The sequence below is a fragment of the Aphelocoma coerulescens genome, chromosome 12 (assembly GCF_041296385.1).
Source record: "Aphelocoma coerulescens isolate FSJ_1873_10779 chromosome 12, UR_Acoe_1.0, whole genome shotgun sequence".
Lineage (NCBI taxonomy): Eukaryota > Metazoa > Chordata > Aves > Passeriformes > Corvidae > Aphelocoma > Aphelocoma coerulescens.
In genome coordinates, this window is record NC_091026.1 from 11,389,143 (window position 1) to 11,594,412 (window position 205,270).

General features: G+C 42.2%; 8 protein-coding genes and 1 long non-coding RNA gene across 17 annotated transcripts; 4 read left to right on the forward strand and 5 right to left on the reverse strand.

Annotated features, from left to right (window-relative positions):
- Positions 1-8,309: 8,309 nt before the first annotated feature.
- Positions 8,310-16,416, forward strand: CFAP100 (cilia and flagella associated protein 100). The gene is made up of 10 exons (XM_069027522.1): positions 8,310-8,478; positions 9,064-9,144; positions 9,721-9,902; positions 9,982-10,135; positions 10,856-10,904; positions 11,462-11,613; positions 12,336-12,471; positions 12,948-13,150; positions 14,737-14,830; positions 15,763-16,416. The coding sequence occupies exons 1-10, from the start codon at positions 8,351-8,353 to the stop codon at positions 15,829-15,831; spliced, it is 1,248 nt and encodes a 415-aa protein (XP_068883623.1). The 5' UTR covers positions 8,310-8,350; the 3' UTR covers positions 15,832-16,416.
- Positions 16,417-18,452: 2,036 nt separating this feature from the next.
- Positions 18,453-31,368, reverse strand: ZXDC (ZXD family zinc finger C). Its single transcript, XM_069027523.1, has 10 exons — positions 26,941-31,368; positions 26,293-26,445; positions 25,319-25,397; positions 25,063-25,193; positions 24,288-24,458; positions 23,039-23,724; positions 22,259-22,343; positions 20,300-20,472; positions 19,417-19,518; positions 18,453-18,628 (listed from the first exon to the last, which is right to left on the reverse strand). Exons 1-10 carry the CDS (start codon positions 27,968-27,970, stop codon positions 18,542-18,544), a joined length of 2,697 nt encoding a protein of 898 aa, XP_068883624.1. The 5' UTR covers positions 27,971-31,368; the 3' UTR covers positions 18,453-18,541.
- An 89-nt stretch (positions 31,369-31,457) lies between these two features.
- Positions 31,458-70,724, reverse strand: UROC1 (urocanate hydratase 1). 6 transcript variants are annotated; one of them, XM_069027524.1, is made up of 20 exons: positions 70,433-70,722; positions 61,960-62,090; positions 59,275-59,368; positions 58,770-58,829; positions 55,767-55,895; positions 55,041-55,102; positions 54,029-54,095; positions 53,306-53,449; positions 49,532-49,620; positions 49,006-49,068; positions 48,651-48,830; positions 48,034-48,131; positions 47,713-47,785; positions 46,524-46,645; positions 41,932-42,002; positions 40,918-41,016; positions 40,394-40,493; positions 37,520-37,601; positions 32,298-32,397; positions 31,458-31,700 (listed from the first exon to the last, which is right to left on the reverse strand). In XM_069027524.1, exons 1-20 carry the CDS (start codon positions 70,556-70,558, stop codon positions 31,560-31,562), a joined length of 2,031 nt encoding a protein of 676 aa, XP_068883625.1. In that variant the 5' UTR covers positions 70,559-70,722; the 3' UTR covers positions 31,458-31,559. The 6 variants fall into 6 exon arrangements, with proteins under 6 accessions (XP_068883625.1, XP_068883626.1, XP_068883628.1 ...); XM_069027525.1 differs by lacking the exon at positions 70,433-70,722 and adding an exon at positions 67,783-67,919; XM_069027527.1 differs by lacking the exon at positions 70,433-70,722 and adding an exon at positions 61,447-61,553 and having other exon boundaries at positions 61,960-62,049.
- Positions 70,725-72,641: 1,917 nt separating this feature from the next.
- On the forward strand, positions 72,642-120,564 carry LOC138117494 (netrin-4-like). 4 transcript variants are annotated; one of them, XR_011154677.1, is made up of 12 exons: positions 72,642-72,720; positions 72,831-74,042; positions 80,154-80,695; positions 92,646-92,909; positions 104,836-104,962; positions 105,312-105,500; positions 113,138-113,351; positions 114,113-114,240; positions 114,828-114,896; positions 116,031-116,201; positions 116,684-117,887; positions 118,515-120,564. XR_011154677.1 is itself a non-coding variant. In XM_069027860.1 (11 exons), exons 2-11 carry the CDS (start codon positions 73,976-73,978, stop codon positions 116,818-116,820), a joined length of 1,908 nt encoding a protein of 635 aa, XP_068883961.1. In that variant the 5' UTR covers positions 72,642-72,720; positions 72,831-73,975; the 3' UTR covers positions 116,821-120,564. The 4 variants fall into 4 exon arrangements, 2 of the variants coding, with proteins under 2 accessions (XP_068883961.1, XP_068883962.1); XR_011154676.1 differs by having other exon boundaries at positions 116,684-117,680; positions 117,795-120,564; XM_069027860.1 differs by having other exon boundaries at positions 116,684-120,564.
- On the reverse strand, positions 90,452-95,169 carry LOC138117496 (uncharacterized). Its single transcript, XR_011154678.1, has 3 exons — positions 95,069-95,169; positions 91,306-91,426; positions 90,452-90,530 (listed from the first exon to the last, which is right to left on the reverse strand). It is a non-coding gene; the product is annotated as an uncharacterized lncRNA (long non-coding RNA).
- A 4,887-nt stretch (positions 120,565-125,451) lies between the features above and the next one.
- On the reverse strand, positions 125,452-134,380 carry CHCHD4 (coiled-coil-helix-coiled-coil-helix domain containing 4). The gene is made up of 3 exons (XM_069028075.1): positions 134,219-134,380; positions 132,242-132,340; positions 125,452-126,609 (listed from the first exon to the last, which is right to left on the reverse strand). Exons 1-3 carry the CDS (start codon positions 134,238-134,240, stop codon positions 126,320-126,322), a joined length of 411 nt encoding a protein of 136 aa, XP_068884176.1. The 5' UTR covers positions 134,241-134,380; the 3' UTR covers positions 125,452-126,319.
- A 172-nt stretch (positions 134,381-134,552) lies between these two features.
- Positions 134,553-145,654, forward strand: TMEM43 (transmembrane protein 43). The gene is made up of 12 exons (XM_069028074.1): positions 134,553-134,681; positions 135,390-135,539; positions 136,518-136,652; positions 137,360-137,454; positions 138,195-138,244; positions 139,691-139,760; positions 140,139-140,209; positions 140,375-140,496; positions 141,100-141,174; positions 141,256-141,357; positions 142,692-142,809; positions 143,756-145,654. The coding sequence occupies exons 1-12, from the start codon at positions 134,670-134,672 to the stop codon at positions 143,956-143,958; spliced, it is 1,203 nt and encodes a 400-aa protein (XP_068884175.1). The 5' UTR covers positions 134,553-134,669; the 3' UTR covers positions 143,959-145,654.
- Positions 145,655-146,038: 384 nt separating this feature from the next.
- On the reverse strand, positions 146,039-155,591 carry XPC (XPC complex subunit, DNA damage recognition and repair factor). Its single transcript, XM_069028073.1, has 16 exons — positions 155,417-155,591; positions 154,568-154,769; positions 154,247-154,380; positions 153,846-153,969; positions 153,276-153,360; positions 152,629-152,786; positions 152,296-152,416; positions 152,018-152,107; positions 150,667-151,599; positions 150,032-150,192; positions 149,723-149,804; positions 149,147-149,281; positions 148,488-148,657; positions 148,177-148,270; positions 147,875-147,964; positions 146,039-147,324 (listed from the first exon to the last, which is right to left on the reverse strand). The coding sequence occupies exons 1-16, from the start codon at positions 155,523-155,525 to the stop codon at positions 147,115-147,117; spliced, it is 2,898 nt and encodes a 965-aa protein (XP_068884174.1). The 5' UTR covers positions 155,526-155,591; the 3' UTR covers positions 146,039-147,114.
- Positions 155,573-158,656, forward strand: LSM3 (LSM3 homolog, U6 small nuclear RNA and mRNA degradation associated). The gene is made up of 4 exons (XM_069028077.1): positions 155,573-155,663; positions 156,614-156,724; positions 157,831-157,926; positions 158,243-158,656. The coding sequence occupies exons 1-4, from the start codon at positions 155,643-155,645 to the stop codon at positions 158,321-158,323; spliced, it is 309 nt and encodes a 102-aa protein (XP_068884178.1). The 5' UTR covers positions 155,573-155,642; the 3' UTR covers positions 158,324-158,656.
- The last annotated feature ends 46,614 nt before the right edge of the window (positions 158,657-205,270 follow it).

Genomic DNA, 205,270 nt, shown 5'->3' on the forward strand with positions numbered 1-205,270 from the left:
GTGCCCTCTGACCTAAGGAGAGAGGAGACATCCCTGTTGCTGTTGAGAGGCCCTGGATTTGCAGTGCCCATGCAGCATGTGTGGCCTTCACGATGGCCTGGTGCTGGGAAGGGAGATGATCCACGGTGAAACAGAGACATGTTGGGGTCAGACAGGATGGATATGGTCTCCAGTACTGTTTCTTTTGACATCTTCCATTGAGCTGTGGTGCTGATGCAGGGATGTGTACTGTGAATAAAGTACAAATGGAGGAGAACTACATGGTCACTCTTTCGCCCCCTTTCAGCCTCTCTACCGAGCTCAGGAATGTGCACAGTACTTGAAAGAATTGTGAGAGCAGCCCTATATTCCCGATGGGATCTCCACAGCCATCTGCTTGCCCATAGGCAGGAGAACAGTATCCCAAAGAGACCCACCATCAGAAAACTTCTGCTGACAGCTCACCAGAGACTCTACTAAAGCAGAGAGCTGCCTGCACTGCCTTCCACAGAGCTCTTGCAGGTCATGTCTTGTGGGTACTCACTCGAGGATACCTCCTCCTTCCTTGTCTCTAACCATGGGAATTGCCTCCAACTTCCCCTTTTTTTCTCCTGGGATGCTCCAGGTTCTGCAGCTGCACAACTCACTGGAAAAGAGCAGAACAAGAGCTCCAGAGAAAGAAAAAGCTCCCAATCCATTTGGCATTTCCACAGTGCTCACTGGCTGCTGCCAGGCTGTTCTCTCTGCGTGGAACATATTGGGGCTCACATCACAAAAGTGCCCAGTGACCTGTGCAGCATCCTGGGTACACAGGGAGTTTCCCATGGTGATAAGACTACAGAGGAAGATTTATTTATCTAGATACTTATTCAGCTTTCATCTCTGTCAGCATTTCTCAATCAGCCATTTCAAAATGTTTCGCCAACACTAATTAACCCCCTCAGCATCTCTGTGGAAGGGATCAGCATCGCTGTGTACCAACAGGGGGACTGAATGGAGAAGACAAATAGCCCCTTCATGAAAAAATGAAGGGAGCAAAGAAACCACAATATCCTGAAATCCCAGTCCTAACAAAATCACAAATCCCCAAATCTCAGACATTCTGCTGGAAAAACAAGCAGCCACCTGCCATTCTTACCATACCAACTGCCTGGCTTTCTCAGCTGGGCACCAAACATTTCATAATCCCAAAAACCAGGGTGCCCTGAAGCACCCTTACCCCTGAGGAGCTGCAGGCATGGTCAGCTGCACAGCCTGTGCCAGCAGGCAGATTTTCCCATGATGTTGCACATGCTATTTATTCCATTCATTAACCAAGTTAATGGTGGCTAAGAATAGACCCCAGATGCCCTTCTGGCCTTAAAAACTTTTTTGCCCTCAAGGAAATGCAAAGCCTAAGTAGCTCATGGCATGTGTGGGACACAAATAATGAACCAAGCTATGAAGAGCTTGCACATTTCCAAGAATTCACAAAATACGTCTCTGCTTTTAAATAACCTCTGTTCTGCTTCTGGGAAATAACTGGTTAGCAAGGATAGTTCAGAAGAGAGCAATGGATATACAAATGTTTAATTCATTGATATAGAGATTGTGCCAGGCAGAGCCAGAGCTGTTCCAATGTCTTCAGTTTCTGTTATCTATTTCCGTGATGTTTCCACTGTGACAAATTCACAGTTCTGTAATAAACTAGTGTTTCTGAACAAAGACCATTTCATATTACGCCTTTAGAAAATATGCATCTTTAGTACAATTTACCCCTGCTTTTTTTTTTTTTTTTGGTAATAGAAATTATTCTGTAGTGTCATTTTTTATACATACTCCTCAATACATTTGGGAAATTTCCCAAAACATACTAAAGATAGCACTATGGTTTTCTGCATCACTGCTAAAAATCAAAGCATTCATGTGCAGAATAAAGAAAAATTTCTTTCTGTATAAGCATTTTTCTTCTGTTGCCTGAATCCAGTCTCTTGATAATCAGCAATTACAGAAAAGAATTATAACAATCAAATGGGAGTTTGCACTTATAGAAATTCATGCTATTTATTGCATGAGTTATTCAGACAGAGAAAGCTGTTTGGAAATCTATCAGTAAATGAAAGAAACTGCTATTTCTGAAAACTGAAATTGTATTAATCGAGATTCTAAAGGGTCTAAAGAAGAACATGATCCATTTGGAACCAATTTGGTCTTCTCAGAAACAGGAAAGGGTAAATAAGGGGATTTAAGGATCTTTTCCTCTATGAAAACATATTGCTTTTTACCAACTGATATTTTATCAAATCCTCTTTAGAATTATATGGTGTTTCAGAAGGTGATATTTGGGGTTCTATAACATTTTTGACTTGGGCAACTTTCAGTAAATGGCAGTTTGTTCACCCATCCCACATGTACTCTCCAAACTGTGACTGTTCACACTTTACAAAAAGACAGGCCAAGGCAGAGATTAGGAAATGACAAATTATGGCCATTCCACAAACAGCAGCTCCAGCTCCCATTTCTTCAACCCTCTGCTCACAGACACGGGGTTAAATACCCAGTTCCCAGGCCTGAAATAAGGGGGAATGAAATAATGAACACAGAACCCAGCGAGGCAGGGAGACCTCTCACACCAGAGCACTTTTCTTCCTTTTTGAAGGAAATTCAAACCCACCTCTCATCGCAACCTCAGCAAGCTGCCAGCTGGGGACAGCTGCCCTGCAGCCACGCATCCCGGCCGTGTCCCAGGCCAGGCTGGGCGCGGCTCGGAGGAACCTGGGCTAGTGGAAGGTGTCCCTGGACCTGGCTGCCCTGCAGGGGCCCTCCCAGCCGAGGCGCCCTCCGGTTCCATGCTCGCTCCCGTGCCCGCCTGGCAACGGGAGCGCGCGTTCCCATGGCAGCGCAAACGGAGCGGCCGCGCCCGCGCCGGTGCCCGCTCCGAGCGCGACGCGCCCGAGAGCAGCGCAGGAGCCGGCGCGGGGTGAGACACCGCGGGGCAGGGCGAGGAGGGTGCGCAGAGAGCTCTGCTAGGGACACGTGTGGGACAGGGGCCGCGCCTGGGTGACATCCTGTGCTCTGGGGACATGGGGGATGCATTTACTGCACTATTTTCTGCACTATTTTTTAGAACTGTCTGCATATTTACTTTGCCTCTTTTTTTTTTTTTTCCCTCTTTTTTCTCTTTTTTTTCCCCTCTTTTTTCTCTTTTTATTTCCCCTTATTTTCTTTTTTTTTTCTTTTTTATGCTCAGCAACCTGATGCTAGGGAAAAGCACCGAATAAAGTTTTCAGTGAATTAAAACCATGAATGCCTTATTCACATACTACTCGTATGCAGCTACTGGAACATAATGTCAGAGGCAGGGAAATATATGCCAAATGATTCTAGCAATGAAGCATTTTTTATTTGCATTATTGAGTTTAATAATTTTAATTAGCAGAGCTAGTGCTTCTGTAGCTTCTGGCATTATTTCCAAAGTGCTGTGCAAACAACCTATTAAAAAACCCCAGCAACCTCAAACAAAAAAAAAAAAAAAACCCATAATAAAATGAATATTTATAAGTTAATAATAGATACAGTTTCCTATACTTAGCTAAAATTATATTATAAAGCACTTTTTATCTCTGAGGGTTGCACTGACAATTATTTTCCATATGCCAGTGTCTAGTCCTGCTTTTCAGACTCATTGCCTGTAGAAGGAATTTAAATCAACCACAAGGAACAAGAAAATTCTTATGAAAAAGGTTTTAGATTACAGAAATCAAGGTGTGCACTGAAGGCTGAAGCTCCAAGTGCTTGCTGCAACTGCTCTGCAAGGTTCACAAACTGTATTTAGGCATTCAACTGCCTGCCCAACCCTGCCCTGACTGGGCTTTCTCCAAAACTCACATCAGCAGCAGGGGTGAAGTTGTTCCAGGATGCAGATGAGAGACCCCTAGAGAAAAATATTCTCTTACATTAATCAAAGTTCAGAGAGGTTTGAATTCTAAGTAACCAGTCAAGGAGGTTCTTGGTAAAAGGTACTTCAAGAACTGAAAAGGAGAGAGAAAACATCTGGGATATATTCAAACAGACTAAATTTTATCTCCCCCTCTGTGTCTCAGCAGTGAAAGTTTGACACCTCCAAAGAATAAGATACTAATTGGGCAGCTGCAGAAAAAACACAAAGCACCAAGGACGGACATGGAAATTAGGCCAGATGAGTTTAGCTCAAAATACATAAAAACTGGAGGCTGTTCAGAGCAAAAACTGATGCTCTAAAATAGCCCTAAAACTAGTGCAAGCAGAAGAGGATATTTTCTATGGCGTCTTATAGCCGTGCAGATCAGGAATGGTGCCAGCAGCAGAATTGCATCAATTGAACTAATACCTCACTGAGCCCAGCTTGCTGCCTTTGGTGATTAAAGGAGAGCTTTAACAATGGTCTATCTGTTCTTTGTAAGTGAGATCATTCCAATTATGCCTTGTCCCTTAGGATCCCTAGGAAAAACTACAAAAAGACTGGAGTCAGAGAAACAAAAAAGCAACCTTCAACAGTTTGCCAACCTAAAATGAAAGGCAACAGAGTTCTGTAAAGTGTGTCTGTGCTGTCCAACAATCATTTAGGCTTATTGCAAGAAATCCACAATGCTGAATCAATTACTGGGAAGAGCTTTAGTGAGTAAAAATGTAGCTTGTGAACTAGTAACAGGAGGATGAAAAAGCATGGGTGTGGATCAAAACTGGTGACTGGGTGGAAAAAGAGACAAGGGACTTGGGTTGCTTGCTATCTCCAAATTTGTTTTGTTGCTTTCCCATCAGTTTGCATGTCTTTTGCATAGCTTTCACATAAGCCAGGGATTAACATCTCCTTTTGGAGGTCAGAACATATATGTTTTCCAATTTAATGGAGCTATTTGTTAATTGCTACAGACACTAAAGGCTCAGTGGTTAAGATACAGAAAGCCCTTTAGCCTATCACTGCTGTAAAACTTACCACATCAATTACTGGCAGATCCCAGCTGACTGATTTGTTTATGATTTTCTTTGGGCCAGGGTCAAAGACAGCATCCTGACATACAGCATCAACATCTAAAAGTCTCTCTTACAAAACTGAAATGGAAACCCGCCTTGCGCTGTCAGGTAAGGACACAATGCTCCGGCACCTTCTCCTTGTCAGGTCAGAGGAGAGGCCTGAAGTCAGGTTCTTCTGCCTCAAAACAGATGAAATGGGTAAAACAGCTACAGACTTAGAAAAATCCCTGGCTGAAATGCTGTTGTTGATCATAAGATATGGTCAAGTGACATAAACCGTTCAGAGGTCTCCATTTTATCACTGGCTTCTCAGAAGCCCTATCCAGCTCCCTGCCCTTGATCCAGCATTGTTAGACATCGGCAGCTGGGAGCACTGCCCACCCTCCAGGTGTGACACAGCACATCCTGCTCCCTTTCCACTGGGTCCAGATATTCAGCTTCACATCTTCTATGTCCTCATCCTGGATTTTTTGTTGTTTTTTTTCCCCCAGAAAGCACAGAAGAGGAAGAAGGAAACCCAATGAAAAATCCATTTAAAGTCCCCCCCGATACTGAACTTTTCTCAATGTGGGACAAGGAAATTAAAAAGGCACAGGCGGTATGTACACATGCTTTAGGCTAAACTATATAACAAGCAGTTACTAAGGCAGGCACCCACCCAACAGAATACCAAAATTTAGTGCATGAGAGATCAAAAGACCTCTTCATGAGAGAGCTGGGGATGTTCAGCCTGGAGAAGAGAACACTCCAGGGAGACGATTGCGACCTTTCAGTACTTAAAAGGTGCTTATAAAAAAAGAGCAACTTTTTACACAGCAGATTATAGATAGAATAAGGGGGAGTGGCTTTAAACTAAAAGAGGAGAGATTTAGATTAGATGCTAGGAAGATATTCTTTACTGTGAGGGTGGTGAGACACTGGCACAGGTTGGTCAAGGATGTTATGGATGCCCCATTCCTGGAACTGTTTCAAAGCCAGGTTGGACAAGGCTTTGAGCAACCAACCCAGGACAGTGGGGTGTCCCTGTCCATGGCAGGGGGTTGGAACTAAATGATCCCTAAGGTCCCACACCAAATTCTGTAATTCCGTGATCTTTGAGAGGTCTGATTGTTGCAGGAGGTTGCACAGCCTGGCATAGTGTGGAAGGAAGCAAGAGGTCTAAAGCAAGCCCTCCTCACCTCACACTGGTGACTCATACAGTCCGGTTTTTGCTTGGGTTGAAGGTCACTGTAAAATTATGAGGAAGAGCTTAGGAAGCAGTACACTAAGGCTGTCTGATGAGTGATGTCCTCAGCATAAACCATGCTCAAACTGGGCAGACAGCACTGAACTACATTTCAGTCCATGTGAAAGCAAGGAGCAGAAACACCTTTTACCCTCCAGAAGGTTCTGGAGTGGGTTTGAATAGATCCTCTCAATCTGAACTTAATGGTTTAAATGTCTTTGTGAAAGTTGGACTGAGCTGGTTAAGTGTGGGCTGAGGGACTCAAAGGATGAATCTCAGAAAATTTCCATTCACTCACAGGAATAACCCAGGAAGGAAAAATGAGGACACTGAGTGGGTACAAACTGGCACAGCTGGTGGATGGATGCAGAATACAAATCAACAAACTAATGAGAACAAGTGCTAAGAAATTTAGTGTTTCAGTTGCCTCAAGAGAGAATATTATTTGGATTAGTCAGATAAACCAGGCAAACATGCATCAGCAGGGTATCAGCACTCTGCAAATTTCTAGGCTGTCAATAACTTACTCATGTCTTTAAAATAAAGCACAGGATCAAACTGTCCACATATCTGATTTCTCACAGGAACGTGAAAAGAGGAAGACTATGAAAGCCCACGAGAAAACTACTTACTCCACTAAAATTAAGGCAAAAAGTGGGTTGAGGAGAGCTTTGAAAAGGGAGGAAGAAGAGGAGAGCAGAAAAGAGGCAACATGTGAAGAGAGACTGAAAGTTCTTCAGGAGCTGCTTTCACGGAAGTTAGCCATGAGAAAAGGTGGAGAACAGTCGCTGTCTGTGCAGCGGTGCTGCTCAGCTGGGTAACAGCCTAAAGCAAAGGCCAAAGAGGGCATGGGAGGAGCAGCTGGCTCTGGCTGGTTTTGGTGAGGTCATGCAGACAGACAGTTCTGTGCTGTACCTTGCCAACCTCTGCGTGCCAGAGCCGTCTCCAGCTCAGGCACTTATGTACAGAGCAAGGGCCACCCCTCACAGTAGCCTGGGTTCCACCAGCCTTGCAGCAGCTGAGCTGGCAGCCAGCTGAGAGTTTGCAGGATCTTGCATCATGGAAACCTTTCTACTAAGCCAACCTAAAGTTGGATTTTAATGGATACAGGCTTAGATCCTCTGGCTCTGACATGAGGAGTAGATTTGCCATTAATGTCTAGAGGACAAGGACCAGGTTCTCCACTCCGTTCTACCTGGTTTTACTCCATGAAAACCCATACAAAACTGATCCTAAACAAGGTTATAACTAGAATACAATAATCAATATTGCTGACTCCAATGCCAGCCAGATCCATGCTCATGGCAGCCTATATATTCACTGTGTTTTGCCTAGGCCGTATTTCCCCCTCCATGGTCTAAGCAACTTTATTTTCTGATTTCAGACTATGCATTAGACAGGGAGACTTTCCATGGCTACCTACAGGACAGAAAACAAATCTTTTTTCTTGAGGTACTTGGCTTTCAGCATGTTACTTTCTGTTCATTTAATTACTCTTCCCTGTTGCTTTGTTTTGATGTTTAGTCTCCTAAGATCTACTGCCTAGAGATCTTTCCAAAGTGGCACACATCAGACCTCATGAACTGACTGTCCAAGTCCTGTGTTTCAGTCACTCAGAGTCTGTCGTCCAGCAATTCCCAGCCAAGAAATACAGGAATGTAGGTCATTCCCATCATTCAGTAGCCACCATGAAACTATTCCATTTGTGAGATGCACAGATATACTGACCTTTGGCTACTGCTGTCCTATACATAAATTGTAGCTGGGAGCTATTCTGAACTCAAGGGAATGGAGTAACTGTGCTGGAATATCCCCATTAGTCACCTCTATTATTGTGCTATAACACAACTGAATCAACCTTTGTCAGCCAGGAGTTAATGCAGTACTGGGACTTCTGAATTCTGTCTTTAGATTCACTGCTTATCTGCTATGTTCCTTCTGAAATAATTCCTGGCCTCCATGTACCTGGCTTGCACTAAGTCACACACCTGGGTTTGAAATCCTTACCCTCTCTGCCCACAGCTGCCAGGTATTTGGTAACCAGGTACCAAGCTAAACCAATGTAGCTTTAAAACCAACCAGCTGATGTAACTGTGTTGCCTTTGGGGTTCATTTCAGTATACCATTGCAGTAAAGCGAGGGGAGATTGAAAGGATGGAGAACATAGCAAAGAACGAGGAAAAGAAACTGGAAAAGGCTGAGAGAAGGATGGAGAAGGAAGCTGCCATGTTTGATGAGTTCCTGAAGGAGAACCATAATAGCTCTGTTGAAGCACTGAGAATGTAAGGAATGTTGATGGAACCACCTGTGTCCTATTTCATTCTGGGCACAGGAGATTTGCTGCTTGATCTCCCTGCAGGGTTTTGGCTGAACACCCTGAGTTTCCCAGAGTTACAGTTCTCGTGGCACTTTCTTCCCACACATTCAATAAAAGGAAGGAGAACAACAGCCAGGGAATACTCTCATTGCAAAAAGCCCTTGATCTGGTGGCAGCAAGGAACCTGCTGGTGGCCACACCACTTCCATTCTTCTCACAACACCCTTACTGGGGGGAGATGCCTCTACCCAACCCCTCACAGTCCCCTCAGTGAAGCAAATTGAGCACTTTGGCCCATTACAGGTATCACAAGGGCAGAGCTGCAACTGATGCTCAGCAGCAGCCACATTAGGGAGGCCTGAACACTGGAATGCCATGCTTTGCCAAGAGAAAGAGGGTCTTCAGGCAGGAGCCAAGCATCTCCTGGGATACATCTATAACACAGATTTCCAGGGCTCATATCACATCTTTTTCGCTGTTCCATAGGCACCTCAATTCACTACTCACTACTACATTGTTTAATGGCTTATGTTTATGCAACCTTTCCTAGGGCCAAAAGAGAAACCTCAGCAAAGACAAAGAAAGTAACAGAGATCCAGGGTATTACTACCCAAATAAAGAAAATCCAAAGGTAAGATTGCTCATTACTCCTGCCTAACCTTTAACAGCTCCCACAGTGCTATAGCTTCCCAGTCTTTACAGGGGATAGATTTCTAAAAGTGTTCCATTTTAAGAGTCAAAATGTTTTGGCTTTTGTTTTCCAGATGCTGGCTTTGTTTCTAAAACAACTCATCTAGTTTCCTAACGACATTTTAAAGTATAAATATTCCAAACCCAAAATTAAATGCCTAACAAAACTAAGTAATGCATTTTAATGGGGACCTAGGGAAAGACAAAAGAAATAACTATAATTACCATTATGAGTTGAGCTAGAAAAATTTCTCATCTCTTTTCAAATAAAAATTCAAAAATTAGCAAGCTCAGTACCATAGCAAAGGTCTGGCCAGAGATATGACCAGGCAGTTTCCACATGAGAAACCACAGAGAGCACAGAGGGCAGGTTCCCATTTGCCTTTCCATGTCCATGAAAACATGTGTCCCCTCTCCCCTTCTCTGGATGAAACTCAGTATCAAGAGTGAGAAACAATCTGCTCAAACAGGAGCTTCCCTCCCCACTAACAAACTTTGTCCACTTCTCTCAACCCAGTGATATCTCCAGATTGGAGGACACTCTGCAGGAGTACAAGATGTACAGGGACATCCTCTACCAGCTATCTCCAAAAGAGTGGCAGGAGGAACACAGAAAAAGGCACGAAAAAGAAAAGGATAGGAAAACAGAATCCAGAGTTAATGAAAGAAGTGCTGCACCTGCCCCCACCACCGAGCAGGGTGAGTGCCAGGAAAGTGCTGCTGCTCCTCCCTGCGAGAGAGCCCCAGGCTCTAAGTGGATGCCTCCTCTTGTCTCCAGACCAGGGTCTGACAGCCGGGACAAGCACTGCCCATAGCATCAGTTTTACCGATATGCCAAGTTCCCTGCTGTTCTCAGAAAGTTTGGATTTCAGGTCACATGATGTCACACCACAGCTCAAACACTTCCTGAAGCCTCTTTTATCAAGAGAACTGTAAGTACCAGACAACGCAAACAACAAACTTAAGTACTGTAAAGAGCACTCAGCTGACTGGGAGTCAGCACAGGGGAATCCCACTGCTCACCTTTGCTGGGCATACCAAGATCTGGGGTTTACTGGATTCAAGTACCAGCAGAAAGCTGTCAGGTGTGCAAGTCAGTACCTATATGCCTGCTTCGAGTGAGCTCTGTCCTCAAAGGCTCTGCTGAGAGCCTGCCCCAAGTGGGGCTGGCACTAAGATGATGCAAACAGAGGCTTTTAATCCTTCATGGCACAGGGTGACAGGTATAAGTGAACGTGATGAGCAGACTGAGCTGCCAACAGCAGCCAGGCACCCCTTCCCCCTCTTCCAGCTCTTGTATAAAGACGCATTAAACAGAGCCTCCCAGTGAGTTTAAAGGCATTTGGATCAACACCCTCAGTTCAGGTTCATGTGTCATGTTCCAGCCGCACTGGCCAGCACAACCCAGAGCAGCACAAAAGGCAGCTTGCTCATGGACAAAAGTAGCTCCTGTGCTGCCTGTTTGTGTGACCCCTAGACCCTACTGACCCCTAAATATCCTACAGCTGCACAGAGGCAAAGGTGGGAACGTGCAAAGGACTGCTCAGGAGTAAACAGCGACAGTGAACAATAACAGTGTTCAGATGTCACTAACGAGGTCTCCTCTGAGCTGTCATTTCTCTAAGGGCCTAACACACAAAATGCTTTTTCAGAGGTTCATTGGAGGATGCAGAAAGTGAAATCAGCTCGGATGAAGACGAGGTCAGAAGTCTTACTTTGAAATATTTGCATTTTGTTTGTCCTGTATCATTTACCAATGTTACTAATTTCCCTCACCTTCTAAACATTAGTCACGGTATTGAGGAGTTACTGTAGTTACAAATTATAAATGTGTGTTTAAACATTCATAAATATTCATGATTTGGCAACACATATTATAAATACCTTAGTTAAACTTTCGTCCTTCATTTTCCAAAAACCTACCATCATCTCTAAACTTGCCATCCTCCTGTGAGATATGACATCATATAATGAAAGATTTTTAAATTAGTGCAGTTACTGGCTTACAGGTGAAATTGAAGCTTTCCCACTCACAGATATTTGCAATACTTTTTAGCCCCCAAAGTACAATTTGTTTCGGTGGCAAAGCTACACACATGGCAGGAAGGTGGGGCATGTTTGTACATGGACAAACATGGACCTCTCCAGATGGAAGAGCGTTTGAACAGCCAGGGCTGGTGCAGCCCAACCTCTGTGTAGTTCAGTGGAATGGAAGCTAGAGAAGGGAAAAAACTCATCACACGTGTTTTCCACTCCAGGAGCCTGAGCTCTATTTTACCGATCCCGAACAATTGCTGACCACTTTCATGGAGATGCAGGATGAGAACATAGCCTTCATCCAGAACTCCCAGGATACTGAGGAGAGCTGGAACAAGGTCCGACACACTTTCATCACCACACATGAAAGCATGTAAGTGTGACCCTGCAAGTGATGGGAAGGTGTTGCTGTGCTCCACCTTTCAGACATAAGTGACCCCTCTGCCCCCACAGACACCTCCCCATCGCAGAGCACGGTAATGCTGTTCACACAGCAGGGTCTTCCTTGTGAGCTCCATCTATGCTTACTGTAGGAGATAAGACTTGAGCTTGGGACTAATTCCTTAGTCCTAAAGGCACAGGCTAGGGAACTGATGCATTAAGCATCCTGGTGTACACTAAGTATTGTGTAATTCTCATGAAGACCAAAGGAAGAAACAAGGCAATTCCTGGAGCGATCCAGAGCAGCACCTATGCTGACTCAGTGCTGACTTCCTAGAGGAAGACTGCAGGGAACCCAAGTGTCATTGTTATCTACAATTTCAGTGGCAGCTAGACATATATATTCTCATTTAAAATGCAGTTTATCTCCTTGTGGAAGTTTTAAGGGTAATTTGGATCCTCCACTGACTTACTAAAAAGCCTTGAATGTTTAGCTATGCTACTTTTGCCTCCCCCACACCAGCACAGTAACTGCTTTTCCAGAAAAAACCCGAAGTTCCTTGTGCTCTCGGGCTGTGGGTGCAAGTTCCCAGGAAAGGCTGAAGTGTTATCTCCATCTGCCGACAGCAGGAGGGAACAACCCAGGCTGCGGAGAGCAGAGCCTGTGTTCCAGAGGTGCGCTTTCCAAATACCTCCTCTCTCTCTCTCCTCTAGGGAGAAGGAGCTGGCAGCGCTGAAACAGCAGGCAAACACCCTCCGAGCCACTGTCGCCAAGGAAGAAGAGAAAGTAGCCGATCTGAAGCTCAAAGTTCAGCTCTTTTCCTCTGGAGAACACGAAGCTGATGACCAGGTACACGCTGGGATCCAGGCAAGGGGGGTTCACGTGTGTACAAGTGGTTCCTCTCCACCAGCCACATGCATCCCGGGAGCAGAGCAGACAGGGGTTGCACTGGGGAGGGAGCAGCCCTGTTTCCCAGCAATGGAGCTACAGCAAGGCAAGTTTGGGGCACTGCTGAGGCAGCAAACTGGGGCAAACGTGTCTGCTCCATGCAGCTGCTGTGAGGTGATGTTGTTGCAGAGACAACTGGGCAGCTGCCACCTGTCCAGGTCACAGCCAAACCGGGAAGATGAGACCAACAGGAGAAAGGCTCAATACAGCCGTCTGTCCCTGCCAGTGCCGTTAGCCAACCAGGAAACAAGCAATTGAGTCTTGTTGAGGGGATTAAAGTGTTTCCTTTATGGATTTCCTTCGGTTTTGGAGGGATATGATGGTTGTATTTGGCAGAATCCAGATGTGCCACTCACCATATCTCCTGTCACATCTAGGACAAAATTCTGACAAGCCTGAAAAAGAAGGTGCTGGAAGTCTATTTGCAGTGCACTGGAGACAATGAGACAAACCTGCCAACAGTAGAGATGTTAAAGGTAATAGAAAAAAAGCTCAATGACTTGCTGGACAGCGTGGAGAGAATCCCAGCAGCAAAGATAGAAAAGGCTGTGAAAGCCATAAGAAAGGAACAGAGGGCAAGGTAAGGCAAGACCCTCTTCTGGAAAATGTCTCTATTTTTAAAGTGTTGACAGCTGAAAGAGCCAAATCAACCCAAAAAATTCTAGCAGCAATCTGAAATCCCATGTGAGCAATCCATCCCATTTTACTTCTGTAAGGGTTCTACATTCATAGAACTTGCATCTCCTTGTCAGTGAGCAGTAGCCCACAGCTACATTAGAAAAGACCTGCAAGCTACATTAGAAAAATCTAGAAGAGTAAAAAAAAAACACTAAACCCACAAACAATAACAGATTCTATAATGAGAATCGTCAATTTAAGAAAAGAATTTACAGTAACAAAATTAAACTAAATAAATAGAAAATTAAACCTCAAGTTAACACAGTCTGCCTTCCCCTGATATTTTGTCAGACTTTAATATGTACATAAGGGCATTTGTCAACAACTCCAGCTTTGAAATGTTTCTTCAACAAAACTGAGTTTAACTTGTATTACTAGATTAAATAGTAGCAACTAACACAATCAGTGTAAGTCCCAAGATGAGACACATTCCTTTAGGCCCAGTTATACAAGATTTCCCCTCACAAATAACAAAGATAACTGAACTGATGACTGTATCCGGCCATCCTCAAGTGAATCAGACAGATTAGAGTGAGGATTTAAAGCCTGAACAGTGACATTTCCCTTCTTATTCTCTTTCTCTGCATCTTTATTCAGCTGTGTAGTAGAAAAGGTATGGTGCTTCTTCCTGATATTCTGTGAATGAGTTTGCACTCTTAAATTGCAAATAAGCAAGACACACATTTATTCTATGCTGGGGGTGGAGGAGAATAATTCAGGAAAGATACCACACACTCTACCCCCCAAATAAAAATCAAAACCAATTAAAAAAAAAAAAAAAAAACAAAACCAAAAACAAACAAAAACAAACAAATGAAAAACCCACAAAAAAAAAAAAAAAAACTCAAAAAACCCCCCAAAAACCAAAACACAACAAACCCTTCAAAGAGCATTAAACATTTTCCTCAAGATCACACAATTAAGACTGCAGTTTCTCTGCACCAGTGTTCCATAGCTTGAGCCCATTTCTGTTCCAGCATTTCATTTCCATAGGGAACAGGAGCACCAGTGTTGGCCTGCACTGTGCCCCTCTGGGCCCAGTGTAGCCCCGTGGGTGTAACACCCTCCTGCTCACCCCGGTGCGTTACAGACCTGGTTGCACTGGTGAGAACTGGGGATACAATAAGCATCACCCCTCCCCACAGCTGGTGAGCATCCTGGTCAACTGCAGGGCATGTCACCTGCTGAAAGCGGTGCAGAGCATGTCTTTAACAGAGATCAACTGTCCAACATCTGCTGCAAAGCCTGACATGCTTTCTCCACCCATCACTCCAGAAAGAGTAGGACCAGCTGCAGGCAGTGCTTCCCTCTTACCCCTTCACAGCAACCAACTCCAGCAGCAGTTGTACCCAAACCCCTGTGTTCCAGTGGTTAGATGTAAGGTGTGATGTAAGATGTAATGTTAGATGTTGATGCTGTGTGTCAAAAGCACATCTGGTGTAGCTGCATGGCGCATTTAACCCATCCTTTATTCCCTCTCTTCAAAAGGCTCAGAGAGGAAAAGCAGAGACAACTGAAGCAGCAGCAGGATGAAGGATTAAAAAGGGACATGGAAAGATCACAGCTACCTGAAGGAAAAAAGGTAAGTGCAGTGGTCTGTAGAAACACCTCACTTTAACAGCTCTCTTTGGAGAAGCTGGGGGTACACTGAATATCAAGTGTTTAAGGGAAAAGTGTTATTAAGGGGCCTCCGCAGCTGTGTGGGGATGGCACCTGTAGCCAGGTGTAGCCCAATTTACAAGAGTGATGTTAACTTAAGCCACTGCTGGGAAGTCAGTCACTGCACATTATTCCAGCTCAGTGTCCTCCATCATCCTTCTCTTGACCACATGGCCCCCTTCACTACTTACCAATTCTCAGCAAGCTCATTTCAACTCATTAACTTGGCTGTATTAAACAAAGCACATAAATGGCAAATGAGGAAGTGGGCAGCAGCAGGACATTCCTGATAATGGCAGCAAGGCCCTAGATCAGCTCAGCCATACCATCAAACCACACCTTTTCTGACAAGTTCCACATCCTGCCACACTGCGCTCTGGCCCCTTGGGAGGCTCAGTGCCGAGCTTCTGCCATGGCTCCTGCTACACCTTCCCCAGCTCAACACGGCCCTGAGGACACACCAGTTCTGTCACACACCAAAGCAGGGACAGCACAGGTGAGAGCAGAGCCCATGAGTCCCTGCCCCTTTAGCCAAGAGAAAATAAAATAGAGGGTTCTGTAGCCTCCCTCTGGTATTTCTTTGGCTCTCCAACTCCCCCTCCTCTTCCTGACACAGTACTAATGAGTAGGTACAACAGTGAGTTGTAGAAGCTGAAGCAGGAGCACACAAACAGCCTTCAGGTGCTTCACATTCGCTTTCCAATACAGAAAGCACACTCAGCAGACACTCTGCAGTCTGCCTAGAGATCAGGGCAAGGGCCACAGCCCCCCCCAGCCTGGCAGCACAGGGCAGCTTTAGCTGCCTGGTCAGACACCCTACCAAGCACTGATGCAGCACCCTGTCCTCCTCTGCAGAACTTCGAGACAATGGCCTTGCATTCCAATGCACCTGCCAGGAAGAAGAAAGAACAGCCAAGGAAATAGATAAGGAGAAGGAAGAACAATTATGTTATTTCTCTTGATGGCACAGCCTTAACCACAGCTCATAAGGTTGTTGCTGTTCTGGAAGTCTTTTGTAGATCTACATTTTGTCAGTCTTTGCTCAGTTGAACTTTACTGTCCCATGAAATTTCCTTCCCCTACCCTAAGATTCCAGAGAAAGTTTGCAACCCTTTTTCCCCTCCTTTGATATTTTGCCTAAGAAAATAAATAAAAATTCTCTCATTTTGCTTCCCAAGCTCCTGCTAAGCACCAATGCTTTTCTCATGCAGTTTTTGATGCCAGTAGCACTATCCCTACAAACCTGAGCAGCGAGATCTATCACATTCCTAGGTAACAATCCTTGTTAAGGCACAACTAAGCCAGGCACCTCACAGACATTTATGACAATCGCAGGTGTTTTGAAGGACTGTAAAAACTGAGGGCTATGCTCTAATCCAAAGTCATTATAGACTTCACCCCACTACAGTGGAGAAGACGAAGGAAAAACACAGGCTCTCTGCAGAAATCAAGCTGCCAGCAATTAGCTTTGTGTCAGATGCATCCATGCAAAGAACAATACCCAGTGACAAACTGACCATAAAAAAAAGCTTTATTAACCCTTTTGCACCAGCAGTTCTTCAGGTATCCATTGCCAGCAATGGAGCCTAAGCCAAGTGATCCAATTTTCTGCCCTCAAGAGGTTAGCACTTTACATTCACTTACAAAGCTGAGTGAGGTACATTTTCAGAAGTAGAAAGATTTGGTTGCAAGTCCCATAAAAAGATGGAGTGTTCCTTGGCCATTTTAATAGATTACAAACTGGTATGGTCCTTGAGAAGAGAATAATGCAGGTATTGGGAGCTCGAGGTGTCTCAGCTTCCAGGGAGAGCATGGTGACCACTAGAGCAAGACCCTTCAGCAGAATTTGTCCCCAATCTTTCCACCTCTCAGGAGTGGACTCCAAGCTGCAGTCACAGCCATCAGGTAGCTCTCGTCTACCAACTGGAAATCCAGCCTGAGAGGGTTCAGACTTTCCCTGGACATAAGCTGTAAACTCAGAGTGAGAGGAGCAGAGAGACCTCAATGCTCAGTTAGGCTAGATAGAAAAATAAAGCTGGTTCAACCAGAGATATAATACTGCCTACAAATCAGGAGCTGAAGTTCATTGTAACCTGTATGCTTTTTTCCTCCCCAAGTCTCCACTCAAAAAAAGCATTTATATGGACACATACATAGTTCAAAAGGCACAGGAAGTAAAAGCATTTCTGAACGACCTCATGTGAATTTAACATCAGTATAACTGTAAAATAAATAAATATGTGCAAGATTAGAAAGATCACAACGTTCTCCTCCGTGACATATCTTACATATCTTGTAAAAAAAAAAAAAAAAGAAAATACACATACGTGCATACACACACCTCACTGAGAATAAAAAAAAGTACAAACAGCCTTTTATCAAACTCCTATACATACTTTTACAGGCATTCAGGACATCACCATAAAAAACATTTAAATTACTACCTTAAAACATAACCAAAGGTGGTTTTTTCCCCTATACAACCCTATACTTATTTAGGTGTCAGCAATCCAGGTAAGTAGAGTACATACAACCTCTCCCCCCACCCCCAAGAGAAACTGCAGTTTTTCAGGGGCAAATCTTCCTGGGCAACAACTTTCCCCCTCACAAAATACTCTGACAACTGCATATTTTGTAAACCAGACGGAAGCTCCACGTGCATGTGACGCTCTGGGATAGCTACAAAGAACATGTGTTAACAGTGTTCAATTAACAAAACAAAAACACCAAACAACCCCAAATAAAAAGGTAGTGGCCAGCTCACAGGTAACTTGGCAGCGGTTTATAGATGAGATAAAAATCAAGGTGCTTAAATTTACATGATGGTCAACATTCCTCCCAAAAAAGGGAACACAAAGATAAAACAAACCTCTCTCAGATGCTGTTGGACTCTTAGCTAATCACTTAACAGTGAGTACAGTTCTATTGCAGTTTTCTTTTTCAAGTTTTGCTGGAAGAATTCAGCAAAGTATTTGGGATGCAGAAGCAAGGAAAGGGAGAAACTCAACATGAGCTACAAACTGATTCACAGCTAAGTTAACATTTAGAATCTAGCTTTCTAAAACAAAGATTTTAGAGCATCTCATTTTCATGGCATCGAACATTAATTTCATTATATGTGACATTTTATTCCAGTTTTCTGCCAAAACACAGGGGCCAAAATAATCCCTTTTTTTGTGTGTGGAAAACACTTGCAATTTTTAGCTCTTAATTCCTTGATGCCCCTGGCTCCAAGGGGAAACCAATGTAAGGAAAATCTTAACTGTCATAGGCAGGATTATAAATTTGCACTTGTTAGCTGTAGAATACTTGCTTTCCTGTGAAAACAGTAAATATTACCTCAGTTTGAAGTGTAACAAAGTACTTCTCCCTGAAACAACACTGTACAACAGTCTGCCTCAGCCTCCCCAGCCACCAGGCAGACAGGTTATCTTACACAGGCACATCAAGTGGGATTTACATTTTTAAAGAAAATCTTTCAGCTGCAACTGCCTTTAGCAAATCACAAAGAGTGCAACCATACTTCGGTTCTCGGAAAATACTTTTTGTATTTTCCTTGGAAAAAGACCCACACAATTATCTCACTTTGTCATGATTGCCCAATTTGTTTTCAAGTAACTGTTCTTAATAATCATTATTCCAGATCCTGTAAATTTATTGTGCTTCCAGTGAACTGAGAGTTATCAGAACCTGCGTCATCTTCAGTGGAACTGTGTGGTTCCTGTTAAAGCAAACAGACAGCATGAAGTACTTTCACCTCTAGATGCTTTCAATGCTTATCAGCAAGTTATCTTGACATTGATCTAACACCAGAGAAATGCTTGGAATGGCTCACAGGAAACCCATAGATTTCCCACTTCAGGATCCACCCAAACAGTGTTGCCACAGATTTTTTATGGAACACTTCAGATGAATATTACTAATGGAAAAATACCTAAAATCAGTTTTTCTTCTACTAACTCTCTACTATGGCAAACAATCCCACTCCTCCTGCATTTCTAGGTTCTAAGGAAGTTGCCCCTCCTTTATTTTCTATCCAGGAGAAGCACACGTGGCAGGAATAGGTGCATTGCAGAGTTTATCAAAGACAAGGTCCCCAAGCAGGCTTTTTAACATAACTGACACTCCCATAAGAGCACCACTCTGAAATCTAGGCTCAAGATATTACTTCCTGCTTCCCACCCTTCCTGTAGCCTGCAACATTCCAATTCTGATCCTCTTTCTTGACCCACATAGTATGTACAGGATGGGATCAGGAAAACAAGGATGGGGCATTTCAGAAAAAATGAGTAACATTTAGTTATTCGTTACTCAGTAACAGAGGAAAAAAACCAACCACCTCTGATGTATCAAAGGTTGGTAACACACACAAGATAAGTCATACAGTGCAGCTCTCTGCTCACTACTCCTTGTGAGTGAAATTCAACTCCCAATGGAAAACAAGGTATTTTCATCAGGCAGAACAAGAGAGTGCTCACAGTAAACTGTCTTTACTTTGACACGCTGTACCTGAAGTATGTAAACAGGTAAATCCACTGTAAGCTGAGAATGTGATGAGGAAGACTGAGAGCTCAGCTGAAAGGGCAGATCTCCCTCTCCTGGGGAATCATCCTGTGAATGCAGAAACATGATGAAATTACACAACCCCCAAGTATCTCAGCACAATATGGCAAATTTCACTCAGCCTCACAATCTTAAAATATCTGATAAAGCCACTGCACTGTACTAGTAAGGCCTAGATCCACAAAGCTGTGGAAAGCTAACTACAACTTAAATCTGAGCCTAGCTCAGTATTACAACCTACTATCTTGTCCTCATCAACTTGGAACACTGGCAAGATCTGAACAGGAAGGAATGGTTCATCTTTCAACAAATCTAACACTCAGAAACATGCAACAAGTTTCATCATGTTTTCATGAAGCTGATATTAACATGAAAGTTACAAATGTGTAACATCCATCAAAAAAACAGATCCATGGAGAACTCTGCCATTAGGTCTCTCCATATCAGAGTTGCTAGGAATAAATGAGAAGGAACTTACCCTCTCTCTGAATACTACATAGATAGACTGGGCAAAAAATGTATTACCTGCCACGGTCCACTAATCAGTCCCCACCCAATTATTCGGTTGTTTGGGTTTTTTTAAATCTTAAGCTTTATTTCAAGAGATTAGAGAAATAACAGTTTAGGCAGAAACTTCTTTCTGCAGGAATGTTTTCATGTCCATCTCATTTACTTTGTAAATAAAAGGTGGAATAATATAAGAATACTGCAGAGCTCAAGACCCCATCCAGGGGCAGTAGTACCTGAGTTCAGAAGTATTCAAATTCTTCCATAAATATGGGTCTGGAAACAGAGAAGTTGAGCATGTTTTTTTCTCCTCAGCTCTTACCTGAAGAAGCTGAATTTGCACATACTGGGCTCCAGTGGCAGAGTCCCTTATTGTCAGCCCTCCATTTGGCAGAACTATGTTACCACCCAGTCGACTGCCAGGAATAGATGATGAAAAGTTGGTAGGGCTTACTTTACCACCCTTGTTTTTCCTATGACCAGAGCCAGATGCCCCTAAAAGAAAGCAATTTTAGTATTTAAATGTCCAGAAAGAATTTGCCAGTTTTCAGCTAGTATTTTTCAACTTTTTGCAGCTGTTTATATTGCAGCTGTTTATACTACACAGCAAATGCCCACAACGGTGCAACATAATTAAGCACCATCTGACAGCTGCTAAAAGGCCAGGGAGCATTCAGCTGGAGAATTCCAGCTGCTGACTGAGCACATTTTTACTTCAACACCATTAAAAAATCACAAACTGCTAAGCTTAGGGCTCTCCCCTGTGGTAGCACAGAAATATCAGCGTATTTGTGGTGCTATGGAAAGGAATTAGGAAGCAGGACCGCATTTTCTATTTTTAATTTTGCAACTAATTTCCTGAGAAGTCATGCACATCATTTCTCTAAGCTGTAAAAAAAGCATAGTGAAGGTCATTATTTACAGAAAGATTTCAAGGACTACTAGGTAGAACAGGCTACACAACTACAACTATCACAACCTTAAGCTATTTTCAGTTTAAAGCAGGATGAACCAGCTGCTGTATCACAAGCTGAAAACCAAAACCCTAATCAAAACAAAAGTAAGAATACGATCCTGTCAGCTGTTCAGGTTTTTGTTTGGATTTTTAAAAAAATCTATAATAAATGAAGGGCTTGGATAACCTCTTTTTAAACACCGAACTTCCCTCCACAGTATTCACTCAATCTAGTTAAACCAATCAGAAATTCAAGACTCTCTAGACCTCTTTGAGAGTGTAGCATTGAGAAAAACAGATGGTGAAAAGTGGACTACTGGGAGTCTTGAGCAGGAACAGAAGCAGGAATTTTCTGAGGTTGTCTTAGGAGACATGGAAAGTGCAATCAACTTTTTTAAACTAATGTCCAAACAACACGTTTGATGATACATGCCCGTGTTTGATAATACAAGGCCCCTTAGGACTAGTTTCATAAAGCACTTATCCTTCCGTATGATGATTCGCTGAACCAGACAGAATTTATGCAGGTATGCATTTTACAAATACACAAACACAACAGTTCTCAAATCAGAGCTAGTCTCTTAACCCACCTCAAAAATTATTGCCTTGATTTTCAGAGGAGGAAGGTCTAAGAGTCAGCAAGGCCGCACTAAACTCACTCTATACAAATTATATTGATATATCATAAACATATGATATTCCACCCCAGAGCTCATAGAAGCCCAGTGAGGCATGGACCACGTTTGATCTGGCAAAAGAATGGTTATTATTCACATCAAATGGCTTTGAGTCAAACTAAGAGGACACACCTGGAATCATGACCTAAACTTCACCCTGCACAAGCACTCTCTACAAGGCTAAAGTATAAGAGAGAGGTTTGAGTATATCTAGATAATCAAAAAATAAATTCCTTAACACTGTTACTAAGTGAAACACAGAAGCAAAATCCAGCTGATATTTCCATTGTCTGCACTGAGTAAAAGAGCCCCCTAAGTAAGACCAAAAGCATAAACAACAGAAAGCAAAGTGACATTAATTTTTTTTTGTTTAAATAAGAAATTAAGAAGCAGATGAAGAGATGGACAGCTAGTGTCTTGTCATGAATCATGGGGCACAGCTTTCTTTGTAAACTTCCTGTGAATCTGATATTTCACAGAATGTGATTATCCTGAGTAACAGACGGTACACCACATGCATAATTATTTTAACTAGCAATAAACAGAACGGGACATTTAAGAATGTTACTCAGAAACCTGCTCCCACGGCACTGCCAAAAATACTAAATATTTTTATTTAGTAAATTTAACAAAATTAATGGCTTCTCACCTGTGCTGCTGCCATTCCCTTTTTGTTTCTTTTTCTTGGCCAGCTGAATGGCTCTGTAGTCTGTTCTTGCAGACCCACTGCTCTCCTAGTTAAAAAAAAAAAAAGCCCAGAGATGCAAGGTTTTTGGAATTAAGAACAAAACAAGACAATGAACACAGACTAATGAATTCTCGGATGCAGTTATCTTCTATGCTGCCAACACTGAATTCTAGTTTTCCCTGATCTTCTGATTAGAGTTTCAATAAATTCCCTGTATGTATTCAATATCTGGTGTTCAACACAAAAAGAAGTTAGCTCCACCTTTATAAGTGTTCACATTTTAAGAGCGTAAACATTTACTTTGTAATGTAAACAAAAAATTAAGACTGCAGTAACACAATGAAGCAGAAAGGGAACAGTACTTAAAACAGGAACGAGGACTGAAGTGAAAATGCTGCAGTTACTGTTACAGCTCAAATCTTTCCCTGGAATGAAATGAACAAGATGTAACTTGTATTCCTGCGAAGTCCATTTCAGGCGGATGGCTGCTTATTTTGAAAGGCTCTTCCTGAACGGTCCCCACCAGAATTCCAGTATTTCTTAGGAGAACTTGTCACCACACTGAATCTACTTGTGAAAACACACTACTCAACACATCGTTCTACATCTTTCATCAAAAGAGAGCCAAAATGCATGATCTGCAAAATCTGAAAGGTCTCCCTATCAGGTGTGAGCAGCCAGGGATATCCCCAAAGTCAGGCTGTCACATCTAGGGGTAAAGTGAACACAGTTACTCCATACCAAAAACGAGCTGCCAGTCACTGCGCCAAGATCCATTTCCTTCTGTGCACTGTAACTCCCTGGAGGGTTGGAGAACACAAACTGTGTCACTACTTTGCTGCCCTCCTGCTGACCAACCACATCTGAGCAGGGAAGCAAATTCTGTTCAGCTTTAATTGGTGTCAGTAACTCAGGCACGTTGGTGCTGCCGAGGCTGCTGGAAGGAGTCAAAGTGGCTGTGTCTACTGTTAAATTATTGCTGGATGTCAACCCATGCACATCCTGACTGGAATTCCTCACTGACAGAGATGCCAGCGAACCCAAGGCTTCGGCATTGACAGTCTGTACATCATCCAAATTTAAAGTGCTTTGCTGTAGAACTGTTGCACTGGTTCCCAGCAGGAGAGAACTGTCCAGGCTCTGGGGCAGGTCACTGCTCGCCACCAGGATCAAGGGATCAACTGCCTGGCTCAGGGAATTGTTACTGACAGGCAGGTTCCCTCCCAGCGTCGAGCCCACCGAAGCAACATCGATTGTGACGATTCCAGAGTTCACCAGCGCCATGTCCGTTGTAATTCCAGAATTGTTACTGGACACATTGGAGAACAGGGATACCAGGTCAATGTTGCTGAGATCACTCTGCCCCGGACTAGTGAGTTCACTGCTGGGGGTGAGGGAGCTGGTTGCTTCCAGCTGAGTTAGGAGATCTGAAAGAGAAGGGTTTGGTTATAAGACAGAGCTTTCACAGACAACAGAAAAGAAAGCTTAAAACTCTATAAAATCCTATATTCTCAGCCTACTAAAACACTTCCCAACTTCTCTGAAAGCAGATTTAAGGAAAGCCTACTCAAATAAGTTCATTCCTTTACTAAGAAGTGCCAGTTAGAAAAGCACTTGCCACAAAATAACACTAAGGCAGTACAGGCTAAGTACAGGTTGTAGAGGAGTGAAAGAAGTGAAAAGAGAAATCCTTTTAGTCCTTCCTCATATTCTACCAATGGCACAGAAAAAGACAAGCTCTACTTCATTGAAAACTGCTGCAATTTCTCACAATTTCAGAGGTCAAGCTCAAGTATCAGTTTTCGATACTCAGAGATCCCACTGAAAATTTTAGAGGAGGGTGAAACCAACTTCAGTCTCAGAGAAGATTCTGTCATTCATATAAATGGGACTCAGATTTCAACATCAGTAATTACACATTATTAATTTTCCTTAATAAACATTTAATTTTTCCACTTCAGCCTCTGATAGCCAGAGACAAACACTTTACCTGGGCTGAAGTTATGCTGCTTGACCATGTGTGTCTTCATACTCTGTTTGGAAGTGAACAATTTATTACAGCTGGAAACAGGGCACCGAGTCTTTAACGAGTCCACATCCTGAAGATGTTTTTTGGAGTGAATATACAGACTACTTCGTGCTGAAAATTTTGCACAACAGCCTGCAAGAAGATATATAAGGCTTTGAAGCTTCAAATTTAATGAAGTTTCAATTTAATGTTCATATTTAATGTCTTAAGAAATCAGAGTATTCTCTACTTGCTATTTTGCAGCACCTGTGCATACACTCAAGAGGAACCACAGGAAAGTAAACCTGTCAAAGGGTAGGGACAGCTCAACAACCCATTTCTGACAACATGAAACTCTTAAGTCATTCAGTGTAAAGCACAACCTTTTCACACTATGCCATCTGAAATTCTTCATGACAACTGCTGGAAACACCATCAAAAAGAGAAACAACTATCAAGTAGAGCTGTTTTACTTTAAAAAGCAGAATATTCCACATCAGATCCAAAAATCTTTGCTCCTGGAGTCCCACTGAAGTGGTGAGGGTGGTCAAGGTACATTATGCAACAGTTTGCTCTGTCATTCCTAACTCTGGGAATGATCACTTGTTCAGTTACAATGTCTTCCATTTAGTTTTACCTCTTCAAACCCTGTCAGAAGACTCACTCTAAGTTGTTCCAGTTTTGTACCAAGCACACATAACCTTTAGAAGAAATACACACCAGTTACCAGGAAACACATACAAGAGTGGAGCAATACCTTCTACTGGACACTCAAACGGTTTTGTACCAAGGTGAGTTATACTGTGGCCTTTCAAGTGTTCTGCTCTTGTGAAGGACTTCCCACAGCCTTCTACTGGGCACATGAATCTCCTGTCATCTTCGTGTTTCCTACCAGGGAAGGAAATTGTCATTGGCATGATTAAATCCACTACTGCTTAGCTACTGGAAGAGAACCAAAGACAAACAAACAGCCAGTGGCTTAGGACAGTATAATCAGAAAAAGCTTCCTTTACCTTTTATGCCTCAGAAGCTTGGACATGCTGGTAAAAGACCAGCCACAGCCTTCAAAGTCGCAGATAAAAGGTCTTTCACCTTGAATAAAAAAATGTTACATTAATAATTTCATATAAAAACACGTACTGCTACTAGAAAATATGAAAACCTGCTAAAGTTGAATTAATTTAAGACAAGACAACTCAACAGCCTCTCCTGCAATGCGCTGCAGAGTACTATCAAATCCCTTCCTCCTCATACAATCTGGACTTTCTTTAACTCCAGGCTATTGCATCAGAGAGCACAGGTATTCATCAGTCCACCTCATACCTTGAAGGTGCTTCAATAACCAGTAATAGCATTACTCAAAAGAGAAACACAGCTGAACTGTTTTTTCCTGTTTTCATCATCTGTCACTGTGTCTTGATTACAAGACTGTGAGGTATGTGAAATTGGTTTCCATCACACCTATGAACTTTAAGTGACACTTTAAAAAACCTCAAAACTGTAAAACCACAAGAAGAGAGGACAGTAGAGGACACACCAGTGGCATGACAAAGCTGTATTTCAGCTTTGCAGTGGTCCTTATGAGTCAGGAGTGCTTGCCAGAGCTGAAATTTATCTTCTTGCTGTTCCAAACCTTGGCACATACATTCCACATGTTCTGAGCTTTCAGCTGTTTGTTTGTTCATGATTAGAATTTATGCAATGTTTTGAACATCTGTGAACTTGGGAATAGAGCTGGGGTAGTTTTTTTCTGGACAGAGTGCAGAGTGACAAAAGCCAAAGCTTTGCATGTCCTTAACTACTTTGCATATGACAACTTGATTCAATGGAGTTCTATCCCCAGAAAGCCAAGAATCAAATGCTTTCACTGACTCCAAATAACTCATGCCATCCTTCCTGACTTTCAGTTTTTCCAGCACACTGAAGTCCACTTTCTACATACTATGTTCCATGTACTTCCCCAGGTACAAGTCATCCCTGTGAATACCTGTGTGACTCCTCATGTGGATTTTCAGCCGGCAGGCCTTATCATACTGCTTGTTACAGCCAGGGAATGAGCAGGTGAACTGCTCTTGCTCTCTGAAGTGGGCTCGATTGTGGGAGAATAATGCACTCACTGTGATAAACGTTCTCTCACAGCCTGGGGAGAAAAGGGAAACAGCACATCCGCTTAACAAAACCGAATCAGGAAAACTGCACTCTTTTCTCCCTCCCAGCTTTTAGTGAGGCGCTTTCATGATAATTTTTCAGGATATTACATCAGGGAAAATGGGGGAAAAAAAAGGAACAGTGAAATCCTAAACATTATTTCTAGGAATTAAAATTGTTTTGCCAAGGTAGGCAATCAAATACAGCCTGGGTTAAGGCACACCCACACTGAAAGCTGGCGCCGTGTCTTGCGGTGTTTCACTGCATCAGCACCAAGTCGCAGGAGGAAAGGCACAGCATCCTCCAGCTCCCAAACTTTTCCTCTTGATAACTGAGGTGGCTTAGAGGAGGACCTTCCTTGACACTCTGGGGTACCACGGAGGGGAAGGAGAGGCGGCGGGGAGAAGAAGCGAGCCGAGTGCCGCACGGCCTCAGGGCAGGGATCCCAATTTCTGGAAGGGGAGGGAAGGGAGCCGAGGCGGCTTACCGGGGAAGTCGCAGCGGTAGGGCCGCTCGGGCTCCAGGTGGCTGCGGCGGCGGTGGGCGGCGAGGCGGGCGGCGCTGGGGAAGCGCTGCCCGCACGCCTCGCACTTGTGCGCCGCCTCCTGCTCGTGGGCGCGGCTGTGCGCCCGCAGGTTGTACACGGTGGTGAAGCGCTTGGCGCAGCCCGGCGCCGCGCAGGCGAACGGCCGCAGCTTGTCGTGCGAGTGCAGGTGCCGCCGCAGCTTGTAGGCCGTGGCGAAGGACCAGGCGCAGCCCGGCACGGGGCAGCCGAAGGGCCGCGCCGCCGCGCCCCGCCCGTCCTCGCCGCCGCCGTGCGCCGAGAGCCGGTGCAGCCGCAGCTGCTGCTTGCGGGGAAAGGCCTCTCCGCAACGCGGCTCCGGGCAGGGGAAGGCCGGCGGCGAGCGCGGGCGCGGCCCGCCTGGCGGCTCGGCGGGGCTGGCGCCGGCGGCGGGGGCCGCGGTGCCCGCGGGCTGCTCGGCGCCGGGCCCCACCGTCAGGACGCCGTTCTCGATGCGCACCAGCAGGCTCTGGTTGTTGATAGTGATGGTCCCCGAGAAGGCGCCGTCCTCCGCCCCGCCGCCATCGCCGCCCGCGGGGGGCAGCGGTGCTGGCGGCCGGGGAGGAGGCGGCGGCGGGGCCGAGCCGGGGGCCTCCTCTGGTGGCTCGGCGGGCGGCGGGCCCGGCTGGGCTCGCCCCGCTTCGCCGCCGCCCGCGCCGGGCTCGGCCGCCCCGCGCACCACGTTGAAGACGAGCAGAAGCCCATCGCTGTCGGGCGCGGGCCCCGCCGGCGGCGCGCTGGGCGCCGGGCTGGCGCCGGGCTCCGGCTTCTCCTCCACCAGCAGCACCGGGAAGCTCACGTAGAGGCCCGGCGCGATGGTGCAGCCGGCGGGGGAGGGGGTGGCGGCGGCGGGCGGCGGGTCCCAGGCGGGCGGCGGCCGCGCGGCGGGGCCGCCATGTTGCGCGGCGGGCCGGGCCCGGGCCGCCTCCGCGGCCGGCAGCCCCTGCGTTTCCATCTTGGGGGTCCCTGTAGCAGCGCCTGAAACCGGAGCCGCGGGGCGGGGCCGGCGCGGGCCGCAGCGGAAACCCGGAGCGCGGAGCTTCGGAGCGGGCGCGGCGCGGGCGGCTTCGGGGAAACCCGGAGAGCGGAGCGGTGGACGGGACGGAGCGGGGCAGCCCCGGGACAGGGCCGCCCGGGTGGGAATCGCACAGCCGGGAGCGGCTCAGACGCCATCCAGCGTGGCACCGCTGCACTCAGCTCAGGTCCTGGGGACTGTGCTGGTGGCCATGGCCAGGAAGAGTTACAGAATAATTAGGGTTGGAAGGGACCTCTGGAGATAACCCAGCCCAAGCCCCCTGCCAAGGCAGGGTGACCCAGAGCAGGGGACACAGGAACACATCCAGGTGGGGTTTGAATGGCTCCAGAGAGACTTCACACCCTCCCTGGGCAGCTTTTTCAGTGCTCTGCCACCCTCAATGTAAAGTTCTTCCTCATGTTGAGGTGAAACTCCACGTGTTTTAGTTTATGGGCATTGTTCCTCATCTTGTTGCTGAGCACCACTGAAAAGATTCTGGCACCATCCTCTTGGCACCTGCCTTTGAGATGTTTACATGGATTAATGAGATCCCCTCTGTCTAGACTAAACAAGCCCTGCTCCCCTAGTCTCTCCTAATTAGAGAGATGTTCCAGACCCCAAATCATCTTTGTGGCCCTCCACTGAACCTTCTCCAGTAGCTCCATGTCTTCCTCATACTGAGGAGCCCAGAACTGGGCACAGCATCCCAGATGTGGCCTCACAAATAGAGGAGGAGTATCATGTCCCTGGCTGTGCTGTGCAGGAGCAATGCTAAGGGTGCAGCCACGCTCAGAGTGCTGAGAGAGGGAAATACTTTAGCAAAACACCCTGTGTAGCATCAGTGGAAATACGAAAACAGCGCTACGGGCAATGCAAAGTTGCTGTTCAAGCACAAGCATGGCACACCCTCACCCAAGATAGACAAGCACAAAAAAAAAAAAAAAAATCCTACAAATTCAGTTAATGCATAATTTTAATTTTTTTAAAATTTATTCTTGGGCAAAGCTTTCTTTGGGAGAATGTTCAGCTCCCTTGAGGCTCTCCAACACTTAAGGAAAAGGTGAAATTTTCCTGTATTTGCTATGGAAATTTACCAGTTCCCTGCTGCCGTGGGACTGGCGAGCAGTCCCAGCAGATGGTGCTGTGATCCTTCTCCTGCTCAGATTATTCCTCCTTTCTGAGCATCAAACCTCCTACAGCAAGGGTGTGAACGGCTGGCCAGGCACACTCAGCTCCAGGGAAGCTGGAGCTGTGGGAACACCCAGCGCTCCACTGGGCTGAGTGCCGCTGGGTGCAGGTCTTCCCTGTCCTTGGTGGCTCCCACCATCCCAATCTCCCTACGGAGGTCTTTGCAGTGCCTTCCTTCATGTTCTTAGGAAAAGATAGGTCTGCCCTCGAGTTTATTGCTTAACACAAAGGTGCATTCCTGGTTGAAGGATGTAAAACCTGCCACCAAGCTCTTGCCTCTATCTGCAGCCACACACAAGATTGTCAGGATAAGTGCCATCTTAGGAAAGCGTTAAGTTGCTAAGATTCATAGGAAGGATGCTTCAGCCTGGCATCCTTGAGACTTCACTGCACTGCAGAAAGTCACTGCTTGTACATCCCCTGGCCAGATCAGATCCAATGCAATGCCTTCAGATGGATGGGTTTAAAACTGTTCTCCCTGTCCTGGCTTTGTTTAGCAGTGAGGTCAGCTACCTAAAAATTACATCAGCACCCCCAACACAACAACAGCCTGTTCACAGTCTCAGCTTCTCTGCAAACAAGTAGAGGACAGATACATCGAGGCTCAGCAGGGCTCAGAAAGGGAACTTAACCCTGGGGTTATTTATGGCTTCTGTGTGCTGGAAACCCCCTGCTATTTCATCCCTGACAGCAGCAGGTTAGTGTTTCCCTGTGCCCTCCCAAAGGTATTGTAAACCTCAGCCAGTTCACATTTGTTAAGTGCTTGAGATATGCAGTTGAAAGACTGAAGCAGATTTAAACATATACATATAACTGCATACTACATCATTAAAATAAACACCAGTGAATAGTCATAAATAAGACTAACTGCTAGCCAGTTCACTGCCTTTCTGTACCCCATTTCGCCTTAACTCATGCTGCCTCATTAATAGACTTCATCATCTGAATTTCAACTTGTAGCTCTTTATAGCACTCATACATGTGGGTTCTGTGTCTCCCTAAAGGCAGTCCTGAGTTATAAACTCCCAGGGACTTGAGTGACATTAAACACGGCTGTACTGGTAAGGTTATGTCTCCTGGGCAATAAGGCTACTAGGACAAAAATAAGGTTCCTTTTGTGCCTGGGATGTGAATGTGAACATGCTGGCAGGTACCCCAGTACTAAATAATACAAAGGTGAAGAACTCATAAAAAATATTTCTTCAGCGTCTTGTTTGTGGTGTATTGTCAACTCAGAATTAAGACGAGTCTATAGAACAGCTCTACATTCCTCGGTACAAGAAAAGCCAGTATATTTTCTGGTTGTTCCTCTTGACAAAGCAAGAGCCACCAGTGTTTTGGGGCTATGAAGATTAGAGTGGTTTCACACAATAGCAATACGCTAACTTACTGTGATTATTAATAAGGTAATGCATAACATATGTCAAAGCAAAGGCTGTCAAATCTGCCTGACAGCTACTCACATCTCAATCGTATAAATTGGCAATGTGGGCAGGTTTTTTCCATAATGTAAAGCAATTCCTATCAACTGCAGATTGCACTTCACAGAAGGCTCAGTTTCAAGCAGATGCCAGACTCTCACTGTTCATCTGGAGATATACACAGTGCGTGAACAGAGTAAAGAACTCATTTGTGATTCAAAATAAACACTTCCCTTTTCTTAGCAGCAGAGGCAATGCAGAGCTGCAGTTTGCTCACCTGTGGGTAGTGTGGGGTCCAGCAGGGGTGGAGTTTCCCAGTCCTGAGGACTGTGTGCTGTCTGAGACTGCAGCTCATCACATCCCCTCTGCAGCAGCACAGGCAGGTTTTACGTGTGTAACACCCCTTTCCATTCCAAGAGGTAATGGATACAGTGCCAGGAGACTGAGTGACATTCCAGAGCAAGTCCACTGGGGGAAGGGACTGCTGGCACTGTGTTCATGTCAGAATGAAGCCCACACGCTGTGCAAGGACCATGCTTAGCACGAGACTAAGGATAGCTAAGAATTACTTTTGTACACACATTAATTTATGAATTATCAGGAATAAGTGACTGTTTTGTTGTCTGGGGATTTTTTTTTTTCCATTTGATTTTCAGGGACAAAATTCCCATTCCTTTCCCTATCATGAACAGTTTCCTATTGCAAACATTGTTCCAAATATGTTGGTGAAAAGACTGTTCCCGGCGGACCTGTCACAAACACAAACAGATTTGCCCCGTTAATAAGTTAGAGAGGAAAAGAAGAACTCACATGGAACAGACATTTGCAAGGCTTTTATCATTTGGGCAGAGAGCAAAGCAGGATATCAAGGAAGCAACTTCAGCTATATCTGCAAGAGCAACATTGCACTTGGAGTACCACTAATGTTTCACGGCTTGCTCCAAGATGTTCTCATCCACCACCTTGTGAGGGAGAGTCACCCTCAGTGTGCCATTTTCCTTCATTGCTTGGCAGATGGTTTCATAAGCAAAGGCGTTCCCCGACCAGCAGCGCCTGGCAACCTGCCAGACAAGGGAACCAAGGGGTGTAAAAATCAGACATTCCTCTTGCCACACCCACCTTGCACCATATTTGCGCAAACACTGGCACCCAACTCGTGACAATAAATCTTTCAACCCTCTGCCACTTTTTAGTTTCCCTTATGATTTTGCAAGTAACTTTTGTAATACTTTGTTTTTATGAATAGTATTTGGGTAGACGTGGTACTTTTCCATGCATAACATCGGACAGATAAACACTGGTAGAGCCAGGTACCTTATAAACTTAAAAAATTCCCTCACCAAAAATAATTGGGCACTCCATCCCAGCTCTGTAAAACTAGCAATTGCTTTCAGTAACAGTATCATTTAAGCAGTCAATGCTTTTGTAGTGGGATAAATATTTAAAAAGGAAAATGTCACTTCAATGCATTTTCAACTATGAAATCAATGAGCCTAATTCTCTGCCAGCATGTAAGGATGAAACTCTACTGAGAGCTAGAGAAATCATAAATCCCTTTTCCATCAGCAAAACTCTATGTTTTGATCTGTGTACAAACAAGATTCCCCTGATTTAAAAAAAAAATAATATTAAAGTATACATATATGAGTTTTGCTTACTCCATTGGAAACATCCCAGCTGAGCATCATCTTAGCTCGTTCTTCAGCTTCCTTGGACCCATCCAAAACCAGGCCAAATCCCCCATTGATCACTTCACCCCTAAAAAAAAAAAAAAACAAAACTAAGAGGATGAAATAAAAATAATTCAAACCAATGCCACAAAATTTACAGGAGTTAATTTGTTCAGTTGTACTGCAAAAAGAAGGATGAGAACACAGAAATGGTTCTGAATAAGAGACTATCAGTGATCTTTTATACTTATGAAAAAAGAAAAAGGGTGTTTAGCAGGCAAAGGCCTGACTTCCTGACCTGCAGCAAACCTAGTCCACCTTTCTTGTAATGTCCAGCTAGCAGTCAGGATCTGCTCCAAGCAGGGATACCAAAAATTAAGCTTGCTTTATATCTCCTGAATCCTGCACTCTGTACTGGCTCTAAAAACAGCTGGAAAAAGGTTAACAGATCAGATGGGCCAGAGATTTACCTGTCTCGGGGTGTTTTTAAAGGTTAAGCTCCTCACGTTTGCTACACTGCAGCCTGCCATACAGACAGGATCATGAGGGTGACAGTGTACTTACAGCAGCAGGAAGATGGATCTATTTATATTCTCTTGGGACAAATGATAGAGCATAAGCATTTTATTAAAAAAGTGTTAACCACCACTTAATGCACATCTGCCTCGATCATTTCCAAAACAGTCGTTCATTTTGTATGAGATACAGAGCTGTTTAAAGACATCAATGCCAACTTTTCAGGAAGCAGACTTATTGGCAGAAGAAGAACAGAAATATGTTAAAATGAACAGATTATTCTTGGGAGAAATAGCAGTCTGGTTTTAAAGGACAGGGAAAACACGCAGAGCAAAACATCTTGTCTGACTTCAGAATGTGGCCTGCTCGAGCTCCCATTCCATGGCATATGGTGAATAGTGGTGAATGCAGCTGGGAGATTAATCTGTTGCTGTAAATCTGTGAGAGTTCTGGCATTAGAGCTCAGCATCAGCAATACTTGAGGGACAGGGCATATCATACAACAGTACATGGTATGAGAGACTAATGGAAATCCCTGGAGGCAGGATTTTGTCCTCTGCATTTTATAGTTAATGTAAGTTTACAAAATTTACGTAGAACAACATCAGACATGCCCATTAATCAGATAGGAGTTGAGAGTCTTCCAGTCAAAGAAGTAATTGTTTCTTAATGTGTATTTTCCAGCAGTAACTTGAGCTTCTGAGGAAATAGGGAATTGAGGCTAAACTGGAGCCTCACAGACCTGAGATCTACTTCCTGAAACTAGAGGTTTTCTCATTTTCAATGGAACGTTGTTACTCATTAATTCCCTTCCTAGTACTTACATACAGGACCTGTGTACTAAGCAGGACCCTATGACAGAGCTCGGCAAGGAACTCAGGGATCCAGACCTCACCATCACAGTACCATTCTCTGAATTCCCTCCACTTTTCCATTATTAGATATGTCACTATTACAAACTAGTTTTCTGTTGAAAGGCACAGTTTTCTTGAAAGTGGTTTCTTACAGCAGAACATCACTGAATGAATTAGTTTTTTTAACTGGAAAATTTGAAGCAAAGTCATGTTTTCAATTGAGATCTTTGAATATTGTAAGATCTGAGTCTTCAAAATAAAATTATCCTTTTAGATTGACACTGTCAACTCTTGCAGCCTGGAATTTAATTCCCAGTATGTTTTTACTGTGTGAAGTCTTTCACTATTTCTGGTCTTAGTCTCATCTGAGGATGTATACAAACAGTCAAACATCTGTATTTCTTGAAAATTCTACTTTTTGAATAGCTCATGTTGTCACTGTCCTCTCCAAAAGAGGGGAGCAGACTGGATGACAACAAATGTAATTCTGCCAGGGCCAGTTACTCCACCATACTCTGCTGCTCCTGTGTACAGAGACCAAAGAACAGAGCACCACCCTTTACTGTCAGAGTTCAAAGCCACAGAAACCCAGACCTCTGGACCAGTGTTTTATGAAGATATTCCATAAACGAAGATGATGTTCTTTCAGTGGCAAAATTTCCCTCTGTCCACAGTATCCCAAAGAGCATCCTTTGAAGCTTAGGCATGAACAATGAGCATCTGATCTACTTGCACTCCGTAAATTTAAAGCCTGTCCATTGATTTCCATGGAGTTACTCCAGTGCAAATCAGAATCACTCACCAGAATCTGTTCTACTGTCTAAAATCACTCCTACATTAAATGCCAATGTTTGTTATGATGGATTTTCTAGCAAAACTTCTCACTTTTAAAGGGGAGCTCTCTGCCTTCATTAGCATTGGGTCACATTTTCAGGTAATTAAAGAAATGTGTGGCATTTTGACCTAAGCTACTCCTATAATTTCCAGATGTCTCCTTCTAAGATGATCAAAGAAAACAAGGCCTCTCTCACAATCAAGATGTCACACTGTCACCAGTGCAGATCAATTCTTAAATTGCTTCTGCCTTTTTGTTACTACAGGTTATCCAGGCTCTGTGCTAATACACATTCTCATGCAAACAGGCAGCAAAAAATGAGTAACAATCATTTGCTGTAATTATAGTCAAGACTATGTTAATCTTAAGCCTCTCCAAGAGTACATGTGATGCAGATTCCGGCTAAATAAATATTAATCCTGCTTTTCCTGTTTGTCCCACAAGGCTATAACAGAAAATAAAGCATGTAAAAGCCATTTTTGCAGTCTCAAAGGGAAAACACAGCAGATCTGTCAGCAGTTCCAGGCAAGCCCAGCCTCTGCAGGGAGGACTGGCAGCTAAACACAGTGCAATTACCCATTTTTGAACTCCCTGGGCAGACCCTTGCCAGTGACAGCTGGATTTCTCTCTAATCACATGTATTTTTGTTAATAAATATATATAAACTTCCACTTGCACTTTCACATTTCCAAATCAGCTGATGACAAGACAAGTTTATCAAGCACGTGGAGATTTTTTTATGGCAAAGTCAGGTGGATTTTTAGTGCTCCAGAGAAAAAGAAAAACAGGGTCAAAAACTTAAAGGCATCTATCTCTTCTAGGCAAAGAAAGCAGTATTTTATGGCTGGGGGTTGTTTTTCTTCTTTTGCCACCTTTAAATTATTCCTCTCTCTCCTCAGAAGGCAAAGGGGTGCAGCCCTTTCACCAGCCAGGTTGGTACCACATTAGTTAAGCCAAGAAGAACCACCTGTCTGGCCTGCCTTTGGGGGCTCTCCAGGCCAGGGCACTTAATGACACAACAAGGTCACCACAGCTGAGCCTCAGCACGGTGGCTTGTTAAGGCTCTGCAGAGGCCCACCTAATTTTCAGGCCCTGCATTCTGTGCTGATGCACAGTAATTTAATCACAGAGGGCTATAACTGCTTCGAGAACAAGGTGAGCAGATACTCTTCTGCAATGACAAGCCCCAAGCAGCCATAGGAAATGACAAAAAGGAGAACCAAACCCTGCTTTTCCAAAGATATTTTGATTTCAGTGAATAGCCACACACTAATTTTCTGATGCATTACATAAATTATAGCATAATTCTGCTCTGCCTTGTGGCAAAGTTTCTTTTAATGATGTAACTCCACTTACAAATACAACTAAAACAGTATAATTGAAATTGCAGTGTGGTCAGGGCCAGTTTTCCAGAACTAAGGGCAGACTCACCATTCAGCCAAGCTGTCTTTGAATAGTACAGAGGGCAAAAGTGTCCTGGAAGAATTGGCCTTAGAGAGACCAGAAAGGAATAGGATCATTTGTATCCTTTGAATTAAGCACCTTCAATGCACAGAACATTCATGGCATAAGAAATTATTTTAGCAATTCTAATAATTATAATTATCATAAAAATATCCCAAATACTTTGCATAACATGTTGTGAAAAGTGATTTTCTTTGCTTGTATTTCCTAAGCAGATATTTTAAAAGGTTAAACTCAGCTGAGGAAATTTAGATAGAACTTGTCTGCTGCTACCTCTGGAGCCTCAGACTGAGATGACCAGAGTAGGGAGACATTCTGGTATGTGTTTTCCATTCAGAATTATGGAAATTGTGAATGAAATCGTGGCTGTGGGTCCTTATCACTGAAATCAACAAAACCTTCACTCCATGTGCTTAAGCCCTCAGAAAGCTTTCTTCTCCTACCATTAAGTTCTGCTCTCATGCACCCTTCTATGCAGTAGTTATGCCACTGAAATCAAAGGAGTAAAGAGTACAGTGAGGGAGTTCTTCAGCTGACCTAAAGGGATATTTTCTAGATTCAGCTCATTTAGAGGAATAACAATTAATTATCATAAAATGGCTCTGAGGATAACATCTTCTACAAGTTCTTTGGCTTGCTGGTTTTGGCATATTCCAGCACTGTTTGCAACAGGGAAGTATGAGGGTTCACCACAGTATTTAACAGAGGGTTGTGCCTCTTTTGACTGCTTATGCCACCAAATGAAGTCATGACTGTAAAATGGTAGAGGGTTTGCTGGAATATGCTGGAAAGAGCAAACCAGAACTAAAGACTGCAGTGTGGCCAGGCTTTCCCACTTCCTACACCTCTGCCAATCCAGGTAGCTTTCAGTGGCATATGGAGGAGATTAGTTTCCATCTCCATATAGAATATTTCCTTCATTCTGCCTTTCAGTTTAGGCATGTCTCTTAGTTCTGCATGTCATGTGAAGGAGGTGTTTAATTCAGTCCTTACTTGGCTGTGGTCTTTAATGCTACCAGGCATGTGCAGGGAGAAAAAGACTGTGGGGTTTACTGGCACCTGAGCTGGTTTGTCTCAATAACCCCTCACTGCACTTTAGCATGGGAGCATTTATATTGGGGTCCTAAGGTCACAAGTTTAAATACAGCCTAAGAGGAGACCTAAACATAATCCATCCACTAACACTCTGGCTGTGCATGTGTGAAGACAACGCTGGAAGCAGGATCTGTTCAAAAAGACCACAGCAGACTGTCTTTGTTCATCAAATTAAGTTCTTCAAACTGTGCTGTGGCCAGCATTCAAAACACTTTTTCTGGACATATGAGCATTAATTAGAAAAAGTCTCCTACAACACCATACTTTGCTTTATAATTTGTCCTTTCAGTCCTTGATGGCAAACCCGTCCTTCCCACCATCGTGACATTGTTCTCCTCCGGTACTACACGTCTGTTCAGCAGTTCCTGTCTCTCCTCCCCACACACATACACAGCAGCAGGAACAGGATTCAGAGCCCAGCTTTAGCAACACGAACAAGCTCTCACCAGCCAACTCCACCCCCGTTGTGCAGCGCGACCCAGGTGGCTCCTCTGAACGAGTCTCCCACGAAGTTCTGCACTGCCATGTCTGGGACGAGAGCAGAAGTGTTACTCATGGGCCACGTTCATTTTTGTGTTGTGCTGCTCCCCTCTTCCACTGACACCCTCACTGGGGCTGTGTGAAGGCAGGGTTGGAGGCAGGTTTTACAGCTTTTCTCACAGATATACACTGAACATCTCATTCCTGGGAGGAACAGGCAAGGGAGATTTGTCTCCCCCTCTCTGCCCTGACTTTGGAGGAAACAAATGCCAGTTTCACACTGTGGTTTATGAGCACTCTGGTGATTCCTGCATTTGTGCTCCAACACAGGCAGCTGAAGGACCTACCACTTCAGCTCTGAGATACTTCTTCAGGGTGGAGAGAAATGCAATCCACTCCTTTGGGATACCTCAGTCACGGAAGAACAGGCTGGACACATCCCTGTGTATGGATTCAAAATGGGCAGGACACCTGGAACACTGCACACCTTGCAGTTCTCAGAAGTCTGAAATATTTTCAGATCAGAGTGCAGAGTTACTTCAGCCCTGTGCAGAAAGCCAGTCTAAAGCTAAGGAGTGGCATTCTGGGGACAAAGTTGGGATGAAAATGATATCCACCCCAATTCTTGGAACATGTGGGAATTTTACCCTGAACAGCAACTGCTGAAACCACTAGAAGGTTTGTCTATAAAAACCCCCAAAGAAACATAATTTAGCAAACAAATATAATTTGACTAATGCATGATTTCCACTGAATTGTTCACTAGAATTTTATATACTTGCTACAATTTGTGCTAAAGCATATACCCAGAGAGGTGGAAAGAGGAGCACACACAGGTTAAGAGTAAAATTTACTGAAAACATTTGTCCAGATTTAATTCAGAAAAGAGTCAATACATTATTTGCCATATTTTTAACAGGAAAAATAAGAGAAAAACAACAATATCCCCACCAACCACATCTGCAGACCCATAGTTATGTGTCTGATGGAAACTGAGTTTATTGAGTGCTAATCTATGTTAAACCCTGTCAAAAGCTCCATTATAGCATCTTTTATCTGACATTATGTCACTTTAATAACGCAATTATCATAATTACAGTGCTGTCGAGATTGAATGGGAGAGATCTAAATCACCATATTCTATAATGTACAGATTTTCTCCTCAGCCACTGGCCTGATAAGAGTGGAGGTTGGACAAGGAGTGAACTAACAATGCAATAAGCTGCTTGTCCTTGGCTTTGATAAAGGTCATTGGCTGCAAATGTCTCTGCTGAAATACACTTTGCAGAGCAGCAATGACCCATCAGGCTGAGGTACTTTAAAAAAAATGAGACAAATGAACATTCTGGAAAAGTCCTGTGTGTTAAAGAGAAGCAAATTTCACCTGAGCCAGCCCAAAAGTTGTGTTAAAACAACAGGATAGAAGGGAGAGAAGACCTAGGATGTTCTTTTACTGCCTCCAGAAGCTCATCTGGTACAACAGATTTAGGCCTGGTTTTAAAGACCAGTGATATCAGTGGCCAGCAGGTTTTAGATAAGCCCTTGGAGAAGGCAAATAGATCATCTAAATCACAAAATGCAAAGAAAACCACAAAGCATGATGAGTGATGGAGTTTAGCAAGCCTTGTTTCTGCTGCCCTCTTCTGAGGGAACTGCCTGGTGATTACTTATATTGCTAAGATGGAGACATTAGTTTGGATTTCTGTTCTCTGTGCAGCTGCACCATTTTCTCTCAGCTTGTCAGAAACAAACATTATTCAAGGCATCTATCCATTTGGCCTATTAGAACTCACCAAGACACTCAAAAAGTGTTGAAGTGGGACTGATGGACACAGTTAAAAGCCTCATTTCACTAGGAAATCCAGTTAAGATAACAGGGAACTTTTCTCTTTAAAATTGAGCCATAATTTGGTTCTATTATGAATTCTCATAATGGAAGTAATTCAATATGCTCAGCTTCCTCTGTCCTAATTTCTCCTTCTACAGCAGCAGATCCTCCAATCTCTCACCTCTTTGTGACTGTCAGTTCATGACATACAGATACACCCCTGGGCTAAAGCTATTATCATAATTTCTGCTTTACAGATGGAAAATTGAGGAAGATTTAGGGTTAAAAAGTGCTTAGTGCTTCATTTGTTTTTTCAGGTTTCCAACCTGATATTTCTTGGGTTTATTTCTCTAAAGGATTGTTTCACAAACTGAAAAGCAGAGTCTGGTTAGCTCAGGGGGTGCAGAATTAAAGGCTCCTTTTGTAGAGCAAGTCTACATGACTTGCCCACAGTCACACTTCAGCTGAGCAGCAAGGCTTGGAGTCTAATCCAGAAGGCCTTTTATTCTTATGCTTTTACTAGCAATATTCCCTTATGACCAGAAAAGTTCCTTTCAGAAACTCCAGACTGTTTTCTTGAGTCCTCAGGTAATGGAATGAAAACAGCTGTGAACCTCTTTGCTTTAAGCAAAATACTATTGTAGACCTGATTTGGATCTTGTGGATTTCAAGGAAATATGGCTGTAACCTGTTTGAAACAGTGAGATTCAAACTTAAAATCAAACAGAAGATACCATCCTCTGAGACTGATCTCCATTTGCACTCAGATACATCTGGTGCATTTTCATGGAATTTCCAGCAGTGTTCAGGACCTCTCCTGTGTAACCAGCTCCACATTTATGTCTGTGTCACTATTAAATCCCACAAAGCTTCTCAGGAAATCTGATTAATTTGGATTAAAGGGTGTTTTTTAAACAAAAAGATTTTAGAAATGTTGCATTAAAAAGCTATTTCTGTTTTGAAGCCATTTCCTTGCTGGCCCAGGCAGACAAGCCTCAGCTGTTCCACTGACCTGCACAAAAGGCTGATCCGTCATAAATGTTTGACGTTTCTCTGAAAGGGCTGTCAGTCCCACTCACATCGTGGTGATCTCTGCTGAGGACTACAGGAGCCTGGAAAAAGCCAAGGACAAGACAGTGGAATTCTTCATGGGTTGACAATGCTACTGAGGACCATTATCTGCTCAATTCACTTCTGTCGTCTTAATATTTGGGGCCCTACTAAGGAGTTACAGTCCCTGCTTTGTGCTCTCAGCAAATCACTGAATGATATGTTGTGCTTGTAGGTGCCCAAACAGAAAATAAGGCAGTCTCATCATGAAATAAAATTTCAGAGAGTTTCTAAACCCGTGTCTCTCCTGTGACAGAGCACAATACTGGTGGCAGGCAGAGAGGACTGAGCTCTAACACAAACTGACCCCATGTAAATAACAGGCACTTCTGCTCTCACTGGTTGAAGCTTTCTCCTTTCCCACCTGCCACCCCAGTCTGATATTAAACACAATTACCAGAATATATCAAGACAAAAGAGACAAACCTTAATCTTTCCTTCAGAAATGGCTCGATTAATAGCCATGGCTATAGACACACGACCCTTCTGATCAGAATATAATATTCTGGCTTGAGAGCCAACAACCTGGAAGAGAAAAATGACAGAGGGTCTCAGCAACTGGCTTATCTTCAGGTCCCAGATTAATGGAGTCATAGCAGTGACTCCTTTACTTCCATAGAAGAAAGTGCAGATTATTTCTTCACAAACATCCAGCTTCCAGAAGAAAAATTTAATTCCCTCTTTGAACTTAGTTTTATCTCCACTCACACAATCCATGAGATGTATTTCTGTATTCAGCTGCTACTGTCCAGTAAATTCCACTTTTTAACTCAACTTGATTGCTAGGCTATAATCCCCCTATCAACAAATCCCTTACCAACAGCTGAGAAGCAGAGGTTTGGAACTGGTGATAGTGGGCTGGAAGAGAAGAGAAATATGGCAAAGAACATCTGTCCTGCACAGCTCTGCTGTGCTTCCAGATTAGGAGAGCACATATGAGCTCTACAGCATTATTTGTTGGCTTCACAGGGAGACCCTGCCTGAAAAGGAAAACAAAGGATGATCCACTGGTGTCCTGCTTCCCACAGTGCAGAAGGATGGCAGCTCTTCAGCCCTATCACCTGTTTTGGAAAGGGTTCTGGGAACTGCAGGTGTGAAGAGGTTGGTCCACAGCAATGCCAAGAGGGATGTTTTGAATAGCACTGTGAAAGAAAGGTGGTTACAACTGAGCTGGAGGGTGAATCATGGATATGTTTCACTCCAGATACAAGAGTAGATATTGCTGGATTATTGTAGCATTTCCAGATGAGGAACTGAAGGGAAAGAGCTGCTTCAGCTCAGCCTAAAATCCTCGTGTGGAGAGAGGGGTTTCGATTGTCAGCCCTAAAAGCTACAGACTATATTTTCATTCCTGTCCATTCCTGCTTTTCACCCCAGCATTCAAGAACTGCATTCAGGACCAGGAGCAGCCACATCTGCTGCAGGAAGTTGTGCACTTACCAAGCTGTGCCTGCCGGCTTCCCGAATCCAGCGGATGTTGTCATGGTACTGCTGCTTCACAGATGTGCTCACTTGCAAGAGAAAACAAGAAAAAATACAGCTTGAAAATTAATGCAATATGTTCTAAATTTACTTTAATTCATCTGGCAGCACTAGGGAGTCAAATTCTCCTCTCAGATACAAGCACGCATATAGGAAATGCTGTATAGAGTCCTCTGTGCAGCTGTTGCAGTAACTGCAGCGTATGTTTGAAGAAAGTTACAAGATGCCACTCAGGGGACAGCTGGAATGGTAACTTCCATTTGGATCCTCAGCAAACTAAATTAAACCTTGAAATATGGTTTACATGTACAGTCCATGTCACCTGGTCACCTGTTTTACTGCCTATTAAATGCCAATCTATTTCCAGGTCTTTGCTAAATTAGCAGTTTTATCAAACTCCATGACATTGGGTACTACAATCCAGTATTGCACCTTTGAGGCAGCCAGCAGAAATTCTCAAAAGCAGCTCACAACACACCCTTGAAGATAAATTACACCAATGGACACCATATCTGGGAAACAGATTTACAGCACAGCAGTTATTCTGTACTACATGGTCCTTGGATGTTTTCATACCAAGATAAAACTGAGGTCTTTTATACAACAAAGAGATTTGTTGCCTCACATTTCTGTGGAGCAAAAACTGCACAGGAAAATTTATTATGCAGTAGTTACTTTATGTGTAAATCCACCCTACACCTTGTTTAGAAGTATGTTATCTAAGACAATTATATCTATATCTAAGATATATATATATATCTCTAAGAGATAAAGATATATATATCTAAGACAATTATAGAATAGGTTAACATTCTCCAGCATCTTCTTTTCATTTATATCTGTGTCATTCCATCTCAATCAGCCAAACTAGAAAGGAATAAGAATAAAGATATTTCAAGTTAAAGATAGTGAAATATGGCACATATCAGTCAGATACAGGTAGGTCTCAGCACAATCAGCTGCCTCCAAAGGCACAGCACCATCTGTACCAAGTGACTCACAAAAGGGAGAGGGGGTAAGGAATGAGACAGAAGTGTTGTCTGACTATCCTCATTTAGGGGGTTTTGCAGCTCAGTTGGGGTTACAGTGGCTGAAGAAGTTACTGTCTGTAAGCTCTTTCTCTGTGGGCTAAGCTATGTCACATTACCCTGCCCTGAGAGTCACACTCAGCTGCCAGGGCTCAGCTGGCTGAGCCACAGTGATCTGTTCATGCATTGGAACTTCCAAGTCAATCATCTCTGCAGATGCCAAGACAGCACGTTCTCCATTACTTTCCAGCTCTCACCCTTTTCACCTCAAATTATAATGTACAGATGACATATGTTTCAAAGTCTAACTGGAGAAACTGCATACTGCTAACTTGAAATTGTCCCTGAGAAGAGTGTTCAGACTACTGCTTCTGCACTAGGCAGTATGACAGCACTTATGCAGGGTTAAACTAGAAAAAGGAAAGAGGAACATGTAAGAAACTCATATTGAACCTGTGTTAAACACATTGTTAAAGAGAAATGTAAAATATGGTCATTCCTGCAGAGGCTGGCCTTCCATACCAAGAGCTTTAATGATCCTAAAAAGACCTGTCAGTGCTTGAGGGGTTGGCTCCAAGTGATAGCTTCTAAACTCTGCAATGAGGATTAACATGTCAGCACTTCACTTTGCAGGGAGTGAAAGATGAAACAGCTGCTAATGCTGTCCTAATAGGATTGTGCTGCCACTCAAGCTTTAAGGAAGCAGCCTCTAGAAGGTAATGGGTAGTGTTCACTTAGGTTACTATAGATATGTAATGGGAGTTTATTGGAATTTCTCTAAAAAAACCCAACAAAACCAAAAAAACAGAGGATGGGTTCCTTTCTATCATTTTATAAGTGATATCAGAGAACACTTACCATATTTTATACTTCACAGTGCACAGACTTACAGAAAAGATCTTACTAAGTTCTACAGAACATATCCAGAAGAGAAGCCAGATGAGAATACTGGCTACAAGGACCTATCTCAACACAGCACATCCATCCCTTCCAGCCAGCTCCAATAAACAGTTGGATTTCATCAGTTATCCCTAGGGAAGTGAGGAATCCTCCCTTTTATTTAGTCTGATTTCCTGCAATTCAAAAAACCTCACCATTTTTTTTAGAAAGACTTTAGAGTAACTCCATGTATCTCATTTGCTAAACTGCTGCCTCCACCTTCCCACCCCAACAGGAATGTGAAGTTAGGCAAGCAACTGTATTGCTTCTGGTATTTCATAGACCCTTGTACACATCTAGGGTTTAAAATATACTGGAAAGCATTGTGTACTCAGAGAAATTGTCCCAAGGAACACAGAGACTGGCTCCCTTAGAGGGATTTACATTGTTATGCATCAGCTCAGCCTTCAAAGTACCACACAGGTCCTAAATCCAAGTTACACACCAATCATCAGTGCTGCATCTGCCATGCAAAGGCCATCTTAAAAGCACCAGTACCTTAGAAGTAGAAGCAGATAATAAAACTACAAAAATCATGAATTCTGAAAGAAATTCATCTCCACAAAAGAAGAGTGGTTAACACTGGACTCAAGGACAAGTTGAAAGTTCAGACTTGGAAAGAGAGTTCGGCTCTGCGGAGTTTTCACTCATTCATAGACTTCAAAGGTAGGCTCAGATTTCAGATGTATATGTGTGTGAGGATATCCAGACCCTAAAATTTGGTCCAAACTCAGGCCTCATAGAACGTGGACAGCAAGTGGAATATTCAAGAATATGTATGCATGAATGGCTGCTTATTTTCTGGCCAAATTCTGTTTTCTTTCTCTTTGAATCAAATTCCCACTGTCCTGTCAAATTTAACACCAAATTGAATAGTAGTCTTGCCCTTAAGCCTGTTTTCACCTGTTGGAATTTTTTATATGACTTTTTTTTTTCATTTAAATTATGAATTTACAAGCAATAGTTCAATGCTTTTTGTTTGTGCAAGAGACTTCTCTCCCCAGATTTACATTACATCTATATAAACACCCACACACTCTTGTACACACAGTAACAGATTCATTTCCCAGTCCTGCAATGCAAACCATCCAAAGGTCATACAATGGTTCAGTCCTGAGAGAAGAATTCTGGAGGCTGCTGTACATGGCAGAAAAATGACTGCAGATTTCTGAAGACAGATCCAGCAGTGTAGTAACAGATTTCACCCTCCCTTCAATAAAGCCAAGGGACCAGGTTTAAAAACCTGAACGTTTCAATACCCACAGAGTAGGCACATCTGGGTTATTGCATTACACACAGCTCATGCTCCAGCGCTGTTTCTTGAAAATGACTCCTAAGGAAACATCAGCAGAATAGACAGAACCAAGGACCTTGCAGGGTCAGATCCACTCTACCAATAATTCGCCTCTTGGGAGGAAAAGAAGGCTGGACACCAGCCTTGCATTATAGGAGCACAAGAGTAGTTTTATTCCAAAGGAGAGACATCTGAACATGGTATATCCTTTTCAGAAATACCACCCAGGATACTCCCAGTGCTCATTGTTCCAGAACAAACAGGAGAGCATTCAAAATTTTCACACTTCTATTTGTGTTTCAATGTTTTTCATAAAAAAAGCAACAAATATTTCAATATTACTGGGAAAAAAATTATTATGCTCTCCTTCTCAAAATATGCTTTGGATTTCGGATCCATTTCCTTTTGATCTGGAGGAATTCTTCAGAATTCAAAGATTCTTTTCTTGATTCTGGGAAGCACAAACCTTGGCACTCAAAACAAAAGAGCTGAGGACTTCAGTGCTTGGGGACAGTGACAAGTCCTTGAGCCTGCTGTCTGGTAACTCCAAAGGTAGATAAAGAAAGGGAAAGGGGTAGGGCCTTCCCCTCCAGCCTGGGAGATCAGGATTAATGTTTGCTGACACAAAATTAGCTTTGTCTCAGTTCATAAGCAGGGGATATCAGTAACAGCCCAGTTTCAGGGATGTGGAAGAGTGCAATTCCTAGATCCCAGAGTAGCACACAGAGCCATGCAGGTATTCCAGACTGGTTCCACCAGTCAGTAGAAATAGCTGTCAATCTATTAACAAATGACAAAAGAGATCTCAAAATTGTAATCACAAAAAAATGACACTGGATGGAGCACCACACTCAGGGAACCTGGGTTTCCTGCCACTGATCTCCTTGCTAACCTCTTGAAAGCCTCCCTAGATTTTCATGCCTCATTCACCTATGAGACAAGGGCAAAGAAATTTGACTCCTTAAATTACTCTTGGAAACCTGATGGTGAAAGATACTGATTGCCCTAAAGTTTCAAGGTGACAAAGTTTAAAAACACCTGTAACAAATTAAAAGAAAGGCTCTTAGCCAAAATTGCTTTGGGATCAACATCCATGGTGGTTTTATGTTTTACCTACAGGCTACACTCCTTACAGGGGTTTGGACAACAACAAGACTTCCTGCCTACATGGAACCTGGAAGAGCCTACTTTCCATGTTTTCAGCCAAAAGCTAACACACATTTGAACTCTGGGTTTCCTTTTCTCCCCAAAAGCCCCCCCAGGGAGCAGGGCATGGGATGATGTCTTACCTCCCTGACGTATGGAGTCTTCCAGCACTGACATGGCAATGGAGTCAGTTGTAGCAAGGTCCTGTGGGTCACCTGAGGTACAAACCCAGCGGAATGGCCCAAATCCCAGGGAAAAAATGTCCCTGGGAAGAGAACATGTTTCATTAAGAGATAGTTGAAATTCTTTCCTTATTTATCCTGGCTGCTAGCAGTGCTTTTCTTTCATTAGCTGGAGACGGAAGAATTTGAAACATTTTCAATGAACTAATCTAAACAGAAGCATCAAGGACTATTAATTGAGAAATTAAACAGTGCTGTTTCATGTAGCCATCCACTGGTATATAAAAGTATAGTCAGGCCAGAATTTTGATAGTCATGTTGGACAGTTCAATCAAGTGCATCATCAGATGAATTGCAGTTTTTCTTCTGTTTCATCAAATATACTCTGCATGCTGCCTGGTCTTTGTGTCCTTAACCCAGGCTAACCATGAGCATCTACACTGTCAGACAAGTGCAGGTTCTGACCGAGTGCCCGAGTCCAGACTCATTTGCTGTCCACATTGTTCATGTACAATAGTGAGACACGCTTCACTTGAGGGCCGGAAGAAAAGATCTAATCTGGTTGGGGCCTTACTCTATGTTCAGGCTCTTGTTCACATGGCATAGACAAGCTAGGCATGAGTCAGAGGAAAAATGAGTTATAAATCCAGTCCCTCAACAGATCTCCTGAGCTCAGCTGTTTCTACAAGCAGCATGTACAGTGTGGGTAAGAGGCACAGCTGGTGGCATGGGCAGAAGAGTGTCCTGTTTCCATCATACTTTTAACTTCAGTGCAGATAAAAGGCTTGGATCATTTGGAATTGAGCTCCACTGCTCTGAAGAGGCAAGCTCTCAGCTTTTAGCACCTAGAAGTGAAGTTGCCTCTAGTTACTGCTGGAGTCTGTGACCTGGCTCTTCTTGAGCAGAACTGCTTAAGGAAAATTCATGCAAAGAGAGAATGCAGCTGTTCATGTAAAGGAGTGAAGAGTATTGATTTGACAATGATTTAGCCTACACTAACTCTGGCATAACATAACACCTGTGAGATCAATTTTCTTACTGCTGTTGCTTCCTTTTGATCATTTACAGCGCACTGTCAATTTGCACTAATCTCTGAACAGAGAGAGTCACAAGGTACTAGAGAGCATATTCCCAACTCTGCCCAACATACCCCATGATGTGCTGAACATAGGAAGGATATCGAAATTCTGTTTTATTTGCTCCTTTTTTTGCAACATCAGCACCTATAAAAGAACTTTAAGTCAGTTACTTGATGAAGGAAAACTACAGAATGCAAAACCAGGCTGCACACAAGTTCCTATGAAAGCTGTACCTCAGCCAGGGAGGGTCAGGGGTCTCAAAGAACAAGAGAGAAAGGAAGACTAAAGACTTAGAATTACAGTGGCCAACTCTATCCTACTTAACATACACAGTTGGGAAGATGCATGCAGGATTGTCTTTGTTTCCACCTACAACTCCAGGATCTACTCACCAGCTCTCTGAGCTTCCAAGAGAAAAGCATTGCCATAATCCCAGAAAAACATGCCCTTATCAGCTAGTTTGTTAATAGCAGCCACATGCCTCCTCAGACTGAAATAAAGAAGGAAACAGTTATTCTTGAGGTTGATGAAATACAAAAAAGAATACTATCATTAACTAACCAACAGCATGGGAGTAGGAGGAGACAGTGGGAAGGGAAAGACCCCAGATAAATTCAGACATAAACCCACGAGATATCAATTGAGATGCTTTCAGGCTCTATAGCACCTGTTATCTCCAAATCTTGAAGTGATTTACAGGCATTGAGGAAACTTCACTAAATAGCAAAGAAGTTATGTCACATCTTTCAGCCAAGCAATGCAGCCAGCTCTGGGGATGGAAGCTGATAACAAAAAACAGCATGCACAAAACAGCAGAACAGTTTAAGCAGTTCACAAAGTGAGCAGAGAAAAAACTGAAAATGGCTAAGCACCACTGTTCTGGCCTCTCCCTTGGCCCAAACTGCCCAATTTGCCCTTTCTTTCCCATAGTGGATCATACCCCGGGACTGCATCACTTGCAAAGCAACTAAACTTAAAGGTTAGGGAGATGTATTGTGAAAACCTTTACCTCTCTTGTACCAGGGCCCGGAACTTCCCTGGGCTGGTGGAGAGGAGCTGCTTTCCCTCCTCAAAGCTCAGCTGCACTGGGTAGTAGCCCCCATTGAATGGGTTGTGACAGGAAGTTTGGTCAGACCCCAGGTCGACCAGCAGCTCTCCTGTTGTGTCCAGCTCATACACCAACCTCTCCCTAGGGAAGACAGCAAATGGAACACAAGGATGAAGATCCCCCTTTTGACAGCACTTTTTCATGAGCATCTAGAGTAATATACTCATCACTATATTTAATGTCTCTTCCAAGTTTGGGAATTAATTCCAGATTGACCAAAAAGCCAGAGCATTAATGTACCCATTATACTACTTACCACAGATCTACCACATTCCCATGGTAACCCAAACTGAGAGCAATTTTATTCTTTCTTGCTTCTCTAGAAAATAATAAAAAGATTGGTTGAAGAAAATGCACCTCATTCTGTCTTGAAATGTGCAAATCACACACAGAATCAAACCCAGCAAAAAAAAAGTCTGTATGTTGTTTTCAACACTTATCTTGGAAACAGATCTTTCAGCATTTACATAATTGTTAATCACTGACTCCATGAAGCTTGAGTGATGCTGCAAGTGTAACATTAGTTGTAATTGCTCCATGCATATTCATGAAACTAAATGAAGACACGTTTAACATATACAAATGATGTGAAGCATTGGTAGTCACTAATAGAGACTGCTGCAGCTTGGGAAGTTGGATTTGCATTCCAAAGCAGACCTGGAATAAGAAGAGGTGTCCCTCAACCCTCCTATATGCCAACTACAAGGGTACAGTGCACAAAGATGTGAGGGGGGGGTTTAGGAAGCAGAGACAAACTCCCAGAGTTATGTTTCAAGTCATACCTGAGGCGAGCAATGCAGTGGTCCAGGTTGTTGGAGATTTCCATCAGCCACCCCTGCTTGTGACGTTTCAGAAGTGCTGCTTCATCAACCTAAGAGAAATAGCAGAGATCTTCAAACTCCTGTTTCCTCTATGCACTCATTTTTGCCTTCAATTTTTCAATTACCTTGCAGGAAAAACTAACAAAAAGGTAAAGGCAATAGCCCTACTATTACCTTGAGTTATGCATCTATATAATATAGATATTTTCTATTGTTCAAATATTTATTTTTCACCTCTGATTTTTTTAAGCTTTCTGTTCTCTTTTACTCCAGGCTCAAAGAAAGAAATAGACTTTTTTGATACATCACTTCCCAAAATAGTTTATAAATCAAAATTTATCATTAAAATTGTATAAGAGGTAATATTTTTCTGCAAATTTTAAGTATTCCTATTGTTTCTTTTCATGATCATATTAACAGCCAAAACCTTTCCAATCTATTTTTCAAATGTGGCTATTTTTTAATGAAAATAATATTTTTTCATAATTAAGGAAATATTTTCTTTGTTCAGCCCAGAGAGACATTTCTGCCAGGCTGCCCAAGATGAAGCAGTGGTTTGCAGAATAAAATTAACCCTTGCTTTTGTTCTTGGGCTGCTGGTTGAAAATCTCAACCTAATATGGAAAGGAAAGAGGAAAGCATTTTCCTGTCCCAGCTGCCTAATGCCACGGAAAAATAGCACAGAGCAAAACAAAACTATGTCTTTAATTCCCTCTTGTTTGAACTTTGAAGCTCCAAACAAGCTCAATCCCAAATCTGTACCCTGCTCTGGGCTCAGCTTCTGTGTGTGCCAGTGTGTACGTGCCTAAGAGACAGCTGGATAAAAATATAAACGGATGGACAAACCATGGGGGCTTTGGCACAGATTCCATATTAATGGTCCAATGTACAAGCTTGCACACCATTAATACATTTATAATGAGCTATCAGTGGCATAAGGCAAGTGGCAAAATTAATTTAAACCAATATTCTGTGGTAGCAACAGATTTAAACCCCCCACGATGTGTGTGCATGAGAACACGTAACCTGAATATCTTCTAGTGTTTCATTAAATCATTTTTTTACTTCTCTATAATCTTTCCCCACCATTTTAATTCTTTCTCATTAAGAAAGTACTTATATGTAAATTAAATAAGTTCTGTATTCAGGAGTTGCTTGAACACCAGGAAACCTTTTATTTCCTAATTATTCTTAGCATGAGAAACCATCCATCATTTTCCACATCAGTAATAAAGACTATCCCTCCAAAACCCCAGATTATGATAATAACAGTGTCACTGCCAATGGAATTATTCAATAAAATCAGGTGCCGTGGGGGATAGCTTCTTCTGACATATTTAAATCAGCACAGGAGGAAAAGTATTAAGGGGTCTGTATGAATTATAGGAATTGGGTTCATTTAAATCCCCACATAACACAGATCAGATCTATTTAAATGTTACTACATCCTACATATTTTACTTCAGCTCCCTCTGACATTCTTAGTCTTTCACAGACTTGCTGGCTCAAGAAAACTAGTTTCCTTTGAACCACCTTTTCAAAAATATGCTCATTTTTGGATCAGCATCTCAGTAGTTTAAAAAATTGCATAAAGATGATGAGCTAATGTTGCCTCCAGTGTAACCCCAGAGAGCTCAGTGCAGCTCAGAGGAGATATCTGTCCCTCCACACCATTATTTCATAAAATTACAATCAGCTTCCTGTCAAACAGGAGAGGTAAAAGACTTGCACCACTAATCCCTTCTGCCTGAGCTTTGGAAGCCCTGGCTGACAAAATGATCTCTTGCACAATTCAATGTTATTTGCATAAATGGTTCCTTAAATAAATAATATGTACATATATATAGCTATCCACATGTGCTCCTGAGACTCATTTCCGACAAGGATCATCTCACAGGAGATAAAAACCAGGCGATATTCAGTCTCCTGAACAAAATCATCTGCAGCCGTGGAGATGAAAAGGACAAAGGATGGCTGTGAATGGTTTCCACTGGAATATTTCCTTTGTATTCCAGCATTTGAAAGATCATGATAACAGAAGTCAGAATAATTTATTCATTAATAATTTATTCAATAGTAAATTGAATACATTTATTCCATCTGCAGGGAGTACCTGATGAGATCTCAAATACATGCAAAACCCACATTCTAACAAAACCACCTTTGCACCATTGTAAAACTGATGGAGCCCAAGCCTTTCATGAAAGGCCCGATGTAGCCAGAGCAGTCAGGTTTACTGCACACCACATGGGCAGTCTGACCCACTATGTTTTGAAGTTTAATTTTAACTAAAATAAGTCAGATTGTGATATTCTTTCCACTGCAGTGGGACATGCCCATAGCAGAGGTTTCCCAGCTGTCTATAAATGATTTTAGGTGAGAAGGCCAAGCTCCCACTCCAGTCAGCTCTGACTGGAGCTTAGTTCTCACAAATGCCTCTTCTGCAGAGTAACAAGAGCCCATCGCATGCAGATACTCAGAAGAGCTCATTGCATTTTGGTCAGTCCTGTATCTGCTCAAGAATGTTTCCCCAGTGTATTGAAATCAAAGCCAGCCACAAAGAAAGAAATGCATGGAAAAGTTTAATGTTTCTAAGTAGTCAATATCACTAAAGATTGTCACTACTGTTTTCACAGAATTGCCAAGCAACAATATCTCTTAAAAGTTGTTGCAGTGTTTGTGCAGTCCCTCCTTCCATCTGGTTGCTAGAACAGAATCCTGTGATCAGCATAAGAGCTGAAAAGGGCAGGTACTGGGAGAACTTAATGCTACCTTTTTATATGGAAATGTATTTCACTTGAAATATGCAGGCATGTATACTTTCCCAAATGATGATGTTTCGGATGCTTCATTAGATGATACTTAAGGATATCTGTGGATCCAGTGGATCCTATCATCCACTATTCTAATTGCATGGGCATTAGCAATAACAGAATCACAAATCATTATTAGATTCTCTTAGTTTAGGGGAAGAAATAACTGGGCTATTTTAGCATATTTGGAACAGAGAAACTTTCCACAGGATGAAAGACCCTCTACAAAGATATTCTGTGGGAGAGCTTTGGGAACAGGGAAAAATGGCACTACATAACTTCTCCCCTATCAGCATCTTCTCTCAGCAGAACTTACCTTCATTGCCTAAAAACTGGGATTCTCATAAGTGCTCATGATTAACCTCAGAAGTCAACTTTAAAAGTCCCATTGACTTCAAGGAATCGCAACCTCAACATCACTAGTACAAATCTTGATGAGTGAACCATGCCAACATTTTTAACAAGTACTTCCTATTGCATCTGATAAGGGTACTGGAGGCTTTAAAGGTTAATCAAAGTTAAATAACATAACTAACACCTTCTTAACATGGACTATTTTTGGCATAAGAGAACACAGTTCTCATGGGAATTGCCTGTGGAGGTTACACTTTTTCACACATGAAATGAGGGTAGTTCAAACACTGGGAATGGCTCATCAGACAGCATCGTACTGCATCATTTTTGAAGCAATTATAAGTCCATATTTTTACAGTCTGATCTGGTGAGTAAATGAATAGAGAGTGGAATAGCAGTGAAAAATGCTCAGCAATGGAAAAAAAAAAGGGACAGATCTTAGAAAATAGTATCTTTTCTGAGTTTGGTTTTTCAGGGTTACTTCAGGAACCTGTCAGATCAGAAGAATGAGGGTTCTGACTCAGCAAAAGGAGGAGAGAAGGCAGAACGACAGCAGCACTGCTCTCACCTCTGCAATGATCCCCACACACCCAGCAATGACTGCAGCCTTCGCCTGAGCCCCGCTCATCCCTCCGAGGCCAGAAGTGACAAACACCTTCCCAGACAGGTCCTCTGCCTTCAGGTACCGACGGCCTGCATTGAGCACTGTGAGCTGCACACAACAAACACAGCCATCACCAGCCATCATTTTCACTGGACTCCCTTAAATGTAAAGATCTTCTGTCCCTGTAGCAAACAGACTTTGAAACTCTGGGGTCATCAGCACCATTAAACACTTTAATCCTTTCAGAAGGAAATATGTTACAAAATGATGTTGTGAAACCATCTGTCGTCATTATGCTTATTTCTCTCACCATGGAATAGAATAATCAGTGGTTCCCAACATGCTGCTCTTGCAGTATAGAGGCTTAAGGGTGGCTGCAAAGGACAGCTAAGGAAAACAGCCAAGAAAATGTTTTTATATAACACTTTTGGTCAATTCATACTTCACATATTGTAGCTAAATATGAACTCAGATTGAGACCTTGATTGCAAATCCCTTCAAGTCTGGGTTCTGGATAAGACATATCTAAGTGAAAAGACATTAATTTTTTTATGGAGTGGGCAATGAGAATTTCTTTGGTAGCCAAAAGATCCTCTCACAGCAATCCAAACCACTCCCATCACCAGCCACTGTGGGAGAAAGCCTCCTCCAAAAGGTACTGACAAAGACCTTTCCCCAGTTCCTTACCACGGTCCCATGGACTATTCCCTGAGGCCCAATGTAGCAGTAGCTCCCTGCAGTCATCTGACCATACCTGGGGACAGCAAGCAACACAGTGAGACCACACATTACCCAGGCTGGAGTGGCACTTCCACTTGTGCACTTGTGTTTCCAGTACAACGAAAAAAACCCCTGTGCTTCAATTTGTTGTTGAAGGCCTGCTGTTATCTGTTGATACCTTCCACAGTTATCTAATTCTCAATTCAGAGTTTTATCATTAGCAATGTACCAACATATTTTTGGAGGAGTGTTTAGCTCATTAAATTGAGTTCAAAAATGCATGGATCAAAACCCGAGTGTAAACTTGTCTTGGAATTTAGCACAGTGACTGGGACAAAAGGACATTCTTTTTCACCTCATTGCAATCTCTGTGTCATTGGTTTCCAGTGGCACTTGTGCTTCTTGGACATATAGCCACTTTGGAAGCTTTTAGCCCAAAATGGTTGACCATGTTCATATTAAATTCCCAGAGAAGTGGGACAGCTCTCTGACTGTTTTAATTTATTCTCTCCATGCTACACAAAAGAATAATAAACTTGTGCTCATCAACAGTAGGAGAGTATGTAAAAAATCATTAAAAAAAGATCACTTTCTACTTCAAAGTTTCTCTTAGCGTGAAAGAATGTTTTATAACTTGTGTTTTCCATAGACTGCAAAACAACCCCTGAAAATTAGAACTAGCAAGTGCTTTAAGTGGGTTGTGATTAAGGCTTTAGGCTATTGTTCAGCCAAGCCTCACACATAAACCTAATATTAATTCCTAACAGACCTCAATTACATCCTTATATATGTGGCTGAACATAACTCAAACTCCAAAGTAATTCCATCTAAATGTGCATTAATGCTTTGCAGCATCAGGACTTTATGCAGCACAGTTGAAACCCATCTGCATTAGAAATTTTAACCAGTCACTGCTTGATGTCTGAATTATATTTTAGTTAAACATTTGATATGTTTTAATAGCAAGCTATCTTCTTACATTGTTACACCCAAAGCAAACATCTTCTCATATTCATCTCTGGAGGAATAGTTGGGAACAACCTAAGAAAACAACCAAAATAAAATCCACATAAGCAAATTACAGATTTGACCAGGTCTTTTTAACATCCTAAATTTCTTTAGCTATGGTTACACACAGAAAAACAGTAGAAACTGGGGGAGTATTCCAGGTATTTTAGTTCATGTATTCTAGTATTAGAAAAAAAGATGTCTGGTCTTCCCAGCACTGTGACTGCCACACAGGTTTTAAGGAGAGCAGTTCCCCAGCCACAACACTAACCTGCAGGGGAATAGATATTGAATGGCTCAAAAGACTGGCAATGAACCAGTATTTTCACTTGTCCACCTTACCTTCTGAGCAAAGCAGCCCAGATATCTGAGCCTCTGATTAATAATCGTGTTTGCTTACTGGGGGCTTTTAAATCTTCCAGACTGAGCCTAGCTGAACTGTTTTGGGCAAGAAAGTGTCTCAGACTAAGTCAGAACAGAGGTTTTCTAATAAGGAGAAGGTTGTTTCCTCCATCACTGCTGATCAGCACACATGAGGTGACAGCAGCTGTACTGGAATAAATGCTGCAGAATTTGGATCCCAGATTCTCCTGTGTGGTGTTGTAAATTCAGACAGTATAAATCATATTTTAACTCAGCCACCACATGAAAATGAAAGAGAATAGGAGGAAAAAGAAAACAAGATGCTAATACCTACCATGCCATTGGTAATGATTAAACGAGGAGCCCGCGGGTGGCTGGGGAAGAGTCCCAGGGGATGCCCACTGTACATCACCAGTGTTTGCTCTTCTGTCATCTCTGACAAATAGTGCATTACCAACCAGAACTGAAAGGAAAAGCAAGGAAGAGAGGGAGTTTGTTTGCATCTTACATTTATGGTTTTTTATGAAGCTGCCAAACTTGGAGAATGAAGGCAGCTATAGAGATAACGAGGTGCATTCACATATGGAACAACAGAGCTCTCAACACATTCTTGCTTTTAATAAAGTCCTTTAAGAGATATCACCAGGAAACATAAACCATCAACTAACAAAAGTCTGAATAAGTTCCAGAATCATTTTTCCAATACAAACCCCAGTTATCCTTCACTTTTATAGCCATTCTAGTTTTATCTTGAGATTAACCACTTGGAATTGGCACTTTTCTGACAATCCTTCCAAAGCCAAAAGGCAAAATTTTCCCTATAGAAGTGATTAAATACTCATGCTTATTGTTGATCCTAACCTGAAATTCAGTATCTTCTAGTGCAATAAATGGTTTTGAAAATGTGCACTGTAAAATGAAAAAGGTTTTCTTGTCAAGGAAAAGAAAAATCAGCTTTCATTGTGGACACTGAAGGAAATCCTTGATGTACCCTGGAGTACACAAATATATCTCAGCTTTGTCCGCATAATTCAATAGTTACTCTTGATTAATGCCAAAAAGTACACTTTGACCATTTGAGCCGACTTTAAATTTAACTTTAATCCATCACTGTCTATGACAAAGCTCATTATGCTTCCCAGAATTTTTAGTACTTGTCAACCAGGCCTGTGAGAAACTTCCCCGTGCAAAATTGGATTTCAACAATTACTTGAAACTAAAGTTTCGGTACGGACACAAACAGAACTTTGAGGGGAAAAAAAACCAACCAGAATTGCTCATCAAAGACACAGAAGTATCAGGGACAAATACACATAGGCACTTAATTTCTGTGGTTGTGGCTTTGATCTGAATTAAAAATGGTACAGATTTGAAGCCAGCCCCTTCTAACCCAGCCAATTCCAAGGTGCAAGTTCAGCTGAACAGGAGAGTTAGTCAAGTTACTGTCTTGCTTTTTGCAATTTGGTTTATGAAAAATGTTGAATAATGGAAGTAATGTCATAGGACAGAACAGGTAACTAACTGAACTCCCAACTCCATAGCAGTCTGGGAAAAACATCCTAATAAAAGTAGAAGCCGTAAGATAAATGGATCTTTTTGCATTGAAAGGCATAACTAGCAAGGAGGAAGGAAAAGCCTTTCCTAGCTTAAAAAGCAGCGTCTTTACAGTGTCTGCAGATCTGTAAAGTTAGCTCTGGACATAGTTCTTCCATTTGAAATTATCCAGAAGAAAGCACAGGTCTGCATGGATGATATAAACCAAACAGAACCTTTTCACTATGAGTTTTGCAATGCTAGATTCTTTTTTTTTTTAATGTTGTTTTCAAGCTACAAAAAGAATAAAATGTTCTGTGGTAACTGAATCATTCATGTGATTGCTACTCTAAGTAAACAAAAATAAAAAGGTTTTGTTTATTCTGCAGGTCATAGGACTGGCTCGGATAAGAACAAGAGAAAAGAATATTTCTGACTTTGGCAGCACTTCTGCCTCACCTTGCAGCCCAGCATCTGCCTAAGGAATGTCAGACCAATAAAGGCCACTACATAAACTGCTGGCACTGCTCACCTCAGAAATGCTGTAACACTCACAGCTAACAGACAACAGTTAACTGGCACTTATTAATTAATACACAGAATAAAGAAATGGTGAGCACTGCCATGGTACCTCTCTTTGAAAAAAGTCAGAACAGTTTTGCCTCAAAATCTGCCTAAGGCTTCCATTTAACTTCTAGATTAAATGCACCAGATTAGGAAACTGAAACAAGTTTTCTTTTAACCACCAATGAGAAATCCCAAACTGGGAAGGAACCCCAGGTCATGCTACAGGGAGGAATCCGTTCCTTTCCCCTAATCAGGAACTTCATTCACACATTAGTTTTGCTTGGATTCTTTAAAAAGCAAGAGGCCAGATTCAGGTAAAGCCACAACAAGGTGCATATGTGATTCTTTATTACAGCAGCTGGCTTCTTAGGTCAGCTTTTGCTAATTCCAGCTACAGAATCAGCAATCAAGACTTTCCTAGCCTTCAGGAGTGATGCTGCTCTCCAGGGGGATGTACCTTCCTACCCGTGCTGATTCTGTCCTGCACTGCAAACAGAATTCTAAAGATGTTGCTGGTTCCAAAGGTCTCCTGAAAATGCTTCCCACAAACATTTTGCAGCACTTAGAATAAACGGAGTATATTTATTGACCTTTATTTTTATATAAGAGAACAGAGATTATACAAACACCATTTAAAACATTCTCTGATTTTAGAGAGGCTTTTAACCATCTGCCATTATTCTTAGAAGATAAGGGCTAATGTTCATAGTAAAGTGCACCATGAACTGGCCAGCTAGCCCAAATATTAACAGCTACTCTGATTTACTTGGAAAATGACTCAGAATTGCACATTCTTCAACCAAAGCCCTTTTTTTATTCCACTACTTGTGAAAAATGTTACAAAAGTACACAAACAAAAATGTTACAAAAGTACACAAACAAACAGAGGACATACTTTTTTGTTTCCTGGATTTAGACTCTAAAATTATCTGTGCCAAATATACAGGCACATACATATGCATCAGAGTAAGACAAAGAAAGGTCTTTATATCATCCTACACAGCTTGGTGCGTTTATGGTATCAGGTTTAGTATTTCTGTCTGTGCTCTCCCTACTAAATAAAGCTCTCTCCATCTACGCAGTTCATAACTGAGCATTCCCCTATCCAAACAGGATGTTTTGGAGTATTTTAAGGCAATGACTGCCAAGAATTATCCCAAACTGCCTAAGCAGAATGTGCGTGGGGGAGGGTGAAACTGGCTCTGTGAAACAAGTTGCAAACCCAGCAATGTCCTACCTGTGCCCAGTTGCTGAAGACCTGCCCATTTCCTCCGTAAGTGACAAGCTCCTGAGGAAACTGAAAAAGGCAATTTAATATTAAGGCAAGCACTTTTCTCAAACCTTTTACTGTATCTCTGAGCTATTTTTGCCATCTCAGTAATAAATCTTTTCTAGAGCTTATTGCATCAAAACTCTCTATGTTCTTAAAATCAGAAAGTAACGTTGTAAAAGCGATAAGAACAAAAAATTAATATTATTTTTCAAAATTAAGTGTTTGTTACTATAACACTGTCACTGGGATGAGCTTCCAAAGACACAGGAAGCAGCAGCACTAATTTTTCAACATAAGTTGTAGAAGCAATGTACCAAGAGCTGAGCTCTGTGTTTCAGGCAGCGACCAAGCTCCTGCATACGGTACCTGTATGTCTAAATTTGTCAGTATTTATGTGAGAACACATGCAGGAAGTATCTTGCCAATTTGCTGCTGCCTATGAATCCAGTTTCCTTTTACTGTACCTTACCTGAGCCACAGAGGGATCCAGATTATTCATGATCATCAGCATGATGGCAGCAGCTGATTTGGTCTTGCAAGGGTATTCTCCTATGGGGTACGCTCTGAAAGCAGAGGCACAAAAATTTAAAAGAAACACTAGCTCACAAGAGGAACCAGAACAACACACCCCACAGGAATATCTCTGCATGCCAGGGATACTCAAACTTGTCTGAGTTGCAGGCTTTTATTCAAGAGGGAAGAGTAAAGAAAAAAATGTACAGATATGAAGTTATATATGTACATTAATAGGCAAATCAGGTTTTAACTATTATCAGAATGAACCAAAACCAAGAAATTGCATTCAACTTATCATTTGCTGAATTCTTTACTCACAGTTGATCAATACGGTGGCTCACTGGTTTTCAGCTGCATTTTTGGGGGGGAGATGGTGGAAGTGGCCTCTGCAACACAGCTGCCAGGCCAAGCAGCCAAGTGCTGCAATGCCAAGGAAAACAGCATCGCTGGAAGTTGCCTTCAGGCTCACCCACCCTTGTTATTTAAGATAGTATCTAAGGAAAAAACACTTGGCTCGAGTTTCAGACTCCAAGAAACTCTCAAAAACTGAACTAGTTAGGAGAAATATGGGCCTTTTTACTAAGATGCACTTCATCCACAAGCTGAAAGGTGAAGTATGGGAAACACCCACAAAGTTAGCCCAGCTCAGGTTGCCTGGCACTAATGTCCTTAATGTCACCTGCTGTGATCATCTCATTGTTATCTTCTCCTCCACCATCTGCTTGTGTATCAAATTGCTCTAAAACTTCTACTCTTGGATTTATACTGTAGCTGCTCAGGGCAGGGACAGTTCCTTTGCTGTGTTTGCACAGGATTTAGTACAATTGTGCTGAGGCTTCCAAGGTATGACACCTAAAGGAAGTAGAACCACTGATCAAGAGTTTTACTCCTTCCTTTTCTGTAAGCAACACCACTATTACCAATGCTGAAGATTCCTAAAGAGGGATGGGATTTTTTGGCATGGTTTCTAAATGATCTTCCTTTTATTGGACCACAGATCTTCAATGGCTGGACACTTGCTTTGTGCAGGGAAAGTTACACTGAAAAGGTCAGGCTAAAGAGTGCCACCTACAAAAAAAAAAAGAAAAATTGGACATCCCCTGTCCAGCTCATGAGCCAAGATCTGGAATGAATATTCTACAGATTGAGAAAAAGGGCTCCTCCCATGATCCCATGCACTTTATTCTGGCTTTTTACATCAGTGTACTAAAACAAATGCCTTGTAGTCACTGCCAAACCAGGAGAGAAAAACTTTGAGTTTTTCCACAATGCCTTTTTTATTAGCAATTTCTGCTTTTCTAAACTTGATAAAAGAGGATTTCTGTGGAATGATGTGATTCATCAAGAGGATATATTTACACATAATATTGCTCAGAAGATAAGAAACCCAACTTTCAGGTATCAGCTGAGTGCTCTGGCATAGGAACATGACTGTTAAATGGAGCTGTGGTCCCTGGGATATACAAAACAAAAATCAAATACTCTCAGACTACAGAGATCAAAAGACATTTTCTCATTCTGAGACTGCAATAATCTATTAGAAAGTAATCAGTGAAATGGTCACAAAATAAGAAAAACTTGAAGCTATCAAAGAGTCACGGATGCCAGTGATGGAAACAAGCTGCTGGACTGTCTCATCCAAGCCTACTTAGAAGGTGTCATCATCTGTAGTTTAGTACAGGGCCCTCTGAAGTCTAGCTCTGCAAAGTCTTTCAGATAGTCTTCCACTTGTCCACTCCTTAGCTGAATTTTGTGAGATCTGACCTCAGGCTAATATATGAACAGCATAGTTGTCTCTGGAAGTCAGAGTGCTTTCTATTTGCTTTATTCAGATTTCTGTATGGACATTAACCAGGCCCCTGCTGATGCAAAAAGGAATCAATCAGTCTAAAAAAAGCAGCTAGTCCCTGGCAGCACTCACTAAATCTGTTCTGCTTCACAAACATTAGCCCCAGCAGCCCGAGAATGAAGTGATGGTCCAAGACCAACAGGCACAGACTATTACACACCAGGGTCACATAAAGGTTCCAATGGAAAAAATGTACTGCCTTTCCTTTAAAGCCCAGAAGGCTTCCTCTGCTCCGAGAGCACTAGGAGAGTTGGGATAACCCAACTAGAAACTCACCTGGTCTTACTTCTTGGTTCAGCTGGGACTTGACTGGCAGCAGCTCAGAACTACTGCAAGTTTTCTGTCAAGGTTGTCATTGGAGGTGTCTGAGTAACGACTGGCCCCTAGAAATGAAGCCCTGCCATGGGACAGAGTTTTTGAGATCCCTGTGTGTGGCAGAGCTGGCACTGCCACACACACAGCCTGGCTCAGCCCTTTCCCTGTGCTGACTGAGCTTTCCAGCAGTGAGACTGCCCAGACCCACCACAGCCTATCCAGAAAGGAACACACTGCTTCCCTCCCACTCCCATGGAGCATCCCAAAACATGGAGTGGCCCTCCATGGAAATGAAATCACTGCAATACACAGAACATCCAAATTATCAGATGATTCACTTCGTTAATATGTTATGACAACTTCTACAAGAGGTAAGTTAGGACACAGCAAGGCCACTATTTAAAGGTCAATTCCACGGGTGAGAGCTGGCAAGCAAATGGCAGCCAAATACAACATGAACCATCCAGTCCTTACCTCATCTCAATATCTGGGCAGAATCTGTACATATAGATGTGGCCATACAGCCTGAGTTCTTCAGCAAATTCCAGTGCCAGCTTCTTTTGGATTTCAGGTGGGAAATAGCGCAAGGCATTGCGCAGAGCCAGCTGCCACAAAACAAACACACAAAAAATAAACAAGAGAAAAAAACTAGGTATGAGAGAAATGGAGGTAGGTGGGTCGCCTTGAACTTTAACCAGACTCACCTGGAAGCCTGCCTAAGCTATTACAAGGACAATGCAATTCAAAAGAACAAGCTCATACCAGGGAAACTTAATTTCTGCTTCCCTACTGAAGCATTTCTATCTGGATCTTTCCTTGTAGGCTCAATTGCAGTAAACCTGTAACAAGCCCCTTCCCACCAACGTCCCCAAATCTGCTTGGAGATTTGGTAAGTGGTGCTCAATATTATCAATATCACACAGTGTGGCAGTACAAATGGCTGCAGCCACCCTGACCCCTGAGGATCCAACAGTCACCGAGGTTTAATGCCTCACTCTGTAGTTAGGGTGAGAGCCATAATCCCCCAGTTCAGTTATCTGCATATTTCTGTATCATTGGTTAATATTTTCCCCACCCTGTTTTATGTATAAGTTTGTTAATATTCATTTCCTCTAAATTAATATGTATTAACTCTAGAAAGTTCTGTAGTACTTGACACCCCCCTGGTTCCTTCCCTAAATCCCTCCTTTGTGTTAATCCCATTGGTTCCCTTGCCCTTGTTGTAAACGCATATCGTAATATTGGCTTCTCACAAGTATTAAGGTGAGTGTTATATAATGTTAGAAATGCTTTTGCTGTGTGGATGTAGTTTTCTCTCTTTTTAGCAAGTGTGAGCGAGTAAGAGAACCTCCAAGTGAACAGAGGATGAGGCCTGAGAGCGGCTAATCAACACTGCCCCGAGAACAAAGGGGCCCAAAGCGGCTCTCACCGCTCTGCCCGGGGAGCAAAGAGGCCCAAAACTGCTATCAGCCCTGACTGTCTGGGGAATTAAGAGGCCCACTCTACTGTCAAGTCTCACCTAGCGAGTCCAGGCCCAAGAATCAAAAGAAATAAAACCGCAAGGCAGAAGAATACGCATGCTCTAAAAAGGCAGAACCAAGGATCAGCCATGCAGAACAGCTCCTGGAAAAGTTTGAATATGCATAAAGAATAGACAGTAAAAATGGTATAAAAAGGACTATCCCCAGGCACCCAGCTGTTACCTCTTTGCTTTATTTTAGGTGTCTCTTATTGTCTTTTAATAAAACTTTTAAATTCTCACAGGAGAGTGAACCTCATTTTTCACACCCTCAAACCCGCTTCCTGTCAAGTATCCCATTGGCTGTATCCCTTATCCCCCTGCCTTTCCATCCCCATTATAAAATCCCTGGACACCCTCAGATCTTTGGCTCCCTGTCTCCTCCCCCTGTCGTTTCACCCAAATAAACCTTGTTCAGAAATCCTTATAACTAAGTCACTAAATTCCAAGACACTGAAGATCCTACTGTACTTTCCATTCAAACAGGGATCCTAGCCCACGGTTATGTGACATACTCCCAGATGAAGATGTTCCTGGGCTAAGCTTTATTGAAGATTCCCTCCATTTAGCATCCTAATGTATTGCAGAGGGTGTTGGGTTACATTATTTTATTGATGCTACATGTATCACTTCCAAATTAGCTAAAGTGATTATTAGGCACTCAGCTAAATTCTGCAGATGATTCTACGTGGTTTACACCCCCTATTGCCTTGAAAGACATTAGCCATGGTTTGCAAAGTACAGTATGTCCTTTTGGATGAAAGAATCCATAAATAAATCACTATCTTTAGTAACAGCCTGTTAAGTCATGTCTGTGTAGTCTGTGTTTCATTTGATTAAAACCACAATGAGAACAAAGATTTTGTCATCTTTAAATAGCCAGTTTCATGCAAAGATCTTATAAGTTCCCTGGCAACACCATCCAAAGGACTTTCAGTTGAAAAGATTCACAAATCATACAGAATTCCATATCTTCCTTTGGCTGATTTTTAATGGCTGTGGAAAGGATAGAAAGGGATAAAGTTTGCTTCCGAATCTGACAACAGCTCAGTTTTTGACAGGGCTGAGCAGAGAGTTTGTAACACCTGCCATGAGCAGTTCAGTTGTGGATACAAGTGCCTGCTGAGGGAGTGAAGGGTGGGCTGTAGTGCAGACATCCAGAGAAAAGGCATCTAGAACCATCCAGTGTAATTATCATCCCCAGCCACCCTGGTGAGCAGTGCTGAAAAGCTCCACAAAACTGTCAGCTCGGCAACAAAACTCCTCATTCAACCTGTCCAAGGTCTGGCTCTGATGGTTGGGGCTCTCCAGCCCCTTCATCTGAGCACTCTGGTCCCACATCCCTTGGAACACACTAAAGGAATGATACCTCTAAATCTAAAATTCCTAATACTGAAAGGTTTTTGCTGGCATTCTTGCTCCTGAGCAGGCATTCAGCTTCAAGTCAGTGAGGCTGTGCTGATTGACACCACCTGAGGACCAGACCAGTAAAATCCTACAAATTAGATTTGTCATTCCACACAGAGAATGACAAGGGGGAAAACCTATTTACCAGATGAGAAAATGCAAATTCCATCTTCTAATACCACTTCATTCTCCTCCAGTTAGATAAGCAGTCATTTTTCAAGGGCATGTTATTAATAAATACAAAAATCCCAGCTATACCCACACAATGACAAATACATGGGGATTTCCAAAGTCACTCTCAGAGGTGAGCAGCCATCAGAGCAGGTTCTAGATATAAGAAATTTCTAAAGCAAAAATAAAATCATCTGCACCCCTAAAACAATAAAAATCATGAGGCAAACATTGGTTATTTGGGTGCCTTTGAGAACTACAGAGAACTGTAAAGCTTCCATTGTGGCAAGGATCACCCACAGTCTTCGATCAATATATCATTTATATTAAAATGAAACTGAAGGGCAGATATTTTTCTTCACCATTAAATTCAAGCAAGAAAAATCTGGTTTGATTTTCAAATAAATTCACTTAGACTGAGCCTCTATCCTATTAATATTACACATTATCAGAAGCCTGAATTTTGATGATGCAAACATTAATGAAACATGAACTTGAATGTTACATGGAATGTGGGAAGGGCACCTTGCACAGACAATAGAGATCTTATAAAGGGGACTAAGACTATGGCTTTTTTAGCTTAACTGAATAAAGGTGACATTTGATTGCTGTCTCATGGCAGGATAAATGTCAAAGCAGGAAGAAGCTTCAGGGAAATGCTGGAAAAGGAATAAATAGCTGTGAATTACTTGTAAAAAAAATCGTAGTCTTGAAATTAGAAGAATTTAAATGTAAGAGATTGTGAAACAATCTCTCAATAAAAGAGCTGGAGCGCTCAAAATTGCTTAGATGAAGCCTGACTGCTTTATGGAAGGGCAATGGCCATGTGCATTGGGAAGAATTTTATACATTCATTATTGAGTCATAAACGGAATAACCAGAGAAAGACACTCAAGGAGCAAATTCAAATAGGCTGATCATTATGCTTTTGTGGGAAGATTATACATTTCATTAAAGCACCATAAAAATCATTATCCTAGGCTTTTAGAAGGAGGGATTTGCCTCTGACACATTGTATTCTCAATATTTTTTTGTATTTGATATTTAGGCATCCTTCCTCTTCATAACTTCCAGTGACAGAAGCTTAAACTGCACATGCTCAGTACCTCTGAAAAAGTAGGTTTGCTGTTGTCTTAAAAATATTATTTGCAGTTATAATCCTGAGTTTGAAAGGCTATTTTAAAAAAAAAATCGCTCTGAATTTGGTGAGTTACTGATTTAATTCAACTCTGTGCAATATAGGCAAATGCAAAGTCTGCCTCTTAAATATCCCAGCTGGATCTGACATTTGGTTCTTGTGTTTAAGCTCTAATCACTAGTAGGGTGTCCTTTTTTTATACTCCCTAGACTTTATATATTTTAATAGGATTCTGCTGCTATTTAATCAAGATTTAGACCTCTCAATGCTAAAATATAGTCAAGAGAGCCCATGAAATCCTGCTCCAATCAATCAGCTAATTTTCTTTGCTGGAAGATTCTCTTGAGAAATCAAGTAAACCAGCCTGTTTGTTAATTGGTGTTTGTTGAAGAGCCAGAAGGAAACCTCTTCACAAGGAATGGCATTCATTTCCATTTTCTGAAATGGATCATCAGGACTTCGATTTAAGACCCCTGAGACCATTAAGGTTTGCAGTCTCCCTGTTTGCTGAGGGAAAGGGAAGCAGAAGGAGAGGAACTGACTGGCTTAATTCTACAATTTAATTCTTAGTTCTGCCCCTTTTCCAGTGGAGATGGTGCTTCCCTCCCACTTGTCATCTTCTGCCCGATGACAGCCAGACCCAGGCTCTTTGGTGGCACTATTCTCCAAACAGCAAGCAAGAGAGTATCATTTTTTCTTCTGCCTGATAGGTCCCAGTTTCAATCAGCTCAGCTGGGAAGTAAGCATGGAGAGTTCTGACTGGCCATTGCCTTAAATGGGTTATGAGCTGTGACAGTTTAACCAAGCCCTTTGCCATCCAATGTCCCAAAATAGGAGTGTCTTGGGGTGACTTTATGATGTGTATCCCCTATTGCTGTTCTGTGCCCAGACACGATTCCTGTGCCTTTAAAACTGCGAGAGAAAGAAAAAAAGCTGGATGAACTTTTCAGAGCAATTTGTGCTCCAAGGTCGCTCTATCTTCTCTGCATGCTTCTGCAGCAGCAAAAGCAGAGTCAAGCACCTTCCTGCTTTTCCACACCTGGGTCAGGTGTCTCATCAGCCACCCTGGAAATCTCAGCCCTGATTCTAGACAAGCTGCAGACCGTATAGAGGACACTTACCAGATAAAGTACCAGGAGGATGGTCTCTTTAACAGCCAGGGGAAACTGAACATTCTCAAAAGATAAGGTATCAAATTTAAAGGGGAGAGAGATGAAAGGCTGGAAAACCTCATCTCCTTGTCTTCTAACAAACTGGGTGCAATTACTAATAAATTCCCAAAACAGGCTACTGAAACTAGGACTGGAGTTAGGAAGGAGAAACCACATATCATACACACTTTGAACAACTGCCAGTACCTCTGTTGACTTTTTATAAATTATCACCAAGCACAGCAAAATAGAAATCCAGATTCGTGCCCCTGCTCTGTAAAAGTTATGTACCAGGGACAAAATCTGAGCAATCTGTGGATAGGCAAACAAGCCTTGGGGCCAGAAAGACAGTAATACCTCAAACTAGAGAAGCAGTATGAACTCAACCAACATGGTGACTACTTTACCCCAATACAAAGTAATTAAACCCAAACCAAAATATAATTAATACAGGGGTTTTTTTCACTTTCCTTTTCTCAAACCGGAACAAGGAGATAATAAGTCAACCTTCACAACCATATAAACTTGTTATAGTAACCTCATTTCTGGATGGGCAAAGAAATCATAGAAGTTGAAAGTTCCATTTCTTCCCCAGAAGGTTGAAGAACAGCTTCAGGTGCTGAATGAGCTCCCAGGCTCTGGTTTTCAGCTCTTCAACCTAGGATGTCCCCAAGCAGGAGGTCCCAGCTGCACCCTAAGGAATAGGGAGCCAAGCAGAGCCAACACAGCCAGGGCAGGCACCTCACCAGCCACGGCCCAGCCTTGTGCTACCTGAGGGAGGAGAACAGGGCAGCCCAGGCATGGCAGCCAGGTTCCACCAGGAGTCCTGGTCATCTGGCAAGACCAGGCTGCTGTGCAGGTCCAGGACCAAGCAGGAAATGCAAGTCAAGACCAGGTCTGGTGATAGTTACCATGGAGAGATGAGGCACAGAGATCCCCAGGGAGGTTCAGAGGGGGATGTCAGCCCACAGGTGGGAGAGCAGACCCAAGAAGCCCATGGCTGAGTACAGGGACACCCTGAACAAAGATATCTCCAGCCCAGCTGAGATTGAAACCCCAGGCCTCAGCTTAAATGGAGCCCCTAAGCCTATGGGCAGAGGGTGTGGGAGGAGACCTCAGGAGAGGCTCATCAGGGTCATCAAGGCCCATTACTGACCTCAGTGCCCCCCCCAGAAACACAAGAGACTGTAATTGGGTGAGAGAGGATCCTGCTGGGTAGTAGGGGGACTGTAGCATGACTTGGCTCTAAGATCCATAAGGGCATTGCTGCATGGATGAAGCCATACCATTTTTTCTGATCCTGAGCAACACAGAGAAATGCCCATTCTTCCCAAGTTGCTCCAGCTTTATTGGTATGTCAGTGAGTACAGAGCATGCAACGTCCTTGTTCTGCAAAGCACACACCACACCTAGATTTTAAGGGTAGTTTCTTTGAAACATATTTACATTAAGATACAGATGCTGAGAAACAGAAAGCTACGGTTTCCTGAGCTGTGGAGGGAGGGAAAGAGAGAGGATGTGGCTGTTTCAGGCCTCAGGCAAAGAATGCTGAAGGAATAGAACTCAGGAAACATATAATCAGAATCAGTTCTGAGATATGGCTCAATTTATCCAAGAAGATTAAAGTTGGTATGATAGGAAGAGTTAGATACCTCTTCAGCAAGTCCCAAAACACACAGTTCTTTATACATCTCACTTACAGGATTTCTATTATAACCACAAAAGGAGGCCCAAGAAAATAAAACATTGGCAGTGGTAAGGTTTGTTATTGTAACAAGAACTAAAAGGGGAATCACAGCATATGAAAAGAGAGAAAAACACAGAGGAAATCAGCAGAGCATTATTAACTTCACTTCTGTCAAAGTTTCCTCTGAATATTTCAATTAGAAAGGGAATACAAAGTCATACATAAAGACAAGTGTCATAATATGCTCAGCATTACACAGTGTCAACAAAATCTGGAAGCCTGTCTCAAGACTTAAAAAACCCTTGTAGACAGACAACCTTCCGTCTACATGCTTTTCTAAGCATGGAGCACCTCTTTAAAAAAGAGATTTGACCTTTCAGATATGAAACAAACACAAGCTGAGCCTCTAATTCTGTTAACAGTTTAGGGTGAAGGATTAATCATAAAGGAAGCCTTAAAATCTCTAATGAGACCACTTATCACATGTAGTAGGTAAAATGGAGAGATGAGAGACAGAGAGATGGATGTTAAACAGTCAACTGATGGCAGAAAACCAGTCTACTGCTCCAAAGAAGGCAGGAAAGTATCCCAGTTTCTATATAGGGAGTGAAGACCTTATCATTGCCTTCCCCTCTCCAGGTTAGAGAGCAAGGTTTGGCATCCTTTTGGGAGATAGCATCTCCTCTCCTGCAACACGGACTCCCTCCCGCTATATCAGACTTCTGGGGAAAAGTGATTTAGCAAAGACAAGGAATAAAACAGAGATGATTGGCAATGTTCTGACATGCAGTGAAACTCACTCCCCACTCTGTTATCTTCACAGCCATCACCACAGCCCTTCTGCACACTTAGTAACCACATTTCCACGGGTCTGAGCTGTCCCAGGCACAGACAGGATGCCTCAGCCATGAGTGCTCCTGACATTGAAGTAAATCCTCTTTGGATATCTCACAGCTGTTCCTCTTTCTACCCTTTGACTAGACTCTCCTCTGTTTGTGGAAGTGGACTTTGAAAGAATTTGACTGCTGATGCCAGTGGGGAACTCCCACGAAGGCAAGGAAGTTGTGTGCAAGTTGTTATTGGGGAAGGAACTTCTGTGTTCTGACCAGAATGTCTCAGTGTAAGTGGTGTTAGATGTGATGAAGCACAGACTTCCAAGCTAAGGAACCCACCTTATCCTCTCCCACACAAATTCCTATGGATCTCCACCCATTGACCAATATTTTCTGCTGATGATTTTTTTAGTCTTGAACATGAAATAATGCAATGATTACTTTGGTGTGTACGAAGACTATTTAAACAAAAAGAGACAGGAAAATAATTACGCAACTAAAGACAAATAATTAACTTAACTCCCTACAAACTCGCCTAAATTGCAGGATGCCCAGACTACTGGCTAAAATAAATCATCTTTGGACTTTTTATGCAAATGTACAGATGTGTAGCTGCTGCCATGATGCTGATTCATCACCTTTGATGTTTATTGTATTGGAGGGGCTAGCTTTCACTCCCATACATATGCAATGGTTTTGCAACAGCATTCTGAATTTCATCTTCAAGGAACAATGCTGGATTGACAGCATTGAAGTCTAATGCCTCTGGTTTAGCCATTTAAAGGTGTGGACAGCAGCCATGGAAGGAAACAAATCTCCCTCACATCAACCCAATTATTCTGGAGGAGGAAGAAGAGAAGTGAGCAGAAGAGTTTCCAGTCCTTTGTCCCACTACACAGTGAATTATAACACCAAGGAAATACATTTGACACAAAGTTTAGCTTCCCATTCAGAAAAGCATTTGAGGCAATCAGGTTTGCTGCTGCAAGCTGCCTTTATCTGAAAGGAAGAGAAATGAGGTTCTGTGAAACCCCGTGTTACCTTTTTCTCCTGAGCAGTGAGATTGGGTGTTCTCACGGGTGCATGGGGTATTCCTTTTCTCCGACCTTTGTTTTCAGGCAGAGGGTTTAGAGGAAGGCCACGACAGATTTCCTTCAGGCTGGTCATAGCTGCTGAGGAAATAGGAGGAGGAAAGGCAAGGCAAACTGGAGAATAAGAGGAAAGGGAGGTACAAGGAAGGGTGCAGGAAAGCAAGATGCTGCACGATTCAAATGCACCACCACTCCAGGGTAATCTCCAAGAGGACAGATTGTCCTCTGGCTTTTGCAACCAGGGCTGTCAGGCAGAGAAGGCAGGTGGTACAGGTGACACACCTCCCCACTTTGTGCCATGCCATTGGCTCTTCCTTCCTCCCCCAAAATGAATGATTCACAGTTTGGCCGATTATTCTCTGGGTGCTTTGTCAACTGGTGCTGTGTTAAGCCACTAGAGAAAATTCAGTCACTTTCCAAATCACCTGATTCCCCCAAGGTCCGAGTGAGAGTCATGGTCTGGAGCAGGGACATCGACTGAGACCTCAAGAATTGTACATTTATGTTACTGTAGTTTAGGAACTAATGAAAGTTAAGAATCATTCACATCACTGTTCATGCACGCTGTTCAGTTAAGACGGGCGTTCTCTGTTTGACACCCCCTGGTATGGGCAGTTCCTCAGATCTCACCAATTCATCTTCTAGACAACAGCAGTGGCCATCACAACAGCAAAATTCCCCCCTTAGGTGTTAGCTCCTCTCAGCTCACAGGCATGAATGGATTTTCACAGCGTTGAACTGGAAATGTACTCATTAGCACTGGTAGTGGATTTCTCAAGACAGGCAATAATTGGGAGGAATAATGAAGGCTTTCAGTCCTATGTCACTTTTATACCCTACAGCCAACAACAACTAGAAAGTCTTGAGGTACTGCCATCCAGGCATCACAGGTAAATAAATGTACTTAACTTTGATTTTCCACTTAACAGTGCAACATGAACTTTGCTCTCCATTCTGGCTTGTTGTTTAAATTATACAGAAGCTTCTTGACCTTTATTACATCCACTGAACTACAAGTGCCACATTTTAAGCCTGGTGAAACTAACTGGGCAAAGCATTTCGGTTAGAAATGAGCCTAAAACCTGTGAATTAAAAAATACAGCATTTCCCCACAAAGGCAGCAATCAACAAGCAGTGACAACAAAGCACAATTATTAAATGACAGCCTCTCATTAATGTCAGATCTGCTGTAGCTCTAGGACATCCTGCACATCCCAAGCTCCCAGTGAAGATGCTCGAGTTGAAAGAACTCAGAGCATCCCAGGGGAGCTGAGCACACAGTAGACTCAGACCGTCTGAAGGATGTCATTTACAGCAGGAGAATTTTGTTTTGTAATTATACAGTACTTTAGCTGCTTTCAAACAAAAGGCAAAGACAGAAAGGAGACAGAAAAGCCTCTATATTTTAAAGTTTTCTATTGAGTTTTCCTATTAAAAACATACCAAAAAAAAAAAAAAAAGGAAGGGTAAAGTGAGAAAATTCTACCCCAAAATCTGGCTAGATAACCCTGCCTTACATAAACGTTCCCACCCCAAAGGGAAATAAACCTTTCCTTATTCTTCTTTGCGTGATCTACAGTCTTCAAATCCCTTTAAGGTCTGATCCTGCACACACAGGGGCACAAGGATAACCTTGTCTGCTTTGCACTCCCATCAGATCTGCTTCCCGCATGACATCAACAGAAGTTAATGGCGTTATACTGGTGAAAAACCGGAAGAAAAGAGAGAATGAAAATGTGGGGAACTCACACCCTGAATTAGGTTTTTTTCTAGGGCTGGACGCTTTCACCCCCTGACTGCTGCATGCTGGAGTCTCTCCGTGTCCCCGTGTTTGTGTTAGAGTTACCGAACGCGGTTCAGGGATTCTGCCAGCGCAGACAACCCAGCCCGGGGCAGCCACCAGTGCCCTCGCTGCCCGGCTTGTCCCAGCTCCTGCCTGTGGCTGCGGAGCGACACCGGAGCGAGTGGCCGCCGGCACGGAGCGAGCCTCGGGCAGCCCGCGGGGCCCGGGGTGGCGGGGCAGGTGTCATGTGCCGGCCGGGCTGGCAGAGGGTGCTGCAGGGACAGACGGACGCGGGCGCGCCCCCGCCTGCGCGCACACACGGATGCGCACAGGGACACACGGATGCGCACAGGGACACACGCACCCACACCCTGCCCGGCTGCGGGAGGAGAGGATGCGGCTGGAAAACAACGCGCGCAGCTGAGCCCAGCCAGGACCAGCCCAGCCGAGAGGAGGTGCGGAACCGACCTTAAAAAAAAATAAATAAAGGCAGAAAAAAAGAGGAAAAAAAGGCACATATAAAATCCAGGAAAAAGATCACATGTTTTAATAATCCCCTTTGCAGCCAAACGGGACCAGAGAGGAGGCGAACTGAGGAGAAGTGGCTGCTTAGGACGGAGAGATGTGCTAGAGGCTGAAGGGAGCAGAGACAAAACTTGCAGATAACTAACCCGCCCTCGGGAGGGCAGGACCCCCCGCCCTGAGCCCTGCTGTAGCAGGAGGGAGGAAGGGTTCTCCAGCCCCCTCTCCCTTTCCCCGCTCTGCTCTGGGCGCTCCAGCCCGGGAGCGCAGCCCCTGGCCGCGCCTGCCCCTGCCGGGAGCCGCAGCCCCGTGTCCGGCCAGGAGCCGGTCCGGCAGCACAGACCGGGGATTGCCCGGGCACCGGCCCCGGAGAGCTGGCGCTGGGCTTGTTTTCCGCTCCCCTGGCGCTCGCTGTGTGAAGCAAATCCCTTGGAGGTGGGGGAGAAGCGGCTTCCGTGACAGCGGAGGGAGGAGGGAAATTAAATAAAATAAAACAAACCAAAATAAAAAGAGAGAAGAGCCAAGAAAGCACTTGCTTCTCATCATCTCTCAGGGACCAAAGCCAACTCTGTTCTTCTTATGACCCCATGCTGCAGGGAGCAAAGGGAGAGAAGGTACTGGGGGGCACCTCCTAACAAAGCAGGGTTCAGGCTGCCCGGACCCCCTCGCCACCGCGGGGAGCAGGAGGCTGCGGGAGGTGCGACAGGGTGGAGAAGGCTGCCAGGGCGAACCCGGGCACAGCCGAGCCGAAGCTCCACCAAAAGCAAGGAGCAGAAATGAAAGTTTCGAAATAGCATCCAAACAAGCGCCAAGGACCGGACCGAGCAGAGCTCCCCGCCTCGCATCAGCCCCCGATGGTGCATCCGAGGGGCTGCGTCAGAGATGTGAACATCCCCTGCCCGCTGCATGGAGAGGGGTAAAGGCACAGAAACCCCTCGTTATTTATTTATTTATTGGAAGCAATGTATGGGTGACACCCAGAAGGCATCTGAGCACTGAAAAAAACCAAACCACCTCTGGACCTAAACGAGAACAAGAAGAATGAGACAGCAGCCTTGACCTCCTACACTGGGAGGAAGGTGAGCAGAAAGAAAGAAAGAAAATACAGAAAAGCCATGCAAGCACCAAACCTGTAGATTACTGCAGGTCTTTTTTGCTTCACTGAGGACAAATATTTTACTGACAGCCATGCAGCATAAAGGCATCATGCTGATTGTGTTCTTCGAATATTTTATTTCTGGATATGGGGAAGCAGGTAAGCAAAATAAATCAATATTGCTATTCTGAAACAATTTATCCTAAATTTAACAAGGGGAAAGGGGATAGAAATCAGGTCTGTTTGTGGGAAAAAAATGTGTCAACATATTTATTTTAGATTGATTTTTACAAGGAATCTGTATTAGTCAATATATACCAATGCTTCTCATTCCCTGCAATACCCAGCTTTATAGCTGTCTCCTTCCAAAGACTTACCATAGGATGTACAGGTTCATACATCCTTAAAAGAAAGGAGTGCATCATTTTTGCAAACAAAAGAAAAGTAGGAGAGAAAGAAAGAAGTAGATGTAATGAGATATGTTGGATGTTTGTTTTGAGGTTGAAACACTGCCTTCCCAGGCAGGACAAGAGTGAAATGACAACATCCTTGGAAAGCATCAGTGTAGGAATCTGATTTATTCTCTGTTAACTTAATATTGCATGATTAAAAATCAGAGACACTGTTTAGGAAATGTTAACTCAATAGTTAACATGCAGAGGACAGGATTAAATTAGCATTAAAGAAAAATGGATTAAAACAGAAAGAGGAGCTGATTAGTTGTGTGTATATATGTGGGTGTACAACTAAACATATACAGAAATGATACAGCTGTAATGACATTTACATGGGGTTCTGAAAATACCTGGATTATGATGAAGACAAATTCCTTAAAGGAAAGGAAGCAAAACATCATATTTTTTTTCTTTTTGTTGTGGTTTAATACATCTTTAAATTTAAAGAGGATGAATTAAAAGAATCAGGTCAGAAAAATAAAAATAATTATTGATGAAATAATAGTACACCCTTGGTGACTTTTCCTTTGAGACACTGTCTTGGAATCTCTCTTCCTGTACAGGAAAGTATATCAGTGGCTTAAATTTCACCTGTGTGCTCAGAGCATTAGGACAGGAACAACACTCTTCACTCAGTGATTTCAAAGTGCTTGAAGGGCTCAGCTATCCTGCAACTTCCAGTGAAGGCAGAGGCAGATCAAGTGGATTGAGCTCAATTATTCCCTAGCTAGAATCCCTCTGATAACAGACAGCAGATTTCCATAACTGCAAGAGTTATTTTCTTAAAAACTGAAAACAGCTCACAAATTTACCATCCTGTCATATTAGCCAGTAACTCATTGGGGGAAAAGGCTGTCTGTCACAACGTGACAGGGAATGAAGGGAGGGAGTGCATGTGCCTTAATTCTCTTAGTGTCTTATTCTGGGTATTCACTAATTCCCCAGGCTAGGATATAAGCTCCCTATAGGATACATATGTCTACATGCAGCACAGAAAGGTCACAGAGATCTCTTGGAAAGTTGCTGACACTGTTGCAGAAGGCAGCCTGTTACAGACCAGCCTAAATTTGCTCTGCATCCAATTCACTAAGTGAAAATTAATCTTCAAGGAAACAAAGCTCCTGGCTGGCTGCTTGGAAAGTGAATTTGCAGGGAGGGAGTGTGTTCTGTTTGGAGCTAAACTCACTCAGAATACTAGTGTAGGACACAGTGAATAGCAGCAAAATAATTGGATATTGAAGGTGATGCTGCTAAGGATTCAATGTCCCTTTAAATAAATATTTGGTGCACAAATAAATAAAAGGTTGCACAAACTATTAGCCTGTGAAAGCACAGGGGTTACCTGTAAATTTTTGATTCTTTATTTAGAGCTGAAACACATACAGAGAAGTATGTTTTTGGCATACTTCATTAGCCTATGAGGAATACAAGGCACATAATATTTGTGGGGAGTGCAACATTTGCCTCCTGCCATCTCTGTGCAGAGAAGACAGTCTGTGTTGTCAAGATTGACTCCTTAGATCTTTAAACAAAATGGGGTAAAAAAACTCAAACAAAAAACCAAACAAACACCTTACTTATTAGGCTGGAGCAGTCAGCTTGGGTAAGATGTGACACTTGGAAAATCCTTCCCCTTGTCTTACGCAGGTGGAGGGCATTATTCCCCTCAAATAAACTCTGCAGTGATCTGAAAACTCCTGCATGAGGGACACTTAGTGAAGCTGACAACAGCTTGGGCTCTTGCTTCAGCCCCAGACCTCCCCGTGCGAGCAGCACCTGGGCCAGCTCTCGTGTCAGTGAGAGCCCTGAAAAAGAAGGTGTGATGTGGTCAAAAATGGCCATTTCTACCAGCAACCTTAAAATCAGTTGCAAGACCTGATTATTAGCAGGGCTTCGTTTCATCTGGTCTGAGGTTACTCAGCTCATCTCCAAATGAAGCTGCAGGTGTTGGAGCCCACTGCTGCTCCAGGAGGGATGTGAACAGGCAGATTGCAACTGGACATGATGGAAGGGAGCCCCAGCTTGGGATCTTATTCTTCTGTCCATGCCTCAAGTTGTGGAGGCAGCTTGGTTTCACAGCACTGAATTCTGAATTTCACCTCTGAGGTATTTTGGTGACTGGCTCATTAGCTCCAGTTATCAGGACTATTTTAGTGCAGAAATACACCAGGCTTCTCATAAGGGGATAAAGACCTGCCAGACTTACAGCATGTTGGCCCCAGAAAAACCAAAGTGTTGTGCAGCTGTTGTAACCAGAGTTAAAGGGTAAAATTTCTAGGTCTGACTAAGAAAACTTGAGCAACTTAAGTCCCCAGGGTGCTTAGTTTAGAATAACACTTACAAGGTTTTGGTTTTTAAGAAAAAAGTTAAATAGATATAAGTGAAATCCAGGTTGGACATACATGGTGAAACTCCTCCATTAAACACACAGCAGAAGCTGCTCAAAGGTTTTGCTCTTTCTGAGATACATGAAATATACTGTCCTGACTCACTGCAGGATATTTGAACACACAAAATCATAAATCTGCATGTGGAAAAGAAATAAAAATTCCAATTCAAATAACTCAGAAAATATTAGGCATCTTTCCAGTTACATCAGCAGGCTTTGGATGAGTTGCCATATGACCTATCTTCTGTTGAGTATCCAATGGAGGGTGGAAGAAAAAATGGAAAAAAAAATGGAACCTGTTTTTAGTTAATGTCTACAGTGTTTTAGTGCATTACAAGATTGTGAAGTAAGACCTCTCCATTTGAAATGGTGTCCCAAGAATATCAATAGTATGACCTCCCTTGAACAGTATGATTCCCTAATCATCAGATAACACCATTGTTATAACATGTGCTGGGCATGTGCCATTGACTTGCCACTTTGTGGCACAGCTCTGAGGGACCAGAAAACAAACAAATAAATTAATCATACCATTTATGGAGCCAAGCCACCCTCCATGGAGTAAAAGCTAATCAACTTCATAATAACATGCAGTGCCCATGCGTAATCAAACTGTTTAATTCTCTATGAATTATTCAGTGAGTCCTCCTGGCAGTTGGGGTAAGTTGTGTGTTCGCCTGGCTGCTGTTTCTCTCCTGCAGCAGTCTCCCCTTGCTGTCCAGACTCAACATTTCTTGTTGTTTCCACAGAACCAGTGACTGATGGACAGGCTGCACTATCCTTGTGGCCAAGCAATGTTCTGCCAATTGATTTCTTTAAATACAAACCTTTTAATCGACTGCACATTTTGTTTTCCAATCTCTCTTCTCTCAGACTCCCTTCTGTTAATTTGCACTTTGTTCTTCTCCCATTTTCCTAATGACACAGCAGTTCAGACAGGAACTGTTTATTGATGTTGCTGCATTAGCAGGCAGAGCAGATAAACCTTCTTGTGACTGCTGTTCAGGAGAACAAATATCTTTCTTTTCAAGGTTCAGGAAAAAAAACAGCTAAAAATTCAATACAAAGCTAATAGCCCATTTATGGGAAATGCAAAAAGCAGCCATTCCCTTTTAAAAATGTTTCCTTTTCTGCTTTCTCACATTCTTGTCTGCAAAGCTCCTCCTTATACAACTTCCTTAATTTAGAACTCCAGCATCCCATTTCTTTTGTAAAAGCTTTATTGGCATAATCCATCAATAGAGATGGACTTTCTTTTAATTACATGGTATATTTATACATAATCATCCATAATCCAATAGCATTTGTAACATGGATCCGTTAATAATCAAAACTAAGTAACCTGACTCTTAGAACTAATGCTTGTTCAAAGCTCAGTTGTAAGACCAGTCCCACTGAAATTCTCTGGAGGCAAAGATGACACATTTGTGCAGCACTGAGCAAAATCAGTTAATACCGAATCTACTTTAGACACAGAAATTGCCTTCCTTATTTCCAGTAGTTTTTACCAAGCAGTTTGGGCATGAACCTAAATGCCACTTGCAAAGACATTCTTGAAGTGTGCACTTGTAGCTCATTATATGTTCGCTTACTTCTGGTGGTGCTAAGAGTCACCTGCTCAGCTGAAGGTGGGGAGCACAGAATGGAACCAACAGAGCCAAAAATCCCCACCTCCATTCCTCTCCAGAGGGTTCTGCAGCTCCTCATGTCTGTGCTGGCACGGGGAGTGGTGGTGGGACTGGGGAGGGGCACTTTCATTCCTTTGATGTGAGGGCAGGGCTGTTGTTGGCACTTGTAGTCCAGGCACTGCTGCCCTCTGAGCTCTGCCAGGCTCCTGGGACTGACTTCACTCCGGTACTAAAAGAAAATCCCCAGCCAACACACTTCAAATCACCTTGAAGGTGGCTTCCACCTGTTTCTAGGAGCAGACAAGAGCATTTGTGGATGATCTGCTTCCTTGCTTTCTGAAGTTTTAGACTACCTTACCCTGTACATAAGCTAAAATGGCACAAACCATCGGTCAATGGGATTCAGTGGACGTGCAATAACTATTTTGCATCCTACCCCTGGATTGCAAAATGCATGAGGTGCTTTCCAAAACAATGTTCATGTCTGACCTTTCTTTCCTGGCCTATGCAGAGATGTCACTGAGGAACTAGGGACAAAACCAACTCAGAAGCAAAACCGTGCAAGCTGGACACATTTTTTCACTTTAAACTTTCCTTTTGGAAAGAGGGATGTCCATTTCATTCAACAACATTTATAATCTGAGTACTTTTATAAGGCTGATTTGGAGACCCCTTTCTTTGACCTAACTTGATTTTTTAACTAATTTTACCTGAGGAAAGGCTGAACATAAATGGAGTAGGGATTTTAAAAATTGACCTAGAATGTTGAAGTTATGGCTGACCTTTGAACTGCTCCTAGATTACCCAGGGTTTACGGTCACCCTATGTTTCATTGGAAGGGTCATTTCCTGTAGGACCTAAATCCAGTCATCTGACTTGTGACCTCTTGGATTAGATTTATGACCTTGCAAGGTCAGTTTTTAACTCCTTCTAGAGTGTTAAATTGCAAAGAGGACATTGTATGTCATTAAAAATGCAGTTTTCTCCAGTGCAGCCATAAGGTTTTGGAATGACCTTTAATTCCAGTTCACAAGACACTACTGATTTTCAAAGAACATTAAGACTTTGTAGTTATCTCTACCTCTTCTTAATTTGGAAATAAGTAAATATATACACTGTAGATACCAAAAATTTTTCAGTATTTGCAAACTTGGCAAACAGAATTTAATCACCTACCTCCATATCAAGGTATTTAAATAAAAGAGAGACTTGATTTTCAGCTCCTACAAATTAATAACTCCACCTGATCTTATTAGAAGCAGTATAAACTCAACACTCAGCTATAGAAATACAGGCTTTCTTTATGTGTTCATACATGTAATTAGTGTCAGTAACCTGTTGGGGAGGAATCATCTCTTTTCTTAATGTATGTAGAGCATCCAGTCCAGTTTGACTTTGTTCTCTGATAACTATGAAAATAAAGGCATTGAATAGATTCAGTCCTTCAATATGGAGCTTTACTAGAGTGAAAATAAAAACCACAAGATTTCTCTGGTTAACCATAAAATTCAATAGACTGGCACAACTGCATTTTCAACTGAAATCAAAGTTAAGCACCATAAGCATGAGTTTTTCTAAAGATCAGTTTCTGAGTTAGGCACCAAACACAAGGACTAGATTTACTGAGACACTACCCCAGAATTTGGTGTGAAAAGATGAAGCAGCTCTCCTTCAAATGTGTTCCCTTGGTTGTCAGTCCCCAGAGGAGGGCTCCAAGCATTTGTGTTGTCACCTGCGTTACACCCTGAGGACAACTTGAGAAATTCTACTTGTTGTGTTTCTCCTCCCTGTCCTTCAGATCGCCCAAGGCCACGAGCCTTCCGCTGCAATGGCCGTGCCTGCAACCCTCCCGTGGGAAACCTCGCCACAGGAAGGACACCAGTGACCACCACCACGTGTGGTCAGAACAGCACAGAGCTGTACTGCTTCTACCCAGACCAGAACCTCCTCCACCACATCTCCCCCGGCTGTGGGCAGCCCCGCTGCACCAAATGCAACGCCAACCAGCCCGATAACTCCCACCTCCCTGCTGACATGACAGATGATTTCTTTGCAAACCCCATCTCCTGGTGGCAGTCTGCCCAAGGGGTGCACAGGGAAGAAATCCGACTGGACTTTGAAACAGAATTCTACCTGACCCACGTCATTGCTGTGTTCAAGTCACCTCGCCCGGCTGCGATGGTGTTGGAAAGATCCCAGGATTATGGGCAGACTTGGAGGCCCTACAAGTATTTCTCTGTCAACTGCACAGCTACTTTTGGGCTCCAGGATGATCTCACTGAGGAAGGCTCCATGTGCACTTCCAGGTATTCAGATGCAGTGCCCTGTACCAGAGGAGAGGTAAGCAATAATTGAGGTTTGGACTAAGTTTAATGTCAAACTGCTCAAGACTGCCAGAAACCAGAGAGTGTATGCTCAAAGAGATGCTGTGCATATAAATTAAGAAAGGTAGCCCATCCTTAAAAGCTTTGTGTTAAGCAAATAAAGGGGAAGAAGAGAAATTATATATCAATGATAGAAATGTTTTAACAAATTTCTTTTATGAGAGCTCACAGGATAATATTAACATCACCTAACTTTACACTGCAGATGCCCAAAACTAAACTAGAATTCTAACAAAGTAGATGTAGGGAAATACACATCTGTAGAGTCAGATTTATCCAAACCATTTTCACTTTAGGACGACATGAACTGCATGACCTTTCTTTTTCTTCTCCATATAACAAGTCTTAGATTACTGGCTGACTCTTAAATACATCATTCCTCTAAATTCAGTGTTTTCTTGCTTTCACTTTTCTTGCTGGTGGTGACTATGGCTGATTGTATCAAGCCATAGGCTTCAGAAATGAAACTGCTTGGAATCAGGAAGCGAGCAGCCAGGCTTCACTATTCAACAGTGGGAAAAGCCCTCCTTTGGTATGAATATCCTGATTTGTTTTTAAACATATGCAAAAGACTGGTTTTTAAATAAATGTACGATTACTCTGATCAGTTCCTCTGACAAGAACATTAACTACTGATTAGACTCTTTTCATTCATCAATCTTGAAACAGTTAAGATGGGAAAGACCATAAACATCATCAGTATCATTTTACAGAGAAGGCAAAGGCACAAAGCAAGACTATAAGATATTCCTATAGTCACAACAGAGGCTTGAGTCTTTTCATTTCCTTGCCCTTCCTTCTCTCTTCCTCAGAGAAGTCACAATTGTTTTGGTTTCCATGTCTGGAAGTGGTCAGCAGATTCAGCAGTAACACTTTCCTGAAAGTTAAACTTAGGTGTGAGGTGAATGGTCCAGATAGGCTTCTAAAAACCCAGTGTTTTAGCAGTGCACTTCGGAATGCACATGAGAAGAAACTCAGGTACTACACCCGAGGCAGGGACACAGCAGTAGGGAGACACTGAATTCATCTATGTGTAACAGGCTAAGAAACATCTCTGCATATTAGAAATCTGAAACTACTAGTCTTACTTCTGGAGTAGTAATTCTGCTGGTCAGTTATCATGATTCATTTCATGTCAAAGTCAAATGCAAGTCAAAGACATCCAAATGTCTTCTGTAGAGAGGTTACAGTTTGCCACGTCAAGAATCTCGGCAAGTAATGTATTTTTCCACTCTTGTGTGCTTTTCCAATCAAAAATCTGGAAGTACTTTGCAAGATCCAGTTAATGATCTTCAGCACACATACAAGGGTTCTGCTGCCATTTCACAGATGGGAAAAGAGCAGCACAGAAAGGTATTTTGTAGTAAAAGAGGACAATTCTGGTTGAGTGAAGGACAAAATACAGGGTCTGAGGGAAATGCCTTGACCTTAAATACAAAACAGCTCTGCCTTCTCTAGTAGAGTACCCCCTGCACTGTGTTGGCTTTTGTGCTTACTTAACCTTGGGGAATATCATTAAGACCATGTGCTGCTGCTACAACAAATCTGAGAAGTGGATGGCAGAAAATCAAATAATAAAACATTCATCCAATTCAAGCCTTTATGATTACAAGTGTCAAAGTGATTCTGTCAATTTGGGCAGCAGCTACACTGAAATGAGTATGTGTGTGCTTAATCAATCTATGTCGTGGTAGTAGATGTCAGAAAACAGTAGTAATAGTAAGAACAGTCCTATATTTACAGGTTATCCTTGCAGATCCCAAATACTTTCATGAACATGAATTGAACACGTGCAGAGGTCACCTCCTCCACGGGAGAAGTGCTGAAGCTTTAAAGCAGCCCACAGGAATCTGTGTGGCAACTTAACAGAGGACAAGACAAATACGGTTTCACAGCACATTAACCCAAAAGGATTGTCAAGTTCTGGACAGACTTTACAGAGACCTCTTAATCAATCCATGAAATGTCCCTATGGCAAGGGTGCAGAAGCACCAGGCTTTTCAGGTCAGCAGTATGACACAGCAGATTCCTTTGTGAATTGAAATAAAGGAAGGCAGAGTGCAGCTATTTAAAGTGATACCTGATCACATTTGCCTGAGTGACACTGCTACTGTTACCACAGGTCTGATGGGAGCTTTGCCCACACACCTCAGAACTGCAATTCTACTCCTTATTTTGAAGATGCCACAAATGTCGCCAGGGCATGCCCTCAAGCACTGACTCAAGCCACTCTGAAGGCAGCTGACTGAATCCCCACTAGTGTTTTCTTGTGTTCTCTGCTTCTTTTTCACCTCCACTCTGACCTACCCAGTTACTGATTCTGGCTAAGCCTTGGATTGCTGAGGGACTCACATCACGAGCTGACAGCACTTCTGAAATTATCAAAACTGTTCCAACTTAAGTGCTAATTAATGCTCTGACATAAATGCCAGTTTTCTTTACTGAGGGGTTTGAAGTCATTTTCACCACATGAGACTCAGGTTATTCTTGGGTCCTTTTGATTTTGAGAACAGACACAAATTCCTTTTTTAACAGGGCACAAAAGAAATTAAAAGAAAAAAAAAAAAAAAGATGGCTTACTGAGAACACTTAGGTTTAAAACCCGTGCTGGGACACATCATGAAACAAGATTTCAGGTCAACTGGCTTCCAGAACTGAGAATGCAGGTGTGAAAGGAGAAGGTGGTAGAGCTGCAGTAACCTACACACATCTGTAAACTGACATGCATCACAGTCAGCACATTCCAGTCTCCAAGACCACAGAAAGAGTTACTTTCTGAGAGCAAGGTAAAAAAATTGTCAGAAGAGAAAATTTTAGGAGACTAGAATGGAGTAAAAGACATTTGGATGAGTGATGCGACAATGTCACAGCAGAACATAATGTTAAGGCATATCCCTTGTCTCTGGTAGATTGCTCCTTATTTTTCACCTCTGACACAGTCACATAGCTCCATTCCATCTCAGATAAGACACGTGGGAGAGAGAAGGCATTGGGGAACACCTCATACAGAAATGCAAGAAGATTACTCTCTAAAATATCTCTTCCATTTTCCTTTACTCAAGCATATGTTAAATCCCTTACTCCTGTTCAGATCCAGAGTAATTTACTAGATAGCATCTATCTATCTGAAATTCTAGGATCCTCATCATTAGTTCATAGACTAAAACCAACAGCACATTTCTAAGGTCTGTTCATCATCTGTAAGTGCACCTACAGGGAATACTGGCATGGAGTCTTATGAATCAACTGAGAACTTTTTTACCTACTTGTCCATCCTTCTGTTCTTCTAACTTAAAAACACTGTACTATATAGCCATGGAGCCTAAAATGAGCCTTCAGGTGAGCTGATATAAATCAAAACTCTGGCCCAAACAAAAATAGAAATTAACATTGCATCAGACACTAATGTGAGTTGCAGTTCAAACATCACGTGGGGGAAAAGGGACTGAAATGTCTGAACGTGCATCCTGACAGCACGTGCACTCAAGGATCTGAGAGATCAAGAGCACGTTTTTAATAAACTGGAATATCAGGAAATGAAAACAAATGTTCTCCTCCATTGACTAGGATGTTTGCATGAAAGGAAGACATTAGCATGCAAAGTGGGGTGGAACACTGACCTGCTCATAACCACCAGGCCCAGAAGGAGACCCTTCCCCTACTGGGTCTAGCTAGTGGAAAGGAGTTCTGAATCAAAGGCTGGTTCATTTATGTGAGTGCCTGTGTGACAGATGACACCAGTGAAGTGTGATATAATAAACCCATTACTGGAATTCACTGGGGGCTGGAAGAATTGTGTATGCCTGAATTAAGTAACTGGTTTCTATGGCAACATGTTAAGTGTGCCTTGCACAGAAGACCTGTTCAATCTCTGTTTTGTATCCTGTGGTGACCTCTTTAGGGACAGAAGTCCCCAGCAGTGCCTTTTGTCAAAGATGAGTGGACCCTCTTTGTAGCTAAAAGACATTTAATCACTCTTCTAAACACACTCCACTCGGTGAATGCCAGACCAAGACAGGTTGTGCTGGATGCAGTTCTGTCTCTTCAAAAGCCACCAGGTTGTTCAGAGGAAGCCACAGTCAACCCCTATGGAAGGTCTTCTGCACTGACACTGAAGCCTCTGCTGCCTTTCTCCATCCACATGGACTTCCTGAGCAACAGCTGGGGCACAGGGGGACCACTTGCACCCAAGCACCAACCGAGGCCCGGGACAAGGCTCTGGGTGGGATGTATGTGATCCTGTTCCAAGGACCTACACTTTTGGCTGCCTTTTCTCAAGCTTCTCTTTTACTGTATTTATGCCAAACCTTTTGATAAACAAAGAAGTATCCCCTGTGCACACACACACCCCCACATCCCTCATTAAGTGGCAACATCAATAATTCAAGAGGTCACCACTGAGGCTTTGGTGACTTCTTAGAGTTCTGATCTCGTATGGCAGTGGGGTCATTGGAAAGAAACCTGCTCAGCACATCACAAGGTTGAATTCCCAATAGCTGAGATTCAAAGACAGGGTCTTGCACTTCAGTGAATTATCCAACAGTCGTCAGGACTGGCCTCTGAAAGTTGCATGATGCTCGGGTTATTCCAACTTCCAGCTGGGTTATTCCAACTTCCATCTGGAAAGGATTCCAGGAGGGATTAGTCACTAGTGTAGGTAAGTGCCTGATTGTTATGACTAGGGCTGTCTGTTCAGCGTTTCATTTAACTCAAACTGCAGAGCAGATAGAATGCAGAAGCAAGTTGAGAGGAAGCAGTTAACACCAGCAGTGTAAACAAGCTGATAGCACTGCCAGGCCCTGCTTCCCTGGAGGAAGAATTAAGGGGCTCAAGGATTTGTCCCTGAAGGGAATTTGAACTGACTGAGACAAGTCCAGCAATCCCATCCCTGGCAAGTGAACTTGAGGAGGGCACCAGGTGTCCTACTCTGACCTGGTTTGCAATGAACCATTTCAGAAACGTTTGGAACATTATAAACCAGCCAGAGAGACAGCAGTGGTTTTTTTTAGCATTGCTTCTGCATTTTCTGCATTTCCTGAACATACAAGGCAGCAGATATCAAAATATTTTTTCTTCTCAACTTGTTTGATAAAAACCTTAGTGGAGTTGCAGCCATTGCTTTTTTTTTCCAAGTCTGAAGTGTGAAAAAAAAATGGTTGCCTAAAATGCTATGAAACTTAGTAATTTATTATTGTAATTTCCAAACTCCAGGCAAAAGAACACTTAAATGTTTGCTCTACAGTTGTCCACACATCACTGCCACGGTGAGATTATACATTTAGCTAAACCTGTTCATGTGTAAGATTTCAGCCAAGACTTAGAGATGTAAGTGGATCCACTTACAAGAAATGGATGCTCTCCCGTGAGAACACAGCTTGGTTGACATGGGTTGACAATGAGGGTGACAGGTTGTTTTAGCTTTCCCTGACAATCCAGCAAACAGTGAAAGGAGTCTCCCTGTTCTCAATCCAGTTCCCAGTCAGGCTGTTGCATCACAGAACTCCTTGTGCTGCCCTTTGCCTTTCCACAGCAAGTACCATCCCTCACAATGAAAAAGGACACTGCACTTCGTGGGAGCCTGGAAATGTTCTCACACCCCCACATAAGGTGCTGCTATGTAGAATGGATGGAGTTTTGCCCATCCCCTGTATACAGACTGAAAGCTGAAGGGTTTTTTGTCAAATAATTTAGATTTTATGTTCCAACCACTTCACTTATCTCATAGAGGATACTGCTTCTCCCTACAACCCTTGCCTTTCTATATGGATATACATCTGCAGATAACCTGAACCTACAGAATACAATTTGTTTGAGGAAGAGAAAAAGTCTGCATAGCTCTTCAGATTTGCCTAACTTCAATTATGCCATAATCATATTGGCAAAAATGCCTGAATGTTAATATTAAAATGCCACACCAGCTGGATTACTGGAATAACCTCAAAGCAAATGTAAACTGAAGGCACATCAATCCTTTCTGATTTGGAGAATACAGAATGAATTCAGGATGCCACTGTCTTGGTGGTAGCTGAGTTCATCCAGATCATAGAAATCCAAAAAATCAAAAGCACAATTGCTTCTTTGACAAGCTACCATATTCTATACTGGTTTCTAAGCTGTGTTCTCTGGAAGGACCGAAAAGCAGTGCATCTTGACTAAAAAGCACCATTCCATGAGTTGTCAGAATAGACTTTCTAATGGCTGGAAGAATAGTTAGACTTTCTCTGTGCTCCAAACAGTAAATCAGAAAAAAGACTACTTCTTAGTTAAGGCTACTGTACCACAAGATGGAATGCCATCAAATAAATCAGAGTATGTATGCCACTGGGTAGGAAAAATTCTGAGACAATTGCTTACTGTTCCTTTAAGAACAAAATCAACTCACATGAAAATCTCTTAATGAAGAGCATTTAGGAGTGATGAGAGCTTTTATTGCAGCTTCCTTCTGATGGACCCAGTATAAGCACACAGACATTTCTGACCTCATTAACCTGATTGTGTGCAACATGATGAACACAGCTTAAGGATGATTTGTAATATCAAATTCTTGCTCTGCATGAGGATCTTCTTTTGTAGGAGGCCACGCATTGGCACTGCCCTCCATTTATGATTCATATTCCTTGACCTTAGGCTATGAGTTTGCAAGGGGGAACGTTTGTTGTGTCCACATCTTTTCTGACTAATACTGGCTGGAAGATCAGGTTAAGAAAACAGAATTAGATGCATCAGGAATGGAGAAGCAAAACCTATGGCAAGAAATCAAAAATCTGAGACACTGTCTCCGAAATGAAGAATGATCTCTTGATTGGTGATAAAACAATGTGAGGCTGTGTCAGCTTGTGTATAGCAAAACCAGTCATCTAACAGTGGCTGCCTTTTTTAGGTTTGCACACTTACAGCATTTTCCAGACTTCCTTGCTCTTAGGAAGGTCAGGAGAGGACAGGGTAGTGACCATTTTTTTGAGGCGCAGCTGATTGACTTTTGAGAATGAGAATGACAAATATGCGCTCGATGGCAGATATGCAGATAAGCATGAATGTCCTACTCAGCATTCAGCTCCAGTGCCAGCTCCTGATTATAAGAGAAACTCGTGACCCAGGATGTATTTCCACAAAGGGTTAAATTACAGAGGTGCTGAACACCCTCAACTTCCACCCAGTTCAATGGAAAGATTTCTAGGGTGTCCCTAAGCAGACTCAATCACCATCAGATTTTCTTCTGCAGCTGCGCCTATGCTACTTTTATGACAGCTGCATACTGATGTTTAGTGAAACAACTGGGAGATTTCAGAGCAGTCTGATACAGCAAAAAAAGAACAGAGCTTGCTACCAGATAGAGATTTCATCAGATGAGAAATAGCTTTACAGTGAAAAACATGGGAAACTCTTTTCAAAGCTTGCATCTTAATTAAAAGAAAACACTTCTTTTTCATTATACTCTCTTCATGTTTTTTACATGAATGTAATGGAAAACTGAAAATTCACACAGTATCTCTGGGAAATGAAAAAATAATATTATTTCTGCCTTTCTGCAAAAGGCAGAAGTCAAATGTCTATCTGTATAGACAGAATTTGCTTCATAAGCTTTCGAATTACAAACCTTGTGAACTGAAATAAAAGGAACAAATAACACAGTGAAAAGGTGGAAAAAGTGGAAAGGTCGCTTCCTACAGCTCATGACTCTAGGAGTTCACTAATACTTAGATCCATTTATAATCTGATCTTTAGTACATTCATGCATCAATGGCTGAGATGGCCAGACTCTTATCTTTTGCCTGTAATTACTAAACTTACATCTATGAACATCCATCTCCAGGAATTCTCATTGAAATTTTCCAGATACAAGTTTATTAATATTCCTCCCATTGCACAAAGTATTTGAATACCCATATCCCATTTTTATGGAAAGAAAGCAGTACATAAAACTGAGTTTCTACTGAAATCAATCCAGAACAGCATTAGACCCTAGTACTTGCTGAGCAATTGTGCTGGGGCTATGACCAAATAATTGCATTCCCAACTCTGTATTTTTATCGAAGTGACACTTTTTCCTTTTTTAAAGAAATAAAATTCTTTCCTAAATCAAGCAAAATTATTGACCCATACATATCTGTCTCTTAATTTAGGATCTATTTTTCCTCAGGGAACTATAAACCCAAAGACATTTATTTAAAACATAATCATGCATTTATTACACAGAAAAAAAGTTTAGGGAGTTGGTTTTGTTGGGTTATTTATTTATTTATTTATTTATAGTTAAATTATGCATTTATGCAAAAATAATTCCTGGCATGTAAGGCGAGATACCAATTCCTTTAAAAAAATTTATCCCAATCTAGAATTACTTGAATCAATACATACAGTAGACTAATGAGGAGAAATTATGGATACTAACATCTTGTTCTTGACAGTAGGGCAAGCTATATGTTAAGGAACCACTTTATGACTGGCACTCTAAGTTGAGAAGAAACATTCAATCAAATATTAAAAATGAGGCAAGAGATGGTGATTACCTTATACAATTTCCTGTGCCCAATAATTTTAACCACCAAAATTTCAAGGAGAATGGGACATCCAGAAGAGATAAGAGAGAGAAATTCCATTTTCCAGTTTTATGCATATGTGAAATAAAACTGCTAAACTGATGTAAGTATGAAATAAAACTGCTACCTCTGTGCAAAATGTAGCTCACCTAAACCTACTCCTATTGGCACAACATATCTGCTGATCAAAATGTCTTCGATTTTTACAAAGCTGAGGAAGGTTAATTCCTTACTGGAGGTTGAATCCTAGAAGAACATTTAAGTGCAGCTCCCAGAAGACCTCGCTAGTGTTATGTCACCCAAATCAGATCTTTAACACTTAACAAGACTTGCCTTGGGAGAAATAAGGACAAGCAAATCTAGTCTCACTGGTAAGCTTATTCCAGACAGAAATGTGTAATGAATTAATCATACAAGCAAACTCTTGTACCTCAGCTGGAATGGAATACTGGTTTTGTCTTAAAAGGATGCCACAATCCCTATGGGACTTCCAAGCTATTAATGTCTCTACTCACAAATGATGTTCAGTGTTCTAATGGGGTATGGAAAATGCCAAAGCAACTCCTCTCAAGAGAGGCAAGGCCAGAAATGAAAATATTTGCAAAACAATAACGCCACAGGAAACCAAACCTTTTTCTAAGCTGTCAAGCAAAGAAAGAAACAAAACAGCTTGGTGAAAGCAAGTGGCCCTTTGCTGAGAGAAGAGCCCCCGACAGCTGCTCTTTGCCTAAAGAACTCAGTGCTCTCAGAATGCCAATTAAGACATGGGGAGGATGGATAATTGACTGGAGACCCCAAAATATGAATCCATCTATTTAAACTTGTCATGCCATGTACAAAATAGGTTTCTAGTAGTGCACAGGATTTTCTTTACAGTTACCATAGTACAGTGCAGGACTGTTGCTATCAAGAAGAATGTACAGTGCCAGAAAGTAAAATAAACCTTTTGGCCATTATCTGCTGATTTTTTCAGAGAGACCCAGTGAAAACTCTTGTTCTTCACCTCATTCACCCCTCTTCTCTGTCTCCTTTGAGGAGTCCCATAGCTGTTCACAGCTGGAATCTGTGGCACAGAGATGTGAGGCCTCTTGCCCAGCCTTATGTAAGGAGGTCACTGGCAGGACCAGAGCAGATCCTGCAGAAACCAATTCTATGTCAATTACCTTTCTGATGTCTATTTTCTGTAGCAAAGTACCTCTAGCATTTATGTTCTCAAGCCACTTATCTGGTGGCTATCCTCTGGAGATCCATCTGAAAGGAGATACCATTTTTACTAAGCATGGATATTAGAGAAACCGTAGACAAGAATGCTAAGTGTGAGAATAGAGCTTGTAAAAGCCAGTGACTAAATAGACTGCTTTACCCTCAATTCCTCTGGTTTATGCCAATTTAAACAGTTTCACAGGGACTTTTAACCATTCTTTGAGATCTCTGAGCTCAGCAGGCTCTGCAGAACTGTTCCACCCAGTTCTCTGCCTTGGTCTTAGTTTAACTGACCACGTGGGAAGGAGATGTGTGTGTCTGTACACAACCAGGTGCTCAGGACTGAGAAGGCACTCCACCTCTGTGTGGTCCACGGGGGACTGGGAAAGAGAGAGAGGGTTCATAAAATGGTTTCCACTAAAGTCTCAGATCATCCTGGATTAGGGGAACTGGACAGATATGGGGATTTGGTCTTTGTCCCGTGAATCCATCAGTAAGGGGAATGCTGGTCACCTGGGCAAAACAGAATGAGCCATTTGCTTATGGTTCCATTGACCAGGGGAATGTAGACATAGGGGTGGAAATGCTTGGGCTATTTTGTCATGGATTCATTGGTCAGGGGAATGCAGGCACCTGCACTGCATAGCCTGGGCAATCTGCCCACAGCTCTATCAAACAAGGAACTGTGGGCATCTCTGATCTCACCAAGCAGGGCTGTTTGCAGCTTTGTAAGTAGCTGACAATATAAGAGAAGAGAATTAAAAGAAAAAAAAAGAATAGAGCTAACCAAACAGAAAACACTGTGGACAGGTGGGAGAGGTACCTGAGTTCTCTGTGAAGCCTGGCAGCTGATCCTGTTAATTAAGGGGATTTCTCTTCCCATGTGCCATCAACATGCAACAGAGCTATCTCCTAGGCATATACCACAAGCTCTTTTGTGGCTTCTGCAAGCAAAAAGGAGCAAAAGTATTTTACATGCTACAAGTATTTAAACAGATCAGTTAACCAGGAAGAAAGAAAAAGAAAAAGAAAAACTGAGAGAAAGAAAGAGGGAATCCCTATGGAAACAAAGATTTCACATGGCTAATACTAAGAGAGTGAGTCAGACAGATACTGTGACCACTTATAAAGCAGGGCTAAAGAATCCCAAGGGCAAGTCCCTCTGCCATGATGGAAAAGCTCAGGCAGAGGAGAAAACAACTGTCAAATTGGAGTTAGCACATCTAAGCCTGGAAACAGTGCTAACAGTTCTCTGTTTTGCTGGCAAGGACTATGGTGCAGCCCTCCACTATCAACCTTTCCCAAAAGCAACAGAAACAAGCACACCCTGAGACAGAGAAGACAGAGAAAGATAGAGTGGTGATGAGCTAAAATACAACAGTCACTGTTAAACACCAAATTAGAACTGTGATGCTCAAAACCCAACTGTTGCTGCTCTGGAGAACTATCAATCAGCAAAAATCCTGTGACAAAAGTGTAACAACCTACAGACAGCCAGCAGCCACCAAGCACCTTGGGTGCTGTGAACTCACTGCTCTGTAGCTGTTTCTGAGGAGCAAACCACCCGGCTTTGTTTGCACACAGGGTTCTCTCAGTGCTCACTCACCCTAAGCTGAGCTGTGTTTCCAGCATAGTTCAAGTGACTGACTAAAAAGTCTGATCACAGTTTCCACTTCTTTCACAGATTAGTGCCTTAGTTTACCTGACTCTAGAACTCAGGCTAAAGCCATGCTGCTAAAAGGGTTTCAGAAATTGGGATGGCATTAACACTGCAGTTATGCCAATAAACCTTGGATTTCTCTGAGTGACACTGTTGTCACTCGGCTCAGAAACATAATGAAGTGGACTTATCTCGTCCCTTGACATATTGGCTGAACTGCAAGAAGTGGCAGGGCTCAGTGACCCCAGGGAGTGATGTTTAAATGAAGGCATCTCCTATCTCACACCTGAGATGGCATGAAAGCAGGGACACAGTCACTTGCTGAGGCGGCCAGCTGGTGGTAACTCAGCTGTGATGCTCTGGGATCAGCCACAGCCCCACAACTGCTTATGCAGAGTCTTCTAAATAGGAACTATTGCTTTTTCCTGAAGATCATCTTGGGATATTTGCTGTGTATGCAGACTCCTGTATCTGTTCTGGGATGTGAACCTTGTCTCTTTCAGGTGATTTACCGTGCCTTAAGTCCGGCTAACAAGATTGAAGACCCTTACAGTCCTGAGGCTCAGGATCTCCTGAAGCTCACCAACCTCCGCCTGCTTTTGTTAAAAAGACAGGAATGTCCATGCCATGGCTCAGGATTGGTAGAGAAACCCCAGAGATTCGCCCACTATGCTATTTATGACCTGATCATCCGGGGAAGCTGCTTTTGCAATGGGCATGCAGAGGAATGTGAGCTTGCCAACAGGACAGGAGTCATGGAGAACATGGTGAGTTCCAGACATTTACCAGCTTCCTAGACTTGCTACTTGCTTCTGTTGCCTCAGCCTAAAAGTTTATTTTGTGTGTGATGCTGTCCCAGCCTCCCTAAGCCTATCCAAAAAAAGGGCAGCACAGTCAATCCACATTACTGAAACCTACACCACTCTGGGAAAATATTTTCTATACTCCTTTCTACAGTTTCATGCATAATAACTGCATTGCTAAAAACTCTGGACCTCAAGATAGCTATAAATTGAAAGTGGCCTTTGTAATTGGAACAGGGATCCAATCCCAAATATAGTGAATGAAATCTCCTACTTCTATGCCTGCACAGAACTGAACTAATATCTTTGATGCAAAGTCTGCCCTATGCATAATTTCAGCATCAGATCTCAGATTTCTGAGTTTGTGAGACATGAGCAGTTCTGCCATACTTAGGGTTTCAGCCGTCACTTTTAAGCTTTCAACGTTCTGTGTTCTTGTTACTTTCATAACACAGACAACAGTGTTCAGGATGTGAAAATAATTTCTACTCCCCCACTCTTTTATCCATGCATATTTAAATGAGTTAGAATTTTAAAAAAAAAAAAAAGCCAAACCTTGTAGTAAAATTATTCTGTAATACTTGGAGTATCCCTTCCCTGTTCAGACTTTTATCTGCATTTGACTCAGGATGTGCACAAGAGGAGTTGAGTGTGAATGCAAACTCAGACATTGAAATTCAGAGGGAATGACTGATGTCTCCTTTTTGATTTAGCTGCAAGCATTGTGTAGAGAAGTGTAATAACAGTTATGGGGAGATTTAATCTAATCAAATATCTAGACACATACATCAGAGACGGAATTCAAGCCACTTTAAACTAGTCAATAAATATCTCTCCTGGGTCCAGAAGTCTCTGTCTCTGTATTGGGTTTTGAAAACCCAAATAACCCTTAGAATTCTAGTCCCTGGTACACTCTGACATAAAAGACTCAAGAAAAACATCCTAAGCTAATTTCTGTCCCTTTAGATATATGGTACACTTGACATTTTGGCTTATGTTATTTTGGAATGTGCATTCACTGTCTTCCTTTCAACTTTTCTAGGTCCAGAGGTAGATATTGTAAGATAATTAGGACTGTATGACTTTCAAATAATTTCTGAATCTGTACCATCTGTGGTATAAATCCAAGATTCAGCTACACTATGTGATACTATCAGATTCAAACAATATAGACTCACTTAAATCATAACTGTGTGGAGAAAAGCTGTTTAAAGAGTGCATCATCCTTACTGCAAACTGTTAAATGTACACATAGTGAAATCAAATAGATGAATAACACACTAAGTGAATGCAGCTGGTAGAAAAACAAACATTCTGCCCATCAGAAAAGGAAAACACAATATTGTGTATGTTACTGGCATAACCACTGTAAACTATGACTGGATATTTTTCCCACTGGTCACAAGGGAATAGAATCTTTTTGTGCCATCAATGACTTCACGGGGCAGAAGGTGAAATAGTTTTGATGAAATTCACTTCATGAGTGACTCATGTCCCAGGAGAGAGAGGGTGGATGCAGCACATGATTCACACAGATATTATCAAGTCTTTGTCTAAGCAAGGATTCAAACACAGCTGTGCAAAAAATAAGAAAAGCCTTCTGTAGTTTTAACTGCCTCTAGAATCCTAGAAGAGGCCTGGAAAAGACCACAAGTGTGCTGGTTTGTGTCCTCACATAAATGTATGATCAAGCACACCTAAACCATTCACAAGTGAACACTTGTGGAATGAGATTTTCCTGACAAAGTACATTCAAGCTCTTCTTTAGTGCCCACCTAAATAATCTCTGCTGTAAATTAAGGTGATTCCTTCTTGTCCCCTCCTCCCCAATGACCAAAGTGAGCAGTTGATCCTCCTTCTGCAGATATGATTGAAAGGTTTTTACCATATCCTTCCTTAGGTTCTATTTTTGTACTAACCAGAGAAGTGTGAAACCCTAGGTGGTAAAAACTTAAAATTCTACTCCCAGGTCACACAAGCCTGGAGTAAAGATGATCATGTTACTGTGCTCGTCTTTTCTGTGCTTTAGACATTACAACCTAAGTCTTTCTCAAATACAAAAGAAAACCCACTCCTGGAAGATCCAGGTCCCTGGATCCTTTTATATTTTATCTAATACTTACCAATGATGCTCTTGCAGTGGTGAGGGGAGAGATCACATAGGTCCAGATCTCAGGGTTTGGTTTACACAGCCAGCATGAGGGAGTTTATGTAAGTGTGTAAATTCTTGGCTTGCAGTACAGTAATCTCCTTGCCTACAAGCAGGAGGAAAAAGCCTTTGCTGTTGAATACCAATGATACAGTTCCTATCAGCCAAACTACACTGCAAAAAAATCTTTGCCATTTTGCAATTTCTTGGCAGAGGAAAGGTGCTCTGCTTTCAGTCACATGGTAATGGTGACCCACACAAAACAGGGTGTGGAAAAGATGTTACAAACAAGGCACATCCAGAAATAATCTGATTCAATCCACAGGCCACATCTAAAGGTACACATAGGCAGAACAAGACACAGAGTTTTAATTGTGAGTGGTGTGGATGATGTCACAGATTGAAGGCAGAGCAGCTTTATGTTTCCTGGGCTGCTGTTAGGTAATTAAATAAAATGCTGCAAAAAATAAAGACCTCCACGGAAAGTCTTAAGTAATATGAGTTTCAGCCTCTTAATTGATCATAGTCCTCCTATGATGTGTTTATCTTCTGTAGCTAACAAAAACAAAACCAATTTCATGTAGAAAACAACTGTAATTGTTTGACATGGGATAGGCCCAAAATCTGAGACCATTCTGCACTTGGGTCTTAGAAAATGCATTATTAAGTTGTAAGTCTGCTCTTCTTACTCTGACAGAAATCTCTTCCATTTTAATACTCCTAAAACTGCTAAACTGATACTGCATGGAGGCTAAGTAATGGAGAAAATTAAAGCAAATTTCTTGATGCTTTTGAACCAATACTTTTCAGCACTATTTTGGAGGGACTGGATGATCTATGGGTATTAGATGATCTATCAATGATGAGTTTATCTGTGGATCTGTCACTTCAGCTTCTGGCTTCTCCACTGAGGCTGCCAATAAGAAATGCAGCTATGGGAGAAGAAATGTCACAGATGCCACAGTGTCATAGCAACAAATGGATACAAGAAAACTGCAGATTGTAAACCAAATGTCCAAATGGTGCATCATTCCTCATAGCTTGAAATCCTACGTTGTTTCATGCATATTTCTAGTCATAAGTTTGTGAAAATACAGCGAGATTCAAAATAGGCTCATGGGATCCAGTGAAAAAATTATCTGACTTCTTATTTTGGCAGCAAAACAGTAATAATAACTCTTTCTGTGGGCCTTTTTTTTTTTTTTAAACAAGCCATGCACCCACTTCAACACAACTTATCTAGATGACATTTCCTGTAGGAACTACTGAGAATATCATGTTGGATAGGAGGAAAACTTTGAGAAATGAGGATGGGAGCTGTAAATAGGCAAGAAACTTCAGGACAAACATATCTTGAATGTGGGGTTTGTTGCTATTGACAGTGATGTTTTCTTGGCTTCCTCAGACCAAAAAAAAAGGAGACACAGATGTCATTCCTCACCCAGCTTCAATAGCTTCTTAAGGTAGCTAAGGGCAATATTCTCCTTTCTGAATATAACAGCCTGCATTTTTCAAACTCTTACAAATACTTCCTCGGTCAATAAAGGAAATTATTGAGATAGTATTTTGCCAGAGAAACTAGAGAAGCTTTTTAGTTTTTAAATGGGGGGCATTAAGATGCTATTATAACTGCCAGGACCTGGCCAGCTGAATGCATCTAGTCTTGTTCTATGGTTGGATGCAACAGAACATAATCCTGTCCAAGGTATTGACACTGCAGGATGTACAAAGTTATGTGTGTCTCCACAGAGCTGTCAGGTTTAGGATCTGCTTGGATGACCCATTTTAGCTGAGTCCAGAGGCGCTTCCAGAACAAAGTTTACAAAGCAGAAAGTGCATATGGACAGAACACAGAATCTAGACCAAAGTCCTCCTTGTTTGCCAAACATTTCACAATGCTCTTTCTAGCCCGTGAGAAGTAAGTATGGAAAGAGGAAAGCAAATGTGGATTAAAATGTTTTTGTATAAAGCATTAGGGTTTTTATTTTTACTTGTTAATTATTGGTACCTACACTGCCAGGAAATTCTTACAAGTGGCCTCGGATGTTTCTTTTGCTTCTTTATCCTGTTTACAGAGACAAACTAGACTCCCTGTGGGCCTGATCCTCCACAATGAAGCAAATGGAAAGTTTTCCACTTACTTCAAAGGGAGCAGGATCTGGTTCTAAGTAGGATTCCTTGTTTGGCATAATGAAGGTTACATAAGGTAAAACCTGCTTTTTCACATCAATTTTCTAGGTGACCAGGCTATGGTAACCCTTGAAAATATTATCTACCTCCTCTTCAGATACCTTGTGCAGTTCTATTCATAATCCCCAGATAAGTTTTCACATTATCTGATTCCAGCTGTGCCCAGAACTCAGAGATGCAAGACAGGCCATTCACTTTCAGGAGATTTGAACAGTGGTATTTACTCATTATGCTGTGATTCAGGCATTCACTTCTTAAAATACTGAGTCTCATTCCCCTTTCTGCTTCCTCCATTCTTAAGACACTCACCAAGAGCTGGTGACCTGCTGTAATTCAGATGCTGCATTTCAGCCTGACAGCTGTTTATCGTGTGCAATTTGTTACAGATTGATAATGGAGTTACTGGCACCTCAGGCAAAAATAAGCTTGCCCCCAAAATTAGTAATAATCAAGGTAGAATTCAGAAAGAAAACAATAAGAAAGCAGAATGAAATATGGACTGAGGGACAGCCAGGTGAGTGTAAAGCCTGAGGGAGGTGAATTCAGGCAGAGGCTGGAGTTGTGTCTTGAAACTGTCACAGGCTAAGTGATATCCCCTCACATGAAACATGAATTTTGTATCCCTTCCTGTCTGTTTATCCTGTTCCTGTTGAAGAAGTTCTTAGGGATGCCAGTCTGAATATTCAGCTAAACACTATCACTGACTTTTCTCCACCATTACCAATTCAGTGAATTTGGAACCAGTAGCAGCTCATTCACTCACTCACTGCTATGGAGATCAAAACCTGTATGGGCTCAGGTGGCTCTGCCACAGGTGTCTACAGCTCTACTTATCCTTCAAGTTCCTGCAGACGTAATTTGCCAAAATCACCAAGTATGAGCCAGAAACTCAGTTCCCTCAGAAAACACCCATATGTGTACTAGTTTTCAGACATATCCATGTGTTAGACCTTTTCCCACAAAACAGCAAGTGACAGAGGAAAATAATGGCTTTTCTCATTCCTGATTAGAGCAGGAATTTGAGCTGTCCATCTGCCCACAGCAGGCACTATAATCTGGGACTTCCTCCCACATCACTGATTCTCTCTGCTACTTTGAAAAGTTGATGGAAATTTTTTTAGTTTGGCCTCTTGTATGTGCTCTCCTTAGGACTTGATATTGAAGGATTTCTTATAAATCTGCATGGATATGTCTTTTCATTGGAGAGACCACAGAGCCCATTTGAACTGTAAGAGAAACAAAGCAGAATAGCAGACACTGTTTCATTTACCCAAGCAAAATGACCCAGGAAGAGTCACTTTACTACAAGCAGGTAAGGGATAGCCTCTGATGTCATTGAAAACTGCTGTATCCCAAATTTCTCTGATGATATTACAGCATGAATACAGAGTCCAAAGGCAAACACTTTTTCCAAAACAGCAGCAGTTGCTCTGACCTGGAAGGCTTCCAAATTTAACCTTCATACATTAGGAAAAAAGCCCCCAAACAGACTGAGAGTAGCCCAGGAGAAAGAGCAACAACCACAGCATTTACTGAAAGGACAATAGGTAAAGAAACTAAGTGGGCAGAGAGAAAGTGATAGGCTTCAGGTATTTATACAAAGCTGAACAGAGTTCAGAAAAATTTTAAAACTACAGGACAAAGAGGTGGAAAACTTTCACTCACTCAACTGTGGATCAGAATTCAGGTGAAGCAGCTTTGTGCAGTCAAAGGTGACTAAGTATCGTAATTTCTTGGAACTGTTGCATGAAAACAGGATATAGTTCTACCCTATGCGCTATAAATCCACCAGAAGTTACAGAGCTCTGTGGAAGAACTACTGGATGAAACTCATGGCTTAGTATAGCAGGTCAAGCTAAATGATTGGGACTGATCATCCTGACATTAAAATCCACAAAGCTGTAACCTCCTCTATGTCCTGATTCAAAGCTGCTCAGGGGGTTGATGTATAAATCAAAGCCTTTGGCAGCAACACCAGACTTGTAACAGCATGACTGTACTGTGAGACAGATGAGGGAATTAATCCAGATTAAAAATACTAGTGCCAAGGGAAAAAAACCCTTGGTTTAGCTTTTTTCCAAACATGGTTTGGTTTTACAGCCCAATTTATACACGACTCAGGGCATGATGTAGGTGATAGCATAGAAAGAAGTAGTGAGGAAATGTCTCAAATTGAGATTACCCCAAAAAAGTTTACATCATGAAGCCACAGTCCAAGAACACAGCTGCTATACCAAAATACAAAAGTAGAACTTGCTTTCACATGGCCATTGAAGCCAGTATGATGGTGATTGAGTACAGCAAAACGTTTGTGTTCCTTTCCTGGACTAATAATATCCTCTAAATTCAGGTATATCAGTTTATAAACCTCTACCCTTTGCAAAATTGATTAGAAACCTTGAAGCATGATGAAGCTAGAATATCAGCATTTAAAGCAACAGTTTTCATTTTTCAAAGCTGACAGCCTGCATTAGTGACAGGAGCAACCCCAACTGAATGCACCTGGAGAGCAAGACTGCAAGAACACAAACTGTCCCAGGTGATGCACATGAGACTTCAGACTCGTATTATGAAATAGGAAGGTTTACACAATCATACAATCTGCCTGCCTGCATCTTTTTTCTCAGATCCATTCCCCCAATAACTTTGGAAGACACCATCCAGTTTCAAAAAAATTTGTCAGAGCAACTGAACTCTCAATACAATGAATGGGAAAGAGCCTCAGAGACAATACAGTTATCAGAGTAACGAGGAAAAGCAGATGAAGGGAGGTATCATAAAAATAAATTTCATAATGTATCCAAAGTACTCAAATATTGCAGAAATAAGCACAATGTAGAAGTCCATACAGGCCTAAACATTTTTGTATCTAAGGATCAGGATATGTCAAGTGATGCAGTGTTACCTATGGAACAAAGGATAAAGTGAAATATAGTGAGACAGAAATCCCCTGGATCTCAATTTTTCAGCTGCTGCACCAATACATTTATATACATTCATGTAAATCAGTGTCATAAACGACTCAGGCTTTAGCTAAAAACTGGCTGGTTTCCTAACCGGTGGCATGGATCTTGCCTCTGTTGCTCACACCTTGATTTCAAACTTCCTCCACCTGGATTGCCAGCTCCAAATGCAGAAAGCTGAAATATTTTTTACCTCTGGTCCCTCCTTGTAGTCAGATATCCTAAAGATTCCAATGACATTAATCCAGTGGCAACCAAAGTATTATTATTAGTGGCCTGAGGGCACTAATAGAACTTTAACAGCCCTGACCAGCCCCACCTGGGACTCTTACCCATGCTCTCTGTCCATTGGCTTGGGGATTCTATTTAAGCTCAGCCCTGGGTTCTCTCTCACTGTGTGTTTGAGCTGTGCTTTGGGTGTGCCTGTTTACATCGCTGCTTTTAGCCCTGCCTCTCGAGGGGATGCTGGGGCTCTGCTCTAGGTCTGTGCCTTCTTTCATGGTAACCCCTTTGTACCCTCCCCTGGCATGTGCTGTAGCTTGTCTCTCATCCTGCCCTCTGAATGGACTTTGTATCCATGTTGTGTCTTTCTTGGCCTGTCTCTTGCTGCTCCTGAATTATCCCAGTCCCTTTCCTTTTTGTTCCTGGGCTGTCAGTGGACAGCGGTGCCAGCTCCCTGCTCTGCCTACAGTGCTTGGGATGATTCCCCCCTCGGTAAGGGCACAGCCTTTGCTGTTGAAAACCTCAACTTGCAGCTCTTTGGGCCTTAAAGAGCAACTGGTCCTTGTTGCTTCCTGCCAATCCTCTACTTACTAATCATCATTATCTCCATGTAAATCTGGCCCTGCTTTCTAGGGCATAGAAAAGTGTCAGCATAGTTCCCCTGGATCTGTACTTGTCTGATTATCTTATCTTCCTTGGCATGATATTTGTCTTCCAGTGAGATCCAGTCCATCCTGAGATCTTGCATTTGGTAGAGATTGCAATTTTCTAGTTTTTTGGTCACACTTTGGTGAGGGAAATGCACACTTGTTGCAGCAGTGAATAACAACTCAGGGACACACCTGCTCTCCTTGTGTTGGTGTTGAATGTGACTCTCACATTCTCCTGTCCCTAAGCAGATATCCCATTTCCTATTTTATCTCACAGTTTCCTGTATTTCATTCTTGTTCCTTCCTGGATTTTAGTCTCTGGCTGCCTCTCCTATCTCTTCCTCTCTAACAGAACAAATTGTCTCCTTACTCACAGCCACATCACCTACCCTTATTTCAGCCCACACTTAAACATAACAGGTCTCTTGCACAGCTCAGCTTTTCCTGCATTAACCAGTCTTTCTGTGATGGCTACTTACATCCATTAATCACTTTCCTTGCATGTTTGGTGTGAGCTGTTAATCTCTGCTCTCTTCTCCTGTCCAAATCCTTTATGTAATTCATTGTCACCTCATGTTGCACTCTCTTCTGCAGCTGTTTCACCTATGAATGCTACATGAGATTACTCTCCATGGAAAAAACTATTCCTTGATTCCCATGCACAGACAACCCATGGCAGACTACTTTCTCTTTCATTTTCCTTTACCTCTGTACCAATACCAATCAATTCTCTTTGCCTTGTTCTTAAACCTATACAAAAAAGGTTAGTACCCAAATCTAACACTTTCTAAAAGAAGTTCCATGCCAGCTTCTGTTTCCCTGTGCCTGCTCGATGGCTCTCCTGCTGACTGTCTGCCTGGCTCTTCATCCCTTTTGTCTAAGCCAGTCATCCTTCCACATGTATTCGGTAGCTGTTCCATAGCAGGGATCACAGGTAGGAAACTTCTTCTCTGTCCTGCTCACAACATGCCACAAGCTACAGTTCACAACGAACCAGTGGGCAATGAGCAAACTAACACATCTACTTTCCAAATAATAACTCGACCTTTCCTTTCCTCTCTCACTGAATTTTCCTGTTTATTTTTCTGAATAATTGTTCATAAGTGTTCACACCATCTGTGCTGCGCACTGTAAGCGCAGGGTCCTGTGGAATAATGAATATTTGATCATGTCATTCAAGGCTAAAACAAGATTGCATGGTTTAATTCTGCCATTTCCCAACTGCACAGTCTCAGCATTTTTCATTTAATTTTTTTAATATAGCGAATACACAGCTTTTGTATATATTTCTAAAAAATCAAATGGGCTAACTTACAGATTTTGCATAGAAATACATTTCAAGAAGTATTTCCTAAGAAGTGAAGAGATCCAGGATTTTGTTCTGCTCTATTTTAGAATGAGCTTCAAAGTTCAGGTGGAGTCTGGAGATGTTCAAATCTATAGTTCTGGGTCAGGTTCATTTTACCTTTTCTCTGTTCTCTGGCTTCTGAAGAGCAGCCCCTATGACCACAGGGGAGAACTTAAAGCCCGAAATGTCGCACCCAAACAGGGAAAAGCACAATGCTGTTGTATTAGTATTTCCGCCTTTGTCTCTGAGTTTCTCATCCCATTTAGTGCCTTGAAGGTGGGTGGGTTCCTTGTGCAGGGTCCGAGAGGCCCCACGCAGGTGCACCGCGCCGTGTCCCCGGGGTGCTGGCGTGGGCTCTGACAGACACGCACACCCCGAGCTCTGTGCTCAGTGTGCCGTGAGGAGCCAGCGACCCTGCCAGCTGGCCATGGAGGGGCGATGGCATCAGCTGCAGCCGATCCCTCTGCTTGCTACATCACATTTCTGCTCGAGGAGGATTAGAAACCAGGGCAGCAGAGAGCAAATTGCTGCAGGCACATGAGTTTGGGGGCAGGGGAGCACGTCCACACTACCGCTCTTTTGGACGCGTCTCTCCTGATCCCGAGCAACCTGCTCTTGTCAGATGGGGAAAAGAGGGGACTGCAGGGAGAGCCTTTCAGGAAAGGCCATGGAAAAACATAACTCATGTTCATGGTGAGATTAAAGGATTAAAGGTAATTCACACCCCAGTCAAAATGAAATTTCAGTCTTGGTTCTTGTGTTCGTGTGCAGTGGGCAGAGCTGTGTCGAGCTCAGGATCCTCAGCAGGCCACGGAGGGACAGGGGTCTAATCCCTGATTTCTGTGCATTTCCTGCTCTAGACAAGTGTCTCTTGGCATAATAGCAGCTGCTCTTGTGATAAATGTAGAACATGACTTATGGTACTACCCTTCCCTTTCTCTCACACCCTATACTTGATATTTTCTCAAAAAAATTTGTCTGTGAAATCCTTTCTCTGAGGCTTTGCAAACAGATATTGGAATACTATTTCTTTACTAAAAAGAAACCCAAATAAAAACAAGCAACAACATAAAAACCGTCCTGTAAGGCCCTTCTTAGGTGTGGCTTGATATTACAGAATCTTGTGCCCCAAATCACAGTTTATTGTGGAACTGTCTGCTTTATTCCTGGTGTGTAAAATGACTTGAGAGCAGACATAGTTTCAAACAGTAACTTTCTCTTTGAAGGCTGGACTAGCTCTGTTTCCAAGTTCTGGTTTCTGGTGTGAATACCTTCTTCCAAATCTGATATGTATTTGAGTATTTCCATGACTAAAAATCACTATTGTGTTCCAATGAAGGCAGGTAAGTACAAAGGAAGCAAGTTCTTTCTTCACATAATTTTTCACACAAATAGTCACAGAGAGAATTATTCAGCCAGTCTTAGTCAAGACTTTTTGCACTTTGTTTGCCCATCAAATATTATGTATTGTTTTCTAGCTTAGATGGGTTTATATACTTAAGCCCCATTCTTCAGCCAGCTTTTGCTCATTTTTGTTGAACACCTTCTAACTCTTCATTTATCTGGTAGTAAGATGTTCAAAACTGAACACAGCATTGCAGGTACAATTTTCTGTCCACGTGGAGTTACAGTGCTCTTACTTCCATAGCCCAAAATTTTACTGGGCCTTTTCTACTAATCTAATTTATATTTATTCATATGTAAGTTGGCAGGCTGGTACGTATTGTACCTAAGTTAAAACATCAGTGCTTTCCTCATAGAATGTGTGGGTTTGGGTTACTTTTCTGTGGGAGTACTGGTTGGTATTTTTCCATTTTTAGTATTTTTGCTACATTTTTAACTGTGCTAGGATTTCTAGGACTATTTGCTCATTCGTCTAACAATTTATAACTTAGTAATTCATGGTAATTTCCCTTCCCTTTATTTACACTCTTCCAGATCAGTGTTAATGTCAAATAAGACAGAGCCCAGCATCCTCTGTCAGCCTGTGCTCTCCTGTGACTTGGCTCTGCTAGCCCAGAGTGTATTTGATACTCTTTGCATGCTCTTGCCCTGAACTTGTAAATCAAAATAAGACCTGTTAGCTTCCCCAATTTAGGGTCTAGAGGTTGTTCATCGATGCAGTAGTTAAATAGTCAACTGAGAGTTAAATTGTTGCTATGTGCATTTTGTAAGATACAGGAAAAATTCTACATCATTAATAACTGTGAGAAGAGAGAGCTACACATTTTAGCTCCAGGCTCTGTGGGTTTCCTAAGAGAGCCAGGCAGCTGTGTGGGAATTGTGCAGAAGTCCCACCTCGTCATGAGGCTGCTGGAGATTCCACCTGTCCTGTAGCTATTTGACTGTACTCTCTTTTCCCTGACAGGTCCATGGGAAGTGTGTGTGCAGACACAACACGGCAGGGGACCACTGTGAGAAATGTGCTCCACTGTACAATGACCAGCCTTGGAAGCCAGGAGATGGGAAAACAGGGGCACCAAATGAATGCAGAAGTAAGTGGAAGGGAGTTTACTGACCCAGGCTCTCAGGATGAGCACTCACCATGCCAGCAGGCAAAGCTCCCTCACAACTTCTGTGATTTGCAGTAATGGTGCCATTACAGAACCTGGGGATAAATTTCTGGTCATGGATGGAGAATTTCAGTGTGCAGGTCGTTTTTCTGCATTGAGGCTATTGGAGAGTGGAATTTACAAGCCAGAAATTTGGTTTTCATGCAGCTACATCCCCTCCCATTCCCAATTCTAGCAGGGTTTAAAATACTGCCAGATTGGTTTGGAAAATGATGCCATGACTACTGTGTCAGTTATAAAATCCTGAAGGACATTCTCTTGTCCTCACCAGAGTGTCGCTGCCACGACCACGCCGAGAGCTGCCACTTCGATCTGAGCGTTTGGTTGGCCTCGGGGAAGCGCAGTGGGGGAGTCTGTGACAACTGCAAGCACAACACTGAGGGACATCGGTGCCAGAGGTGCAAACCAGGCTTTTACCGAGACAGAGGGAAACCCATGTCTTCTCCAGAGGTCTGCAAACGTAAGTGACCGTGTTACATGAGGTGAAAAATGAACGGTGGAAGAATCATTAAAAGAACAAAATAATTTCTATAGAATCAGTGACTCCTATAGAAGTAACTCATGAGTATTACTATCTTTTCCTTGTATTCTTTTCCTAACCTACAAGGGGTTTTGATCAAAGGTGATCATCCTGATTTTTTTGTGTCTATTTGTCCCCATGTTATGAGACATTTTTGTGATAACTGATTCAGTTCTCCAAATGCACTGCCTCCTGGAGAAAGGTACATTCTTCTTGTGTTTGGTTTTAAATTAATATGGTTCCTTTTCTCTTGAGGCACATTTTATTTACCTGGGGGTTTCTTCTGTACCTCTCAAGACTGTGTGAGCCTATGTGCAAGCCATTGTTAAATTCCATTCGATTGTGCAACATCTGTGCACATAAGTACATGTAGTGGATGCAGAAGATGCAGGAGGCCTGGGACTGTGCATATTCACTTGGGGGAAAAATACATTGGAACTCAGTCAGACTTATCTCCAGACTCTACAGCTGTGTTATGGGGTGCTCTGCCCAAATTAATTGCATCATTAACCCTTCAGCAGAATGTGTAAGGGTGTGTCTCGGGCACAGAGGCACTAATGGCTGCACACAGAGGATGTACAACAGCACCCAGCCAGTCTGGCAAACAGCCCAAATCTCTCTCACTTAAAGTAAACATTTCTTGAGTATCCTGCCAGGCTTCACACATCTGATTCTATCTCACATCTATTTGAGAGGTTGCTATTTCCAGCACTATACCTAATTTCATTTTTCCCTTTGGATAGTTTTCCTTCCCCATAGGTCAGATATTAGTTGCCAGCACAGAGAACTTAATTCTCTGTCATCCGACCTCTTGCTCACTGACATCATGAGCTTTTGAAGCTTTTCTGACCCTTTTAAAGTTCTTCAGGATGGCTCCTCTTAAACACTCGGGTTACTCCTCTCCCTAGGACTGCGTGTTCTGTGATATTGCTTAAACTTCCTGTGCCCAATGTGTGCAATGTTTCTGTTCTTTTGCATTCTTCCCACTGGAACTTGGTGACAGCAGACTGCTTCCACACCACCTTTTCTTCTCATTTTCACAATGTTCATCACAGAACATGGATCAGCATACAGGGCAGAGGGTGAGCTTATCTGGCTCACCCTGTATCGTGTAGTGTTCTATGGTGGCCCCTTCCTAGTTCTGCTTCTACTCGGAGCAGATTTGCTCCAGGGAAATATTGTAATGAGCCCAAATTGTTGTGCCAGAAAATTAGCTTTCAGTCTCATAGCACCTGAAGGAATCTGTGTATGAATGCTTGTACTGAGCAGCAGGGAGATGGTGCAGTAACCAGCATCGTGTAATACTAGATAACTGCAAAAGTCAAGGAGCACTAGAGAGCAGCAAAGAGGAAAAAACATTGTTTGAAAATACAGCCTATCTGTGTGGAAACCCTAGAACAGTTTGCCTAGATGAAATCAGACCTTGACTCTACCTCTGCCTCTCTTGTCTGGTCTGGTTACAGGTGTCTCAGCAACCCCTGCCAATACTCTGCATAGCAAAAGAAAAACTGTTCAGAAATTTACCTTGCTGAAAGAGCTTTATTCCTGTTGTGCCAGTCAAGCATAACAATGTCCTTTTCACCTGGGAAGGTGCTGCTGCCAGCAGAAGGCCCCCAAATGCAATTGTCTCCACTCTGAGTTGCATGCTCAGGCCTAGAGAGCTGCCATCCTGCTTTAGTCACTGAAAATTATATATATTTTCTAGGCTCCTTGTTCTGTCAGTGGAGAAACAGTGGGACCTCTGGGGAATTATTTATTGCAGTCTAAGGTAGATGCCTGAAACAGATGGACTGAATTGCCCTCTAAAGCATATCTATTTCCCTAAGAGGTACTCTGGATCACTAACCTGCACTAGAGTTTCTCTTAGCTGAGGTGAATCTAATGGGTTTGATTCAGCAGTAAAGGTAAGCACAGCCCTATCTGTGAGTGACTCAAGTCAATGGGACCTTTCCCAAGGGTGTAAAGGCATTAGGAATGCTTGCCATATCAAGATATAAGGAAAGGCATTGCAGCCCACTTAGCTTTTATAGCAGTTGTGTGCATGATACTTGTACCTCTCTGGGAATAGAAGGTACTCTGGATATAACTATAGAGCTCAGAGAAAACTGGGAGGGAGGTGATTAATCTGTGCCTTTTCCCTTTTATTTAAGGAAAAGAAGAGAATTCCCTCAAAAAGATTTGACAAATTGCCTTAATAGATAGTGCTTTGTATGATGGAAGGCCTGGTCCCCAAACACTTCCCCACGTGGATTGCAGGCTGTGTGTAAGTGTGTACTTCATGCTACACTGCACCTCTGCAGAGAATTTTCAGGGAACACTTCACTACTTTGGTTATAATCAGAGACGACAGCAAAACCAGAAACACAAATGGAGACAGGCTTTGGTTAAAGCAGACTCACTTTGAGAGAGAGGGTAGCTTTTTCCTCCAGGACCATCATCAGCTGACAGTAAACTGAAAAGTCTCCTGCAGGATGTGCAGGATATTGGCCCTCTCTTCTATCCTTTAGGTTGAAAACCTGCATTGCTAGTAAACCTCATCTGGTGTGTGGTCTAAGTTGTTCAGGTTGTGTGATCCTAAAACCAACTCTGGGTTACTCAGTAAAAAAAGTTTCTATTTTGAGCATTGCTCGTATGTTAGACAATTAGGCCACCAGATACATTTTTGTCATACCTCAGCCTGGTGATTATAAATTGAAGAGCTGCCACTTCTGGATTAGCATGTTTTTTAGGATTTAAGTGTACCAATTCCAAGGCATCATCTCACTTTGAGAAATTCATGCAAACAGTGCCAGACTAACAACAGTAAATGAAAAAGCCACCCACTGAGCAAGTGTTGAAAAGTGTTGAAAAGCAGTAATAAACTGCAAACAGCAGACTGAATGGATGTTTTTGGTGAGAGCAACCTAGTGCCCATCTTCCCATTTTGAACTCAGAGGGGAAAAAAACCCTTCAATGGGAGATGAAAACTTGACCCTTGTGTACAGTAGATACTGAGCTGGGAAAGGAAGTCTGATGAAAAAGCTGAATGAAATGCTGTGCTAATCCCTTTGAGAAAGCACGCTTGAAGAGTGCTCTGCCATCCAGAGCAAAGTCTAGGTTCAGCTGTGACATCCCCCTCAGGCTCCCAGAAAGCTAACAGGACACTGCTCAGGCCCAGAAACAGTCTTTAAGCATTAGTCATAATAATGAATAGCATTCTCTCTTAATCTGCTCTGAAAAAAAAAGTTGTATAACAATTGGATCTCCTGGCACTATCTAAACCACCCTTAGCTGACCCTCCAATGCGAGACTGCAAAGACATTCCCTCGGAACAAAAAACCTGCTGAAATCTGATATGTAAGTGTGAATCTGCTATTCCTTTTTGTCTGCAGAGGTAGCCTGCCTCTGATCCCTTTGCTTTTCCTGTTCCTACCAGCTGGGATGAATGAGAGCCGGGTCATGGACAGAGCCTTGTTTTGACACTGCTTAGATCTATATTAAAAAGAAAAAAAGGCATAAAAGAGTCCCAGAGCAAGGCACACACCTGCCTGTTATTGGGGGTGACAACACAGGATTAAGTAGTTTGGATATAGACTTGTATGGGAGCTTTGACTCAAAAGCCTAATTGTTTCCTAACCAATGGTTAGAAAAGCTGCTGTATCCTTGGCTCTTTCCTGTGGCTTATTCCAAGGCTTAAGGGATCCTTCTGAAATGGCACCATCTTTTGTACTCACCCTTTGCTTAGCTTAAAAATAATGCAGGCATGTAGACCCATTAAAAAGGGTCTCCAGGAAAACAAGCTTTTTTACTCAAAGAACGAGGCTAGAAAATTAAAATGTGCCCAGATGCACATGCACACACACATGGTCTGAAAGGCTCTGCTTCTCATCCTTTTACTTCTGAGCAGAGGGAGTGAACTTTTAATTCTAATATCACAAAGGCCCCATCACATCTTGGTTCAAAGTCTGTCTTAATCAGCCCTGACCACACACAGAGCTGTCTATCTTATTTCCTTCATTTACGAAACATCATTGGCAGAGTCAATCCCCACACCTGACATGCTTTAAAAATCACACTGGATTGATCATATACTCCCAAGATGCACATGTATATATTTCAGACTCAAAAGACTTTGAGTTTTCATTTTGCCTGTGTTTTTTTATCAAATAGCCAGTCTGCTCACAGCTATCTCTTATGCAGTATTATTAGACAAAAGTTCAAGGCAATATACCTCAAAGGCCATTGACTTGGAGCACTTGGTATTTTCCTGTAAGTTGGGACCATATTGTTACAACGAGTATTATATTTTACATCTGTCTCTAATTACATGGGGGAGACAGCTGTGCTGAGGGCAGACAGATTTATTATGGACTTGAGTGGAGATTGCAGTATGAATTATTCATTTTTCATTATTTCTTGTCTCCTCCCTTTTACAGTAGTGTCTGACAAAACAAACTTAGTATGGGAGTGAGACTAAAAGGCAAGAGGATGCTTCATGATACTCTGTGACCCATAGCCAACTCTAAAGTAAAATGCTGTTTTTCACTACACTGCTGTCAAGGGGAGAACCCAAATAAACCGCCCAGCTCTGAGCCAGGACTGTCTGCACACCGTCCCTAACATAATTGATGACGCCTTTGACAAACAAGGCCATTGTCACATTGGCTGCTGTTTTGTTAGACAGGGAGGTGGATGGAGAGAAAATGAGGGTTTGCCAAGAGAAAAGAAGCAAAAATCATTGGGAAAGGGTTGTCAAATATTGGAAAATGTTAAAGGGTGAGGTTTTGGAAACTTGCTTTTATGTTTCTTTAATTGTGAGGTTTATTTGCAAATCCATGGTACTGTTAAACAGATAAAAACCCAGTCATCCACAGCTGCCCCTTCAGCATGTGACATGTGGGCTCTTATTTTCGCAGTTACCTTAGATGCACAACTGGGATTTTGGCCGTAATACTCTGGAAGCCAGACAATGTACCCACCCAAGCTGAAATGCTAAATAAACACAGACTGAGTAAAGCGTTTGCAAGCCACTTGTATAACTCATCTGAAAGTGTTGTACATGTATTGATTCAGCTTGCTTTCTGATCCACCAGAAGCTGTCCAAGTTTCTAACTGGAGAATATGTCCCACAGTCCATCTGGGAACATTATTTTTATTGAACTGTAGCCTCAAAAAAAAAAAAAAAAAAAAAAAAAAGGCACTTTTGTTTTCTGCTTCCTCATCAGCTTTCACCAGTGCTGTCAGTCACTGTGCTGTAATATTTTCCCTTAGGGATAGGGTGGGAGAAGCTCTCATCTTCCTGAATCAGGTTCCAGTCTCAGTTGGGGATAGGTAGTCTTGTGATTTATCCATCTGTTAAATGACTTTAACTGATGAAACCTGAAAACTGGAAATAAGGGGGATAAAGAGAGACCCAGAAGTTGCAGAAATCTAAGGCATTTTAAGCGAAAACTCCACAGGTAGATCCTACATACAGTAATATTACAGTGAAAACAAACCTGGATTCAGGTAAACCCCAATGCAGGCAAACTCTTACTCCTTGTGTCTCAGACCTGTCTGCAGTAAAGGAAGGGTATTCCCCCTCCTTATCCCCAAATCTGTGACATCCATTTTTTTCAGTGACTGACAAACTAAGAGCCTCTTTTTTAGGGTGATACAGTCAGCCCTGCAAAAATGGGGTGGGTGGCGAAATCAAGTTTAGCAGCAAGAAATCAGACCTTGCCTTTGAACCTGTCAGGGCTAATGAGCACTTCAGTGTTATACCTGCTGTCTAGAACTGACAGCACCAGCCCTGGGTTTGCTCCCGAAGTTGAGGCTGCTTTGTGGCAAACAGGAGAGGCTGCTGCCCTCTGCCAGCCCGCCCATTGTGCCGAGCACATTGCCCATGACAGCACGTGGCTTTTCTGTCCCTAGGCTGTTGTGCTAGTGTCCCTGAACGGGCCCAGATCCATCCACAGCAGTATAATAATATTATTAAAATTACTGGCATAAAGAACACAGGGCATGGGGATAAAAAAAATAACTATATGGTAAGCAGATCATAAGAGAAATGCCCTTTAAACAAAATTGCTCGCTCTTCTTCTTGTACTATTTTCAAAAGATATTTTCTTTTCCTGAGTTTCAAATATGAGGTTGCAGGTGAAAGTGAATCTGTCCCTGCTACACTTTAAAGTCATATATTTGCCCCTTTCCCCTTGGATCAGAGTATTCAATTGGTCTCTTATCTGTGAGCTCATGAAGAAAAGTAGTTCGATCAGAAACAATGATGGGCAAACTTCAAAAGCTTTGGAGATCATGTTTGGTTCAAATAAGCATCCAAAAAGGCTAGCCTCTGATCCAAGCTATCTAAACACCTTGGGTGTCCAACATTTAATTGAAAATCTCTGTTAAAGCAGGCCTTAGCCACAAGATTTTTATTTCTGCCCTCTTCCAGATGGATGAAGTAGAAATGCATTACCTTTTCAGTCTGTTACAAGTTAAAGTCAGGGCATGCTGCTTTCTTGATACAAAAAAGAGATGAAATATGAAGGCCTGGAGGTCAGCTCAGTTCTCATTTTGATCAAACTTGTCTGAACATCAGAAATGAGGGGGTTTGTTTACTGCTTGTACTTTACTTCTGTAGAGCTGTTGGCATGAGGCTTGACCATTTCAGCCAGATTCTGCTCTGATGGAGAGGAGTCAACTGTGCTGGCTTGCACCTCTCTGTGTATCCCTCCCTGATGCTGTCATATCAGGAGTGTACCAGTGGTGTGGGATTATGACAATTTATTGTCTGTACAGGAAGAGTTGCCCACAGGAGTTGTAACTATCTGTTTTCCTGCCAAATTGCCTGGAGTTGCCAGGCTGGTGTCAAACTGGCAACAGCATTCGAAAGATTTGGAGGTTTTTCCTCCTATTTGCTCACCTTCAGCTACATGTAAAATACATCTACATGAGTTTAGGGTCTTCTCCCATCCTGTTTGCCTTCCTTGTAAAAAATCTGCTCATGTATTTGTAATAGAAAAATTCATCAGCTTCTTTACACACATACAGTACTGCATGGTGAGATGTTTAGGACTTTAGAAAGGAACTGAAGGAAATTAGTGCACTCTTTGGAGGCAGAAATTGAAAATATATTTCAGGTCATCTGAACCACCTGTACAAATTGCATCTACCCCAGAGGAAACAGTAGCTTTGTGATCTCTGTGTTTACAGGAAAGGCAATGTAGGCAATAGCTATAATTCTTTACCTTGTCCTTGCTAGTGAAACTTTCTGCAAAACACTTTTAAAGTGAATCACCTTCAAGCCCCTTTAAAAATAAGCACAGAGGAGGCTTCCTGGTATCACTTCAAAACCCTGTATGGTCACAATTTGTGTAGCAGGGAAGAACTGGCTTTCATGCACAAATGCTCCCAGTCGTACTTGTTTTGCTTTGTCTAACAAATTAAAAAGAAAAAAAAATTGTAAATGTAGGCTGAAATGCAACGTTTACTAGTTCTGACTTAAAACTACAGAGCATGAGGAAGAGGGTACAAGTTTATCAGCCTTGCAAAAATGTCACTTAACCAGCTGAGCCCACAGCACAGAATTTGAATTGTGCTTTGCCGTGTCCCCACAGCCTGTGCCTGCCAGCCCACGGGTGCAGTCAATGCCACGTTCAGCAGCAGCTGGAGATGCCACCCCCGGACGGGATTCTGCTACTGCAAACCAGGAGTGGCGGGTCCCAACTGCGACAGGTGCCTCGTGGGCTACTGGGGCTTCGGAGAGAATGGCTGCCGCCCCTGTGACTGCGCCAGAGACTGCGACCAGCACACTGGCACCTGTTTCAATGGGTAAGGAAGCCCTGCTTTGGGTTCCCTTTGAGATGGGACTCTGTGAAATGAAACAAAGACTAGCAAATACTGTGGCAAGAACAATAATTGGAGGGTGCATAATCATTTGAAAAGGTGGCTGTAAATCATAAAAGGTTTCTTAGGTTACAGGTACCCCTTTAAGTCCACTGCACTGTCCAAGGCAATCTTGAACAGATGACTCTTTGCAGTAATAATAGGCATTTCCACAACCCCATGGAAATATGTGCAGGGTCTTTAAACACACCTTTGCTTTGGAAATAGATGGAAGAGTCTGAAGAACCTGCTTCTTATCTGTTCCACAGGCAAAATGAACAATAGTCTCCCTCTTGTTCCTAGAGGGCCAGGCATCTGTACCCCAGACAGGTAATCAGTGCAGAAATCCTGTGATTTGCTGAGCAATTGCAGTTCTACAAGTCCTGCAGCTGTCCTCAGGTGCCAGTGACATCAACAAGTGGTCACTAAGTTACATAATTCCCTAAAAACAAACAAACGTAAGCAAAAAAGGCCCAATTTATAGGTACTTTAAAAAAATGCTAAGTCAGCAGTGGGAGGCCTAAATAAAAACCTAGACCAGATCTAGAGATAGATCTCTCTATCTGGCATGAAGTCTTGCTCATATTTGCACTCCCAGTGTGAAGAAAGCAAGCTCATCAGTCTGGGTACAGCCAAAGCCAGCTGTTTCCCACCCCTGTCATGCCCTAACCGAGTGCTGTGGTTTATGTGTCCCCCAACTGTGACAGCGAGCCCTTCTTTAACATCCCCATCGGGGGCCGAATCCCCGACCTCGTCCAAACGCCGACCAACGAGAGCGAAGAGGAGTGGAAATGGAACGACCACGAGCAGGGATTTTCTGCACTGAGGCACCCAGGTACAGCCCAGAGTCTGGGAACGTTTAATTGCCACTTCTTTCAACCCACCACCCTGACTGGGTCTGCCCCACTCATCTCCAGCTTGTCTGTAGTATTTAAATAGTTCTCAGTCTTGCCTGCCCTGTAAAGATCAGCACTTACCATCACCAGTGACCTGGCAGAAGGAACAGTGCCATTTACTGCATAGCTGGACTTTTCTGAGACAGATACTGCCTTAACACCAGGAAGGATCAGCATTTCTTAGGTTATGGGATCAAACAAAGCTCTCATTACTTACACAATTTCCAGCTGGATCTGATTCTTACAAATCTCTTCATTAGGATCAGTTTATTAACTGTACAATAGACCTCATGTGGGCTGCATTTTACTTGACAGTGCTGATCAGATTTCAGAGTAATTATTTTATCATATAAGAAGAAACACATTTGCAAATAACTGAGCTCACTCTCAAACTTATTATTAAGGTCCATATAGATTATGGGAGCTATAGATATCTAACTTTATAACCGATGATCATTTGCTCTTCTTTTCTCTCTCATGTCCTGGCTCTTCTCCAACCTTCTGTGTTCTGTGGTTTCCCTGCTAGAAAAGTGTGTGTGCAAAGAAAAGGTGCTTGGAAGTGTCAGTGACTTCTGCCAAATGAAATATGCCTATGGTAAGTGGGTAACATGCCCCCAAGGTATGATAATTTCACAATGTTCCCTCTATGCACGTTGTTAGCTGATAGTTATGAAAAATGACAGGATTGGTAAAGTCCTGAGAGGTAGGATTTCTTCTGCCTTTTTTGTCTAGTGACATGTCCAACTTCTGATCAGAACTTAAAAGCATTTTTCATGCAAGGCTCTGTGGTGCCTCCTTCCCACCAAGTTCATTTCCCTCTTTACAGCAGGAGGGATGCTACAATAATACTCAGTGGAATAATTGGCCTTTACATCAAGAAAAATGGTAAAAAACCTCACATCTAAAATGCCATTGCTTTTGCAGTCATTATACAAATTCAAATAGCCAAGCTCACTTACCAAGAATGCATTTAATACTGTTGTTTATGAATACCTGGTTCATGCCATCACATGAAACAAGAAAGGAAAAGCTCTGGGATCCAGAGGTTTGATGTACTTGTGCCAGGACACAACAAAGCCTGCTTGAGGGGCTGATCTACATGAGCCTGCCATGCCAAAAAGTTATGGGATCCTACTAAATTAAAAGGAACAGAAATTTATCATGGCAACCAGATGTTGGACCACAAAACAAAAATACTACTTCTGTTTTTTTGTGCAATCATGGAATTTTAGTCATGTGACACGCCTGATGGGAAACTTCCTGACTTCTTTCCTGTAGACAGTCCCTTCTCACAGGACAGAATTTTTGAGAGGCCAGAGTTAAAGCTAAACACTAAAGTTTTCAAACTGGAAATATAAAGTGTAGAATCAGTGCACTTGAAATCAGACAGGTAGCTGCTGACCAGGGTTTTTCACCCTTCCTTATGTATGCATACAAGTGCTTTCCTAGAATTCCCAAGTGTTTGACATCAGCCTATTAAAAAATAGTTGCCAAAACATGGTGAAAGCATGAGTTAACTACTTCAAAAGAAAAATCCAGTTTTTGTTCTCCAGACTTATTTAAAAGATCCATCAGTGATGTGGACAAGCACTGCACTTCATGTACAACTGCACTTTGGGTTTTTTTGGTGTCTTCTTTCAAGGTGTTAAAATTCTACATTTTCACAGCATGAACCAAAATTCATTTAGAAATTCATTGTTGGTCTCTATCTGGATATGTTTTCTGGCAGTAATAAAAGCAAGAATCCTATCTGCTCATGACAAAGGGACCCATGCAGAAGTTGTTGTGAAAGTGAAGAAGGTCCTGAAATCAGGCAAAGTGAAAATTGCTCGGAGCAATAGAAGCATTTACCCAGAATCCTGGACCAACAGGGGCTGTACATGTCCCATTCTCAATCCTGGTAAGGACAAAATACTCACCATGGGTTTTGCTTCCCATGTAGACAGTGCTTATGAACATCAGCCACGATCAGCCTTTCTGGGACAGCATCCTTTGATTCTTCCTCACCACAGTGCATTTGCTTTCCAGCTCACAGTTCTTAAGGAGGGTGGTAATGGCAAGAGGGGGGCAAAGGCATAAGCAGCAGCTGCCACATCCCAGCAGATCTGTGTGTAGAACCTCACTGGAACAAAATCAGTTTGTAGTTGTGATTCCTGAGCACAGTCCTGACACCAGAGAAGCTGTGTGCCCAGGAGCCAGCAGTGACAGTATGCACATGGATGTATATACATAAAATGGCACGTGCATAAGCTGGATGAAATTGGCAAAGGTGCTGTATGCCAGATCCATATGAAACAGAAATTCTGCATTTGGTTTTTTCTTATTCTATTTGTTAACTAAGGGTTTTCCCTTTTTCTTTTTTTTTTTTCCCCTTCCTTTTAGGTACTGACTATCTTATAGCAGGCCAGGAGGATTCTAGGACTGGCAAACTCCTTGTGAACATGAACAGCCTGGTGAAACCCTGGAAGGCATATTTAGGAAAACAAGTATCAGATATTCTTCGAACTGGATGCAAATAATTTCTGCTTCAGAAGTTACAGTCCTGGACTTTGCCTTTTAGTAACACTGCAGTGAAAGGTGTAGTTAGTTCATGCATTCCCATTCAACATGCTCCTAGATGAAGTGAGGAAAGCAGACTTGCCATCCCTCCTTTCATGTGCTTAGACAGGAAACTCGGGACATGACTACATTTTTTTAAAAAATGCAGAGTCTTATCATGCAAAATTATGTAGTGCATCATGTATAGATCACAATTCAGTTCTTCACTTGAGCCTGAGTCTACCCAGAATCATTTTACAAGGCAAAACTAAAGATATGGATCAATATTTCCATACTTCAGGTCAGAGTCTGATATTAATATGCATAAACTGCTTTCATAATACATTCATTACTGGGGTATAGTTTTCTTTGTAAGTGACCACTAAAAGGCAGCAATTTCTTTCAGCTTTACAAGTGGCATAATATTAAAGAAGCCTATAAAAGAGCTCAGACTGATTTACCATCAGACTGCAGTTAGGCCAATATAATGGGCTGCTTTCTAGAAGACAATATTCTCCCACTGCTGACCAGAAACAAACATGTTATCTTGGGACAGTGTCCTTTACAGATGTGCATTGCTGTCATCAACACTTAGTGCTGAGCTCTGCTGCAAGAAACCACCTTGGCTCAAACTCCATTCCAAATCCAGCTCTTTGCTGTAGTACTTAGTCTGTAACACCACAAAGGTTTCACAGCAATAACCACAAAAAAGCCTTAATTATAAGAAAAAGCCAAAGCGTGAGGAACTAGCAGCTGCTCTAATGTTGAGATTGTGACACTACAAAAGCTACAAAGCAGAAACAGGATGCAAATGGATTGGCTGGAGCATGTATCAAATGAGGTAAGCTGTAGTTCTGGGAGAGCAGCCTGGCTATTTCAACTGTGCTCAAGACCACTGGCCTTCGATTGCACTTAGTGCTTTCATTGTGCTTTATTTCTCTTGGTCACACTTCAGGCTAAGATGCTGAAGCTCTGCTTCCTTCCCATTGCGCCTGAGGATTATTGCTCCCTCTGCAAAAGTACAGGAGTGGTAACCTCTGCACTCCAGGTAAAATTAGTTCTGTCCTGCAAAAGCATTCTTTCTAAATCAATTTTACCCTATAGTAATCAAGAGGTAGCTACTTAAAGCCTTCCCTAACAGAGAATTTTGAAGAAATTGTAGTTTGAGATCTGTGTCCCCTGTTTAAGAACTCACAACAAAATGAAGCTGGTTGGAGCTCTCTCTCTTCCAGTAAAGCAGAAATTACAATGAATCAATCTATATTCTTTCAGGGGGTTACAGAGAAAGAGCAAGCACACATGCTACTTTTGCGTATTTCAATTCCTAATTTTTAATGTCTAATTTTTAATGCTCCTAGGGAAGAGGAGATGTTTTAATTTAGCACTGTCTGACTGGTAAATGGGCTACCTAGAAAACCCTAATACTAATGCAGAATGATGGAAGTCCCAGCCTACAACTTAGGCCATCAATTTGTTGTCTTAACCACTGAGAACCTAAAAAATCAGCTTCCTTTATTCAATTTAGTGCTGTTTTAATTTCACATTGATTGAACAGCAGAAAAATCTTTAGCTCATTTGGAAATGGATGGCAGGCAGATCTTTTAAAAAAAAAAAAACTACCCCAATTTCTTTCCCGACAGGGTATAAACAGTGTTTCTTCTTCCTTCCTTTTCAGGAAATTTCCCCTCCTCCATTGCTTTCCTTCTTTCACTTCATTATTTATTTGTTGTTACCTAAAGTGGTATCCAACAATGTGGCATCTCCAACAAGCAATTTAATTAATGCAATAAAACACTTTTTAACCAAGGCATTTGGCAGAATTTGAAATGTCAGCCTAATGAAATTAGGAGCACAGCAACTGCTTTCTTTACTGTCTCCAGAAATTGTCTCACAACAAAAAAGATTAACCAGTTCTCTTTCAAATATTAATAAAGACCTGTATGTGAATTTACAGTCTGATCTCAAAGGGCCTCTCACAAGAAATTAAATTCAAGTGTAGGTTTAGAATTAAACTATGGAACATGCTTTTCAACAGAGGCCATTTTACCTGCAGGGGATCTTATTTAATGACAATGAGGATATTCCATGTTGGTTAATAGTCAGCACCATATTAAAGCAAACACTTCTATTCCACTTTTTGTGCCAGACTGGTAATTTTGTGGGGAGCGTAAACATCTGCATAGTTCTTTTATGTGAATGAAAGTCATTTTTTGACACAGTCATTTACAAGAATTACTAGCTACTTCTAGTAGAAATACAAGTTGGAATAAGAATATTGATATCCTGGTGTGTTTTCTTGGGGCCTATGATAATGATTAAGTAATTAATTAACATAGTGATTAATTACTACCAAATGAAACCCTGTGGTATGCAAACAAGATAATCAATACATCATACATTTCAGGTATCTCAAAAGTATGTGATATGTACACATACTTTTCTTTAAAATTGACTGCAATTTGACTCTCTATTGGTATCACAACTTCTGCTAATCAGGCATCTCTGAATTCACAGAGAAGAAAAATGAAAGAAAAAAGTTTCAACTTACACAGAGCTACCCTGTGCAGTCTTTGTTCTGCAGTGCTACAATCTGGTAGCCTATCTGAAAATAAGAATCTAAATAGCAATGAACTGCACAAATCACATTAGAACAGCTAGTGATGATGGGAGAGTTTAAATGGATGACTATGAGACTTTGGAAAGGAAAAAAGTTATTTTCTTGTGTAGTGTACATGAAATGAAGATGAGCATGAAACAGTGCAAGATGACAACTGACCTCCTAGTAAAAGCTGTTGCATATTTGTCAGAACCAGCAAGCAGGTCATACATAGTAAATTAAAAGAATTACCATAGAAGGCATGGTATTCCTGTACCAAAAAATAATTGGGTTTTTTGGGCCTGTGTACAATAGCCTTGTGACCCTCCCTGTGACTGTGTGTCTTAGGTGGCACAGTAAGACAAAGAATACCAGCATGGAAAAAAGGATGAATTTGCCCTATGCAAAGTGGCTGGGAAGCTTCTTTTAGCACCTTTAAACTGGGGCCTGTCTTTAGGAAGGCCATATAAACACTTTACAGCACCCAAATAGGCAAAGTGGCTCACAGGCAGTAGCAACCACATACCAAAGAGCAGCAATGATGTAATGGGAAATCCTCAATAAAGGTAAAATAAAAGCTTTTACTCACAAGAAAAGAAGTCTGGAAAGCTGTGAAAAATGTCTAATAGGGCAAGTGAAAGTTTGAAGTAGTAGATGTTACTCTTCAAAAAGCAGCAAATTCTGGATTGCTGGAGGTCACTGCAGCTCTTGCTAACAGCCCTGCAGCCTGTGTATCCAGGAGCACGTGAGCCTTCTGGCAATGTGGATCCTTACAGCACCACAGTTCATTAAATGGTCATTGAGTGCTCAGCCCTAACTCCAATATACTGACATACTGCTAATAATGCTTCTCCAGCTTCTGCTCCCAGCAAGCAGTGAAGAAGGAAATGTACCTACACAGACTTTGTACACTGCTCTTCTGAGAGGGGCTCATGCTATAAAGACTGTTTTCTCTGTAGCATCTACCATGTCTCATAATTTTTCCATGCTGCTTGATGTAAGCTTTTTTTGAATTGATATAATTCACATGATGGGCTCTCTCCAGTCCACCAGACCTGGAAAAGCAGTGTGTTACTTGTTATGTGTTGTAGCATTTTTTATTTTTTAATTAAAACGTCAATTAAATATAGATACTTCTATTGATATGAGGTTTGGGATCCATTTTTAAAATTTTAAACCGTGCAGTCCTCAAGCCACCTGCACATGAATTCTTTTTTAGTTAATAAACCACAAATATTCCAAACTTGAGGGTCTTGCTTTGGTAAGAGTTAGCACAGTGCCAGGCAAATGGAGGAGAGCATTTTGCTAATAAGTCAACAATGATACATTATTTTTCCCCTAAGCAACTTACCAAAAAACATATATTTGCTTTGAGAATATGCACAGATGGGAAACACAAATAGGTACAGTTAATTCTTGTAAATTGCGTGTTAATTCAGTAACTATTCAAACCCCAATCGTGCAAAATTTCTCACGTGGGTATCACAGGTGCTTAATTCTCCTAAGAAATACACACATGAACTTTTACTGGTCTGAGATCTAATGAGGTCTAAAAAAATACTTAACAGGTCCTAAAGCTGCTCCTTTACACAGAGCTGACTTGTGGGATGCAAGTCAAGGAAACAGAACTGCATGACAGGTGGATGGGAAGTGCTCTATTTATAAATATTCAAAATTTAGACAGACAGAAGTTTGCTAGCAGCAGTCTCCATACCTAAAATCAGGCCAGTTATTACAGACTCGCCCTTGCAACTCTCACTGTAATTGCATGTACTCTTTAGGGACCTGTGTGTTCTCACCTTACCTCTGTACTTCTACTGAGAAAGCTCTACCTCTATGATGCAGTCCTCACTCTTCACACAATATCAACATAATAATGTCATCATTCTTTTGTCTTGTGGCTTAGTGATGAGAAACATTCTGATATCCCACTTTCATATGCACAGGTCTGAGTCTTCAAAGAGAATCCTGATCCAGGAGTCTGTCTATGTATATTGGTACTAGGGACAATGTACAGGACACAGTTCTGGTAGCCCACATTCTCTGGCTCTTCTGCATTTGAAAAATCAGAAGTCTAGCTCTGAAAACATTAACTCCAATTCTTTTGTAACATGGCCTTTATGAGAAAAATCACAAACACTATCAGCTGGATCCAACCTAGTTCCTCAGTTTGAGTTCTTAGGAGAGGGCAAGGAGAATGAAGAGATGGCTCCTTGAGCCAAGTAAGGGAACAGAGCCAACACCTGTAAGGAGGAATGTTACGGGCTGTAGGGGAAAAGGAAGCAAGTCTTAGGGGATGCATGAGAAGGGGACAAAGTAGAAAGCAAAAGAAACAGGGTGGAGGCAACAACACTCAAGAGGAAAAAGTTCAGGAACCACAGATTTAGGAATCAAACATCCACGTTCCATACAGCATCCTTATGAAGGGAATGAGTGCATTGTGAGGGGATGCTTTAACTTTCTTAGGAGGTGTAAGGAACCTGCAACATTGAGAAATGAATCAACTGGACCTGCCATTCAGATCTGGTACAACAAATCCTATGTCCACCTACCCTTCACATCATTGTGTCATCTGGGTTAATTTGCACTGTGGAATCACTACAAATCCTCCTGTGCTCTTTGTTTTGGCCTTCCTGAGCTGTCTGCTCACAGATCATCAGTATCAATTTGTAATAAGCCATTTAAAAAAAAAAACACATTGGTGCTATAATCATTGCTGCACTTCTCTTCTTGTTGGGCATGTCTTCCTTCAGTTCCACCATCACCAACAAAACATTAGCTCCAGAGGGGTTAAAAGCAGTTGAAAAACAACTGCAGACAGGCTGCTATTCAACAAAATGAAATCATGTCCAGTGAAGAGCGCTGACTAAGAATAAATGACAAACTGCTGGTAGCTTCTCTATACTGTCCCACACTAACACTGATAGAATTTCAATGAGGTAAGACAAGAGTCTAGAAGCATACAAATTCCTTTTTTTACTTCCCTCAGAAAGTAGGTTCATTGACGTGTGATCAGATAAGTGCCTCAGGTAAACAGGGGACATTGCTGACAAGTTCAACAAGGACACTCTCAGTCAGAACTGCATAGGATATAGATCTTGTTTCCAAAACAGCCCTGCTAGATCCCCAGATCTAATGATCCCTACAATGGCCTGCAAGATAAGCGTCTCCTTCTAGCCACCATTGTGTTCATCACTCCCTTTGCAGGGAGGAAGGAAAACAAAAAGATTCTTTTTGCACCTGAAGCAAGGTCATACCTCTAGGAAAGTTACTACACACAAGTTGAAGTCAGATCTCTGCAATGCCCTCAGGCTGTACTGCAGACAACAGCAGAAAAAATTACTGAGTAACTTTTAATTCTGAAAATGCAATTTTGTCTAATTTTAACTACTTTTCAGTACTTTTTTACATTTTATAATATATTTTATGTTAAAGGATCATCTAAAAGAGACAGGTTTTAGAGGCAATCTTTATCCACATCAGGGTATATGATACATGCACCACTGATTCAAGTTTAAGTGGATTGCAGAAACAATCCCTTCCTAACAAGCACGTTATCACAAGTTATGTATGAATTTGTGGCCTGCATCATGCAGGAATTGCAGCCAGCTGATAACAGTCCTATCCAGCTTTCAAAACCACAGCTTGTTTCACCACTGCACCAGAAGGACAAGGGTGTGCAAAAACTGAGGAATGGTTAAAACTGAAAATCTGAAGTATTACACAGCAATATGGTACAAGGGAGTATTTGGGGAGCAGTGGTAAATCTGTAGGGTGAACACTGTTAAAGCCATGACTTTTTATTCTAAAAACTAAACAGAGAAGATTCAACTGGAATTCTATATACATGCAACTGTTTGGGCTAAGTAATTTGTATTTGAAACATATTCTAATACAAGTGCTTCACGTATTGTTAACAGTTTCTTTTAGCTAAACTTTTATAAACATTTAATCACACTCAGCACATCAGCTTTTATAGGACAAAGATCAACTAAAGGCACAGAATTAAAGAGTAATTATTTCAGAATGAAAGCTTGCTTTATCCCCCCAGTGACTACTTTTGACTTGACATAGCAGCATCTATGACTTGACAAAAGCACCTGATAACATAAACCCATTATGAAATGACTCTATAAACACAATTACTCAAACCTATTTGAATATACTCTTCTCTCTCCAAGAATCAGTAGCTCAGTGATGGCAGACAGAGAACCAAGACATTATCTATAAAATATATATATAAAATAAGAACACATTAAAACAGGACTGAAATATGCAGGTCTAGGTTTTGCATCCACACAATAAAAATGCAACTTAACATCTGCTCATCTCACAAGATGTCACATATTGCCAAGGATCATTTTATCATCTTTATTATATATTAAAATAACCACAGTTTGACTTTAGATTTAAAATTGGGGCATGTAACCATAAGAGGAAAATCACAAAAATGAAGCAATGCTGGAAAACAGAAACAAGGACTTACATTATCTATGCATTCACAACTGAACGAATTTATATAGCAAAAAAAAATTTCCACAAGAACTATTTAGGATTAAAGCTATGACTTCCTTCCTCAAAACACTTCAAATATACTACACAGTGCTTTTCAGTTTCTGATTCAAGATCCTTACACATACTTCCTATCTGTACTGGATGTAGCACGACAGGTTACCAAGCCACAACAGTCAGAAGAAAGCAAATCCATCCTAAACACACCTTCAAACACGTCAGATTATGCTCCAGGTTCCCTCTGTCTGTATTAAATGCACGTCACTACCTACTACTGTAGGCCAAGATTCTCACATTTGATGTTTTGTACACAGATGCTACAAATACAGAGGATAAATCCCAGCTCTTTAGAGCGCTGAGGCCACGTGGGAAAGAAAAGCACAGAGAAAAAAAGGAGGCAACTTGTTAGAACAGAGCACCCCTTCACAAGCAGCTCTTGCTTCCTCACAGAGAATGCACTGCATTTCCATTTGAACAACCAAAAGCTTAGGTGAATGTGAATTTTTTTTTTTAATTTGGTGTCCAGTGTTTATCAATTGCCTAAGATTTCATTTGCACGGTCCAACTGCCTAAGTGCCAAAGTTTATCTCTGCTGCTTTTGTGCCTATTTACTCAGGTTTAGTTGGCACTGGGCTTCCTAAGCCTGAAAGAGTCCCACTGAGAAGTTTTGTGTCACTTAGTTGCTTTAAAAAGCAGAGATGCCCCCTGCTACCACTCTTGTCAGAACAGAGTAGTTGTCAGCCACTTAACTGCCTACAAATTTTTTTCTGAGGATCCAACAGCTGCACCGAAATACAAACACCTCAAATACACTGTAAAGCTTCACAGAAATTCCCCTCAAACATTCAGAAACATCAGTAGCACCGAGTTCACTTATGCAAACAAGATACCAGAGTGCTGTATCAAATTAGTGCTCCTGAGCACTCCAGAGAGCTGCCCACAGAGAAAGGCAAGTGCTTAAACATTGCTGGACTTCGTGGAGTGCATTACTGACACTACTACTTTTTCTGCTTTGGGTGAGGTAACCAATGCATAAGGAGAGAAAAAAAAAACCCAAACCAATCTGCAATGAAGTTACTGAAGCCACAGCCACAATTTCTTTTGTAAAAGAAAAATTCTCACAGCCTATGTTTTGCTAGGAAAGACAAACAATGCAGTATTCCCTTATCTACAGCTATTAAACTATGGTGAAGTATTAAATTATTTGAACCTCTTAAGTAATTTTCAAATATTTTAATAGTTGTTCATGTTTATTTGCTGGTTCATGATCCAGTCCACTACAGCTACTGAAAATGCTTTAGGTTTTTTATGTCTTCCTGCCTGGGCTGGGGAGAAAAGAACAACATAAGAATAAAAATCTGACAAGCTGCAGCAACTGATCCTCACAACCCACAAATTGATTCAAGGTCTGCTTACAGCATAGAACAGTTCTCAAATCCAAGCAGTATTAACAAAAAAAACAACCAAACAAAACACCACACCATAAAGACACAGAAGCTTCCAGTGAGGGTAAAAAGTATTTGCTTTTTAATATGCACTTCAGTCACAGTATCTGTTTTGAGATCATTACACCAGGTAACAATTTATTGTATTCTCAAAGTATTTTACAAGTGCCCATTTATACATTGAAGGAGAAGGTAATAACCAAACCCCAAAGCTGTATTTTCATTGCAAAAATAAAGCCAGTGACCAACATTCTTTTCATTCATCTTAATCATCATTTGCACAACACACCAATTTTAAAAATGCAAAAGCCATCACAGTAAGTAAATGAAATCAAAGATGTGCATTTCAACATTTTTCTGGCAGTCCTGATCTGATGCCAGTAATAAAATGCAACCATAATCTAATAAGACCATTTGAAATTATTTTAGAAATTCTAGATCTAGGCCATTTTCAATGTCTAGCATCACTTTGGCAAAAAAATAAAAAAATCTTTAAGGAAAAACAATCATTTAATGCAACTTCTATTGACAGAATGGAATACATAAAAAAAAAAAAGCAGCTACTGATCAGAACATAATGAAATGAAGACAGACCTGGTGTGCCAGTGGAATTTAGTTGAAAGCTATGTACTTCAAGACATTATTCAAGTCAAAACTCAAGGAAAACTTGAGGGTAAAGAACAGCTGTTAAAGTTTTAACTGTGTCCAAAAGCAGGTTACACAGTGCATACACACACTCACTCTTTCTGCAGTACTTATTTGCAAGGCTGTAGCTCTGAGATTTCTCCTTCAGCAATAAGTTATTTATTATGATACAGTGCACAGAACATGGTGAAACATTTCCTCACTACTCAGAAGACAGACACACTGCAAAAGTCCATGTCTCTGAAAATGAGAAATGGAGACGACAGCCTCCTTGCATCTTCATTAGCTGGATCCCTTCTCCTCTTTGGCAGCAGAGGCCTCCATAGAGGCAGCTTCCAAATCTTTGCTGGACTTCTCATCATTTTCATCCTCTTGAGGGTAAAGATCTGGGTACTTTTGCATGCATTCCTGCATGGCACGGAATTGGTCCACACAGTCTGATCCCTTTATTTCTTCTGTGCTATAGTGGAAACAAGAAAAGGCTGACTTGAACTGCTCCCCACAGGGACCACTAGCCATTCCACCCAGACATGGGCAATTCCAATTGATATCTCCATTGGGCAATATCAATCCTGAACAAACAAGAGAGAAGAAAAGTTAATGCTCCTTCTGAACATTGATTTCACTCAGTGACAGCTGCTGGGCTGCAGGTGTGACCTCAAGTACCAACAGTGCTATCTTAGTTCTGTAGTTTCAAGGCTGACAAACACCTTTCACTTCTCAGCCAGTCTGTTTCTCCCTCTGATCTGTATAATCCTTTAATGGGCACAAGTGAGATTAGTTCTCTATCCATCTCTGAATTAAGTCCTTCTCCCTGGACTACAGACCACTGAGAATATTCTAAGGGAACTGCAAAACAGATAGAAATCAAGTCAATCGATTTGCCAGACTCTGTCAGGGGAACAAGCAAGCATTAAAAATCATGCCATACAAATAATTAGAGTTTAAATCCAGTATTAAGACTAGAAATCTTTAAAATCAAATCGAATGGATGCATTTTTCTTCTTGTTTTAAATAAACTCTGGAATAATAACCCACAACTTTCCCCCCTCAAATTTTAACTGGAAGACCAGAACTGAAAAAAAAAAAAAAAAGAAGAAGAAAAAAATCAGTGTATTTGTCAAGCACAGATTAAGTCACGTGCTACAGAACACAAGAAACAGTGAGAGCAAGCCTGCCTGTCTGTTTGCCAGAAACCAAATTGTACTTTAGAACACAACTGAAAGGAGTTAAGTATCACTTCAGACTCTAAACTGCAACAGCTGTAAACTTCTGCTCTGGAACAGTTAAAGTCATGACAGAAGTACTTCACTGATGGACTGGCAAGGTGAAGATTTAAGGGCGTATGTTCTTCGAGATGGCAACTGATTTACACAATGAAGGTCACACAGCAAGCTAAAGAATTCCTTTCCTCTGATTTTAGAAATTCAGTATAACAGACTTGGTCCCTTGGGCTTCTAGAGTCTCTAATGCATTTCTCTAAGGCAATAAATACATCTCCATTTCCTTTCTCTACCTGGTATGAACACACACAGGTATGTTCATCTATGAAGAACAAGAGAACTACTGTGCTATGATCCAAGCTGGTTTCTTCTCCACTTGAACAGTTTGCTCTCCTCCTCTTTAACACACTTTTCTAACGTCATCTTTGGGCTGAGTTTCTGCAGAAGCTGACAGCATGTGCATAAACCTTAAATTTAAACACTTTCCCTTTAGAAGGGGATATGAAAATACCATTGGCAGACAAAAAGGTTGAATTAATTCTGATTCAAACATGAACTTATATTTAGGACCTGAAACAACTTGACATTATCTAAAATACTGTCACAGAATTCAATAAATTTATTTCTTGTCTTTGTCCTGTAGGATCACAAAGTTCCAGACATACATTTCACTCCCAGGTGCAACTCCTTGGACACCAGGCTGCAATATCATGAATCTTGACTGGTACAGCAAAAGCAGCTCAATCATTTACTGCTATATTAAAAGGAATATTTTACTGTGATTTGCAATTCATCAGCGATGTGCTCTAACTCAGCCAACACAGTTCAGCAGAAAATTACACTGAGTCAGTCAAATCTCGGCATTGATCAGACTCTTTTTCATTACAGAAAGTAACAGTGTCCTTAGCATGATTCAGTCAACTACAGTAATACTGCCATTTTCCATGGACCATGCTTTATTTGGCAAGATGGCTTTGAAAAGTATCTGTAACATTCACTGTACTGATATGATACACCTAGTCCAGTGCATCACAGCATCTCCAGCTACCTGGAGGAAAAGCAGGACTTCTGAGACAAGAAAATGGGTGGCTGGTGCCAGATTCCTCACTGCCAGGGGTGACATAAAGCAGAAAGATGTTAATCATACAGTACAGAAGAAACACAGTTTGCTTTGTAAAGTAGATTTTGAAGTCCTCTATTCCTCCTCACTAATATCAACCAGTCATTTTAAAGTCATATTCCTAGCACTTTAAAAAGAAAAAAAAAAAGATTTTGAAATGTTCCTGAAGACACTACAGCAATAAAACCACTTGTAAAATAATTCTCTTAAAATAGATTGCTCCTTTTAGAACCAGACCTGCCTTGTAAACATGCAAATCTTAGTAACAATGCGAGTTATCCCATAAACGATGTATTCTGTGGCATCACAAGATTATTGACATACACCTATCACTGAAATAGCATCAGTTTCAGATATTCTGTGCACAGAAACCATGCTTTAGAAAAACAAAACAAAAATACAGATGAATAAAGCAAGCATTTCCTCATTCATAATCACAGCAGAATTCACACATCAATGAGTAAGTCCATCAGCAAGCTTAGAACACTATTAAATCAGAAACAGATTTCATCCATTGCTCTTCCTGAGCTGGAAGCCTGCAATAGATGGGATTACTACTTTTAATTAAAATTGAATTAAAATTTCAAATGCAGCCTGAACCTCACTGATCCAGTGAGTCACAATCTACTTGAACCTGCACTTGTGGAAGAAAAAGCAACCCTGTTTACATCATAGCAGATCAAGATTTGTGTGAGCAATTGATTGCTGGCATCACACAACCTAATGTCTGGTGGCTCATGGAACCTGTTCATGTCATGGACAAAGGCAGGCCCATCTGCATCTGGGTCAACACTTGTCTTTGGTCTTGCTGTGACGAAGTCCCACTGTTGTTCTGAGAAGAGTTTCTTCCCTGTTACATGACAAACATCCCAAAAGCAACTTTATCTGCCAGGGATTCACAGTGTAAGATGACAGGAAGCAGGACTGAAAGGCACATCATCAGTCACAGAAACAGTCCTGTACATCTGATCATTCATCAAGTTCTTTCTTAAAAGAATGTGGGGTTTTGCTCCATCAGTCCCCTGTAGAAACCACTTTAAAACTGTCTCTAAAATAAGATGACAGGAACAAGTCCAGAAAACCAGAGGGGAAAGACCAGCAACAATCTGTGTTTGAGGTCCAATTCCATAAGTACTTTTATCCAACTTTCCCATCACAGCTGTAACACTAATAAAAATCACTTTGCATGCATAAAGCTCATCAGTGCCTTCTTCTTCATATAAGCTTAATAACATAAAAAATTATTCAAACTGATGGCAGCCAAGATGTCAGTGAAAACCAGGAATCTTTCATGTTTAAATTCCACCATCTGCAACACATAGGACTAGAAAGAAGCTATTAACGATACTATTTCAAAACCACGGTAAATGAATTCTCGATTTGTTTCCATTGGCCACAGCTGTCAAAAGGCACAGGCAGTGAACTGTGATATTCACTGCAGTATGGAATGCTAACCTGAACTTACTCCACTTTGTCTGCCTTGCCATTTCACGTGGCTTTTTTTCTTTCAATGTTTTTAACTTAAAGTGTGTCACTAACATTTTGCCTACCAAAATGTCCCAGCTGATACAACAACAAAATATTGACAGAAATAAGAGTAGTATACAACTTTTTTTTATCCTAAGGGAAACAGAACACAAGTTTTGCTGAACAATCTACTGACTCAATTAAATAGACTGCTCAAAGACTAATGTGTGTTAATGTCTGGGACAAAATAACAACTATCAAAAAGTACCAAATACCAAACTAGATGTTTATCTCAAGTATGAAAAAGGCCCCTACAAAAAACCAAAACCTCAAACACAAGTTTCAGGTGTATTAGAAAACAATGCAGATTATGGTAGGTCTAGCTAATGCATCTATTCTTTCCCAGATATGACTGGTCTCTTTGGCGCAGCAGAAAAGATGAAAAGAGTCCTTATATTTAATTATACAACAGAATTTGAACACTGGAAACCAAGTCTTGTATTCCGAGTAGAAGCTAAATTAGAAAAGCCTGTTACATTAGGTACAGCAAAACCTTTCCCAATTTTCTTTTAAATAAAAGCCATGCAAGCCAGAGCTTCAGCATTTCAACATATTCCAAACTATTTTACCCATGTCTTTCATGCCCATAAGCTTCACTCCCACTAGATGCAGCTGTACTGTGTGATATGTCCATTTTCTCTGTTCTGATCTAATGCGTGGTAGCCCTGGGTCAAGTGGTTTTTCAGACTTTAAACATGGCAATAACTTACCACATACTAAGGAAAAAACCCAACAAACTAACAAAGAAAACCAAACAAGAAACCCCCACCCAAACTTACTGACAGTATTTAAACATAGTTTATAGAGCTTCTCATTTTGAATCCCACAGACACACACTGTCACTGCAAGGTGACATAAAAAGCTCCTGGCTTTCCCCCTTTCTTCTCTGATCTCTGTTGAGAAGAAAGTGACCTAACATTCTGGAAATGCAGGATTGCTAGGAAACCAACCCCATCACCTCTCATCCTCACCACAGCCTTTCCATATCCAGCAAAATACACACAAGAGCAATCAACTGATATGACATTTAAACAAGAAGAAAGTGGTTCTTTTAATTTTGACTAGTTTATTACCCAAATGTATGTCACAAAGGATCATCAACTTACCAGTGCAGGTGAGCAAAACTTTTAAATACAGAACTGACTACATACAGCTGTAATGAAGCCAAAATAGGCAGATAAATGCAGTAACATTTCAACACAAATCTATGTACAAAAAAAGTTATTTTAATGACATAGGAAGGTGTGGTTCAAATTACACTACACACCGTATCAGCTAAGAGACCCTGTGAGCTCCCGCTGGTAAACTGCCTAAATGCTGCCCTCTAAAGGTCTCAGAACCACTTCAGAAAGTGTAACTTTCACTTTCTAACTAAATTTCAGTCTTAAGAATTTACTTCAATCTCAGTTGAGCTGAAACCAATGAAATCACTTCACACAAGGTGAAGAGGCCAAAAGACCTGTAAACGTAGAGGCAATTAGAAAAAAATTAACCTAAACTCACAGACTTTCATGATAATCATTAACCCAGGGCAAAATTTATTAAATCGTCGTGATCAGAACATTATTTCATTTACACATTAGAAACAATTTAAAACACACTCTGTGCAACCAGAATATTATAAGTCTTGGTCTCAGAAATATTCTGCTCTCTTAAATCTCTATTTGCAGGTTAGAGGCACTTCATACAAGAACCTGTAATCTTCATGAAAACTTTTATCTTTTCAAGGGAAGATGATTACAGTTGAAAACTCAATAATTTGAATTTACCTGTCATGTGCCACTGAAAGATACTGATTATACTGCTACCAGTATAGTATAGGATTAGCCAGATATTAATTGATATTAAATCAAATATTCAGAGATCATCAAATTAGGTAATTTCAGCTGCACACAGCCAGGTGAGCAACTCACATCAATGACAGTGATATGTAACTCACTCCAGCTTCTCTGAAAATTACATGGTGTTACTTAAAACAGAGAACAACCATAATTTTCACTTGATTAGGCTCTAACTTTATTAATAAAAGGAAAAGGTTTTTCTGCATATCCCTGGCTACTAACCAAAACTAAAAGCCATCAACTGATTATTTGAAGAGGCCACTAAGAGAAATCATTACAAGTGTAGAAAAAGAAATACTGTAAGAAAGGGTATCATTAGTGATGTCCTAATCAGGCAGTTAAAACTGCCATGAGTTTGGGTATTTACTGCATAACCAGCTGCCGTCAGTCTTTAAATATGCCTAAGTTTTTCTAATTCATACAGGGTTTGTTTTCTGTTGGTTTTATATATGATGTAACACCCCTTACTTCCATTCTTCTGCTCACTACTGACCTTGTTCTTCGTAAGGGTCATCTGGGTCATCTGCAACCAGCTCAGCACTGCTTGGTGTCTCATGGTCCTCCTTGGTTGCAAATATTATTCTGTCTTTTCCTACCGTGGAGGAGACAAGAAGCAAAAGTTCAGAGAGATCTGAGACAGAAAGAGTCATTTACAAAACTGCTGAACACCACAAGGTAATGAGATATTCAATGTGATGCACTAATGTTAATAGTGAATGAACTGTTGTACTGAACAATCACCTTCAATTAGAACAGTTACTAGTTCAGAGGAACACATACACACTGAAATTCTGTTATTCTAAAGCTCCAATTTTCATAGTAATGTCCTGTCACGGCTGCAGGTCACAGTACAGTTCATTAAACAGTTAGGTTAAAAGCTGATTCAAAACAAACTCAAATTACTCCAATACCAGGACTCACACAGATGAAGGGATTAGACTTAAAAAAAAAAAGGAAGAGTGAAAGAAAAACTACAATAAAACAATAAAGTGTTTAATAGGAACTTATTAATAACAGTGCTCTTCACTAAAGACTAGTGTAGTATTTTACTCTAATCATCTGAATTAAAAACTGAAGAGAACCGTCACCATATAGAATTAACTACATTGAAAGGTGCTGTGAATATTACAAGGGATAGAAATCCAACAAAGCTAACTTCCTGCTCTTGATTTACCCAAAACATTCCGCAGCAGGGTCGGGGGAAGCTTGGCTGGAAATTTCAGTGTTTTTAGTTTTCTAACAACCCTGCAAAGCTCTAACACCCACTCTGAGGCATGCACAAGCAGAGAACAGCTAGCTGAAACTCTTCTGAGCACACAACTAAGTATTCCTTGAGTGGAAAACAAATGGTAAAGTCCCCAAGAATTCTCCAAATTCATAAAGGCCACTACAGTGACTTGGCATACTAGAAACTGAATCTTCTGGCCCCTCACTGTGACCTCAGCCAGCAGTTGTTCAGTTAACTTAACTTTGCTCAGTAACCATACATTTAAACATGTCTGAAAAACAGATAAATCTAAAACTTTTTTTGAAGGGAAACAGTTTTCTGACAACTCTGCATTGTACTCCAGCAAATTTTACAATGTGGAATGTTCAGTCATTTCTTAAATAAAAGGAGCTAGAAACACATGAACTCTAACCCCGTCACTGCAACTTTGTAGAGTTGCATAAGGCAACTTACGGATCTCGCAAAATTAAAGCACAGCATAGAGCATAAAAGAGATCCATAGGTTATGACTACCTCAATACACTTTATAATCAGTAGTCTGCGCCCAAGCTTATAACTTAAAAATGGCACTTAGAACTACTGGCACTTTTTTCCCAGTCTGAAACCTTACATTCAGCAACTTCACATTATTTAAGAGGGCAAGGATATTTATATATCTATATAGATGTGGACATGCATCTATCTATCTATCTATAGATCTCCCACTTTAAGTAATCAAGCCTCATAAATACCACAACCTGTACAACATAGTACGGATACAGAAAAATAAAGCTCGCACTCTACCCACCCTGTCCATCAACCTTAAAAAGGCAAAATCCCACACCTCTGGCCACTCAGCTAGGCTGAGCTAAATTTAACCCCTGCGGGCAGAAGGCGCTCCGCGGCCGGCTGCCCTGCCCACACGCCTCAGCCGCTCCGCAGCCAAACGCGGTCCCTGCGGGGCACCCCCGGCCCGCTCCGAAGCCGCACCGCCCCCCGCGCCCGAGGCCGCGCTGCCGCCTCATGGCCCCGCCGCCCTTCCCGCCCTCCGTGAGGAGAAAGGTCGGCGGCGGGAGGTGAAACAGCGCTGCCACTGCCACGCACGGACCGCGGGCGGCTGCCGCACCTCTTCTTCACTCCGACTGCGCCTTCCCCCCTCATGGGCTGCGGGGAGCGGGCGGTCACCCCGCGGCGCACCCACCCCCGGCCGCCTCACGGCGAGCCCGCCCGGCGGGGTGACATTGGGAGGACACCCGCGCGCACCTTCCTGCCTGCAGTAGGACATGGCGGAGCCGGCCGGTGCCTTCCCCCGCAGCGCGCCGCACACAGGCCCCGCCGCTCCGCTCCTGCCGTCCCGCCAGCACCGCTCGGGCAGCGCCGCGCCGCTGCTCCACGCCGCGACCTCCCGCCTCCGGAAGCGCCTTCCCGGCCCGCCGGCGGCCGCTGACGCACCTCCTGCCGGCCGCGGGGCTCCGCCAGGCCCGGCCCCGCCGCACTACAGCTCCCGCCTGCCCTGCGCCTGGCCGCAGGGGGGGAGAGAGGGAGGCAGGAAGGGAAGGAGGAAGGAAGGGCTTCCTAGCCGCGGCGGGAACTACGCGTCCCGGCGTGCGCCGCTGCGGGCGGGGGAGCCCTGAGGCGGAGGAGGGCGCGGCTGGTGGTGTGCGGCTCTGGCGGCCCCTGAGTTGTGGATCCCGGAGGGAGTGAGAGGCTCAGGATGTCGAGGAACGTAAGTGCTGCTTGCTCCGGCCCCGCTGCTCTTCCGTGCTCCGTGTGGCGGCCGCCCGGGCCGGCCCGTTCGCCCCCGAGGTGCCCGGGCTGTGGCCAGAGCCCTGTGCCGGTCACAGCCCGCCGGGCATCTCCGGATGAGCCAGGGAAGCGCCATGCCCTGCCTTGGCCGTGTGCGGGTGCTGAAGTTGGATTTGGTGACTCCCCACAACCCGTGTACGCACAGATAAACCCCTGGACTCTCGTGTTTGTCCCGTGTCACTGCCTTGTTTTAAGTTATTGTTACTATGGTTATAATTATTTTAGAGTGTGCAGGCACTCTTTTTACTGGTGAGGTGAATCATAATTTGTTATTTATAGCGATGTTTTAGTCGGTCAGGAATTCAGGGCTATTACTCAATTTGTCATGGCCTGAATACAGGGTGTGGACACCAAATACAGAACTTGGAGACAGACTGAAGGAAGGTTGAAAATGTAGAACCACTATAAAAAAATTGGGTTTTTTCTATCAGGCTGGAGTTTTATTTATGGAATGCATTTCTGGTATCAAAAGTGTGATGAGGCATCTAATAAGTATGCGAAAGTTTTGGTCCAAGGCAAGAGATCTGCTCTGTAGAGCAGCAGTGCTAACAAAGCTAGAAGACTTGTTTTGAAACTGAATGCTTTCCCCTTTTGCACCAATATGGCATTTTTGGTTTATTTCCAACAGTTCTCTGACATGGGCAGCAGAAAAGAGCATGTTAAAATCACAAGTGAACGCAAACCAGGGTTCCTGGAGCGGTTCAGTGAGACTTCTGGAGGCATGTTGATTGGACTTGTGGCATTTCTGCTGGCTTTCTACCTTCTTTTCACCAACGAAGTAAGTGCAATACTGTCAGTGTTTGTACACAGCTTTATTGCTTGATCCATGAGAAGAGGAGGTTTTGTCTGGGGACCTGGTGCTTATGCTCAGGATATAATAGAAAAGTGAAACCACAGGCCACAGGTAGTATTTCTCTAGAACTAGGTGTAGTAGAGACAGTAGCAGTGTGTGATGAGAGATAAGATCCAAAACTTGTAAACTGATGAAGAAACAGTCGGTGGTGAGATGGTTGCATGAGCCAGCCACGTTCCTGCCTTCCCTTTTTTCTTGAGATAACAAAAGGTTCTCATTTCTAGTGTTGTTATAATTACATTAAAGAAATTCATCCCCCATGTTGCAAAATTGGGGGTGTTATTTATTCATTTTTTCTCAGTATTATTTTATGTCTTGGTTTTAGTTTAAAAAAAAAAAAGGTTAGCCAGGAATCTTAACACTCTACCATTGAAAACATACGTGTTTTGGCAATTTTGGAGTGGAGAGCAGAATTCTGTGGATTTTTCACTTAGAGGCTTCCTTTCATACCTCTATAAGAGGAAAAATAACTACTCCCAACTTTGATGACTTTGCAGAAAAAAAGCACACCAGGATACGATGGTAAGGCAGGGAAAACTTCTGCCAGGGAGTCAGTATAGGTATGTGGAAAAATGAACCATAATTTGTATCGTTTTTGCAGTTATTCAGGAATGATGAACAAGGTAAGAGGTGAAGAGCAGTAAGTTTGGACCCTTGTAGGAAGAATTTCTGTCTGTTTGAGAAGCTTAGTCAGTGTTAATGGTCCTGCTGCCTGGGTGAGAAGTACTGCCCCAAACTGGATCACAGGGAATGGAGAAGTACAAGTGTGTTTCAAAAATATGCCTTGAGCTGAGTATGCAAGCATTCCTTTGGGTCATCAGCTCACTTGTCTGCTAATCTTGTTCACAAAATACTGCTGTGATGTTGATGTCCACAACTGGATTTCTGTTTTCTTTGTTGCAGGGACGAGCTTTAAGGACAGCCAAGTCTCTCGATGAGGGGCTTTCTCTTGTGGTTCGTCTTGACAGCATCCACAGTATCTCTCAGCAGAATGAGGGGAGACTGGTGCACTTGGCTGGTGCTCTAAGTACATCTAAGGTAAATAAAATAGTACCTTGGAGAGAAGAGTATTTCAAGCTTGAAGGGAAGGAAAAGTCTTTGCCAACTAAAGTTTTGTTTGATATCCAGGAAAAGACACGTGGCTTTTCTCCTCCTCTAAGCGTTGCCAGCTACCACTCAAGCTTTGGTTCTTGGCCTGAAATCAGGGAGATGCTGAATGGCCTTGGACTCTCTTCTCCCAAGCCACGTGCCAGCTCTAGCTCTGTTTACTCTCACACTGCCTTTGTGGCTCATTTCAATTGCCATTTATGTAGGGAACCTGTTGTGTGTTCATGATGTTGTAAAGTCTTCAGGCTCTTGCAGCACAGGAGCTTTGCAAGTTCTTACTTTTCAGTAGTGGTGACATTTTCCATGGTCCACCCACATTGCAGAAGGTAACACAGCACCTTCCAGCAAAATAGAATCTCCTGGTTTAAACACTGAAACCTGTAAACCCATAGTCAGCAGTTCTGGTTTCATTCTTCACTATAGCAGTAACTTTTGATTATGATTCTTCAGGTCAGATTTGCCAGTAAAGAGACATTCCTTTTTATTTTTCATAACATTTATACTGTGTTCACCTGTGTGTAAGATAGTGCTAGCTGTACAGTGAGGTACGTAAATGGGTTCAGTAATCAAAGTACAGTGTTTGAGGCTGTGAGGTACAGCATTTAGACTGATATGTATTTTCTTTAATTTTTGCACAGCCTTTGTTTGACCCCAGCTATGGGCTCTCCATTCAAGCTGTCAAACTTAAGCGTAACGTGGAAATGTACCAGTGGGTAGAATATGAAGATTCCAAGTAAGTGAAAGTAATCTTTAAAAGTTGTTTATAAGGCTGTTGTATTACCAGGATCCTATCACAATTTTTTTTTCTCTCCTTAGACCTAAGGAAAAAAACAAAACAAAACAAACCTCTTTATAGCAAGAGAATTCTAGAGCTGTTGGATTTTTTTTTTCTTTTAGACAATCACTTTAGTTTCCTTGGGAGATGTTAACTGCTCTGCTAATAGTTGCAACTCGAATAGGGAAAAAATATGCTATTTCTAATAATTCCACTGATGGTAGTATGAAGGTTATTAGCTATTATGTAGGTGTGACTGCCCAGAATTCATACTCCAAATGTCTTTCATGTCATTAAAAAAAAAGTCAGAGGTTGTGAAGTCACTTGTGAAGGTGTGAAAAATATTTTCTCAGTTTCAGCATGCTTATGGTGCAGCATCTGTTAAAGACTTGGTTTGGGCCAGCTTGTCTCATTGTATTCAATTCTGGTTGTTCCTCATCAATCTAGTCAACACCTCCTTGTTTGAAGCATGGGAATAAAAGGGTTGTGGCTGTTGAGCGTTTGTGTATAGTTTACTCCTGGTACAGAGAATCTGCATCTTCAGAACAGGTAGTTCAGAGAAGAGTTAGGTTATGTATAAAGATAAGTCTGTGTTGCCAGAGATCTGTCTGTGCATTTCATTGGTGAAGTGTATTCTGCCCTGAGCAGGGGTGTGTATGCACTGTTTTGGTTCTCATCCCAGCCCTTTTCCTCTGCAGGGAATATGAAGAGAATGGGGAGATTAAGAAAGAGACAAAGTATTCATACAGTAAGTATTCATACAGAAAGTCCCTTTCCTTTATTGCATGTAACTTTGGACTTCCATGTGTGTGTATATTTTGAGTTTTGTTGTAAAACCTGTGTTTTCTTCTTGGGGAAAAAAAGGAAAGGAATGTGAAGAAAAAAGCAAAAATTATCTTAAACAAATGACAGGACCTCCCTTTCCTGAAGTAACTGAGGTGAAAGGAGATGTGCTGTCAGCAAGCAAGGGCTACAGAAAATTTGAGTCTTGTTTTGAAACCCCTAAAAGTTCAGAGGAACTTCCAGGGATAGGATGTATGTTCAGAGCTATACCTGAGATTACATTTCAGACATGCAGTAATTGGGAATATGTCAGCTGTGAGCAGAAGAGAATAGACAGGGAAAAGCAGTGTAGCTCCAGCCTGTAAGGGAGCCTGTTGAGAACCTGTTCAGATACCAGCCAGTGAAAACCACCAGCACCTTCTGATGTGCACTGTGGCTTTTGCCAAGTGCTCTTTTTGGCAGGAGCAGAACTGGGCGCGTTACTCTGATCTACCCAGTGGCAGAAGAGTACTCTGAGTCATCGTGTATTTGGAGATTGGTCTCTGTGCTTCATTTATCTGATTAAAGCACATAGATGTGTAATGTTGGCATACAGCAGTTTCTGGGTGTGATCATATAAAAGTACTCAGCTGAGTGAAGCATGGGGACCCTGTAGCGTGGAGGTACCTAAGGGGCAAAGCTGGTGGTTGTGAGCCATGAAAAACAGCTTCACAGTGACAGGGAACAAAAAGAAATGCCATCTGAAAAAACAGCTGTCCTCTCAAGATTGATGGATTCTGTCCCGTAAATGTCTACGTGTTATTAGCTGTGGTGGGTTATCCTTGGCTGCCAGCCATGGACCCACACAGCTGCTTGATTACTCTCCCCTCAGCAGGACTGGGGAAGAAACTGGAAATGGCAGGAGTGAAGGACAGATTGAAAGAAAGAGAGGGAAATGGCTTTCCAGTTACCATCATGGGCAAAACAGACTCACCCTATGGAAAGTTTATTGTCAATTAAATATTTAATCAGTGATTTGGTTGTTGGCAAAACACATTTGGACTCACCCTTTCCAAGGCTCAAGTTCACTCCAGACTCTTCTCCCTTTACCCCCTGCCCCTTGTTATCACAAAACCAGCTTATTCCCAAAGAGTGGAGCCAGGAATCAAAGCCTGATCATGGAAGATGCCAACAGCAAAGCTGAGCAAAGTTGAATTATAATTTTATCCCTAAAATACCTTTTTTCACCCTAAATCCTGCCATTTCCTGTTAATATGCTGGGAGGATGGATCTAAGGAACAGTAGAGACTATCATAGATATTTATGTAGACAGTATTACTAGAAGTGTAACCTAGAACTGATTGATTGAGAGGTGTCTTTGGTAACTGAGATCTGAGTGTCTTTTCTTCAACCTTCTTATTATTCTATTTAGATACAGAGTGGAAATCAGAAGTTGTGAACAGCAGAAACTTTGATCGAGAAATTGGACACAAAAACCCAAGGTCAGGTACCATCTGGCACAGTCCCTCTGAATTCTGTCACTGGATCTGATCAAAGATGAAAGCTAAATGACTAATTTCATAATGGAGTGCAGTAGATGGAAACTGTTGTTCTTTTGGTAGTTGGGAGGACAAAGGCATAAAGAAATTACAGCAGTTCAGAGCAGTCATGCCTTGTCTTAACTTATTTTAATGGCTCCAACAGTATGCAGTGTGGACAGTTTCTTGATGGATTTGTTCTCACATCATGACAGTCATTTAGCTCTTTGAGTCTCTCCTCACGTTTACCATAGAACCTTTTCTGTGCTGTATATTACACACTGCAAATCAAGAGTTTGATCATAATTCTGGGGCTAATCAGGGACTCTCTCTGTTCCTCAGTGCCATGGCTGTGGAGTCTTTCACTGCTGTTTCTCCTAACGTCCAGGTTGGCAGCTTTGTTCTTTCCAAGGGTAAGGATTGTTTTGTACTGGCTTTGTGTCTGCTGTTGCATCAGCAGCGGACTTTGGTTCTTTCCACAATAGCTGTCTTGTCAAGTGATAATCAGGAAACCAGCCAGCAAATTGGCTGTTCCAGGTTAGACACTGGGCCTCAGCTTGATGCTTTATTCTGCTTAGGTCTTGTGGATAAAATTGATGATTTCAAGCAGTTGAGCTTGTCACACCTGGAGGATCCCCATGCTGATGTTACCCGAGGAGGAGATTACTTTTATCACAGTGACAACCCCAGGCGTCCAGAAGTAAGATGGGAAAGATAAACTAAAGCAGTGATTACTTGGGTGTGAAAAAGGAGTTGGGGTATGTCCCATTTCAATCTAAATGTATAGAAAATGGAGTGCAGACCATCACATAGGATGACTCCCTTAGTGCAGCCCTTCAGAATGAGCGCTGCTCTTGCCGACAGCTTCCTGTCCTGCTCCTTTGTTCTCTGTTTTCTTGAGTCTGCTGAGCTTTTAAATGGAGAGGGATGGTGCTGGGAGGTGGGTTCCACCTCTGCCTTGCTGTATTGAGGAGTACAGTCAAACAGCTTGCTGCCAGATTGTGCTGCCCGCCCTGTTTTGCCAAAAGATGAAATGACGAGGAATGAACAGAGCATATCATGTGCTCCTACAGCATAATCAGAGAGGATATTACAAAACAGCATTTGAGCTCTCCTGTTTTCAGCTGCCAGCTAGCCCTGAAAAAAGGACAGCTTGGAAATCATTCTGGCTATCCTCTTGCTTGACATAAATGTTCAGAAAAAGTGTTGATGAATAAAGGATGTTCCTGTGCTGAGTTGTCTTTCCTGTGATTCCCCTTTGTAAAACAATCTTTCTTGACTTCCAATCTTCTCTTGTTTGTAGGTGGGAGACCTTCGTGTCTCTTTCTTCTATGCAGGTCTGAGTGGAGATGATCCCTATTTGGGCACTGCTGCTAAGGTGAGTCTTCAGCTGTTTCTGTATTTTGCAAGCTCTGTTCCCAACTCAGTAACCAGTAAATATTTTTCCCTTTCTTTCAAGGTGACTGTGATTGCTCGGCAGCGAGGTGATCAGCTGGTTCCATATCATACCAAGTCTGGAGATGTTCTGGAGATTCTGTACCCTGGGGACCTCTCTGTGGAGGTGAGATACCACACTCTACTAGTGAAGGGTTAAAACTCGAGGTGGTAGTGCAGAAGAGGAAATTCCTAGTCTCCTTCAGACCTGCCCTAGAGGAGGAGATACTCGTACGAACATTGGCTTTTCTCTCTCCTTCTTGGACAACAGCCTGCATTCCCTTCCACGTTTCTGCGCATTCTGTCTGTTTGCTTTAAAGATTGTTTCTGCGCCTTCCCGTTTTGTTTTTATTTACTCCTTGGTTGTTTCCCACTTACACATGCAAGCACGTGCTTTTGAACAGGTCACATGTAAAAATAGTAAAAATCAGGGTTTAATTAAATAAACCATAAGAGTTATTCTCTCTTCAGCTCCTAATAACAGGAGTTTAGGCTTGTTTGAAGTGTTTATTACTGTTCTGACTGAGAAAGAGCCTTCAGGCAGAGCATTATGCGTCAATAAATCCTGCATGCTCCAGTAATTTGGTGATTCCTTTACTCCTTTTAGTAGGTTTGCTTCCATTAATGATTGTTTCATGCCCTGTTGTAAAAAAACCCAGATGTCAAGAGTTTACAGGGGTTCCCAAAAGTAGTTAAAAACGCTTTGTTTTGACTTGAAAGAGTAGCAATAGAATCAACCCTCTGCTGTAAGATCTGAAACTTCATTAGATAGAATTTTGTTGTATTGAAAATTAACTGGTTACAAATAAGTAATTCATTGAGTACTTGTATATACAACTAATCAATCAGTCTTACACATCTCTTACCATTTAGTGCTTTCTAATGTCCCAGCTGTATTCATGTGAACGTTTTGTTGAGCCAGAGGGTCACACCACCCATTTTGAAAAAAATCTCACTCAGAATTCTCGCAGAGATGCTTTGCTTTGCCTGATGAAATGCACACATACCTTTTAGCTTTTCTTCCTTGCATCCAGCTTGCTCTCTTTCACACACCTTTCCTTCAGCCATCAGTGGATATTGCCTTTTCTCTCTTCCTTCAGACTGAAGTTAGACTCTTCCTTCTTTATTACAGTTACTTATTAGTGTCTTATTTTCCCCAGTAATGTTGAATGTATCAAATTGCAGCAAAATCTGTGTGCTTCCTGCCTGTGGGTAGTGTTGAATGGTGTTTTTTAGGTTGTTTTAATTAAGAAGAGGGCAAATTTTCCCTGTGCTGCACTGTTCAGTCTGTTGCAGTGTACTGCCACACTGCACAGACCCTGCAGAATGAGCTGCAATGTATCTTCTACAAGATAAATTGTACTCCTAAAATGCTCTTGGCTCTGATTGGCTCATAATATACTGGAATTAAGAGGATCTTGAAAAAGAACAAGAAACAGGCTGCATGGTGTTTGCTTTCAGGAGGTGTTTCAGAAGGAGCATGAGAGTAACACCGTGAAGACCTGGGCCCTCCGTGCAGCAGGCTGGCTCTCCATGTTTGTGGGCATCAGCCTGATGACCCGAATCTTTTACACATTAGGTAAGTTTTTCACAGAAAGGTAAAATGATCTAGAAATAAGATCGTAACCTCTAGAGAGTTAATTCATTTGGAGACAAGGAGAAATCTGGTTTGAACTCAGACTTGATTTGATCTGAAAAGTCACTGTAGGCAACTTCAGGTAAACAGGACCCCAAAACCAAGTGGTTGCTTTGTGAACATTAAAAAACCCTCCAAAAATATCTTCTGCCAGTCTCAGAAGATCCCAGCCCAGTGCTTGCCAAAATAAAAAGCTGAAGCACATGTTGGGCTGGTTCTTTCAAATCTAACTCAGCGTGCTGCAATACAATTTCTTTCTGCTCCCACACACAATTGGTCCCCCAACAGGTCCTAATCGCCTGTAGTATAGGAATACAGTTTTGTCTCTGGTTATTCTACACTACTGTAAACAAACAGCAAAGAAAGTTTCTGTTTATCCTTTTAGTATGGAAAAATGCTGGAGTAAAAACAGAAAAGCAAGACGCCTCAAACTTGTACAAACTTCAGACATCAAAGATACTAGCTTTGTAGCTGTGAACTTTTTTTTCTGATTTATTTATCCATATACATGCTGCTCCAAGATGTATTGTTGCCAGAAAGGAGTCTTTGTGCTAGCAGCTTGTATCAGTTGCCCAAAACATGTTGCGTAACTGAGAGGCTATCTGTCTCCTCTGCATCTCAAGCCTTGGACAAATCTTCAGAGTTCATTTTGGATTACTTCCTGTCTGAAGAGATGAGGATAGCATTGTCTTATATGTTTAGCTGTAGCTTAGTGATCAAATGTCTTACTGCTGCTCTGCTGAAACACCTAATCCAGTGCTCTTGATAAATAGTTTGAATCTGTCTTTTGATTGCAGTCATTAGCATGCAGATCCTTGGCCAGAATCAGACTTTCTTTTAAACTGTCCTCTTGCCAACTACTTCATGCCATGTTTAATTCTCTCTGCAGTGGACTGGTTTCCTGTTGTGAGGGACCTGGTTAACGTTGGACTGAAGGCGTTTGCCCTGTGCGTGGCCAGCTCGCTGTCCCTGCTGACCATCTCCGTGGGCTGGCTCTTCTACCGCCCGCTGTGGGCGCTGCTCCTCGCGCTGCTCTCCGTAGTGCCCATCGCGGTGGCCAGATCCCGTGTTCCGCCCAAGAAGCAGCAGTGACAAGGAGGTGGTCGGGTCTTGAACGGAGTCCTGGTTAGAACCTTCTCAAGTGCATTTCTGCCTGGTTCCTGCAGCAAGCTTACAGCAAATCACAGCTCAGCAGCGAGCACCGAGAGCTGGGGAGGGGGCTTGAATGTGGTTATTGCTACACGTTATCCAGAGGCCTATGGGGTGCTGTTTGTGGGAAGTCAGTGACTCCAGCTTTGGGGAAAAAAAGCATTTGAGGTGTGTGTATTGATGGTAAGTTAATGAACAAGCAGATTTGATACTCTTACTGCTTAGTAATTCCCCCTGGTTTGAGAACTGGCAAGTCCTTGCCAACTGGCTGGGTGGAGCACCTTGTGTGTTTTGGAGAAAGTGCCGGCTGCATCCCATGGACCATGGTTAGATGTCCTTAGGAAATACGTGTGCCTGCCTGTCTCTGACAAACCCTCCCTCTGCTGCCTTTTCTTGTTTGCACAGTCAGGAACACTCCTTTGGCTGATGTGTTTGGCAGTGTATGTGTTCAAAGGGAAAACCTAGCTTAGGTAAATTCCACACAATACTCATTTAAACCCTCTGCTTTTGGACTGAGGATTTTCAGTCACTGGTGTAATGAGTAGCCACGTTAGCAGTGCTCTGAGGTTGGGCAGATTTATCAAGGGAACACTGATTTCCCCCAGGTTTTAAAAGTCTCTGAAATTGTTCTTGGTTAAGCATCCAGAATGATAGCCTGGACTATATCATTGCAGAACTCTTTCAAAAATTTCACTTCAAATTGCACTTAAAGGGATACTCAGAGGTCATTCACCTGTAAATATAAAACCTACTGCCTTGAAACAATTGACTTTCATAATTGAATGTGCAGTCTTTAAAATAGTTGGGGTTTTTTTTTGCTGTGTATACTTTTCCTTTAATTTCTCTTAATAAGGACAATGAACATACCCCATGAAATGAAGTATGGAAACATTTTTGCCTGATGAGTTTTCATAGATTTTTAGTAGCCTAAATTGTTAATTTTGTATCATGTTAGAGGAATGCCTTGTAGTGTTGTGATGGCTCATGTTTACAAACTTCTGCTGTAACGAGTATGTGAGGTTAGGGACGCTCTTCAAGTCTCTCCAAGCTGTAGTCTGGCTTCCAGATGAGCCCCTCCTACGTTACTGTGTTTTGGGTTTTTTTGTAACTATACATAGTTCAGTACAAAAATAATGTTTTCAATAAGAAATCTATCTATGACCATCAGAAGAGTGTTCTTTGTACCAAAGGAACTTGACTTGAACATACACAGAAGCAAACGTTTGCTAGAAATGGTATTGAAATAGAAATCTGAGTTAGAAATCATAAATGTTTTGAAAATTTGTAATTACTGTATTAGTCCTAATTACTTTCATTCTTTTGGTATTTGAATGTTGTCTGTTTGGTCTCATGGCTCCATCCTGCTGGTAAAAGCAGGAGCAGTGAGTGAAAGGGTGGGTACAGGAGATGGCCTTGTGCATGCAGCTGGCATATGGAGTGACACTGCAGTCTTCCTGCTGCTCACCGACACCGAGCTGTGTCAGGAATTGTACTCCACAGGGCAGAGAAACTGGGCTTGAACTGCTGCTGTGTTTACCCATCATGCAGAACACTAACCAGCATTACTTATTGGAGATGAAGAGACAATTTTCTACAGAAGTGTTCAGCTTTTGTATATGTAATAAAATAGTTTTCAGAAGGTTGGTCTGTAGGCTTTTTTATTAAATTCAAGTATTACATATTTTATATCCAGGAATACTGTCCAGGTAGGTGGAGGGTTAGTTTGTAGCTTCCACAAGAACTAGTTTTCTACTGTTGGTTTTTGTTTGTCCTGCAAATACTTACCTGTTTTGGGAAGTGAGCTCCCCCTAACAGCACAGCTGCTCTCAGGTCTGAGTTCTGTGTGTGATGCCAGGCTGCAGCAGCCTGCCATGGGTTTAGTCCCAGTGCCAACCACTGAAGTCAGTCACTGCCTTGCCTCTCTAAGATTATTTGAAAAACATGATGGTTCAACCTGACTGCTACAGCCTCTTGTATTTTAAGGACACTGGGTGTTACCTGTGCATTCAGTAAACACAACGTATTCTTTTTTTCCAACTTTATTTTGATCTACAAATACAGTACAAAAATAGATTTTTTTCTGAACATAATTACATGAAAGCCATTTTCTTACAGTCCAGTCTTTGTGACAATATCCAGCAGTGACTAAATTGTTTTCCCCTCCATTTTTGAAGAGACTGTGTCAGTGGAATTTAGATACAGAATACTGCCAAAGACAGATCAGTATTTCTACTACAAAAGTGCAGGAAAAGCTTATGTAGATTTAACATTCCTCTCTCAACAGTTTTTTAATGCTATGGTACTGGATAACAAGAATTCTGTGGTTTTAGTGAATTTTGTTCTAACAGTGAGATTTAGCCAGTTTTACATGTTTTGCTCCAGAACAGGATCTTGATAAGCAAAAGAAGCAAATATGTATATATTCACATTACTTAAGAAAGCATATTGAACCTTAAGTTTGTAACAAGGACAGGGCTTCTCCCTTCCAAAGCACAAGATTTCTGAGAGTAAAGGAAGATGGTAGGCTGAAAAGCCAAACTTACATCACAAATGCGAGTATTCTTTAGAAAGTATTAGTTCCTCCATATTCTGACTGTGGGGTGTTTTTTTAGACCTTAGAGGAAGTTTTCCCTTGAGACACAAATGCCAGACTCTACCTCACCGCTGATTTGGGTATGGATTGAAGTAGGCATCAGCATTCCTTTGGCCACCTCTCTGCAGACAAGTAAAAAGCAGCTGGATGCTTTAGTTCTGAGCAAGCAGGGAAAAATGGGAGACTGCTACTGACAGGAGTGCCTCAGGAAACTCAACTATTAGTGCTGAGTGATACAAAAGAGGGCAAAAACCCCAACAAAGCAAAGTGATCTCAGAAGGTGCAGCTCCATGTCTACTTCTCCCAAGTCCAAGGATAAAGGAAGAATCTAACTGATATCTAAGTGATCCTTGTGATATCAAAGGAAACTGGATACTGAATTAGGTTGGTCCCTGACAGCTCAGAAACACAAGTGCACAGGAAGACCTAAGGCCCTAACTGGCAAAGGATACTTTTATCATGGCTGTTTTTCCTGCATCTGAAAACAGCCAAGAAAAGCTTTATCATCACAATTTCTCAAACGGGAACAACTGAGCTGCTTCTCCTCTCTTTTCTCGCTTGCTCTTCTTGGTTGTTTTCTCTTCTTGTTTCTCTAGCTGGCGATTTTGGGGCCAATAAATGGCTGTGTTCCCCACTGCGCTCTCGGAGCTCGGAGCTCCTTCTTCATCAGAAGAGAATCCCCCTCCTTTCTCTGTCTCAGGTGCTGATGGCTCAGCCTGGAAAACACAGGTGTGAAAATCAGAAAGTCACTCTAAGATAACTGCCTCTTTCTAAAAGGGCTTGTCTTTGGTCACAGTGACACTGAGTGACCTTAGGTTGGTTGCTCTGGTTTGGGCTTCTCACCCAAAGTGCTTCTATTTCTGAACATCAAACATTCTTTTAACACAAGCAAAACATTTTTGACAATGGAAGAATACAACCAACCTGTTTTAAAAAGATCAGGCTTTCCCCTTTCTCCTTGGGGAAAAAATTAACAACATCTAACTTACAAGGAAAAGTGCCCCACTCTCATCCTGTTAGCTACATGCTTGGCTTGGAGGAATAAATCTAGGAAGGGGGTATGTCAAAACAGAAAACAGTAATAGAAATAGAAACATTCATCCCTTGTTAAACAGTAACGAATCTTTGAAGAACATGACTACATTGAACTTCTGGTGTAGTTTTTTTGACTACCTGAAGACTTTTCAGCAACTCCACTCTGGAAATTCTATTCTGTGGTTAAAATAACATGCAGAAAAAGAAATTACTAAGAGAAATGCAGGATACCTTGATGGAGTACCGTTGCTTCAGTCTCTCTCTGATGAGAAGTCCTTTTGTCAGCAGCTTCCAATTCCCTAAAGCTCTTTTCTCACGCTTCTGTGGGGGATTGTTATTGGAAAGAGAAAAATTTACTACTGTGAGTTTCAATGTATTTATGCCCGTGGAAAAGGAAAGCTTTAAGATTTTTAAACTGCCATCAAAAAAGCCTCACGCTTGTCGCTTACACAGCTGACCCTGTTCACTGCCCAGTTTCAATGACATTTACTTCATAAATATAACAATAAGGAAGTTGCAAAAATAATTCTCACCTCCTTCTCCTTCTTTTCTATTTCTGCTTGTTCATTCTCCCAGGCAGCAATAAGGACCTCTTTATACTCCTCACACACCACATACCCATCAGTACTAGGAATGAGAACACAATCCTCTATCAGCTACGAGAAGGAAAAAGAAAGGGAGCAAATGCCTGCTGACCCAGCCCAAAAGCTACTGAATACTGCCAGAACTGTCTGTCTCAAACAATCCAAGTGTGGAACTGGTCACATGCTCCACTTAACACAAGATACACAACCTCTGCAGGACATCAAGATCTGACAGGTGCAACAAAGCAGCTTTCACATACACTGGGTGTGAGTAGCCACCGTGAAAATCAAATCCAGTGATGGCTTGAGCACAGTCAATGTTCAACTTCCGTGCCACTCTGTTCAGGTTTGGAAGTTTCAGCTGCACGCAGCCAACAGGTAACATGGATGGCAGGAAGAGATAGACGTTTCCATATTCATTCCGAGGAACCTGTTATGGCAAAATTAAAGAGAGATGCTGATAATCCTGCTTTCTGGAGAGAGCTGAAAATATCTGCTGCAACTCAGGGACTCTCCCCTCCTGACCTCCTACATTCCACTCCAGTATTCAATTATATTCACGTGACAAGGTACAAGCCTAGATTTTAGCTGCAGGGTTATATCTCCCAGCTATGTCCTCTGCCCAAGCTTTGTTACTCAGACTGTAATACAGAGAATTAGCAAGGTAAACATGGGCTAGGAAGATCAGATCAATGAAATTCTGACTTCAGCAGTCTACACTCTACCTGTACTTGTGAAAGAAAGACCTCGGTAGAGTTTTTACTACTTCCTCCTGTGAACATTCACCTCTGAACTCTTAATCCTGAATCCGGATGTTTGAGTGATCTCACCTCTGAAACATGCAAATTCTGGAAAAATAAAGCCCAGAGGTCCACACAAACCACTTCCTTTAGCACCAGCCCTCTGCCTTCCCAGCTACCTTTCCATCCACTGCTATGGGAGGCTGATACTCCTCTGTCTGCCAGTGGCCGAACAGCGCCAGGTCCTCCCGGTCCCGGTTCGCCGGCTCTGCCAGGCGTGCCTTCCTCGCCCGGTTGGAAAATCCCTTCACCATCTGCAAATACGACAACCAGGCCTGGAACATCACAACAAGCTGACAGTGGTTTCAGGTTTTCCTAGGACACCGAAGGAGAAGGTTCAGGGAGAGCAGAAATGCCATTTCCTAGCTTTAATATCCACTGCCTATAAATGCCAACCCACAGCACCTGTATGCAACAGGCAGAGATCCAGCAGTGCATAAAACACTGGGATGCCTTTGGAGAAGGTGAAAAGGGAGCAGTTCTGCTGGATAGCCTTGGGGTGGGAAAAAGACGAAGCTGGGCTTTGGGTGGCATGTAGGAACTATAGGCACAGCAGGTGGACACTACAGCTACCACAAACCACACAAGCAAGTGTGAAATCTACATCCACTGACAAAAGACAAAAACCAAAACGGAACTGGGCTTGAGCTTTAGAGAGCAGGTGGATTACACAGGAGGAAGTCAAACCTTCTTACCTTGTAAGGCATTTCTCCAACCCTCACCACTCGAGCTTGCTTCAGCCAAGTGTCCCTGGAGTGCAGTGTGTGTATGCAGTCTCTGAAAAGGCCAGAAAACAGCAAATGTAAAAGTTTTCAAGTGATCCCTAACAGATCCACAAAAAGTTTATCACATTAGGAATAATAAAAAGCTGTATCTTACTGATACACAAATGCTGTCAGAGCAGCTACATGCCTCACCTGTTACTGCTGATACCATCATGCAAATTAGCTCTCCAATTTATTACAAAGATCACAGATGCAGATGACAACAGGTGCACAACTCACCTGGAGTAGACAGCCTCTCCTCTGCAGTAGCCCAAGATAGCAGCTGTCTCAGGATAGATGGCCTGGTATTTCAAGAGGTGCCTCTTCAGTGCATAGAGAGGGTGGTTTTTGTACTCTCCAATTGCTGTTGGTAGAGGTTGATCTTGAAGCTTCACTTGAAACTGTAAGAATTTTACAGAACAGAGTAATTTCATAACTTTCTTGCACTACCCTTTGTAAGCAAGAATTACAGTAATATGGACCAAAGAGAAAAACCACCAGAAACTAATCAGATGAGCCAACAGACCAAAGCATTCTTGCTGCAAATAAGTACTGAGATGTGCACCCTAGCCTATGTGTTTTAAAAACTCTCTCCGAGAAGGGTAATGCTAAACTGTACACAAATCTCACTAGTAAGTTTCCAGCACAAGCTGTGCAGTACTTCTGCTATACAAATTTCTCTGAACAAACTCCATCATTTATTACTTAAATTTATCACTGTATATTCTCTTTAAAACATGTTCAATCTCAACATTTCAAGTTCAAATACAAACCTCCTTCCTCATGGAAAGAGATTTCTAATGCTTTTGGCTGAATGAGAATCCAGGGACTAGACTCCTGGCACTACATGCCCTGAACAACCTATTGCCATTTACCTCATTTTCTTCCTTCTTGTCTCTCTCCACATCAGGACTTTCATATGGCTGCAGTGTCTCTTCCCACCACTCAGGGTCCACACGGCTCTTCCTTGTTGAGGTCATCCACGCTGGATCATATCTTTGTGTCACATCCCTGACACTCCCATTGTTGTCAAACCCCACAACGTAGAACAGCGGCTTTGTGGCATGTGCAAAGCATAGCTGGGGCTGGCCCACATTGCCATGAACACAGTCTACACAAACCCACTTGTCCTCAGGCTCAAGGAAAACCTCCAGCCACTGGTCTGTGCCCATTGCTTTCCTCACCTCCTGCTGTCCATCATCCTCATCACTAGAAATTATTTTGCTTCTCTTCCTCTGTGCTTGAGGCAAGGCTGGAGTTGTACTTTTTGCTGGCTTAGGCTCAGCTCCACACGAACTTTCTGACAGCCTTGATTCTGAAGTCCCAGTTTTTGGGCTTTTTATAGTTGTCACATTTGAATTCTGGGGGGCCAGTGAGCTCCTCCGCCTTTTAGGGACAGTTTCAAAATCCTCATCAGAGAGTTCACTCTCCTCCTCTGAAATCTCAAAGTTTGAGCCACTGCCATCATCACTTCCACTCTCTTCCTTGTAACACACCTTGGAGGCCACTCGTCTCCGGCGGTCGTTCTTGGGCCTGACTGGCACATCCTTTTCTGCTAAACTGCTCTCATTATTTGATTCCTTCTGTTCCTGGCTGCCTTTAGTCAGCTTTGACCTCTGTGTCCTTTCAGTCTGTGCAGTTTTGGGTTTCTTTGGCTCCTTCTTGTCTTCTTTGCTCTCTGAGGATTTCTCGTCCTGCTTGGTTTTTTTGCAGGGACATTTTTTTGCCCCAGCTCTGGATGTTGCGGTAAAACTCTCCTGCCCCTCAGAGGTGCTGCTGTGAGACAGCCTCTTGGACGAGCTCTTTCCCTGCAAAGAAACAGGCTAGGTCACTTTTATCACCGCAGCTAAGAATATAGTAAAAAAAAAATGAAATGAGCCCAAGGTTCATGCAGACCAAAGGCTGGCAGGCACAGTCAATTCATGTCTTAGGGACTTGAAAACTTCAGGCTGAAGAGAGGTGTACTCATGCAGCAAGAGTTGCTGTCTAAGTTTTAAAGAAATGTAAACCCACTGAAACATTAAGAAATCTTTGCTGAAACACAGAAATGAGTGGTTTTTCTTAAAGAAGAAAATGAAAAATTAAGGGTGTGCATTTTCTGCAATGTAGAGAGAACCCTGGTTCCCGCAGTAAACGATTCACTGCAAGTTGTAACAGCCAGAAAGTTTTTTTAATCCTACTAAATTAGTAACCTATTCCTTATTCCACACAAACAACAAAAACTACCTTTGGTCTTGTCTCCTTGAGAGGAATAGGTTGAAAAGACAGCACAAGGCGACACAGCAGCTGTAATGCTCGCAGAATAATTAAAAATACCTGCAAAACAGTTTAAACTGAGTAATTTAATCACAGGAGCTCTCCAGATAAAAATACAAGAAAATAAAAAGCTACAGAATCACTTAATTGACTGATCTGCTTTCTTCAAATCCACCCTCCCACCACTTTGTGTATGACCTGACACACAGCATCCAAACTCACCAACCCTGCACTTCCCAGTCTCTTACATGAACCAGCTCCTCATCATCCTGTGCAGCATAGATGGCAAACCTCCTCTCCAGTGTTGACTGAAGGGGCTCTCCTTTTTCAGTGGAAAGCTCATCATTGACAGTGAAGGTTCCAACAAACCTGAAATACAAGACACCTGCTTACTGTCCAGTGTCTGTGACTGTATTCTTAAACTTCAGAGTCCACCCTGTCCTTCTGTAAAAAAGACAGCCCCTGTCACCCTTGTATATAAAATCCAAAAAACCACAGAAAATTGTTAAATTACAGTTACCCCTCTCCCTGAACCGCAGCTCTACATTCTATGTGACAGCATGATCAGAAGAGAGTTTTACCATTTCACCAAGTTGGAAAGGTAAACAAGCCCCATGTGGCCTGCGGGCACTTGGGTGAAGCGGGTGGGGACGATGGACAGACCAATGGCGAGGAGATCTGGCTGGCTGCAGATCCTGTTCCTATAGAAACCATTTGCTAACAAACACAGGAGGTGAACCTGAAACAGAAAAGTTTAAAAGTGAGTTCACAAGAGATTTTCCTTATTGGAACTACTGTCCATGGTAGAGACAAGGAATACTTCACTGCTCCTTTTAACTGAGACAGGCAACACCGAAGCCTCCCAAGCATTCACAGTGCTGTCTTCAGAAGACAGTAAAGCACTGAAGACCTTGCAAATGTCTCCTGCTCTACATGACTGGCAGTTTAATTTTGACAGAATGAGAAGATATCCCTCCACAGAGAAATATACATCCTACTCACACAGGCTGTGAGTTAGAATTTTACTAACACAGGCACTGGTGTTTCCAACTCACAGTTTAGGAGGAATCTTAACAAGCATCTGTCAGGACTACACAGCTCTTTGTTTTTTTCACTTCTAGCCATGGCCCCATGTTATTTGATAAAAATTAGCTCCTTTTGATTACAAAACAGTTCAGACATCTTTATGCTCAATTTCTTCTCTGCCATGGTTCCCTGTGACAAATACCTTATGTGTGTCCTCACGAAGCTCCTTGCTGAAACGTTTCATCATCCTCCGAAGGTACATCTCAAACTCAGCTTTTCTTTTTTCTCTGCAGAAGATTACAAAAGAAATGGATGTTGTGGGATTTCTGTGGACCTGCCTTTCTAGATTCCTGAACTGGGTCAGTTCACAAACAGAATCCACCCCAGAGAATCTTCTGTGCACACTTAAGGAAAGGTTTAGTGACTGGCTATGTGAACAGGCTGTTAAGATTTTGCAGTAACACAATGCCATTCACCCACAGCTCTCCTTGCAGAGATCTAATGCTGTCCCTTCACTGGAAATGGAGATAGTAAAACACAATGAAGTTACACACTTGATTTTCAAGGAAGCTGAAAAACCTCCTCAATTCCTGCCAACTTAAACTGAAGATTTTTGGTAGAATTGTCAGTATGTAAACTGTTCCTCATCCAACTCAATGGTCTGCATCAAGTGGGGATTTTCACCCAGAGCACAGCAAGTCAATGACAGTCAAGACTTATGGTATTTTTAACTTGAGCCTTTTCCAGCCCTCCACCACTTCCTTGTTCTTACCTCCTCTCTCTTTTCTTCATCTGCTCTGGGGTTTCAATCTCAATCTCGACGGGATTTCTAGGCAGCCCCACTGATGGAAGAACAGCAGCTTCTTCTAACGTATCTGTAGCAGGTTCCTGGAGTTCTGGAAAAATAAAATAGTACTAAATTATAAGTAAACGTGGAATAGATTCCCATGGAGGACTGATGATGAGATAAGAACCTACATTTTCCTTCTGAAGAGTTCAAACAACCTTTAAACAGAACATCTCCAGTAATTACCAGCTCCTGGATCTTCCATAACACTGTGTGTGCTAAGTTATTTCAAATAACTGTGGGATGCTGGTTGCCTGCTGTTGAAGAATCATTGTGATACACAAGCTCTTAAAAAGTGCTTAAAATGAATATTGTGCAATTGTTACCTTCCACATCCTCCCATTCATCTTCACTTTCATCATCATCATCATCACCACCACTGTCAGTATTGTCTTCATCCATCTCTTTTTTAACAGGAGATTCTGTCTTCATTTCCTTCTGAGGACACTTCAGTGAGTCACTGTTAAAATCATCAAAACATACCATCATCATGAAATGCAGGTGCTTGTTTATCAAATACTAAAAATAGAGAAATAAATGAAGCGTGACCTCTGAATCAGTAACAACACATTGAGTATTTGACAATCAAACCACACAAAGTAAGACGAAGAAAAAGCTCCACAGACTTGAATGATAAATAAATTTACCTGCATGATTCCTCTTTGATACAATTCTCTTTATTTCTACCATTTCTTTTACTTTCTTTTATTTGTGATTTTGCCTCTTTTTGTTTTGAAGGTTTGGAAGTTTTTGCTGAGTTGGAAACTCCAGTATCACAATCTTCTTCCTTTTTCCTAGCTGAAGCCTTTGAGCTCTTCTTTACACTGGTTTTTTTCTTTTCAAAATCATCTGCATGTGACAAAAGAAATGAATGTTATTAAATTAATGTTAGAGAATGGAGTTTCATCGCCACGTGAAACAACACCTCCACGGATTTCATTAGAGGCAGCTACAGAAGAATGTGGGCACTCACAATGCTGAGCATGTCATTGTTTATAAATAGGGAAGATTTGAACAGCGAGACTTGTTTGAGGAAAATACTCATGTAACTCACAGGAACTACTTAAAGATTCCTATAGTCCTACCGAAGGGATCGGCGGAAAACCAAGCATTGTGCTTGCCACTCACAACAACTTATTACCACGTGAAACCGCTCTGGAGAGCGCGGCCGAGATAAAACAACCTCTCACGGACTCGCTCAGCCTTTGTCGGCGCTTGGGACAGCGTGCGGGCCCGCGTCACACACGGGTTTAACGCCCGGGATTTGGGGCACTGATCTCACCGCCGATAACACAGCCGATAACACAGCCGATAACGCCGCCGATAACACAGCCGATAACGCCGCCGATAACCATCCCCTCCAGCCCGGCGTGGCCGTCCTTCCCAAGGGCGCGCTGGCACCGCTGCTCCCGACCCCCGCGGCCTGGAGCGGCCCGAGCCGCGGCGGCGGCGCAGAGCCCGGCCCACTACGGCCTCCCTGTCGCACTCGCACGCACCCTGCTCCTCGTCCTCCTCATCCTCGTCTTCATCTTCCTCCCGCAGCCCACCGGAGCGCCTCTTTTTGCCGGCCGCGGGCCAGGGCGCTGCTCGGCGCTTTCTACCCATGCTGCTCCCGGCGCGGGCAGGCCCCGGCCCGGCCCGGCCCCGCGCGGGCGAAGGGAAGGGAAGGGAAGGGGCCGGGCCATAAAGTCTCGCGGGCGGGCGCGGGAGGCGGTTTGAAAGATGGCGGATGAGGTGGACCAGGTGAGCGGCTTTCTCCTCTTCCAGCGGCTGCAGGAGGAGGCGGCTCTGGGCTGCGCGGCTGGGCCGGGTGCGCCCGGGCCCCCCGTGGGGCGCAGCCCCCAGGGAGCGCTTTCCGTGCGAGATTAAATCCCTGCCCGGCCTCGGAGCTTGTGGCGGGCCCGCAGTCGGCCCGCTGGCCCCGGGCACTGCCGCAGGAGGGAAAGGGGGCAAAGCTGCCGAGGGCAGTGCCCTTGGCTCTGAAGGTAGGAGGTAGCTGGAACGGAGATATGGGATATATATGAGATAGGAAAGATGAGGGATATGCACGGAGGTCTTCACCCTTTCTAAGTTACGATCTTCAAAGTGCGCCTTTCTCACAGAAAGGAGCCTCAGGCCAGTGCGTGTTGGGGTTTCAGGCCAGCCTCGGGGCCCGGCCTGGCTGTGTGTGGGCCAGCAGGAGCTCGGGAGCGGTGAGTGTGTGGGGGCAGCGTGTGCCCGGGTGCCTGAGGTCGCCCAAGTGTGTGCCCGGGTAACTCCCTGTGCTGGCCCCGGTGTCAGCGTGAGTTCGGCTGTTCCAGCCTGCCATGGCACACGTGTGCTGCTGGTTCACGTAGTGTGGGCTCTGTGCCGCAGTGTAAACTGTGGCTGCTAATAAGAAAAACAGTTGAGAATCATAGAAGGGTTTGTGTTAGAAGGGACCCTAAAGATCGTCTAGTTCCAATCCCCCTGTGTGTGAGGAATGATTTACTGCAAGAATAAATTGAAATATTTTGACTCATGCTGCTCAGGCTGGTGAGTATCAGTAGAGTGGTAAATCAGCTGCATTCAGGTTCACCAGGATGTGAAGGAATGATTTAAAGTATTTACATCTGTGTTCTCACTCCTTTGTTTTCTGTGTCTGACAAACACTGAGGAGTGGAAAAGTTCACCGGCTTCTTCTGTACAAATAATGCTTTTGTTTTGTTTTTTAGCAACAAACAACAAATACTGTAGAGGAGCCACTTGATCTCATCAGACTTAGTCTAGATGAGCGAATCTATGTCAAAATGAGAAATGACAGAGAGCTTAGAGGCAGATTACACGTAAGTAAAACTTTCAGAATGTTGCCACACTCACTCAGCTAAGCACTGGGTAGCCTTTCTTTCTGTACAACAGACTGTTAAACAAGTTTACCTGTAGCATTCCACTGCTTGTTGAAAAAATTAGTTTTAACACATGAGTAATTGCATTTCCTGGTTGAAAGTGCAGAAGTGGTTAGAGAAAGTAGGTTAAGAATAGTGAATTCGCTAAGAATTGTCTTAGGTACCAGAAGTGTAATGTGATTGCTGGAAAAATCTAATTTGTTCAGTGCTTTGTCTGCTATTGACAGCTTTCCTAGAAAGTCAAGAGATGTATTTTGTTTTTCTTGTCTCCTGAATGATACCAAGCAACTCATTTCACTGCTTTTTGGCTTCCATTTCTATATCTGTGAAATAAGTAATAATGCTGCAGGCCTCTTCTTGTGATGTAACCTGAGGCCTCTTCAAGACTGGGTCATCATTATCAAACAAGAATCCCTTAAGGCACACCCTGGGAGGTCTGATGGGATATGTACTCAGCTGGGTTCTCAGATTTTTTGCTTTCTGTTAAGTCAGTCATCCTCCCTGAGTGCTGTGCTCTGCTGGGGAAGAGAACCAGTTGCACCATGTGTTAACTGGACCTCAACTCCTTTGAAAACACAGAGGTAATGAGAGATCCATGAGGAACACGTGTGGTTTGCAACGTGCTTTTGTAAGGTTTTTGGAATATGTTTGAGGTTTTGTAGCACTGTATGAGAAGCAGCTTTCATATCCTTTAAGTTGGCCCCAGGCAATCAGTTCCAGGAGGCCGGACTGGCAGCAGAGTCTGTAGCTGGTTTAATGTTAACAAAGCGTGTCTGTCTCCGAGGTCTTGTCAGTGCTCTCACAGAATGCTTCAGAGCTATTTCCTGCAAGAATGTTCCAGTAAATCTAAATGTTGTACCTTTTTTCCTGCTGCAGAGTTCTCATTTGTTTATGTTTGTGTTGAGTTATAACTAGAACTGATACTACTTTGTTTTGGTCAAAATCAGACTAAACTACTTATGTCTGAAAGTCTTTCTAAAATTCTCATTTTAATAAGCTCATGTTTGTATTTTGGAAAACATAATAAACTAACTTAATTCCTACAGGCATATGATCAGCACTTAAATATGATTTTGGGTGATGTGGAAGAAACTGTGACTACAATAGAAATTGATGAAGAAACCTATGAAGAAATTTATAAAGTAAGGACTAGAAAAGTAGTTTATTTATCGTCAGAGATTTTTTTTAAAACTACACTCTGTTATATTGTTAAAGTAGTTTATTGCTGACTGTTTTTTGAATCAAGCTCTAACAGAGGTTTCAGACGAATTGTTGTGAAAGTACACAGGGTATCTAGAGACTTGGTGTTAATTGTACTGATCTCTTCAGCATGCCAGAACATTGCATGTTTGTTGGAGTTGTTTCAGGTGTGTTTTTATTGTTGGAGTTGTTTCAGGTGTGTTTTTATGGTTGAAATGAATGTTTTGTAAATGTAAACTTTTCTTTCCTTCTTCACAGTCTACCAAAAGGAATATTCCAATGCTCTTTGTCAGAGGGGATGGTGTTGTGCTGGTAGCTCCCCCACTGAGGGTTGGTTGAAGCAACAAAGGACCCAACCTTCTTGGAAAGTTCCAGACTTTTGGACAGTGGTTCATGTTTCAATCATGTCTCAAAATTCTGTATATGTTTTTTATAGGATATTTTTGTCAGTTCTTTTGGAAAGGGGAGGGAAGGGGAACCAGTTTGTCTTGCAGAAAGTACATATAGTCAATTGAAGCAGTGTAAAACCCAACCTGATCTCAGAATTAATGTAAACTGCTGTAAATTGGCTGTCTTGTCACATTCAGTAAAAGAATCCTCCTTTTTTTCTATCTTGACAGTAGCAATGTCTTATTTTTGTTGTTTTAAATAAATTTTGGTTTATCTTTGAAATTTGACTTCTCATGTTTCTTGTGATGAGGGTATATGTTCTTCTGTAGAGCTAGTGCTTAATTAAGTTCTAGTTACCACTTTCTCTGACAGAGAGGCTATCTTTTGTTTGTTGTTTTAACTTCTTACTAATACCCAAGTCTTGTAGATGACTGGTTTTGGGGACACTACATCAATCAATGGTCCTGTAAATTATGGCTCTGTGTTCAAATTTGTGATGCATATCCTCATTGTAGGGAAATGGTGTTTATATGAATCTTCCACTTAAGATGAAGAAGATGGGCTTCTTTGCAGTGTTTTCAGATATATTCATGGTGGCTTTGTTAACAGAGTTACGGTTTGAAAGGCCATAAGTAGAGACTGAGGTTGTTGCTCACATGCTGTTGAGTTGCTTCCTGCATTCATTTCCCACTGTTTGTGGCATGTTTCAGTTATGGAATACATTGAATTCTTCAAGATGTTCATAAGTTTTCTGCAGGGAAGGTACACTAGAACCTGAACAAATCTCTTTTTTAATATATGCTTTCTCAGGCCCACCTTGTTTGTAATTAACTTTCCTTTTTGTGTGAAAAAAGACACTTCTGCTATAATTATGTTGTAGAGTCATGTAGGTCTGCACTTCTTACAAAGCTTGGCTTTTGACTTAATAAACTTAGTTATCTAGGTTCTCTGTAGGGTTAGCAAAAGCAACTTGCTCTGGCACTTTTTCCTACAGTTAAAAATCTTCATAACTTAGTCCATAGCTTGAAACAGTGGTGAGGAATGCAAGGTCTGCCAATAATTTTTTTTCTCCATTCCTTTTTGTACTTGAATTTTTGTATGGGAGGACTGACATGATGCTCAAAATGCTGGCAAATCAGGAAGTTCTACCTTGATAAGTTTTATAATTCACATCTGTTAATACCACTTGTAGACTCTGAGAATGATAATGAATGTGAGTCCCACATACCCTTTACTTGAGCCATATTTGCCAGCATAATACATTTATCTGTACAGTATTTTTATATCACAGGGTATCAGCACAGTTGAAAGAGGTCAACTCACCTGCATAAATCCCTGGGAAGCTCTATTAAAAATTGTCCCATTTGTCACCTGCTTCTTTTGAAGTTTTAAGTGAGAGATTATGGTGGTTGGTAGCTTAATTATTGTCTAATTGATTTCTTGAGTATTTACTGTGTAATTACAAACACCTGTTACTGTTTTGTGTCATTGAAATGTCCAGTAGCATCCTTGATCCTCTAATTTGAAATGAGCTGTCTGGAGCAGGAGCCAGTTTAAGACTCTCCATGATGAATGTGGATTAAAAAACAACAAAAAACAAACAAACACCCCCTCCCAAACAAACTCAACCCCCAACAAAACAAACAACAGCAAAAGAACACACCCTAAATGGACTCCTAAAAAGCCAAACAACACCCCCCACACCAAATCCAAAACAAAATCCCAAACAAACCAAACCCCAGACCCCAAAACATTTGAAAAGTTTTTTGCAGTCTGCTCTCTTTCTTACTGTTCTTTCTACTTTTTGATCATGTTTGCTGTACTAACCATTTCTGTTCCTGATGAGTTTGAAGAAGAATTTATAATATATATTTTCTCATATATTTTCTCAAGGTTTCTCAAATCCCTTTTTATATTGTCTTATTATGTTTTGAGTCTGCTAGAACTTTTAATATTACTGAACTTATTGAAGCTTGGCTTTCTATTTCTAGTAGCTTTTTATAGACAGTAGTAGCCTTCTGGTAAGTTTTAGCCTTTTTTATAGATGCATCTTTTTTATAGATGGCAGAATAATTTCTCAGTTTGTCTTTTAAAGAATTTCTGTTCTGCCTGAAAACATCTCATTCTCAGCAGCTCTTTTTTAACAAGAATTTTATTATGTAATTCCCTTTATCAGAAGTGCTGATAGAGTTAAGCCTCTGGTGTCCTACTGCTTTTGTGAGTTTGGGCTATCTTGAAACTTCTGTGTGGGCTTGTGAAATTGATTTTTGGATCTCTGACTACTGTAGGGCACTAGATGGTGCTGCTTTTCCTCAAATTCAAGCTTGGTTGGCTTTGACTGATATGTGTAGCCTGTGTCAACAGGCCCTGTACTTGTATAATTAGTCATTTGTTTTTAATTAGGATGGCACTTGCCAACAGTGGTAAATTAACTCTGCTGCTCACCCATAAGTAAAAATCAAAATATGTTTTGATGTTTATGTAGGCACAGAGCAAGTCCCCACAAGAGTTAAAGTGAAGCAGTGTATGTGCCTTGCTTTGTCAGAGGTTAAGATGCACAAGCTCCAGACTGGCAGCTTTTCTCAGAGAAGAATTAGCTGAAGAATTGCACCATATAGAATAAATGGTGGTTGACCACTGTGCTGCTGAGCCCTGCTTGGAGAAGAACAGCCCTTGTTGTGTTGGTTCACAAGGCTGCTGCTGCACCCACTGGTTCAAGTGCTGTCCACTACCTTCACTGGAGAACTTCACTGCAGTTAAAATTCAGCAGAGGGGACCAGCCTGTGCTTAGGTGTTTCTGTACATAAAACTCCTGAAGAGACAAATATTGCAGTTTATTTCAAGTCACCGTGCCGCTGCTACAATTTTTTGAACCTGTATAAATAGATTTTGAATTCATCCTACATATTTGAACAAAAAAGAATTTTGTTGTAGGCCATGTAGGGTTTGGGGGGATGTGTTTTGTTTGGTTTTTTATAAAGTTGAACAGGGATTACATTACGTGTTTCGTTCCAATTCCCTAGCACAGGACAAGCCCAGGAATTGGATAATACAGTTATAGTAAGCCTTGAGCACTGTGAGCATTGGCGGGCTGCAACAGGGATTTAAAGTTGGAAAAGTAAGACAGTATTGATCATATTGGGAGTTCTGCAACAACACTGTCTCCTCTTGGTGCTTCTGTTTCTGTTCTGTAGAACAGGTTTCAGTGGAAATCTATAATTTGAAATATTTAAGAGAAGGAAACTTCTAAGCCTTCTTACTAGCTTTTTCTTACTAGAACTGTAGTACTGGGAAGGGAGCTGATTGAGTGGGAGATGACAAATGCTGTGCATTGTTTTTTGAACTGATGATGATAATGACATGTACAGAAAATCCCATCAGGCATATTAAGGTTTAAGGCATTCATGCCAAGATCATTGATGGGCTGAATACATCATTACTGAGGGTGTAGGGCTCCCATGTTTCTAAACAGGAAGCTCCTTTCATATGCTAAACAAAAAGAATGGGAAAGAAAAATAGAAAGTTCTACAGAAAATTGAAGTACAGTGTCCAAGCCAGCCTTTTTTGGGGGGAAGAATGGGTGGAAGGAAGAGAATAGATGATGTGGGTTGGAGCGGAAAACAAGAACCACTGACGGAAAAAGATGTAGTCAGAAACCCTGTTCATGAGTGAATTTTTTCATTGTTGCCCAAATTAGTCTGAATGGAAGAAAGGCCCACTCCCAAATTTTGGAAGCTTAGTCCAAAAAGCCTATTGAGTTGTACAATGGCATTTGATCAGTTTATGATGTGACTGCCTGCACCAGCAGGGGATGAGGCAGGCGTGCTCACTGGCTGGCTGGGTGGACAGACTGTTGCAGAACACTGCACAAACCTTAGGAAAGTTGGGTAATGACTGATCACAAAGAGGGGTTTTAGCAAAGTTTTCCTCTGGGTGGCACATGGTAAACATGGAGATTTGCCTTCTCAAGGTGCTCATGGAAGGCATCAGGATATTCAAATGTAGGCACATTTAGCGACTTTCTCTTTGGTTTTAATGATGAAAATTGCTGTAGATTTTTGGAACCAGATGTTTAATTAATTTTCTGATAAAGACTTACATTTTATGCACCTGCACTGTCTAAACACGATGCTCTTGGGTAACAGTCTGTTGGTTCATGTCACCCAAAGCCCATGTCAGTGCACAGTTGCTCTCTGCAGTAGATGATGTAGTGCTCTAGCCTATTTCTGGGTGATTTGAGCAAGGAACCTTCACCAGGGGCTTTAAACTGTTAGACAAGCCAAAGCCTGAATTTCCTAAACTCTGTTGCAATACTGGATCCATTTTAGCCTCTAAAGGAAACCTTAGTGCTGCAAGTGACTTACTCATGTTCCTTTCTCACAGCACTCAGCTGTGGCACAGAAAAGTTATCATCTTTGTGGGTAAGGGAGTCTGCAAAAGCCTCTGCTATCAACAGCACAGTTTATTATGTGATTCGTAGTCTAATTGCTACCTAACAGAACTTACAGTTGTTGCACTTCTGCTACAGTAAATTTTCATTTGCTCTTCTTGAATCCACTTAAGTGTTGGGCAGTAAAACCTCCAGTGTGATGCATGTCATGGCATCAAGTATGTGTGTCACTGGAGCTTGTCACTAAGTGCTGATCGGGGGGAAATGCTGTGTAAAACTTTGGCCAAGCAGCTCACATAATTCCTTCCCCAGTCTATTCCATGGACACCACAAAGAACTTTCAGGTAAGCAAACTATTTACATTTAAAAAGAAGAAAGAATGCTGCTCTAAATTTATTATGTTAAAGTATGTAGAATATTAAGTGGAAAGCCTGTAGTTGTCATCATGGAATGCATTATTGAATTCTTCAGGAGCCTTCAAATTTCAGTGGCAGGGAAAATTTGAAACAAGTAAATGGTGCTCCAAATCATGATTTCTTTAAATAACTGCTGCAACAGATGACTTTGTCACTCATCCTTAGCACATAATTGCAATGATTAAGCTGGCTTTTTATGCTGTAAAGGTGACAACATTAGCTAGACTGAATTACCATTTTCACAGCAGGTAGCTGTTCCTGGTTCATCCTGTGCTGTAGGTGGTGTGGCAATGCAGCATGTTGTAATTTGTTCTATAACACCTATATTTAGTATGTTTTAGTAAAACAGTTGCCTCCCCCAACTGCCCAGATGTTGTGTTCCAGTGGTTAAAAGTCTGAGGAAGAAATGAGATATCAACAGATAGCATCTGAGAGCTAATTTGATTTGTTCTACATTTGTAATGCATTCCTCCAAGCTAAATTCTTGTTGACTGACGTGCTGCTTATAAAAGATGAGATCCAAAGCTCCATTGCAACCCAGGAGGATACACTATAGTTAAACTGAACACAATTCTTGACAACTTTCTTCTACCAAACCTTCGGATCATTATTGCTGCCTGTGGGTGTAATTCAAATATTCAGGATTGTTTCTGAATTAGTGTGGTCCTGTCCATAAATCACAGGCTCTAATCTCAGTGGAGATTTTCTAATATAATGGAGACTATTTTCATGTTTAAATGTTAGGCCTTTAGATCTTACTTGCCCTGCATTCATTCCCTGAAAACCAATCTAAACCCAGCAACGCTGTTTGCTTGGAGCTTCCAGGTTTGCAACATCCTGTGGGTAACACAAGATCTCTGTCCTCTGTACTCAATCCTAAAGCCAGCTGTTGGTGCTATTTTTGCATTCTTGAGGCACTGTGATGTCCATACAATGATTTTTTTTTTTTTTTCCTCCTCTCTCATGTGCAGTCTCATGAGTTAAGGAGAAATATTTTATATGTGGTGTTTCAGGTGCTGAATATGAAGTACACTTTAAATTTCCATTATGTTTGTTTTCCTCTGGATTTTCTTTTAGTACTTTTGTCCTACAAACAGGGTGAAAGGTTTCATTCTTTTGAAGGACTCTGACATAGCTGGGATGAAGCTTCCCCAACAGACATTTCTCCATCTCACTGTGGTGCCAGCCTTGATACACAGCTCTGAAAAGCAGGGGAGAACTGTTCTTCAACTGGCTCAACTGCACAGAGAGGAGTCACACAGAGAAACAGTCCCATCATCACACTTGCAACAGAGATCTGCTGGTTCTTGGTCAAGCAGGAATATGTACAAAAGAGTTAAGAAGAACTGAATGTGATGTGATTTGTGGTCTCAAAGAATAATTCCCAGGAGTTATATGGAAGGTATCCCCACTCATCATACTCAGCCTATTAATGAAACAAGTCCTTCATTAAACATGAGACACTTAAAAGATTGTTGAGTTGAAATTTGAGGTGAACATTCAATAACTTGTTTGGGTTTTTTCTTACTTTATCAAGAGATATTCACCCACAACTTACAGAGCAGAACATGAGATGCCTATACAGAGAGGTTGTAAACAGAGCATGAAAATATATGATGTAAGCAGCCAATTGGCCTCAAGCAGTTTTTTCTTTCATGGGCTCTGTTGCATAACTGTTGCCTCCAGCCTGGCTCTGGTGTTTGTGGGCTGGAGGCTACATGAGAAACCAATCAGGGCAGTTTCTGCATCTAAGGACTGGGAATTTTTACAGAATTGTGGAAGTTCTGCATGTAGTAATAGCATCCAGAGAAGCGAGTGTTCATTTCCATAGGATTCCTTCCTAGAGTTTCCTCCAAATAAATGCTCTATAAGTTAGGAATGAACTTAGTATTTTGTGTCCTTTGAGCTGTAAGCTTGGGACAAGAGGCTTTATCTTATCTTTTTTTTTTCTTTTTTTCCTTTTTTTTACTGTTCTGATGGTCGAGGGAGTTGTGTAGGGTGACTGCTAATCCTTGGTGTGTCTGTACTGCAGGTCATGCTGTCCTAGTACTAGACTCCTTTTGGTTTTAGATTGCTTATTAATCACCCTCCTAACCCGACATCCTTTGTTTCCAACAGAAAGCCATCACAGGAATGCAGTAGCAAGGGAAGGAGGATTGCTTCATTCATAAATCTGAGAGCATTTAAAAAGGAGACTATAAATTATTTTCTAATTTCTTTCATCTGAAGAAAAGAAAGCAGGATATTGCAATTAAACATTTTGTCCAAGGCTGCATGCTGAGCCCATGGCAGAACTGCAAACAGGGTACACCCCTGTCCTCTGCAAAGGGTCTCTTAAACCCTAGAGGCCAGGAATGCAGCCTGGGCCGTGAGTACATGGATCATTGTTTCCACTGTTAACTGCTAACATGGAGAATGCTGGAACCTCCAATACTGAAGTCATTGGAGGAGGAATTTAACTGGACATACATGGTAAAATTTAGTTTTCTTCAATACATAAAGCAAACAAAAGTGATTAATGTCAGTAGAGTGTAAGTTTCAGTTTCCATGTGGGTTTAATAGTAAAAAGATGAAAAAATATTTTTGAGTGTGAGACTTAAGGAAAAAAAAAACAAACAAAAAAGGATCAATCCTGAATTACTCAATCTCTACTCTCTCTCTCTCGAGGGAGCTGATGGTTGATCAGACTGCTATAAAGCTCAACTCCAAAGGTGAACTCAAAAGACAGATTAGAATACTAGGCTAAGAAACAAAATGTGATCCTCAGATTTGTTCCAAGATTTGGGAATGAGAAATTACAAATTTATTCTGGTCCTTTCTTATTCTGTTACCACAGCTAAATAACTTGGATGTCATGAACACAACTGCTCCTTCTAGAAGGGTTTTTGTACTGGTAGCTTTGGAGGCAGTCAACTGACTTGATTGAAACTCTTGGCGTGCAGACCCTGTTTGTAGCCATTTCACAAGTGTATGGAGAATTTGTCTGCAATGGTTTTTTTTAGTAAGACACCATATCTGTATTAATTATAGTAATAGCTTTCCACTAGCAATCTGGGAAAGTAGATTATGATACCAGGTCTCTTCATTACATTAATACCATGAACTCCTATAAAGGTATTACAGAGACACAGCTGCAACTTCATTTGTCCAAGCTTCATTTTTCTAACACTCCTCCTTATTTAACACTGAGTCGTGAGATATAAATTACCTACCATGAAAATTCCTTTTTTTATGTGAATTTTTGCATGACCTTATTCCTTCAGATATCTTTACAATCAAGCATATACTAGATTTCTGTATGAATTTGGAGAGATAGAAGGGACATACAGGAGCAAAACACACTTGGTTTGTATTTTTTAGTGACTTGTAAATATTAGCATGGGACATACGTTACATGAGAATGTAGTTTATGAGGAATCAGCAAACTGATGGGTGAATATATTCACTGTCCTTTAGTAGCTCTTGAATAAGAAGCAGCCCTGTGGGAATTGTGCTGGTCACAGAACTTGCACCTCGGTCTCACCCTCTCGAAGTTCCAAATGAAGCCCCCCACCTCCTGAATGCTTGCACAGTGAGCTGTCAGCCTCTTCAGTTCTGGTGTGACAGTGCAGCTCATGGGAGATACAGGTCCTGGCATGTGGAATACATTAGGTTGGAGCAAGATGGAGCACTGCATGTTGAGATCCTGTAGTGTCTGTGGGCTGTACCTCAGGGTGCTGAAGATGAAAGCTTCAACAGTGTGAAGCTCTGCGTGGGCTGTGTTTGGCCCACAGGCTATGTTCACCATCCCTCATGTTCACTGGAATGCAGAACTTTCCAGCCTAACGCAGATTATGTTTGGTTTTTTAACTGTTTAACAAAATAGAACTTGTAATTTTCTGACCCTAAGTGGGAGTCACTTAAAATGCATTAGTCAAGGCGAAAGGAATTTCCATTTCACCCATGGCTCACACTAACCTCATTCTAAGCTCTTTTATGTTGAGAAGCTGTCAACTCAACTACAGATGAACCATCTTCACAGGCATGGTGTTGCCAGGCATTTTTCATTGTAGGCTTAGGCTGTTACACAGGAACCCTGCATCTCCCTTGGGTGTATTTTTCACAAGTGTGAACTCTCCACTTAGCTTTGTGCCTTCTTTGAATTGTGATTGATAAATCACAGCACCCCAGCTTGTCCTTTGTAGCTTCACCAAAGAGACTTAAATAAATTCTGAATGAGTTTTACCTTATAGAGAAATGAGGCAAGCAATTGAGGAGAATCTGGCAACTCAGTAAGATAACCCCTCTAAAATAAACCAGAACACACACTGGATTACAGTGTCAAAAAATTTCAACAGGGCTTCAGCCCATGAAGTATGTCTCTGGTAAATATCAGCTTTTTCAGCACAGTGATAGTGGTTTCATCCTTCTCCTCTGCTCTCTGTAGATCTCTTTCCATGTTTCAGTCCCATTGGAGGTAGATGGACATTCACTTTTAAAAGTCAGTGTTTGATCATCGAAATTTCTACTGGTTTTGGCAGCATATCCTGTCTCAGACCAAATGTCCTGTAGAGGACAATGTACAGTGTGTGTTTAGAGGAACATAAGCATCTGCCCATCTCCTTACCTTCCAGACCAAGGAAATACAAGTGGGCTTGGTCTCATCCTTACAGACAGCATCTACAAAGGCAATGAGGCACAAAGAGCAATCATAATAGAAAATATTCTTAATATGGGATTGTGTGAATGACTAGATGCAATGGAGGAGGGAAAACTGTCTGAGTGCAGCAGTTCTGCTTTGTATAGTTTTGTGGCCTTAAGGACCTGGTGATCCATGGAAGTGGAATATTTTTTTTGTTTTTCTCCTAGAACTTCTCTGATCAATAGACTTTCCAATAGTTACATGATGGAATGACAAAAATGGTCCTGTTTCCTAAGAAATGTCTCTGGTGGCAAAGTTTTTAAAGGTCTGGGAGTTTCCCTATTGTATTTAATGGGGCCTTTGGCTCATAAACACATTAAACAAAGAAACAATAGATCCCTAGGGGAATTTTAAAAGCTGAAGTGTAGGAGCTTTAATAATATTATAAGGACCTAACATGTTTGATGTGGGAACTTAAATCTGAAGCAAGAATTATGAAAAGAATGTTCGAAGTGAAGATTTAATTACATGATTTATTGTTAATAGTTTATGATTATATATACAGTGCCAGGGGCACTCCTGGTGCTTTAAGGATGATTACAGAATAGCAATTCCCAGATCAAAAATCTTGATCATGCAATCTTTATTCATGTAAGTATTCCCCATGGTGCCTGATCTTGTTCCCTGTTAAAACTCAATAGCCCTCCCCAACACAGACCATCATAGACAATTAAAAGAACTTCGGCAAGAGAACACTGATTAATTATCCTCCCCAGAACGCTGCTTATTTTGGTGCCCTATATTGTATGGATAAAAGATATCTATTGTGTTTTAGCAAACCTCACATTTTTCTGCAGCTTTAATTATTAATTACAGTGTCAGCAAACATTAAGATTATTTCCATGATAGAAGTAGCTTATTTCTGGAAGAAAAAAGTCCACTGACTTGTCCCCATATGTTTCACGCCCTGTTGAGTGAATGGTGTGAATTTATTTGCATGTAGTTGCTCCCTCAGTGACCAGTATAGAAAGTTTCACCTTCAAAGACAGATGCTGAATGTGAAATACTCCTGTGAGCTATGCAGATGCTGAAATCTCTGTTTGCAGAAGGTTCTGCTTCTCTTTGTTTCACCCTGTGCTGCTTTGCACTCCCCTGGAAATGCCACCAATGAGCAATTCACTTAGATGGCTTTCCTAATTCTTCAGCTGAAGTGGCTGTTGTTTATCCACTGGGTTGCTGCAGGCAGACACAGAAGTGAACACAGCTTGTGCAGCCGTCTCTTGGCTTCTATCTTTGAGTCATAACAGTTCTGGTGGGGAGAGATTGAGGCAATTGTGTGCAGAAGGCAAAGGAGGCTTTTTCCCCTCCATCTGTTGCAGGATTTTAATATAACTTTTTGCAGCAGGCTGTCCTATTGCTCTCAGAGCAGTGGCATGTAGCAGGGAGAGAGTGGCTAGGGATGTGTGATGATCTACATGCCTAAGATTCCTCTGTAGTGACCAGGATTCAGATTCTTATCTGAATATTGTTGGTCTAGACAGTGGGTAGGGAGCATTGCTAGAGGAGGCATTTTGGATGATACCCAACATTGCCTGCTCTTGAAAATACCTTTTATTTTCTTTCAAGGCTATGTTGAATCATTATTATTTAAAAGCACTCTAAGGTGTCATAATTACCCAGGAAGTTAATGAAGTCTAGTACTTTGTGCTGAAATGAGCATTGCTCTGGCCACTAGCTACATGGCACTGACGAGTTTTGTGTTTACAGCTGATAACACAGAAGCACACCTTTGTGCAACTCCTAGTTACATTTAGAAACTTGTTGCCATGAGATGGTGTGTAGGTCAGAAGTGAGTGTAGGTTAAAAATGGGATTAGGATAATTTATGGAGGGTTGGTCCGTTTGTGACTGTTAAGCACAGTAGTTCTGGTGTGATCTCTCAGTGATAAACTGTTGATTGCTAGAGAGTAGGAGGCTGTCCCTGGGGAAGAATTGCTCTATACACACACCTTGTTTCATGTATTCTTTACCTTATGTTGAAAACAATGCACTGGGCTAAAGGGAGCTGTCGGCTGGCTCAGTGTGATTGTTCTTACATTCTCACACGTCACAAGTTCTTGGAAACTTTTGATTCCAGACTCTAGTGGTGTTGCTCATAGCATTATTAGTCCTCCTTGAATTGTATTCATAGCCACACAACCCTTCCTAAATTCCCTCACCCCTGTCTCAACATGTCTAGGGCTGAATTCTCGAGAAAGGCTGGTTTGTAGCTGCTATCAATTCTGCACACAGAATTCTGACCCCCCTGAATCAACCACTAACCTTCTAAGGGACTGGAGATTCATTCACTGCAGTCATGGATCACTTGGAGATTGCTCAGCTTCAGCAGCAAATGAATGCTGACTGACCTTCACATCTCCCTTCCAGCTCTCTCCTAAATGTTTTGTCAATAACCAATTTTGATGTGCAAAGTTGAAGTCTGGCTATTAAGTGATTTACTTAAGGTATAAGTGAAGGAACTGTGAACCAGAATTAGGGTTACCTGCTACACAATGTTTAGTTTCTGGCCACTTTTGGAGGGCTTCTAAACCCTGTAATATATCAAGGATCAGCTTTACACTGACAGGTGGGTTTTGCTGCATATCCTTGCCCTTTTCTTTTGTTGCACTGTCACAGTTCCCAGGCTAATATATTAGCAAATATATGGTGCAAAGTCCTTTGGGACTGGGATAGAGTCATCCCATAGGTCAGATATGGTCTGTAGGCTGTCACTCTCTCATCTAGACAGCCATGGTATTCATGTCTAGTCAGAAGGCCCCTAAACGTGATTACTTTTTGTTAATTATTCTTGTGCATATTTTGGTAGTGCTTGAAAGCTCAAACTGAGATTGGGATTCCATTGTGTTAGGTGCTGTGCTAACATACTCACCATGTTTCTGTCTTCAGTCTGTCTTGAGTTCAGCAAGGAGCATCAAAACAAAATTGGGAATTAAATGTAAAGGATTACTGGTAGGAATTGTCACAGCTTCACTGAAAACAATGGACGTTCTCAAGTTCAGCTTTTGCCCAAAGATACATTTTCTTGAAGATTGAAAACATTCTCTTCACTTTATGAAACAACTTTAGACGTGATTTTTTATCTGTAATGCCTGATATTGGTATAAAGCCCCACAACTGAACCTGGAACTAGACAAGTTATCCTGACATGACTGCAAACAATTTTCAACAGAAAGTAGAAGAGAATTGAGATCCACTTTATCCAGAGCTATATGTTTTCTAAGTTTACTGTAAATGGATGTTTAAGAAACAAATGACCTCCTGAAGACCTCAGGATTCAAAGAATTACTCAGAAGTGTCCATACAGGTTAATGTGACCCACAAAATATCCATTACTCATTTCTCTTTCTGTGAAACAGTAATGCCTTTGTTTCTCTCTCTCTTTTCCTTTAACTCAAAGGCAATAACAGGACCTGTGGCTTTGCTCCGTACATGTCGCTGCCTGCCAAGAACAGCAGGCAAATGAGTAATACTATTCCTCCCTTTAAATTCTTTCCTTGAAGTGAAATTAATGAAGATCTTTACCATGAAAGAGAAGAATCTGGTTTTGTGGAGAGGCAAAGGCAAGCATTTAGACTTAGATTGGTTTTTCCGATTTTCAATTGTTTTTAAAATGGAGGTGGTGGAAATAGCTACAGAAACAATGAGAAAAGGAAAAGAATTATTTAACTATCAAAAAACCCTTATCATCTGGCAACTGACAAATTAGAAGCTAGTGAAGTGACCTTAGGAGAGCCATTGTGCTCCAAATGAGAAATCCAGTCATCACAAAAATACTTCCCCAGTCTCTGATGCTTGATTAGTCATTGTTCACCTATTTTTGCACCAAGATCTGGGAGCTTGAGGACAGAATTTTCTAAAGGCCATCAGCTGAAAGAACTAAAATCTGTTCACCACCAAGTAAGCTGCTCTGCTGATTCTTCGAGGCCAGAAGGTAAACACAGAGACAGTGTCTGGAATATCAGAGGAGATGAATGGCAAAAGGGTTTGCTTTCTCTTTCTTGTGTCTAAACAGAGAGCTCACCAGATTTTGGTGTTGTTATCATCAGACATGCATTCTCTTGTAAAATCGATACCTCCCAGTCCTCTACTTACCAGTAATGTAATAGCCAGTGGTCTGGGGATGGAATGGAAGCTCAGCATTCAGAAGGAGATGAGATCTTTTATTAGATATTTGTATGTACAGTCTGCCTTCCCTGAGACACCTTAAAGACAGGCAAATTTATAACATAAGCTGATTAATAAAAGGGATGCTTTCTCACCCTTAAACTTGTTCTCTCTGGTCATGGTGCAAGAATGATGGCAGGGAAATGTAAAGAAGAAGCTTCCAGTATTGTTGTCTGTGCTGTTTGCTGTGTGAATGAACAAAAGGCTTCAATCTCCAGCACTGTTTCTGCTATGATAAATGCTTTGTAAATGCTGATGGATGGATCAGGGGAGGATAGAAAGATAAAAGTCTGACATATCTTACCAGTACTGAATTCATATATGGAGCGAAAGTGAAGTGTAATTACCACCCAGATCAAATTCTTTCAAGAGCCAGAGCTGTCTAGACCAACAGCAGATATTTATTTTTAGGGTTGATCTTTGTGGGTTTTATTAGCAGTGCTGCCTTCCCTGGGTTAAAAGCAGGGGAGGGAAGAACACAAAATCCTCTTGAGCTTCCATTGTTAAAAAAGCTGTGTAAAGGCTACAGGAGACACCTAAATTCTGAGAGCAAGCTGTATTTTTGTGATGTTCCTTCTGAGATATCCTCTGCTTTAAACTTGAGGAATCAGCATAATAAAACTGGCATTTGAAAACAAGATTATGTATTTAGAGAAAAAGGAACTTTGTAACCGAAATAAGGGATATGATAATGAAGTTTTCTTTTCACTTGAGACAATCCTGGACAGTTAATTTTACCAGGAGTCACAATGTTTGTGTACTGAGGTTTGTAGGTTAGCACAAGCCTAGCTATGGCTCCAGTCACTATAGCTACACAGAAGGAAGAAGTCAGACCCACTCTGCTAATAGTGCCACTTTTTTAGCAAATTGATGAGCCACTGCTGGACTCTGACATGCATTGCTTCTGCTTTTTGGGTTTGCCCCCATGAAACACCTGCTCGTGAATCTCTCAAGTGTAGCAAGCGCCAAATTGTTTATTATGTTCAGTTGGGTTGGGGAAAATGAGCAATCTGAAGGTGTGTTATGAAAATTCTTGAGTGGGCCACTCAAATCAGAAAACTGAAGAGACAAACTTGCGTGTGTTGTTAAACAACAAGTCTAAAGAAGCTGGAGTGGGATCCAAGCAACAGGATTTCACCACCTGTGAGTGGGTGCTAATACTCCTTTTTGCCATCTGGGGAGAAGACAGACCTGCTTAAGACTTTCAAAATGTTCTACTGGTCTCACATTGATTGAGGGAGGGGATTCTGCCCCTCTGTTCTGCTTTGCTCTGGTGAGGCCCCACTTGAAGCATTGCATCCAGCTCTGGGGTCCCCAGCAAGGGGGAATAGCTCCAAACTGATAGAGAGTCAGTTCAGCTTAGATATTACGAAGAAATTATTCCCTGTGGGGGTGGTGAGATGCTGGCACAGGTTGCCCAGAGAAGCTGTGGCTGCCCCATCCCTAGAAGTGTCCAAGGCCAGGTTGGACGGGGCTTGGAGCAACCTGGGGCAGGGGAAGATGTCCCTGCCCATGGTGGGGGGGGGCACTGGATGATCTTTAAGTTCCTCTCCAACCCAAACCATTTTGTGATCTTCACACAAAATCAGGTTTTGTTTCTGCAGAGTTTGTCTGAACAGGACTGTTCATGGTACCTGCCTGTTCATAATGTACCAAATTCCAGCACTGGAAAGAGTTTGTGCTCAAACATGTTGAATCACAGACCTCTAGCACTTGCTTTGAAGAACCTTCCAGTAAGGCAGCAGTAAACGTGTTTCTTTCTAGTACCCTTTTCAAAATGGGTTTATGGGGAGGATGAGAACAAGAAAGAATGAACAGCACGGGATTCCAGTTTGATAGTCACAGCAGTTTATGAGTGAGAAGAAGCAAGTTGATGCTCAGAGGTGGGTGACTACTTCCCACTCCTCACTGCAGGTCCCTGGCACGGAGCTGGTTGCTCCGGGCTGGCCTCCACTAGATGACGGTGTTGTACCAGGTTAGCTGGGGAAAGTCCGTGCCGATCCCGCTGCAGCCTTGGGAGCTGTGCTCGGGACACGGAGCAAGAGCAGGACTTGGGCACTTAACAGGTGCTGGATTTGCTGTATAACTGCACAGCCGAAAGCTGAGAATGAAAAGACACTGAAAAGTGCTGCAAAAGTATTGGCTGGTTGATGTGGGGTTACAGACAGGACTCAGATCCCACACGACAATGGAAACGTCCCTATGATAAGGCTGGAGTGCCACTTTTGCTGTGATACCTCCAGTAGCAGGTCAGGGTGCAGGGCTGTGTAACTCTTGACATCCCTGTGCACATATATAATGTGATTATTGCTTACTCATGCTCCAGAGGCCAGCGGGAGTTTTCTGTAGTTTTGAAAACATAGAAGTTTTCTTCCTTGGAGCATGAATTAGGTCTTAGGCAGATGTGGCACTCCAGATATTAGAAAGCAGTATTGCCCATGTTCCCATATGGGAAATGGGATTCAGTAGCAAAGATTAGAATATTGAACATTCTGGCTGCCAGTCCAGGGGCAAGAAGGATGGATTAGAATTGATTTTGCTGGCCATTTTTTTTCAGTTATGTCAATAGTTTTGTCCTCTGATGTGCTGTTTCTCTCATTCCTGGACAGATAGTGAAGGTTTTATGTAATAGTGAATAAAACAAGAGAAAGGGATCAAGAGCTTCTAACCTCTCTCTCAGAACTTAAGAATAAACATCCATATCATTTCCTGACTGTTGACAGGTTCATACTGGATAAAAGCAAATGCTTTTAGCCACCATAAAACAAAGTCCTTTATTATACAGTGTTGCAATTTATCATTCTTGTTGACAGATTCTTTTCAAGAATTTTGGTATAAATTATGCTATAAAAGAAAATTTTACAGATGTTTTACATTTTGTGTAAGTTTTTTAGAGTAAAGACTTTGAAAAAGCAGTCCTTCAGGAGCATGTTTATGTGGAATGGTGTGATTCTGTGTCTGAAATGAGCACTTTCTGACCTCTGTGTAACTCCAGGTGCACAACGACCTGAGTGTGGGTTCTGTCGTTTGTGTACCTGTAAGCTCAGAAGCCAACAGCCTGGAGGACAGGACAAATACAAGTGTTTGTTATGCGAAATGGCACATGGTCTCTTGTTTGTCTGTGGCTTCACGTGGTAGAGCTGAAGCAAATTTCAAGGTGGTGATGCAGGCTGTAGTAGCAGGTGCAGCTGTAGGATTTGTCTGCCTTGGAAATGAGACCTTCTATGTGCATTCTCTGATTTCCTATTCTTTGAGCCTCTGCTTTTCCAATATTCCCTGTGGGCAGCTGGATGGCAGTTTATGGCACTCAGCTTCTCAAGACATTTTTATGATACTCCTGTACCTTTCCCTGTGGCACAGATGCTCTCACTGCTTTGTCCTGGGTATCCTCTTGTCCCCTGTTTCGGTGTGGCTGGAGAGCTCCAGGAGGTGTGACATGAGAATGCCTGCAAGGCTTCAGAGATTCCCAGTTCCAACAGGGCTGCATCCATTCCTGCTCCATCCTGACTGGTGGGATGCCCTGTGCCCCTGATGTGGTATCTCCTCTGTCCTGTCCTTTTCAATCTCACAGTGAACAATGCATGTTTTGTCCGGCATTACCCAAGTTGCTTAGGAAGACCTATACCCACCTTACACTTCTCTGTAATGATGTTGCTAGACAAGATCCTCTAAATGTTGCAAAAATAAGTACAATTTTATGTCAGGATTAGTACTGCAACATTTCTGAAGGCCAAGATAATGAAGAGGTCCACAGAAACACTCTCCCAACTTAGGGAGGACAAATCAGTACAGAGGATGCCAAAGCAGAATCAAGCCTTGTTTAGTCTTGAAATTTGAGGACATCTGGATCCAGATAAAAAGCTGTGGTCAGTTTTCTTCTCTAATGTGAAGTGAATCCAGACACCCACGGACTTTGTGTTGGGCCAGTTCTGGAACCCACCCCCCTTCTAATATTTCTTGATCTATGTCCTGGTTTTTGTGGGGGGCTAAATTAAGAGTACTTGGTTGTTGTTACAAATTCACTAGACCCTTTGTGTCACATGCATTAGGGCATTGTCTTTAATCACAGGCTCACATACTGTCAAATCTCTGCTCTGTTTAAAGTGCAGGATGGATATTGCTCACTTAATGAGTAGCTATTTAATATTTCCTTTTATCTTCATTGTTCAATGTGTACCCCATGGCTTATTTACTGCACACCATTCAAAGCCTGTTCTGAATACAGAATTCTTAATTTCCTTGGGAGCTTCTCTTCAGCAGTCATTGTTACTATATCTGCATGCTTCACAGACATGAAATAATCTATTTTCACAATGCCTCAATGAAATGTGGGGATACTGCACCTCTATTTGGACAGATGGAAAATAGAGATATGAAGAGTAAACATTGACAAAGGTTTTTGATTGTCTGGGATTTGATTTTTTTTTCTCTGACTTCATGGCACCACAGAATATTTTATATATTTAAAGAATAGTTCCTACCAATTTCAGCTCTTGCTGTGAATATTCAACAATTTTGCAGATCAGACTCTAGGGTCTCCTGCTGGATCCCTAAGAGGACAACTGAGAAGCTGTGGAAATGTGGAATAATCCATTTGCTTAGCAACACGCAAAAACACTGTGGTGGAGGGCAAGGTGGAGTCTAGTTTTGCAGGATCAGCACTCACACATCTGTAGGAGATACCTGGACTGATAAGCAGGAGAAGAAACTGAATTTCTCTACTCCCAAATGAATTCCCAAACCCCTCTCTCTAGCTGAAACCTGGCAATGAATCTTCTCATCCCTTTGCCTTTGTCACAGCTTTTCATTGACAATCTAACTTTCCCCTCTGAAGACTCATTTCCCTGGTGAGAAATGTTTCTCCAGAAGGCAATTCAAATTAGGACCTTAATTTGGTCACCATTACCAGCAACCTAGTGGCACAAGGGCTTTCCCGATTGGCCTTAGAGGTGTCCGAAGGACACCATCCTCACTAGGTGGAATTTAGTGTAAATGACCTCCATTTCCATGTCTGCCAGCAGCCCTTAAGTCCCACTCAGTGCATTTCCAGGCTCCAAGTCCCAATAGCTGTTTTGTTCTTCTTCCCCCTCCCTCCATTCACACTCATCCTGAACAGCCCTGTACTCAGTTTTTGACCATCTTCTAGTTCTTGCCTCTCCAAAGATTTTCAGCCACCTTCTTTCCCTTCCTGCTTTTCTTGTACTTTTTACCCTCTGTGTCAGGACAGTTTCCCCATCAGTGCTACTGGTTTAGCAGAGAGGGGGTCATTAGAAGCACAGGGCAGCTGAGGATCTTCCCTGCCTTTTGATGCCAGGATGGGATAGGAATAAGAGTGTGCAGGGAAAAGAAAATCAGGTCCGCCAACAGTCCTGAATTCTGCAAGCTCAGTTTAGGGGTTTAGGTATGCTGGCACACACATACACCCCTTTCCCATGTAGGTGCTGCAGAGGAACAAAGATCTGCAGTGAAAGCAGATACTGGGTTTTTCACAAACCTTTACCTAGTATTGCAGATATTTTCTCCTTCAAGAAATATTGATAAAAGTCCATGCAACGCAATTTCTGAGTTTCACAAGAACAGCACAAGACACTTCAATGATAAAAACTCTCTCTTCTCCTTCAGGATCTTGTCTAAAGTATATGGATTTCCAGTTCACTTTCTTCCATTAAATATGGCCCAAACGATGTATTTTTATCCAGTTTCATTCTTGGTAAAGGCAGACTGTTGTGGCTAAAATCTTCCTTTAGATAAATAAATCAGCCTAAAAGAGAGACTCAGCATGGAAGATTTTAGACTGCCTAGTTAAAGGTTGGCAATGTTTGCAGCAATTGAAAAGAGGATTTTATAATGAATGGGAAGTGTCAAGCAACCTTTGTAATAATTGATTCTACCAACCCTTCCTTATAGTAACTACAATTACCAAATGTTTCAGTAAAATCATCTCTGTCCCAGAAACAGATTCTATTTTAGTGCCAAATCCTTCAGGCTTAATATCGTCCTTGCTAAAGAAGCCTGTACTGCCAACCTCTAAGTACTTAGAAAGGAATGTTCTACTTAATTCTCATTCATAGGTGTAATTCATGACTAGTCTGAACTTTGAGTGCACCTGTAGAGGCACTGTTTGTGTGTGTTGTATTGTTGGCAACAGTGTCTGTAGTAAAACCCGTGGAATAGATGGCACAGTTAATGCATTTTCCCAGGATAACAGGAATATATTCGTCAATTAGAGCAATCCAATCGAGATCAAAATCAGCAGAGATGGTAGGGAGGTGAGGTAACTGGCACTGCTCCTACCTGTGCAGTGTTTTCTACAGAAACAAAATGTCACTCTCCAGTTTTAAATAACATTAATCTGGTGTTAAGAATATCAGCAGTGAAAATGAGCACAGTCTATCTGTGGGTAAAGGTTATTGAAAGCTGAGCCTATCTTAATTTTGAGGGTGTGTTTGTACATGTGTAGGTGATGATAAGTTCTGAGATTGGTTTTTCAGATATAAATTACAGACCAACTGCAAGGAATTACAAATTAGAGGCAGGAGCTCTGTTTGGTTAAAATGCAGCTTTGTCTTGCAAAGGGGTTTGTCAGAATGGGATCTTCCCCCTCAACTGATTTCTGGACATAAATGTAGATTCAAGCCATACTTTTCTTCAGATTTAAGGAAAATTCACACTCCTTCTCAAACTCAGATCTGAAATTTAGGACTATTTCAGTACATATTTGAAATCAAACAAACTTTTATCTGACAAGCTTAAAATTTGTGGAAATGCATATAGGAATTAATTTCATGGCTCAGATTAATCTTTAGAGGGGATAAAACCCTTCTTTACAGTTCAATTTATGATTGATGTAAGATTTCAATAATAGTGACTAGCCAATATAGAATAGAATAGAATAGAATAGAATAGAATAGAATAGAATAGAATAGAATACCTCCTGGTTTTCCCTGTGAGCAGCTGATTTTCTTTTTTTCCCTTTTTTTTCTTCTTTTTTTTTTTTTTTTTTTGATAGTAGCAGTGGACAGCAGGAGCTTTGGGCTGGAGAATGATTTCAGGAAGTAAGGAGACTATTCTAAATAACTGTCTGTTTTCTACACTGTTTGCCAGCAGTTGGCAGAAAGATTTCATGTAAATATTGCTTTAAACTGATTTAAACTCTACAAATGGTGGCTTTGTTGTCTCTACCTACCAATTTTGTGTGATCTTAACAAAATATTGACTTCAAACACTATCTTTGTCCCCGAGCTGTACTCTCCTGACATTTTGTTCATCACTCTGGCATTTTAAGTGTACTGTCTCAAAGAGTTGATCCAGCTTCTTTTCACCACAAAGCAATGATGATTATTTCAATCTAGGGAAACAGTAGTTAAAATCAGGGAAGTTTTCAGGACTTCATAGGTTAAATAAGAATCAGGAATGTGTCTCTGTAAAAGTTTTCCTGTTAGAAAGATTTCTCTTCTCTCATATAGATCATACCTGGAATGACTTTTCACTCACTGACCTTCAGCTATTCCTTACAGGTGGGTAAAATGGAAGGTTCCTGACCCTTCTTTAGTCCCTTTTCCAGTTGGCTGTGCTGGCTGACAGCTGGTCAATAAAAAAGTCCGAAGGCTACATTTTGTGCTAGAGGAGATTACATCTCCTTTTCAGTGGTGCAAAGCATTCTATTCTCCCAGAGTACAATGGTAGCATGCCCAATGAGGGGCAATCAGTCCTGGGAATCATTTGCTTCACCAAGTATCTGTTCAAATTGCTCTCTGATGCCTCCAGATATATCTCTCCTTTTCCTCACACTCTTTCTTCTGTTGCCTCAGTACACAGGGTATTGCAGGGACAGTGCCAGCTCCTCTAAATTACTTGTAATCTTACTGCAGCACTGTGCTAATGTTTGTTCTCTTTGGGTAGGAGAGACAGCAAATGCTTTTACTGGACATGTTCTGTACCATATTCATCTATTTGTAAGGTACCTCTTCCCTCTTGCTTTATCTTCTTCACTTGTCTGTGTTCTGAGGCATGCACATGTTCTTAAATATATGTTGCACCTCCCATGTTGCTCCATTTGATTGGCATAAGACACAACATTTGAGCTGTCAGTGAGCTGCTGGTGGGTAGGATAATTACAGCCCAATTTTTATGTGTTTGATATCAGAAGAAGTATTTAGTATTTAACCCAAACCATTTATCCACAAGCAGGGGAAGGACTTATGCAACTGAAATACATAACTTTCTTCATTCAATCTGCATTTTCCAAAAAGTAATATTCTTGTCGTTAAAGAAGATCAGAAATTTGTTTATGAACCCTTAATAAGGAGGAAAAGAAAGCACTAATATTCTTCCTCTCTCACTGAGAGACTCAGCTCTTGAGTGGTAGTTGTTGCAGATGGTACAGTTAAGTACACTTAGGGGCAGTCCAAGCCATAAATACTCTTATTTTTAAAACAGACAAACACTATATTGTCTTCTTCTAAACTGACTTTTGAGTGCAGTCCATGGGACACTTTTAATGTTTAATTTTCTGCATGGCCATAAACAACCTTGAAACCGTGATTCATTCCCTACATATGGCTTGTCACTCTCATGCTTTCTAATATCCTCCCCAAGCCATCAGCTGCAGAATCTGGGGTTGGACACTTGACACTGTGCAGTGTTATGTCATAGTGTGTCCATGCTTGATTTGATCCTAAACTGCAGCCACAGTATAATGTCACCTGGAAACACACTGCTGGAAAGGGTTTGAGAGTAGTATTTAGCTTCAGTAACTAAGTTGTTTTGTTGTGCTGTGTTTTGTTTTGTTTTGAATCTGCTTTGGATGGCTTTGAGGGGTTTGTCTTAATTCAAGAACAAATCAATTATGGACTTTTCTAGGCAGAAAGTGAAGGTAGCAATATGGCCAACCTATAACCCATTTTAATACATGAGGAACAGAGTCTAAACCCGGAGAGTTTTCCAGGAGTGCAAGTGTGAGAACTGAGTCCTGTAGCTGCTGAGGGATACATGTGCATCACTTGCAGCTTACACTTGTATACTCAGCCTGTCCACATTTGAGCTGTGTCTCCACAGAAATAATAATCCTGATGACTTTCAGAGACATATGGCTTTGAGACACTGTCTGTAAACAAAAGAAAAACACAGCCAGTCTAGAATGGCCTAAGCCGGATGAAATAAAACAAAGACATCATCAACAGAACAGTGCTTTAAAAATCATTTTGAATAGACTGGAGTGTTAGCCCAGATTTATGGTGATTGTGCCCCTTGGAGCACTTACCAAGTTTATATGCAGTTTGTGTGTGGTTTTTGAATACTCGGCACAAAGTGACATTGAGAGGAGTTTTTTCACATGCTCTGCTTCTCCTGTTAATTCATACTCCTTAGGGCTTCTCATAGAATAACTTCAGATACTCTTAGCTAATATGTTCATCTGCATAACATTATCTTTAGAATTTCTTCCTACTAAGTGTGTGATCAGCATGAGTTTTTGGGAAGTCATGATCTGAACTGGGATCTTAGTGAAGGGGACCAGGCATTCACGTGTACATCTTGAAGAGTTCACTGCAGTGCTGTGATATTTTAGAATTGCCTAAGGTGCACTTTGTGCCAAGAGACAAATTGAATGCCTGAAGGAAGAAAGGGCAAATCAAAGGGTCCAATTGCTGCATTCAATGCATAGGTCAGGATGAAACAAAAGGTTACCTAAAGCACATCTATTGGATTTGGAAAACTTTGACTCATGTCTCTGAATGACTGCAAAAGTATTTCTCCCACCAGATGTATTACACTGATTGTCTTGCTTTTAAAAATAAGACCTGCCTTGATTTATCAAAATCCAAGCCTGAGCTACACTCTTGCTGTGATGCCTGAGAGAAATCAACCAATAATGGTGCTGAGTTGAGCAGCATTTGGAGATGACTCAGAGCCATTAAGGTGGACAGTAGCTAAACTGTCTGGTTCTGCAAGCTTTACATTAAGGGATGCCTCAGAAGCTTTTTGACAAGATTCTTTTCTTCCTAAAATGCTAGTTTATCAAGAATCAGCTGGAGCAGATGTGGAAGTCAGCACTACACCAGCTTTGCTGGTAGAAAAAGTGCTACAGACCGCACCTGCAAGAGGACTGAGATAGAACTCAAATCCAATCACCATGAGGGACTTCAGCTTATTTCTGCCAGGCTGAAATCCGTGTTCTCACATGTACACACATGCTGTCATAGTTTTTGGCTCAATTTGCTTTAAATTAGTTATACAAAATAGAAATTCCCAACTAGAAAGACTGGGTCAGAAAATGATGAAACAGTAATAGTTGGGATATCTGAGTTGAATGACCCAAGGACAAGTCCAAGGCCTGACTCAGGCAGAACAAGGGCTTGAGTTTGTGTTTTCCCTGTTCTTTGTGAACAGCACACAGAACACTGAGCAGGTGGAGCTCTCTGCTCATTGGTGTTTTCCTACTCTTGGCCCCTAACCCTGGCTTTTACAGCTTGTTTTTTTCACAGAGCAGGCTCTTGGAGGCAATGGCTTTGCTCTACTCCCTTTGTAGGGTGCCAGGTACGGGGAGACCCTGACCCTGACCAGGACCTCTATCTGGAAATTAGCTCATTGGCAAAATATGTCATCGCCCTCTGGGACGAGCAAACACCCCCCTGCCATAAGCAAGGGACTTGCACCTGTACTTTCAGTGCCATGGAGTTGATGGCATCTCAAGAGTGTGGATCCAAACACCACCCTTAGGAGCTGACACAGTAAGAGGCTGACAAAACCCTGAAATAGTTGTGCAGGTTCCAGTGCTCACAGGATGTGTGCTCAGTACAGGACCCCCTGTAGTAGTATCTGTACAGCTGAGGCAATGGCAAGTTTTTCTGTCCAAATGAACTCCAAAGGGAAATTGTTCTCTTGTCCACTTCAAGAGAAATCTGTTGATTCTAGGGAAGAAAAGCACGTTTTATCAGACTTTTCACCTCTCTGACATATATTTCATATTTTGAGCCATTCTGCTGTTTTCTGCTCTCCAGGAATCTGAGCCTTTTTTCCTAATACAGGATTGTTAAATCCAGGGTTTCACGGACTTGAAGATAAGACGTAGAAATACTGGAGCCAGCCCAATTCTTGATGTGCTCTTTGGGTTTGAAACAGATGGAAACTTCCTAACTATGCCTGCAGTGGTCTCTACATAGTCACTTCTCATGACAACTTCAGGCTCCACTTTTCAAGATATTTAATGTTCTTAAAGCCACAACCCCTCAACTCATGCGATTTCTGTCATTTGACTTTCATAAAAATAAAGTTTCTGGGCCCAAGTTTGCAGAGAAAAGTCTAGAAATTAAATCTCCTCAATGGCTCAGGTAACAGCAGATTAAAGAGGAGGAAGAAACAAACACAAAGCATGCAATCAAATCTGAGAGCTCCTGACTTCTAACCCATGTGATTAGTTTTGACAGGTGAGAATTGATTGTACTGTAGGACAGGCTATGAATTTGAGCCTTCTTTTTGAAAAGCAAGAGGCCAAAGAGGCAAATGAGAAGGCCATCAGCAAGTGTCTTTAAAATTACATTCCAGCAGAGAAATGCAAAATCATAGTCAGAGAAAGCACCAATTGTAAACAGCACAGGAGGGAAAAGAATGAGGGACCAAAGGCTTCATAGTGAGGGAAAGGATTTGAGAAAGCTGAAAGAATAACAACATAAAAAAGAGGGCAAATTCTAGCATGATAAAAATGAGATCATTTGGAGTTAACAGCCTGACATTACTATACCATCAATGAGGTTGTTGCAGCTCTATTGTGTAAGCTACATGCCATATTGTTTTGAATGTTGTTTTCTAATGGCAGTGTTTTGCCCATTTGGACTGGCACTCATAAAGGGCACAAGCTTCTGAATGGCAGTTTCTAGTCATAGGAGTGTAAATTGCCTGCAACATTAATGTAGCACCAACTAAAACATCTCCTTTTCAATGTCATTAGGGTGGAAAATGGATTTTAAATGCAAGTCTGGAGGGAACAGAAGTGATGCTGTTTGAATGTGCAATTTTAGGGGGGAAAAATGTTGTGCTAGACTAAGGTTATTGATTATAGCATTTTAAATGTGAAATTCTGTGGAAAGCTATTCTGAAGAGAGGTGGCCTATGGACACTATGATATGTGAGATGTAACAAGAAAATTGCTTCAAGTCTGCAGGGAGAAGGAACCATGTCCCTTTACATGGAAAAGTAATTTCAGTGCAAGTCCACAGAGACCTGTAACAATACAGTTTGGGTGTGAGATTCTATGGGAAATGAGTTTCAGTACCACTCTGTTAGGTCGAATAAGGTCATTAGATGATGATGAGAAAATTATTTGTTGAAGGCTCAAACAATAGCCACAGAACAGATCATCAGCATCAGTGAGCCTCTATTTGAGGCAGCAAAGATACCCAGCCTTTCCTGTTCCTTAAGAAATGGAGGCTCAGCTTCAGCTCCCAAAGGAAGTGAGCAGTGTTTTAGTTCTTGGTGATGTCACCAGGTCTCTGGGATGGCTGAGGAGAAGGCACAGTACTGGACATTGCCTTTTACTTTTCTCCCCTGGCCTGCCTGCTCCCCAGACACTGCCACTGTGATGAGGAGTGTAAGGACCAATTTGAAAGATTCACACCTGTGCTCCTAGGCAGTCACTGATCTGTTTTGCTCTGCAAAGCTCATCCTGAAATAGTCCCAAATGGGGGCACAGGAGCAAGCATCATGTAGGGAAATTGTTTTCTCTTACTCACTTCCTGCAGGTACAGTTGTAGCAGGCCCATGCTCTATCCAGATTTGTTTCAACAACTCCTGCTCTTATTACACAAGTCTGTTACTCTCCCTGTGTCCAAACATAATCACAATTTAGGGAAATTCGAGCTCAAGTCATCCTGTCTGTCTATGAACCTTGGGATTTCAACAGCTTATAATGTAGTTGGGGTTTGCATTCAAATCTAAATTTCCCAGTTCCAGCCAAACTACATCAGTGTAACTATCCCAGTTGCACCAAAACAAAACTCCCATTTTAAGAAAGGAAGGACAATTCCAGGCAAATGATTCACCTTGAGTCCTGCAAGCACAAATCCTTGGAATACAGCATTAAGTAACATCTTCAGCAGATGAGGTTATGATGACACAACTTGAACATGTTTCTGTGTTTCCTATGTATCATGTATATAGAAATGGGTTTTAATTGCCAAGGTCATCAGCGTCCAAGAAATACCATCGATAGGTGGGAACAGGAGGTGTGAATGAGTTGCCTGATTCAGTTATATGTTTTGAGAATATGAGAAGCCATATTTATATAATTTATAGGCAATAATTTCCATGATACAACTGTAAGAAGCCGTTGGAAAATGTAGTAATTGTTTTACTAATATGAAGAAAATAGTTACTAATAGAACAATGATCTAAAGCATTATTGGCTTGCTAGTCAAAGTACAACCTTTTCTGAAATTACAGCTCTGTGTGGTCCCACTGTATTCACCAAACCATGATTGGTCTCTCTGACTGATGCAATCTTCTTCATGGCAATTAATTTTTTCTCCAGCTCTTTCCCCTGTCATTCCAGAGAGAGACCTAAACTACTTCCCATTTGTCATGAATTTCTGAAAACAATTAGCCATATTCTGGGCAAATGCGATGTCCCTCTTCTAAGTGTTCACAGCAAAGATAAGGAATTGCTGTGAGAGGCTCCAGAAAGAGCTACTTGTCTGAAAGGAAGAAATTGACATCTCTGAGCCAATTTGTCCCTCTCTTCAGGTCTGTGTCACAACCTGTCTCCCACATTTCTCTTGCGGCTCAGGAAGATGTATGCAGCAAAGTATAAAGGGAGATTAATATCAGAGGGATGTTCGGATGCAAAAATCAGTTTGTGTCCATCTCAAGTTCCCAGGATATGTTGATATGAAATTTAAGGAAGGCTCTGTGCACTGGTTTGTGGTTTTTTTCTGTAATGAACTGCAGAGGCAGTAAATCATATCCAGAAGCATGTAGTCATGGCAAATGACTCAGTTCTTTCTACTAATAAAAGCAGAGGCTTCAGTTCCTGTCTTACAGGGTAGCTGATTGATTTACAATATAACAGCTTCTCTTTCAGGCTTCCTAGTATTTGTGTTCAAATAGATTTGGAAATCAAACTGATGAAACCTGAAGATAGGGACCAGATTGTGATCTTAATTGCTTCTGAGAATGGATCTGTTCAGATTTTCTAGATTGTAAAGGAGGAAGAGCCAATTTATAAAATCTTGTAACAATGCAGTGGAATTTTTTATCGTTGTTTGAATTAATCATCTGCCTATTATTAATCTTAATCCTTTGGAGAACATAGACAGCCTGTGTCACATTATCTTCCAGCAGAGCTCCCTGGGCTTTCAAACTTTCTCTTAAAAGGGCAAAGGAAATCTTATCTCTTGCATTTCCTCACAGCCATGTTGGCAAAGGATCTTGGGGATGGTCACAGCATGGTTGGAAGCAACATAAAAGCAGAACCCCTTATTATTATAGATGTCTTGGTTTTGGATGTATCTTCCCAAAATCTTGGAGCAACAGCAGCTCATTCTTGCTTTGATCAGCTCTGAGCTGATTTTTGCTTCTTGTGTATGGGAAAACAGCAGCAAATCTGCTTTCCCTGGGGATGTATTTGGTGGATACTGCATGTGAGAACCCTGGGAGATTTTCCTCTCATGTACTATGAGCTACTGGGCCTCATTTACACAAAGGGTCATTCTACACTGAGAAACTACAGAGACTTAATAAAATTATATCCCAAATCCCTGCTGTAGGTTGGTACATCTCTATTACAGGGATGTACTTAGTCATTCAGCTTAACTGAGTAGCAGACCAACTGCAGTGGGTAGAAACTTGCTGAAGAAACAAAGCTTCAATAAAAAAAAAATCTCTGTATTTTTTACACCATTGTAGACTGCACTTCAGTTTCCCAACCTGGCACATCTTTACCCAAGATTTCTTTGTAATTAATGGAGTCACTCTGAACTCACATTCAAAGAAGGGCAGAAACAGAATATAGTTTCTTTGGAGTTTCTGAGTCTCTTGCTTGGTTTCCCAGTCTTTGCAGTGCACTTGTATTAATCTCTTATCTTAAATTGCTTATTGCTCCTTATTTTAATACCCAGCCCATCATGTTACAACACAGCATATTGGGAAACAGTTTATGCAACCTTCTATTACTACTGAGAGAAGGAAATGAAGCATCAGTTATATTTGTTAGCCAAAGCAGAGGGAACAGAAGTAAATCAACTTGGGCTGTAGCAAGGTAATTAAAGCAAAAGGTAAACTTTTATGTAGCGTACTTTAGCTGTGTACCAAGATGCCCAGGAACAGTATGGAATCAGCATATCAGGACATCAGAACTTGACTAGACAGCTGCATCTCAGGGAATAGTAGGAGATAGAGAAACCAGTTGTGCTGTGCTTGATGAAGTACTTTGGACAAGATGACAAGCTAATATTGTAGTTCAATTTAAATGACCTTATTTCCATTCCTCTGTGAAATGAAATATCCTTGGGTTAAAAAACGCAATGGATGCACACACAGGAAATCAGGTGAACAGCAAAAATTACCAGATCCTCTCAGTGCTGGAAATGTCCCATTTCTCTTTCCCCCAAAGTCCACATGTAAGAGCAATCAAGAGACATATACTTTGATGTCAGCTCACATCTATACAGTCTAGAGCACATACACAAATCCAGTAATCCTTTGTGCTTCTGAAACACAGATTCCTTCTTATTTCCCAGCGGTAGAACAAAGAATCTTGATGGATGGCAGAGGCCCATCACAATGGACCCTGCAGATCAGACTTGTGCTGTTCACTGGATACCACACACAGGCCATCACACTGGGAGCCCATGCAGCCATTTCTTTCCTTTAAAAAGCCAGCATTACTTTATTATTTCAGAGTCTTACATAACTGCGTGGTGAAAATGAGAACACAGATCTGGGCCACAAAACATTCCAACAATTCTCATTGCAAAAGAAACATAAACTTCAGCATCCATCAAACAATTCTCCCTCCAAATGAATAGAGAACATACAAACCCACCATCTCAGCTTGAGTTCCTTTGCAAAAGAAAGCCCTCTGGAGTTATTAAAAATAATAATAAAGTAATCCAGGCTCCCAACAGACAACATTTGAACATCATGTCAAGTTCCTATAAAGTAGCACAGCAACACCTCCTTTTACTAATTTCCCTAAATCCCCAGTGGCTTCCCACTGCCACAAATTAAGCTTGCATTCCTTTCTGTAAGCCTAGCAAAATTTGAAGACCCAATGTCCCCTGTGCACAGTTCTTTGAGGTCGGATGCTTTGGGTTGTCTGGTTGTTACTCATGCCTCCCACTGTGAGGCCCAATATTTCCCTGCCCCATCATTTTCCTTTCACCCCCCAGTGTGTTACAAATCACTGTGCCTCTGCAGGGTGCCCTGGAGAATGACTTTGCCGGGACAATGCCGGGTCAGCATCAGGCGCGTGTTGAGTGATCTCATAGGGAGGGAGCAGGGTTCTGCTGAAGGCACCAGTCTTCTGCATTTCATTTTAATTGGATCTTCATTCTGATGCCTTGGCAAAGCCCAGTGATGTGCCTAGTGCAGATGTGGCCATCTGTGTCCAGTTTCTCATTGTGTCTGTACTTCTCCTTCCTTTTAATCTCAGTGTTACCTTCCTCCTGTAAGTAGAACGCCCTCTTTATTGTGTTGTTGCCCTCTGCTCTGCATATTCCTGATCAGCTTCTTCCCTTCACTGAGAAGCACCACACTGCTTGGCTTGGCTCAGCTCACCGAACCCTGCCACGTGGCAGTCCAACATGTCCAGGGCAAGTCTCCATGTGCTGCTGAACCAAATCCAGAGAAGCAGAGAAGCGTGGCTAAAATGGTGGGGGTGCATGCCACTCCTCACCTCCACGAGACACTAACTGCCTTGTGGATCAGGAGCTTAGTCCTGGAAGCAGACTGGTTCTTAGGTGGCTTTTGGGGACTGTAAAGCAGTTTCTTGGTGGGAAGCTCATCCCCTGTGATCAGATAAAGGTAGGTCAGTGTTTCTGTTGTCCTTATTCAGGACCTCACAGTTTTGATTAGGCTACAGACACAGCCACAGTACTGTTTGTACTCTTTATTTCAGTGACAGGAAGAGAAGAGTGGTGGCGTTGAGATTCTCTTAAGAGAGTAGCACACTTTGAGGTTAGGTCTAGGGGCATCCATTTTTCTTTGTCAGCTGTAGTACTCAGAGACTGGCAGTGTTTCCCATTGGGTTCTGCTCCCTTTTCTCTACCAATGTCTTCTGCAGAAGTTTCACCTTTTTATACTTCACTTTTTCTACTCTTACCTTCATAAACATAAAGATAAATAAAATTCCCCCCCCCCTTGTGAAGCATTGTCAAGGCATTGGGTGAAAGACACAATATTATAATAAAGTGTTATGGTCATTGCTATTCATTCAGTGAGCACATTCAAGGGAAGTTTGTTTAAACTGTGCCACTTTGCCTAATTAAACAGTCAGCCATGAATGAAGCCACTCAGAGATAGATCTTTGTCCTGGTGCCACAGTCACCAAAGGTCGAAGCAAGGGCAAGCGAGGCTCCTCTTTCCCCATGCTGAACTACAGCACAGCAGTAAATATTCATCAAAAATTAGCATTCCGCTCACAGGCAGGTGGCAAATGTATGTAAGAAAGCCAGTTTCCAAACAGCATGGTTTTCAAAAACCCTTGGTGACAGGAAAAATATTTAAAGTGGGAGGAAAAGTGATCAACACAAAATGTTAAAGGCATTAGCACACGTAGAATTGGTGGTGACAGAGTTGTGGCTGACACTGCAGGCACAGCATAAGTTTGCTCATATTTTCACATGAAAGCAACCTGCAAGTGAGAGGGAGAGTGTCCATACATGACTTCCCTTCCCTTATATTGCCAACAAGTACATTTGCTTGCCACTCCATGTTTTTTTTCCCCAAGATCTGGTATGTCTGGGAGACCCATGTGTGGTAGAGTTCTGGTGAACCACAGGTGAAATGGAGTCATGGGGGAGACAGAGGTGTGCAGACAAGTCAGGCCAGACCTTCCAGAAGCTGTTAAGAAAGCAGATTGATACGTCTGCTTGCTGAGAGGATTGGCCCAGTGAGTGCTTTCTGTGCAGTGTGCCCACCAGTAATCCACGGAAGGACAATTTGGAAGAATACATCCTGAGCCCAGGCTAGGATGGACAATGCATGGATGCACCATCACAGTGCCAGAGCTGGGAGGATTTTGGTGGGGTGAAGTAATTCAGGCCTTTCTCCCTAGCATATAGAATTTGCAGTGGGCACTGTCATCAGGAGAGGCTCCTAGATAAAGCCTAGCCCTTTCTGGGTGTCAGGTGGCAGCAATAAACCTTTGCCACCCCTCTGACCAGCTCTGCTTAGGGCCCACAGACTCACTGTGCTCCCACCACACAAAAGTTCTGCTTTGTCAGCAGCAGCTGTCACTTCATCTCTTGCTCTGAACCTCCAGGGACTGAAACACAGTTATGCTACAAGTGCATTCACAGCAAAAGGAGTCTGTATGCCTCCTCCTCCACCCCCTGTAGCCCTCTTGACACAGGGCAGAACATATTTCATCCTATAGCCCCAAAGCTGATTTGCCATGTGCAGCAGCTCCAGTTAGATCTCTTTCTTGGACAGATTCCCTGGCATGACTTAGGTGCCCGGAATGTGTGTCGTAGGCTCAGCAGATCCCACCCAGGCAGTGATTTAATCTGACAGTTGTACTTATTCATGGTGACATCCTGGGCAGCAGCAGCACAGAATGTTCAGGCAGTGCAGGGAGGAGGAGGGACGGGTGGGTGCCACCAGCACGGCCAGAGCCCAGCTGAGGGGAGCTGAGGCTGCCTTTGCATTCAGCCTGGACCAGTCCAGCTGCTCCCAGAAGGAGCTTATTACAGATAGCCACTCAGTAGGCTCCCTCAAGCAGAGTAAATTATGTATTTGGAGAAAAAGAGGAGGGAAAAAAAGAAGTGTAAAGCAGTCACCATGATGGAGCTGTTGCCTGCCTGCTCTTTTTGAGGAGCACAAGGGTGCAATTAGCCTGGAGAAACAGAACGTTTTTCTTTGCCATGAGACATCCACTGGACGTTCCTGCTGGGAGCCTGGGCCTGTAACTTGTTTTCACACAATGTGGCTCCATGGCAGGCTCAGGTAGATGAGCTGTGGTAGGGCTGCACTGGCTGAGCTGGGGGACCTGGGGGTCCTGTGCTCTTCAAAAGGCAAAAGGAGCATATGCACTCACATGCCTGAAAATGGGGCTTTCGTTGCAGGTCTGTGCAGCATCAGCATCTCCGTATTTCTCCAGGTCCATGGTGCAGCCTTTGGCATTAACAGAGTTAAGAGCTTGTGGTGCTTAAAGGAAATAAATGTTGTAATACTTCAGATCTCTCTCTGAGCTGTGCATTCATTTATGGAAATACTGTAACCTGAAAAATTTAATGCAAAATGGTGCTTTAGACATGCTCTGGCACAGAAGTAGGAATACTGAGCTGAAACAAAATGTCCAGCTCTGTCTGCTGCGCACGGCAGCACAGAGCTGCAGCTTCTGCTGGGGTCAGTAGTTGCTCACAAACGTCTCAGAGCAAAAATAAGGGTGTTAGCATGTCCCCCACAAATACTGTTTGTTTCCAGCCTGTTTAATGTCACTCCCAGGATCTCCGTGTTCCTCCAGGATCCCAGATTGCTGGGTTGCACAAGTGCCCGTGATGCGATGTGTAAGTTTGCTTTTGTCTATCCAAGCAGATCTGGAGAGATTTCTGTGTTCCATCTGTAGCCTAAATTGTGAGAGGACAGGAGTGTTTCCTTCTTGATGCTAAAGTACTTGCCAAAAGATCTGGCTGTCAGAAATGCATTTTATGCTGCACTCTTTGTCTGAATATGTTATGTTAGAATTGGCAGGTATCCCAATAAACTGGAACAGTTCTGATTTCTACTGTTTTGACCCATGTTCCTGGCAGATCCTAAACATCTGAATTTTTTGTCTTCTGCATCTGACAGCCTACAAAGAGCACAACTTTGCTTCAGAAGTCTGTGAAGCTGGGACCTGGTCTCAACAAACTCAGTTTCATTTTCTTGTTTAAGTTCCTGCTGGAATTTTAAAAGGGGCTGTGCTCTGTGTAGGCTGACTTAAAAACCAAAAGGAAAAAAAAAGGGGAAAAAAGGGGGAAAAATGGGGGGGAAAAAAGGGGGGGAAAATGGGGAAAGAAGGGGAAAAAAAGGGGGAAAAAAGAGGAACAAAAAGGAAAAAAAAAGGAAAAAAGTTCTGGTAAAGACAGTGTCCTGAAGCTACATCCATTTGTACATGTCGTTTGACAACCCTCTGCTTCCATTCTGTTTCTCTTACAGTAAAATCCAGGTACATTTAGGACTTTTCTCTGTTATCTATGCAAGTGTTCAAGGAGACTGGATGCAAAACAAATTTCTGAAGACACAGGCAAAGGTTGCTAGGCACAATTTTTATTTCAGCAAAGCATTTATGGGTTAATCAAGACTGGAAGAGGATCCTGAAAGGAAATCAGTGCATTGAAACAGTCAGATATTTGCTGTCTTCTTAGACATGGGGAGGGGGAGTGAAAATTTTCCCCTAAAATGAAATAATATACATGACAGTCAAGAAACACTATAGGTTGGGATGGTTTTGCAAAAATTATTATGTCTGCTCTTTTAAAATTGTTACTAATTTTTAGAGCTGCTGATCTTCATGAGACATCACATTAAGTGTAGCTTGTTGTGGATGTTCCTCTCGGGTCAGAGTCAAGGCCATTCCCATTCCATACCCTTCACACAATCTTTATCTGAGTGGCATGACGTTTGGGTGGCAGCCTCCTCCCAGCTGTAAGGGGAACTGTCCTGAGTGCTCCCTCCTTTCTCATGTGGTTGCTATTCAGATCCTCCCATGACTCACTTAACAGTTGACATCAGTAGGTGGAAATACATAATCCCAGGCTGAGGATCAAACTTGGTATGAAAGGCAAGGGGTAGGTGACAGGGAGGGCTTTGGGCACAGTGTATGCATTCTCAGGCAGCAGTAAGGACACTTTTGCCCAAAAACTGCTCCCCAAACCCCATCACCTCACCAGAAAAGTAGTTCCTGCCTGTGAACTCTTGAATTGAGAAATGAAGTAATTCAAAATGTGCAAAAACAACTTGTTTCTCAATAAGATGTTTGGGAATGAGCTTAATTCATTCAACTCCCAGCACTCATGGCATCATCCATGGGGCTCCAGAAAATTGTGATGTTTTCATTTAAATTTTAAAAATAAGAAAGAGTTTTTGCTTATTTTTATTTGTTTTCTGGTGTTCTACCCTCCAGGGTTCGTAACTTGAAGCTGCACTTTGCAACCAGGAGAGGTAAAATACTTTCTTCCTTTTTTACCCAAGCAGAATTTCTCAGTTTATCACATGAATTTAGAAGCTGGGGATCAGAAAAACTATCAAATATTAAGGGGGCCATAGATAAAAGCCTGACATTTGGCAAGCTTCTATTCTGCAGCTGTAACCACTATCACTTTCAGAAGTGGGAAAGATCAAGGAGATTATAGAAATTGTCTCACAGGGGCAGTTTCCTAAGTTTGTGTGCTCTGGAACTGTTTGAAAGGCTTGTATAAAATTTTTCAGGTCACAAAATGAGAGGTTGCTTTCCCCAAATCATTCTGAATTCAGAGAAATGGCATCTCTTTGCTAAGAACAATAAGAAGTTTGATAGAATACTTTTGGCTCAATAAAAGGCTGGTTGGCAGTGAAAGTAAGTCAGTTCCAGACTTCTTTTTCTAGCCTTTCTTTTCTGGGCATTAGAAAGAAAATGTATTTTTGATATTAAAAATACAACGTTGTGAAATCTTGCTCTGGCATAGGTCAGTTCCTCTTGATGTTTATTGAACAAGTGATCTAATTTCAGCTTCCAGCGTTCATTACAAAACTGCCAGTTTAAACTTTCCTGTCAAGGGAGCAGTTAAAAATTGCATTTTATATCGGTGAAAACTACTATTCCTAGTCTGCAGGAAAGATGCCATTTCTGATATTAAGGTGGTAATGCCTTATAAGGAGTGGTTAGATAGATACCCTTGGAATTTTCCAAAAAGGACTTGTTACTATGAGAAAAAAAAAATCAAACAGATGGTTAAGATGAGCTAACATCCCATTGTAGAAGACAGAAAGATTCCTCTTATTTGTGTGTTAGCCAGCCAAGTACAGGCAGTTGAAGACTGGGCTGTGTCATGACTTGTTGATATGTGAGAATTTCAAACTGCCTTCTCCCCAGTAATATTTTTCATGTGAGAGGACTACATATGCCTCTGTGAAGTGAGTGCACAACAGACAATACACAGAGTGTCTGTGTTAGACTGCTGGGGACATACAGGATGTTCAGAACAAAGGCTGGCCCTTCAGGAATTATCAGAAAAGGAGCTAAATAACTGGTCCTGAGTTAAAGCATTTGTGGTGGACTGATGTGGTCCTCTGGATGTCACCAATGTGACCGTCATGCTTGTGATCTGTAAGGGCAGAAGGTGCTTTCCTCCCTCCTGCTCCACTACCTGGTATCAGGGAAGTTTTTCAGAACCTTTATGCTGGAAGTCTGGTGCCATCCCTTGAACTAAGCTTGGGGATGTCAGTCTAAGCATGTTTTGGGGGTGTCAGTCTAAGTGTATTTTGGGGACATCAGCCTAAGCACGTTTTGGGGACGTCAGTCTTCATGTGCCAGCAAACCACATCTCACGCTGCAGGTTTCTCACGTGTTGCTACATGTGTGGCTGCCCAAATGCTTTGAAATCCTGAGTGTCCACATGAGCATTCCTGCTTGTCTGTGAGTGGAACCTGTGCCTGTGGACTTGGCTGGAGATCTAGAGTAAAGGACATGTTGCCCTTTCAGCTCCACTCCTTATTGCCACTTTGAAGTAGGGAGGCATGTGTGCAGCCAGCAGCTGTTCAGGCAGTAAAATGCATCCCTTAATTTGTCATAAGAACAGATTTCTGGACCAGACTAAAAATGCTGTTGCTCTGTATCCTGTCTTTAGGATGGTGAAGACAGAAGATCAGGTGAGGTCCAGAGTGATCCTTTGACTGGTGTGGCCTCCAGCCTTCCAGCAGTCTGAGATTAGAGATCTCTTGAGTCAGAAGCCAGGAAATGTTGGCCTTTCTTGACTTAGGGATTTCAGGGAGGCAATATCCTCTTATTGTGGTGGTTATTTTTTTCTGGATAGGTTGCAAAAGCTTTGAGTATGCCCATGTGTAGGTAGGGAGGAAACACACACAGTAGTGATGAGCATACCAAACTGCACCTTTGGCATAGTACTGCAGGGAAATTGTAGAAGGGGTTGCTTTTCCCCAGATGGAAAATCCTGGCTGACATCTTTGACATGTGGCTCCAAACTCTGTCCACAGGAGGAATTTGAGGGATAGTGCAATTGGGCAACATGTGGTTTGTTTGCACCTGGTGCACGCTCTTGGTGAGAACCATCACCAGTGACTATAGCGGTGTCAATAGCACTGTGCAGGGAGGGCATGCCCAGAGCCCAGGATCTGGCCCTCAGAAGCCAAAGGCTCAGAGGTTAAACAGCAAATGATAAAGCAGATCTCCAGATAAAGCACTGTGCGTCACCATCCCTTCTGCCCAGCTGCTGAACTCACAGCTGCCCTCGTGCCAGCTGGTCCAGGGCACTTAGGGCAGAGCTGCTGCCGGCAGTATACACATTTTATGCCTTTAAGAGGTTTGGCTTATCCAAGCTGGGACTGAGTGAAACTGTGTGGGCTGACAAAGAGCGTTTGTCCCTTCCCTCGTCTGTGCTCTGCCAGGAAATGAGTTTGTGAGATGCTGGCTTCTGCCTCCAATCTGCTGCCATGAGGGAGCCTGGCACTCACAGCCACCAGCACACACACATGTGCACACAGAGGGCACAAGTACCAGAGCACAGCTACTCAGGCAACTGCGATCCCACATGGACAGGGCAAGCAAACGGAGGCACTGCTGCCACAACAGGACATGGAGCATCCTGGCTGTGCTGAGTGTGGGGTGGGGAGCTCCAGTCAGTGAGAGGATGCTTCTGTTAGGGGTTTGGGTCTCTCATGGATAGGTCCCAGCCTGCAGAAATTCCTTGGGCACATCATCAGGGAACATTTTTCTTACCCTGAGACCATCTGGGGATCTTAGGCCACCTGGAGGCATAAGCAGCAGGGTTAAAGGAGGCGAGCCCAGCTGGGAAGGCAGGGTAGGGGAAGTGACCCCAGCAACCCTGAGCACGGACATCTGTCAGCACAAGGACCACTGGAACTCAGCATAGAGCTGCCTGCACCCTTACTCAGTGTGGGTGGGACTGAGAGGGCAAGAGCACATTTCTACACTTTCAGAGGGAGGGGAAAGGCACCATGCTTTGTTCCTCACATCTTAGCACCTGCTGATCACTTGCAGTGCCTTAGGAGTTGGGGTTAGGGAGGATCAAAAAGTCCTGAGAGTCAGGAGATGGGGATTGTATACACTGCTTGTTCAAGGTCTGTGTTAGCAACATAGCAAGTCAAAGCACTTCCAGCTCCTGTATGAAATACAGCCTGTTCCCCTGAAACTGAATTAGTGCAAATCAGACGGAGTCAAATCTTGGACTCCTTCCTCTACATTTCTGTAGTTGTTCTTGAGAATGAAAAGTGATCAGCTTTCATCTGAAGTTTTGCTGGGATTGTTGGAAAGACTATAGGACAAGACCTATGTTGTTTGATTCAGAGACAGGTACTCTCCCATCAACACATTGTCTAAGCAATGGCACAGAAGTCTAGAAATGTACCTCCAGGTATGCATTTCAGGACAGATGATTTAAGACTACATAAAATCAGCTGCTACAGAAAGAGTTAATATGGAGACATGTGGAGGGGGAGGCTTTGGGGAAAGTCAGGGTATCAGGTTTTCCTCTAAGGGGCTCTCAAATGATTCTCAGTCTTGCCAGAAGTCAAACCTCTCCTCCCAGTGAAGCCAAGGATGTCTGTCTTTTTGACTCAGCTGCCAGAGTCACACTGCAGAATTTGATCCTTCTGCAGTGTCCCTTCTCCCCTCTTCTGATCAGCCTCTGCCCACTACTTTTCTGAAGCCTGAAGCATTTTAAGACGGTGGAAGTGCAAGTGATCTCCTGCGGCCCCGTGGGCAGTGCAGCAGGTCCTGTCTCCACATCCGATCCAGTTTCAGCCTCCGTGCTGTCCCCTGCTGTAATGCTAGATGGGCTGAACAGATGGGGAGGTCCTGTGGCAGGGCTCAGGCTGACAGCTGCTTTGCAATTATAAGTCTGGAATGCGATTTGAGGGGTGTAAGATACTTAGTGCTGGGGCCTTAGTGCAGGAACACGTATCAAGTAGGTCAGGCTCTGCACCAGGGGAAGAGCGTGGGGAGTAGCTGAGCTGTGACCGGCAGCGCTGCTCCTTCTTTAGTAGGTTTATGTTTTGACAGTTTTGATCACTGAGATTTAAACTCCCCATTTTTTAACCATTTATTTATATATTTCATTCTTGGGTTTAATTTATTATAAAGACCAAATGCTTGTGGAATGGGACTGTGAATTTCTTACTGATTTTACAGCTTTTGGCAATTGGTCGCTATTGGGAGTGGAAGAGGGCTTACCCTCCTGGCCCCTCTCTGAGTAAAGGGAGCATTTATACCCTGGTTTCTTATGTGAGAATACTTTGGCCTCACTGGAAATTCACATGGAATTCAGCAAAGCATCCTCCTCCTCCCTTTAAGCGCCCAGGCTAGACTGACTTTAATTCAGTTGAATCTGATTTTTCACTACAATAGACTCTCTTCTGAGGAGACTAATGGCATGTTGGGATAATGTCTGACTTAGCTCTACCCTTGCCCTGCCCACTCTCAGCCAGCTGAGAGGTCCCCATTGCATGGTGTAGGTGCAGGGCAGAGCTGTGCTGCAAGAAGGTGCAGTTTGCACATTGGGACCATGGAAAGAGGACAGGATGAGTTTTGACTGGGGGGAAAAAAAGAACTTTGAGTTCACAAAGCCAAAAACCTGTGCAAAACAGGCAAATTACCAACTCAAGCAAGTGAAAGCAATGTTAGAGAACATGATAGCCAAACACTTTTTTTCTATTTTCATGCAGCAGCTGAGATAATTTACTGCTGCTGCTGCTGCTCCCTTTTTATGGCTCTCCAGTTTTGGCACAATCATGTAATTAGGCCCTGGTTTGTCTGTAGATGTTTTTGTTTTGTTGATCTGTCTCATTACTGAGGAGAGGCAAGCAGGGACTTTCATACCCCAGCGTGCTGTGCACTCTCAACTTTTACAGGTAAAGTTAATTTATGCAAACCCAACTGTATATATATACATATTTGGCTGACACAGAGTTTTCAGCTTCCATCCTTTTGTGTTCTGAGTGTTACTGTAACTATCTGTGCCCCTGCGAACAGAGTTAGATAGTCAGAAAAACAGCAATGAGCAGTGCCTGAAAAAATCAGGGCAAAGTCAGCAAAAACAAGTGGTGTTGGTAAAGTCATTGGTATCAGGCCTTCTCACAGAGGGATCATTACTCAGTCTTCCAATATTTTCTGACCTTGAAAAGCTCCTTGTACAACTTCAGTCCAAAGAATTGGTGTGACTGCACTGTTCCTGGCTTCTACAGGCAGCCATGAGGAATGCGGTGCCCAGTGAGGTGTCCTGGTGTAGGGTCGTGCTCAGAGACGCCTGGGAGGAAAAAATAAGGAAACTCTGTAGTTTGTATGTAAAAAGTACTGATAAAACATAGATCTAAAGAATGTTTGTTGCCATTCTTAGACACAGAAGACTCACAAAGTCTTAGCTACTGCCTATAGAGCACAGCAGAGCTATGTCTGTGAATATCAGTGTGCGGAGCAGAAGTTCATGTAAACCTTTGTGGCAATAATCCTCACATATTCCTCTTCCAAGACCTCTGAGAAAATGGGCATGTTTGGATTACTTGGAAGTGGAAATACTAATTTTTTGATGTTTCCATCAGACCTAGAAATAAACCCATTTTTACAGGAGTAAAGTCTTTTTTCAAGCACCTATTTACAAAGTGTGTTTCCAATATTAATATGACTGTCTGATTTCTGAGCTTTTAACAACAATCAGCAAATTCAAATCTTGAGATTTTTTGCCTTTCTTTGTAAACATTTTGTTAATTAGCCCTTCAAATTATCCCTTCAAATTATGGCAATCGTGTAGAGTGGCAAGAATTCCTGAGTCAGTGGAGAATCTCCATTCTGTGAGTATAAATCTTCAAAGGAATTGTGTGGGAGATTAATGTGGTCTAACTTAAAGGGACAAGTCAGTTTTTGCCCTTATCATACATGGATAGATTGCTGTCTCATAGTAATGGCACTGTACTATTACTAACATCAAGTACTTAAATCTTAGATGTTGTGCCTTCAAAAATGTAATGAAGTGGACATAAAAATCACAGATTTGTTTTTAAGAGCACGATTTGTTATTACTCTTATGACAACTCAGTTTTATGTGGCATTTTCAAGCTTTTTACCCAATCTTTGGGTAGAACTAGAAAATTGCTTTAAAAAAAAGAGAAAATTTGGATTCATGTCTTCCCAAGAAATTGGACATGTTCACAATGTAGAAACTTAATTTCTGTATTATCTCCAGTCATTTTTTGCTTGGTCTCTCTTTCCAGTAGCAGTTGTGGAAACTGCTCACCTTGGACCCTCATGTTCATGGGGATTTCTTTGAAAGCTTGAAATCAGGCTTTTTGGTAAAATGTTAGGACAAACACAAATTTTAGCATGTGATGAGATACGGAATCAGAGCATTGACCTCTTATTATGAGATGGGCAAAAAAATAATGTTTGTTCCACAAGAGATACTGAGTCTTACGAAACACGTATCCAAAGCATGGCCTGGCTGACTGTGCACATCCCTGATGCAGTTCTGGGATGTTCAGCAGGGTTGCTATGTTTAGTCTGATCAGCTCTGCTTTCCAAAGCCAATCTTTGCTCTACCTTTGACATATGCAAGGACCAGTCTTGCAGTGACCTCTGGAACGGTGTCTGTGGTCCTCCAAATTGGGTGCTGAGTCCTACCAGTCCAGTGTCACTGCCAGGTGTCCCTTGCCCCCAGATTAGGACAAGGTTTTTGCAGCACAAATGCATAAACAGCTCTGAAAGCTTGGCAGGATTTTTGGCATAAGGAACAGCAGATGGTGCCAGACCTTGCTGCACACGGACTTCCCAGCTCCCGTTTTGATTTTCAGGAGTTCCACTCAAAAAATTTGCATCAGTTTTGCCAAAGTGATAACACCTCCTTTGAGCACTGAATCTACCTGATCCAAAGGGTTTCCCTTGAGCGGTCAGGGACAGTGTAATGTGCATGACTGGCAGCTTGGAAGGTTGAATATTAATTCACGAAGTTAAATAACTGTAGATTGAAGTGTTTGAGGTGCAGTAAGAACAGCAGCATAAACCCTGCTAGTGTGACAGACTGAGCTTTACAGGAGGATATTTCCAGTGTCTTGGTGAACTGTGTGAAACAGCAGCTGCCTGCTCAGCTTTGGACACAGGATAGCATGGTTTGCTTTCCATGATCATGGGAGAAGTTCATCTCAAATTAGAATTTGTTCATTAGCCCAAGTGCAGCGTGACCAACCAATTTCTAAGCTTTTGAGATGCCCCATTTCTGTACTTTACCATATCCTCCCTCCCCTGTCAGCCCCCGGTTCTCACTGCACACAAGGCTGTGTGTGACTGAAGGGGACACTGCCTGTGCTAGCTTCAGTTTTGCCCTCTGGTCTAGAGAGCTGAGGTGCTGCAGGAAATGAGGCAGCTCTAGGGTGATGGTTACTATCGCTAGGAGAGCTCTCCCTGTTTCACGTCTTGCCTCCCACATTTCTTCCATTTCCCCAGTAAGCAGCAGTCCAGGTTATTGCAGTGTTGTGGCAGACACTGAAGGAATTGTTTATTCATGTTCCCATTCCATCAGGCATTCCCTTCCTCTCCAGGAAAAGGCCACAGGGAGGCAACCTGAGGACTTGTTGCCAGCTCCCTCATCCCTGTGAGACCCATCCTGTGAACATCAGCACAAGCTGGTTGTGTCCACATTATGTCATAGATTCTTTGACTCCATTCTCCACCATCCCTTATTCTCACAGTAAAAGCATGAATATGGCCTTTGCTCAGTGCTAGGGGAAGCAGAACACTTGTTTTGGAAAAAATAAGGCCTTCCAATGGTAATGGTCAGAAGTAGGTCTGAGAATGTTAGGTCACCCCAAAGTCAAGTTCACAGATTTTCTTTTTATACCTTTGTTGCAAGATATCCTTCATCCTTTTCCCCCCTGCAATGATCAAAGAAATTTTCCCACTCTCAAGAGATCACCACCTTCTTATATCTAATTCAGAGGGACTAAATCTGTTCTGTATCCTCCCTTGACCACGGAAATCTGGGGTAGCTCCATTAATTTCAATGAATTTGCTCATGATTTGCATTGATGTAACAGAAGCAAATCTGGTCCAGGGAGCTGCACTGCAGTTGCCATGGCAACAGGCAGCCGTTTCGGAAGCATAAGGCAGAAGGTATGTTCAGTGTTAAAGTGGGGACTCCTGCACTCAGTTTTCAGCCATGGGATGAGAATGTCGGCTATATTTGGAGTCCAAGTCCAGGGCTCTATTTCTGACACTACCAATGAACCGTTGGGAAAATTGCCTCCCACTGCCTTAGTATTCCTTCCAGTAAAATTGGGATAGTATTACATAGGAGTGTTTTGAAAATTGATTCAGTCTCCTAAAATGCTTTGTGAGAGATCCTCAGATGAAAAGCGCAGTAGATCACAAACTATTAATAACATCACTTCATGTGTGCATTAAAAAAAAAAAAAGAAGAAAAAAAGAAAAAGGGGCTGTGTTGTAAATGAGCAGGTTCTTATACAAACACAGGCATCTCCACAGGACCACTGGGAATGTAGAGCATTAAACCAGCAGCAGAGCAGAGCTTTTGTTCTGGTGTGCCGACGTATTGTGGGTTATTTCAGTCTGACCCAATGGAAGGTTCTCACACAGTTTAGTCCCAGCTCGGGTTCACAAGCAGCCAGTAAGCAACCTAATTGAGCTCAAAATCCTCTTCTTAGATTGAATTGAGCTGCAAGTATTAACTGGGTCCTCTGAATCCTCATCTAACACCAGGAAGGAAGCAGTAGGTTTGCAGAAGTATTAACAGCTGAAGACTTAAATTCATTGTGAGAAGAGTATAAAAACCAGCTCACTGAGGGAGGCCAGTCAAGTATCGGTCATGTCCAGGTGTGACCCTGGTCTGAGTTGAAATAAAAAATGTCTCAGTCCATATTCACAAGAAGCAAACAGACTTTGTGACAGGTTGCAAGGAAAAGCAAAAACCCTGACAAATCCACCTTGCCGTGCCCTGGGCAGCAAAACTCTGTTTCCATGGCTATAGGAAAGCACAGCTGAGGGATTTCAGAGCATGTGCTTTTGCTGTGTTTTAGTTACAGCAGAGATTTGTGGTAACAAAGGAAATTAAGTATTTGCATGAGAGGAAAAAGTATCAGTAGTTTCCAATGAATGGAAGCAGCTTTTGTAGATTACTAAGTTTTAATATCAAAGGGTACCATTCTGGCTCCCTGCAGAGCTTTCACCAGAGAGCTTTGCTGTCATGCTTCTTCCACCAGTGCTAGAAACACATTTAAATATTTCCTGCCTTTGCTGAATTTAGCTGAGGGTTCCTTACCTTGGTGTTGAAAGCTTCTTGCAAACTTGAGAACTTGGTTGCTCACTGTTGTCACGATGGGCCATATTGTACACTCCTCTGTGATACAAAGAGAAGGAATATATACTAGAATGAATTTTAAAAGACATCAGAAGGTTTGTGATTTTTTCCCATTTTGTTAGTGATTTTGAATTTAAAAAACTGCTTCCTTCCATTCTGAATGAAGAGAAACATACCCTCCTGTTCTTTTCTTTTTGTTAACTTACTCCCCCCAATCAAGAAAAAGGCAGGTAATGGAATACAATACTTTCCTTTATTCACCACCATAGGTTCTCCTCCAAAAAATCACAAACACCTCGATATCTTTCTGATTAAAATACAGCTAAATATTGTTGGGTTTTTTTTTAATTTAAAAAAATCATTTGGAAGTGCTTACTGAAAACAAGCACACTTAAAAAAAACACAAGGCCAGTTTTCAAACACATTTTTGACCAGCCATAGTTGGATGACAAGTGCTGGTGCCAGACCATTTGCTCTAGGGTTCCCATTGTTAACACTGCTGGAACTGTACTGGTAACAATGGAGGAAAATATGTAGTAAATTTTGTTAATGAGAAGGCGACATTCTCACACAGTCATTTTTTAACATTTAAAAGAACATTCAAAAGCACAATATGTAAAGCAAATTCCAAAAAGATTTATCCTGGGAGAGAAGGCTGAAGCAGAAAAGAAAGCTTTTTCATTCCACCAATATTAATTCAGAGAAATGCATTTGGCACCAGGATTAAAAAGTTCTGATCACTGAAGGAGTGCAAGTTTTTTTTCCCAGGAGAAAACACTGTCAGAGCAGCCAGGCTAATTAACTTTCCTCCTTTAGAGGATGTATATAGTATTCCTAAAAGCAAAAAAGATTCTTTTTATGGTCTCCCTGTATTTCCAAGCTATGAAGTGGGGTGAAGTGCTCTCCTCCATCATCCTTGCCTGCCCACACCTCTGGAGCACCCTGGGCTGCAGAGGTGACCAGGCCCCCTGGGACTGAGAGTAATTGATATTCCTACAGAGCCGGGAAGGTGAAGGGTTATTTGATGGGAGCACCTTGCCTTGCAGTATGGCAGCTAAATAAAGTAAGATTAATGGAGCTAAGTATATGTGCCCTGGCTGTACAAGGTGATTAAAAGGTGACTTTAAAACAATCTATGAATGTTTGAAAGGTATCATAATCATCATCAGGAAGGGGAAGAGCTATTGATAAAAAGGAAAATAGAACTCAGGGCTTGATGCTGAGCTAAGGAAGGCATACACTGGGCACTACCACATTGTTTTCTGGACATAAAGCCAGTGTAAGTAGGGAAAACCATAAATACTTATTATGGAATTTTGAGTGCAAGAGTCGAGTCACTCAGTTTTTCCTCTCACACAGAGAGACCATGAAAAGTAGAGTCTGAAGCTGATAAAAGCAGTACCATTGATGATCTTGAAAGCTTTTCCTCTCTGAAGCTCCAACAGTTCATTCAGACACAAATATAAGGGAATGTGTAAGACCTAAAGATACATCTCAGTGATTACAGGAAAGTTTGCAGGGCCTGGTGGACCACGAGTGTTTAGATTCAGTTGCAGAGGCCAAAGCTTCTGGGAGTGTTCACACATTTGCACAGAACCATCTCCATTTTCTTCCTACTATTTGCTTAATGTCAGAAATACCACTGGTAGCATAGAATTCCAGAAAAAATGAGTCCTGAAGTATTGTATCAGTGTGGTAGGCTGTTTCCTGCCCTTGTCTTGGTTGTGTTATCCTAATAGGAAGATTAAGCAGAGGCAGTGTGGTTCTCCCTAGCCGTTAAGTCCCATCATTTAATTCCACTTTCCTGTGGATTTGTAGATGAGGAACTGCTCCAGTAAGTCCTGTAGCGCTTTCAGCTGGAATCTTTCTGCACATCAGCTACACCCACAAAGGTCCTGTTTTTCCTGGGCACAGTTCCTAGTAGTTTGTTTGGGAAGGTGCCTGTGGCGGTACTTGTGAGATGCAGAACAGTGGTGCTCCAAGAAACAATGAAACACCCTTTCAGCATCAGATGCTCTGATGTTTAACTGTGGCTGCTTCAGCAAGTCATTCTATAGTGACAGGTGTCATCTATTTTTGGATTCTGAAAATGTTTCAGTACATTTGCTTTCAAATCCTGCCTCTGAACCCACAGGTGCAAAAGAGCCTACAGACATGAGGGCACCAGCAGGTAAGGGCAAGGAAAGAGCACCTGCAGAGAGGCTGCCAGTGCCCCCTGAGATGTGGTGTTGGAGAGGTGCTTGCTAAAATCAGCACCCAAAAATCAGTCACAGCATCCTGCAGTGGGCTGTGATGGTGTCAGAGTGGTACCCACCATCTGAAGGAGGCGCTCCTGGGACTGGAATTATTTCCCCTCTGCCTGTGGAATTCCCTTGTGCCCAGAATAATTAGCAGGGCCAGTAGCATTTAAAAGCAAGCACACATGACTGTGCCTCTGATAATGACATTGGAAAAGTAACAGAATCTAATTATAATTAGAAAACAGCCCCAGCAATGTTCCAGCATCACAACAACC

Excerpts from the sequence above, each read along its gene's own strand:
- LOC138117494 (XM_069027860.1), top strand. The coding sequence starts at position 73,976 with ATGCAGCATAAAGGCATCATGCTGATTGTGTTCTTCGAATATTTTATT. Across the intron at positions 80,696-92,645 it reads TGCCCTGTACCAGAGGAGAG|GTGATTTACCGTGCCTTAAG; the intron begins GTAAGCAATAAT and ends TGTCTCTTTCAG. Across the intron at positions 104,963-105,311 it reads GGCACCAAATGAATGCAGAA|AGTGTCGCTGCCACGACCAC; the intron begins GTAAGTGGAAGG and ends TGTCCTCACCAG.
- ZXDC (XM_069027523.1), bottom strand. The coding sequence starts at position 27,970 with ATGGAAACGCAGGGGCTGCCGGCCGCGGAGGCGGCCCGGGCCCGGCCC. Across the intron at positions 26,446-26,940 it reads CTACCGCTGCGACTTCCCCG|GCTGTGAGAGAACGTTTATC; the intron begins GTAAGCCGCCTC and ends TTTTCTCCCCAG. Across the intron at positions 24,459-25,062 it reads GTTTGAGTGTCCAGTAGAAG|GCTGTTGTGCAAAATTTTCA; the intron begins GTATTGCTCCAC and ends ATCTTCTTGCAG.
- LSM3 (XM_069028077.1), top strand. The coding sequence starts at position 155,643 with ATGGCGGATGAGGTGGACCAG. Across the intron at positions 155,664-156,613 it reads TGGCGGATGAGGTGGACCAG|CAACAAACAACAAATACTGT; the intron begins GTGAGCGGCTTT and ends TTTGTTTTTTAG. Across the intron at positions 157,927-158,242 it reads CCTATGAAGAAATTTATAAA|TCTACCAAAAGGAATATTCC; the intron begins GTAAGGACTAGA and ends CCTTCTTCACAG.
- CHCHD4 (XM_069028075.1), bottom strand. The coding sequence starts at position 134,240 with ATGTCCTACTGCAGGCAGGAAG. Across the intron at positions 132,341-134,218 it reads GTCCTACTGCAGGCAGGAAG|GAAAAGACAGAATAATATTT; the intron begins GTGCGCGCGGGT and ends CCTCCACGGTAG. Across the intron at positions 126,610-132,241 it reads TGACCCTTACGAAGAACAAG|GATTGATATTGCCCAATGGA; the intron begins GTCAGTAGTGAG and ends TTGTTTGTTCAG.
- XPC (XM_069028073.1), bottom strand. The coding sequence starts at position 155,525 with ATGGGTAGAAAGCGCCGAGCAGCGCCCTGGCCCGCGGCCGGCAAAAAG. Across the intron at positions 153,361-153,845 it reads ATGAAGAAAAGAGAGAGGAG|AGAAAAAAGAAAAGCTGAGT; the intron begins GTAAGAACAAGG and ends AATCTTCTGCAG. Across the intron at positions 147,965-148,176 it reads TAGAAAAGAAGGAGAAGGAG|AAGCGTGAGAAAAGAGCTTT; the intron begins GTGAGAATTATT and ends AATCCCCCACAG.
- TMEM43 (XM_069028074.1), top strand. Across the intron at positions 136,653-137,359 it reads GTGCTCTAAGTACATCTAAG|CCTTTGTTTGACCCCAGCTA; the intron begins GTAAATAAAATA and ends ATTTTTGCACAG. Across the intron at positions 141,175-141,255 it reads ATTTGGGCACTGCTGCTAAG|GTGACTGTGATTGCTCGGCA; the intron begins GTGAGTCTTCAG and ends CTTTCTTTCAAG.
- CFAP100 (XM_069027522.1), top strand. The coding sequence starts at position 8,351 with ATGGAGAACATAGCAAAGAACGAGGAAAAGAAACTGGAAAAGGCTGAG. Across the intron at positions 10,136-10,855 it reads CCTCTTTTATCAAGAGAACT|AGGTTCATTGGAGGATGCAG; the intron begins GTAAGTACCAGA and ends ATGCTTTTTCAG. Across the intron at positions 13,151-14,736 it reads AGAAAGGAACAGAGGGCAAG|GCTCAGAGAGGAAAAGCAGA; the intron begins GTAAGGCAAGAC and ends TCTCTTCAAAAG.
- UROC1 (XM_069027524.1), bottom strand. The coding sequence starts at position 70,558 with ATGACCAGCCTGAAGGAAATCTGTCGTGGCCTTCCTCTAAACCCTCTG. Across the intron at positions 54,096-55,040 it reads TTTGCTTTGGGTGTAACAAT|GTATGGTCAGATGACTGCAG; the intron begins GTAAGAAGATAG and ends TGCTGTCCCCAG. Across the intron at positions 49,069-49,531 it reads CACTGCATTGCTCGCCTCAG|AGAAGCAAGAAAGAATAAAA; the intron begins GTATGACTTGAA and ends ATTATTTTCTAG.